Here is a 252,144-nt window from a genome sequence, read left to right as displayed (position 1 = left end):
AACAATGTCAGCCCAATAAATTTAATTTGAAAAAGAAATTATCAGTACAAATGTGCAAAAATATACATAGAGCAGTAATTTTCGACTGGTGTGCCATAAGAATTTTTAAAACATGCAACACCTATTTAGTCAGGGGCACTGACCTTTTATCCCATAGTGGCAAATAAAAAAATGACAACAGCCAACACAACAACAGCCATCCAGTGTGAATGAATCAAAATTTGCCTATTCTTTTTTATCAGATCAGCAAAAAACATATTTTTTGGTGTGCCACAGAATTTTAGTAATTAGTTTATGTGTGCCATGGGATGAAGTTTGTAAATCGTTAACATAGAGGATCCACATGATTGAACCACTTTTTTTTGCAGGCTTTAAATAGAAATTGGTGTTACAAATAAGAATAAGAGGGATGGTGACAAGCAGGAACACAGAAATTTCAGAGCCAGCAGTAGCAATACTGTTATTGGTTCAAGTCACAGTGTCTATAACTAGCAGTCTCAGCTGTGATGTTTCTACTATACCAGTTCTGTGCTGGAATTTCTGGTGTTTTGTCTGCACTAGGAGATTCTGTGAGTTGCCAAGTATTTTTAAATAAATTCCTATTCTTCTTAAACTGTTACATTTCATCAGTTTCTAATCATGGTAACATAACTGAAACTGAAGCATTGGCTTCATTTCTTTTCCTCTAAACTGCCAAGTTGTTATTACCTTAAGACCTTTATTTTTGGTGCTCCTTCTGCCGGGATCTCACAGGGCTGCTTCTTTCCTATTACTTAGGATTTAGGTCAATGTCATCATGTGGAAACAGCCTATATCTCCCATCTAAAGGGGCTCTACACCCACACTTTTCACTTTTGATCAACTCTGCATGTTTTATTGTCTTCACAGAACTTATCACTGGGTGAAATTATTTAGTTCACATTTGTTTTATTTCTTCCCCTCCTACAAATAGAAACTGCAGAAATTATCCTGCCTAGAAAAGTGCCTGGCACATAGTTTGGGCACAATAATTTTTACTAAATTAATATGTGAAAGATCTCTATCTTTATTTTGTAACACCATAAAACTGAGAACATCCTTCAAATATCCATCAACAGGAAATTAGTTAAACAAATTAGGCACAACCATGCGATAGAATGTTATGTACCCACTAAAAAGATAAAGCACATTTTATATCTTTTAATATACAAAGAATTATACAACATATCACTCAGTAAAACAGTGAATTGTAAATGAAAGTAAGTTATAATATAATATAACTTCATATGAGCAATATACCTAGAAAAAATATGGGAAGACAGTAAGCAAATTGTTAAGAGTAGTCAATTCAGTATAATTGAAATACTAAGGTGTAAAAAGAACTCACATATTGCTTAGTAATTTTTTGTATTTTTTTGCAACAATCATGTATGCTTGAGTCTTGATTTTGAACAGCAAACTAGTCTGAAGACTATCAATTTATTGGAAAAATACTAAAGTATGGTATCCTTTGTAATGAAAGGAAGGGAACAACTACTGAAAACGCAGGTATTATATTGGGTATCAGAAACTTCCAGAAACAGAGATTTCAAATTTTTCATGTTTCTTTCTATGAACTTCTTATCGTGGCTTCTCTTTGCAGTTAGATTCACTTTGCCTCACTGCTACGCTTCTGCTCCCCAAGTCTAGAGCTGCCCCCTTCAGCTTCATTGAAGACTTCTTAGAACAATCCAAAGAGCCTGTGCACTTACCTGTAGTTTGTCCTAAGTGAAGAAGGAAGTAGTAAGGGAGATGGTTTGTAAAGAACTACATATGTGGCATTCAAATTGGTACTCTTGAGTTCTCTTACCTCAACAGAATATATTTAAAATAATGTAAATGATGAAAGATGCTAGTAGTAAACATACACGGTGGAAATTTTTACATTGTCATCAGGGAAACTGACTCTGTCTTCTCAATCATCCATGACCTTATGTTCACACAATCTGTAGGTAACAGTTCATCTTTTAAGCACTGTTGAGAAGCCTTCTATGAACTTGGTTTGGAACTAGTATAAATTTTGAATAGAGACTGCCAATTGCTGTAGTACTATATCTTTTCTAAATAAACCTGGGTTAAATCTTAATCATATTTCTTTCTTTAGATGGTGGATATTTTTGCCCAAATCAGTCTCATCAAATAGAATCTATAAGTGAATGTTTTAACACTATTGATTAGATTACCTGCTTTTTTTAAATTTTTATTTTAGTGTCTTAACAAAATAAAGGATTACAGCTTTCTCATGACCCAGTTCAATGCAAGTTTAACAGGGTGAGGGGGGCTTCTAGTAGTTTCTCAAATGGTTAAATGTTCAGTTACCATATGACCATATGACCCAGAAATTTCACTCCAAGTTATATTCTCAAGAAAAATGAAAACATATAGCCACACAACTTGCAGGCAAATGTTTATAGAAGCATTATTCACAACAGCCAAAAGATGGAAACAACCCAGTGTACATCAACTAATAAATGGACAAATACCATGTTGTATATACATGCAATGGAATATTATTTGGCCATAAAAAGAAATGAAGTACTAATATATGCTACAACTAAAATAAGCCTTGAAAACATTCTGCCAAGTGAAAGAGGCCACAAAAAACAAAAACAAACAAAAAACCTCCACATATTGTATGAGTCCATTTATATGAAAAATCAAAAATAGGCAAATGTTGGGAGAAATGCGGTTTTCAGGGAAAACAGATAAGGTGTATGGGGTTTCTTTTCATGGCAATGAAAATGTGCTAAAATGACTGTGGTGCTAGATGCATGATTCTGTGACTATACCAAAAAGCCATTGAATTATATGCTTTAAATGAGTTAATTATATGACATGTGAAATTTTATGTCAATAAAGGTGTTTTAAAGAAAACATGTAGCCATAGACAATAGATGAAATGAGCAGAGCTGTATTCCAATAAAATTTTATTTTTAAAATCATGTCCCTGGCCTGGTTGGGTAGCTCAGCTGATTAGAGTATCATCCTGATATGCCAAGGTTATGGATTCGATCCCCAGTCAGGGCACATATAAGAATCAACTAATGGCAGCCCTGGCCAGTTGGCTCAGTGGTAGAGCATTGGCCCAGTGTGTGGAAGTCCCAGGTTTGATTCCTGGCCAAAGCACACAGGAGAAGTGCCCATCTGCTTCTCCAACCTTCCCCCTATCCTTTCTCTCTCTCTCTCTTCCCCACCCGCAGCCAAGGCTCCTTTGGAGCAGTTGACCTGGGCGCTGAGGATGGCTCCATGGTCTCTGCCTCAGGTGCTAGAACAGCTCCAGTTGTAATGGAGCAATGCCCAAGATGGGTAGAGCATCGCCCTCTAGTGGGCTTGCTGGGTGGATCCCAGTCAGGTGCATGCGGGAGTCTGTCTCTCTGCCTCCCCGCTTCTCACTTCAGAAAAGTACTAAATAAATAAATAAAAGAATCAACCAATGGCCTGACCCGTGGTGGCACAGTAGATAAAGAGTTGGCCTGGAACTCTGAGGTTGCCAATTGGAAATTCCGGGATTGCCCAGTCAAGGCACATACAGGAAGCAACTACAAGTTGATGTTTCCCAGTTCTTCCCCACTCCTTCTCTCTCTCTCTCTCTTTCTCTCTCTCTCCTCTAAAAAATGAATAAAATCTTTTTAAAAATCAATAAATAAATGCATATAAATGGAATAACAAAATGATGTCTCTCTCAAATCAATAAATATACAAAAATCTAAAAATATAGGTGCCTAGCCCATGGGACATAGTTCTTACTTCTGTTCTAGAGTAATAAAATCTCAAATATTTTAGCTCTGCCTGACCAGGCGGTGGCGCAGTGGATAGAGCATCGGACTAGGATGCAGAGGACCCGGGTTCGTAACCCCGAGGTCGCCAGCTTGAGTGTGGGCTCATCTGGTTTGAGGAAAAAGCCCACCAGCTTGAACCCTAGGTCACTGGCTCCAGCAAGGGGTTACTCTGTCTGCTGAAGGCCCGCGGTCAAGGCACATATGAGAGAGCAATCAATGAACAACTAAGGTGTTGCAATGCGCAATGAAAAACTAATGATTGATGCTTCTCATCTCTCTTCGTTCCTGTCTGTCTGTCCCTGTCTATCCCTCTCTCTGACTCTCTCTCTGTCTCTGTAAAAAATAAATAAATAAATAAATAAAAATAAAAAATAAAATATTTTAGCTCTGCACTGACTAACTAGAAAAAAAAACACTACTTTTCCCAACTTCTCTTACAGAAATTTGTGTACAACTTTAGGAATTGTCCTTAAATGGAAGAGGTATGCTACTCCTTGAATCTCTTCTTTCCTGTTCACTGGAATGGATAAAGCTCTAGTAGCCATCTAGGACCACGAAATGACTTTGAAAAATGGAAGCCACACATAGAGGAACAACAAGATAGCAGGAGCATGGAATCCTCCTCTCATGAATCACATACCAACCTCAAAGTGAATTCACCCAGATTTCTTGAAAGAAAAAATAAATTTATGTCATGTCTAAATAACTTATTTTGGATCTATTACTCTGTGCTCACAGCTGAACCTCATTCCAACTACTAAAGCCCTCAAGGAATGAAAAAAATAACTATGCCTTCTGGAGGGACTCAAGTGATGTGATGGACATCCAACATCTAATTCTATGGACATGATCATCCAATTCTTTTTTTTAACAGCATTTTTTTTTCTTACATTTGATCTTAGCCAAACAGCCAAGAAGTGATTACATTTCATTCTTAACATAGTAATCTAATGTCTTACAAGTACTTGGGTTCATAACTCTGTAAGAAAGATAGAGGAAGATACCACTTCTAATTAACCAATACTGACATACTTTTAAACTTTTTTAAAATATCAAATATCATAAATATAAGAAGCACCATATAGAATAGAGACAGAACAGAGAATGACAACTTTATTTTGCAATTTGAAATGAATTGCTTCAAGTTATACCCCAAAGAAGGCAAAATAAAAACAGTTCTCTATACTTGTACTCCTGAATTTCAAGTGCCCCAAATCCCTTTCCCTTTTTATTAGAAAAACTTTTGTCATATATTTTTATACAAAAGTATATGCAAAACATCAATTTTTACTCATTTGCTTAACTGTTGCTATGAGGATTATTGACCCCAAACTGTATTTTGATAACATCAACAAAAAATCCAATGCTTCTCCAAATAGAATTCCTTTATGTGATTTGTGTTAAGGATTGTCATTTGTCAAAATGTGACAACATGCCTTTGTCTTCATTATAATGGCAGGTAATTAAGAATTTTTTTATCATGATCAATTTATTTTTCTACATTAAAAATATAGAAGATATGGGAAATAGAAAGAAGAAAATAAATAAAAAGATTAAATGGCTACTCTTTAAATATTATCACTATTAACTTTTGTGTATTTGTTAGTATTTTTTTCTATGTATACAGTAATATGATTTTATAAAGTATGACTTTAGTAGCTATTCGCACGTTATTTGAAGGCTGGTTAATGTAGAACATAAGGGTTGTTTCTCAGTCACATTCTGAAGAACTGGAAACCAAAAGAAACAAAATTGATTTAGTATAGATTCCAAGATAACTGTCAACCCTTAGTTAAGGCCAAAGACTGTATTTTATAATGGCGACAAGCCTTGAATCGTCTGAACAGTCCTGAATTTACAAGTGTCTATTAGGAGTTTAAAACTTTCCCAGAGCCCACCAGCCAGTGCCAGTTTCCTCGGTTAACCTGTGCTGCAATGGCAGCGAAAAAAGAACCCGGCAGGTGCCGAGTCAAGGGGCAGGAGACCAAGTGAAATGTCAGGTCATCCTGTTAGGGAAGGTGACTCAGGCACAAAGTTTGGTCTTGTCCAGCGTGAAGAGCACAGTGGCTGTGGCCCTGCCCCACACTCCCTGGGCAACAAGATGCTGAGCAGGTGAACAGCCCTTGCAGAAGTGGCTTACCAGGATGCCAAGCTCCAGGGGTTTGGACTTTTCCAAATGGAAGCACCACGGAGCAGGTTGAAAGCACAAGTTCTGCAGCCAAACTGACCGAGTTGGACCAGCTCCAAATACTAGCTCTGTAATCTTAGACAAATCACTGGCTCTCTCTTAGTCTTAGTTTCTCCGTGCATACAATGGAAATAATTACTTCTCTCTCCTGGAATTGTTGTGAAGAAAGGATTAAATGGCATGGTAATGCCTCTGGTAAGCAAAATGCCTATCATGTAAAAATATAGTATAACGAGTTGGCTGTCATGAAGTCCCAATTTCGTCCAGCCACAACCAGCGTCCCTAGCGTCCCTGCTTCCGGGAATGCCTTCACTTCGGTCTCCCTCAACCGAACGCGGATCCCTCCGCTCTACGTCACTTCCGGCAGAAACCGGTCACGGCCCCTCCAATACCCGGATGCAATAGCATGGCTGCCCTCAGTGAGAGACAGCAATGAAGATAGAGTCAAGAATTGCTGCGAAAGTCCTCAGAGCAGACAAAAGATGAGATTGCTGGGCGTCAAAGTGCCCTAAATGGTCGTAGGACCGCGTCCCCGCGCATCCTGTTAACTTTCAGCCAAGCAGGGTGGGGCTCGCTTCCTACCCGGACATTCTTGGGGTGCCAGGTTTTTGTTCCGGTCCCTCCCCTCAGCCCCGAAGGTGGTCGGGCTTACGGCCGCTAGCCCAGAAGGCAGGGGCGGGCACCTACGAGAGAGAGTTCGGTCTCGCGGGGGCTTCCGGGCGGCGGGAGATCCGGCGACGCCCACTCTGTGCAGCTGGAGCTGCCCTCGTGTTAGAGGCGGGTCTCTGGCCATTGCGCTTGAGACGTCCTTCACTGTGGGGCCTTAGAGCTGGCCTTAGGGCTCTTCCTAGCCGGCCAAACCATACCCAACAGTAGACTGACTGATCGTGGAAAATATCTGGGATCTGTTTTAGTGCAGTATGTGGTTGGTTTTTGTTTTCTTAATTCCAAGCAAACAGATGATGTTTTAAGATTGAGAATTAATAGGGAAAGCTCACATTTTGAGTCGTGTGGGTTTTCTTTTAAGGTTCATATTTGGCTAATGGTGACATTTTACCAAAAAAATCTTTTTAATTAACTGATATGCGAAAATAGGCTAATATTTAAAATACTCAGAAAATTGTTGAACTTTACTACTGTACAGTTGTCATGATAAATCTTGAAGATATCAGAATTGTACCTCATGATAAGGCTTTAATTGCTAGAAGCTCCTGAAAATGCAATAATTCTAGAGATAGATATATTCATTTGAGTTAGTTTTCCTCACTGCAAGATACTCTATAACTCATTGGGTGAAACGAAAAAAAATGTTGATTCATTAACATTTCCTGGTAGTTAAAATTACTTTTTAAGTGTGATGATGTATAATACAAATACAGAATGTTACTTTTTTATAGAAACAAAAAATACGGAAACGAATATTTACAGCAGGTTAATGCGACATAACATACAGGGGAGGGCAAAAGTAGGTTCATAGTTGTCGATGTGGAAAAAGACATACAGGTTATGATTATTACAATAGCTTTATTAAGTCAAGGATGTCACCGTGCTACAGCACACTTAGGTTCAGTCTTGCAAGTGCACAAATACCAGCCTTTGTTAATAATAATACAAGAACCTGTATTATTAATAATGCCTGACCTGTGGTGGCACAGTGGGTAATGCGTCAACCTGGAAAGTTGAGGTCACCCTATAGAAACCCTGGGCTTGCCTGATCAAGGCACATATGAGAGTTGATGCTTCTTGCTCCTCCCTCCCCTTCTCTCTCTCTCTCTCTCTCTCTCTCTCTCTCTCTCTCTCTCTCCTCTCTAAAAATAAATTTAAAAACTAAAAAAATTTTAATAATAATACAAGAATAAACTGTGTTTTGTGTACACTGAACTGTAAACCATCCCTGTAGTGTGTTATAATTTGGGTTTTCACTTAAACTCTCAAAATTAGAGATGACTTAAAAAAGCTTGAAAAGTGAGGGCCCTGGCCGGTTGGCTCAGCGGTAGAGCATCGGCCTGGCGTGCGGGGGACCTGGGTTCGATTCCCAGCCAGGGCACATAGGAGTAGGCGCCCGTTTGCTTCTCCACCCCCACCCCCTCCCGCAGCCAAGGCTCCATTGGAGCAACGATGGCCCGGGCGCTGGGGATGACTCCTTGACCTCTGCCTCAGGCGCTAGAGTGGCTCTGGTCGCGGCAGGGCGACGCCCGGAGGGGCAGAGCATCGCCCCCTGGTGGGCAGAGCGTGCCCCTGGTGGGCGTGCCGGGTGGATCCCGGTCGGGCGCATGCGGGAGTCTGACTGTCTCTCCCCGTTTCCAGCTTCGGAAAAAGCTTGAAAAGTGAGAAATCTAGATATTTACTCCTTCTCAGAACATTTATTCTATTGTTTGAACAGAAAATAAAATGGCATGAAAATGCACCTTGGATTTGCTTATACAACTACATACTATGTGAAAAGCACTGAATTGGTAATGGGTGAAGAAGTGTTTTATGATATGTAAAGTAATATATCCATCACTAACAGTACTATTACTCTTCTGGCACAATCATGTCCCATGGTACTATTTATTTAACTTCCAAAACTTGTGGTTCTTATACGTGTGTGTGTGTGTGTGTGTGTAATATTTTAAAGAAAGCAAAAATAATCTGTTCACACGTTTTAAATATTCTTTCTTGGTGATGTGTTATTGGAGATTGTGTTTATAAATACATTTGTACACATAAGTGTACTCAGTAATTTGATGGTCATAGATAGCCTTGATTCTTTTTGTATGTTTTCTTGCAGGTAGGTCTTGGCACAATACCATATGGACCTGGACAAAACTTAAGGTGGAAATTTTTATATGTTAATCAGTTCAAACATTTGGTCTATTTAGTTTTCTAGTATTTTAGTCAAGTAACTAGATGTGGTCTTCATATAGTGAGCAATACTTGTGGGATAATTGATGATCACTTTTTCCTACCAAATGTAAGGTTGGATCTCAAATAGTTAATTCTTATGGAGCACTTACATAGGCCAGTTTCTGTGTTAGTCTTATATGCATATTATCTCACTTAACAGTAACATCATAAGTTAGATCTATTAAACTCACTGTTTTACAGATGGAGAAACTGAGGCAAAGAGGAATTAAGTTCCTTGCTCATAGTCCCAAAACTAGAGCCACGTTGCAGGGGTCCCCAAACTTTTTACACAGAGGGCCAGTTCACTGTCCCTCAGACCGTTGGAGGGCCGCCACATACAGTGCTCCTCTCACTGACCACCAATGAAAGAGGTGCCCCTTCCGGAAGTGCAGCGGGGGGCCGGATAAATGGCCTCAGCGGGCCTCATGCGGCTCGCAGGCCGTAGTTTGTGGATGCCTGTTAGAGCCTCCTATATAACTGAAGACTTTGGTAGAAGTGTGAGAGTGAACTCAGACCTGGGGTCTGGTCTTGCCTACCTTGCTTTGTGAATTAGAACAAGTCATTCAACCTCGCTGAATTTCATTTTCCTTTCCGATGAGAAATGAACACTATGTACTATTATATTTTATTGAATCTTGATTCATCAAGAATCCTTAAAAGGGTGCCTTCATCATTGTCTCCCGGATTTTCTCCCAACCCCCTGAGATTCGTTCCATAAATTTTGATGCATATGTGCAAGCCATGGTGACCCCATCTCTATTGCTGCTTGCTTGGTCTTCCCACATTGTAAGATGTGGCTGATTTCCAAGATGTCAAAATATAAAATAATGTACATTTTGGAATTGATGACATACAGTAGGTTATCTCTGGGCTTCCTTTCAATCTCAACTCTATAGCATCTGTAACTTTGTAACACTTTATTGCTGGTTTATGTATTTTTAATGTAAATGATTCAAAATAAAACATAAGATTCTTGGTAGTGGAAAAGTAGGAACCATATCTGTTTTCTTCACCTCTGTATCTCAATACCCAGAACAGTGCCTAGCATGTAGTAAATGCTCAAAAACTATTTGCTGAATAAATTAAATAATTTCATATTACAATTACAACATTTTAAAAAAATTGTATCTCACTTTAATTTGACAAAATAAAACTATCAACTGCAAAAATTGTTTACTAATGTTTTTTGCATTCAGAAGTGCACTGTTATAAAACAGTAGTTGTTCTTTCCCCACATCTTTTCTGCTCACTATGTTGATTGTTATCAAGTGTGGAGTGTATTTCATTCCTTGAAGAGGTATGTAAAAATTGAATGATTGGCATAAAGTATTAACAAGCAATGAACTGTTTTATTTTAATCTGACCAAAGTATGGGAATACTGTTCCATATATGGAGATTTTTATTTTAACAAAAGCTGGAAAAATGTTATTTGAAATCTTCATTAAATTTTTATGAGTATTCTTGAGACGATTAAGCATACATACCATCCTTCCAAATGTACAAATAATATTAAATGTGTCTGAGTTATGGATGATAAACTATAAGTTAAAGTCGTTTGGGAAGTGTGTGAATGGGCAGGAAAGTGTTCAAGTTGTGAGGTGGGAAAGTGTAAAATAATGTTACTAAAGAAATCTTAACGATATTTATAGTATGTTTAATGAGGTTTGTACTTTCAGTTAGAACCAGTAGTAAGGCATAAGAATTATTTTGGAGTTCTAGACTGTTCTCTGGAGATAATCAGTTAAGTTCTGCCATGGCTAGAAAAGCCAACGATGTGAGGTATTATCAGAAAAGGGTTTCAGGAAACCAACAAAAAATATCTTACCCTCAAACAACACAATGGTCTGTGTCCATTTCTGAACCAAGCACTGGCAAAGAATCTTAGATTTATTAGTCCCATTTCTAGAGTTGAGGGTCAGCTTCAAATGTTTGATGGGAGAAGGGCACATAAGAAATCAAGTTTCTGTTAGAAAGAAGGGGGAAAGGGATGCTTGATTAGGCAAAAACAATCCACTACCATGCCTCTATTGTCTTCTAACAATCCTTGGATCAGAGCAGTGGACACCAAAAGCAGGGGGAGATTATAGAGAAAATAATAAAGTAAATAAATCTCATGTTCTACAAATGGACCCACACATTTCTAATCTAACCCTAATGATCTAACAGGTTCATTTAAAAGTCAATCTTGGCCCTGGCCGGTTGGCTCAGTGGTAGAGCATCGGCCTGGCGTGCAGAAGTCCCGCGTTCGATTCCTGGCCAGGGCACACAGGAGAGGCACCCATCTGTCTCTCCACCCCTCCCCCTCTCCTTCCTCTCTGTCTCTCCCTTCCCCTCCCACAGCCGAGGCTCCATTGGAGCAAAGATGGCCCGGGCGCTGGGGATGGCTCCTTGGCCTCTGCCCCAGGCGCTAGAGTGGCTCTGGTTGCAACAGAGCGACGCCCCAGAGGGGCAGAGCATCGCCCCCTGGTGGGCGTGCTGGGTGGATCCTGGTCGGGCGCATGCGGGAGTCTGTCTGCCTCTCTCCCCATTTCCAGCTTCAGAAAAATACAAAAAAAAAAAAAAAAAAAAGGGCAATCTTGTCAGGTAGCATTTAAAAAAAATATTTGAATTCTAATAAAGGTTAAAAAGCATGGATAAATTCGCTACTAATAGAAGAAATTTTAGCTGTTTGGGAGTTGATGAAATAAATTGCACTTCCACTGAGTAACATAGAAAATGGGAGTGAGGATGGAAAAAAAACAATAATGGAAGTCCTGATAAATCAGGGGTAAAAACAATATAAGGGGAGACTATAAGTTATATTATTGAAAACCTCCAGCCTCAAAATTTATTAACACACTATTTAAAAATCAATTGTCCATGAGAAGAAATCAAGATTAGGAGGTAGTTAAGAAAGTATTTAGTCTCTATAGCAATGGTTCTCAAAATATAGACCTACAACCTGGATCAAGTATGCATCTTACATGTAACCAATGGTTTTCACATTGCCTGATACATACAACACTAGAAAAATATTTGTTGAATGGAGGGAAAATGATCACAAGATAGGTAAGTGATCAAGGTACTAATGAACTCAACTGCCATTTATCATTAATTTCTAATATGATATTTCATCATTTTTCAAGTAAATAGCATCCATGAGGGCACTAATATTTTTTCATAATAGTGGTATAATGTTGCTCTCTTCCTAGTTGTTATTAATACTAATAGATAACTATTTGTTAAGCATTTAACATGTGTCAGGCGCAATGCTAAGAGAGATTTTTTTCTTTTTAATTTTTCCATTGGTTGAGGGTGGGGGGAGAAGGAGAGAGAACGAGAGAAAAGCATAGACTTGTTCCACTTTGTTCCATTTAGTTGTACACTCATCAGTTGCTTCTTGTATGTTCCCTGGTCAGGGATTAAACCTGCGACTTCAGCGTGCTGGCATGACATTCGAGCTGCTGAACCAGTGGCCTACGTGCTTTTTCTGCATCATTATGTTTAATCCTTATAACAACCTTGTGTGATGGATATTATTTCCCCTTTACAGAAAAGGAAATCAAGGATAAAAGAGGTTATTTGCCCAAAATTAGACAGGTGATAAATAATGGAGTTTGCGTTAGGACCCAGTTCTGACTGACTTTGTAAATTGAATGAAGCCTGTGCTCTCAATGGCTACACTTACCGCTTCTTCCATAATTTGCAACATTTGAAAATTTATTTCAAGGGAGAAAAGCTTTACATTTTCTCCCTTGAAATGATCTTGACTCCACTTTTGAGGTGCCTGCTCTGGCACTGTTTCTTATTGCCAGGGGTCTTCATAAGCTCTTTTGTGAATTAATTCTTCATTCTTCGTTGACTTCTTTTGAAGACACGTCCCAGGACCTGAAACCCTCCCTCAGTTGAATTTGAGACCGAATACATTCATTGTATAGTTTTATAAATCCCATTCTAGTCTGAAGTTGTGTGAGTCTCCTGTGAGGCCTTAATTAAGCCCCTTTTCCTCTTTCCTATCACTGATCAAGGTCCCAGCCTTTATCCTGGAATTGCACAACTGACTCAAAGAACCTAGATCAGAGGTAAATTTCTCTATTATTTTCCATTATGCCAAGTTCCTTTCTTTGAAGATGCTTTTCTATTGTACTTGTCTCATTGTTTTAGGACTAGGCTCATATCATATTGTAATTTCTCTCAGAAATGTATCTTGGTTGTATTTGAAACTGGTATTAAAAAATATTTTTTTAATTCTAACCCAGTTAAGAGGCAAAATAAAGTGGCCTTTCCTCTCTCTACTCTGGAGAGGCTTGCAAATAGAGATCACTCTGTTGACCTATATCCCTTCTTGGCTGCCTTCACAATTCTTATCTCCTTCCTGGGTGTTGCTCCAGGCTTCCTGTGGGAGGAGCCTCAAAGAAGCTTTTCTGTTACTCCTCCAGCACTACCTGCTCCATCTGGTCATGACCAGATAAGATCATTCTGCCTCCATCTCTGCATACCTTCATCAGCCAGGGCACAGCCCTCCCATGGTCCAAATTTTACCCAAAAGGGGAATTCAGATGCTGATTTTATTGAATTTGTCCCAAGTCTCAGACTGGCTGGAACGTTACTCTTTGATTTCCAAGAAGCTAATGTTTTTTTTGTTTTTGTTTTGTTTTGTTTTGTATTTTGTTTGTTTTGTCTCTTTTGAAGAAGGACGACCACTTAGATTTAGTTGAGATTAAACCAAACTTAATCGCTAACAACAATGTGATTCCCAATTAAGTCCAGTTATCTTATGAATCAAGTTTTCCACAGGGACTTAGATCAAACCAACTGACTTCACTTTTAGTGCTGGTAAATGTGCTGCTTTTGCAGTCTATGTCATTTTATATTCAACAGAAACATTTGAGGGAAATACTGTCTAAACTAGATAAAGACTCAAAGTGGGAAGCTTGCTGATTGGTGCCTTCAGAGGAATGGAATAAGAGGATATAAGTACTCTTCAGTTTAAAATAATTCCACAGGTCCAAGAATTAAAGGCCTCACTTCCAGGAGCTTTGTAACCCTTGATACAGGATAAAGTTTGAGGCTTTATGACTCAAATAGGACCGTTGGCAAGAAGCCTGAAAAGCGGACTTTGTCAGAGACCTCTTCCTTTTAGGCTCTGAAAAATCTGTTGATCAGGCAATGTTTTTATCTATTTTCCTGTCCTATGGGGATTTCTTATGGCATGAATTTGCGGCCATACTCAGTATAACTGCCCTCCCCACTATTGGGTCCTGAAGAAATGGGTCCCTTTTTAAAAATGCCAATATTATTAAAGTATAATTTACATATAACAGGCATACATTCAATAAATTTAAGCAAATATATACACAGTGTAACCTTCCCTACAATCAAGATATAGGACATTTTCTCTACCTTGTGCCCCTTCCACTCAGTCCTCCCCACACCCAACTCCCTGGCCCAAGCAACCATGGAGAGTAACACCCATGAGATGAGAATCTAACATTGTCGAATAAACATGTCTTTCCTAGAATTTCAAACAAAGAATTATACAATATGTTTTCTTTGGGTCTGGTTTCTTTCATTCAGCATTTTGAAATTCATCAATATTGTTTATGTGTCAGTAGTTTGGTCATTTGTTTATTCATTCACCTATTGATGGACAATTTGGGTTGTTTCCAGTTCTTTAGCTGGCCTTGTTTAGACATATGTTTTTATTTCTCTTGGGTAAATACTTAGGAGTGGAATGACTTGGGTCATATGGTAAGTGGATGCTTACCTTTATAAGAAACTGCCCAACTTTTCCCAGAGTGGTTGTACTATCTTATGTATCCACCAGCAATGTATTAGAGTTCCCACTGCTCCACATTCTCACCAACACTAGGGAGCCATTCTATTAGATATGTGGCGGGATCTCATTGTGGTTTTAATTTATATATATTTCTTTGATCATTACTGATGCTGAGGATCTTTATATGTGCTTGTTGGCCATACTTTTGTGAAGTGAACAATATTTATAAGCAACTGATTATTTGTTAGGCAAATATTCCCTGGCCCACTTGGACTTCTAGAATGGCCACTAGAGTTTATACTGTCCCTACCCAGCCCCGTCCTACTTGCACCAAATCCCTTCCTTTTCTCTAGGTCAGGGATCAGTAACATTTTGTTAAAAGCCAGATAACATTTTGTTTTTTGTAGCCCATAGAAGTTTTGTCATAACACTTCACCTCTGTCATTGTAAAAGCAGCCATAGACAGTACATAAATGAATCAGATTGGTTGTGTTCCAATTGATGGACCCTCAAATTGTCACAAAATAGTCTTCTTTATATTTGTTTTCACCCACTTAAAAAGGTAAACAATATTCTTACCTTGCAGGTCTAAGCTTGCCAAACTCTGCTCTAAATGGTTAAGATTTCACCAGGCCCTTAGGGTACAGTGAAATCGCAGTTATGAGTTTGAACCTCGACTCCACTATTTACCGGGCTGTGTGGCCTTGGGCATATTTCTACCCCTCCGTTTTACTTATTGTTTTATTTTTTAATTTTATTATTGTTTAGAGAGAGAAGGGAAAGAAAGAGAGAGGGAAGCATTCCTTTATTGTTCCACTTAGTTGAACATTCATTGGTTGCTTCCCATATGTGCCCTGATCAGGGATCAAGCCCACAACCCTGTCATTTTGGGATGACACTCTGACCCACTGAGCTAACCTCCCTTTTTAAGGAGACTTTCTGGAAGTCTCAAATAATACTTCTACTCTCATTGGCTGAAACTTAGTCATGTGACTATAGTTAACTGAAAGGGAAGTTGAGAAAGTCACTTAGCTATGTAACTATGCTCCCAACTGAAAACTTGGGTTCTGTTACTAAAGCTGAGTGACAGCGTGGATGTTAGGGTAGTTAACACAGTCTGTGCCATACACTTCTTGTCCACTCTCCTGTCCAGATAGTCTCTGATCCCTAGAATAGGCTTGAATTAAACTGGACACTAAGCTCAGTCACAGCTGCCTGCTTGGGAGATGCTTTATGTAGCAATGATATTTGTTAAGTTACAATGAGAGAAACCAGATTTTAAAGTCCAAGAAATCTCAGTACTTCAGTGGAAAGTTTTTTTGTTAGTAACTACAAAACTATCATCGCCCAAATCTTTAGAATATTCAGATCTCTTTTGTGATGCTCTACCATACTCTGTATCAGGTTCTGAGGTTAATTCTATTTTTGGTAATGACAGTGCTTTGGTGAACAAAATGTCAGCATGGACTTTTTCTACCCTTCTGGTCAGTAAAAGTTTAAAATAAGTAGGTATGGATTATTTTAAATTTTGTGCTTTGTATCTCCCCTTCTCCCAGTATCTGTCTCCAAAGCACCCTGACCTTTTGAAAATTGATAGTGATGACATTTTAAGTGGATGAAGCCTTGTTTGATCATCTCCAAAGGATTTCATGACAGACCTAATCTTATTCTGCGAAGTCTACTAAAATCTTTGACTCAGTTTCTATAATCAGGGTACTTACCCAGGTACAAGGAAAACCCTTTCAAAGTCATGGGGACAGTCACGCAGAAATGGCTCCCACTGAACACACTACCTTTCAAATGCCCACAGAAGAGGCCACCCCACATTTTAGGTATATTATGGTGGCAACAGGGGTCTTAGATTTCAGTATTTGGATTTAGAGGGGTAAGCCTTTCTATTTAGATGAAAATAACATTATTTTAAATTGTTATGGAACAAATAGAACAGATTTTGTTTACACAATTTATTACTATGATTTTATCATATTCCTGAAAGTTGACAAAAACTATTTTGCTTTGGCAATAGTAGCAACACATTTCTGTTTGTGGGACTCCCCTCCGATGCTGTTTTTTGCTGAAAATGTGTTTTCTCCAAAATGGAGAAAAACTTCACCATCGTCAGGAGGACTTTCTTTAAGCGTTACTATAATGTTAGCCAGAGACCTGTGGGTTTTAATGTAACTGTTTCTGGATCACCTAGCATGTCTATAAGCTATAAAATAGATTGATTTATTGTGAAGTTGGTGTATGGCAGTTTTTGAATCAGTAAATGTGTTTCTCAAAAGCCTACTGGTCCTATATTTGTTTGCTGCTCAGTAATACAACATCTTCAAGCTTTGAGAATAGGATCCTAATAAAAAGAAGTCTGCACAAATACTAAGGGTTTCATTTAGAACAGGGGTCTCAAACTCGCGGCCCACGGGCCGCATGCGGCCCGCCAAACAATTTTGTACTGATTTTTTTTTTTGTTTTCAACTGCAGTGAGAAAAGTGTTGCGTAACAGTTGCCTTTTGTAGACCTAGTGCGGCCCGCCGAACGGCTGTGATCTTGCTCTGCGGCCCACATGCTGAGTTGAGTTTGAGACCCCTGATCTAGAACCTCTCTGAGGCATGATGAATTGAGAAGCTTTCAATTTTAGCAAAATGTATTTTTCCCAGTTGTAAAAGTAATCCATATTTACTGTAGAAGTTAGAAAACAGACAGAGTTACAAAGTAAAATAAGAATCATCCACAGCCCCACTACCCGGCAATAACTATGTTAAATTTTTGACAAACATCTTTTGAGACGGTAAGATTAAATTAGTTGTCTTTGAACCAGTTAAATATACCTAGTGGGCTACCCTAAAATGACTTGTGAATAAGGGAGAAATTTGGACCTTTATAATTCAAAGACTGCTTTTCCTTAACACCTCATTGGGAGGAATATTTGTAAAACATCAGTCTTCCTAAGTATACTAACTGCTAACACTGCTGCAAATACCCAAACAATCCTTTCAGTATATATACTTAATATGTACATTAAGTATATAAGAGAGAGAGAATGACGGGGTAGGGGTGGGGCAGAGGAGCAGGAAGCATCAACTTGCAGCCGCTTCTATGTGCCTTGACCCGGCAAGCCTGGGGTTTCAAACCCACAACTTCAGCATTCCAGGTTGATGCTTTATCCAGTGAGCCACCATAGGTCAGTCACAGTATATATTTCTTAATACTTCTTGGAAATCATGGTTTCTAGGATGACATAATATTTGGGATGCTTTGATAGCAGGACCAGTAGAAATTTACAGGTCTTAAAAACATGAACACTTTCCATCAGGTGTGTGAAAGAAGTGAGAAGGGTATGAAATTGGAGGATATGATCCCATCATCTCAGATTAAAACAAACCACCTCCCTGGTACCTTAACTCTATGAGGCAGCTATGCCAAAAGCAAAGACAAATCATTTGCTGAGTCACTTCATTGCTCTGGGTGTGTTGGGATGGAGAATAGCAGTAGTGACTATAAAGTTTTCTGGTGCAGTCAATTTTGTATTCGCTTTAACACCAAGCACAACACCTGTGGCCTAGCTTAGTAGTATTTAATAAAAGTATTAGCAATTGTGTTAGGAATAATCAAGGTCAAAGAGCACTTGAGAACACATGTTGACACCAGCTCACTTCTGAGACCACTTAACTATGTAAGAGATCCAGATCTTAGCCGTGGTTGTTACCCTGCCTGGGCAAGTCACTAGGGCAGTAACCTAATATCTAGGACTGGAAGTAGATACAGGAATAATCTGCAGGCCAACAGAAGGACAAGACCATGGTCTGTGCATTTACAGCCTAGCCCAGCCCTTCTGTACTGAGGTGGCTTTCCATGGGAAAAGGATGTCACCTGCTGCCTTTGGAACCTTCCGGAGAAGATATGCGTGTACAGTGAAAAGCAGCAACTCTTGCCAAGCCTCGCCATTGGAAATTCCCTACCACAACTCACAGAGAGATCCAGTCCCTCCATCATCCCACAGGTGATGACCAACCACTAATGTTCTTTGGTGAGACTCCAGTCATCACCAGGAAAAAAGCTGGGTGGTGCCCAGTCCTGCAGGCTTCAATCTCTAGTCTCTTGTTTTCATATTCAATGAGCAAATCTCTAATCCCCTTCGGATTTCATTCCCCCATAGTCTGCAAACAGGAAGGTCCAAAATTATTAAATATACCTCCTGATACTAATTAGATTCATCTTCTTAAAATGTAGAATCATCTTATCTTTTCTCGATCTCCAATGAAAAAATCTTCACCACTGTTTTTGTACAAAATAAATCTAAATTTAAGCGCTAAGGGCATATCTATACATATGTGTGCATCTATGTACATATACGTAATATATTATTTTTATAAATTTTAGTGTGCCCTTTATATCATAATATATGTTTTAAATATATACTTTCTGTAACAATACTGTAACTCCTGAACAAGATTAATATGTTAACCAGCACCACCATTACGTTACTTAATTTTGGATGTCATAGTCAAGAAAATGAAATAAGAACTATGTATTTCAGAATTATGTATTATCATTTTGCTATTGAGCTCACTGTATACCTGAATATCCAAAGCAATCAATGAAATTTTATTAAAAATAAAAAAAATTCAATAAATTCTGGATGGTTGTAAAAATAAAAAGTTTAAATGAATAGTTCATTTTTTACTCTAGGTAACTTTAATTCATCTAACATTTTTAAAAGACAAACATATATTTATATATCCTTAGTGTAATTAAAACCATCCTGAAAAAAATATTGTTGCAAATATAAATCACTCATATTCAAATAATAATCAGATAAAAAAATTCATCCACAATTGTGATTTCTTTAAAGATACGATTCAAGGAAGTAAACATAAGAAATGTGTAGAATCTATATGAATAAAACTTGAATGCTATACTGAGGATCATCACAGATTTCAGTACATGGAAAGGTGTGTTTTATTCTTAGATAGGAAGATGTAGCCCCTACACTATGAGCAAAGTTAAAAGAAAAATTCACCTGGTAAAAATATTTGCAACAGGTAAAATAGCTAATGGGCTAATTCCTGACTACATTGAATGCCTTTTAAAATAAGATTAGAATGACCCAGAAATTGGTAAAGAACTCAACAGGAATTTTACAGAAGTATTATAGGTGGCCAATAAACATATCCAAAGATGCTCAACTGCATTCAGAATTTAAGAAATACTAGTAAAAACAAAAATAAGATATTTTCACCTGTTATACTTACCAAGATGAAAAAGTTTGGTAATAATACCCATTTTACACTGGGAAAGTGTAAAATGCATGTTTGTTAAAGCATTTTTTAATCATCTCAAAGCACTAGAAAATTATTAAATTATATTCACATAATTTAATACAAACAGCTCATCTAAAATATATTTGTATATACTTTAATTTGGATATATTTTATTTTCATGAAAAAGTTACTGATGTGAAATAAAAAAAGAATATTAAAAAATACATATTCAGTATGCAAGCCAAGTAAATATATGTGTATACAAGAGAGATACCAAAAGGAAATCATAAGTTGTCTCATTTTGCTTTATATGTTGACCAATCAGAAAAAAAAAAAAAGCAGTGAACATTAAACCAAAAAGGTACTTCATGCCCTGGCTGGGTAGCTCAGTTTATTAGAGCATTGTGCTGATACACCAAGTTTGTGAGTTCGAGCCCTGGTCAGGGCACATACAAGAATCAATTAATGAATGCATAAGTAAATGGAACAACAAATCAATGTCTATCTCTCTCTCTCTCCCCTCTTTTCCTCTTTCTCAAATTAATAAATAAAAATTAAAAATAATGATACTTAATGTGACTTCATGTGATCCTGCAGACATTGGTGTAATGGCAGCATACTCTACACTCCCTGATATATCTTGGAGATCATCCATATCAGTTTATACAGAAAAACAGTGTGTTCTTCTAAATGCCATTGTAATAGTAAAACAAAGTCTTCTATTGAGGAACATGTAAGTTGCTTATATCTTTTACTCTTATTAATACTGGTGAAATAAATAACTTGTACCTAGCTAATTTCACACATATATATAACTCTACCTGTAGGATAAATTCCCAGAAGTGAAATTTTTAGGTCAAAATATTTTTGCATTTGTAATTTTGATACGGATTGTCAAATCATCCTTCGTAGAATTTGATTCATCTGAAATGCCCATACATAATGCAGGAATAAAGCTTCCCCACACCAACACTCTTATCAAACTTAAAAATGAGGTTAAACATCTTGTTTTATGAGACATTTGTATTTTTTCTCCTGGGAAATGCCTATTTATATCATTTCCTCTTTACATGTTAGGGAAATTAGCCCTTGCCTGGAGATTAGTTGCAAATATTTTACCGATGTTATTTTTCTTTGAACTTTGATTATAGTTATTTTTGCTATATAGAAATAATTTTAAATTATATAGTTAAATTTTATTACTTCTAGATTTCTTATACATAGTAAAGTTACCCCTTTTCCTCCTTTCTTTTCTTTCTTTTTTCTTTTTTCTTAAGTGAGAGGAGCGGAGAGAGTGAGACAGACTGCTGCATGCTTCCTGACTGGCAACCCCACCCACGGCTGACGCTCGAATTAGCTGAGCTATTTTTAGTGCCTAAGGCTGCACTTGAACCAACTGAGCCACTGGCTGCAGGAGGAGAAGAGGAAGAAAAGGGGAAAAGAAGCAGATGTTCACTTCTCTTGTGTTCCCTGATCAGGAATCGAACCTGGGACGTCCATACACTGGGCTGATGTTCTAGCCACTGAGCACCCAGCCAGGGCCTTCCCTTTTTCTAAGTTATAAAATAATTGTTAAGTTGTGAAATAATCCTTTCACAATTTCTATTTCATCAAAATTAAAATTTTTGAGATGAGAAACAATTTTAATTTTCCAGGTGGCTTGCCAACCCAATTTATTGAATAATGCATATTGTCCTCCACTGATTTGAGATGTCACTTTTTTTTTTTTTTTTTTTTTTTTTTAGACAGAGAGAGAGAGAAAGGGACAGGCTGAAACAGACAGGAAGGGAGAGAGATGAGAAGCATCAACTTGTAGTTGTGGCACTTTATAGATTTCATTGATTGCTTTCTCATTTGTGCCTTGATCAGGGGGCTCCAGATAAGCCAGTGGCCCCTTGCTCAAGCCAGCAACTTGGGCTCATGTCAGCAACCTTGGGCTTTAAGCCAGTGATGTTTGGGCTCAAGCCAGTGACCCCACACTCAAGTTGGTGAGCCCTTGCTCAACCCAGATGTACCCGTGCCGAAGTCAGCAATCTTGGAGTTTCAAACCTGGGTTCTTAGCATCCCAGGTTGATGCTCCATCCACTGCACCACCACCTGGTCAGGCCGAGATGCCATCTTTATCACATATGAAATTAGGTTTATTTCTGTTTCATTGAATTGTCAACTCACTTGGCAATACCATACTGTTTTATTTATTGCAGGTTTATAATATTCAATATTTTTAATATGTCAGAAGTCAGCATTTCCTGGTTATTCTTGCTCATTTAGTTCATTTTTAAAAATTAGGTTGAGAGATTGTAAATGTATAATATGTATTTATTCTAAGGAGAATTGATATCTTTATGATGTCAACACTTCCTATCCATACAAGGTATGCCTTGTTCAATTAACTCATCTGTGTAACTTACAAGTTTTCTTCATACTAATCTTGCACATTTATTGCTTGGCATTTTGTCTTGTTTTGGTAGCCCTTATAATTGAGTATATCTTTTATTAAATCTGATAGTTGTATATCTATATGAAAGTTATTTTAATTATGTAACCAGCCATTTTACTGAATTCATTTATTTTCTGTAATAGTTTTTTTTTTTTTTAATTTTAATAGAGAGACAGAAAGAGAGAGTGAAAGAAACATTCATTTGTTTTCCACTTGTGCATTCATTGGTTACTTCTGGTATGCACCCTGACTGGGGAATTGAAGCTGAAATCTTGGTGTTTTGGGACAATGCCCTGCCTGACCAATTGAGCTAATTGGCCTGGGCCTCTCATAAAATACTTTTTCAGTTGATTATCTTGGGAGTTTCTAGGTTTACAACCGTATCTGCAAATAGTGGTAATTTTTACCTCTTCTTAACTTTTAAACTCTATTTTTTTTGTCTGGTTAGTTGCATTGCATGCATTTGTTCTTTCGGGGTTTTTTTATAGTTCATTAATTTACCTTATTTCTTTCCTTCTGTTTTTGTTTGGTTTATTTGTTCTTTCCCAGACTTTTTCAGTTGTATGTCTTCTTTTGAGCACTACTTTAGTTTCATCCCTGAATTCCTGATGTGTAAAATGTTCATTTTAGTGATTTTATATATATGCTGAAATTTTGGTTTGGATTTATTTGATTGAAGGATTGTTTGGGATTTTTTGAGTCCTATATATTTTATTCATTGCATTTTCTTGAGAGTATGTTTTCTACATTAATTCTAACTTCGAGTATTGATTGCTGTTTTCTTTATGGATTAATATAGTCAAGTTTTCTGAAAGTTCATATTAGAGCTCACTATTATCAAAGAAAACTTAGAAATAGTTAATTATTAGTATACTATTTTACTTGTGCAACAGGGGAAACCAGTAATAAATTAATGTCCTCTAATGAAAGCAAAAATTGGAATACTTCTGCAGTTTGGAAACCATAAATTTTGTTTTCCTTGGGTGAGCTGCAGGATTAGCTGGCAGTTAGCAGAGACCAATCAGGGTGTTCTGACCTTACACATCTATTTCAGATGGGTAACCAACAAAAGTTATTCCAGTTGTCTGAGGGCTCTCCAGAAGACTATGGCAGGGTTGCTGTTGGCATGGGTGACAGGATCTGTCATGCCCTTCATTATCTTGTCCATCTTAGTTATGCCAGATCTGTACCATTGCCCTTTTCAGAATTTCTCAATATATGTCAATGGATCTCTATAAAAATATGTATATATTATCTATATCTTTACTTTTAAAATTACTGATCTGTCATGGACTAAAAGAGATTAGTTTCTTTCTTTTTTCTTTTTTTTTTTTTTTGCATTTTTCTGACGCTGGAAACAGGGAGAGACAGTCAGACAGACTCCCGCATGCGCCCGACTGGGATCCACCCGGCATGCCCACCATGGGGCTACGCTCTGCCCACCAGGGGGCGATGCTCTGCCCATGCTGGGCGTCGCCATGTTGTGACCAGAGCCACTCTAGTGCCTGAGGCAGAGGCCACAGAGCCATCCCCAGTGCCCAGGCCATCTTTGCTCCAATGGAGCCTTGGCTGCGGGAGGGGAAGAGAGAGACAGAGAGGAAGGCGCGGCGGAGGGGTGGAGAAGCAAATGGGCGCTTCTCCTGTGTGCCCTGGCCGGGAATTGAACCCTGGTCCTCCGCACGCTAGGCCAGAGTTAGTTTCTTACTACCCATGTTTTTCTGTTATTTTTCCTTATATCCTCTATCATTTAAAAAAATTTTTTTATTGATTTTGAGAGGATGGGAGGAGGGATAGAAACATTGATTTGTTCCACTTATTGGTGCATTTATTTGTTGATTCTTGTATGTGCTCTGAGGATTGAACCCACAACCTTGGTGTAGCAGGATGTTGCTCTAACCTACTGAGCCACCTGGCCAGGACCTATTTATAGTGTTTACTATAACTATGCAAGGTTATTTGATCAACAGATATACATAACTGTTCCATGTTATCATGACTTATAACCTTCAACATTATAGAGCCCTCCCCCCCTTTCTGGTCTGGTTTATTTCATTTGGCCTTATATGTTAAGATGTTGCTTTTTGTTTGAGTAGTATGTATTTATTCATACTTCTATCTTCAACCCTTCTGAATCATTTTTGTTGTAGGTCTTATTCTAGCACAAATGTGAGTTTTGCTTTGTGATTTAGTTTGAAATTCTTTTTCTCTTAGCCTGAGTTTAGCTCATTTATATTTTTTGATTTGTTATATTTGGTCTTAGTTCTGTCACATTATTTTGCTATATTTTCTATTTATACCTTTAAAAATATTTTACTACTATATAAACTGCTTTGTTTTCTTTTTTTTTAATTTATTGTGCTTACATGGATTCAAGTGCCTGCTTTGTTTTCTGAGTGTATTTCTTTTGATAATTAGGAATGTTTAATTTTTATAACCTTTACAATGCCCTGATTGAGTAATACCCTCAATTCTCTATTTATTTGGCCAGACTTTTAGTATCTGTAATTCCCTTCTATAAGTAATGATGTATAAGTTGGACTGCATTAAAGTTAAAAACTTCTGCTCTGCAAAGGATAATATCAAGAGAATGAGAAGAAAAACCATAGCATGGAAGAAAATAATTGCAAAAAAACACATTTAATAAATGATTGTTATCCAAAATATACAAAGAACTCTTAAAAATCAGTAAGAAAACAAACAACCTTATTTTAAAAATTACTAAATACATTAACACACAACTCACCAAAGAAGTTATACAGATAACAAACAAGCATAAGTTGCTCCACATCATTTGTCATCAGGGAAATACAAATTAGAATAAGATACTAATACAGACCTTATGGCCAATATCTGGAACATGGACAACACCAACTTCTGGTGAGGATGTGAAGCAACAGGATCTCTCATGTTGGTGGGAATGCAAAATGATACAGCCACTTTGTAAGACAGTTTGGCAGTTTCTTATAAAACTAAACATATTCTTACCCTGTGATCCAGCAATCTGGCTCCTTGTTATTTATCCAAAGGAGCTGAAACACATCCACAATAAAACCTGCACAAAGAAATTTATAGCAGCTTTATTCATAATTGCTAAAACTTGGAAGCAACCAAGACACCCTTCAGTAGGTGACTGGATAAATAAACTGTGACCCACCCAGACAAGGGAGTATTATTCAGCACTAAAAAGAGCTATCAAGCCATGAAAAGACATGAAGGAACCTTAAAGGCATGTTAGGAAGTGGGGAAAAAAGCCAAATCTGAAAAGCCTTATATGATCCCAAATGTATGACATTGTGGAAACAGCTAAATCATGGAGACAGTAAAAAAAAAATCAGTGGTTGTCAAAGGTTGGGGTGGGGGGACACGTTGGGACAACATGGGGAAGGATGAATTGGTAAAGCATAGAGGATTTTTAGCAGTAAAAATTCTTGTATTAATCCATGGTGAATACCCAAAGAATGTATACTACCATCAAGACTGAATCATAATGTAAACTAAGAACTGGGATTATGAGACACTGTAGATTCATCAGTTTTAACAAATGTACCATGTTGTTGGGGGGATGTTGGAAATGGAGGAGGCTGTCCATGTATTGAGGCAGGGTGTACATGTCTCTTACCTTCCTCTCAAATTTGCTTTGAATCTAAAACTGCTCTAAAAATGTCTTAAAAAGAAAAAACAACCAACACAACAGTGGCAGTGGGTAGGGTAGCAGCAAATATCTTTCCCACAGGAAGCCAAAGCCTGGTCTTAATGCTTTCTTTCAAACGACTGTATTTGTTACTTTTTTTTTTTCTTTTTTAATCTAAGGGATTTTAAAATGGATATTGAGTGATCCTGAAACCAACATAATATTAAACTGAGTTCCAGACGAGACCACTTCCAATTGCTTCAAGTATGTTAGTCATCACATCAAACTTAACACAAGCCATTTGTGGTTAGGGAGGTAAGTCTTTTAACATAGGCTTCAGAAGGACGGTGGATTAAAAGTATGTCAAATGGGGTTCAGAATCACCTCAAAGTAAAATTACCTGTTCTCGTTTGGAATGCTTGATGCTCTTTTTCTTAAATTCACCCTTAAAGAATATTGCAGACTAACTCTCATAAGGGCTGTTGCTAAACCCTGCCTGCCACTGGGCCAGAGAAACTGACAATACACAGGACGAATTTTAAAAATGCTCTTCAGGAGTGTGAATTCCGAACCCACACATAGAGATCTGTTAAAATTTTACTCTTTAAAACAAATTATATCTAAGTTGAATTAAGTAGCAAGTGATATTTATACTTCAGTGAACAGACCATTCTCACTCACTATTGACCCAGTTTTTTCTCACACCCTTAACTATTTTTTGTGTCCCAATTTTTCTGGGAATCGGAGGTCAAATTTTACGAAGCCTGCATTATTTAATAAATTAGACACTGCTAACATACTAACAAGTGCTTTTAAGCTCAAAGGCCCAAAGCTGTATCCAATATACTTTTGTGGGCTTCGATGCTCAGTACGGAACATGTAATGATAGACAAATGTTTCCCAGCACCCCAGTTACGTTCTACGTTTGGGTGGCTCTCAGTAAGTATAATTGTGACTGCAAGTCTGACTTACAGAATGCCATCTTTCACTGAAGCTGCAAGTGTACATCAAATTTATATTTAAAACAAAACACCAAAACCATTTTACTGAAAACTAGTTTTATTTTAAAATTAAGTGCATAGCACTCATCTAATTCCATTGGTGTAGACTTTAGCACCATATCGCCATTTGCAATTAATGTCATAACAGATACATTTTGGTTTGCAGTCTGTATTTGAGTAGTGTTTACTTAGTGGACTTTGGTAAAGCCCTTTATACATATCATTAATCTCTTCACAGTACACATTTAATGATGGTCCAGTAATCTCAAAAAAAAAAAAAAAGACCTACTTTAAAGACTAATCAATAAATTAAAACAAAACCCATATAACTCCTCCCCACCCGCAACCCCCAAAGCTAGCAGTTGTGAGTTGTATTTATACTGAAACCTAACATCTTAAAAATAGCTCTGGTTTTCCAACCATCCCATCCCACCCCACCCTGGGTATGCAGCAATAGGAACCAATTATTTTATTCTACCCCCCAAAAAAATTAATCCAGTGTTCTTTAGCTTTTTTAAATATAAACTGGGAGAGTATTATTATAAGCTTTTTAAAAAGGCATATTCTATAACAAGAATGACATTTAAACCAATCAATAAAAGCATTTGACAATACATTAAATTACCATAGGCACCAGTTGTTGTTTCAAGTTGGGATCTCTATCCCAATATCTTACATTCATAGTATTACTGAGGTAGTTAAAACACTGAAAATTGGACTCCAGGTTGCTGGGTTCTGAATGTGAATATGAAATTGAACCCACTTCCTCCCAAATAATTCAAGTTCTCCTGAGGTAAGAACTACCAAAATCCAATTAGCAGCCTTCTATAAAGAAGAAAATGATACTTTCAGAAAACAATTTTCATGCTTGAAAACTGCTATGTGAGTGTTCTTACCTGAGTGGTTTTTAAATTTTTATCTACCAAACTAATAAATCCACATCATGTCCTATATACTGTAATTACAAAAGTTACCTCGGTTTTAAGGAAAGGACATTCTTTAAGAATTCACACCGGCAGAAGCCACCCACCCACCTATACTTATCCACTGGAGCCATCTGGATCGATTTTTGAGTCCCTTTCCTTCCTAACAGAAGCCATTTGGCTTGATTACTGAGACTCCTGCTGCATACCCCCAACATCTTTATAATAAGTTTGTCTTCAATGCATATTGTGGCAGTTGCATACCTGCCATGCAGTTTCCCTTCTAGTCAAGTGCTATCTTGAAAAAAAACAAACACAAAACAAAAAGACACACCTTACTAATTTTTAAATCAGAAAGCTTCCCTCCACCAAATTTCTTCTCCCATAGATAAGAGCATAATGTATATAGTTTCAATTATTACAATGATTTTTTCTTTTCGCTTTTAAGTCTACTCTCCCAAATCGCCCTTGCTGTAAAGACTTATAATTGCTGTTTTCACTCATTACCGGTACACTGAAATGTCCCAGGCAGTTTCTGGGGCCAATCTGAAAATGGCTATCGAAATTCAGTAATCAATACCTTTGCCTGCTTATACTGACCAGCTGGATACAAAGGTTTCCTATAAAACCTGTCTTCCATGTAACAAAGTGCTGCTCTAGCACAACCTGAGAACTACCCTAGCCATATCCCACTTAAAAATAAACCTACAGGACTTTATTCTAGTATTGACATTTTACAATTATGCCTTCCCTTGAAAAAACTTTCAGAGAAAATCAAATCTAGGGATAAATCACTGATTGCACGGAGAATCGCAAAACTTAGATATGGATTATGAATGATAGAAACCACCATTTCATTCATTCTAAGCTACAATTATGTTCTCATTTGAAAATACATCCCAGCAGGAGTATTTTAACCTATGTTATAAAGGTAGTTCATACTATAACATTCCCAAAGCATGTTGCATTACAGTTAAGTGTTTCCAAGTAGTACAAATTCCCTGAGTTAAATGTGTTTTAATTCTAAAGATTTGAGGTTGATCACTGAGGGGAAAAGAACCCAAAAATTTATAGCCATGATTTTAAGAAATCTACTCCATCCTTAATTTCAGTACATAAATCCAGGCACCTACACTATCTGTGATAGAAAGTTATATAAAGTCATCTAAAAAAAAATTTTTTTTTACTGCACAGATCAGTATAGCATAGCAATTAATGAGTTTAAACTTAGTCAAAAATTCATTTGTAGATTAAGATTATAACTCAAGAGGACCTCTTCAAAAACTAATACTGTAACTTTCCTTCATAAAAAGACTGTTTGGCAAGTCCACAAACATTGATCTCTGACATATAACTCAACTTAGGCCCAGAGCCCACCACAGGTCAAATCTCAAGAGAGCGAAATGGAATGAGTCTGTCCAAATTTTCTGATGTATTGAATATTTTTGAAATATTTGGACCATCAGTTGGGGCTGGAAGTTTTTGTCATGAAGGGGCTGAACGGAATTTGACATACATACTGTTAGTACTCCAAGGTATGTGTGGTGCATTCAAAGGGATAGTCAGTCTCCTGGTGCTGCTATCTGAAGAGTTCTGATGCAATCTGAATCCCTTTAGAAGTTTACAAAAAGCTTGTCCCAGAGCTTCAAGTTACAAAACAGTCTGGATCAGGTGTTACCTTCACATAAAATCACCTTTCAAAACATGGAGTAATGCAAGGATAATGTTCATTTATCTGATAACTCCGGTTATAAGAAACATTCAGACAGGGCTTAACTTCTACCGGTATTGCCAGTGACATCCCAACACCAGTCTGCACGTGCCCAAGGCCCTGAACACTGGTTTGGAAGCCAGCAGGACATGTCTGTAGTGTGTAAGATGAGGTGTGCGTGGTAGACACAACCTGCTGACAGCTGGGTTGTTCTGACGCAGGGTGGCGATACTGCAGTGAGGTCTGATGTGTCTGATGGAGATACTGAGGCTGCTGAAAGTGAACTGGCCGCGAGGGCTGGGAGGCTGTCTGGAACACACTTAGTTGTGCCGGCTGAGGTACTGCTTGTCCTCTTTGCTTGTTTGCTTCTTTCACATCATTATCATGAGCGCTGCAACACGGATCGAAAGGAAACTGTTAATGGCACTGGAGAAGAATTTGTAAGAAACTCATGTACCACCCCCAACTCTCCACAGCTGACTCCATGGACTGAGCTACTATACCTAAAGAGCGGTCACTGTGACCAGAATTTCAACAACAGTGCAACCTCCCCCTTATCCTTCTAGAAGCTCCTTCTCTTGGTATAAACCTAAGGAACCAGCAGCTGGCAACTTGAAAGGTTATGTCCAGCTCAGGAGATATGTCCACAATAAGCACTTAAATGTGGCTGCTACTTTGGTGACATCCTAGGGCCTAATAATTCAAAGATGCGGAAATGAAGAATGAGGCAAGATTTGCCTGGACTGACTGATCTCATAGCCATGCAAGAGCGGCTCCTCTCCTTGTCATGTACTCAGAATCCTACTAGCAATGACAACCTCTACCAGGCAACAGCCTAAAGGGGCCGCCCTTCCACTGAGTACTTGCTCTTACAGCAGCTTGCTCATGGCAGCAAAAGCTGCCCTAAAAGCTCTGTGCTTTTGAAAAGCTGCTTTTATGGTCCTTTACAAATGAAGAAAAATATTAATGAGAAGTCACAAATACAGAACAGAGGCTTACATCAATAGCCGTTCAATGCACTGCACTAAGAAATCCCAGGAGTAAGCAGTAAGACGATGCAGTCTTGTAGGCCACGTTGGAGAAAGACGAAGTATAATCCTTGAAGAAGCCACACATGCAGCAGCTACTAAAGAAGGTGCATAATTTAGAAAGGCATAATCTGTGGAGACATCAAAAATGAACTTAAGCAACAGAATACACAAATCACAAGCTCATAAGTCACTTACTGGCATCCATAGTAACTCACCTTGCAAAGATACTTCCAGGAAGTAATCTGCATATTTGGCCATGTAGAGTTTAGTTTTTTCCAAGCAAATCATTGGCCAGCCATCATGAAGGTCTGTTTCATGTACTGCTTCAGAGAGATAATACTCGATGAAATGGGCAGCTGTTGGAAGGCAGAGGTTCCACTGAAAGGTTTCTAATAGTAATAATTCCATATGTAGCAAATTTTGTTTCGTTAATACTAGATTCATATTAGTCATACAACCCAGGCTGTTGAGCTGCTCTAGCTTAGGCACACTATCTTCTTTTTCTTCAAATTTACCTTATAAGAGAAAGGAGAAAAACAGAGAAAATATTAGGCAAATGATCATTATAGATCTAGACACGTAAATGGAATTTGCTGCCTTTTACTGCAAAGATGAGCCAAAGACATTCTTTCCCCTACTTTGGGAAGATACAATTGTGCCAGAACTCTCTGATTCTCATATTTGCAAGTTTTCTCTCCCAGTGCTTCTGTCCTCCACCTTTCACTCTCCCCTAAAAAAACTACAACTTGTAAACATTCCGATCTAATTCATATTATGTAATGAAAAGTCACATATGCCAATGAAAATGTAACTCTCTCAAATCTCACAAACTGAATCTTTTCAGGCAATTGGGGCTGGCAGTACAGGTAGTGGTTAGTGAAAGAGAATTATTTTATTTTTGAACAGAAGAAAATTTAAAGGACAATGTCATAGAGTTATCTGAAATAAAATGTAGCTAAGTGTCAAGTGTTGTCATCTCAGCATATTTTCAGCACAATCTCAATTCCAAATAAAGACTTCGGGAAAAAAACTGGATGACTATATATTGCAAGTATTCTCCTTCCACAAAAAATCTCTCTCTCTTCTTCTGAATTCAAAGCAAAAACCTGGCTAAGTCTGTTACAAACAAAGAAGGGATACTTTATATGCACTTTTATACCCATTTGCTCAAAGCAGAAGTTCTGATGGCAGAACTTCTTTATCTGAAGCCATTCACTTTTTTCCAGGAGATACTCATCTATATATACAAAGTAGGATTATGATTCTCCTTTCAGTCCTAGATCATTTTTTAACCCTTTGAGTAGTACGAACGGTATGTACATCCTCATGCCTCTTGACCATCCAGAGTACGATTGTACAAAAATTTTTATTTTAAAGATGTATAAGGCAATATTAAAAAAAGGCAAATGTATGTTCTTCTTGTTTCCATAAACTGTTTATCAAACAAACATGATTTTAAGTTAATAAAATTGTAACTGGAACTAATTTCATTTTTTTGAAATAAAAAACTCACTCCTGGGGGTCAGCAAGCATGAGAAACACTCACTCCTCAAAGGGTTAAGAGAATACGTACCATCTCACACGGTGATTTCCAAGCAAGCGTTTTAATATATATCATTTCTTTTAGGTATTTCTAGAACCCATGGCTGAAAAAAATTCATATATTATGATTTTTCCAGATGCACCAGCAGAATCAGAGAGTTGTCTTCAAGTCTCTTTGGGTCTTTGTTCTGTGGTGATAACTAAAACCTTCCTAGTGTCATGTTCTATTTTACAGTAAGGTTTAAAACAGTCATATTATTATAGAATTCTCACAATAGCTAGTACTTAATTTGTTCAAATGATAGTTATTAAAATGTTACATATTACTATATAAAATTTTTATTCTACTATAATTATCCCAATATATTTGGTTTCCTTGAAAATATTATTTTATCCATTTAAAAACATTCTAAAATCAATAAATAAAAATGAAAAAACAAACAATATAAGATGTTCTGAAGAGTCAGAATAAATGTCAAAGGAGCAGAAACCAGACAAGTTTCCCTATGAAGTTTCTTTTTCAGAAGAGATGGGTTTACACCACACATTCAAGCTGCTACAACAAATGGTAGTGGCCAGGGTTAATCAGCCCAGATGTCCAAGGTATTGCAGCCAATGGGGTTTGTTCATGTTGGCATGCCTTTGTGGCTAAGGAGAAAGTACTGCTGACTACCTTGGTCTCTGCTTATGGAGGGGAATCTGGGTAAAAGGTTTTGTTTCCTACAGCAGGAAAACTAAGAGCATAGCCTCAAGAAGAAAGCCCAAAGAAGCACATAATTTCTCTTCTGCTCTACAAATTTTGAATTTCTTTACATCTAAACTACTCTTAACTAAATATTGCTCAAGTAGGAATTAATCGCTCCTCAAAAAACTTACATAATTCAGACTTTTCATAAATTTAGTTAGCCCTTCCCAATTCAAATCACATAAAAGTGAATAAATCTCACAAGTTTTTTCTCAATAGTATAGCTCAATGCACTAAAAGTGGTCTTTATGACAAGGTCATCTAGTGTCATCACTGCACAAAGATAGAGGAGAGGAACCCACTGTTCTCAGTATGAGTGGAATTCTTCAGAAGGAGAATGACCTGTACATTCAGTTCCGACCTTCTGGATGAATCATTAAGGCCTTTTAAGTGCCCTGCCATTTGTGCAGCAGCAACAACAGTGGCAGTATACCTAAAAGGAATGTTGTAAAAATGAATGAGTTTATTTACATCATGCTTGAAGTTCCTTTTAAGAAATTAATAGATCAAAATTCACTGTTTGTTTCAAGGATCAAGGATGTTTCATATTATCTCCTTGAAACTTTTAACATTAAAAACAAAACTGTGTATAACCAATTTCACAGCTCAAAAAACCAACGTAGTGAGGTTGGCCAATTCACTAAAGGTCAAATAAATTGAGCCAAACTCAAAAATGGAAACCAAAATGAAGACATGTTTGAATTCCCAAGCTGTACTGCTAGACCAAAGTACTTCACTGGGTTATATGGGGACAACAACTACCAGAAGAGACAGACTTCTATATTATTAAGCATCTGTGGAGTTTCTATATTTATAAAGTACTTGGCTATTATATGTGTGAAAGCCTTTGTATCTTGATTCACAATGTTAAAAACAAACTGCATTCTGTATAAATAATCATACTTGGGATTTTAATTCAGGTTTCAGTTTTTTGGAACTTCTCATTATCTATAAGGATATAAATACTCAGATACATGGATATTAAAGGATTTCAAAATGTGTGACAGCATCAGTGAGTACCTGCATTCATAGCCATAGTTTTTGCTGTGCTGAATGCTATGTGCATGAGTATCTTAAATCTACTTATCCACAGTAACACATATAGGTCACAAAGCTCAGTTTCTTCCACTGAAAGGAAATACCAGAAGCCATGTGATTATATTGATAAAGGCCCTAAACAGGAAATAAGGGCACAGGATATTCACGTCTGCTTCCCAGAAAATAAAGAATTAGAGGACACAGAAACAAAATGTTAGGATGTCTTTCTTTTATAGGAAATGTTAAAATCAGTCCTGGAAAACAGCATATTTTCAAAGTTAGCAGTGAATGGCAGGCAGATGTCATTGTGAGCTCTTCCAATCTATATGCTGTCCTTTTATTACAAAGTAGGGGAAAAAGTCATCCATAATATATACTAAGATTTCTCACAAATTTATAAGGAACAGGAAGAGGCAATTCGAGAGAAAAAAGAAGGTTCTAACTCTCATTAAAAAATAGATGTAAATCAAATCAACTGTGAGATACAATTTTTCACCTCTTAGATAGTAAAGTAAAAAGCTCTGTCAACCAAAGAGAAACAAGCACTTGTCACACATTTTTACTAATAAAGCCTGTAATCTCACTTTTGGCTTTATCTTGAAGGGAAGATCATTTCTTAGTTGCCCAAGATCTTGGGCAAAGTATCAAAGGCCTCATCTCTGAGTCTGCTTCCATGCTCTTCACAAATTCAATGCTTCCATCACAGAAGCCAAGGAAAGCCAGAGTATACGTGTCAAAGAGCTGGAATTTGAGGATTTCCCAGGATAAATCAGTCTTTTCTGGAATAAGCCATTAGGGATAGGGACCTAGACTAAAGATAATAAAACAGTTCATGGAAGAGTAATCACTGACTGCCATGCTAATTTTTATGTTTCCATTTCCTACCTGCTTTTTCAAGAAAATTTCCTACCTGTTTTTAAACATATTACCCCACTTGATTCTCAAGACAACTTTATAAGTGTCTTTATTTTCATTTTATAGAGAAATAAACTGAGACTCAAAGGTTATTAAAATTCACATTGCTGACGAGAGACCGAAAACCAGGCAATTCATCACTTTAATCCCTGCTCTAAAACACTACACAACACCCTCCAATCAGATCATCTGAAGGCCCTTTCTTCCTGCCTCGAACAGTGTAGACCAGGGGTCCCCAAACTTTTTACACAAGGGGCCAGTTCACTGTCCCTCAGACCGTTGGAGGGCCGGACTATAAAAAAAACTATGAACAAATCTCTATGCACACTGCACATATCTTATTTTAAAGTAAAAAAACAAAACGGGAACAAATATAATATTTAAAATAAAGAACAAGTAAATTTAAATCAAGAAACTGACCAGTATTTCAATGGGAACTATGCTCCTCTCACTGACCACCAATGAAAGAGGTGCCCCTTCCGGAAGTGCGGCAGGGGCCGGATAAATGGCCTCAGGGGGCTGCATGCGGCCCGCGGGACCGTAGTTTGGGGACCCCTGGTGTAGACACTCAAGCAGCTGGATACGCATTAATACCTAGACCTTACAAACCGTACTCCACTTTGACCAAGTTACTGACAGTCTCAACCTATTTAATAATTACAGAGAATTCAGCTGTCAGCTGAAAATTGTTCTTCACTTTTATAAAACAGGCTGCCCATCCCAAAGCAGGGAGCATCTGGTGGAGGGAACATACAGAATTTAATCATTCTGCGAGGAGAGAAACGTTATTTGAATAAAAGTTCATGATAACTAATTGGAGAACTGCTATTGGTATCCAAATGTAAAAAGATAGGATGTAAGAATGTAAAGAACACTAGAATGCACTCCACAAATATAAAACAGATGTCGGATACTGGAAACAGGCTACCAGTTGATAAGCATCTTAAGTCCTTCTTGTTGTAATAAAGTACTAGACTGAAGTGAGGAGAGACTGAAGGTGGCTACTAAGAGACAGCTTCTTTGATTCCTTGTATAGAACTGATAGCTTGAACTCTTGAGCACTGCCTACTTGGGAGGGGCTGAGACTCTGGGGGATACCTATTTCATACTTCCCCTCTCTCCAGTGGAAAAGAATAATGTAAAAGCAATTCTTCTCTTTCAGGGACAGAGGTTTTTGGGACTGTTGGCAGAACAAGGGGAGAAGGTATCTGACTCTCAGTCATAGGTGATAATTCATATTTGAATCAGAGCAAATACAAGTCTTAAAGCCTAGGCTCCTTGAAAATGAGCAAAAAGTAACCACATAGATTAAATCAAATAATCTTTTTTTTTGTTTGTGTGTTTTTCCAAAGTGTGTGTGGGGGGGTCAGACAGACTCCCGCATTCGCCCCACCGGGATCCACCCGGCATGCCCACCAGGGGGCAATGCTCGGCCCCTCTGGGGCATTGCTCCACTGCAATCTGAGCCATTCTAGCACCTAAAGCAGAGACCATGGAGCCATCCTCAGCGCCCAGGACCAACTTTACTCCAATGGAACCTTGGCTGCAGGAGGGGAAGAGAGAGACAGAGAGGAAGGAGAGGGGGAGGGGTGGAGAGGCAGATAGGCGTTTCTCCTGTGTGCCCTGGCAGGGAATCAAACCTAGGACTTCCACACGCTGGGCTGACGCTCTACCACTGAGCCAACCGGGCAGGGCCTAAATCAAATAATCTTTAGTAAAATAAACTATGACCTTAAACTAAAAGTAATAGAAAATTTAAAACAGGAACAATTTGAAAATTCCATTCCAACCAACCTAAGATGGTGCACAACTAAGTATTCTTTCCCCAAATTGTGAAAACGGCAGTAATTTAGAACCAATCCCAAGCACTGCATGGTGGCCAGAAGTCTTAACTATATTATTCAACTACTGTCCTCAGTAAACTCTGGTAGCAACATATTGTTTATGAATAATAGTTCAGTAATCCCTAATTCATTTAGTATGTCACCAGTAAGTAAGCTTTAGTCACAAATGTAAGTTGGTCTCTGAACTGACTGTGCATCACTGATAATTTCATAGTCTACCAAGATGAGTCTCCCACTTGGTCCACACCACACTTTAAGAATCACAAGCATAGGCCCCCGCTGGGCAGATCAGCTGGTTGAAGCATTGTCCCATATGCCACGGTTGTGGCTTCGATCCCCAGTCAGGGCACATATGAGAATCAACCAGTGAATACATAAATAAGTGGAACCGCAAATCAACAGTTCTCTCTTTCTCTCCTTCCTCTCTCTAAAAAGAAATTTTAAAAAATTTAAGCAGCCTTTCTAAAGAATTACAGGTGTAGAAAAGGCAGGATTTAGTATCAGTAAAGTACAGCAGTGATGGCCATAGCAGGAAAAAATTACTTTTCATTAATGATCTCAAATTTATAAAACAACCTAACTTGCATATCTGATTTCCAGTGCTTCTCTACTATAAACTGATCCCTTAATAAACTAATATCTGTAAGACAACAAGAAACCATTCCACTTGTGGATTCTCACACATCTGATGTGTCAGGTATGGGTTTTTCCAATCCTATGCAAATTAGTAAGCCATAAAGGGCTGCACAGCCGGTGATGAAACACCACAGAACTGTACATGATTGCTTGTGAAGATAAAACCTTAATTCAAGGTTAAGTTAAAGGTTAAGTACAAATACACAAGCATTACTTCGCTGGCTTTCTCAGTGAGGAGTAGCAGGTGATGTGTCTGGATCTTAGAGGACAATAGATGAAAGAAGAAATGTAGATTTTTCAGAAAATAAGACAGTATTCTGGTAAGAATTGGCTCAAAGTACACGGGGTAAGGCTGGAAGATGAGACTGGAAAGGTGGTTGGGTCCATATGAAAGGTTCAAAATACTACATTAAGGCCCTGGCCGGTTGGCTCAGCGGTAGAGCATCAGCCTGGCGTGCAGGGACCCGGGTTCGATTCCAGGCCAGGGCACATAGGAGAAGCGCCCATTTGCTTCTCCACCCCCCCTTCTTCTCTGTCTCTCTCTTCCCCTCCCTCAGCCAAGGCTCCATTGGAGCAAAGATGGCCCGGGCGCTGGGGATGGCTCCTTGGCCTCTGCCCCAGCTGCTAGAGTGGCTCTGGTCGCAACAGAGTGACGCCCAGGAGGGGCAGAGCGTCGCCCCTGGTGGGCGTGCCGGGTGGATCCCGGTCGGGCACATGCGGGAGTCTATCTCTCCCCGTTTCCAGCTTCAGAAAAATACAAAAAAAAAAAAAATATTACATTAAGAAGTTTCTACCTTAATCAACAGACCATGAGAAGTCTTCACTAGGGCTATGTTTAGTTATATTCAGTCTGGTCCACAAGGGATTTGAAATAACTTATAAAAAGATCTTCAAGGAGACAAAATAAGTAGTTGGGGTCATTATTTTTCCCCCCACGGATTTGAGAGAAAGAGAGGAATGGGGAGGGTAGAAGGTGGAGGGGGGAGGGTGAGGAAGGAAGGGAGGGAGGGAGGGAGGGAGGGAGGAAGGGGAGGAGGGGAAGAGGAGAGGAGGAGGAGAGGAGAAAAGGACAAAGGAGAGAGGGGATCAACTCATGTTCCACTTAGTTGTGCACTTACTGGTTGATTCTCATATATGCCCTGTCTGACAGGGACTGAACCCATGACCTTGCACACCGGAATGATGTTCTATCGACTGCGCAACTCAGCCAAGGTGGGAAGCCACACTGGATCCTAAGCCCTTAAATGGGGGTTCGAGGTGAAAGCAGCAGATATTTCTAAATACTACTTTGAAGTGGGGCTTCAATTCTTACTGTATAATGACATGAATATAAAAACTACATAATGGATTCAACTTCAACATCAAATAAAATCTTTTCACATTATTACAAGAAGAAAAACTCAATTTCAAGTCCTTTACTCACCCGCTTTCTCTTCAGCTGGGGTACTAACAAACAATAAAATGAGGTATAGGAAGATGTGAAAATAAAGAGGTACCAAAATGCCCAACAGTACATTCTGCATTGGGTAACAAGTATGATCACATCAGAGTCTACCTTGCAGCCTACTACATGGTTGTGCCTATGGCACAAGCAAAGACTCTCACATTGTGTAGCAGCTCCATGTGAACCTTCAGTTCTTTAAGCTAACTCATTCTCAGCTCCATCAACAATTTGGGCCAGAAGATTCTTTGTTGTGGGGGACTGCCCCACCGCTACTCACTGGATGTTAGCAGCATCCTCCCAGGTTGTGATGACAACCAAAACTAGCTTCACACAATGCCAAGAATCCTCTGTGGGGCACAGCTGACAACTGCCCCTGGATGAAAACCACTGCTTTAAAGCAATGGTTCTCAATTGGAAGGTACATCAGAATCACCTCTGGAATTTTACAGGAAGTTAAAAAATACCCAGGCCCCATATTGTAGATTCTGAGTCAGTAGATCTGGAGTGGTCTAAACATTTGTTTCAGAATCTTTAGGACATAAGGCTCAGGCACATATGTTTTTTAGACTCCAGAGCCACATTTTAATGTCTGGTTAAAAATTACCATGCTGACCCTGGCCAGTGGCTCAGTTGATAGAGCATAGCCCCAGGTATGGACGTCCAGGGTTCAACTGCTAGTCAGGGCACACAAGAGAAGCAACCATCTGCTTCTCCCCCTTCTCTCCCCTCCTGTAGCCAGTGGCTCAATTCGTTCAAGAGTGGCCCTGGGCACTGAGGATAGCTCTGATAGAGCGTATCAGCCTCAGGTGCTAAAAATAGTTCAGTACTTGAGCATCAGCCATAGATGTAGTTGCCCAGTAGATCCCAGTTGGGGCACATGTGGGAGTCTGCCTATCTCCCCTCCTCTCACATTAAAAAAAATTGTTTTTGTGCCAAGAACTTTCAGCAAACTTTCTGATACTCATAAACTGGAATGAATGAAATTTGGTGATATTTTACTGAGTTCTACATAAACTTATTTTACTATAAACAATAGAAATTTCCAATCATGTAGAATAGATTCATACTTACTTGCTAGAAGCAGACAGGAAAGTGCAACTAAATGCAGCTGCTGGACAGAGATGTCATACCGATCCATAAATAGGTCCAGCAAATAGACAGCAAGATGTCGGGCAGAAGGGCAGAGTGTGAAGCGATTGCTCACAATGGCAATCAAGTCAGCAAAATACCTTCTGAGACTTAGTTGAGGGGACTGGCCTTTGTATGAGGGCAACTTCAGCTCCTAAATCAAGAGAAACAACATTCAGTTAACTTAGCCTGTTGGAGAAGTATTCCCACAATGCAAAGGTAATTTCTCCCCTTAGTGTGATAAGTGCCAAAAACACACTTTACTTGAATGAAACACAAACATAAAAAAGCTGAGTAGAAGACTAATGAATGGCATTTAAAATTTAAACCAAACTTTTCTCCTTATCTTTCATCACCTGGTCCACACCTTTGACATAACCAATTATAGGTGTTTCTTGGATTATTATCTTTGACATGACCTTTTATCACCTTTGACATGACCAATAATATGTAGGTGTTTCTTGGATTATTAAAGAGATATAGTCAAGCAAAAATTTAATAAGGGAATCTTGTTTTGCCTACCAGGTGTTTTCAGAAAAACATCCCTAAAATCCAACCACACCACACATATACACTCCCCTCCAAGAAGCTCACAGCTTTCGGTTAGAAGGTAATAGATAAGCTGACATACTCCTAATATGTCACATACTATATTATACTTGCAGGGATGTGGAAGGTAGAAACCAGTTTTCATCAACTGGTATGTTCTAATTATGTTTCCTTTCAGCAATTTTATGATCTCTCCTTTGCCATCATCCCCTCAAGCACCTAAAAATATTCCCATCACCACTGTTCAATCTTGAATTAAATGAACCTGCTTTTACCAAATTGGAAAATTTTGGCCTTGGCCAGTTTGCTCAGTGGATAGAGTCTGGCCTGGTGTGCAGATGTGCCAGGTCTAGAGGGCACATATGAGGAGCAACCATCTGCTTCTCTTCCCCCCTCCCTCTCCCCCTCTGCCTTCTCTCTCTCTTCCATATTGTAATCAGTGGCTCCACTGGTTTGAGTGATGACCCTGGGCTGATAGTTCAGCTGGTCTGAGTGTTGGCCCCAGGCACTGAGGATAGCTCGGGTGATTCAAGCATCAGCTCCAGGTGGGGTTAGCCAGGTGGATCCTCATTGGGACACATGTGGGAGTCTATCTCCCCTTCTCTCACTTAAAAAAAATTAAAAAATTTCTATACTATATATTAAAGTATTTCTAGAGCATAGAGAAAGTTGTTAAGGGTTAAGTTCACTTTATGAGACAAGCATAATACCAATACTAAACCTAATATGTATCATAATAGAAGTAACTTGGATAGCTACAACCCTGAAAGCACAGGGGAAAAGAAAATAAATTACACTTAACTCAAATTTTAAAACTTTTGTACATTAAAGGACGCTATCAAAAAAGGAAAAAGGCAACCCACAGCCTGACCAGGCAGTAGAGCAGAGGACAGAGCAGTGGACTGGGACGCTGAAGACCCAGGTTTGAAATCCTGAGGTGACAGGCCTGAGTGTGGTCTCACAAGCTTGAATGCAGGATCAACAACTGAAGCATGTGACCTCGTGGTTGCTGGCTTGAGTCCAAAGGTTGATAGTTTGAAGCCCAAGGTCTCTGGCTTGAGCAAGGGGTTACTGGCTCAGCTGGAGCTCCCAAGTCAAGGCGCATATGAGAAAGCAATCAATGAACAACTAAGGTGATGCAATGAAGAACTGGTGCTTCTCATCTCTCTCCCTTCCTGTCTGTCCCTGTCGCTAAAAAAAAAAGGGCAACCCACAGAATGGCAGAAAATACTTGCAAATCATATATCTGCTAAAAGGTTAATATCCAGATTATATAAGAACTCTTTTACATATACAACTCAACAAAACCAAGCAACTCAACTGAAAAGTGGACAAAGGACTCAAACATCTCTCCAAAGAAGATATACAAATGGCCAGTTAGCACATATACAGGTGCTCATCACTAACCACTGGGAAAATGCAAATAAAAATCATTATGAGATACCACTTCATATTTATCAGAACTGTTATTATCAAAACAAAATAAAACCCAGAAAACAGAAAATAAATGTTGGCAAGGAGGTGGAAAACTGGAATCCTTGTTTACTAGTGGGAATATAAAACTATGCAGCCACAGTAAATGACAGTATTACAATTCCTCCAAAAAACTAAATACAGAATTACCATATAATCCAGCAATTTCACTGTTAGATACGTACTTAAAGTAATTAAGAATAGGGACTCAACGAGACAGATAAATCCATGTTCATAGCAGTGTTATTCACACTAGCCAAAAGGTGGAAATAAATAAACCAAGTAATCATCAACTAATGAATTAACAGAATGTGGTATAAACATACAATGGATGATTCAGCCTTAAAAACAAATGAAATTCTGGTGTATTCCACAGCACAGATGGATCTTAAGAACAGTATATTAAGAGAAATAAGCCAAACACAAAAGGACAAATACTGTATGATGCCCCTTGAACGTGGTACCTAGAATGGTTGTCATAGAGGCAGAAAGTAGAATTGTGGTTACTAGGCACTGGACGGCAGGGAAAATGGGGAATTATTGTTTAATGGGTATGAGTTTCAGTTTGAAAAGATGGAAAAGTTCTAAAGATGGATAGTGGTGGCCTGGCTGGTTGGCTCAGTGGTAGAGCGTCGGCCAGCATGATGTCCCAGGTTGGATTCCTGGTCAAGGCACACAGGAGAGGTGACCATCTGCTTCTCCACCCCTACCCCTTCTCTCTGTCTCTCTTCCCCTCCCTCAGCCAGGGCTCAACTGATTCAAACCAGTGAGCTGGCACTGGCACTGAGGATGGCTCTGTGGAGCCTCTGGCCTCAGGTGCTAAAATAGCTCAGTTGCATGGAGGAGTCTATCTCCCTTCCTATCACTTAAAATTTTTTTTAAATAAAGGTAGATAGTGATTATGGTAGCCATGTGAATATATATCTACTGTCACTAAAGTGTACATTTAAAAATGGTTTAAATGGTGCCTGACCTGTGATGGCACAGTGGATAAAAGTGTTGACCTAGAATGCTGAGGGTGCTGGTTTGAACCCCAGGCTTACCAGGTCAAGGCACATGCAAGAAGCAACTGCTACAAGTAGATGCCTCCCACTCCTTCCCCCCTTCTCTCACTCTCTTTCCTCACTCTAGAATCAATAAATGAAATATGTTTAAAATGTTTTAAATGGTAAATTTTATGTTAAGCACATTTTGCAACAATAAAAAACACAAAAATGGAAGTTACCGTATTTTTCACTCCATAAGATATACCTGACCATAAGACACACTCAGGGTTTTAAGGAGGAAAATAAGAAAAAAAATATTCTGAACCAAATGGTGTGTTAAAATATTTAATACGGTACATATCTAACTTAATAAGGTATAAAGTTTTAGATAAAATGTGTGCTAGCGTTGGCAGCACATACATTAAAATTGGAACAATCTAGAGAAGATCAGCATGGCCCCTGTGGAAGGATGACATGGAAATCTGTAAAGTGTTCTGTATTTTTGTCTGGTATATGGTAATGAGAGATTTGACTTTGGGTGGTGGGCACACAACGCAATATACAGATGATGTATCATAGAATTGTATACTTAAAACCTATTGAATGTCACTCAAATAAAATTTGAAAAATGGAAAATAAAATTTTAAAAATATCCAATGTAGTTTAAATTTAGCAGTAAATACAAAGACTATACCAATTGTAGTACATCCCAGGAATACAAGAATGGTTTGATATTAGAAAATACATTAATATAAATCACAATAACAATTCACAGATATGCACAATCACCTTGATAGATGTCAAAACAGCATTTGGATAAAGGTGACCCTTGGAGATATAACAGATACCTATTTCTTTGATGAAGGGAGATAAAAAGATCTCAAATATAAAAGCCAGCATCGAATTGAATGTGACACAATAAAACGATTAGCACTGTAGTGCTGATTACTGCAATATTATTTAACATTATTCTGTGAATACTAACTAATCCAAACAGAAGGAAGGAACTAACAGGTTTAACAACGTATTGTAAAGGAAGAATCAAAGTCTCTCTCAGAAAGTTGTTCTAACAAAACAAAGAACAAAAACCACATGATCTTATCAATAGATGCAGAAAAGGCTTTTGATAAAATACAACACAATTTTATGTTTAAGACTCTCAACAAAATGGGTATAGAAGGAAAATATCTCAACATGATAAAGGCCATATATGATAAACCATCAGCCAACATCCTATTAAACGGCATAAAACTGAGGACTTTCTACCTTAAATCAGGAACAAGACAGGGTTGTCCACTCTCTCCACTCTTATTCAACGTGGTGCTAGAAGTTCTGGCCAGAGCAATCAGACAAGACAAAGAAATAAAAGGCATCCATATCGGAAGAGAAGAAGTAAAGCTATCACTTTTTGCTGATGATATGATCCTATACATCGAAAACCCGAAGGACTCCACAAAAAGATTATTAGAAACAATAAACCAATACAGTAAGGTCGCAGGATACAAAATTAACATACAAAAGTCCATAGCCTTTCTATATGCCAACAATGAAATATTAGAAAACGAACTCAAAAAAATAATCCCCTTCACGATTGCAACAAAAAAAATAAAATACCTAGGAATAAACATAACAAAGAACGTAAAGGACCTATATAATGAAAATTACAAAGCATTGTTAAGGGAAATCGAAAAAGATACAATGAGATGGAAAAATATTCCTTGTTCCTGGATAGGAAGAATAAATATAATCAAAATGGCCATATTACCCAAAGCAATATACAAATTTAATGCAATTCCCATCAAAATCCCTATGAGATTTTTTAAAGAAATGGAACAAAAAATCATCAGATTTATATGGAACTATAAAAAACCCCGAATAGCCAAAACAATCCTAAGGAAAAAGAATGAAGCTGGGGGCATTACAATACCTGACTTTAAACTATATTATAGGGCCACGATAATCAAAACAGCATGGTATTGGCAAAAAAATAGACACTCAGACCAATGGAACAGAATAGAAAGCCCAGAAATAAAACCACATATATATGGTCAAATAATCTTTGATAAAGGGGCCAACAACACACAATGGAGAAAAGAAAGCCTCTTCAACAAATGGTGTTGGGAAAACTGGAAAGCCACATGCAAAAGAATGAAACTCGACTACAGCCTGTCCCCGTGTACTAAAATTAATTCAAAATGGATCAAAGACCTAAATATAAGACCTGAAACAATAAAGTACATAGAAGAAGACATAGGTACTAAAATCATGGACCTGGGTTTTAAAGAACATTTTATGAACTTGACTCCAATGGCAAGAGAAGTGAAGGCAAAGATAAATGAATGGGACTACATCAGAATTAAAAGTTTTTGCTCAGCAAGAGAAACTGATATCAAAATAAACAGACAGCCAACTATATGGGAACTGATATTTTCAAACGACAGCTCAGATAAGGGCCTAATATCCAAAATTTACAAAGAACTCATAAAACTCAACAACAAACAAACAAACAATCCAATAAAAAAATGGGAAGAGGACATGAACAGACACTTCTCCCAGGAAGAGATACAAATGGCCAACAGATATATGAAAAGATGCTCAGCTTCATTAGTGATTAGAGAAATGCAAATCAAAACTACAATGAGATACCACCTCACTCCTGTTAGATTAGCTATTATCAACAAGACGGGTAATAGCAAATGTTGGAGAGGCTGTGGAGAAAAAGGAACCCTCATTCACTGTTGGTGGGACTGTAAAGTAGTACAACCATTATGGAGGAAAGTATGGTGGTTCCTCAAAAAACTGCAAATAGAACTACCTTATGACCCAGCAATCCCTCTACTGGGTATACACCCCAAAACCTCAGAAACATTGATACGTGAAGACACATGTAGCCCCATGTTCATTGCAGCACTGTTCACAGTGGCCAAGACATGGAAACAACCAAAAAGCCCTTCAATAGAAGACTGGATAAAGAAGATGTGGCACATATACACTATGGAATACTACTCAGCCATAAGAAATGATGACATCAGATCATTTACAGCAAAATGGTGGGATCTTGATAACATTATAAGGAGTGAAATAAGCAAATCAGAAAAAAACAAGAACTACATGATTCCATACATTGGTGGAACATAAAAATGAGACTAAGAGACATGGACAAGAGTGTGGTGGTTACCAAGGGTGGGGGGGGAGGGAGGACATGGGAGGGAGGGAGGGAGAGAGTTAGGGGGAGGGGGAGGGGCACAGAGAACTAGATAGAGGGTGACGGAGGACAATCTGACTTTGGGCGAGGGGTTTGCAACATAATTTGATGACAAAATAACCTAGACATGTTTTCTTTGAATATATGTACCCTGATTTATTAATGTCATCCCATTACCATTAATAAAAATTTATTAAAAAAAAAAAAAAGAAAAGAAAGTTGTTCTACAGATGGTAGAATTTCTATCCAGAAAAAACATAAAAATCAACAGAAAAAGTAAGGAGAAATAAATACTAAGAATTCAGTACAGTGGTTGTTTACAAAATTAGAATAAAAAAACCAATAGCTTTTCTATATACTAAGAGCTGGTTAGAAAAATAGAAGAACCCATCTACATTAACCATAAAATTAAAATCCCTAGAAATAAATCTATATATGCAAGCACTGTATTAACAAAACATTAAAATTCTGAAGGAGTTTGAAGACTTGTATACATGGGAAAAAACATTCTTTTTTATTGGATAGAAGAACCTATTTGATAATAATGGCATTTCAAATCAGGGAAAAATAGATGAATTTAATAAGTATTCCTGACATATAGGATAAAGAATTTCTTTATTATTTAGAGAAATCTTATAAATTAATTTTAAAAAGGCAGCAAATATGAATAGACAATTCACAGGAAAAAATAAAATCAGGCCAAAACTTATAAAAAGATGACTTCCCTCACTCAAAATTAAAAAGTTATACAGTCTTAACTTACCACATTACATTAATTTTTTTTTTTTGTATTTTTCTGAACTTGGAAACGGGGAGGCAGTCAGACAGACTCCCACATGTGCCCAACTGGGATCCACCCAGCATGCCCACCAGGGGGCGATGCTCTGCCCATCTGGGGCATTGCTCTGTCGCAACCAGCATTCTGGCGCCTGAGGCAGAGGCCACAGAGCTATCCTCAGCGCCCAGGCCAACTTTGCTCCAATGGAGCCTTGGCTGCGGGAGGGGAAGAGAGAGACAGAGAGGAAGGAGAGGGGGAGGGGTGGAGAAGCAGATGGGCGCTTCTCCTGTGTGCCCTGGCCGGGAATCGAACCCGGGACTCCTGCATGCCAGGCCGACGCTCTACCACTGTGCCAACCGGCCAGGGCCTTATTAATTTTTGTTTAAGATATTAAGAATGGGCCCTGGCTAGTAGGTGCAGTGGTAGAGCATCACCCTGGTATGTGGATGTCCTGGGTTCGATTCCCAGTCAGGGCACACAGGAGAAGCGCCCATCTGCTTCTCTACCCCTACTTCTCTCTCTTTCTCTCCCTCCTGCAGCAGAGATGGCTCGATTGGAGAGAGTAGGCCCTGGGCACTGAGGATATCTCTGTGGCTTCCGACTCAGGCTCTGGCGCTAAGAACTTGGTGAGCAATGAACTTGGTAAGAACTTCCATTGAGCAATGGAACAAGGGCCCAGATGGTCAGAGCATCACCCCCTAGTGGGCTCGCTGGGTGGATGCCCATCCAGGCACATGCAGAAGTCTATCAGCCTCCCTCCTCTCACTAAATTTAAAAAAATAAATAAGAATGGAAATAAGAACTTCCAGAAATTATCAGTCAGATTAGCAATATAACCTTTTGGAGGAAAGTAGGTAATACAATTTTTTTAAGTGCAGATTAAACATACCCTTTAACTTAGCAACACTAGGCTTAGGAATTTACCCCATATATAAGGAGGTCCTTTGCAACACTATTTTTAATAGGAAGATAGTCAAATAAAAAGCTTTATGTCCAACAACCTGAATGGATCTCCAGAAAATTTTGTTGAGTGAATAGAACCAATTCCAAAAGGTCACATACTATAAAATACCATTTACATAACTAACATTCTTGACATGATAATATTATAGAAATGAAGAACAGATTAGTAGTTACCAGGGTTTAAGGGGAAGAAGGAATGAGAGTGGCAGGGAAAAGCATGCGATTATAAAAGGGTAACACAAGAAAGATATCACTGTATTGATAGAAAATATTCTGCATCTTGACTATCATCAATATCCTGGCTGTGAGAATTATACTCTAGTTTTACAAGATGTTACCACTGGAGGAACTGGGTAAAGGGTACAGGGGATCTATCTGTACTATTTCTTTTTTTTTTTTTTCTTTTTCTGAAGCTGGAAATGGGGAGAGACAGTCAGACAGACTCCCGCATGCGCCCAACCGGGATCCACCCGGCACGCTCACCAGGGGAGACGCTCTGCCCACCAGGGGGCGATGCTCTGCCGTGACCAGAGCCACTCTAGTGCCTGGGGCAGCGCCTGGGCCATCTTTGCTCCAATGGAGCCTTGGCTGCGGGAGGGGAAGAGAGAGACAGAGAGGAAGGGGGGGTGGAGAAGCAAATGGGCGCTTCTCCTATGTGCCCTGGCCGGAAATCGAACCCGGGTCCCCCGCACGCCAGGCCGACGCTCTACCGCTGAGCCAACCGGCCAGGGCCTGTACTATTTCTTATAACTGCATAAAAAGTGTAATTAGAGGCCTGACCAGGCAGTGGTGCAGTGGATACAGCGTCGGACTGGGATGCTGAGGACCCAGGTTCAAGACCCGGAGGTCGCCAACTTGAGCGCAGGCTCATCTTGTTTGAGCAAAAAGCTCACCAGCTTGGACCCAAGGTCGCTGGCTCAAGCAAGGGGTTACTCGGTCTGCTAAAGGCCCGCGGTCAAGGCATATATGAGAAAGCAATCAATGAACAACTAAGGTGTTGCAATGCGCAATGAAAAACTGATTGATGCTTCTCATCTCTCCGTTCCTGTCTGTCTGTCCTTGTCTATCCCTCTCTCTGATTCTGTCTCTGTAAAAAAAAAAAAAAAAAAAAAGTAATTAGAAAAGAGCTTGATATCAATCAACAGAGAATTGAGGCAGCGCCTGGGCCATCTTTGCTCCAATGGAGCCTTAAAATAAACTACAGGACACTGATTCAATGTGGACATTAAACTAAAGGACAGTAGACCTCTATGTGTTGATATGGAAAATTTGATAAACTGAGTGAGGTTGGTGTGGGAGGAAGGTAATAGAACAATGAATATATATTTGACCTCTTGTATCAAAAACAAAAAAATAATTTATTTGCAAATATACTAAATTATTTGGTATCTTTTCAAGAAAACAAACAAACAAACAATAATGATGGTAACCCAAGGGAATCAGGAAATAGTGAGGGTTGGGGAAACTCATTTTAATCCTTCTTATATTATCCAAAAATTTTTTTAACCATATGCACGTATCATTGAAAAATTTTTATAAATACTAAAAGTAGTTACTTGAGACACAGGCTAATGGGCCATTTTGTGTTTTTAATCTTTATTATATGCGGCTTAAGTATCTGTCGCCGATAGCTTATTGGTTGCTTGCGTAACTGTACTAGCCAATGGGGTGAAGTTGCCACGGCATTCAAATAGTCCCGCCTTCTGGCATGCCACCTCACAAACTGAGGTTAAAGATTGGAGCAATTATTATGCTGTTAAGAAATCTTAACACCAGAAGGGGTCTTTGCAATGGTACAAGACTAGAGGTTCTCCAATTGAAAAATAATGTCATAATAGCTAAGTCTTTGGCTCCTCTAAAGGTGAAATACATGTCATTCCAAGAATTGATTTGGCTCCATCTCAAACAGGTTGCCATTTCAATTGAGACGTAGACAATTTCCTGTAAAACTTGCCTTTGCTATGACCATCAATAAGTCTTATGGCCAAACGCTGACTTGTTGGCATTTTTTTTTTTTAATTTTAATTTTAATTTTTTTATATTTCTGAAGCTGGAAACAGGGAGAGACAGTCAGACAGACTCCCGCATGCGCCCGACCGGGATCCACCCAGCACGCCCACCATGGGGCGACGCTCTGCCCACCAGGGGGCGATGCTCTGCCCATCCTGGGCGTCGCCATGTTGCGACCAGAGCCACTCTAGCGCCTGGGGCAGAGGCCACAGAGCCATTCCCAGCGCCCGGGCCATCTTTGCTCCAGTGGAGCCTTGGCTGCGGGAGGGGAAGAGAGAGACAGAGAGGGAAAGCGCAGCGGAGGGGTGGAGAAGCAAATGGGCGCTTCTCCTGTGTGCCCTGGCCGGGAATCGAACCCGGGTCCTCCGCACGCTAGGCCGACGCTCTACCGCTGAGCCAACCGGCCAGGGCTTGTTGGCATTTTTTTACCTGAGCCTGCATTTGAACATGGTCAACTTTATGTTGCCTATTCAAGAGTTCGTGAAAGAATGGACGTAAAATTAAAAATAATTGATGGTCCTCTGCAAGGCGAGCTTAAAAATGATGGAGGGCCTTGGCCGGTTTGCTCAGTGGTAGAGCGTCGGCCTGGTGTGCAAGGGGTCCCGGGTTCGATTCCCGGCCAGGGCACACAGGAGAAGCGCCCATCTGCTTCTCCACCCCTCCCCCTCTCCTTCCTCTCTGTCTCTCTCTTCCCCTCCCGCAGCGAGGCTCCATTGGAGCAAAGATGGCCCGGGCGCTGGGGATGGCTCCTTGGCCTCTGCCCCAGGAGCTGGAGTAGCTCTGGTCGCAACAGAGCGATGCCCCGGAGGGGCAGAGCATCGCCCCCTGGTGGGCGTGCCGGGTGGATACCGGTCGGGCGCATGCCAGAGTCTGTCTGACTGTCTCTCCTCGTTTCCAGCTTCGGAAAAATACAAAAAAAATAAAAATAAAAATGATGGAAAGATCTACACAAGAAATGTTGTGTACAAAGAGATCTTTGACATGTGAATTAACATTTTATTATTTAAATCACCTTTATTTATTGAGCTAGCAGTGGCTCTTAAGAAATGTACCGCCAGTGGTTTCCTTCATTGCACTCTACTTTAAGCAATTAAGCAAGTAGAAGTGGGAAACCCCGTGGGGCAGTAAGCAAAGGGGCGTCCTTGCCGCCTGCCCTGGGTAATTCAGTTTGAATTAGCAGATACCTTTGCACAAATCATTTTAATTACAATTTATAATATCTAGAACAGCAGTCATTTCGTATGACTGCCAGGCTTTCTAGTTTTTATATAAGTGAGAAAAGCACAAACAAATGCTACTGGGGGTGCAGACAATGGCTTAGGCTGCCTTGGTTCTCTGAAGATAAAAAAAAAATTTAATTTCTCCAAAGAAAGAAAACACGCTGATTTCTTATGCAGCCCTAGGGTTTTTCCTTTCTCATTTACCATTTCTGTAGATCTTTACCATAGTGTAAATGAGTTAAAATTTCAAACTTCACCTTTCTCTGCTGTCATCACACGACATTTATTGAGCATTATCCATGTAGCACACACTGTGCTAGCCCCACAGATAAAAGCTGGAAAACAGTCTCCAGCCTCTCTAACAGATAAACCAAAATACAGAGATTATTAGTATATATGTAGTAATCACAGGATATTACAGAAACACTGAGAAGGGAGATCAAACCTAGCTCAGGGGGTGGGGTGTTGGGAAAAACAGCCAGAGTAGGCTTTCTGCAAGAGGCCTAAATTAGGTCTTAAGAATTCACTGGGCAACAGCTGGAAACACTGGTGGCTTTATTTTGAACTATGTTAACTTTGCTAAGTGAAGACAAAATAAAGGCAAGAATGCAAGGGCCAACAATTGGAAATTTTAAACAATAAGTTCAATACATTCTCTCTTTATGATTTTAAATTGTCAAGTGCGAGTGATTACCAGATGGCTGTCGGGTTTAGTGCTTTGTCCAGGTACTGCAGTTATATAAGCATGAGAAAATGACTTATGCTTTTCTCAGCTTCCAAATGTTTTCTTTCTATTCCTGATCCCCTCGAATTGAACAACACTCTTGTTCTTGTCTGCTTCTCAGGATCCCACAGGACCACAGCACAGAGATCTGTCATCTCCATCTCCAGTCCTCATCAGCTCCCCACCCCAGGTACCATCCCTCTCCTAGAACGAGTTCAATGTCCAGCCAGCATGGCAACAAAGGCATAGGAAGAATACTCACAAGTATAACTCTGTGAGGCATACATTTTTTAATTTCTTAAAAAGTGATCATCTGTCAAAAAGGATCCTAAAAATACTCCCCGAGCATCCTAACACACCAGTACGCAAAGCAAAACAAGGCGAAGAAAAACACTGCACAGAGTATAAGAGCATGCCTGCTTTGTAGGGTTTGTTTGGAAGGAGGTGTACAGGGGAAGGTTCTTATATTTTACAAAAACAGTATTGTTGGCATTTGGGGTTGAAGATTTCCATTTTTTTGTAATTTTTACTTTTCCCTAGTAGAGATAATGCTAATCACACCAATTACTCCTCCACAAACCTTGGGTGTAAAAAGAGAACACCTTCCTCAGTATCTGAATGGCAACTGCCCAAAGGAAGACCTAAGTTCAGATACTCTGGATTCTGTGAGACTCCATGAAGGCAGGGATCGTGTCTGTTTCATTGTCGGTTACCAGTCTAACACCTGGCACAGCACCTTGTACATTGTGGGCACTCAAATATCAGAAATAAATAAATAGTCTAACACCTGGCACAGCACCTTGTACATTGTGGGCACTCAAATATCAGAAATAAATAAATAGTCTAACACCTGGCACAGCACCTTGTACATTGTGGGCACTCAAATATCAGAAATAAATAAATAAGCATGTGATTATCCAACTAAATCTCTTAATTAACAGCCTGGAATTAACATGTATTTTTTTTAAAAGTTCATTTAACTTGCTTTGACTTCAGTGCATTACAAACAGTGATCTCTCCAGTTCCACATGTTCAAGTTTTACTGAAACATAAATTCCTTATAAAGTATGGACACTATGTGAAATCCTAACATGTGGCTTAAAAATGCTCTCTAATAAAAAGAAAGACAACCCAGGTTAGCATACCACAAGTGGTCCAAGATAACTTTCAATGGCATTCCTTCAGATCCTACACTATCTTTTCCTTTGATAGTTCATAAGCAACTTTAGTAACTCTGTGTCTTATTCCTTGGATCTTTCCCAGAGCCTCATACACAAAGCATTAAACAAATCTACTGGGGGAAAAAATCCACTTCCAATCTCAACGGACAAAATCAATGCAGGTAATCACTCACGGTTAAAATTCACATAAAATATAAGAATCAAAAACCATGGGAAAAGGGGCAGGGAAAACACAAAATCACCAAGAAAAATCTTTCATGTTTCATGCCATTAAAATAATATGTAATTAGCCCTGGCCGGTTGGCTCAGCAGTAGAGCATTGGCCAGTGTGTAGAAGTCCTGGGTTCGATTCCCGGCCAGGGCACACAGGAGAAGCGCCCATCTGCTTCTCCATCCCTCCCCCTCTCCTTCCTCTCTGTCTCTCTCTTCTCCTCCCACAATCAAGGCTCCATTGGAGCAAAGTTTGCCCGGGCACTGAGGATGGCTCCTTGGCCTCGGCCTCAGGCGCTAGAATGGCTCTGGTTGCAACAGAGCAATGCCCCAGATGGGCTGAGCACCACCCCCTGGTGGGCATGCTGGGTGGATCCCGGTCGGGCGCATGCGGGGAGTCTTTCTGACTGCCTCCCTGCTTCTAACTTCGGAAAAATACAAAAAAAAAAAAAAAAAAGTAATTAATTTCACCACACACTAGAGAGATAAAGAGTTGGAACATTTACAATTAAAAGATAACATCTGCAAAAAAAAAAAAAAAGTATCTGGACAATTTTCAAAGTGGGAAACCTGTAACTCTCTTAACATTCCAGAGAAACATTCCATACTTGAGACTCTCCTGTGGTATAAATGACCTCTTAGGGAACTGAAGTGTATTTAGTGTGTCTAAGAGACTGAATTTCAAAATTATTTTTGGGGTGTTTTTTTAAGAGAATGGGAGATAGTGAGACAGACTCCCACATGCGCCCCGACTGGGATCCACCCAGCAACCTCTATCTGGGGCCAATGCTCAAATCAACAGAACTATGCTCAGTACCTGGGGCCAACACTGGAACCAATCAAGCTACTGGCTGCAGGAGGGGAAGAAGGAGAGGGAGAGAAGCAGATGGTTACTTCTCTTGTGTGCCCTGACCGAGAATCGAACCTGGGACCCATCCATTCACCAGGCTGACACTCTAGGGCCTGAATGTCAGGATTAATAAGTCACATTTACAGATCTCAAACCCTAAAAAGAGTCTGTAACAATTTAACTCAAATTAGGTTTTCTAATTCTACTTAACCTGATTAAAAAATCAAGATATTATAATTTCTGGCTCTCTCAATCCAACAGTCAGCATCCTTTTTATTAAAGAGTCAGCTGTTCTGACCAGGGTGGTGCAGTGGATAGAGTGTCGGACTGGGATGCAGAAGGACCCAGGTTCGAGATCCCAAGGTCGCCAGCTTGAGCGCAGGCTCATCTGGTTTGAGCAAAGCTCACCAGCTTGGACCCAAGGTCGCTGGCTCGAGCAAGGGGTTACTCGGTCTGCTGAAGGCCCACGGTCAAGGCACATATGAGAAAGCAATCAACGAACAACTAAGGTGTTGCAACGAAAAACTGATGACTGATGCTTCTCATCTCTCCGTTCCTGTCTATCCCCATCTGTCCCTCTCTCCGACTCTCTCTGTCTCTGTTAAAAAAGAAAAAGAAAAAAGAGTCAGCTGTTTTGCTTCTTTCTAATTGTCTCTATACCTAACAAATACCGCTCTCTATCCCTGGTGAAACTCACTCAAGTTAAATATAATTTTGAATGTAGTCTCTCTTCTCGTTACCAAAGAGGCAGAGTGGACTCATTACGCTGAAATGTGACATACTGAGTAAAACTGTTACTTAAGAGCAACAAAATACTTCGAATTGTGCCAGAAAAGTGTCTTCTTACCCCCCAACATCTATTAACTATATACTGTCTTTGATATTAGCTGGAAACAGCAGCTAACTCCTTCTACCTTCAAGCTTTTTAAACAGCCCCAAATTTTAAATCTGGAGAGTAAAAAATAACAAGTTATAATTTTCTTAGTGCTTACTATATACCAATCACTGTTGTAAGGACATGTACAGTATCAACTCATTTAATCTTCACAATCATCCCATCAGGCACATTCTATCACTATTATTCATGTTACAGATAAGAAAATTGAGAAACCGAAAATTAAGTAACTTGTCTAAAGTCTCACAGCAAGTTAGTTTAAAAGCTGGGGAATTAATTTATGTACAAATGTGACATTACACACAGCTGCATGCAAAAGCAACTACAAAACCAGGAGGGCTGTTCTACCCAATAAATGATGTCCGCTAGCTTTTTAAGAACAATATCAAATCTCTGTTCCACCTGGAAACATCAGAATGTCTCTTCACACCTCTCTCCCAACTACCTCGCCCCAACCCCCCTCCTCATTTAAGTTGCAGGTTCCTCTGACATTCCAGGGAAGAAGCCAAGACGTTAATTACCTTTGAGCAAATAAGCCAACTCGCCTTTGCTGGTCTGGAAACGGGTGGTTAAAGAACCTGACTTTCCAGGGGGCCGAAAGTCACACTAACTGGTATAAGACACCCAGTACCAAGTGTTAAGGTCCGGGCATCAAGGTTACCTTGTACCGAAGGGCTTGATGAATATCGGCAGCCAGCTGTCCCCGCCACCACTGCCCCTCCAGCTCCATGGGACCGGGCGGCGCGCCTGGCCAGACGCGGCAACTTCAGTCTGTAAGACACACCCTAGACGCGGTCACTGCCAGCTCCCTCCAGACGACCCTCCGCGTCCCCTCCCTGACGGGTGTGACCTCAGGCCACCCTAAGCGACTGTTCACCTTCACCTGACTCGTCCTAAACCCAGCAGCGTCCAGACCAACCCCCGCCGCCGCACGCGGGGCCGGAGCCACCCAGCCAGGAAGAACTGGCTCCTTCTGCAGACTGCCGGACTGGGTGCCGGGAAAAACGGGACTAAGTGCGGCCCGAGTTCCCACCGCGCGCACCGGGTTCGTACTCAGGAAAGCCGGAGCGGGGCCGTCCTCGGGCTCCCCGCGTCCGGGTTCGAATTCTCCCGCCCGCCCCGAGGAGCGGAGAGACGTGACACCGGCCCCAGGCTCCCGGAGGGGAAAGCCTCTCGAGAACCCCGGAGCCCAACGCCCGCCGACGCGAGGCAGCGCGGCGGACGGTCGGGCGCTCGCTCCCCTCCAAGAGCCGCCCCGCGGCCCGGCCCGCACCAGGCCGCCTCCTCCTCGTCCCAAGGAGCGCACGGTCTCGTGCGGCCCCAGAAAGGCGAACAAAAGGCCGGGCCGGGTGGGTCCGGTGTCCTACGCCCAGCCCTGGCCTGCCGGCCCTGCAGCGGCCTCCTTACCCGGAACTGCGGCCCTCACAGCCCCTGCCCCGCCGGCATGCGGGGGGCGCCGGCCCCGCTCATGCTGCAGACAGTCGGCCGCGAAGCGCCGGCCTCAGCTCGGGCCCAGCGCCGGGGCGCTCGCACCGCCCATTGTTAAAGGACCGGCAGGCGGCTCCGCGTACAAAGCCAGCGCTGGGGCACATGCGGCCCCGCCGCTGCCAATCTCGTCTCGCGATACAGCAGGGTCACCTCCGAACCGTCCAATCGGCGGCCGGGCCGGGCCCAGGTGCAGCGCCGGGCGACGGCTCGCCCGCCCCCGCCGGGCCCCGGCCGCATCCCTGGCTCCCCTCCGCTCGACCCTTCGCTTCGTGTTGTCCGACCTCAACTACACCAGCCGCGGAGCCTGCCTGAGGGATGGGCGGAGGTCGGAAGGCAGCGCCGTCAAAATGATAACGTTGATCATCATTCGGGTGGCCAGTCCGGTCATGCCACTCACCTGCTGAGAACCTTCAATGGCTCCCCGATGCCAGCAGAGTTATGGTCCCAAGTCTTGGGCTTGGTGCTTAAAAAAACCCTTCACAGCATGGATTCAGTCAGTATTCCTCATCTCACATTAGGGCAGTCCCTTACATCCTATGGGCTGCTTAGTGGAATTATCAGTTCCTCCATATGTGCTTTGGCCGTTTCCACAGTCCCTAAAGCGCTTTCTCTTGTGACATTCTGCTGTCTTTTAAATCCCATTTTAAAACCTACTCCTTCTTCTAGAAACCTAATTAATCTCCCCCCTTCCTTATTTCCTTTGCTGTACAGATTCCCAAAAACTTTAAAGCAGTTAAGATTACCTTTAGTAAACCTAATTTGTCAATACCATAGTGGATGTAATTAACCATCTGTGGTCCTAAATCGGGAAACTACAAAAGTGTGGAAACACTCCAACATCAATTAAGGTAATGTGGGACCTGAAATGTGATGAGCAGACACCTAATCAACTTTATTTTAACCTGTTAGGTGGAATACCACAACAGAAGTGGATAGTCAGCCCATGACAGTAATTCTCATTTCTCTGAGAATGTTGTCATTCTCTTTTAATATTAAAAAATAAATCATAGACCCCTACCCATTTTAGTAAGAACTATATTGTTACAAGAGTTGTATGATAAAGAGCTACCATAAAGTGATGGATATATGTTATATGAATTTGACCTTGCCATCTTCATCCATTTGAACAGCTGCAGATATATATGTGAGATAATGCTTATGTACTTCTAGAAGCGCAGGGCTAGGGACAAGGGAAAGCAGAAGTTTCTGGTGAGAAGCAAGGTCCAGTCTAGCTCAGCATTGTCCAGGAGAGTCTGCCCTGACTTGTCTCAGTTGTAGAGCCTCTCTAGAGAGGAGATGGACACAGGCTAAAAGCTCCATGCCCTTTATAATGGCATTTAAATAGTACCTACCTTCTCAGGTTCCAATTCATGTTCACTAAGCAACTTTATGACAATAATTTGGCTTCCTAATAACTTAAATGTCCAGAGCTTATTTAAGAACTCTTTCAGGAAAATGGGTCACAGATTATAATCATCACTGTAATAGGTTGTTTCTCATGGTTTCTACTTTGAAGATGTTATTCACTGGGAGATATTTGTTCAGAAATTTTTCTACTTTTTGGATTTGCCTCATCTGATGAAAGGACTTTAATGTTCATTCATTTCATAGATTAATATATGTGTATGGATATAATTTTCCCAGTGTGTCATAGATTATAAGTCCTTAAAATGCAAAATTTAGGTTTATTACAGTTTCCTCATTAATTTCTTTAGGGCAAGGTGAACACAATTAGGTATTTACTTAACTCCTAAATAAAATCTGCTCTCAAAAAGTTATATTCTAATGGGTTGAGGGAAATAAAATAAAGAAGCAACAACAAAGTCACTTGGTGACAAGTAGATGAAAAAAACCAGCAAAAGAGAATAGAAAATGAAACTGAGTGGACATTGCTTTGTGTTAAGGTGAGGTGGGCGAAGGCCTGAGGGAGGTAAGGCAGCATGCAGATATGTGGTGGTTGAGTGTTCCAGGCAGAGGTCACAGGAAATGTGAAGGCCCTAAGAGAAGGCATTTGGGGAATGAGTATGGAGGCCAGTATATGCCTGGAGTGAAGAGGAGATAGGAAAGGCATTCCAAGTCTCAGAGGAAGTCATCAGGAAGGGTAGGAAAGGCTAGAAGTTAAAGAAGGCAGCATGACATAATAAGCAGAGTAAGGAAACTGCAGAGTACAGTGCCTGCAGCCTAAGGCATGAGACAGGTTTGGCAAGAGGTGAAGATGAGACCAGATTCTCTGGAGAACTTTTGTAACTCAACTTTAGGCAGTGAAAAGCCACTCACTTTAATTTTTTTTTTTAATAAATGCATGCAAAAGGTAAAACATTCAAACAGTGAAAAACTGTATACAGTGACTAGCAAGCCCCCTTCCCTCTGCTGACCCCAGTTCTTCCCAGAAGCCACATTATTACCCTTCTCTTGTTCTCTTCTCGAGATATCCAGGTGTTTCTCACCATGCATGTACATAATGCCCTTGCCTCATTTTGTGCACAAATGGTAGCACTTTACACTCTGTCATGTACCTCGCTTTTGTCATACTGTATATTCTGGTGAATATTCCACAACTGAACATTTGGGATTCCTTTCAATGGCTACCTTATATGTTCCACTGAATGCAAAGGACTATAGGCCAGAAGCTGTGGCCTCTGGTTCTTGGTTCTTGGTTTGTTGCTTCCTAGTGGAGGAACCTTAAAAGGTCATTTCCTTCCTCTGAGACTCAGGTTCATCAACTATAAAGTGAACTGGGTGATGACTGAAGCTGCTACTGACTTTAACATTTCACACCCTTGTTCACGCTCTTGCCACACCCACGTTGCAAAGTCTTCTACAGGGGAATGAGGCCCAGCAGTCCCCTAAAGGTCTGATCATTATCCAATTTTAAAGGTTTCACATTTAAAGTGCATCAAGATAGTTCTTGTGCAGCCATTTTGAAGTCAGATATTTCCACAAGGCATATCGTGAAAAGCAACAGTTCCTTGTTCAAGTCCCTCCCCACTCCCAAGTCCCATTCCAAAGAGGTAAGTAACATCACACTTTGAACTCCTTTAGCTATTTCTCAGAGTATTTGCTATCATCTTTTAAAAGAACATATTTATAAATTTGATTTGTTACTTTTAGATATATTTACATATTGTCCTGGAAAATGAGAGTTTCGATGCTTTCCATTACCCTTTACACACACACATTTCCTTCTTCCTTTATTTTCCTAATATATAATTTTGACACCTTTTTGGTTAAATCTATTTTCAGTTTTCATTGCTATGACTACCTAAACATTGTTCACTTTTGAACCTAATGGTGTCCTATTATTATCGTTTCTGTTTTCCTGAAAGTTTTTTCTTTGCTTTCTTCAAGTCTGTATCTAAATTTTCTCTCTTTTTTTTTTTTTTTTGTATTTTTCTGAAGCTGGAAACGGGGAGAGACAGTCAGACAGACTCTCGCATGCGCCCGACCGGGATTCACCTGGCACGCCCACCAGGGGCGACGCTCTGCCCACCAGGGGGCGATGCTCTGCCCCTCTGGGGCATCGCTTTGCCGCGACCAGAGCCACTCTAGCGTCTGGGGCAGAGGCCAAGGAGCCATCCCCAGCGCCCGGGCCATCTTTGCTCCAATGGAGCCTTGGCTGCGGGAGGGGAAGAGAGAGACAGAGAGGAAAGCGCGGCGGAGGGGTGGAGAAGCAAATGGGCGCTTCTCCTGTGTGCCCTGGCCGGGAATCGAACCCGGGTCCCCTGCACGCCAGGCCGATGCTCTACCGCTGAGCCAACCGGCCAGGGCTTAAATTTTCTACATCCTTCAATAGCTCTGTAAAATGCCTCAATTCAACTTTCTAAACAGTTAATTAAGCCTACCAGATAAACTGTTATTTATATCTTTCCCCTCTTGATTTATCTTCCTAGACCCATCTACCCTGACTCGACAGCTCCAATAGGGTTCTCTAATCTGATAGCTGCCTATCCTGATTTAGATCCCTGTTTCCAGGATCCTTTGTCTTTTTTCCTTGATTTACAAGCTCCAGTAGCTTTCTGAAAAATGGTCTATCTAGGAGGCAAAATTTTGAGACTTTGTATATTTGAAAATATCTTTAATTTACCCAAACACTTGGTTGTATGGCTAGGTATGAAATTCTAACCTGGAAATCATTTTCCTTCACAATTTTGAAGGCATGCTCTAATGTCTTCCAAATTTCAGTGTTGTTATTGAGAAATCTGATGCTGTTATGATTCTTATAAGAAACCTGAAACCTATGCTTTCTGGATTCCTGTATATTCTCAGTAATCTGGTTTTACAATGATGTATTTTCGTATGGGTCATTTTACATTCATGATTCTGGGTATTCAGTGGGCCATTTCTTCTGAGACTTACAAATGTATGTTCTGAAAATTAACTGGAATTTCATAATTTTCTCTCTTCCATTTTCTCATTTCTCACTGTCTAGAACTTATATTATTCATAACTTTGATGTCTTAAGCGAATCTAAATTTCTTATTTCTGCTTGCTCATTATCCCTTTCTTTGGCCTTGTGTTCTCTTTAAGGAGGAGATTCCACAACTTTCAATAGAAATTCTTCTTCTGGATTTTTTTAAAAATTGGATTTTAAATATTCTACTACTTTCCAACAGCTCTTTCATGGTCTCAGATTTTTTTTTATGTATAACATTCTGTTCATGTGTTCCAGGTACAATATTTCTGTTATTACTCTAAGGATATTAAAGTTTTCTTTTAAATAAATTTTTCTTCTCCCTACAGTCAACTGTTTCATCATGGTTTCTTTTATTTTAATCTTTTAATCACATATTAGAGAATTTCCTCAGGTATGTGGTGATCCTTGGCTGTCAGTTCAAATTTACAAGGGAGGCATTAAAAGGATTATTGGAATCTCTGAAGGCATGAATAGGGCTTATTGAATGACAGCCTTCATAGTACAAATCAAGGGTTCCTGAGGCTAATAATGTTCAGAGGCTATATGAAGAAACAGCCCAGAGGGCTATCCTTACCATATAGTAACCAGACTCGTATAATACCTCTGTTCTCATAGATTACTCCCTTATCCACAGCTCAACCTCTTTAGAAAATAAGCTTCCAGTCTTCTAGTGTTGGTAGGTAAAGTTGCCTTCCTACAAAGGATGAGGATGAACATCATATGGCTTAATCATGCCTTTTAAAGACTTTTTACCAATCCTTTTATTTCCAACTCACCTCACATTTCTACTCTTACCTCCTTCTTTAAAGTGTCCAAGGTCCCAAGTCTTTCTGAGGTTCTTGTTGATTTCCAACAACCCTGCATCCCTGAATCTGTAGGCACTTGATTTTCAGCTTTCTCTGGTTTGGTAAATTGATTATTATGTGTTTATCTACTTTTCAGTTTCAAAACTGTATTCACCTTTGTGATCCATTTGAGAAAGAGTAGAGATTCTGAGTTCAGTCTGTTATATTTAATTGAGTTGAGGCCCTGGATGGGTAGCTCAATGGGTTGGAGTATCAGCCCAATGTTCAATCCCCAGCCAGGGCAAGAATTAATCAATGAATGCATAAATAATTGGAACAACAAAATCGATGTTTCTCTCTTTCTCTTCCCTCTATATTTTTAAATTTATTAATTGGTTTTAGAGAGAGAGAGGAAGGGAGGGTGAGAGAGAGAGAGAAATCGATTTGTGCTTCCACTTATTTATACATCATTGGTTCATTCTTGTATGTGCCCTGACCAGGGATCTAACCTGCAACCTTGGAGTATTGGGACAACACTCTAACTGAGCTACCTGGCTAGCGCTGATCCCTTCCTTTGTCTCTCTATCAATCAATCACTAAATAAATAATTTTTTTAAAAAATCTAAAGAAATGTTGTTTAACTCAATTGAAGTTGAATTCATTATTTCCAATGAGAAGCTGGTGTTTCCCCTATTCTTTTGGTATTTCATAACTGTGCTTCATATCTATAGCTCTATTGGTTCTACCTACAAGACATATCTTGAATTGGTCTACTATTGTATTAGTTTCCTCCAAACTGAGTGGCTCAAAACAACAGAAATTTATGGTCTCACAGGAGGCTAGAAATCTAACAGCAAGGTATCAACAGCCTCCCCTGAAAATTCTAGAGAAAAATCCTTTCTTGCCTCTTCTTAGCTTGTGGTGGCTCTTGGCAATCCTTGGTGTTCCTTGTTACTGCATCATTCCGATCTCTGCCTCCCTCTTCACATGGCCTTCCATTATGTGTCTGTCCTATCCTCTTCCTGTAAGAACACCAGTCATTGGATTTAGGGCCTACGCTAATCCAGTAGGACCTCATTTTAGTTCATTACATCTTCAAAGTCCCTATTTCCAAATACGGTCACATTCTAACTTTCAGGATAGACATGAATTGTGTGTGTGTGTGTGGGGGGGAGGCATTATTTAACTTTCTACAGCTATTTGCGTCTACTCTCAACATCCTACCTAGCTCAAGACATAATCATTTCTCACTTAGATTTGTACAATTGTTTCTTAACTAGTCTTATTACCACTACTCCTATCCTCCAAAATAGTCACCTTCTAGCAGTTGAAGGGGTCATAAAAGGGTAAATCACACCTGTTATGAGCTTGATATAGAAGAGTTCTTACCCACATTTCTGGACTGTTTTAGCATAGTGCAGAACATTAAGAATAGTTTAAAAGGCTACTTTCTAAAATGGGGGCCAGAATACATAGACATTTATAATCTATAATCTGCAAGGAGGTATTCCAAATTTTAAAATGCTATATAATAATGTTCCACTTCTGGAGAAGATGGTTGTGATGGTTAATATTATGTGTCAATTTGACTGGAGCATCAGGTACCCACATATTTGATCAAAAATTTTTCTGGATGTTTTGTGAGGGTGTTTTTGTATGAGATTAACATCTGAGTCAGTAGGCTGAGTAAAGCATATTGCCCTCTTACTATGATGTTATTTACAACTATTCTGAGACTATGTACGTGGACTTTTTACTCATACTATTCAATTCACCAACCCTCCAAACACCAATTGGGTATCCTACAATTCAGTTCAGTTCTGACACTATCTATTTGGAGTTAGTGTCAGGCCCCACAGGGTAAGGACTCCATCCCACAAGACTGCTTCTACTTCAGACACAAATCACAAGTCCTAGGCCTGCAGTACTTCGGACTGATCAAACGTTCTCTTGACCCTCTGCATAGATTTGATAATTTGCTAGAAGAGCTCACAGGAAAACACTCTACTTTGTATTGCTGATTTATTATAAAATATAAAATCAGCAATAGCCGGAATGGAAAAGATACATAGGGCAAGGTATAGGGAAGGTGTGTGGGATCCTCCATGCCCTCTTTGGGCATGTTACTGTACCAGCACCTCTCTGTATTCACCAATCCAGAAACTCAAACCTGTTGTTTGGGAGTTATATGAAAGTTCCATTATGTAGACATGATAAATCATTGGCCATTGGTAATTATCTCAATCTCCAGTTCCTCTACTATCCCTAGAGGTCAAGGGACATGGCTGAGAGTTCCAACCCTCAAACACATGGTTGGTTCCAGCCCCTATCCTGAAGCTATTTAGGAGTCCACTAAGAGTAACCTTATTAGCACAAATTCCGGTGTGCTTGAAGGGGTTTGTTATGACTATCAAAGGTAACACTTTTCAGCCCTATCACTCAGATAATTCCAAGGGTTTTAGAACCCTGTGTCAGGAACTGGGGACAGTTCTCATGTCAGGAACTGGGGACAAAGATCAAATACATATCTATTATATCCCAATATCTCACCTCCCTAATACAAGTGGCCCTCATTCAATCAATTGAAGGCCTGAATGCAACAAAAAGGCTGACTCTCCAATGAGTGAGGCGGAACTCCTTCTGCCTGATGCTTTGAGATAGGACATATGTCTTTTTTGACCTTTAGACTTAAAACTGAAACAATGGCACTTTGTGGGTCTTAGACTGCCAGCTTTCAGGCTGGAAATTACACCATTGGGTCTCATGAGTCTCCAAGTTGTCAACTGAATATCTTGGGACTTCTTAGCTTCCATAATTCCATAATTCTTTATAATAAATCTCTTGATAGATATACAGTCACATGCTGCATAATGACATTTCGGTCAATGATGGACCACATATATGAGAGTAGTACAATAAGATTGTATAATGGAGCTGAAAAGTTCCTATCATCTACTGATGTCATAGCTGTCATAACTTCCCAGAGCAACTTATTACTCATGTGTTTGTAGTGGTTCTGGTGTAAAAAAAACCTACTGCACTGTCAGTATAAAACTATAGAAATACAATTATATACAGTACATAATACATGATAATGATAATACACACCTACATTACTGGTTTATGTGTTTACTATCCTATACTTTTTATCATTTTAAAGTATACTCTTTCTATTTATATACTATATAAAAAAGTTTGCTGTAAAATAGTACACTGTGTTACACTGGCAGCATCCTCATTAGGTATTCTCATTTTTATAAAACAAACAGGAACATATGCAAATAGATAGATAGACAGATAGATAGATAGATATGTTGGTAAAAGAGTGGGCAAGGCCCTGGCAGTTTGGCTCAGCGGTAGAGCATCGGCCTGGCATGTGGAGGTCCCAGGTTCAATTCCTGGTCAGGGCACATAGGAGAAGCGCCCATCTGCTTGTCTACCCCTCCCCCTCACCTTCCTCTCTCTCTCTCTCTCTCTCTCTCTCTCTCTCTCTCTCTCTTCCCCTCCCGCAGCCAAGACTCCATTGCAGCAAAGTTGCCCGGGCGCTGGGGATGGTTCCATGGCCTCCACTTTAGGTGCTACAATGGCTCACCTCAAAGGAGCAATGCCCCAGATGGTCAGAGCATCGCCCCCTGGTGGGCATGCCGGGTTGATCCCGGTTGAGTGCATGCGGGAGTCTGCCTGCCTCCTCATTTCTAATTTCGGAAAAACACATTAAAAAAGAAAAAAAAGTGGGCGAGGTGAATAATGGTTGTAGGAGAGGGGAGAGCAATGGGACAGGAACCCAACATAAAAAAAAAAAACAAGAAAAATAAAATTTGTACTTAAAAATATGATCACATTTAAGCACTTATATAAATTAGCATCTGTAAAATCATTTAAAATAATCTCAAATATAAAAAAGGGAAATACTATTTTATTCAGTTACCTAAACCTTTTCAATGATTTGCTATTGTACTTTAAAATCGGAACTCTTTACAATGACCTATGTGATCTGGTCCTTGTCTATTTCTCCAAAACTGTGTGCTATGACTCTTCCTTGCCACCCCCCCCCCCATATAAATCCCTTTCTGGACCATAGGCTTTTGCAATTGAAGTTTCATTTGTCTGAAATGCTTTTGCCATAAGGTGTCTGCTTAACTGGCTTCCTCTCACCTTGGAAGCCATAGATGCCTACTCAGTAGAATTCTTCCCCTTATTTCTCCCTGATACTAGACAACTGATTTTATTGGGAGAGCAATAGATCCATTTTAAATACCTCTTTTGTGGCTAGGAGTGATACAGTTCTGTAAGTACCAGTTACTGGGATGTAAGTACCAGTTACTGGGCATGGCCTCCTTGGAAGCTTTTTAAGAGTTAAACCAGCTGCATTCTCTGCCTGCCCCATCCCTTTCTGCATTTTCTTGCCATGAAGATGGTTGTAAGGTTAGAGCTGAGGTTCTCAAAGTGTGGTTCCCAGATCAGCAGTCTCAGCATCACCTTGGATCTTGTTATAAATGCACATTACCAGGCCCCACCCAGATCCACCAAGTCAGAAACTTGAAAGGTAGGGCCCAGAAATCTGTGTTTCAACAAGCTCTTCTGGTGATTCTTATGTATGCTGGAGTTGGAAAGCCACTGAGCTAGAGGACAGAAGTCTTCTTAGAGATCGGCAAGAAGATGGGTGAAGGCTAGTGCACCTATGACATCATATAGCCATTGCACTAGACTTGGACTGCCTCCTCTGGACTTGGCAGCTATGCAGAAAAGTAATCCCTATGTGGTTAAGCTACTGTGATTAAGTTTCTGTTACATGCAACTGAATGCAATTCTAATTGATAAATCATCTTTTAATCTCAACTCAAACGTTATCTCTTTAGAAAGGTCTTCCCTGACTACTATGCTTATACCCTCTATCCCCATTGAAGTCCTTCTCCACATCCCATCCCTTTGTTTTCTTTATAATACTCATCACATCCTGAAATTATCTCACTGATTTATTATTTGCTTATGGTCTGTTTGCAATGTAAGAATATAAGCTTCACAGGGGTAGAAACTTTGGCTTTTCGCTGCTATACTCCCAACATCTTCCGAAATGACTGGTACATAAAGAATGCTCTATAATTATTTATGGAATTATTTAAAGAACTTTAAAATTATATATCACATTTAAAATAATGTATTTTTAAAACATTCAAAGGAAAACATTTCAATGCAATTATACAATTTTCAGGAAAAAAATTTTAGTTGAGAAACACATAAAGTACACATATTAAAAATGCATATAACACAGAAAAGTTCTCCATGCTTGTCTAGGAACACTTTTTGCCTTACTCTTAAGTGGCCTATAAATTCTAAAACCATAAACAACTAACAAAACAGCTATGTAGACGTTCAGAGCGCCACAGAAATGAACTGCATGAATGCAGCTTTCTTTTCAACCTCGTCTTTCCATTAGCTAGCATTTTGTGTTACCTCAATCAATGTGAGAAACTTGTTAATAAGAAAACTTCATATGTCATTTATACACAAACATTTAAATAAGAATTTTTTTATCAGTTTTCTTATACACAATTAAGTCTTCACATTAGCCAAAAAAGCATTCCTTCACCCACATTTCTACCTTTGTCTCTTTTACTTTGCTAGTACAGTAAGCTCAAGTTTGGTTTAAGTCTAACATTACTGCACATACGCACCAGCCTATGCAGGTGTATTGTGGAGAGGATACAGATGGAAGGGCCCCTGAGGATGAGTTTGGGGTCCCTGTTCTCTGCTTGTGGGCGTGAGTGACCCGAGAAGCCCCAGTGCTCCTGCAGTGTCAAAAGTAAATTCTCTTTCTCTTACCTTTACCTCATATAAATCTACTCTCATCAAACTTCAGAAATCTGTGTACTTGAGATTTTAAAAAATAAGTTGTATATAACATTTAAGTAAACTGCACAAATACTTTTCCTCAGTGAAGCACAGAACAATAAAAAAACTACAAGAAAGTACAGTGCTTCCTACTTAGATTCCTGCCCACTCTTTCTTGGGGGGCTCCTGGGACCTAGATGCCATTCTTGGGGCCACCACTGGGAAGAGAAAGCAGCAGGGGTGTGGCAGAGGCAGAACGGGGAGCGGCCCCCTAAGGAAAAAGGGAGTCCTGGGATTTGGTACAACCATTTTCTCCCCTTTTCAGGTCAGGAAAGTCCATTAATTTCCTGGGAATGCCTTACAAATACCTGGAGGTGAAAGGACTTCATATCATAGCATCCTAAATAAAAACTTTGGGGAAGCCCTCAGAAGCTACTGACCTCAGCTCTCAACCCAACATAGAAGGTTTTCCTTCTAGAATTCTTCATCAGTGAAATAATCTTTTATCTTAGGAAAAGCAATGACTTTAGGGTTTTCATTTGAATAACTTATACTTGGAATTGTGTCAGAACCAATAGCAAACCTGCTAGTCTCACTTCAGTAATTATAACATTCTATAAGGCAGGGTTCTCATTCTTCACAGCCATCAGAATTACCTGGGGAGCTTGTTTAAAATACTGTAGGTTCTAGAGCTTCATTCCCAGAAGTTCTGATTCAGTAGGCCTTGAGTAGGGTGTAGAAATCTGCATTTTCAACAAGGCTCTCCGGGTGATTTTGATGGTGGTGGTGTCAGGCCCACAGTTTGAGTACACTGGCTTTAGAGGGAGAGACCAGAATTGCTTTTCTCCCAGAATGAAACCCAAGGCTAGTAGCCGTTTCAAAGGGTCCTCCTTGAAGAGGTGTCTGGGAAGGAGGTCATCTAGATTCATCTCCAAAGATGCAGGGATTGACTTTCCATGGTGCCAAATCGATAAGTGAACCAAAGAGTGGGTTCACACTTGGCTGGACTTGAGGATAAGTAGCAAAATCCCAAAGTACTTGAAAGTTCTGGTTGCTTCTTGTCCGGGGGGCTCCTTTTCCTGTCTTCCTTTTCACTGTTGTTGAGTTAAGGAAGCCAAATAGACCCACACAGATAATACATTGTTCGGATATGGGTGAATGTATACAGCGAGAGCAAATTCCGTCTGGGGAAAGTCAGAGGAGTGAATTCCAGTTTGATACACAGCATCAATAACTGACTGTACATCAGTGTATGGCATCTGGATCGGAAATCCTGCAATCTGGGCCAAAGAACAGAAAAACATGTAAATCCACATTTTAGTCATGTCAGTAATTATATGCAAAAAGATTACGGAAGCCTCAAAGAAATAGTAGTCATAAAATAATAATAGTTATTTTGTGGTTGCTTACTGTGTTCTAGGTACAGTATACATATTTAATCCTCAAACTCTGTTTGAGAATTATAGTTGTTTCTATAATAATCCCTACTTTACAGAGAGATGAGCAGAGCCAGGTTGTCTAATGCCAGAGCCTGGACATTAACACTCTGCATATTTGCACCCTTCTAACAATAGAATAGCAAACTGCCAGTAAGGAAATTGTTTGGTCTTACAAATGAGGGATTTAAGTGAGCATTTTGGAAGAATTTATTTAATACTGATTCCCTTTCAATGTATTAGGTGACAACTGTGAGACAGGGTTAAAAGATTAAGGAACATGGATCTATGTATAAAATTATCTAAAACAAATCATAAACCTCCTTCAGGCCTTGGATTGTTTGTTTCAGGAGGCTTTTCCCAACCCTTAAATCTGTTTACATGCTTGTTCCACATGGTTGCACGGTCTTTCCTTAGCTTATATAACAGAATATGTTGCAATTACATGTCTTCTGGTCTAACTAGCCCATAGTCTCTGTGAATACATAAGATTGTGTCTGTCCTGTTTACTGTCACAACCCCAATGCCTGGAACACAAACAATGGTTCACATTTACTAAACACTTGCTGGGTGATAGGGTAAATATTACCTCATTTTATCCTCGCCACCACAACTGCAAAACAGATAACTATTTTTATCCCTGTTGATCTTGTCTAATGGGGTAGAAAGTATAGAGAAGTTAAGTAACTTGGTCAAAGCTAGTGAATTGTTGAGCCAGGATTTGAATGCTAGTTGCAGGATTTAGTGCAGGTTTATGATGACGTGTTATTAAGTAGTCAGATAATTTTACATATATTTAACTCTGTTATGCTTATTGGTTTACTCCTAATTCTATTTTTTTAAAAAAGCAAAACATAAAAACTGCCTCCCTTTTAATGAATGAATAATGACTGCAGATTCCTCCCTGGAAACCTAAGTACTCAACTCCCAACAGGTTCCTTCCTTCCACTCTCAGAAAAGTCATCCTCTAGTCTCCAAGAGGGTGGAGGGAAGGGATCTCACTCTTGGGAGGCTGGGCCTTTCAAAAACCCAATGGGCCAGTTTATAGGGAGGAGCAGGTAAAAGGATTGCCAGAATTAGGAATAGGGTAGGGGAAGAAAAGGAGGATCTTAACAATATACCCAAATGCCCACCATGTTTGATACAGACTTCATGAGCTTGAGATGCCTTTTTTTTATCATCCAAGATGGTGTCAAATGTGTTGGTGAATATATAAGAGAAGAAGTCAGGAGCGAAGCCGAGAATGAATATCTAAATTTGAGAGTAATTTGCATATAGAAGACATTAAAGCTTGCCCAGAGTCCTGTTGCCCAGAAGCAAGGACAGGAAATCCATTCTATTACTACCATCTGGAGACCATTTTCTAGTTTCTTAGTTGCAGGTGGTTTCCTTTTGGGAATCTCTTTCCAAAGTTTGTGGTTTATACATCATAATATATAAACTGTTTCCAAGAAAATGGAATGGAATGTGGTCGTGGTAATAGCTGTTCACTACATTTTAAATTTCTCAGTTTATAAATAAATGCATTTAAATGCCATAGTATCTATCATCTAAGATCAAGATAAAAGGCATTTCAGGGACATTTAGGATTACTATTATTTGGCAATTAACAAATAAATAAAATAAATGTAATTAATGCATTTAATTATATACAAACCCAATAAAATTGTCGTAGACTCGTAAATTCACTGTCTTCTTCAGAGGAAACAGAGCATCCAGTGCCAAGTTCTAGCTTAGGAAGAATTTGTCGCAAAATAGAAGTACATTGTCTGTTCCAACGTGTTGGCTGATTAGGTCGCCATTCCATAATTTTACATTTCAGAGTCCTTTCAATTCTACAATAAGATTATATTTATGACAAATTAAAACTTATTTAATAAATGTGAAAAGAGTTTTGTCACTTTAGTCAAGCATGAAAATGATTCATTTTTTTATTTTGGAGGAAACCAGACCTCTGTCACTGGGGATATCTGCCATTATTCACATTAATCAAGTCTGGGAGAAACAGGCTCTTGCTTTGCTTGGGAAAGCAAGAAGCTTCCTGGAGTAGCCAGCAATTAGATGTCAAAGGCACCTTTCTTTTCCAGTTACCTGTGTGTAGGCTGCTACCTACTGAGTATGATTTGATACCTACTATTTGTTTACTGGTTTGGCATTCCTATTCTCCAAGATCCTCCTTTAACATAAAGACGTTGGGTTCCCAAGAGACCACCTTTACAAAAATTCGGATATCTGGTCTTGACTAATGTTAGCAGAGATGGGTTTATTAGATCAGTTAATTCAGTAAGCAGAGTTGGGAGGAAATGAGGCATTGGACTGGTGAGTATGATGATCAGTTTCCACTATAACAATGTATACTCCATAAAGTTGGGGATTTTTGCCTGTATACCCCACCCCCAAAACAGTGCCTGGTGATGGACTGTTCTAGGGAGGGAGGGAAGTGGAGCACAATGTAGGTTGGTTGATGGGACCCTCCTGGGAAGCCTGTGCAGAATGAGTGTGTGCTACAGAAGAAGCTCTGGAAGTCCGTTTTGGCTGAGTCTATAGTGTAACTAAGTAGTTTGGAGTTTGCAGAGAGTGTCAGTAGTGGCTAGGCATCAGAATCACCTGTAGGACTTTATCAATATATATATATTTCACCTCCAGACACTGATTCAACAGGTCTGGTCTGGGACGCTGGCACCTGTATATTTAAATAGTTTAGGAAGCAAGTCTGATGAAAACCAGAAGTTGCGAACCATTTCACAACTGCATTTCTTTCTTTTTTGTTAAGAATTTAAAAAGAAGATCGCTTCTTGGACCTTTGGCTAAGATCAAGTGTAAGAATTTAAAAAGAAGAATAGGACTAAGAGGGAGAGGTTATATACTAGTGAAAGAAGGAAGTGTCAGAATGATTTTTGTCATGTTCTGTTTTGATTAGTTGGTAGTGGCTTACATGCCTACCTGTTATGTCAGCATGAGTCACTAGAGGCAGTCAGATATAGAAGTTTCTAACACATCTGGTGTAGGAGGAAGGCCTGCTATAAAGATTGTGTCAAGCCTTTGGGCTTGACTGAACAACTCGTGTGTGTGTGTGTGTGTGTGTGTGTGTGTGTGTGTGTGTGTTTGGAGAAGGGCAAGAGCCTTGGAGGGATCTACCATCCAACTTGGATATTTTTACAAAGTTGTGGGCCATTTACCTTCGGGTCCTTCCGAGAAGTAATATCTACTGCATTGTTTACTATAAGCTCAACAGCTGTCTGTGTTGAGAACTTCCCAAGAGTAGCCCACAGTATTTTCCAAAGGCAACCATTTTTAACTTGGCCTATTATTTCAAAGAGCATCTGAGATCACAGAGGATTTGCTTTTCAATGCATGTACCAAAGAACAGATGACTCAACGGTAGTAACTATTATATAATCTCCATTTCACACTTCTGTTGCTGAATCTAATACGTATTTTGAAACACTGATTTAGAGTGTAACAGATTGAAATGCTTGGCCTCTCTGACCCCATTTGTTTAAGCCTGCTGTGTTCTTGCATACAGACATGCTAATCATTAGAGGAATTCTGCTTGCAGCTTGAGTTTTTACAAAAACAGCCCCTTGCCAGAAGATGCCTCTCTGGAGGAGATGGAGGAAAGGGGTATAAAAGTAATTATCATTTATCAAAGATTTGCAAGAGCCTCAAGACTGGACTCATATCAGCTGGAGTCAATGGACTTAGAACAAAGAGATTGAGAGATTTTTCCATCTTTTTGGGTCCCTACTGAACCCATGTGTCTGCGGCTGTCAGTCACCTCGCGCCTCTCCCGTTTCCCCTTCCCTGACATAAAAGAAGCCCGAACTCTGTACTTTCTTAAGATGGACTTGAAAAACTACTGGGTTCTCATCTCAGTTGGCACCTTCGCAATCAATAAACCTCTCCTTACTCCAAACTGTGACATTTTGAGTTTTGGCCTTTCCAAGTGAGCACTTGAACTTTGGACCAATAACAAGAGGACTATAAACGGTGGCTGAATGAAAGATTATGGAGAAAACATGATAATCATAATGCAAGTGTATGTGGATCATACCTGGTCTTTAGATCATCTACCATGCTTTTATTAGTATCAATATAAATTATTTCTTCAGGCTGAAAGACAAAAAATTGAAAATTAGAAAAGATTCTAGGGAGGCCATTTTCATATCACAGTCACCCCTGGAGTGCTAACTATTCTGAGGGGGAACCCAAACCCGTCTCATGTGGTAAAAACACTGAATCACAGATTGTGGGGAAAACAGCTGTGTTAGGCTTACGCACTGGTTTACCTGCTGCAAACACTTGGCTTGATTAGTGCGTGGGCACGTGGCAAGCACCATGTGTGGATAGTCTATGTAAGGCTATGGGTGTTTGCGCTCAGGGTGGATTGTGGATGGCAGATGGCAGATGGCAGATTGCTTGCCTGCCTGCCTGCCCACCACTGTGAGGGGCCATTTTGCTGTTCATTCGCTTGCTGCTGTGAGAAGTGGTTTTCCCCTGCCAGTTTCTGTGTCCGCTGTTGCAAGACTTTATTAAACGGGAATGGCCCAACGCTTTCTGGCTCTGCAGTTTTTCTACAGATTGCCCAAATCCAACATGAACCTGCATGGCCTTAGCCACCGGCATTACAGGGGGCAACACTTTGTTAGGCCTCTAGGTCCTCGAAAGTTTCAGGAGTGATTTGAGAAGGCTCAGCCTGTCAGGTAATGATCTAAACCAGTGGGTCCCAAAGTGTGGTCGGGAAACTTGTTAGAGATTCAGATTCTCTGCCTCCACCTCAGACCCACTGAATCAGAAACTCTGAGGGGAAGGCCCAGCAGTTCGTGTTTCAACAAGCCTTCGGTGGCTGTGATGCCCCCATGGTAGGAGAGCCACTGATCAGGGGAAAAGGTCACGTCTGGGAGTTTCCCACAACAGAACATGGCAAAGGACAGGAGAGACTGAAGCAAGGAAGTATGAAATCCAGTAGCTTCTTGCAGAGGCTGCCAACTATTCCAAACAGGACAGGTAGACTGAATTCCCTGATTGCTGTTGCTAACCACTGTCTGCCCCTCCAAACCACGCCCCCTCACTAACTCCTCCCTCTTCCCCAACCCTCCAATCCTGGCAACTCTTGTGGATTAGTTAGACACCCTTCAAACCTGAGAAAGGGGCCTATGTTACATTGATTTGATAAATTCATGGAGTGTTAATCCACTCTCCTTTTCTGGCAAAGGCCCCTTTCTTCCAGGGAATTCATATCCTTTAAAACTTCAAGAGGCTTTCCCTGTTAACTCATCTTTGAATCCCCACATTCTCATTAAGTGCACTCAACTTTGTGTTCTCAATTGTGATAACAAAAACAGTATTCACTATAGAGAGTGGTTATTGTTAAGGTGACCAACTTTTTTCCAATGAAAAGGAGGACAAAAATAAATGGAAGAAAACAATATCATAAATAAAAGAAACATTTTAGTCATTGCAACAATAATACACCATAATATGATAAATGCGTAATAAAAACATTTGTAATATTTTACATTGTAATTATGCTTACATGCCCATTAATTTTTAATAATACTTGTAAGAAAAAAGTACTCATTTAGATACAAATACGTCACATCACACGCAATGGATCGACTCTGCATGGATTGAATACGGATATTTAGAGATTAGTCTTCCAATATCAAAAAGGAGGATGTGTATGAGAATACTTTTCGAGGGAGGACGGAACTTACAAAAGAAGGACTGTCCTCCCTAAAGGAGGACGATTGGTCACCTTATTATTGTGGTGTGTGTATGGCAAGGCAGAAGATCAAGGACCATTAACTTACAGGGAAAAATCAGTAGAGATACAAGTCAAAGGCAACTATGAGTATTACGTTTATAGATTCAACGTGGCAAAAGGTTTAGATTCCATTCTCAGCCTTAGTGGCTATTAAAGACACAATTTTGATCGTGGCAGCCCTTGCCATGGTAGTGTTAGTTTCTGATTGCCCTGAGGATAAAGGTCCAAATCCCTCCCAGGACTCTGCTCACCCCAGAGCTCATCTCTGCTTCCTCTCTAGCAGCAGCCAAACCGGCCTTTCAGCTCCTTGGCAGACATCTCCTTCCACTGCAGTCTTCAAGCCTGCTCTTGCCGCTCTCTACTGGGAGCGTTCTTTTACCCGATTTTATCTAGGCAAACTCCTGCTCACCCTTCCTCACCATGCTGGCCATGACGTTTTTCCAGGAAGTCCCTGCAGCTCTCCTTCCTGTCAGGGCCCCCTGGAGTGTGCTCCCAAAGTCCTTTCATTTCTTCTGTGACAGCACTACCACTCTGCACGACAAGTGCTTGTTTCCTGCTGTTTCTCCTTCTAGAATATGAGTCCCAAGAACACTGAGACAGGTATTTTTCTTTGTGGTACCCATACCTAGCATAGCGCTGGCTCATAGCAGGCACTCAGAACACATACACATTACCTGAATGAATAACAGAATGATTAATAGGGAAAAAAGGTCCTGGCCGGTTGGCTCAGTGGTAGAGCGTCGGCCTGGCTGCGGAAGTCCCGGGTTCGATTCCTGGCCAGGGCACACAGGAGAGGCGCCCATCTGCCTCTCCAGCCCTCCCCCTCTCCTTCCTCTCTGTCTCTCTCTTCCCCTCCCGCAGCGAGGCTCCATTGAAGCAAAAGATGGCCGGGTGCTGGGGATGGCTCCTTGGCCTCTGCCCCAGGCGCTAGAGTGGCTCTGGTCGCGACAGAGCGACACGCCAGATGGGCAGAGCATCGCCCCCTGGTGGGCATGCCGGGTGGATCCCGGTCAGGCGCATGCGGGAGTCTGTCTGACTGCCTCCCCATTTCCAGCTTCAGAAAAATACAAAAAAAAAAAAAAAAAAAAAAAAAAAAAAAAAAGGGAAAAAACCCCCACCTCATCTCTAAATATATCATTTTCTCCCTAGAAGACAGCAATACTCACAACTTTGGGATGGGAAAAGCAAGATATGGCCTGTGGATGCTATAAATGTGGTTTGTTCAAGGGAGATAAGCACATTTCCGCTCTTTAAAATAACTTTACAAACAGGATATATGTGTGTGGGTGTGGGTGTGTGTGTGTGTGCGCGCACACATGAGCGTGCATTTTGCGTTGTGTATAATATATACACACACATATATAAAGCATATGACTATATGCTTACAGCTGCATGGAGAATGTTTTAAAGGATGCGCAGTGGTTATTTCTTAGAGAGTAGAAAAAGTGTGGAAAAGGAGAGAAACTCTTCACTTTTATATGCTTTGGTATTGTTTGATATTTTTTCCCAAACCACCGTGCATTCTTTTTAATAGTGTAAACTGCCTCAAATATACAGACAAGCATAAAGAATAATGTCACTAACATCCTTCTAACATACCTTACCACATAGCTAGGTCTAATCTTTGCATTCTTTTATATTTGATTTATATTTTTTTAAAAGAGGTAAAACAGTACAGATAGCTTTGAAGTACTCTATCTACCTCTCTCTGATCCCATGCCTTTTTTTACTTCCCCAAAGCTAACCTTTAACCTAAATTCTGTATTTATTATTCTTTTTTTTTTTTTAAGGATCTGCAGGAGGGTTCTTCTTTTTTTTTAATATTAATATTTTTTTATTAAATTTAATGCAGTGACATTGATAAATCAGGGTACATATGTTGAGAGAAAATATCTCTAGATTATTTTGACATTTGATTGTGCTGTATACCCCTCTCGCAAAGTTAAATTGTCTTCTGTCACCTTCTATCTGGTTTTCTTTGTGCCCCTCCCCTCCCCTAACCCCTCTCTCCTTCTTCACCCCCTCCCCCCTCCCCCAACCCCCCCGCCCCTGTTGCCATCACATTCTTGTTCATGTCTCTGAGTCTCATTTTTATGTCCCTTCTATGTATGGATTCATCTCAGTTTTTTTTCTGATTTACTTATTTCACTCCGTATAATGTTATCAAGGTCCATCCATGTTATTGTAAATGATCCGATGTCATCATTTCTTATGGCTGAGTAGTATTCCATAGTATATATGTACCAAAGTTTTTTAATCCACTCGTCCTCTGATGGACACTTGGGCTGTTTCCAGATCTTCGCTATTGTGAACAATGCTGCCACAAACATGCGGGTGTGTTTCTCCTTTTCGAGCCGTTCTATGGTGTCCTTGGGGTATATTCCTAAAAGTGGGATAGCTGGGTCAAAAGGCGGTTCGATTTTCAGTTTTCTGAGGAATCTCCATACTGTTTTCCACAGTGGCTGCACCAGTCTGCATTCCCACCAGCAGTGCAGGAGGGTCCCCTTTTCTCCACATCCTCGCCAGCACTTATTCTGTGTTGTTTTGTTGATAAGCGCCATTCTGACTGGTGTAAGGTGATATCTCATTGTGGTTCTAATTTGCATTTCTCTAATGATTAGTGATGTTGAGCATTTTTTCATATGCCTATTGGCCATCTGTATGTCCTCTTTGGAGAAGTGTCTATTCATCTCTTTTGCCCATTTTTGGATTGGGTTGTTTGTCTTCCTGGTGTTGAGTTTTACAAGTTCTTTATAAATTTTGGTTATTAACCCCTTATCAGACGTATTGTCAAATATGTTCTCCCATTGTGTAGTTTGTCTTTTTATTCTGTTCTTGTTGTCTTTAGCTGTGCAAAAGCTCTTTAGTTTGATATAGTCCCATTTGTTTATCCTGTCTTTTATTTCACTTCCCCGTGGAGATAAATCAGCAAATATATTGCTCCGAGAGATGTCGGAGAGCTTACTGCCTCTTAGTTTTCTTCTAAGATGCTTATGGTTTCACGGCCTACATTCAAGTCTTTTATCCATTTTGAGTTTATTTTTGTGAGTGGTGTAAGCTGGTGATCTAGTTTCATTTTTTGGCAGGTAGCTGTCCAATTTTCCCAACACCATTTGTTAAAGAGGCTGTCTTTACTCCATTGTATTTCCTTACCTCCTTTGTCAAATATCAGTTGTCCACAGAACTGTGGGTTTATTTCTGGGTTCTCTGTTCTATTCCATTGATCTATATGCCTGTTCTTATGCCAGTACCAAGCTGTTTTGAGTACAATGGCCTTGTAGTATAACTTGATATCAGGAAGTGTGATACCTCCCACTTTATTCTTCTTTTTTAAGATTGCTGAGGCTATTCGTGTCCTTTTTTGGTTCCATATAAATTTTTGGAATATGTGTTCTATATCTTTGAAGTGTGTCATTGGTATTTTAATTGGTATTGCATTGAATTTATAGATTGCTTTGGGTAATATAGACATTTTAATGATGTTTATTCTTCCTAACCATGAGCACGGTATATGCTTCCACTTGTTTGTATCTTCCTTGATTTCTTTTATCAATGTTTTGTAATTTTCCGAGTACAAGTCTTTAGTCTCCTTGGTTAAGTTTACTCCTAGGTACTTTATTTTTTTGGTTGTAATTGTGAAGGGGATTGTTTCCTTAATTTTTCTTTCTGACTGTTCATTGTTGGTGTATAAAAATGCTTCTGATTTCTGAGTATTGATTTTATATCCTGCCACTTTGCTGAATTTATTTATCAGGTCCAGTAGTTTTTTGACTGAGACTTTAGGGTTTTCTATATACAATATCATATCATCTGCAAATAATGATAGTTTTACTTCTTCTTTTCCAACTTGAATGCCTTTTATTTCTTCTTCTTGTCTGCTTGCTGTGGCTAGGACTTCCAGGACTATGTTAAATAAGAGTGGTGAAAGGGGGCACCCCTGCCTTGTTCCTGATCTTAAGGGGATTGCTTTTCATTTTTGCCCATTGAGTATGATGTTGGCTGTGGGTTTCTCATAGATGGCTTTTATCATGTTGAGGTATGTTCCCTGTATTCCCACTTTGCTGAGAGTTTTGATCATGAATGGGTGCTGGATTTTATCAAATGCTTTTTCTGCATCTATTGAAATTATCATATGGTTTTTCTCCTTCTTTTTGTTTATGTGATGAATCACATTGATTGATTTACGAATATTGTACCAGCCTTGCCTCCCCAGAATAAATCCCACTTGATCATGGTGTATGATTTTTTCCATATATTGTTGGATCCGGTTTGCTAATATTTTGTTGAGGATTTTAGCATCTATATTCATCAGAGATATTGGCCTATAATTTTCTTTCTTTGTATTGTCTTTGCCTGGTTTTGGAATCAGAATTATGCTCGCCTCATAAAAGGAGTTTGGAAGTCTTCCTTCCTCTTGAATTTTTTGAAATAGTTTGAGAAGGATAGGAGTTAGTTCTTCTTTGAATATTTGGTAGAATTCCATTGTGAAGCCATCGGGCCCCGGACTTTTCTTTGTTGGGAGTTTTTTGATAACTGTTTCAATCTCCTTTGGTGTAATCGGTCTGTTTAAGTTTTCTGATTCTTCCAGGTTGATTTTTGGAAGATTGTACGTTTCAAGGAATTTGTCCATTTCATCTAGGTTGTCTAGTTTTTTGGCATACAGTTCTTCATAGTATTTTCTTACAATATTTTGTATTTCTGTTGTGTCAGTTGTTATTTCTCCTCTCTCATTTCTAATTTTATTTATTTGAGTCCTCTCTCTCTTTTTCTTGGTGAGTCTACTTAAAGGTTCATCAATCTTGTTTACCTTTTCAAAGAACCAGCTCCTAGTTTCATTGATCCTCTGTATTGTTTCTTTAGCCTCTATGTCATTTATTTCTGCTCTGATCTTTATTATTTCCTTCCTTCTACTACATTTGGGCTTTACTTGCTGTTCTTTTTCTAATTCTTTTAGATGCAGGGTTAAGTTGTTTATTTGAGCTTTTTCTAGCTTCTGAAAGTGTGCCTGTAGTGCTATGAACTTCCCTCTCAGCACTGCTTTCGCTGTGTCCCATAAATTTTGAGTTGTTGTATGCTCATTGTCATTCGTTTCTAGGAATTTCTTTATTTCTTCTTTGATCTCATTCTTAATCCATTCATTATTTAACACCCTGCTATTTAGTTTCCATGTGTTTGAGAATTTTTGAGCTTTTCTGCTGTGATTCATTTCTAGTTTCATGCCGTTGTGATCGGAGAAAGTGCTTGATATGATTTCAGTCTTCTTGAATTTGTTGAGAGCACTTTTGTGCCCTAACATGTGGTCTATCCTAGAGAATGTACCATGAGCACTTGAAAAGAATGTATATTCTGCTGCTTTAGGGTGAAAGGTTCTGAAGATATCTATTAAATCGAGTTGATCTAGTGTTTCCAATAAGTCTGCTGTTTCTTTGTTAATTTTCTTTCTTGAGGATCTATCTAGTGATGTTAGTGGGGTATTGAAATCCCCTACTATTATAGTATTGCTGTTGATCTCGCCCTTTAAATCCATCAAAGTCTGTTTTATATATTTGGGTGCTCCTATATTAGGTGCATAGATATTTATAATAGTTATATCTTCCTGTTGGATTACTCCCTTTATCATTATGTAGTGGCCTTCTTTATCTCTTACTATATCCTTTGTTTTAAAGTCCAATTTGTCTGATATAAGTATTGCTACCCCAGCTTTTTTTTCATTTCCGTTTGCATGAAACGTTTTTTTCCATCCTTTTACCTTCAATCTGTGTGTGTCTTTTGTTCTAAGGTGTGTCTCTTGTAGACAACATATGTATGGGTCCTGTTTTCTTATCCACGCAGCTACCCTATGTCTTTTGATTGGATCATTTAATCCATTTACATTTAAGGTTATTATTGATATGTAGTTGTTTATTGCCATTTTCTTCTTTAAAGGTGTATTCCTTTTTCTTTTTTTTTTTTCTGTATTCTTTTCCCACTTTATCTGTTTACACCAGGACCCTTAATATTTCCTGCAGCATTGGTTTGGTTGTAATGAATTCCTTGAGTTGTTTTTTGTCTGGGAAGCTTTTTATTTCTCCTTCAATTTTAAACGATAGCCTTGCTGGATAAAGTAGTCTTGGTTGTAGGTTCTTGTTCTGCATTACTTTGAATATTTCTTGCCATTCCCTTCTGGCCTCAAGTGTTTCTGTTGAGAAGTCAGATGTCATCCTTATGGGGGCTCCTTTGTAGGTGATAACTTTTTTTTCTCTTGCAGCTTTTAATATTTTCTCTTTATCGCTTAGCTTTGGTATTTTAATTATGATGTGTCTTGGTGTAGGTTTCTTTGGGTTTCTCTTTAATGGAGTCCTCTGTGCTTCTTGGATTTGTGAGAGTTTCTCTTGCATTAATTTAGGGAAGTTTTCAGCTATGATATGATTGAACAAAGTCTCTATCCCTTGTTCTTTTTCTTCTTCTTCAGGAACCCCTATGATGCAGATGTTATTTCTCTTCATGTTGTCACAGAGCTCTCTAAGAGTTTCCTCTGACTTTTTGAGTCTTTTTTCTCTTTTCTTCTCTGCTTTCATGCCTTCATTCCAGTTGTCTTCTAACTCGCTGATTCGATCCTCTGCTCTATCTATCCTGTTTTTAATTCCTTCCATTGTGGTCTTTATTTCTGATATTGTATTTGTCGTCTCCAACTGATTCTTTTTTATACTTGCTATTTCTTTATTTAGGTTTTCAAACTGCCCCTCCATTGTTGTTCTAAGATCCCTAAGCATCCTTACAATCATTATTTTGAACTCCGCATCTGGAAGTTTGATTATTTCCATATCACTCAGTTCATCTCTCAAAAGTGTCTCTTGTGGTTTCATTTGGATTGCACTCCTTTGTTTTCTCATCTTCTTCTTCTTCTTTTTTTTTTATTTGTAGATTTGATTGAGTCTAGGCTTGGTGTTGTCTGCCTCCAGTTTTCAATTGTGTTATTTTTAGGTCTTCGTGGGTTGGTATCAGCTATTATTTGTAATCCACTTTCGGATTTGGGCAGCTTTGAAGTCTTGATTTGTTTGTTTTCTTAACAGGTGATAGTCTTGTTAACTGATCTCAGCAGGGGGCTTCCTTGAAACTGTATCCAGGAATGCTGTGGGTGTAACCTGAGACGCTGAAGGTCTCTTCCTCCAACTAATCTCACTGGGGGCAGGGTTTTTTCTCTCAGCTTCAGTAGGGGGAGGTGTATCTCAGATCTCCATGGAGACCTGAGTTACTGCCCCTCCTCCCCACTTCTTGTTTTCAGCTGTGTCTTGTTGTGCTGATTGGAGCTGGATAGATGTCCGGAGATCTCTGATCCGGAAGCACTTCAGCTCTGTTTTGTGAAAGGTTCAGTCCCTCCCCCAGCTATGGCCGCCTCCAGCACGAATGAGTCAGCTTTTTTATTTTGTTTCTTGCATACCTTAGCCCCTCACAGTCTGTCCCTCTCCCTGTCTTTTCCACTTGGGAGATAAGCTGGTCTTTTCAACCCACCTTGCTCCCTGGTCGCCAGGTAAGTGGCTGTGAGCAGTAGTTTCTGCTCTTTTTCCTCTGTGAAATCCTCTCTGGGCTCTCAGCCTCACCCCCCTCCTTCCCTTCCTGTAAGCAGAGGAGATTCAGGCACTCCTTACCAGGATTATTGTGGCTTCCTCTTTGCTCCTTGGTTTTTGAGAGCTGTTCTTGCAGTTCAGTGTTGGTTTTTCATGCTGATTTTTTCTAAATTGATTTGTATTCCAGTTTGGTGTTGAGAGCTGGGCGTCTGTGCATCCGCCTACTCCGCTGCCATCTTCTCTCCTTTGTATTTATTATTCTTATAAATGCTTTTATACTGTCCTACATATCTATATATATACATAAACAACATAGTTTTCAAACTTCATATAAATGTTTTTAGGTTGTATGTGTCCTTTGACATCTTTACTTTGCTTAGCATTATTAGATTGTTTTATTTATTCATGTTGATATACATGACTCCAGGGCAGTGATTCTCAACCTTGGCTGCACATCAGAATCACCTGGGAGCTTAATATACTACTGATGTGTGGATTCTACCCTGAGAGACTCTGATGTAATGAATGTACAGTCAGGTTGAGAACTATTATAAATTGGTTCATACATTTTTTTTTTTTTTTTGTATTTTCCCGAAGCTGGAACGGGGAGAGACAGTCAGACAGACTCCCGCATGCGCCCGACTGGGATACACCCGGCACGCCCACCAGGGGGCAACGCTCTGCCCACCAGGGGGCGATGCTCTGCCCCTCTGGGGCGTCGCTCTGTTGCGACCAGAGTCACTCTAGTGCCTGGGGCAGAGGCCAAGGAGCCATCCCCAGCGCCCGGGCCATCTTTGCTCCAATGGAGCCTCGCTGCAGGAGGGGAAGAGAGAGACAGAGAGGAAGGGGGGGGTGGAGAAGCAGATGGGTGCTTCTCCTGTGTGCCCTGGCTGGGAATCGAACCCGGGACCCCTCGCACGCCAGGCCGACGCTCTACCACTGAGCCAACCGGCCAGGGCCATACATATTTTTTTTTTTTTTTTTTTACTGCTGTTTAGAAGTTTTCATAATCTGAATACTACACAATTCATGTATTGATTTTCTGGTTGATGAATTGTTCACAATTTTTTTTCTATCTTAAGCTACTCTGTAATGAACATTATCATATTTGTCTCCCTGCACAAGCTCCGAAAGGGTATATACTTAGAAGCCGAATCGGAGAAATCAAAGGGTGAGCATTTTCAACGTTACAGATATTATATTGCTTTCCAAAGTGTTTATAGCAATTTATGCTCCCACTGTTTCTCTGCCTCTTTGCTAAACACTTGGTATGACCACACCGAATATTTTTGACAATCTTATGCATGTGAAATAGTGTTTCATTGTAGTATTTCCCTGATTATGAGTGAGGTTGAGCATTTGAGTTTCTGCTTCTATGAATTGCCTCCTACTTGTTTTTTTTTTTTTTTTTTGCATATTTCTGAAGCTGGAAACAGGGAGAGACAGTCAGACAGACTCCCGCATGCGCCCGACCGGGATCCACCCGGCACGCCCACCATGGGGCAACGCTCTGCCCACCAGGGGGCGATGCTCTGCCCATCCTGGGCGTCACCATGTTGCCACCAGAGCCACTCTAGCGCCTGGGGCAGAGGCCACAGAGCCATCCCCAGCGCCCGGGCCATCTTTGCTCCAATGGAGCCTTGGCTGCGGGAGGGGAAGAGAGAGGAAGGCGCGGCAGAGGGGTGGAGAAGCAAATGGGCGCTTCTCCTGTGTGCCCTGGCCGGGAATCGAACCCAGGTCCTCCGCACGCTAGGCCGACGCTCTACCGCTGAGCCAACCGGCCAGGGCCCATCTCCTACTTGTTTTTCTATTGTTCTTTTCTATTTATCTCATCTCCTCCCTCCCTCCCCCTGGGCTCAGAGCTCCTAGTGTTTGAATTTTGCAGTTGCCTACTTGCCTGCCATACTATGGCCCTCAATCCAGAAATAGCTGTTAAAATAGAACTTGGGATACTGAGTCCAGAGTAATACTGAGGATGTCACAGACCCACTGGCTGGCCATCTGTTGATTCAGTTGGTTCCCGACTTCATGCCTGTGTTTTGGTCTGCCTCCAAGTCCCAGACTGTGAGTCTGCCACTTTTCCTTTGCACCTTCTTCCAGAACTAGCCCAAACTTGGGCTGGATGGTAGAGGAAGCTATATTTTATTAATGTTGTCAAACAATTCCACAAGCAATCAGCTATATAACATAACAAGAGCTGTCACAACTAGTAAAGAAACAAGGGTAACTTTCATACTGACACACCTGGAAAAGTATGATTTACCTGTATACTTTGTGCTTGTGTCCCTTGAAAATTTTTTGGAAGCAATGGTTTCCAGAAACTTTCCTTCGAATAGTCAAAATATACAGCCATTGGTGTATTATTCTGTTGAATATTAAACCAGACCTATTAAAACATTAACATAAAATCAGTACAGGCCCTGGCCGGTTGGCTCAGCGGTAGAGCGTCGGCCTGGCGTGCGGGGGACCCGGGTTCGATTCCCGGCCAGGGCACATAGGAGAAGCGCCCATTTGCTTCTCCACCCCCCCCTCCTTCCTCTCTGTCTCTCTCTTCCCCTTCTACAGCCAAGGCTCCATTGGAGCAAAGATGGCCCGGGCGCTGGGGATGGCTCCTTGGCCTCTGCCCCAGGCACTAGAGTGGCTCTGGTCACGGCAGAGCGACGCCCCGGAGGGGCAGAGCATCGCCCCCTGGTGGGCAGAGCCTCGCCCCTGGTGGGCGTGCCGGGTGGATCCCGGTCGGGCGCATGCGGGAGTCTGTCTGACTTCCTCTCCCCGTTTCCAGCTTCAGAAAAATACAAAAAACAAAAAAACAAAAAACCCCATAAAAACAGGACAGGCCCATGGGAGCCCCAAGATCACAACTGGTTAGGACGAAGCAAAATTATCCTGCCCTACTACCCTATAAAGTGGCAGAAGCCAAGGGAGGCTCTGAGGTAGGAGGCAAAGACATTCCAGGCTTATATGAACATTAGACTGTCCGTTGGTTCTCAACTTTAGAGTGACTACAGAATCATTTGGGGGTGGAGCTTTAGGGATGAAAGATTTCCCTGGTCTCACACCTGAGAGATTCTAATTGAACTTTTTATTTTCTTCAAAGTTCCTCACATAATTCTAATGCATAGCCAGGGTCAAGGATAACTAATTTGACTCTTGAGGAGAGAGTTTAAACCTTTGAGTAGTGAGATTTTTTTTTATGCTAGCTGACCCCAGTGAGTTTTTTTTTTCAAAAAAATAAAATTAGTTCCAGTTCCAGTTTTATTAACTTAAAATCATATTTGTTTGATGGCCAATTTATGAAAACAAGAACATACATTTGCCTTTTTTTAATGTTGCCCTACACATTTTTAAAATGAATCGATCGTACTCTGGATGGTCAGGAGGCATGAAGATATACATGAACGTTCGTACTACCCAAAGGCTTAAATTAAGATCTCTGCCCTGACTCCCAATATACTTACGTTTCTATGATCAAACAAACAATCTACACTTTGTAAAGGACAAAATGGGTCAAACTGCTTATGACATTGTCCAGTTAAAGGATTCCAAAGCAAATATTCATCAGTTTCATGAGTTAATACATAAGCCACATGCCCCTGTATGAGGAAAAGAAGTTAAAATCATTTCGGGCGGGTAATTGACTTAACACATTTTTTCAAGTGAAAATTACAATGTAAGCATGTGGTATTTCTGATTTCTAAAAGTATTTTCTAGGCTTTTTAACATTTTTTGTAAAAGGAAGAGGCAGAGGCTCCAGAAACCCTTAGGCCTGGGCTAGCATGAGGATTCAAGTGAGAGAACTTTCGAAGCCCTACTGCCATGTATAGTCCCACAGGGGTTCCCTCATGACAGAAAGATACATTGTTCTAACAAAGTCAGTACACGCTGACAGTTTCCCAACAGCTAATCCTAAAGTGGTGTCTAGTTCACACCGGGGTGGTAAATGGACTAGCCCTGCTTTGAGTAGAATATACTGGGGAGACTTGAGGTGAGCATCACACAGAGCTAGGGAATAGAACGTGACATAAGGCTCTGTAAAAGCCAAGTGGAGTTAAAAAGCCATTAAATTAATTTTGAGGACAAGATTAAAAACTCTTTTGAGGAATAAAAGTCATATTATGATTTTTCTCTGCACATAGTTTTTGAAGTGCAAATGTTTCTTAGCAAGGAATAAAAATGTCAGGTAACAATAATAATGATTATTTACCATTTACTGAGTATTTATGTACAAAAGCTACTCTATTCAGCATTCACACTAATTTTCTTGCTTTGATTCACTCTAAATTCTGTGCAGTAGGGATATCATTATGCTAATTTTTCAGATGAGAAATCGAAGGTTAAGAAGCTTGTCTAGGGCAACAGTAAATGGCATTATTCCTGTTTTAGGAGGAGATAGCTGGAGCTCAGAGAAGTTAAAAAGGATGAGATCAGTCAGTAAAATGCATTGCTAGGTTTTAAAACCCTCTCTGACTGACCCCCAAACCCATACTTTTAACACGGTGTTATGTAGCCTGGTTTCCCTAATGCCAAAGCACTTGTTCTTTATCATTGCGTTCATCTCCTTTACAGTAAAGAGGCTTCACCTCAACCACAGGTCTAAAAGCAAACGTTTATTGAAAATATTGTTCACTGCTGCCATCTAGTGGTTCTTAAAACTACAGCAGGCGATCATATGGGGAAATGAACCATTAGGCTTTTAGCTCACAAGACTGATGGAAATAATAAACTATGTCAAGGAAATATAGAGAAATAAGCAATCAATGAAAAGATAATATGAAACAAGACTGGAAATTTTGACACTGATAAAAATATTCAGATTGAAAGAGAAACGGAAAGAAGACAGCTTTCTGGAAGTATGAATACACAAGTACATAAATTGTAAAAACTTCAGATAGGTTAATACATGAATTTCTGGCCCACTCTTGTACAAGTAAAAAGTAAGCAATGGAGAACAGGGAGAAGTATTTCTTATGGATTTTAAAATATAGCTTTAGAAACATAAAGAGTATGGTGGCAATAGTGGTTAACAATCACAGCTACTACTGTAACTATTACTGCATCCACCACTGCCACCACCATTACTGAGCATTTACCATCAACCAATGCTCTTCTCAGTGCCACATATTTACTATGTAATTGAGTATTTCTAGTAACCCCCTCAGGTAGTACTGTTATTAGTACTATTTTGCAGAGAAGAAAAACAAAAGAAAGTCATTCTTTACCTTGTAGAACTTTTGGTGAACCAACATTAGTCTCACAACTAAATAATTGCTTGTCCAAAAGTTATTTAATTAGCTTGTGAAAAAATGGAAGTTTGGGAATGAAGTATTTTAAACTTGTAGCTGATGGCTGATTATATTTGTTTACACTATTTAAATATTAACTCCAACACTTACTTCTAACATTGAGGTTCCCAGGAGGACCAAAGCTTTCTTTCCAAAATACAAAAAGAAATTACAGAGAAGTATGGCATGCTCCTCCTTATTTCCAATAGCCAAACTGATGCAGCGCTAAGGTAAAACAAAAGCAACAGTAAAAAGGAGGTGAAGGTCCTGGCTGGTTGGCTCAGCTGTAGAGCATCAGTCCTGGGTTTGATTCCTAGCCAGGGCATACAGGAGAAGTGCCCATCTGCTTCTCCACCCCTCCCCCTCTCTTTTCTCTCTATCTCTCTTCCCGTCCCGCAGCCAAGGCTCCATCGGAGCAAAGTTGGCCCGGGAGCTGAGGATGGCTCCATGGCCTCTGCTGCAGGCACTAAAATAGCTCAGTTGCTGAGCAATGGAGCAACAGCCCCACATGGGCAGAGCATCACCCCCTGGTGGGCATGCTGGGTGGATCCCGGTTGGGCGCATGCAGAAGTCTGTCTGACTGCCTCTCCACTTCTAACTTTGGAAAAATACAAAAAAAAAAAAAAAAAAAGAAAGAAAGAAAAAGAAAATAAAAGAAGAAAGTGGTGGAGAGGAAGCTGAGAAGTGCAATGAATACTAGGATGACTGCAAAGCCAAAAGCTCTGGCATCATTTGCCTGATACAATGACACCAGGGCATCAGGAGGAATCATTAATTTAGAGCATAGGAGTTACCTTTACTATGGGACACTTAATGTGGATACTGAAAAAGAGACCAAATAATTTATCATCTAAAATGGGACATTTTGTTTAGGATAAATATTAAACTGTCCTGGGCAAATAAGAGCATATGGATTGGTATTTTAAGAAAACTCATTTGATAGGAAATCATGTGTTTTTGGAGGGAGGGATCCTTTGGTCAATGGTGTTCCCTCTGTTCTGTACTAATACAGTGCTCTCAACTCAAAGAAAGAAAGAGATCTTAGTTGGAACCCAATCAGAAAAAAAGACTGAAACTTCTTCAACCCAAAAAGCTGAACAGCTGGGCTGGGTATAATCAAATACAGGGGTAAGCAAAAGTAGGTTTACAGTTGTAATACAAATAAATATTACAATCACTAATCCATAATATAAGAATAAACTCTGCCTACTCACAACTGTAAACCCATTTTTGCCCACCCTGTGTAAGGTGCCTAATTAAGCAGTTGTAGCAGGAGATAAGACACAGCAGAGGTGGTGGACTGGTGGTCTAGGATTTAGTTCTAGTTTATAGGTATGTTTTGTTTGGTCCCAGTATGTTTTTAAACAATTGGAAGATTCCATGATAAAACTTTGGATATGACCTCTCTTGAAAAATCAAAACATACATGGGACCAAATGTTTTTACAGCAAGTATCTGTTGTTGTTGAGTAGCAGCAGCAACATTTAGTTAGGATGTGTGCTTTCTAGTCCACTATAATCCCCGAGAAAGGGCTGTGGTGGCCAGGGAGACTGGGGAGCAGGGAGCCAGGAGATCATACAAGTGACTATTTACCAATCAGTATGAAAGCATTTAACAACTGATACAGACACATCAGTACACACTGGCTGAATGTGATGGTGAGGGATAGAGGCTAGGGCAGATGGTAACTTGGCTCTTCGGGAAGAAAAGTGAACAGAAGAGTAAAGAGCAGAATATAAGTTGTCTTCAATGTCAGGCCACTAGGTTCCCCTACCTGGATTTCATAAGAGGAAGGAATGGTTGAGAGTAGGTAACCAATACACTGAGTTCCAGAGGCTTTGCATCTGTTATCCTTTAAAACTCTTATATGACACAGAGGAGGAAATTAAGCTCCAAAGAAACTAAACAACTTATCTTAGATCACACAGAGCTATGAAGTAGTTGAGGTAGGATTTGAAGCAAGGCTTTATTCCAAAGACTGTATGTTTGGTAAAAGAAAATAACTTACGTCTTGTTACAATCTAATTAGTCACACACTCATGGGCATCCCATCCCCAAAGAGTTCATATCAATGGGCAGACACGTGCCAAGAGGAATCTTATACCTGTAGTAACCTCTCCGTTATGGGTAGTATTTGGAGTGGGGGGGGGGTGTCTCAGAAGTATTTGCCTGAATGGTTATTTTTAGTTATGTTAGAGACTATCTTTCAATGTTCTGAAGGATCATAATACATCTGAACACATTCTGATTAGTTCAAAGAGTCTCAGAAAAGTCCAGAGTTCATGACATCTCTTTGAGTTCTACCAGATTTGAATCACTGAATCACTAGAACCACGTGTTTGTGTCTCCCTTGTTCTTACTAATCAGAAGGCAAGGTAACCTACCTATGGAGTTAACCCTGTGTCTCCTAAATCCAATCAGCTCAAATCTAGCCTTTCATTCTAGATAAGCCCTAGGACTATTAGTTCCAGATGGAAAGTGTCTCTTATAGGCTCCCATCATACTAATATTTTTCAATTAAAAATATTTATGGAATGCTTGAAAAATTTAAAGCAGTGTACAAGTGATAAATATAAAAATAAAAGAGTCAAGTCTTCCTATTCAAGGAGATTAAATTTGAGATGTATTTGTATAGAATACGGGTGTTGGGTCAATATATAAGCAACTAAATATTATGTAAAGTGGAATGGAAGAAGTGCTCTAATTGAGGTTGCCAGATTTTGGGGAGAATAGATTGCTCAGTTAAATTTAAACTGCAGATAAACAAATATTTTAGTATAAATATGACCCAAATATTTCATTGTGCCTGTATTTTAGTTGGCAACCAATCTAAAGAGAACTTTAATCTATGTGCTAAGAAAGAGTACTGTAATACAAACTCTTCATTCAGATGTGGAGAGACTGGGATACCTGGGGAGTGGTGACATTTGCCCTAGACTTAAGGGTATGACAAGCTACATGGTGACAAGCCATATTTCTCTCTGGAGATGGTCATAATATTATATTCCTAAAATTCCTATTGAATCAAAATATTGTGAGCTACCACTTATAACATTAACATTTTTTGTCTTTCAGAATTATTTCTGTGGATTGTTAATAGAACTGAAAATTATTTATTTAATTATATTTTTATATACTTTGTTTTTTTAGGTGAGAGGAGGAGAGATAGTGAGGCAGACTCCCGCATGCGCCCTGACCAGGATCCATCTGGCAACCTTATTAAGGCCAATGAATACCAACCTACTTTTAGTGCCTGAAGTTCATGCGATCTAAAGGAGCTTCCCTCAGCACCTGGCCCACACTCGAACCAATTGAGCCACTGGCTGCAGGAGGAGAAGAGGGAAAGAAGGGGAGAGGGAGAGAGAAGAAGCTGATAGTTGTTTCTCCAGTGTGCACTGACCAGAAATCAAACCTAGGACGTCCATATCCTGGGCTGACCCTCTATCTACTGAGCCACCAGCCAATGCAAAGCTATTCAAACAAATTCTTTAAAATTATTAAATTATCAAAGGCAATGTAATACATATTTTGAAAACAGGTTTTTTTTTTAAAAAAAAATAAAAGCAAGAAATATTATACATTTTAATTATAAAATGTAATTTGTTACCTCTGATGTCATCCATATATCAAAACCATCATTTTCATCCAGTGTATCAGGCATAACAGGAATCAAAGATACAAAGTGAGCAATGAGGTCCTAGAATAGTATTAAGTAACATTATTGCTTTATATGCCATAATATTACATTTAGTATGTCCTATGAAGTTTATGCCATTATTATTATTATTTTACAGAAGAGGCAGCAAGCTTAGAGTGCTAGGATAATTTGCCCAGTGTCACACAGCTAACATAATATAAACCCCAATCAACCTGACTCTAGAGCATGCCTCTTAACCATTACATTTCACTGTAATAAATTATTGAAATTTTAAATATGATACATTACATATATACTTTAAAATACAGTTGTTAAACTTAAAAAGAGATGTTGAAGAACAGCATAAGTTTGATTTAATTTGCTTTTAGGTTGAAAATCAGAACTACTTTTGTTAATATAAGCTGTTATGCACTATTGCTGAGGAAGATATTAGTATAGCTGCTTTCTCAAACAACAGAAATTATACTGTTAGTTCTTCCCCCCTAGGACTAGAGACAAGAACTCAGACTAAAGTAGGAAAAGAGAAAGGGATACAAATAAATAATGAGTTAACACAGAAAGTTTCACTAACATCTTCATTAATTTACAATAGCCAGCATTTATGAGCTATTATGACCTCCAATGCTGTCACAGTTCACAATCCTTAACAAGCAAAGGAACTAAGATTTGTGTGTGTGTGTGTGTGTGTAAATACAAATATTATCTTTGAAATAAATCTAAAAGCACTATCATCTCCTTGGACTTTGGTTGTCAGGAAGCAGGAAGGAAGAGACTCAGGATGAAAAGGCAACCTAAATTAAAATTTTTGATTTTAGTTGAAAGGGTCCAGTTAGGGGAGCTTCATAATGGACAAATAAATATTCTAAGGAGAGCCAAGTGACTGAATCAAACCTGAACAAATGAAAGGTATATGATTTTTCATAGATGCCCTTTAATCAAACCTTACTTTTTTCTTAAAGGGTAGATAGATATAACTCTGCTTTCATATTTTCCTTTCTCAAAGTGAAAGGACGTATATCTTCTTTTAAATCTATAATGAACAAATCTTCATTCTCTAAGTAATTAAAATTTAAATATGTGTCTATTTTGTCAGCTGGTAAATAAATAGGCATAGAGTCACATAGGGAAGGTGTAGGAAGTCTTATATTGGCAGTTTACATAGAAAAACATAACACGGTTTTCTTCATTCCCACATACAATAAGAAGCAATCCTTAGAAGGACACAACCTCTTTAGGTTCAAAACTTTAGTATTCTGGAAGTCTAAGAAAAATTTACGTCATTTTTCAAAGTTTGATAGAAAAGTTATGAAGCCAGTATGGTCACATGAACCGGTGCAGTGACAGTGACACTCTAGTTCAAGTGGGAAGAAAGATCTTCCATCTGGGGCTCAGGAGGACACACTGTAACATAGATGGGTTTTTCTCTTAGGAAACTGAAGGCAAAATAATATTAGTAAGAAACTTATACTTGAAATTAATATTAAAAAATAAACAAGTTTAAAATAAATAAATAAATAAGTAAACAAGTTTTAAAATGTAAATTTGGAGTGATGAAAATATTCTAAAACTTACTATAGAGATGATTGCACAATTTTGTGAGAATAACTAAAAATCATTGAATTGTACACTTTAGATGGGTTAATTAATGGTATGTAAATTATATCTCAATAAAGCTTCTAAAATATAACTTACAAGTGTTGCATTAGAATCATGAAGAAATATATCCAGGAGTTGTTGAGGAGGATTTAATGCCTTGATGTACCTTGTTACTAAGATCTGTATCCCATCATCATTAAAAACAGTAGGTGTGATTCTTCGGTTGGGAAATACTGCCTTACAATTGTTTTTAAAAATCTGTGCTCTCTCCAAAACATCTGTTTGATCTGAAAACTAAAATCAAGTTTACATATTTTAACGTTGTACCATACTGTTCCCACAGGAAAATATCAAGAATCATTTTTTGCCAGCTTTGAAATGGTTGTTACTGGTTTTTAAAATACTTTGCACTTCGGCCCTGGTCAGTTGGCTCAGCAGTAGAGCGTCGGCCTGGCGTGTGGGGGACCCGGGTTCGATTCTCGGCCAGGGCACATAGGAGAAGCGCCCATTTGCTTCTCCACCCCCACCCCCTTCTTCCTCTCTGTCTCTCTCTTCCCCTCCTGCAGCCAAGGCTCCATTGGAGCAAAGATGGCCCGGGCGCTGGGGATGGCTCCTTGGCCTCTGCCCCAGGCGCTAGAGTGGCTCTGGTCGCGGCAGAGCCACGCCCCGGAGGGGCAGAGCATCCCCCCTGGTGGGCAGAGCATCGCCCCTGGTGGGCGTGCCCGGTGGATCCCGGTGGGGTGCATGCGGGAGTCTGTCTGGCTATCTCTCCCCGTTTCCAGCTTCAGAAAAATACAAAAAAAAGAAAAAAAATACTTTGCACTTCTTTGATAGTATATATAAAAATAATTCAATGTAAAACATACCTTGTCTAGTTCTGGATTACAGATGACATATGATATTTGAGGTTCAATGGTAGCAAAAATATTTAAAAAGGTACATTGTTTTAAATCCTGCCCATTATAATCTTCTTTGGGAGCCGTATAAGTCTTACTCCAAGTATATCCAAGCAAAACTTGTGGAATATTTACTTGGAATGTTCCGTTAATCTGAAAGAATATATCAATATAATCAATTCTGCATGATGAAATAAAACATCAGTCAAATACAGTATAGCCTAGCTCAGTCTCAACAGGAAGAAACAGGCTTGCCTGGGTACATGCTGGTTCTACTACTATGCACTTGCACAAGGATGATCAAGTTTTTTCACAGTGATCAGTTCACGGGTACTCTTAATCTGTGAACCTGTCTAATGTGTACTATGCAAAGAGGGCAAGAGTAAGAATGGGATGAAATGAGGAAGTTAATGTACCAGAGTGATAAAAAAAAAATCTAAATGCTAAAAAAACAATGTTACATTTTTCACTGGGTTTAGAAAGAGACGAAAACTGTAACAGCAGGAAGAATAACCCTTAGGTCCACAGGTGGAGAAAGTGTGTGTGTGTGTGTGTGTGTGTGTGTGTATGTGTGTGTTATAGCAAGGAGCTAGTTTACAATCATAATAACTAAAACTCATAGCTCATAGTTATTGAGCACTTACTATGTGCCAGGCACTGTGCCAAGTGCTTGATACATAGATCACATCATTTAAAGGGTAGATAGTGCTCTTCTCTCCATTTGGTAGATAAGGAAACTGAGACTCGGAGAATTTAAGTCATTTGTGCAAGATCACAACACAAGTGATGAGTAGTGGAGCCAGGATTACAACTCCGTTTTGGCCACCATTAAAGCTCACACTCTGAACTACCTCTCTATCCTGGAGTCTGGCCTGAGACTGAGAAACATCTGCAGGATTTACAAATGTAGGAAGCCCAGTTCCTTCCAACAACTTAAATCTCTATTGCTCTTGATTTTCAGCACTTATATTTGCAACATACTCCCTTACATCCCATGATTGCATATTATGCAAACATTCCTACCCTCCTCCCTAATATCCATTCTCTTCTTATATCTTACCAAGTTTTAGGTGGCAACATGACAGCCATGTAATGGTCAAGTCACATCAACAAAAAATAAGAAGTCTGCTGAAATTTTCTGGTGAAATGTCTGTTTTTCTAATATAGGCACTGCCCCCTTGTGCTTCACCCTGACTCCTGTCTGCAACGTGAATATGAAGTGAACAATTTGAAGTTATGAGGATAAAAGCCACATGATAGTACAGTGGAAGAGAAACACAAAAGTAGCTTGTATTCTTGAAGAAATTCTTGAGCACTGGCACCTAGACTTTGGGGGGGGTATTTTTCTAAAGTGAGAAACGGGGAGACAGAGAGACAGACTCCGCATGCACCCGAGTGGGATCCACCTGGCATGCCGACTTAAGGGGCAAAGCACTGCCCATCTGGGGTGTTGCTCCATTGCAATGGGAGCCATTCTAGCGCCTGAGGTAGAGGCCATAGAGCCATCCTCAGCACGCAGGCCAACTTTGTTCCAATGGAGCCTTGGCTGTGGGAGCGGAAGAGAGAGACAGAGAGGAAGGGGGGGGGAGGGGTGGAGAAGCAGATGGGCGCTTCTCCTGTGTGCCCTGGCCGGGAATCAAACCCGGGACTTCCACATGCTGGGCCAACGCTCTACCACTGAGCAAACCAGCCAGGGCTGGACTTCTTTTTAGGTGAAATAAATAGACCCCTTATATCAATCATTGTTAGGTTTTCTGTGGAATACGATAGAATGCAGTATTAACTAATACACACATAAATGAGTCAAATACCCTCATTTGCTCGACAAACTCATCTTTAGGACTTGATTCAAAAGTTACCTCCTCTGTAAACACTTCCTTGATCTTTCATTCTCTTCCTCATTCCCTTTATCCACCCCAACCCCTCTGAACGACCCCTTTCCCCCCTCTAAATAAAGAAGAGTAAGGTACTCCCTACTCTATCGTTGTACCTATCTCACGCCCTATCAGAGTACATTATCAGGTTGTAATGAAATGTGATTTTTCTTCTATACACAGTGAACTCCATCAAGATGGATGACCCGTTTCTGAATCTTCTATACTTGGCATAGCTCTATAAGTAACAGAGCCCAAAATGGAGTCTAGGTGGGAGTTTTTATATTTTGCAGGTCATGTCGGCATATTTTGCTACATAACCCAACAGCAGAGCCCTCTGGTGTCGGGGACCAAAAAAGCCAACAGGATTTTTAGAGTTTGGATATCTGGGGGGCAGAGATGCTAAGAGCTGCCTGTAAACTGACAGTCTGCCCAACCCCCCACCTCACCTGCCTGATTAAGTTGCAAAAGGCTGTTAAGCTGTAGTGCTGGAATGTATTTGCTCATCCTACCTCCCCTGTTCCCCGGAAAGACTGGAAGGAAGTTACTTCTTTGTGTAAGGTTGGGATGTTTGAATATGGTGGGGGGTTTTCACACTTGGTGGTTTTCTTGAGTTGCCTTGGAAACGTAACTGATTTGCTAATTTCCACTTTGCCCAGTAAATAAAGGATGCAGTTTCTGGGAGCGGCCATGTTTTGCGGGCTGCTAGGGCAGTAATAATTTACTGCTAGCAGGAGCTGTGAAACCCTCTCGAAACCCACCTTTTATAGTCTTTAATTCTTTACGTCTATTTTCATCAATTCCATACCGTTCCCACTCCAGACCTGAATAAACTCGTCGCGGCTGGTCCGCGGCACTCCGGGAGTATAACAGAGACAAGTACCAACCATCAGTCTTACCATTAACGATAAACAATGTTAAGAAGCTGAAGCTCCTGGAACCCATACTTACAAGACAACATCATTAATCAGAACATTTGTGAATCTGGTCCTCTAAACTATTATATGCAAATATAAATGTCATTTTAAAACCTAAGACTCCTGTCCCAGTCTTTATCAATATACACATTCAAGTTTTCAGAAATTTGTGGTGTATTTTGTTCTAGAGATAGCTAAAACCTTCAAACACTCCAATATCTCAATAGCTCTCAAATAAAAGATCACTTTAACTGACCTAACAATTTGTCAATCACAGAATCAAATTCAGACACAATAATGTTTCTATTGGCCAGAAGTAAAAACTTAAAATAATGAACAAAGAATCATTTTCTATCACCTCAGATTGTTGCAGAAGTGTAGAGAAAGGGAAGACAATGGACCCAAGCCAATTCTTTCTTATATAAGAATGACCACCGCAGCTCCTAAAACAGTGAGCCTGTTAAAATAAAAAAAAAAATTTATTATTTACTTTATATCATGTTACAAATAATTTCACAAACTTATAGGTGAATATAAAAAAATCATCTCTTCCTTTTAAAAAGGAACCAAGGAGCCTGACTAGGCAGTGGTGCAGTGGATAGAGCGTCGGACTGGACACGGAGGATCCAGGTTCAAAACCCTGAGGTCATCAGCTTGAGCGTGGGCTCATCTGGTTTGAGCAAGGCTCATCAGCTTGAGCCCAAAGTCGCTGGCTTGAGCAAGGGGTTACTCGTCTGCTGTAGCCCCCTGGTCAAGACACATATGAGAAAACAATCAATGAACAACTAAGATGCTGCAATGAAGAATTGATTCTTCTCATATCTCTCCCTTCCAGTCTGTCTGTCCCTCTCTCTGTCTCTGTCACAAAAAAAAGAAAGAAAGAAAGAAAGAAAGAAACCAGAGAATAAATGGAAAAAAATGTATTTTTCTCACTGTTAAATTTCTTTAAAAAATAATTAACTACTGCCTGACCAGGCTGTGGCACAGTGAATAGAATGTCAGACTAGGATGCTGAGGACTCTGGTTTGAAGCCCCGAGGTCGCCAGCTTGAGTGCGGGCTCACTAGCTTGAGTGTGGGCTCACTGACTTGTACATAGGATTATAGACATGACCCCATGGATGCTGGCTTGAGCCCAGAGGTCACTGGATTGAAGCCCAAGGTCGCTGGCTTGAGCAAGGAGTCACTCACTCTGCTGTAGCTCCCCAGTCAAGGCACATATGAGAAAGCAATCAATGGACAACTGAAGAGACTAAGGAGCTACAACAAAGAATTGATGCTTTTCATCTCTCATTCTTCCTGTCTGTCTGTCCCTATCTGTCCTTCTCTCTCTCTGTCACACACACACACACACACACACACACACACACACACACACAAAGATAATTGACTATCTAAAGCAAAATAATGACCTGTTGTAGAGTTTATGACATATGTATAACTATTTACATTTTTTTTGGTATTTTTCTGAAGTGAGAAGTAGGGAGGCAGACAGACAGACAGACTTCTGCATGCACCCAAATGGGATCCACCCAGCATGCCCACTAGAGGGCGATGCTCTGCCCATCTGGGGCATTGCTCCATTGCAACTGTACCCATTCTAGCGCTTGAGGCAGAGGCCATGGTGCCATCCTCAGCACCTGGGCTAACTTTGTTCCAATGGAACCTTGGCTGGGGGAGGGGAAGAGAGAGATAGAGAGAAAGGAGAGGAGGGAGGAATGGAGAAGCAGATGGGTGCCTCACCTATGTGCCCTGGCTGGGAATTGAACCTGGGACTTCCATACACTGGGCTGATGCTCTATCACTGAGCCAACGAGTCAGGGCCACTATTTACATTTTTAATGTAACACTTTTATTGTAGTAGATATAGTCAGTGCTGTGGCTATTTGTGTGTGTGTGGGGGGTTGTTTCTTTTTTGGGGGTTCCATATAAATTCTTGGAATATTTGTTCTAGTTCTGTGAAATATGCCATTGGTATCTTGATAGAAATTGCATTGAATCTATAGCTTGGTTTGGGTAACATGAACATTTTAATGATGTTAATTCTTCCTATCCATGAATACAGTATATGCTTCCACTTATTTGCATCTTCAGTTTCTTTGTTCAATGTCTTATAATTTTCCAAGTACGTGTTTTTTTACATCCTTGGTTAAATTTATTCCTAAGAAGTTTATTTTTTAAATGCAATTGTAAAGGGGATTTTCTTCCTTTTTTTTTTCTTTTTAATTTTTCCCTTGACTTGAGGGGTGGGGGGACGGGAGAGAGAATCATCAACTCATTGTTCCACTTAGTTGTTCCATCTTGTTGTGTACTCATTTATTGCTTCTCCTAGGTGCTGTGGCTAGGGATTGAACCTGTGACCTCTGTGTGCTAGGACAACACTTTATCCACTGAGCCATAAGGCCAGAGCCTGGGATTGTTTCTTAGTTTCCCTGATAGTTCATTATTGGAGTATATAAATGCAACTGATTTCTGGATATTTATTTTGTATCATGCTACTTTACTGAATTCAAGTATCAGTTCTAGTAGGTTTTTGGTAGAATCTTTAGGGTTCTCTATATACAGTATCATGTTATCTGCAAATAATGACAGTTTTACTTCTTCCTTTCCAATTTGGATGCCTTTTATTTCTTCTTCTTGTCTGATTGCTGTGGCAAGGACTTCCAGTACCATGCTGAATAAGAGTGGTGAGAGCAGACATTCCTGTCTTGTTCCCCATCTTAAGGGAAACACTTGTAGTTTTTGCCCATTTTGATTTTGGCTGTGGGTTTGTCATATATGGTCTTTATTACATTGAGGTATGTTTCCTCTATTCCCATTTTGCTGAGAATTTTTATCATAAATGAGTGCTCAATTTTATTGAATGCTTTTTCTGGATCTATTGATATGATCATGTGATTTTTTTTTTTAAGTGAGAGGAAGGGAAATAGTGATACAGACTCCTGCATGTGCCCCGACTGGGGTCCTCCTGGCAACCCCTGTCTGGGGCCAATGCTAGAATTAATAGAGCTATATTTAGTGCCTGAGGCTGACACATTCAGATCAACTGAACCATCATTAGCGCCCAGGGCCAATGCTAGAACCAATTGAGTCACTGACTGTGAGAAGAGAAGAGAGAGAAAAGTGAGGGGGGGGGGAGAGAAACAGATGGTTGCTTCTGTGTGGCCTGACTGGGAGTCATACCTGGGACATCCATATGCCAGGCTCACACTCTATCCACTAAGCCAACCAGCCATGGCTGACCATGTGATTTTATTCTACATTTTGTTTAGGTGGTATATCACATTTGTTGGTTTGCAAATATTATACCAATCTTGCATTCTTGGAATAAGTCCCACTTGATCATGGAGTATGACTTTTGTAATGTATTGCTGTAATGGTTTGCTAATAATTTTTTTTGAAGATTTTAGTATCTATGTTCAATCAGGGATATTGGCCTATAATTTTTTTTTTTGTAGTGTCTTTATCAGATTTTGGAATTAGGATAATGCTGGCCTCATAAAATAAGCTTGGGAGTCTTGCCTCTTCTTTTTTATTTATTTATTGATTTTAGAGAGAGAGGGGAGGGGAGAGAGAGAGAGAATGAGGGAAACATCAATTTGTTGTACCACTTATTTATGCATTTAGTGGTTGATTCTCATACATGCCTTGACCGGGGATCAAATCCACAACCTTGGCATATCAGGATGATGCTCTAATCAGTTGAGCTACCTGGCCACAGCCTTCCTCTTGAATTTTTTTTTGAACACTTTGAGAAGGATAGGTGTTAGATCTACTTTGAATGTTTGCTAAAACTCACCTGTGAAGCTATCCAGTCCAAGACTCTGGACTATCATTATTTTTGTTTGTTGGAAGTTCTTTGATTACTGTTTCAATTTCATTAGTTGCAGCTGGTCTATTCAGATTTTCTGATTCTTCCTTATTCAGTTTTGGAGGACTGTATGTTTGTAGGAATATATATGTTCCATCCAGATTGTCCAATTTGTTGGCATGTAGTTGCTGTTCATAATACTTTATTATCTTTTGTATTTCTTTGGTGTCAGATGTTACTTCTCTTTCATTTCTGATTTTATTTATTTGGGTCCTCTCTCTCTGTTTTACTTGATGAGTTTGGTTAAAGGTTTGTCAATCTTGTTTATCTTTTCTATGAACCAGTTCTTGGTTTCACTGATATTTTGTATTATTTGTTTTTAGACTCTATTTTGTTTATTTCTGCTTTGATCTTTATTATTTCCTTCCTCCTGTTCATTTTGGGCTTTGTTGTTCTTTTTCAAGTTACTTTAAGTGTAAAGTTGGATTGTTTATTTGAGATTTTTCTTGCTTCTAGAGGTAGGCCTGTAATGCTATGAATTTTCCTCTTAGGACCTATTTTGCTGTGTCTTATTTTGGGTTGTTATGTTTTCATTTCATTTGTTTTATATCTTTTTATTTGTTCTTTGATCTCATTGTTAACCAATTCATTTGTTTAGTAACAAGTTATTTAGCTTCTATGTCTTTGTGTGCTTTTTCAATATTTTTCTTGTGATTGATTTCTAGTTTCACATCATTATGATCAGAGAAGATGCTTGATATGATTACAATCTTCTTAAATACATTTAAACTTGTTTTGTGACCTAAAACGTGGTCTATCCTAAATAATGTTCTATGTGTACTTGGAAAGAATGTATATTCTCTGAAATGCTCTGAAGATATCAATTAAAACCAGCTGATTTAATGTATCATTTAAGGCTGCCATTTTCTTGTTGATTTTCTGTCTGAAAGATCTATTCATTGATGATAATGGTGTGTTAAAATCCCCTACTGTTACTGTATTTCTGTCTATCTCTCCCTTTATATCCATCAAGATTTGTTTTATGTATTTAAGTGCTCCTACATTTGGTGAGTAAATGTTTACAAGGGTTATAGCCTTTTGTTGGATTGCTCCCTTTATCATTAGGTAGTGTCCTTCTTTGTCTCTTGCTACATAGCCTTTCTTTTAAAGTCTATTTTGTCAGCTATATGTACTGTTGTTTTATTCACTTCCATTTGTATGAAATATCTTTTTCCATCCCTTTACTCTTAATCTGTGTGTATCTTTCATTATGAGGTGGGTCTCTTGTAGACAGCATATATATAGGTCTTTTTTTTAATCCATTTAGCTACCCTATGTCTTTTGATTGAAGCATTTAAATAATTTGCATTTAAAGTGATTATTGATAGGCACATATTTATTGCCATTTTATTCTTCTGTGTTCCTGTTTTTGTTTTTCCTCCTCCTCTTCTTCTACTACTTAAAGAAAACCATGTAACATTTCTTGTAATACTAGTTTGGTGGTAACAAACTTTTTAAACTTTTTCTTGCCTGGTCAAACCAATCATTGCAATAATTCACTTTTGAGAAAGAAAGTCTGTAAGGCATTCTTTTGGTTTACTAAGCTGTGCTCTTTATCAGTTAGATCATCAGAAAACTATACTCAGTTAAACTCCTTGGAGAATAGCCATTACCAAATTACTGTTTAATATTTTTCCTTCAGGTTTTATTAAGAGTTGATAGAAACTGTTTTAATATGTTTATGTCTGTATCTCTTGGATTGGAAAACATTGCCATTATGTTTCTCAGTAGTTCTCATAGAAAGTTCATTCATGAATCATACTTCAAGGTCTAATTCAACTTCTCTGAGCCTGATCCCCAATCCCTCCATATAGAATAGTGTTCAATAGTGTTGCCATAGAATTTGATAGACATGTATATGAAAGCCTTTACGCAGAACACTAAGAGAGACGGTATAATGGATATGCATCCTTATACTTTTAGTGCCCACTTCAGTTGGAAAGAAACTAACATTTATTTTAGAGCTTGCAAAGGCAGTAGGCACTATGTTAGGAACTTTCATATATCTATGAGGAAGACATTTAGTAATTTAAAATTTTTGGTTGACTAGAACTGGCTTTTAGGAACCATGTGGTCTTTTTTTTTTTCCATTTTTCCGAAGCTGGAAACCGGGAGAGACAGTCAGACAGACTCCCGCATGCGCCCGACCGGGATCCACCCAGCACGCCCACCAGGGGGCGAAGCTCTGCCCACCAGGGGGCGATGCTCTGCCCATCCTGGGTGTCGCCATGTTGCGACCAGAGCCACTCTAGCGCCTGAGGCAGAGGCCACAGAGCCATCCCCAGCGCCCGGGCCATCTTTGCTCCAATGGAGACTTGGCTGCGGGAGGGGAAGAGAGAGACAGAGGAAAGCGCGGCGGAGGGGGTGGAGAAGCAAATGGGCGCTTCTCCTGTGTGCCCTGGCCGGGAATCGAACCCGGGTCCTCCGCACGCTAGGCCGACGCTCTACCACTGAGCCAACCGGCCAGGGCCTTATGGTCTTTTTTATAGAAGTGGTATATTTTCTTTGATCACACAGGAATAAATGTATAAGCCATTTTTGCTTATCTTTCTATCTTGGCTACCAGGAAGCTCACGTTTTAATGTAATGTTTATTTGCAGAAATCTACTTCTCCCAAATTCTTGGCATATTTACCCGTCTTCCTCCTATATATAATTTATGATCTCTACTATTTTTGAACTGACTTGTCAAATGTCTGATTTTATTTCAAGCTGCCCCAAATCCTTTTTAGAAAATGTTAGAAATAGATATTGCATCTAAAAGCAAATTTACAAATATGTTACTAGACTTCATTCAGTCTGACCTTAGAATTATTTCAACATTTTAATTATTGTACTTTACCTCATGTTCTTCAATAAACATTTCATCAAAAATGTTGATATATATGTTATCTTTTATTTTAGATAAACTTGATAAGCTATAATCATGTCCTGGTGAACTGTAAATAAGAAAAATATATTTAAATGCTTAATTTATTTTATAAGAGTATTATTCATAAAGGACTATAAAATTACTTGTGTTCTTTTCTGTTATAATGTGTAAGCTAAGAAAAATCTGTGTGCTTTGAAGACAACTACTATCTTTCATTAAAGCTAGTATGCGCTTTGTAATTTATCTTATTTACTTCTTAGATAACTTGAGTAAAGAACAAAAATGTTTAAATGTCAAGCAGAAAGACTTTCTACTAAAGGTATTCATGGCAAACAAATTCTCTGGAGTATGGTACATTAAGATTTTCCAACTATCTTAAATTCTGCTAGTTACTGCTAGTTCACACATATAAAAACTGCTCTTATGCTCTCAGCTAAGAGTTTATTCTCTTTCCCACATTTATTTTCTCCAATCAGAACTGAGATAGCAGAATGCATTTAATTTTGCAAGCTGTCTGCTGATGACTTACTTGACCAGATAATTTTGGGAGGTAGCTGAAAGAATTCTGTAGTATGTCACAAGCAATGAACTTTCTCTCTCAGCTCCGGCTTCTGCATAGAATCCCCACCAAACTTCTAACAGTCCAGAGAAGTTAATGCCACCAGCAAGTGACAGAGCTCTAATGGGAACCCAATTTGGACTGCCTTTAAAGGCCAGGCTCTTTTCATTACCAACTGCCACTGATGTTATTTGTTGAAGCTTGTTGCTTTAAAAAGCAGCTACTATTTTAAAGGCTTTCCAATAGTTTGTATAACTTTCTGAGACCTATGGACACAGTAACAAATGTTAGTTTAGTTTAGAAAAAAGTTGAGTTTAGAGAATAATTTTAAAGTTGAAGTTCCCTGATATTTCTAAGTGATAAGCTGACTTTCCTACCCTATTCCTTCAACAGTTTCCTTTCCTGTTGAATGTCTAAGACATGACAGGGGAGACAATGTGAATTTACTACACTGTGCTAGCAGGAGAGATGATAACCATCATCCTCAAGACATTTTTGAGTGATTCAACTTAGTATGTATATCCTTTAAATCACTAAAGCCCTACATTATCTTGCAACTTTATCCAAAACTTTCCTCAAATTTCACAATTTCTCCTCCAAAGTAGAACTAACAAGGCTAATTACTATTTACTATTTATTTATTATTACTTCCTACTCCATTTGTATGTGGTTTTTATTCATTAAAATGTCACATGGATAAGGGAATAGAGAGCTCTCATATCTGAAACAATGAAAAATGGTAGCTGAATGGTTTTGCTTTAGCTGAACCCTCTGATTAACTTGGTTGTGCTCTAAATGCACAACCAAGAGGCTTATTTCATTGCTATAATTTCAAGAATATAAATACTCTATAGCCTTATTTGCTTTAGTTCACTTATAAGTTTATTTATCTTATTGACTATTTTATGTTATCCTAAGTTCATTTATTTAATGTAGTATATTTCTTCTAACTCTGATGTCTAAATTAACATGCCAAATATTTCAACACATATAATCACATTTTATACTTTTGTAAACTTTTTAAACAAATAAACTTTTATATATTAATAACTTAATATTATACAATATAATAGAATTGATTTCCCTTCATATACAAAGAGTAAAAAAAGATCCGGTAAGCAGATATCAGAGAACAAGGCAAAATAAGAAGTATGCGGTCCAGACAAGCAAGCAGATTACAAGAACTGTTTAAAACCCTGGCCAAAGACTGAAAATACCATTGAGCTTATGTTGAATCTGGAAGAATAGACTTGGTTTCTGCTACAAGGAGAAGTACCCACAGCACCTAATTTAGCAAAATTCCAAGATATACTGGTCTATTTTTTTTTTCTCCCAAGCTGAAATAATGACATCAACCGGGTCTTTCTCTTATTACAAATCCTGGTTAGGGTCCAGAGGTTTTCAGTTTGGTAGCTGGGATGTGAATATTCATATAGTACAGACAATTTCCTTCAGTGGGATAGGTAGGCGGATTCTGTCAAAACTCTTCAGCAAGGAAGGACTGGGGAAAGTACTTGTGGTTGGTAATTCTATGTTCCCACAGCTTGCATATGTTCCCTCAAGGCTATTAGTTTGAAAGTGACTGAATGACTATAGAATTTTCTGGCTAGAGCCTATAGCCAGGACCTTATTTGCATAATCTTCTAGGAAAGTCAGTACCTGGAAGTTGTAAGCATAGATAGACTGTTTCATCCTGGGAATCAAGACCCACTTATAAAGAGCCAAGGTCAAGAACACAAATGCTGGAGGGAAAAGCAACACTAGAAGCCCAAGGTCCAGGAGACCATGAGGTTGGCATTCAACCAGGAGAAATTCAGGAGTTAAAAAGTCAGTGATGCCACCATGGAACCATGCAAATAGTGAGGAAACACATGATCTGCAGAAAAGATTTGGAGGAGAAGAGGGAAAGGGTACCAGGAAAAGAGAAAGGATTTTGATAATAAATGTGGTTAATAGTCCCTTATAAACCTTTCACCCCAGTAAGAACTAAAGGTATATAGGAAACGACAACTGAAAACTGCAAATTGAGTTTAGAGAATAATTTAAACTCTGTATTTTAAATTTGTCTTCATTTTTTTATTCAGTGAGAGGAGGGGAGGCAGAAACAGACTCCTGCATGTGCCTGACCAGATCTACCTGGCAAGCTCACTAGGGGGCGATGCTCTGCCCATCTGAGGCCCTTGCTCTGTTGCAACCCGAGCCATTTTTTAGCACCTGAGGTGGAGGCCATGGAGCCATCCTCAGTGCCTGGGGCCAACTTGCTCTAATTGAACCTTGGCTGCAGGAGGGGAAGAGAGAGAGAGAAGCGAGAGAGAGGAGGGGTAGAGAAGCAGAAGGGTGCTTCTCCTATGTGCCCTGACCAGGAATCAAACCTGGGACATCTACATGCTGGGCTGATGCTCTACTACAGAGCCAACTGGCCAGGGCCTCAAATTTGACTTGATCCGTGTACTTTATTTCCAATAACAAAAACCTATTTCTATAGCTATAGCATAAAATATGAATCTTGAGAAAGAAGATCAAAGCTGAAGACATCACAGTTCCTGATTTCAAACTATATCTCAAAGTTATAGTAATCAAAACAGTATGGTACTGGTATAAATACAGGCATAAAGACCAATGTCTCAGAATAGAGAGCCCAGATATAAATTCTACATCTACAACAGGTCAATAGGAATACACAATGAGAAAAGGACAGTTTCTTCAACAAATGGTGTCAGTAAAATTACCTACATGCAAAAGAATCAAATTAGACCCTTATCTTAAACCAAACACAAAAATCAGTTCAAAATGGATTAAAGGCTTAAAATGGAATACCTAATACTGTAAATATCCTAGAAGAAAACACAGTAGAAAAGTTTCATGACATTGGCAATGATTTCATGGATATAATACCAAAGCATGGATAACAAAAGCAAAAGTAAACAAAGTGAAGCTACATCAAACTATAATCTTCTGCACAGAAAAGGAAGCAACCAACAGAGTGAAAAGTAACCTATAGCATGGAAGAGAATGTTTTCAAACAACATATATTGTAATATATATAAATTATTATAAAATAAAAGTATAAGAAACACATACAACTCAATAGTAAAAAAGCAAACAATCTGGTTTTTAAATGTGCTAAAATTTGAATAGATATTTTCGAAAGAAGACATACAAGCCTGACCAGGCGGTGGTACAGTGGATAGAGACTGGGACACAGAGGAGCCAGGTTTGAAACCCTGAGGTCATCAACTTGAGTGCGGGCTCATCCAACTTGAGCACAGGTTCACCAGCTTGAGTGAGGGGTCATTGGCTTGAGCGTAGGATCATAGACATGACCCCATGGTCGCTGCCTTGAGCCCAAGGGTCGCTGGCTTGAAGACCAAGGTCGCTGGCTTGAGCAAAGTGTCACTCCCTTTGCTGAAGCCCCCCAATCAAGGCACATATGAGAAAGCAATCAATGAACAACTAAGGAGCTTCAATGAAGAATTGATGCTTCTCATCTCTCTCCCTTCCTCTCTGTCCCTATCTGTCCCTCTCTCAGACTCTCTCTCTGTCTCTGTCAAAAAATAAATAAAAAAGAAGACACACAAATGGCCAACAGGTGTAGGAAAAAATGCTCAATAATTGCTAACTAATAATAAAATGTTCACTAATCATCAAGAAAAATGAAAATAAAAACAATGAGTTATCACCTCACACTTGTTAAGGTGACTATTATCCAAAAAACAAAAGATAACAAGTGTTGGTGAAGATGTGGAAAATTGGCACCTTTTTACACTGTTGGTAGAAATGCAAAATAGTGCAGCTGCTATGGAAAGAATACCGAGGTTTCTCACTATGATCCAGCAATCCCACTTTTGGGTATCCAAAAGAATTGAACCAGGACCTCAAAGAAATGCAGCACTATTCACAATAGTCAAGATATGGAAACATCTTAATATCTGTTGACAAGTGAGTGGATAACAAATAAAAAGAGGAATGGAATGGAATATAATTCATCATCATAAAAAAAAGGAGGCCCTGGCCGGTTGGCTCAGCGGTAGAGCGTCGGCCTGGCGTGCGGGGGACCCGGGTTCGATTCCCGGCCAGGGCACATAGGAGAAGCGCCCATCTGCTTCTCCACCCCCCCTCCTTCCTCTCTGTCTCTCTCTTTCCCTCCCGCAGCCAAGGCTCCATTGGAGCAAAGATGGCCCGGGCGCTGGGGACGGCTCCTTGGCCTTTGTTCCAGGCGCTAGAGTGGCTCTGGTCGTGGCAAAAACGACGCCCTGGAGGGGCAGAGCATCGCCCCCTGGTGGGCAGAGCGTCGCCCCTGGTGGGCATGCTGGGTGGATCCCGGTCGGGCGCATGCGGGAGTCTGTCTGACTGTCTCTCCCCGTTTCCAGCTTCAGAAAAAAAAAAAAAGGAAGGAAATTCTATAGGATGTGACACTGACGACTCTTGAGGACATGAATGTTATGCAAAATGAACCAGTTACAGAAAGACTATTACTTCCTAATTCCACTTATATAAAGCATCTAAAATAATCAAATTCATAAAATTAAAGAGTAGCCAGGGTGAGGTGGGGAATGGGAAGTTACTAATTAACAGGTATAACATATCAGGCAAGCAAGATGAGTAAACTCTAGAGATCTGCTGTACAACCCTGTCCTACTGTCAACAATAATATGTTGTACACTTAAAATATATTAAGAAGGTGAATTCCCATTCATATTAAGTGTTCTTTCCACATTAACAAATAAGTCAGTAGACTTTAAATAAAGCAATACCCTCTGTATACTGGCTTACGTGATTGTGAAGCACACAAGTTGAAAATCTGCGGGCAGGCTGGAGGCCCACAGAAAAGTTGCACTCCAAGTCTGAAGGCAGTGTGCTGGCAGAATTCCCTCTTCCTAAGGGAAGGTAATTCTTTTTTTATTAAGCCTTCAACTGATTGGATGAGGCTCACCCATGTTACACACACCCTATTGCTTCTGTTTCTCTAGAGAACCTTGACTAATGCAATTTAATTCTGGAAAAGCCAAAACTATGGAGGCAGTAAAACTATCAATGTTTGCAGAGGTTCCAGGGGAAAGATAAAGGGATGAAGAAATGAAGCGCAGGGCATTTTTAGGGCAGTGGAACTAAACTGTACGATATTATAGTGGTGGATACATGTTGTCATACATTTGTCAAAATCCATAGAATGTACGACACAAAGAGTAAAGCTTAGTGGGAATTGTGGACTTTGCTTGATAATGATGTGTCAATATTAGTCCATCAGTTGTGACAAATGTACACATTGATGCTGAGGGGTGCTGTATGTGTGTGTTGTGGGGAGAGGACATGTGGAAATTATCTGTATTTCCCTCTCGATTTTACTGAGCCTAAACTTCCCTAAATAATAAAGTTTATTTAGTATTAACATTTTTATTATTTATTAATTTTAGAGAAGGGAGAGAGAGAGAAACATTGATTTGCTGCTCCATCCATCCATACATTCATTGGCTGACTTTTGCACGTGCCCCACTGGAGACTAAACCTGCAACCCTGGTGCATCAGGATGACACTCCAGTCAGCTGAACTACCTGACCAGGGTCCCTATTGATATTTTTTAATGTGTAAAAAAAGAAACCCAATCTCATTAGAAATCATGGAATGTAAGTTAAACCACAATGAGAATATCATTTTAGATTCATCACATTAGAAAAAAATAATTTTTAAAATACAAAATATTATTGATGATGTAGCACAATAGGAACTTTTATATACTGCTGTTGGGAGCAAATTTCAGTATAACTACTTTAGAAAACAGTTTGGTATTATCTAGTAAAGTTGAAGCTGAATTCAACTACAACCTAGCAATACCACTCCTAAACATATGTCCTAGAGCAAAGGTTTTCAAAAAGTCCCCTGACTAGTAGTATCAGTAACACCTGGAAACTTGTTAGAAATGGAATTATCAGGCCCTACACTAGACCTACTGAATTAGGAACTATGGAGGTGGGCCCAGAAATGTTATAAGAAACTATACAGGTGATTTCTAGATCACAACAAAGTTTGAGAGCTACTGTCTTGCAAAGAAACTCTTGCATGTGTGCTCCAGAAGACAGTAGAAGCATGTTTAGAGCAACATTATTGCAATAGCAAAACATTAAAAGAAGCCAAGTGTGGGCCCTGGCCAGGTTGTTCAGTGGATGAAGTGTTGTTCTAGCACATCAAGGTCACAGGTTCAATCCCTGCTCAGGCCACCTACGAGAAGCAATCAATGAGTACTCAACTCAGTGGAACAAGTTGATTCTTCTCTCTCTCTCTCCCCCTTCCCCCATCATCCCTCCCCCTCAATCAGTGGGAACATTTTAAAAATAAACTTTAAAAAAATAAGTGTGTATCAACAGGAGAAAGTATTATATAAATAAACTCTGTCATTTTAATACAGTGGAATACTATGTAGATGTGAAAAGGAGGGAAGGAAGGAAGGAAAGAGGGAAGGAAGGAAAGAAGGAAGAGAGGAAGGCAGGAAGGCAGGAAGGAAGGAAGACAGGAAGGAAGGAAGGAAGGAAGGAAGGAAGGAAGGAAGGAAGGAAGGAAGGAAGGAAGGAAGGAAGGAAGGAAGGAAGGAGGGAGGGAGGGAGGGAGGGAGGAAAAAAAAGGAGGATAAGGAGAGAAGGAGGAAGAACTATAAATAGAAACATGGATAAATATCTCAAAATAACTAAGAGTAAAGAAACAAGATTGCAAAAGATGATTCAATTTATATAAAGATGAAAAACATCCAGAAGTAAATAATACATAGGGATAAATACCTATGATCTAAAATCATAAGGGAAGAGAGGCAATGACAAACACAAATTCATGGTTGTTACATCAGGGGGGAAAGCAGGGGGATACAATTAGATGTTGGCATGAAGGGGCTTTCCAAAGTATTTGTAATATCTACTCTTTAAGCTGGAAAGTAGATATGTAAGTATTCATTTTATTATTTTTCCTCAGAACTTACAATTTTATATACATTATATATTAATATCTATGTAAGAAATATTTCATAATTTAAAAGCTTAAAAAGCAAAGCCTATCTCAATCATTTTTTTTTAAGTGAGAGGAGGGGAGATAGACAGACTCCCACATGCGCCTGACCAGGGTTCTTTCAGCAACCCCAGTCTGGGCCTGATTCTCAAATCAAATAAACTATCCTCAGTTGGTTTGGCAACACCCAAACCAACTAAACCACTGGCTGTGGGAGGGAGAGAGAAGGGGGAAAGGGAAGGAGAGAGACGCAGATAGTCGTTTCTCCTGTGTGCCCTGAATGGGCATCAAACCCAGGATGTCTATATCCTGGGCCAACACCCTACCTACTGAGCAAACCACCCAGGGTCTCAAACATTATTTTTAATAATGCTGTTCTTTTTTTAAGAAAGAGGAATAATGGACTCCAACTTACACAAAGTCTACTTTAATTTCTTCATTCCAGCATGGATAAGATCCATTTGCAGTACTGGTTTGGTATGCAGTGTTTTGAAAGGAAACTTCCACAAAAGGGTGTACAGTATTCTGAAACATGTAATAAACACTGACTAAATTTTTGTAATATTTTATGCAGTTAATAAAAGACAGAAGGATAGAAAATTACTTGGTTACTGGTTGACAACTGGATGGCTTACTTTTTCTAGATTTTCAAACAACCCTTATTCACTCATTCATTTAATAACCATTTGTTGGTCCTATTCAATATTAGACACTTTTCTAGGATCTAAAGATAAATGTAACTTTCCCTTATAGATTGTATAGTCTATTAGGGGAAAATAAACAGCTAAACAAATAATTGCAATGAAATGTTAGAAATGAAATAAAAATATATTCCAGGTACAACAGTTACTCAGGAGAGGGAATAATTAATTTGCTGGAGGTGAGGACAAGAGCTTCACAGAGAAAGCAATGCTTGAGCTCAAGCTTAGAAACATTAAGCAGTAATGTGGCCAATAATACAGAGCTGTGTGGAGGCCATGCCAGACAAAAGAAAGGGCATATACACAGTCTTTCTAGAGCCAGTGGTATATGATACTGCTGCTGGGCAAAAAGAGATGTGATGTTGCTGACTGATGGGTAAGGGCCAGATCATTACAGATTTTTGTAGGCATTCTAGGGAACTTATACCTTTTTCTATAGATCCTGAGAGCAGGGGAGCAGGGAATTAAATGGTTAGAATTACATTTTCTAAAGAGCACCTTCATTATGGAAAGTAAACTTGAAGCACAACAGATTAGAGATGGAAAGACCAATTAGGAGCCAGCTGCACTCCAGGGCAAATATAATCAAAAACTGCACTTTATAAAAGTGCTTACTAACGCTTACCGCATTTAAGATCACATCTGAGGCTACCGATTTGATTGTTTCTTTATATCTCAGACGGGATACGGATGATTTCAAATAAGTAGGTATATCCAAGGCTCTTCAGGAAAAACAATAGGGAGACACATGCTTTAATTAGTTTTGTTTTTGTTTTTTTAACTGAGAAACAGACAGGAAGGGAGAGAGATGAGAAGCATCAGCTCCTAGCTGGGCCACCTTAGTTCATTAACTGCTTTCTCATATATGCCTTGACAGGGCAGGGTTGGGGAGCTCCAGCCCAGCCAGTGACCCCTTGCTCAAACCAGCAACTTTGGGCTCAAGCCAGAGACCTTTGGGCTCAAGCCAGAGACCATGGGGTCATGTCTATGATCCCATGCTCAAGCTGGTGAGCCTGTGCTCCAGATGAGTCCACGCTCAAGCCGGTGACCTCAGCATCTGGAACTTGATGCTCTATCCACTGCGCCACCGCCTGGTCAGTCTCAGTTAGTTTTAATATTAGTTCTAGTGGGAATGGCAGAATTTGCCTATGCTTATGGACATATATAATCTAATTACCCTGGATTTTACAGACTTTGCTTTGGATTTTCATATTGTAATGGTTAGAACTAAACATCTGATAATCACTGCTCTGAAAGAGTGGCTCCAAATTCTGAAATATGGGTTGGATTCAGTCTATGATAAAGTTTTCCTTAGTAAAGGAGAAAAATAAAGCAAAGATACTTTAAGATGAGACCCTTCATATTTCTGGTATTGAAACATTCTTTCCTTTACAAATTGATGATTACAGAGCATGGCAGTGATTTTATTGTGTCATATCACAAGCAACCTTTGAAATGTGCATTTGTTTTGAGAATATCAATTCTATTAAATAAATAAGGTTGGATATAAAAATAGGCAAAACATTTAAAAGGTTTTAACTATAGATTAGTAGCTAAGTAAGCAAAATACTTGTTTTTCATATACAAAATTAATAGGATCTAGTAAACAGACGATACACAAGTAGAGCACATGCATGTTAAACAAAGAGAGCTATGCTTAATATTCCTGAGTTACCTAGCTACTAAATAGCCATATATGAACCATACATGAAACCAAATAGATGAGAGACGTTCGACATTTAAGATGCACTAAATATACATGAATATTTAATATTTACAATGCCTTAATTTGGTATTAATCAGCTGTGATACCCATTCTGGTTCCACATATCCTCTGCACAAGAAACACAAATAAAACCCCTGAGTGCCTGCAGAAGAGATGGGTAACATCCGACTTATGCAGAAGTCATCTAAAATGAGAAGTCTCACACAAAGTCTACTCCCTCCAGTGTTTTAGTTCCAATACTGAGTGGGGCCAGTGGCACAGAATAATGTAGTTGGCAACAGTGGCTTTATAAGTTTTCACAATAAGGAACAAAACAAAAGGCATTTATTTTATACAGTACACCAAAAAATATATATATATGTTAAAGTTACTTTGGGCATTTCAAACTTCCACAAACTCTTAATACATGGCAATGACACTAAGTTTGACTATCCAAATGAAGATTTCCACTTTCATTAAATTTCTGTATATGGAGCATTAATAAAGTGTAAAGATATATAAATTAAACAATACAGAAATTTATAGCTAAGATAGATCTTTTGTAACTCTAAAAATGGATGCATATTGCCTTACCTACTAACTGTTGTTTTCCTGCTTGGGATATTATAAGCCCTCAGGATCCTGACAAGAATCTTAACATCTCCATCACAGAGGGTCTGTGCTGACACTTTTTCCCTTTTTTTCCTCTGAGGCTTTAACTTTCTTCGTCGTTTAACAAGCTTACAAACTGCAAGTGTCAACTGGCTAAAGATAAAAGTGATCAGTCACATATATACAAGATAACTTAGTTTTAAAAGATATAAATTTAGGCCCTGGCTGGTTGGCTCAGCGGTAGAGCGTCGGCCTGGCGTGTGGGGGACCGGGGTTCGATTCCCAGCCAGGGCACATAGGAGAAGCGCCCATTTGCTTCTCCACCCTCCCCCCCTTCCTCTCTGTCCCTCTCTTCCCCTCCCGCAGCCGAGGCTCCATTGGAGCAAAGATGGCCCGGGCGCTGGGGATGGCTCCTTGGCCTCTGCCCCAGGCGCTACAGTGGCTCTAGTCGCGACAGAGCGACGCCCTGGAGGGGCAGAGCATCGCCCCCTGGTGGGCAGAGCGTTGCCCCTGGTGGGCATGCCGGGTGGATCCCGGGCGGGCGCATGCGGGAGTCTGTCTGACTGTCTCTCCCCATTTCCAGCTTCAGAAAAATACAAAAAAAAAAAAAAAAGATATAAATTTTAAAAATTAATTTTTTTAAATAAGGCCATTATTTTGAGCCATATGCTCTCCATTGTGGAGCAAAGACAGTTGTTTTAAACCCAAGGAAGAAATTACATTCTTTTTCTCTTTTTCTTCTTTTTCCAAGTGAGAGGAGAGGAGATAGCAAGACAGACTCCTGTGTGCACCCCAACCAGGATCCACTGGCAACCCCTGTCTGGGACTGATCTCTGCCTTTCTGGGGATATGCTCGCAACTGAGCTATTTAGTGCCTGTGGCGGAGGCTCCACGGAGCCATCCTCAGTGCCCAGGCAATGCACTTAAACCAATTGAGCCATAGCTTCAGGAGAGGAAGAGAAAGAGAAAAACAGGGAAGGAGGAGGGGGGAGGAGCAGATGGTCGCTTCTCCTGTGTGTCCTCACTGGGTATTGAACCTGGGACATCCACATGCCAGGCTGATGCTCTACCACTGAGCCAACCAGCCAGGGCCAGGAATTATATTCTGAGCATAGAAGAGACGCTACATTAAGAGAGGGAAGGTGAATGCTCCATGCCCTTTGGGTAAATGGCCCAACAAGAGACAAGGGTGTGGAAAGGTAATTCCATGAAATATGCTATTCTTTCAGAATACATCTTTTTTTTCCAAGAATCATTCTCTTAGAAGTGGTTAAAAACTCAACTTTTCTACATGAATCTGAAATAGAAGTTAGTTACACATGCTGCCAACCTTGAAACATAAATGTATGAAATTATTGCCCTATGGTCACAATTTTTTCTCCCCAAAGACTAAAAATAAAACACAATAGATGTCAACATCCTAAACCAATTAAAACCTTGTTGGCAATACCACAAGCCTGCAAATGGCTCCAGTGTGGTTTCCCAGAAGCATCCCTACTCCTGTTTCTACCCTAAATGTCATAGATGGGACAGTACGAGAATTGAGTTACTCCAGTCGAAGGCTCCCCCAGCTGCTATGGATTACAGTGCCCTTATAGGACTGAGGATTCACAGTTTTGAAAGGGGTAGATTACAAGCTTAGTGTGTGACTTTTCCATTAGCAATCTCAGGACAGGAAAATCTTAGGGCAAAACTAGTTTGAGACAGAAAATATTTCTTTTCTTTCTTGCCCTAAAAACTATCAGTAGAAGAGCATTAAAAACTAAAATACAGGCCCTGGCCGGCTGGCTCAGTGGTGGAGTGTCGGCCTGGCGTGCGGGGGACCCGGGTTCGATTCCCGGCCAGGGCACACAGGAGAAGCGCCCATTTGCTTCTCCACCCCTCCCCTCCTTCCTCTCTGTCTCTCTCTTCCCCTCCCGCAGCCAAGGCTCCATTGGAGCGGGGATGGCCCGGGCGCTGGGGATGGCTCCTTGGCCTCTGCCCCAGGCGCTGGAGTGGCTGTGGTCGGGGCAGAGCGACGCCCCGGAGGGGCAGAGCATCGCCCCCTGGTGGGCAGAGCTTCGCCCCTGGTGGGCAGAGCATCGCCCCCTGGTGGGCAGAGCATCACCCCCTGGTGGGCAGAGCGTCGCCCCTGGTGGGCGTGCCGGGTGGATCCTGGTCGGGCGCATGCGGGAGTCTGTCTGACTGTCACTCCCCGTTTCTAGCTTCAGAAAAATACAAAAAAAACAAAACAAACAAACAAAAAAAACTAAAATACAATATAAATTGCCTTGGCCAGATAGTTCAGTTGGTTTTAGAGCATCATCCCAATATGTGAAGGTTGCAGGTTCAATCCCCAGTCAGGGCACATACAGGAACAGATCGATGTTTCTGTTTTTCTCTCTCTCACCTTTTCTCTCTCTCTCTCTCTCTCTCTCATAAATAAATAAATTTAAAATAAAATACTATACAATTGAAAATACATATCATATCAGTATGTCAAAAATGCAATATTAAAATGACCAAATATATTTCAAACCACCATATTTCACTTTATGCTTTGTAACTGCATCTTTTGACATGTAACTTAATATAAATGTAGAGAACTTATTAGAGGATTTTGAAGGTATTAGTATAAAGCTTCACATTTTATATAATAATTTTAGTATGTACCTTGCAGATACAATTTCTTCATAATCAGCCACAATATCTGATAAGTTAAATTTGCTTACTTTGACAATTCTTTTCATTATCAACTTTCTCATCTACAAAAAAATTCAGAATTTAAGAAATGCATAGTTCATATTTTAAGATCAAATATTTATAATGCTACTGGTGCCACTATTTTTTTGCTACTAATTTTTGTAAGCAATGAATGGAAAGGGGGATTAGTTAAGTGAAAATATGGATCTGTTTGCTTCCATTATTAAAATCATCCCTACCTCTCACATTCATGTCACACCAAAGCAAGTTTTTTCTTCCTACTTTTTTGTCTTTCCATATCTCTTTCATGTCATCTTAAATTCTGTTCTCACCTGTTTTTACACCTAACTCACAGCACACATGGACAGAACTAGTCTTCACCAAAGGAAATGATTACTCTGTGATTGCATTTCCCTAACAGCCACTTGTAATGGAAATGAATCTTGATAAACAAACTCAAAGAATAATCACATTTCTGTATTTCCATTTATTCAGTCCTGTTCTGACTTTAAGCTCCTTCATCCTTTCGTCCCCTGAACTGCTGTGGTCTACTACATTACTAGTAAAAGTAAGGATCCTGGCAAAATGCTGGCGTGTTTATCAGTGAACTTTCAGGGTCAAAAAGAGTGCAAAGTTATTAGTGTTCATGTTTAAGCAGGAAAAGTTGGGATGTGCACTAATAATGAGTTTGCTGATTACTGAAGTAAACTCTGCAACAACAATGGAGATCAACAGCATATTTACAGATGGTAAGCAGCTAACTGTGAAAAGGAAGTGAACAGAACAGAAAACCCCTCGGTGATCAAAAAGAGGTGATGAGTAAGTAATTTGTCTGTCTGACTCTCTCTGACGTGTATGGTACCATAACATCCAGCAGACCAGTTTTCATAAGAGTAAATGCAAACATATTAAGTATTATTTTGTTGTTACCTTTTTCAGAAAATTGGCAGAACTAATCCTTTGAGCAGTAATAGAATTCACATCTGAAAGGGACATCTCCTTTTCTATCTGACTTAGACATTCCTAAACAGAGAATTGAATTAGTTTCATTTCTTGAATGTGACAGAGTGCAGATATGAGGTGCTGCAATAAAATATTACCCATTTATTTCAGTTTATGAGTAGAAGACATTGGCAACATGCTGGCACTGACAGAAGAAAACCTTTCTTTCAGATTCTCCCACTGAGAATTAGCTAAAAACAGTTTATGATTATATTTTGTTGGCTTCTCAGATGAGGTCCCTTCATCAATTAAAATAATAATTATAAGAAAATAATTTGCAATTGAGAAAATCATAACAATATGTCAAGATGATTGAGAAATATTCCTCACATGTGCATTTACCTAGCAATCAATAAAAACAAAACCAATGGGAAATAGTATAGTGGTCAAGAGAGTAGTCTTTAGAGGCACACAGTCCTGGGTTCAATAACTGTGTGGTTGGGAAGAAAGTTGATTAACTGTTGCAGACCTCAGTTTCCTTTGTTGTAATAATAATAATTAAACTGCCACTGTCATAGATTGTTGTGAGACTTACCTGAAACAATATCAGTAAAATGCATGGCACATAGTAAGTAGCCAATACATTGTAGACTATAATCAGTAACTTTAATTTTATATCCAGCAGTCAGTATAGGATTATTTGTCAGGATGCTTAGTCTACATAATTTAAAATAAGCTTGCATCTGTTATATCTACATTTGTGGGATACATCCCTAATGCCCATAAAAAGCATTTTACAAAACAGTATTATCAAAGACTACAAAAAATAATGAAGTAGATACTTTAGAATTTCAGTCATGTTACAACAAACACTATTATCAAAAAGCAATTTATTTTGTTCTTCTAATTATCCACTAGAAATCTTGAAACTAGTTCCGTTAACAAGTACTGTAGTAACTTTTACTTAAGAGTACCGTGGTACCTTGAGATACGAATTTAATTCGTTCTGTAACCGAGCTCGTAAGTCAGTCAACTCGTATATCAAACAAATTTCTCCCATTTAAAATAACTGAAATAGATTTAATCCATTCCAACCCTGTGAATTATCCCCAAACCATCCTAAATTATGAAAAAAGACATGTTTTTAATTAATAAACACAAATGTATACTTTACCAATGCATAAAAAAATATATGAAATAAAAGAAAGAAAGTGTTATTTATTACTGTATTCTTACCTTGGGGACAGATGAGTGCAGCTAACGGAGGTGAATGGCGGAGGAGGAGGGAAGGAGGAAGGGATGCAGGTACTGTAGACACTTAAACTAAAACTGCACTTTCTTAACACTAAATATAAACTAAAACTGCATTTCTTTAAACCAAACTAAAACTGCACTTTCTTTATTTAAAATGAAACCACAAAAACTTAATCACGACTCGTGTCTCAGAATTTTGCTCGGATCTCGAACAAAAATACGGACCGAGTTGCAGCTCATATCTTAAAAAATTTTCATGTTGGTCTGTTTATATCTCAAGGTACCACTCTGTATATTTATATTTCATATTGTTTTATTTACTTTTAACATACTTAATTTATAAGAGTTACTTAAATCCTGTGGATATTCATCTTTTGTTATGTGGGTTGCAAATATGTTTTCCTAATCTATGGAGTTTTCATTTTATTTTATTTTAGCTAGATAGAAAAAGAGAGTGAGAGAGAGAGGCAAGGAGAGTGATGAGAAGCATTGACTTATAGCTGCAGCACTTTAGTACTTTGGTTGTTCATTGATTGCTTCTCATATGTGCTTTGACCAGGGGGCTGCAGCCAAGCCAGTGACCCTTTGCTCAAGCCAGCAACCTTGGACTCAAGCCAGCAACTATAGGATTGGGTCGATGATCCCATGCACAAGCCAATGAGCCTGCACTCAAGCTGGTGAGCCTGTGCTCAAGCCAGATGAGCTCCCACTCAAGCCAGCAACCTAGGGGTTTTGAATCTGGGACCTCAGTGTCCCAGGTCGACACTATCCAGTACACTACCATCAACCAGTCAAGCAAATTATTATCTTTCTCTAATTTATACATTTTAATTAAATTAATTGAGGTGACAATGGTTAATAAGATTATATAGGTTTCAAGTGTACACTTCTATGATATACGATCTATAATTGCATTTCAAATCATCTTTCATCACCATATATTTACCCTCTTTACCCTTTATTTCTTTCCATTCCTTTTTCCTCTGGTAACCACCATACTGTTGTTTGTGTCTATGAGTTTCAGTTTTATATCTCACATATGAGTGAAATCATATGGTTCTTAGCTTTTTCTGACTGACTTATTTCGCTTAGCACAATATTCTCAAAGTCCATCCATGTTGTCACAAATGGCAGCATTTCATCTTTTCTATGGCCGAGTAGTATTCCATTGTGTATATATGCCACATCTTCTTTATCCAGTCATCTATTGAAGGACACTTCAGTTATTTCCATGTCTTGGTCACTGTGAATAATGCTTCAATAAATAAGGAGTACATATATCTTTTCAAATAAATGTTTTCAAATTTTTGGGGCAGATACCCAGGAGAGGGATTGATGGGTCATATGGTAACTCTATTCTTAATTTTTTGAGACACCTCCATACTATTTTTCATAGTGACTATACCGTTTACAATCCCAGCAGTAATGGATGAGGGTTCCTTTTTCTTCATAACCTCTCCAACACTTGTTACCTGTCTTTTGATAATAGTCATTCTAACAAGTGTGAGGTAATATCTCACTGTAGTTTTGATTTGCATTTCTCTGCTAAAGTGAACTTGAGAATTTTAAAAATATATCTGCTGGCCATTTGTATATCTTGGAAAAAGTATCTGTTCAAGTCTTCTGCCCATCTTTAAATTAGATTATTTGTTTAGTATTGAATTGTATAAGTTCTTTATATTTTTTGGACATTAACCCCTTGTTGGAGCTGTTGGTTGCAAATATATTTTCCATTCATTTGGTTGCTATTTTTGTTTGGTTGGTAGCTTCTTTTGCTGTGCAGAGTTTTTTAGTTAATAGGGTACCATTCATTTATTTTTGCCTTTCCTTCCCTTGCCTTTGGGGTCAAATTCATAGAATCTTCTCTAAGACCAAGGTCCATGAGTTTAGTACCTATGTTTTCTTCTATGTAATTTATTGTTTCAGGTCTTATATTTAGGTCTTTGGGCCATTTTTAATTAATTTTTGCACATAGGAACAAATGGTAGTCTAGTTTCTTTTTTTTTTTTCATGTGGCTTACCAATTTTCCCAGCATCATTTATTAAAGAGCTTTCTTTTCTCCATTGTATGTTTTTGGCTCCTTTGTCATAAAGTACTTGTCTATATACATGTGGTTTGATTTCTGGGCTCTGAATTCTATTCCACTAATCTGTGTATCTGTTTTTCTGTCAATATCATGCTGTTTTGATTATCATAACTCTGTAGTATTATTTGAAGTCAGGTAGGATGATACCTCCAGCTTCATTCTTTTTTCTGATGATTGCTTTTGCTATTTGGGGTCTTTTGTGGTTCCATACAAACATGATGATTTTTTTTGCTCTATTTATTTTTAAAATCTTATTTGATGGAGATTGCATTAAATCTGTATATCGCCTTGGGTAATATGGATATTATATCTATGTTGAGTCTTATAATCCATGAACATAACATACGTTTTATTTTATTGTGTCTTTTTCAATTTTTTTTAAAAAATAATGCTTTGTAGTTTTCAGTATACAGGGCCTTCAAATCCTTTGTTAAGTTTATTCCTAGGTATTTAATTCCTTTTGTTGCAATTGCAAAAAGAATTTTATTTTCTGAAATTTGTTCGTATACAAAAATGCAGTGGACTTTTATACATTGACTTTTGTATCCTGAAACTTTACTGTATTTGTTTATTGTTTCTAATAGTTTTTTGGTGGAGTAGAGTTTTCTATATAAAGAGTCATGTTGTCTGTGAAGAGTGACACTCTCACTTCTTCATTTCCAGTTTGGATACCTTTTATTCCTTTCTCTTGCCTGATTGCTCTGGCTGGAACTTCCAGAACTATGTTGAATAAGAATGGAGAGAGTGGGCAGCTTGTCTTGTTCCTGATTTTAGAGAAAGAGCTTTCAGTTTTTCACCATTCGTTATGATATTGGCTGATGGTTTGTCATATATGGCCTTTATTATACTGAGATACTTTCCTTCTATACCTATTTTAACCATAAATAAATATTGAATCTGGTCAGAGAAATGGCAGCGTGAGAGATACTCCTGATCTCTCCCCTTGAAATTTCAACAAATTTTACAACTATATGCAGAGAATATTGAATCTTATCAAATGCTTTTGATGCATCTATTGATATGATCATATTATTTTTATCCTTTATTTTATTAATATGGTGTCTTACATTGCTTGATCTGCATATGTTGAACCATCCTTGTGCCCTTGGATAAACTCCACTTGTTTGTGATTTTTTTTTTTTTTGTATTTTTCTGAGGTTGGAAACAGGGAGGCAGTCAGACAGACTCCTGCATGCTCCCGACCGGGATCCACCCGGCATGCCCACCAGAAAGCGATGCTTCGCCCATCTGGGGCGCCGCTCTGTTGCAACCAGAGCCATTCTAGCTCCTGATGCAGAGGCCATAGAGCCATCCTCAGCACCCGGGCCAACTTTGCTCCAATGGAGCCTTGGCTGCGGGAGGGGAAGAGAGAGACAGAGAGGAAGGAGAGGGGGAGGAGTGGAGAAGCAGATGGGTGCCTCTCCTGTGTGCATTGGCCAGGAATCAAACTCAGGACTCCTGCATGCCAGGCCGATGCTCTACCACTGAGCCAACCGGCCAGGGCCTGTGATGTATTATTTTTTAACGTACTGTTGTATTTTATTTGCTAGTATTTTGTTTAGAATTTTTGTATCTGTATTCACCAGAGATTAGTTTTCTTTTCTTCTTCCTCATCATCCTTTTTCCTCCTTCTTTCTCTTTCTTCCTCCTTCCTTCTCCTTTCTCCTCCTCCTCTCCCCCCAACACCTTACTCAGCCTCTTCTTCTTCTTTATTGCATTATCCTTGCCAAGTTTTGGATGTGTTAGGAAGAGTGGTGGGATTCAAATAATTTAACAACTATTTCTCTGCCCTACTGACCATTTTAAGTATAAAAGAATAATATACCAAAAGGTAGTTTATTATTTCATGCATTTAATACTTAAATAAGAACAATAAAAGAGATACAAAAAACTAGATTATAAGAAAGAATTTTAAAATATTAATAAAAATGTATAATAAAATGTATAATAAAAATATTAATAAAAATACCTGACAAAAAACAATAAAACTGTTATTTAAGATATTTCCATATTGCTTCTTGATTGGCGTCTTCACTTGCAATTCTTTTCACCTATAGACAGAATAAACATTACTACAGGCACTTAGAATATGCTGTTGCACAGATGAATGTTAAAAAATACTAAGGAATGTAAATTTGTGATTACCACATTGGGTGGCTGCCCGGGTGCTCATCTTAGAAAGAACCCTGATTACAAGTGCCATTTTAACAACTGGTTCACCAAACTCAACAAAAATTTGGGTATCAGTTCTGATGAACTGATGCAAACTGGCTGAATCCCACCACTGGTTAGGATGTACTGCCTTTTCTTCCCATTTCTGGAAGAGTTTGAGAAGGATAAATATCAATTTTATTTTAAATTTTATATAGAATTCACTAATAAATCTGTCTGGTCCTGGACTTTTATTTTTTGGAAGATATTTTATGGTTATTTCAATTTCCTCACTATTAATTGGTCTACTTAGATTTTCAGTTCTTCACGATTTAGTCTAGGTAGGTCATACATTTCTAGGAACATATCTATTTCTTCTATAAATTGCTTTGAGTAGTAGAGACATTTTAATAATGTTAATTCTTCCTCTCCATAGACATGGTATATGCTTTCACTTGTTTGTATTTCCTTGACCTAGGGGAAGGTCAGCAAAAGGCCAAGGTTCCCTGAGACCCTGCCCGTTGCAACCTCTGTCTGCTGGCTGCTAATTGGGCTAGGTTACTGTAATAAAACCTCTGGTAGAGTCTAGAGCCTGAGGAAATTCAGGAATTAGGAATGGTGATGGGTGTGGCTCTGCCTCTCAACCCCAGGTGTCAGTCTGTCCATACCTTTTTTTCACAGACCCCAGTAGGGTATGGCCTCCAGGAGTCTGGTGGGTGTGGCTTCTGAGACCCAAAGGTGTGGTCTACCTGCAGTCCGGACAGTTTCTACTGAGTCTCTAGTGAGGCAGAAGCACCAGTCCTAGACTTGGGAGAGTGTGGGAAAAGCTCCGAACTCAACACCAGAAAACTGAGTCACTGACATGCCTCCTGCTTCCTGGCTTACTTCTCAGAACAGCCCAATCTCCTTAGAGTGGGGCAGGAGACATTCCCGATGGTAGGGCAGTTGCTTCCCCCCAGGCCGATGCCTCAAGGCTGTTTCACTCAAGAAAGATGGTGACTGAAGTATTGGAAAATGACTCAGCACAGGTGTTTCAGTGGCCATCCCCAAGTGTGTCTCTCCCTGGGCCACCAACTTCACACTCTCTTCCCACAGCACTCATTCTCTCAGCCCTCTCTGCAACAGAGCCCCAGGCAAGTGGCTGTAAATGAGATTTTCTGTGCTGGCCGCCTAGGACAGAGCCTGCATCTCTGAAAGCTCGTTTCTTTCTTGCAGATCGAAACCTCAGCCCTTTTCACTGCCAAATGCTATGTGGGTGCCTCTTCTAGGCTCTGGTGCTCTAGGCTGGGGTGCCCGTCCTGGGGCTTAGACACAGCTCTCAAAGCAAACTTCCCCACAGTGAGAATCCCTCCAAATCTACTGCCACCACTCGCTTCTGAGAGTGGGCAGCCCTTTTTGCATTTCTCCCTTTCTACCAGTCTCGATGTGGCTTCTTCTGTGATCCTTTGTTATAGACTCCTCTTCATTTAGTCCAAAGTTAGTTTTTCAAGATGATTGTTCTTAAATTAAGTTGTAATCCAATTTCATCCTGGGAGGTGATAACTGGAATGTCTGCTTACTCTGTCACCATCTTGGAATCTGGGTTTTGGTTTTTGATCCAGTCTGCTACTCTGTGCTTTTATTAGTGAATTCAATCTACTTAAATTTAGGGTAATTATTGATGTATGAGGATTTTCTATAGCCATTTTATCCTTTGTTCTCTGGTAGTTCTGTGGCTCTATTTGTTCTTTTCTTTTGTGTTTCTGTCTGTTGTTCTTGTTTAGTTATGTTCCATACTTTTGTTCCCTCTTTTTTTAAATTAGGTGTCTCAGTTTTGGGGGTATTTTTGAGTGTGTGGTTACTATGAAAAAGAAACTTTCATATATACAGTAGTCCTTTTTCTTTTGAATACATATGATCTCCATCGTCCTTTGCAAATTCAGACCTTTACCTTCTCTTTTATGTTTTTGTTGTCACAAATTATCCTTGTTTATGCTGTAAGTTTATTGGTGATCTTACTTGTAATTTTGTGACCATTTGTTCTTTGTTTCAGGTAGAATAGCCCCCCCTTGAATATTTCCTGCAATGGAGGTCTTCTTGTTATAATTCTCTCAGCTTTTGTATATCAGAAAAAGTCCACATTTCTCCTTCATATTTAAAGGAGAACTTTATTGGGTATATTGTTCTTGACTGGTAATTTCTCTCTTTTAGTAGTTTGAATATTTGGTCGCCTATCTTCAGGCTTGTAGTGTTTTTACTGATAATCTAATGGGCTTTCCTTTAGATTACTTTCTTCTTTCCCCTAGCTGCCTTTGGAATTCTTATTTTGTCATTAATTTTTGACAGTTTTTAAAATTATATTTATTTATTTATTTTTAATGGGGTGACATCAGTAAATCAAGATACATATATTCAAAGATAACATGTCCAGGTTATCTTGTCGTTCAATTATGTTGCATACCCATCACCCAAAGTCAGATTGTCCTCTGTCACCCTCTATCTAGTTCTCTTTGTGCCCCTCCCCCTCCCACTTCCCTCTCCTTCTCCCCCCTCCCCCCATAACCACCACACTCTTATCAATGTCTCTTGGTCTCACTTTTATGTCCCATCTACGTATGGAATAATACAATTCCTGGTTTTTTCTGATTTACTTATTTCACTCCGTATAATGTTGTCAAGATCCCACCATTTTGCTATAAATGATCCAATGTCATCATTTCTTATGGCTGAGTAGTATTCCATAGTGTATATGTGCCACATCTTCTTTATCCAGTCATCTATTGACGGGCTTTTTGGTTGTTTCCATGTCCTGGCCACTGTGAACAATGCTGCAATGAACAGTTTTAATACAATGTACCTTGGTGAAGGCTTTATGTATTCAGATAATTAGGTGTCCTGTTTGCTTCTTGGATTTCAAGATCTCTTTCCATAAGTTTGGGAAGTTCTCATCAACTATTTGTTTGAATAGGCATTCCCTTATCCCTATCTTCTTTTTCACGTATGCCTATTATTCTTATATTGCTTTCTGATGGAGTCAGATAGTTCTTGTAGTGTTCTTTCATTTTTTATGCTCAAGTCTCTTCTTCCCTCAGCATTATTTCTAGATTTTTGTCTTCAGTATCACTAATTCTTTCCTCCATCTGGTCAGCTGTAATTCATATGCTCACTAGTTCATTCCAAATCTCTGAGTTCAGCTCTAGAATTTCTATTTGGTTCTTTTTTAAAGTTACAATCTCTTCAGTAAAGTACTTGTTTTACTCATTGATTTGGTCTCTGAGCTCATTAAACTGCATAGCTGTGTTTTCTTGCATCTCATTGTGATTTTTCAGAACAGCAATCTTGAATTCTCTGTCATATAAATCACATATCTCAATGTTTTTAAGTTGATTTTCTGGAGATTTTTCTCTTTTTTTCTTAACTGCCTCATTACCTCAATTATGTATAGTATTTTATAGATTCCTTCTCCATCTAGGCATGCATTATGAGTGGCACTTTTCTAGTAGGTTCATAAGAAGAAGTCTTTCTATTGTTTTCTACTAGGTGGTGCTGAATCACAAGTGTTTTAGCTTTCTCGCATATCTCTGGCTTTTCAGATCACTGTAGGTGGTGGAAAATGGGCTGCATTCCCTGGACACCTCCCTTATGATCCAGTCATTCTGATCCCAGGGGACCCACCCCATGGTTGAACATGGTGGGCAATAGGGCTTCAAATCCATGAAATCCCAGTGCTTCCCCTTGCAACCAGAGACTGCCAGCCATGTAGCCTCAATGTGTGGGGATGGGGTAAACTGGGGGAACCCAGCTGCCTCCTTTGTTGCTTTGACCTTCCAGCAATGGATACCAGGAGTCCTCCATAGCATCCCCTGCATCTCCACCTGACCTTGGGAATTGTCACAGACTGCACCCTTCACTCAGGAAAAGTGTTTCTGTAGTACTAGTTCTTGAGTTTTGCAGATAATGTGCTCTGTAATACCACACAAAAGGTAATGGGTGGTGAGCTCTGGGAAGACTGTGGGTGGCCCAGCTCTGTGGCTTTTTTTCTCTGTTGGGAATGCCAGTCTCCAGCAACCATGACCACACTTCTGCACTTCATTCCCTCACAGGTAACTGGGCTCAGCCAAAGCTCATACTGCCCACCTCTGCAGGAATGTTCACTAAATCTCTTTGCTCCTCCCAGCTGAAGGGAGTACAATCCACAACCTGATTCCTACCCCCCCTCTCCAGGTTGAGCCCCACAAGGATGCATCTGTGGCTCCTTTGAGCTCTTATCCCTTCTTGCCTCCTTGGTTAGCTCCCACTTGCCCACTGTTAAATGTTTCAGTGTGGACCTCTTAGATGTGTTTGTGCATTGAGCAGGGAATCCCTTTCTAAATCACAGCTATTCAAATTGTTGAAAATTCAAGGGGAGAGACCAAGGAGATCTCTCATATCATCATTTCTCTGATGTCACTCTATAATTTGTACATTTTGTTTCATTTAAGAAATAATTTTCTACCCCAGATTAAGATCCATTTAAAGTTTTGTTTTTCACATGTAATTTTCATTACACATGGTATTTATTTCTTTTATAGGTCTAAATCTAATTTTATTTCTTTCTACATGGATAAGCAATTATGTCAGAATCATTCCAATAATTTTCCATTCTTTTACAAGTGATTTTTAAAGATATCTGTGTCAAATATTTAGTTTCTACATATGCATAATAATAAGTCTGTCTAAGACCCTATGTTCTATTTTACTAGTTTGGAATTGCCTTACTCAATTTACAGATTAATTTGGGGAGAACTGACATCTTAAGATGTTAAGTAGGCCATGACCGGTTGGCTCAGTGGTAGAGCGTCGGCCTGGTGTGCAGGAGTCCTGGGTTTGATTCCCGGCTGGGGCACACAGGAGAAGCACCCATCTGCTTCTCCACTCCTCCCCCTCTCCTTCCTCTCTCTCTCTTCCCCTCCCACAGCCAAGGCTCCATTGGAGTAGAGTTGGCCCGGGCGCTGAGGATGGCTCTGTGGCCTCTGCCTCAGGCGCTAGAATGGCTCTGGTTGCCAACAGAGCAATGCCCCAGATGGGCAGAGCATCGCCCCCTGGTGGGCATGCTGGGTAGATCCTGGTTGGGTACATGTGGGAGCCTGTCTGACTGCCTCCCCATTTCCAACTTCAGAAAAATACAAAAAAAAAAGATGTTGAGTCTTTCTATCAGTGAACATTTATACATATTCTTTTTTACATGATTCAAAATGTTTTACAATTTTCTCTATTTAGTTCTTGCACGTGTTTTATTAAATATACTCCTGGTGCCATTAGATTTTCACTGAACTAGCATTAATTTGTATTCCCCTGTTACCACTGAGCCACCAAAATTGTTTCTCAAACAATCCATTTGGTTCAGATCATGAATATCCTTCTACTACAAATTGAGTTTTAATTGAATGAATAGTTTTGTTTATGGCTCTTCTAAATTAGGTCATCAAAGCTATAGGATGGCTGAATGACAATAAAAATAACAAGCACAGATATACAGTTTTTTAAAATAACTTTTACTATTTTTCTTCTTTTTAAATTTTGTTTTTTGTATTTTTCTGAAGCTGGAAATGGGGAGAGACAGTCAGACAGACTCCCGCATGCGCCCGACCGGGATCCACCCGGCACGCCCACCAGGGGGCGATGCTCTGCCCCTCCGGGGCGTCGCTCTGCCACGACCAGAGCCACTCTAGCACCTGGGGCAGAGGCCAAGGAGCCATCCCCAGCGCCCGGGCCATCTTTGCTCCAATGGAGCCTCGCTGTGGGAGGGGAAGAGAGAGACAGAAAGGAAGGCGAGGGGGAGGGGTGGAGAAGCAAATGGGCTCTCTCCTGTGTGCCCTGGCTGGGAATCGAACCCGGGACCTCTGCACGCCAGGCCGACGCTCTACCACTGAGCCAACCGGCCAGGGCCTGCACTTTTACTATTTTTAATATCAAACAACTTACTGCAATCTCCCTTCAGTCTAGAATATCAGTTTATCAGTTGTTTTCTTATTAGTTGATAATATTTCTCCAAAGTCAAATTAACAAACCTTATTTAAACCCATTTTAGCCTGACCTGTGGTGGCTCAGTGGATAAAGTGTCGACTTGGAACACTGAGGTCACCAGTTCGAAACCCTGGGCTTGCCTGGTCAAGGCACATATGAGTGTTGATGCTTCCTGCTCCTCCCCTCTTTTCTCTCTCTCTCTCTCCCTCCTCTTAAAAAAAAAAAATTAAAAAGTAACAAAAAACTTTAAAAAAGCATTTTAGCATAAGACATTCACTCTTTCAGACTCAGAAGATGAATAAACCATAATATCCTTCATCAGAATCTAGTATCTTTATCTAAGTTGGCTGACATTACCCTACAGTGGTGATTCTACTGTATAGGCATTTTCTTCCGAGATGAAACACTAGTTTCTTTCTTCTGTTAACTATTTCTTAGCAAGCTCAAGTACTATGATTACTACAGTTGGTTATTTTTATAGGAACTAGCTCTTACAATCCACTATTTTTTTTCTTTTCTTTTTTTTTTTCATTTTTCTGAAGCTGGAAACAGGGAGAGACAGTCAGACAGACTCCCGCATGCGCCCGACCAGGATCCACCCAGCACGCCCACCAGGGGCGACGCTCTGCCCATCCATGTTGCGACCAGAGCCACTCTAGCGCCTGAGGCAGAGGCCACAGAGCCATCCCCATCGCCCGGGACATCTTTGCTCCAATGGAGCCTTGGCTGCGGGAGGGGGAGAGAGAGACAGAGAGGAAAGCGCAGCGGAGGGGTGGAGAAGCAAATGGGCGCTTCTCCTGTGTGCCCTGGCCGGAAATCGAACCCGGGTCCTCCACAATCCACTATTTTAAGACAAGTAATGTACTAGTAAATGTTTAACAACCAGTTTTCTGGAAATGGGAGGAAAAGCCCCAATTTGTAACATTTGCTGATTATGGTATAAATATTCCCCCAGCAACAAACTTAAAGCAACCAACATGAAGTAACTGAAGGTGGGGTTGTAAAGGAAAGTGCACATTAGACTCTCATGACTGGAGATGGCAGGTTCCAGCACACTATCCCCACATAAACATAAAAGGCTAATGCCCCCCTCCTCACATTTTAAAGTTCCTGAAATTGACATGTGATTTATACTCAATGTGTAAATTTAATGTGATCGTGTTTCTTATCTCCAAAAGTTTATTTTAAATTGATGATACATTTTACAATAGCAAAATACAGCACTTACATAAATTTAGAATATACCTAAAGGATTTCAGCTATGAAATAGGTTGTTTGGACATCAACTAAGTTGCAAAGTCAAGCTAAGGACTTTCTGGAATTGGGAGATCTATATATTCTTAATGCCTAAAGAAGGGGTTGGGGAGGTCTATCTGCTGATTATCAGTTTTTTAAAAAAAAAGAAATTAAGACACATTTAAAGCAGCAAAATATTAACGTATCATATAAGTCAAATAGAAAGCAAGTACCTGGAAGACTGAATCTGGAATCTCACTGTCAAAAAGGGGCATTTGTTGCAGAGGAAAAACGTCTAATTGACCTGTATTTCTAAGTTGCAGTAGCTGGAAACGTTTACTTTTTTTCATTTCCTCATCAGAAACAAAGTTAAATTCATCTTGCAACTGTTGAAGACGAAAGTACTTTGGAATATCCTTCCTTTTATGTTTCATGTACTGTAAACAAATAATGTAGTCTTAATATATTAATTTTTTAAAATACAAAAATTATTTCAAAACACATTTTAATGTATAAAAATGTTGATTCACTATATTATATACCTAAAACTAATACAATTTGTTTACCAACTATACTTAAATTTAAAAGATGGAGAAAGGAAAGCCTTTTCAATAAATTTTGTTGGGAAAATTGAAAAGCTACATGGAAGAGAATGAAAGTAGACTGCTATCTGACACAATACACAAAAAATTAACTCAAAATGGATTAAAGATTTTAATATAGGACATTAAACAATAAAATATATAGAAGAACACATAGGTACTAAATTTATGGACCTTGGTCTCAGAGTTTTTGTGAACTTGACCCCAAAGACAACAGAAATAAAAGCAAAAATAAATAAATGAAACTACATCAAACTGAAAAGCTTCTGCACAGCAAAAGAACCACCAGCAAAACAAAAAGGCAACCAACTGAATGAGAGGAGATATTTGTAAATGATACCTCCAATAAGGGGCTAAAATCCTACATATTTAAAGAACTCATACAACTCAACAACAAAAACAAAACAAAAATAGAATTTGAAAATGGGCAGAGGATTCAAACAGACACTTTTCCCAAGAAGACATGCAGACAGCCAACAGATATATGAAAAGATGCTCAACTTCACTAGCTATAAGGGAAGGCAAATCAAAACCACAATGAGATAACACTTCACACCCATGAGAATGGCTGTTATCAGTATGACAAGAAATAACAAGTGTTGGAGAAGACATGGAGAAAAGAAAACCCTCCTGTGCTGCTGGTGGGAATTTATTCATTTTTAGAGGGTGGGGGGAGACAGAGAGAAAGGGGAGGAGCAGGAAGCATCAACTCCATATGTGCCTTGACCGGGCAAGCCCAAGGTTTTGAACCGGCAACCTCAGCATTTCAGGTCGACGTTTTATCCCACTGCACCACCACAGGTCAGGCTGCTGGTGGGAATTTAAATTGGTGCATCACCAGTGGAAACAACCTCTGCCTCCGATGGATGATTGAATAAAGAAATGGATTGAATAAAGAAATAAGAAATTTAAAGTACCAATTTAAATTCCAAAGTACTTGAAACCTATACGATCCAATTAACTAATGTCACCACCATAAATTTAATAAAATGAAGAAGTGGTACATATATACAATGAAATACTACTCAATCATAAAAAATGATAAATATTGTCATTTGTGACAACATGGATGGTTTCATGATAAGTAAAATAGATCAGACAGAAAATGACAAGAACTATATGATTCAATAAATGAAAAAACAAAACAAATTTATAGACACAGACAACAGCATGGTGGTTACCAGAGGAGAATGGGAATGAACAGAAGGTGAAGGAATAGGTATAAGGGACTAGACTGTGGGTGGTGAGCACACAATAAAATATCTGGATGATGTGTTATAAAATAATACACCTGAAACTTAATAATGTTAGTAACCAATGTTACCCTAATAGAATTAATTTAAAAAACACACTGTTTTGTTCTCTCAACTATGAGATGTAAGAGTTGGCATATAAGTAGGAAATGGAACTATTATTTTGTAAAGAGAATCAGAATAAAAATAATACAGAAGTCAGCATACATGGCCTCTGAACATTTCCCTGGTCATGCGTTATATAGAAAATTAAAATATTTGTATTGCAGAACAAAGTAATTAATAATAAAATGGCAATACATATCTATCAACAACTACTTTAAATGCAAATGGAATAAATGCTCCAATCAAAAGACATACGGTGGCTGAATGTATGAAAAACAAGGTCCTTACACATGCTTTCATCAAGAGATTCACTTCAGATCAAAAGCTAAATAAAGACTGAACATAAAGGAATGAAAAAAAGGTATTTCGTAAAATAGAAATAACAATGAAAAAAGCTGGAGTGGCAATAATTACAACAGATTTCAAAACAGAATACAACAACAGACAAAGAAGGACCCAGCAATTCCACTTCAGGGTATTTATCTGAAGAAATCTAAAACTATAAATCAAAAAGACATACACCTCCATATGTTTACTGCAGCATTATTTATAACAGCTAAGATATGGAAGCAACCTAAGTGTCCATTAGTAGATAAATGGATAGGTCCTGGCCGGGGTGCTCGGTGGACAGAGCATCGTCCACGCATGCTGAGATCATGGGTTTGATCCCCAGTCAGGGCATATATGAAAAGCAACCAATGAGTACACAACTAAATGAAACAATTAAGTGGAACAACAAGTTGAAGCTTCTCTCTCTCTCTCTCTCCCTTCCCTCCTCATCCCCCCTCCTCAAATCAATGGAAAGTTGTTGTTTTTAAATAGATAGAAGTGGTGCACATATACAAAGGAATATGATTCATTCCTAAAAAGAATGAAATCTTGCCATCTGCAACAACATGGAGGGACCTAGACAGTATTGTGCTGAGTAAACTGAGTCAGACAGAGAAAGAGAAATGCCTGATAATTTGACTTATATGTGGAATTTAAAAATCACAATAATGAACAAGCAGAACAGAAACAGACTCATAGATACAGAGAACATTTTGACAGTTACCAGAGAGGAAGGGGATTGGGAGGATGGATGAAAAAGTGAAGAGATTTAGAAGTACAAATTGGTAATTACAGAATAGTCATGGGATGAAAAGTACAGCATAAGGAATCTGGTTAATAATATTGTAGTAACTATTGGTGTCAGATATTGTAATAACTATAGTGTCAGGTGGATATTGGATTTATTGGGGTGATCACTTTGTAAGTTATATAAATATCTAATCACAGGGTTGTACATTGGAAACTAATATAATATTGTATGTCAACTGAAATTTAAAGTAAAAATGTTAAAAACAAACAAAAAAATTTTTAAATCATACATTCAAGATATTTGTATTGCACACTGGGTTGAAAGATGGGACTGTATTTTGTTACACACTTGAGAGAGAATCAGTATTTCCGTATGCCTATAACTAATTCAGCATATCAATTGGAAGGCTCTGATCTAGGAAAACTTAATTGCAATAATCTATTTAAGCTCTGCTTTGTTCATTAAATGGGAATACTGGGTACATGCAAGGAAGAGTGTCAGCTGCCATAAGGGAGACAAAGATTAGGTGTAGTTCCACAAGGAAGGATAAAACACATTAATGAGTAACTATAGCATAAAGCAGAATGAAATTAGCACCATAAAAAAAATTTTTTTTAAATAAATTTTTATTAATGTTAATGGGATGACATTAATATTTCAGGGTACATATATTCAAAGAAAACATGTCTAGGTTATCTTGTCATTAAATTATGTTGCATACCCCTCACCCAGAGTCAGATTGTCCTCCGTCACCCTCTGTCTAGTTTTCTCTGTGCCCCTCCCCCTCCCCCTAACTCTCTCCCTCCCTCCCTCCTGCGTCCTCCCTCCCCCCACCCCTGGTAACCACCACTCTCTTGTCCATGTCTCTTAGTCTCATTTTTATGTTCCACCAATGTATGGAATCATGTAGTTCTTGTTTTTTTCTGATTTACTTATTTCACTCCGTATAATGTTATCAAGATCCCACCATTTTGCTGTAAATGATCTGATGTCATCATTTCTTATGGCTGAGTAGTATTCCATAGTGTATATGTGCCACATCTTCTTTATCCAGTCTTCTATTGAAGGGCTTTTTGGTTGTTTCCATGTCTTGGCCACTGTGAACAGTGCTGCAATGAACATGGGGCTACATGTGTCTTTACGTATCAATGATTCTGAAGTTTTGGGGTATATACCCAGTAGAGGGATTGCTGGGTCATAAGGTAGTTCTATTTGCAGTTTTTTGAGGAACCACCATACTTTCCTCCATAATGGTTGTACTACTTTACATTCCCACCAACAGTGTATGAGGGTTCCTTTTTCTCCACAGCCTCTCTAACACTTGCTATTACCCGTCTTGTTGATAATAGCTAATCTAACAGGGGTGAGGAAGCACCATAAAAATTTATAAAAAGAAAAAAAATTAACAGGAGGGCAAAAAAAGAAGAACACATTTTTTTTCTTTTTTTTTCTTTTTCTGAAGTTGGAAACGGGGAGGCAGTCAGACAGACTCCTGCATGCACTCAACCAGGATCCACCCGCATGCCCACCAGGGGGCGATACTCTGCCCAGCTGGGGCATTGCTCTGTTGTAACCAGAGCCATCCTAGCGCCTGAGGCAGAGGCCACAGAGCCATCCTCAGCGCCCGTGCAAACTTTGCTCCAATGGAGCCTTGGCTGCGGGAAGGGAAGAGAGAGACAGAGAGGAAGGAGAGGGGGAGGGGTGGAGAAGCAGGTGGGCGCTTCTCCTATGTGCCCTGGCCGGGAATCGAACCCGGGACTCCTGCACGCCAGGCCGACGCTCTACCACTGAGCCAACCGGCCAGGGCCAGAAGAGCACATATTTAACTGAGATTACCAAAGAACTGTTTACCAGGTTTACAGGGTAAAATATCCTCAGTGGGTGGCCTTCTGGGCAAAGGGAATGACACGAATAAAAGAGTGAAGAAAGCATGTTTGGGGAACATCTATTCATATGTAGTTCGGTTGGCTATCAGGAAGAGTGAGAGAAGTGAATAGATAATGGAGTCTTTAAGGGAAGGAACCTGTCTATAAGTCTTCTTTATATCCCTACCATTTAATAACATGGCTGGCAGTCAGTAGATGTACAACAGATGCTAGTCTGAAGGTTAGTGGGTAGGATGTGCTGCAGGTTGCTAAGTAGTGGCGGAGTACCAACCATCGGTCTCAATAGTAATTATTTCAGTTGCTGAACTTCTAATTGCCTTTATAATACTGTAAACTGTGTCTGTCCTTGGGTTTACATTTACATGCCTCCTAGTGCCTAGAAAAATGTGCAGCAAACTATCAATATGAAGGAGTAAAGGGGACAGAACTTAGGAAACAGAATATATTTCCAGAAATGATATTTGCCATAACTTACCATAATAAATTCTATTAAATCAGAATATTCTGGATTATTTGGGTCAATTGTGACTTCACTTGCCCATTCAAAAAGCTTCTGTGTATTAATGAGCCATGGAATTCCAGGAACACCTCTTGCATCTACATTCCTTAATACACTAAAATAGAGAAAAATAAATTTGTGAATTTGCATCTATTATGCAGGTTATATATTTGTTACATGGCAAAAGCTATCCATTTCAGGTACTTAAAGATAATACCTACCCATCCTCTACACTTAAGGATAATACAGAACGTCTGGATATCATTTATCTTCTAATTCTTCTCAGAATATTCTAACTTGTATCATAACGTTGTTTGTTTGCTTTTGTTTTTTAGAAAATTAATTTTAACAGGGTGTCATTGATCAATTAGTATACACAAATTTCAGGCAAACATCATCTGAATAGTCAAATATGTTGTATATCCATCACCTAAAGCCAAATCATTTTCTGTCACCTTATATTTGCTGCCTCCTTTAAGAGACAGTAAGCTTCTTCACGGTAAAGTCTAAATATTCATATTTGTCATCTCTGCTCTCTGTCTAGTAGCTAAAACTTAATAGATGCTGCATAGTGAATAGTGCTTATTGAGTGTATTCTGTAAACCCTGAGTATAGTAACTTATTAAATATTTTCTTTCCATAGGATGCACAGTATTAAAACTTAACCAAAATGTTTGCTTAAGCAAAATTGATAAAATCCATATTACAGAATGAATCTTTAGGCTATATCTTTACAGCTGAAACATAATATAAAGTAACAATTAACTTGGAAGCATGTGCCAAAAGAGTATCTTTGTTTGGTCATATAAGGCCATCTTCAGAAGTCAGAGAGCAGAAAAGATAGGGTAGACACATAATGTATCCTTGGTGACCTCAGCTATAGGCTTACTGCAGAAGAAATTCAACCCTAAATAGGAACAGTTTCTTTAGCACCATTAATTATTTCAGTTATTTAATCTCTGCCTTCATATATAATCTGTCTCATCGTGTATAATCAGAGTGATTTTTGACTAGGAGATTTCTAAGATCCTTCCTACAAAATACTTAAGAAAAATTTCAATTTATCAATTGGACATCTGAAATACAGTTCTGACTCAGATTCAATAATGTCTTAGCCCAAACACAGACATATATTTTGCACTGTCTACTTCCCATCAATATCTGTTCATATCTCTATGATGGCTCTTTTGGAAACTATTGCTAATAAAACCAAAGCCTGGTATGACAGGATGTAAGCAAAATTTTAAATAGGTGAAGTTTGAGTATTCTTTTTTTCCTTAAGTCCCATTTATGTCCTCATATTTGAATTATTTGATGTCTTTGTCATAAGAGATTTCTAGGGCCTGACACCCTTGACATCATCATGCAACAAATATTCCTTCTTTTTGAACTTTTTATTAATTTTAATTTATTGTGTTTACATGGATTCAAGTGTCCCACTAAATATAACTACCTCACCCCCCACACCTGTGACCCTTTTTATACCTCTTTTCCCCCTTCCTTCTAACTCCCTCTCCCTTCCCTCTAGGATTTGCTGTCTTGTTATCTATATCTCTGTGTTATGTATATATAATTTTACTAATCCCTTTACCTTCTCTGATCCCATCCTCTCATCCCCCTTTCCTCTGACTGTTGTCCCTCTGGTCCCTGTCAACCTGCCTCTGCCTCTATTCCATTCCTCAGTTCATTTTGTTCATTAGATTCCACATATAAGTGAGGTCATATGATATTTTTCTTTCTCTGCCTGGCTTATTTCACTTAAAATAATAATCTCCAGGTACACCCATGTTGTCAAAAAAGGTAAGATTTCCTTCTTTTTCATGGTCACTCACGTAGTATTCCATTGTGTATATGTACCACTGCTTTTTAATCCACTCGTCCATTGAAGGACACTTGGGCTGTTTTCAGATCTTTGCTATTATGAACAATGCTGCAATATACAAGGGAGTATATATCTTCTTTTAAATCAGTGATTTGGTGTTCTTAGGATATATTCCTAAAAGTGGAATAGCTGTATCAAAAGGCAGTTTCATTTTAAATTTTTTGAGAAAACCCCATACTGTTCTCCACAGTGGCTGCACAAGTCTGCATTCCCACCAGCAGTGCAGGAGGGTTCTCTTTCTTCCACGTCCTTGCCAACACTTATTGTGTGTTGTTTTGTTAATGTGTGCCATTCTGACAAGGTGTGAGGTGGTATCTCATTGTGGTTTTTTTTTTTCATACTTAAGCTTTTATTTTCTCGTTTGAAAAGCAGGGTTATTATATGAGAGATAAATGAGATGCTACATGTTAAGCACTTAGCATAGTGCCTGACACAAAATATAGGCTTAACATAAGTAAAAATCCATGGCGGAAACACATGTTATCTGTAGGCCCCAGTTTCCTCATTCATTCTATAAATATTACTAAGCACCTACTATCTGCTAAGCTCCATGCTAGGCACTGGGGATCCAGTGATTGTTAAAACTCAGTCCCTTTTGCATAAAAGCAACAAATCAGGTGGAGAAGAAAAATAATGCCTAGGTGCTATAACAGAGAAAAACTTCTAGAGCAGCACAGTGAGATGAGAAACTCTGCAGACCCCAGATGATAGAAGGCGAATATCACCTTTTCATAATTTATTTATTATTATTTTTCCCTCAAAGTTAGAACTGGGAAGGCAGTCAGACTCCACACATGCACCCTACCAGGATCCACACAACATGCCCACCAGGGGGCAATGCTCTGCCTATCTGGGGCATTGCTCTGTTGCAAGTCGAGCCATTCTAGCACCTGAGGAGGAGGCCATGGAGCCCTCCTTAGTGCCCGGGGCCAACTTTGCTCCAATGGAGCTTTGGCTGCAGGAGGGGAAGAGAGAGATAGTGAGGAAGGAGAGGGGAAACTTTGAAGAAGCAGATGGGTGCCTCTTCTGTGTTTCCTAGCCAGGAATTGAACCCAGGACTTCCACACACTGGGCCAATGCTCTTCCGGAGAGACAACCAGCCAAGGTCAACACCTGTTTGTAATTTAAAGTGAAAACAGCAATGGTAAAAATTGTAGGAGACAGAGAAGAAAATAGCATCTTCCTGAATTTTCTGATGACAACATTTTAGATAATTGAGGCTGTTTCTTCTGTTTTTGTGTTTAAGCCTTAATGATTCCATAAAAGCTGGTTCACATGACGAAGTCAAAGAATACTAAGGTCCAGAAGAGCTGATCGGTATCCACTCTTTCTTCAGTGTGTCCAAGCAAAACATTCCTCTGCTGGTCCTCTGTATATAGACTCTTTCTATTCTTATCTTTTTCTCTCAGTTCCGTGGCAATGCCTCCCAAGTGGCTGGCTGAGTTTCAATCACTTCCTAGTCTTGAGAATCGCAGGGTGGAATTTGCCACCACATTCCTTTTACTTTTCTTTCCAAATGTCTTGTGGCACTCAAGCCATTTCACAGAAACCCCCTTCTCACTTTTGCTGTCTAAATGCTGCCATGTTGAAAGAGTTCCCTCATTGTGGTTTTAATTTGCATTTTTCTGATGATTAGTGATGAACATTTTTTCATATGCCTATTGGCCATTTGTATGTCCTCTTTGGAGAAGTGTCTATTCAATTCTTTTGCCCATTTTTTAATTGGATTGTTTACCTTCCTGGTGTTGAGTTCTAACAGTTCTTTATAAATTTTGGTTATTAACCCCTTATCAGACATATTGGCAAATACATTCTCCCATTGTGTGGGTTGTCTTTATATTTTGTTCGTGGTGTCTTTTGCAGTGCAAAAACTTTTTAGTTTGATATAGTCTCATTTGTTCATCCTGTCCTTTATTTCACTTGCCCGTGGATATAAATCAGCAAAAATATTGCTACCAGAGATATTGGAGAGTTTACTGCCTATGTTTTCTACCAAGATGTTTATGGTTTCATGACTTACATTTAAGTCTCTTACCCATTTTGAGTTTATTTTTGTGAATGGTGAAGTTGGCGGTCTAGTTTCATTTTTTTGCAGGTAGCTGTCCAATTTTCCCAACACCATTTATTAAAGAGACTGCCTTTACTCCATTGTATGCTCTTACCTCCTTTGTCAAATATCAATTGTCCATATAGGCGTGGGTTTGTTTCTGGGTTCTCTGTTATTTTCCATTGATCTGTATGCCTGTTCTTATGCCAGTACCAGGCTGTTTTGAGTACAGTGGCCTTGTAGTATAACTTGATATCCGGAAGTGTGATACCTCCCACTTTATTCTTCCTTTTCAAGATCGCTGACACTATTCATATTCTTTTTTTTTTTTTTGGCTCCATATAAATTTTTGGAATATGTGTTCTATATCTTTGAAGTATGTCATTGGTATTTTAATTGGTATTGCATTGAATTTATGAATTGCTTTGGGTAATATAGACATTTTAATGATGTTTATTCTTCCTAACTATGAGCACGGTATATTCTTCCACTTGTTTGTATCTTCCTTGATTTCTCTTATCAATGTTTTATAATTTTCCGAGTACAAGTCTTTAATCTCTTTGGTTAAATTTACATCTAGGTACTTTATTTTTTTTTAGTTGCAATAGTGAAGGGTATTGTTTCCTTAATTTCTCTTTCTGACAGTTCATTGTTGGTGTTTAAAAATGCCTCTGATTTCTGTGTATTAATTTTATATCCTGCCACCTTGCTCAATTCATTTATCAGGTCCAGTAGTTTTTTGACTGAGACTTTAGGGTTTTCTATATACAATATCATATCATCTGCAAATAATGATAGTTTTACTTCTTTTTTTTTCCAATTTGGATGCCTTTTATTTATTCTTCTTGTCTGATTGCTGTGGCTAGGATTTCCAGGACTATGTTGAATAAGAGTGGTGACAGGGGGTACCCCTACCTTGTTCCTGATCTTAAGGGAATTGCTTTTAATTTTTGCCCATTGAGTATGATGTTGGCTGTGGGTTTGTCATAGATGGCCTTTATCATGTTAAGGTATGTTCCCTCTATTCCCACTTTGCTGAGAGTTTTGATACTGAGTGGGTGCTGGATTTTATCAAGTGCTTTTTCTGCATCTATTGATATTATCATGTGGTTTTTCTCCATCCTTTTATGTGATCAATCACAATGATTGATTTGCAAATATTGTACCACCCTTGCCTCCCTAGAATAAAGCCCACTTGATCATGGTGTATGATTTTTTTCATATATTGCTGGATCTGGTTTGCTAATATTTTGTTGAGGATTTTCGCATCTAAATTCATCAGGGATATTGGCCTATAATTTTCTTTCTTTGTGTTGTCTGCCTGGTTTTGGAATCAGAATTATGCTCGCCTCATAAAAGGAGCTCGGAAGTCTTCCTTCCTCTTGAAGTTTTTGAAATAGCTTGAGAAGGATAGGAGTTAGTTCTTCTTTGAATATTTGGTAGAATTCACTTGTGAAGCCATCAGGCCCAGGACTTTTGATTGTTGGGAGTTTTTTGATAACTGTTTGATCTCATTTGTTGTAATCAGTCTGTTTAGGTTTTCTGATTCTTCCAGATTGATTTTTAAAAGATTATATGTTTCAAGGAATTTGTCCATTTCATCTAGGTTGTCTAATTTTTTGGCATACAGTTCTTCATAGTATTTTCTTACAATCCTTTGTATTTCTGTTGTGTCAGTAGTTATTTCTCCACTCTCATTTCTAATTTTATTTATTTGAGTCCTCTCTTTTTCTTGGTGAGTCTGGTTAAAGCAGCGGTTTTAAAAAAAATATGTATTTCCAATGGCTTTAGGTGACCCTTGTGTTTTGGTCGTTCGACCCCCACCGGGGTTGTGACCCACAGGTTGAGAACCGCTGGGTTAAAGGTTCATCGATCTTGTTTACATTTTCAAAGAACCAGCTCCTGGTTTCATTGATCCTCTGTATTGTTTCTTTTGCCTCTATGTCATTTATTTCCACTCTGATTTTTATTATTTCCTTCCTTTTACTACCTCTGGGATTTATTTGCTGTCCTTTTTCTAGTTCTTTTAGATACAGGGTTGTTTATTTGAGCTTTTACTTGCTTCTTAAGGTATGTGTGTAATGCTATAAACTTTTTTCTCAGGCCTGCTTTTGCTGTGTCCCATATATTTTGAGTTGTTTTACATTCATTTTCATTTGTTTTAAGGAAATTTTTTATTTCTTTCTTGATTTCATTGTTAACCCATTCATTATTTAATAATATGCTGTTTAGTCTCCAAGTGTTTAAATGTTTTTTAGTTTCTCTATTATAGTTGATTTCTAGTTTTATGCCATTGTGATCAGAGAAGATGCTTGATATGATTTCAATCTTCTTAAATTTGTTGAGAGTCGTTTTGTGTCCTAACATGTGGTCTGTCTTAGAGAATGTACCATGAGCAGTTGAAAAGAATGTATATTCTGTTGCTTTGGGGTGAAAGGTTCTGAAGATATCTGTTAAATCCAGTTGATCTAGTGTGTCACTTAAAGTCACTATTTCTTTGTTAGTTTTCTGTCTGGAGGATCCCCTACTATTATAGTATTGTTGTTGATATCACCTTTTATGTCCATCAAAATCTGCTTTATACATATAGGTACTCCTATATTAGGCACATAGAAGTTTACAATGGTTATACCCTCCTGTTGGATTGCTCCATTTATCATTATGTAGTGACCTCCTTTATCCCTTACTATAGCCTTTGTTTTAAAGTCTATTTTGTCAGATATAAGTATTGTTACTCCAGATTTTTTTTCATTTCCATTTGTGTGAAATACTTTTTGCCATCCCTTCACTTTCAGTCTATGTGTATCTTTTGTTCTGAGGTGGATCTCTTCTAGACAGCATATGTACGGGTCCTGTTTTCTTATCCATGCAGCTACCCTATGTCTTTTGATTGGAGCATTTAATCCATTTACATTTAAGGTTATTATTGATATGTATTTGTTTATTGCTATTTTATTTTTAAACCTACAATCCTCTTTTTCTCAATTTTTTTCTTTTCTCTATTTACAGAAGGCCCCTTAACATTTCTTGCAGTACTTGTTTGGTTGAAATGAATTCCTTGAGGGGTTTTTTTTTTTTGTCTGAGAAGCTTTTTATTTCTCCTTCAATTTTAAATGATAGTCTTGCTGGATAAAGAAGTTGTGGTTGTGGGTTCTTGCTTTGCATTACTTTGAATATTTCTAGCCAATGCATTCTGGCCTAAAGTGTTTCTGTTGAGAAGTCAGATGTCATCCTTATGGGGGTTCCTTTGTAGGTAATTAACTGCTTTTCTCTTGGAGCTTTTAGTATTCTTTCTTTGTCTCTTAACTTTGGCACTTTAATTATGATGTGTCTTGGTGTAGGCCTCCTTGGGTTCCTCTTTAATAGGACTCTGTGTTTCTTGAACTTGTATGACTTTTTCCTTCATCTATTTAGGGAAGTTTTCAGCTATAATATCTTCAATCAGGTTCTCTATCCCTTGTTCTTTCTCTTCTTCAAGAACCACTATGATGCGGATGTTGTTTCTCTTCATGTTGTCACAGAGCTCTCTTAAAATTTCCTCAGACTTTTTGAGCCTCTTTTCTTTTTTTTTTTGTATTTTTTCTGAAGCTGGAAACGGGGAGAGACAGTCAGACAGACTCCCGCATGCGCCCGACCGGGATCCACCCGGCACGCCCACCAGGGGCGACGCTCTGCCCACCAGGGGGCGATGCTCTGCCCCTCTGGGGCATCGCTCTGCCGTGACCAGAGCCACGCTAGCACCTGGGGCAGAGGCCAAGGAGCCATCCCCAGCGCCCAGGCCATCTTTGCTCCAATGGAGCCTTGGCTGCGGGAGGGGAAGAGAGAGACAGAGAGGAAGGAGGGGGAGGGGGTGGAGAAGCAAATGGGTGCTTCTCCTATGTGCCCTGGCTGGGAATCGAACCCGGGTCCCCCGCACACCAGGCCAACGCTCTACCGCTGAGCCAACTGGCCAGGGTCGAGCCTCTTTTCTTTTTGCTGCTCTGCTTCCATGCTTTTGTTTATCTTGTCCTCTAAATTGCGGATTCAATCCTCTGCTTCATCAAGCCTGCTGTTCATTTCTTCTAGTGCAGTCTTCATTTCTGATATTGTATTTGTCATTTCTGACTCATTCTTTTTTATGATTTCAATGTCCTTTTTGATGATTGCTGTCTCTTTATTTAGGTGCTCATTATATCTGTCCATTGTTGTTCTAAGATCCTTGAGCATCCTAAAAATCATTGTTTTACATTCTGTATCTGGCAGTTTGGTTACTTCCACCTCATTCAGTTCTTTTTCTGGGGATTTCTCTTGTTGATTCATTTGTTTGGCATTTCTCTGTCTTCCCATTTTGTCTGTGTATTAGGTAGCACTGGCCAGCTTTGAAACTTTTGTGAGATCTTTATGAAGAAGATGGGCTTGGTGGTACTTGTTTTCCTTGTTCTAGGAATGCTTCTTGAGGGTACTATTTTCCCTCTTGTTATATGTATTAGATGTAGTTGGTCCTTTCATGTGTATGGTTATCCTTTCAGGCTGGCTGGCTCTAAGGGTTAATCTTTTATTTTTTAATAAATTTTTATTTTAATGGGGTGACATCAATAAATCAGGGTACATATATTCAAAGAAAACATTTCCAGGTTTTCTTGTCATTCAGTTCTGCTGCATACTAAGGGTTAATCTTGATCATGTGTATTACCCATTGTGCAATGTCTATCTTGTTGGGTATATTTACTCTCTAGAGTGTCTGGTGCCTGCTAGACTGACCTCCTTTGGATGTGCTGCTTGTGTAGGTAGTTGAGTCTAGGGTTGGTGCTGTCTGTCACCCCCTACCAGTAGTGTTGGCTCTAGTTTTTCTTGGGTTGGCATCAGCTGTTGTTTGTAACCCGCTGTGGGCTTATAAACTACTGTCTGCAGCTACTGCACTTTTTGCTGTTTGTGTCTGCATTTTCTGTGCCTGGGTACTGTGGGAGGGCCCAACCTTTGTATAAGGATCAACTTCCTCCTGCTTAAAGATGACAGCAGCTCTGTAAAAGCCCCAATTTTTGTAAGATTTGTCTCCACTTTTCAGCTTCTCCTCCTCCTCTTGCAGCTGCCTGGTCTTCCCACCGAGTCTTCTGTAGTAAGACTTCAGTGTGAGCTCAGATTGGCCTCACCCAACCACCTCTACATGTTGCACATTTGGTGGGTTAAGGCAGCTGAGATTATGAATACAATGTTTGTGGGATACTCTACATCAGGGGTCTCTTGTTCAGGAGCTCAGTACGGGAAATGTGGCCCCATTCCAGAGCTTGATCCATCAGCCACAGTCCCCTCTGCAGGAGTTCTTTCAGCTGGCGAGATCCTGGTTGCAGAGAGGAAGACTGAAAGAGTCCTCTCCTGCGGCTGACTGTGCCTCTCCCAAAGATGTCTAAGCCCCTTGGCCAGATCCAACAGTCGACTCACAGGGACTCACACTTTAAATGTCCATGCTACAAGCCTCTCTCCCTTCTCCCTATGAAATCTAGCCTAGCTGGACAGAATATCCAGTGCCCAGGCCATCTGTCTGTGAAGCTCCAACCTATCCAGTGCACATGAGCCACTGTGCCGGTGCTGATCACAGAGAGTGGGACTCACCTCAGCTGGGCCAGGTGTGAGGTGCTTTTCCTTAGGATACCACTCTAGCAAGGGTTGTTAGGTCCTGAACTGATGCTTTCTGCAGCTGGCCCCTGGATGTACCAGCTCTGGGCCTCCCTATCAGGAGGCCAGCACAGACCAGTGGAAATACCAAGCCATACTCCTAGGCTGGCTTTTACCCACTCTCGTCCTGGGGGAAAGTCCGCTCAAACGGCCAAATTTTCCTGAGTCCTGCCTCTTGCAGCCTCTGTCTGCTGGCTGCTTGTTAGTCTCAGCTGCTAAAAAAGCCTCTGCTTCAGTCTAGAGCAGGGGTTGAGAACCTTTTTGGCTGAGAGAGCCATGAACGCCACATATTTTAAAATGTAATTCCATGAGAGCCATACAATGACCCGTGTACATTACACATTATCCAATAAAAATTTGGTGTTGTCCCAGAGGACAGCTGTGATTGGCTCCAGCCACACACAACCATGAACATGAGTGGTAGGAAATGAATGGATTGGTAATATATGAGAATGTTTTATATTTTTAACATTATTATTATTTTTTTATTAAATATTTGTCTGCGAGCCAGATGCAGCCATCAAAAGAGCCACATCTGGCTCATGAGCCATAGGTTCAGGACCCCTGGTCTAGAGCCTGTGGCAATTCAGGGATTAGGAAGGGTGGTGGGTGTGGCTCTGCCCCAGGTGTCAGTCTGTCCAGACTTTTTTCATAGACTTTAATAGAGTGTGGTGCCTGACCTGTGGTGGCGCAGTGAATAAAGTGTTGACCTGGAAACACTGAGGTCGCCAGTTCGAAACCCTGGGCTTGCCTGGTCAAGGCACATATGGGAGTTGATGCTTCCTGCTCTTCCTTTCTGTCTGTCTGTCTGTCTGTCTCTCTAAAATGAATAAATAAATATTTTTTTAAAAAGGGGTGTGGCCCCAGGAGTCCAGTGGGTGTGGCCTCTGAGATTCAGAGGTGTGCTCTGCCCACTCCCTAGACAGATTCAGCTTGCTCTCTGGTGAGGTGGAAGCATCAGTCATAGACTCAGGAGAGTGTGGGGGGTAGCTCCAGTCTCAACACCAGAAAACTGAGTCACTTACACGTGCCCTGCTTCCCAGCCTCTCAGAACAACCAAATTTTCTTTCTTGTGGGAACAATCTTAGCCCAGGGCCCTTAGAAAACAAAGCTTGGTAACACCCAATATTTTTACTGTCTCTGTAGCTCTGTGTTTTCCATAATGTCATACAATATAGCAAAATTTTTTTAAAATATGTGTTTAGATGGAGAGGGGAAAGGCCATTTTTTTGTTATAATCATTCATTTTTTTTCACTCAGTTTTTAAATGATGGAATCTACTTGGCTCTTTATATTTACTATTTTACTCAAACACAGCATAATATATAAGCCAGCATCTTTATAGAATTTTACTGTATTTATTGCCAGTAATCCTATTTGTGGGTGTGTTCTAGAAATTAATTCTAATTCTTCTAGGAAGTCTTGTGACATAGCATAAAATTTCTAGGATATTCTTTCTAGAAGACTGATAATGCATAAATTATTATTTTATAATGCAGAATGACTGAATTATAAAGACCCCAGAAATAAAATCCCAGGGAGTCTTGGCCTGGCTTCGAAGTTAAGGACTATGGAACTGCCTCTCTCATCTTTCATGTGGCTATAATTCTAAGCATGGAAGAGATATAGTCTGTTACATATAAAGACACTTATTGTCTTAGAAAAATTATAAATAAAATATGTAAATATTTTATATTTTTATAAATATATTTTAAAATAAATCAACATCTCAATAAACTAAATTGCTCCTACTGCTCCTAGTTTTCCCTTTTATAGACACAGGTTTGATGCGATGCTTTGCTGAGGACTGGAATTATTTTTCAAGCATAAAAGTTTACTACCTGCAGTAAGCAGATTTTAATGACTGCAACATAGGTGTCAGAGGAATGCCGTTTTCATCTAAGGCCCAAGACAGAGAATAGCTTAGTTTTCCTGATGTGAAAAGACAAAGTTCTTCAGTTCCATTTCCCTCAAGATGAAAAGGCACATCTGTTACAAAAGGCATTAAAAACAAATACAGTCTTTTAAAGTGTGCAATTTGAACACATTTTAGATTTACACTCCCCAGCTTTCACTTGTGGAACCCCAGGAACACAAAGGAAACTGTGTGCTGACCCCAGGCTCTAATCTTAGAGCTTTCCCTCTCACCCATCTAAGATTCCTCAAAGCATGTTGCTTCAAACAGACTACAGGAAGAGAAAGGAAAATATTGACCTGATTACACAGTCATGGACAGCTCTCTTTTCCTTTTCTTAGGGCTAGAAGCTTTCTGCCATTCTTTCTGGGAGTGGCTTGCAGTAAGAAAGAACCACTGGCAGCAGAAAAAAAGGCAAACAAGATACTTTTTGTCCCATTTCCCTACATTCCTGAGTGCCCTCCTCCCCCAATTATTTTCTCAATCTCCTGAGAGTTTAACAATATTCCTTGAAAGGTTTGCTGAGTTCTTAGTGCTCCCTGTATTTTTCACTGAGTCTTTTCTCCTGGGTCTCCACAACCCTATATTTCTGCTTCATCTGGACTCTAAGCAGACTACACCTTCCCTCATTCTCTGTCTTTTTCAGGCTCTTTTGCCTACTTATTTTCTTCTCTGTTATATGTTAAGACAATTATTGTTTTAGTAGAATAATTATAAATAAGATATTATAAATATCTTACATATTTATAAGTATAAATTTGAAAATAAATCAACATACAAATAAACTAAACTACACTGCTTCTACAGTTTTCCCTTTTATAGACACAAGTTCATAATTCCTCCCTTTTCACCAGATGGACACAAGCAGTTGCAAAATTCTTAAAACCATGAAAGAGAAAAATCCTGGGGGAGAAAAAGAGGAATGTCACTGTTCTCACAGACATGCTAATAAACTTAATTGCACAAGAAGTAAAATCAATTGACAAACAAGTGCACAGAAACAACCCTTCTTTCCTCTCTTCTTTTCTCTCTCCCTTTCTCACTCCTTCTCCCCTTCCTTTTCCTCCTCACTTCCCTATTCAGTTTAAAGATGAACTAACATATCCTAGAACACCACTAGGCTTCCCCGAAGGAGAGGCAGAGGTCGAACAATCTACCAACTCAGGAGGAGAGCTCTTATCTCAGATGGCCTAGGAAAAGCACAGGTGCTCATTCCACATTTTAGATTTCCCAAAGATCTGATTCAAGACATATTTCTGAAATATATAGTTTAATATCTGAAAAGAGAATCTGATACATTTTAAACCTAATACTGTAAATGTAGAATTCTTTACTCATATAAATGACCCAGGGTCATTTAGGATATGAAACTCATAAAGAAAATAGGGGAAAGAAGCATATTTAATAAACTTACTGCTTCCTACTTCTCCATACTTAGGTGTGACCAGTTCATCAGCGCTAAACTCTACATATTCCAAAACAGCTTTGCTTTTCACCTCTGTGTTATTAGGTAAAGGTATATATAGTTTTGCTAGTAAGCGTGTCCTTTTATTTATTTCATAAACCTAAATGTAAAAGAAATGATCAATAGTTCATTGAAAGTACAAAATTTTAAAAACTAAAATAACAACCCTCAAGAACACATTTGTATTCTTTAAAAAAAATACCAGACTATACAATTGGTATCATGCTATAGCATTTCATCCACATGATTATGCTAAAAGGTAGATAACTGTAATGTCCCTAAATATAGACTGCCTTTCACTGGTTTCAGAGAAAATAAATAGAATAAAAGGATTATACATACAGTTCTGATAATATAGGCACGTATAACACAACATTCAAATAACTTCCTTCTGTGTAGCACTTCTAAAATTCCTTATCTCATTTAAACCTGATTAATATTATAGGAAACAGGTATTATTCTTCCCATTTTACAAGGAAATAGAGTCTCTATATGAATCTATATTAGTTTTTATTATAAATGGTAAAAACCCATGTTGAATTGCTTAGAAAACAGTGAGATTCATTAGCTTATGGAATCCAAGAACTAACTATAGGGATGGGGGAGGGTGGAGAAGTCCCAGAAGAAGGAGGGAGAAAGGAACTCAGCAGACAGTTCCACAGATGTCCTCTGGGCACTACACCCAGGTCTGCTGATTCTGTATGCTGTGCTTTTACTACAATTCAATCACTGCCATAACTACAAACCTGAAGTTTTTTTCAACAGCAAAGTCTTAATTTGACCTATATTGTGTTGTCAGTGTTTGAGGAAACAGTGCTATATACTTTAAGAAGAAGAAAATTAGGGAGGTGATGTTGGTAAGGAGGAATGCCCCTTGAAAAATAAGAAAAATGTGCCTATCAAATGGATGGTTGACTAACCAAGAAAGCAGAGAAAAAAGGAAAGTCAAAGATGCAAATATATTTTTTCTGGTCATCTAAATACTGTACCTGTAAAAATTAATTTAACCCAACACACTGGTCCTTTAGATAAAGGTATCCCTAATGCTGAAAGATTTGTAGGGGTTATAGCTAATGAACTTAAAGTTTAGTTTTGTGAAATACATTTCTTATCATAAATTAGTTCACTAAAAAGAGATAATGCACTGATAAATACCATACTTTTTGCTCCATAAGACACACTTTTCCCCCCACAAAAGTGGAGAGGAAAATGTCCGTGCATCTTATGGAGCAAAAATTACAGTATCTTATTAAATATTTTAATACACCATTTGGTTCAGATTTTTTTTTTTCTTATTTTCCTCCTTAAAACCCTAGGTGCATTTTTTTTTTTTTCTGAAGCTGGAAATGGGGAGAGACAGTCAGACAGACTCCCGCATGCACCCGACTGGGATCCATCCAGCACGCCCACCAGGGGGCGACGCTCTGCCCACCAGGAGGCGATGCTCTGCTCCTCCGGGGCATCGCTCCATTGCGACCAGAGCCACTCTAGCGCCTGGGGCAGAGGCCAAGGAGCCATTCCCAGTGCCTGGGCCATCTTTGCTCCAATGGAGCCTCGGCTGCGGGAGGGGAAGAGAGAGACAGAGAGGAAGGAGAGGGGGAGGGGTGGAGAAGCAGATGGGCGCTTCTCCTGTGTGCCCTGGCCGGGAATCGAACCCGGGACTTCTGCACGCCAGGCGATGCTCTACCACTGAGCCAACCGGCCAGGGCCTAGGTACATCTTATGGCGCAAAATAAATGGTATATTCAAATGCTGAACTGGCATTCTGATTTGACATATTGGCCTTATAAATTTGTTTAAGGTATACAGCTGCAATTTTCAGGGGACTGCCATATTCAGTTTCTAAGACTGCAAGGCTAGAGGTCAGATCCTGGATAGTGGTAAATGTCAAGGTAGAAAATTCCACCTGGTGATGTCTCCTAGGAAACATACTTAGCCCCTGACAGTAGGTATCAACACCACTGAATGGCAGAGATGGAGTGTCAAGAGTGAAAAGGGACATTACAATGGACAAACTAGAATACTCCTACTAGAATGTAACTAGGAAATTGTGAGAATGTACTGGAAAAAATAAGCAGTTCAGTTTGGCTGAAGTGAAGAATCAGTAAAGAAGAATGGTAAGAAGTCAATTAGAAATGTAGGTTAGAATCTCTTAGGCTAGGGCATATACTTTAATTTTCCATTTCTATAGCTGATAATGGTGTAATATATCCCTAACTAGATTAGTTTCTTCCCCCTCTCCTTACTTTATTATGACTATGTGCTAAGTAATGGAATGATAAAAGATTCAAATGTGCATTTATTTATATTAGGGGGCATATTTTAAACCTCTGGTGGTTGATTATTATAATTTATTTTAGGTAAAATAACAAAAAGTATAGTCACTATATTTTTAAAATAAGAATCTTAATAGAGGTACATTTTAAGATGACAGGCACTTAATAGTACAGATGAACAAAATAAATACAGCTTCTATCAAGGACAGCACAAATTACTTAGGCATTATAAAAATAACTTTGATTTAGATTTGTAATTATAATCTTCTCTCCACTCCCCAAACTCCACCCCACCCTCACATACACAAATCTTTATTTTCTCAAAACTTTTCTTTCAAACTAGATGCAAGTTTAACCCCTATACTAGCCCTCAAGACTTCTTGTCTAGAGTACTTTATGGTCTCTAATTTTTCTCCATGGTCTTATTTTCTTCCTTTAGTAGTGCAGGGTTCTTATGGCGGGGTCTTAGAGATTGGGGGTCTGTTGCGTATATGTTCTTTCATCATATTCTTTAAAAAATCCCAAATCAAAAAATAGATGAAAAGCAAATACCACAAGAGAGTGAAATCAAGTCAGGGCTGGGGCATTTTGGAGACATTCTTTAATATTTACAATAGCTATACCATTCATTATAGCTTGAACAACCTTCTTCCACCCCACTAACAAATGAATATGAATACTGCACATCAAGGTTGGTAGGAATTTTAGCAGGGAAGAAAAGTATGTAGAAAAAACATTAATCAAATAATTTTGTACTTACACCATAAAACACTAATGGTGAATTACAAATATATCATAAATATCTTATTTACCTATATATAGATCAGTTACTCAATATAAAAGAAGTAACTTACTACATATAACAATAGCTAAAAAGAAATTTTAAATTATGTATGGCATAAAATAAGATACAAAAGTAAATGATAATGACATACCTCTAAGCAAATTGTTTCAGGCCAATGTATTAACTGGATATTGAAAATTTGCTGGAACATGACTTTAAAATCAAACTGTAAAGGAGATACTGAAGTGCAAGAAACCTGTTTATCATTGTATAATATTTTAATGAAATATTTAAGCTTCTGAATTTTGGCTCTCCTCTTTTGTTCATGCCTAAAAATTAAATAAACCATTCAAAGAACCTTGAAAAGCATAATGGATATAAAACATTCATTTTGAAATGTACCTTAGTTAAAATAAGATCATTTTAAATTACCTTTAGAGACAGATTTTAGTAAAATTTGACCTTCATGTTGCCCTCTGAAAGCAGTCTTAATAATGAGCTCATGAACTGATGATGAAAATTTATTAATTCAGGATATTTATCTTCAGGTAATCTTGCCTTTTTTTTCTTCACCTGCAAACTCTTTAAGTCCTGTATTTCTTTCATCTCTATCCTTAACATCAGTATATTATTCTCTTCTAAAGAGTCAATTCTTATTCAACTGGACATTTTAAATAGATGGTGAAAGCAATATCACACAATAGCAATAGCTTTGAAAAGATATAAAGCATCATATTCTCTTTTGCTTTGACTTCCACTAACTTTTAGTCGGAGCTTTCTGACACAAATACCTTTCCCTTTCTCCCCTTTACTTCCAGCTTCCATTTTATGGCTCCTATTCTCTTGTCCTCACTTAGATGGTCCTTTTGTATGCATGCCTTACATAACAAATTATCTCAGGCCCTTATCTCAGGCCCATATTTCAGAGAAATAGATATGGAACAAATAAAGCATTGCTTCACTGCTATATTTCTCTGATCAGAAAGAGAGTTAGATAATTGTGCTTCTGTGTCTGCTCCTCTTTAAGTTCATTTAAAAATGCAACTATCCAGGCCCTGGCTCGGTATCTCAGTGGATAAAGTGTCAACCAGTATGCTAAGGTGTGGGTTCAATCCCCAGTCAGATAGGAGATAGTTGAAGAACAAGTTGATGCCTCTCTCTCATTTTTATCTGTATCTCCCTTCCTCTCTCTCCCTTTCTATCAATCATTTTGAAACTATCCATTCATTCATTTAATGTATAAGAACATTTATTGGGCACCCCACTATCTTCTAACACTGTGCAAAGTGATGCACATTCACAACACTCAAAATGAATTGGTACAGAGTGCACTATGAGTCAGAGATGTTGAAAAGCTGAACCTAGTTCAGTGCTCTAGGTGAATATATCCTCTTTAAAGGAGATGAGATCCATAGGCCTACAGATGCGAGGGGATCTGTGTGATACTTGTTTTTGCATGAAATGTCCCAAAAGTAGGGAGAAACCTTATAGTTCAAGAAAGAAATCACAAGTGGGAAGGAAATAAGTTCATGTCAAAGTAGAAAATTGCCCAGAGGGGCCTCCTGATACACAGTACATTTTATGAAAGCAAGGGATCCCTTAATAGGCAAGGACTACCACATAATCTGATTTCTTCAGTGGCTTTAAATCCCACCTAACTGTACATGAACAAAAATTACTACTATAGCAAAACCAAACAACCATTATCAAACCAAACTGGGTTATATCCCACTTCATTGATGAGTTAGATATATTACTCCGGGCAATTTAATCTTCCATAAGCATAAATTCCCCCATCTCTAAGATAAAGATAACACCATAGAGCTATAGTAGAAATTAAACATGCAAATGTATTTTTTTAAGTAGCAAAGTGCCTAGCATATAGTACTCACTCAAGAAATTTAACATTATTATTAAAAACAAAACAATTCGCCCTGGCCGGTTGGCTCAGCGGTAGAGCGTCGGCCTAGTGTGCGGAGGACCCGGGTTCGATTCCCGGCCAGGGCACACAGGAGAAGCGCCCATTTGCTTCTCCACCCCTCCGCCACACTTTCCTCTCTGTCTCTCTCTTCCCCTCCCGCAGCCGAGGCTCCATTGGAGCAAGGATGGCCCGGGCGCTGGGGATGGCTCCTTGGCCTCTGCCCCAGGCGCTAGAGTGGCTCTGGTCGCAATATGGCGACGCCCAGGATGGGCAGAGCATCGCCCCCTGGTGGGCAGAGCGTCGCCCCTGGTGGGCGTACCGGGTGGATCCCGGTCGGGCGCATGCGGGAGTCTGTCTGACTGTCTCTCCCTGTTTCCAGCTTCAGAAAAATGAAAAAAAAAAACAAAACAAAACAATTCATAGACAATATACATAAGAAAGAAATAATTCTATAAAAATGCTTACAGTGAACATTTGGATAAGTTTGTTAACTCTGCAGCAAAAGAAAGTTGAGGCATCAAAGTAATTGGCTTTATTCTTTCAATATCTGTTTCTTCAAGTTCTGAAGCTAAATATAAGAGGCTCTAGAAATCCGAAAAATAAACATATAATTTACAATGTAACTTCATTGCTTAAGACAATTGTTCTTAAAATTAAATTTTTATTTCTTATATTTGCCATATTGTTGGGTAGCTGTTACAAACAGCAAGATTTCCTACTCAACCTAACAATGAAATATTATAACCAGTTGAGTGAAATACTATTAATATTTTTCAATATAAATACCTCCTGTTCTTCCCCATTCTTATATGCTTTTCTTTCAGTTTTCTTCTCTCTCTCAAACATTTCTGACAGTTCTTCTTGGGTTTCTTCATCAAATTTATTTTTTATCCTAATTAATAATAAATAGAATTATTTAAAGCAGAAATTGGAGAGTTGTAACTGTGGTTGCACAACTCTGGGAACATACTAAAAACCATTGAACTGTTCACTTTAAATGGTATATGAACTACACGTATCTCATTAAAATGGTTTTTAAAATATATGCCTTTTGCCTTCTGAAATAAAATATAGTGACCCTAGTGTGGATATTAATTGTATGAGCTTGAGACTTCACTAACTCTGTTGAAAAACTAGACCTATTAGTGCCACTATAGAATTTGGGCAAGTTACTAAACTATGTGTTGGTCAAGTAAGTTTGTAAAATCTGATTTTTATGTTTGCTCGCTTATAGTTTGCATTGGGGGCTGGACAGAGCAAATTACTTTCCTGCTTAGGAAGGGCCATTGCTTTGCTAATGTTTCCTGAAGGAGAGGTTTTTGCTCCAGAAAGTTTTGAAAAGAGAGAGCAGGTAGAGAAGAAGCAAAAAGAAGCCGTGTTTGCAGAGTGAGAACAAAGAGAATGCAGAGTGCTAAAGAAGCCAGTCTGCAGAAGGAGGAGAGAAAAGCCATGTTGGCAGGGACAGGAGTGCTGATGGAGAACCAGAGCTGAGGGGCTTTGGAAGCCCTACTGAGGCTTGTGGGGGCCTTTGATTCTAGTAGAAACCAGAGAAGATTCTCCTGGTTGTGGTACCGGAGAATGTGTCAGGGCTTTGGAAGCCACTGAATGAGAGGGAAGTGTTTTCCCTGTGTGTTTGCTCATCAGCTGGTGTGAGACTTTAATAAAGGAATGGCTCACCATTTTTTGGCTCCACTGTTTCTTTACCATCTGCCCAAATTCAATGAAAACCTGCATGTGAATGACCACGACGGTGGTGGCCCCTGGCCTTACAGTATGCTATGCCTTACTATTCTAATCTGAAAATTGTGTTGTTATGAGGATTATATGCCCTAATCTATGTAAGTGCTAAGTCTAGTGTTTGAAGTATAACACTCAATAATATTATTGTTTTTCTCTAATTCAGGGTACTTAGTATGAACATCAAGTAACTTATTGTTCTTTAATATAATGGCTGTCAAATTGTGTCCTACTAAAATCACTAGGAAGCTTTTTTAAAGTTCTTGCTGTCCAGACCATACCTGATACCAATTACATCAAAATAGTGGTTTTCAAGCTCCCCCAGGTAGTTTCAGTGTGTAGTAAGTTAGAAAATAGGTGCTTTAATGCCCAGAATCCCTTTTGGGAAAGATTATTGAGACAGTGATCTTAGGTCCATAGCTTCCTCCTTTCTATTCAGTAGCTCTGAGAATGCTGAAGGTCCCATGTTATTAAACTAAATGTTGTGATTTTCCTGCTTATATAGCTTGCATTTTTTAAATTTATTAATTTTAGAAGAAGAGTAAGGGAGAGGGAGAGAGAGAACATCAATTTGTTGTTCCACTTCTTTATGCATTTATTGGTTGACTCTGTATGTGCCCTGACCATGGATGGAACCTGCAAACTTGGTTCATCAGGATGACACTCTAACCAACTGAGCTACCTGGCCAGGACCTACCTTGCTCTTTCTTTATCTTTTCCAAAGTTCCTTTGACAGTTATCTGGATCCCTAGGCACTTAACAGAGAACACAGATGAAGACAATATATAGGTTCATCAGTGCTGAGGTTTGGGTTCCATGGCCAAAAAACAGGGTCTGTAGCTACTTGCCAAGCCAGTTTCTCTGAGTTGAACAGTGTTGCTAACATTTGAATAGGAGAGTTTATTGCCTAAATGAGAAGAAAGGGCTATATCCTCAACCTCTTGCTATCTCATTCAGCCACTATCACCCCATAAAACTTGTTCTGAGACCAATAATCTTTTTAAATTTTTAAATTTTATTTAGAAAATTAACTTTAACATAGTGACATTGATCAATTAGAGTACATATAGGTTTCAGATAAACATTTCTATAGCATTTTAACTGTTGATTATGTTGTATGCCCATCACCCAAAGTCAAATAATTTTCCATCACCTTATATTTGTTCCTCTTTACACCCTTCCCCCACCCCTACCTCATCCCTTTCCCCAACACCCCCTTCTCCCTGGTAACCACTTCACTTGTATCTAAGTCCATGAGTCTCAGTTTTATATCCCACCCATGTGTGAAATCATACAGTTCTTAGCTTTTTCTGATTTACTTATTTCACTCAGTATAATGTTCTCAAGATCCATCCATGTTGTCTTAAATGTCACTATGTCATCGTTTCTTACAGCTGAGTAGTATCCCATTGTATATATGTACCACATCTTCTTTATCCAGTCCTCTGTTGAGGGACACTTTGGTTGTTTCCATGTCTTGGCCAATGTGAATAGTCCTGCGATGAACATGGGGTGCATGTGTCTTTATGTACCAATGTTTCTAAGTTTTTGGAATAGATACCCAGTAGTGGGATTGCTGGGTCATATTAATTCTATTATTAATTTCTGAAGAACCACCATAATTTCTTCAATAATGGTTGTACACTAATTTGCATTCCCACCAGCAGTGAATGAGGGTTCCTTTTTATCTACAGCCTCTCCAACACTTGTTATTATCTGTCTTGCTGATAATAGCCAATCTCACAGGTGGGAGGTGGTATCTCATTGTAGTTTTGATTTGCATTTATTGGATAGCTAGTAAAGATGAACATCTTTTCATATATCTGTTGGCCATTTTTGTTTTGTTTTGTTTTGTATTTTTATGAAGTTGGAAACGGGGAGGCAGTCAGACTCCCACATGTGCCCGACTGGGATCCACCTGGCATGCCCACCAGGGGGCGATGCCCTGCCCATCTGGGGCATTGCTCTGTTGTGACCAGAGCCATTCTAGCGCCTGAGGCAGAGGCCATAGAGCCATCGTCAGCGCCAGGGCAAACTTTGCTCCAATGGAGCCTTAGCTGCAGGAAGGGAAGAGAGAGACAGAGAGGAAGGAGAGGGGGGAGGGGTGGAGAAGCAGATGGGCGCTTCTCCTGGGTGCCCTGGCCGGGAATCGAACCCAGGACTCCTGCACACTAGGCCGATGCTCTACCACTGAGCCAACCGGCCAGGGCTTCTGTTGGCCATTTGTATGTCCTCTTTGGAGAGGTGTCTGTTCAATAACCCCTGATTAGAGCTGTTGTTTGCCAATATCATCTCTAATGTAGTTGGCTGCCTGTTTTGTTGTCAGTTTCTTTTGCTGTGCAGAGGTTTTTTAGTTTGATATAGTCCATTCATCTATTTTTACCTTTATTTCCCTTGCCCTTGGGGTCAAATTCATAAATTGTTCCCTATAGTCAAGGTCCATGAGATTAGCACCTATGTTTTCTTCTAGTTAATTTATTATTCTGGATGTTATATTTAGGTCTTTGATGCATTTTGAATTAATATTTATGCAGGGGAACAAACTGTAGTCAAGTTTCATTCTTTTGCATGTGGCTTTCCAATTTTGCCAGCACCATTTATTGAAGAGGTTTTCTTTTCTCCATTATATGCTTTTGGCTTCTTTGTTGAAGATGATTGTCTATATGTATATGTGGCTCTTTTCCAGGCTCTTGATTCTGCTCCACTGGTCTGTATGTCTATTTTTCTGCCAATACCATGCTGTTTTGGTTATCGTGGTTCTATAGCATAATTTAAAGTCAGGTAGTGTGATACTTCTGGCTAAATTCTTTTTCCTCAAGATTACTTTGGCTATTCAGGGGTTTTAATGGTTCCATACAAGCATGGTAATTTTTTGTCCTATTTATCTAAAAAATGACATTGGGATTTTGATAGAGATTGCATAAAATTTGTATATTGCTTCGGATAATATGGTCTTTTTAACTATGTTGATTCTTCCAATTCATGAATATGGAATATTTTTCCATTTCATTGTTGTTTTCAATTTCTTTCAATAATGTTTTGTAGTTTTCAGTATATAGTTCTTTTACATACTTGTAAATTTATTTCTAGGTACTATATTTTTTGTTTCAACTGTAAAAGAAATTTTTCTTTTAGTTCATTTTCCGAAGTGTCATCGTTGGCATATAGGAAAGCAGTGGACTTTTGTATATTGATTTTATGTAACTTTACTGTATTGGTTTATTGTTTCTAATAGTTTTTTTGGTGGAGTCTTTGGAGTTTTCTATGTACAGGATCATGTCATCTGCAAAAAGTGATACCTTTACTTCTTCTTTCCCAATATTGATGCTTTTTATTTCTTTCTCTTGCCTGATCTCTCTGGCTAAAACTTCCAATACTATGTTGAATCACAGTAGTGAGAGTGGGCAGCCTTGTCTTGTTCCTGATTTTAGAGGAAAAGCATTCCTGTTTTCATCATTTAGTATATTAGCTAATGGTATCATGTATGGCCTTTATTATGTTGAGGTACTTTCTTTCTGTTCCAATCTTATTGAGTGTTTTAAATATAAAGGGATATTGTATCTTATTGAATGCCTTTCCTGCATCTATTGATAGGATCATATAATTTTTGTTCTTTGTTTTGTTGATGTGGTGTATTATGTTGATTGATTTCCATATGTTGAACCATCCTTTTGCTTCTGGAATGAATCCCACTTGATTGTGATGTATTTTTTTAAATGTTGTATTTAATTTACTAGTACATATTTTTTTCAGGATTTTTGCTACTGTATTCATTACAGATCTTGGTCTATAGTTTTCTTTTTTTGTGTTGTCCTTGCCAGGTTTTGCTATGAGGGTTATGTTGGCCTCATAAAATGTGTTGGAGAGTATTGCTTCTTCTTCCATTTTTTGGAAAACTTTGAAAAGGGTAGGTACCAAATCTTCTTTGAATTTTTGGTAGAATTCACCAGTGTAGCCATCTGGTCCTGGACTTTTGATTTTGGGGAGGTTTTTGACAGTTGTTTCTATTTCCTCCCTGCTTATAGGTCTGTTTAGGTTTTCCACTTCTTCATGACTTAGTCTAGCAAGATTGTATAGTTCTAGGAATTTATCCATATCCTCTAGATTGTTGAATTTGGTGGCATATAATCTTTCATAATATTCTACTATGAGCCTTTGTATATCTATGATGTCTGTGGTAATTCCTCCTCTTTCATTTTGAATTTTGTTTATATGAGTCCTTCCTCATTTTTCTTAGTGAGTCTAGTCAGTGGTTTGTCAGTTTTATTGATCTTTTCGAAGAACCAGTTCTTTGTTGTATTAATTTTTTTTCTATAGTTTTTGTTCCTATTTCATTTAGTTCTGCTCTAATTTTTACTATTTCCTTTCTTCTGCTGTCTTTGGGTTGCCTTTGTTCCTCTCTTTCTAGTTCCTTAAGGTGTGGTTAGGTTGTTCACTTGGGATCTCTTTTTCTTGATATACTCCTACTCCTGTAATGATATAAACTTCCCTCTTATTACTGCTTTCCCTTCACTGCAGAAATCTTGACATGTTGTGTTGTCATTTTCATTTGTCTATATATATCCTTTGATCTCTGCTTTTATTTCTTCTTTGACCCAGTCATTTTTAGACATATACATATATTGTTTAATTTCCATTTATTTTTGTTTCTTTACTTTATTTTTACAGTTGAATTCTAATTTCAAAAACTTATGATCAGAAAATATGCTTGGTATAATTTCAATCTTCCTGAATATGTCTCAGGCATATGGTCTATGCCTGAGAATGCTCCATGCACACTAGAGAAGAATATATAAACTGACGTTTGGAGATGATGTGTCCAACAAATTTCTATTATGTCCACGTGGTCCAGAGTGTCCAAGGCTGATATTTCTTTACTGATTTTCTGTTTGGATGATCTATCTAAAGCCATCAATAATGTGTAGAAATCCAAGTATGATTGTGTTTTTAGGTCAGTTAGTAGATGTCTGCTTCTGTTTTTAGGTCAGTTAGTAGATGTCTTACATATTTTCGTGCTCCCTGGTTCAGTGCATATATATTAAGAAGTGTTATGTTTTCTAGATACATTGTCCCTTTTATCATTATGGAATGTCCATCTTTGTCTCTGGTTACCTTTGTTGTCTTGAAGTCAGCCTTGTGAGATATGAGTATCGCTGTATCTGCTTTTCTTTGGATATTATTTGCTTGGAGAATCATTTTTCAACCTTCCACTTTGAATCTACTTTTGTCCTTCCAGCTTACATGTGTCTCTTGAAGGCAGCAGCATATGTTTGAGTTTTGCTTTTTGATCTAATCTGCTACTCTGTGTCTCTTTATTGGTGAGTTCAGTCCAATTACATTTAGAGTAATTATTGACACTTGAGGATTTCCTATAGCCATTTTGTTTTGCTTTCTGGTAGTTCTATATCTGTTTGGTTCTTCTCTTTTTTGTTTCTGCCAGCTGCTTTTGTTTTGTGGTATTCCATACTTCTTTCCTTTCTTTTATTAAGCTGTGTGTTTCAGTAGTGGTGTTTTTTTTTGTGGGTGGTTACCATTAGGTTATTAAGAGTCCTTTGTCTTATGAGTGCTTCTGTACTCTATCCTTCTTTGCAACTGCAGATTTTTATTCTCTAGCAGCTCTAACAATAGCCATCTTAGGCTTTCAGATGCTCCTTCCCACGTCTCAACAGATCTGGAGACCGGATGTGGAACACCTCTGTTCTTCAGGGGAGAGAGTGGCTCTGGAAAGCTAGCTGTGCAGTTTGTCTCTGCCACTTTCTGTACTGCAGGGTGAGGGAGGTGAGATCTGGGAGGCTGGAGGGCCACACTCTAGCTTTCTCTGTCTCTGCCAAGTGCAAGAACACTGCTTATGACCTTGCACTCTGGCCTCTTTAGTTTATCTCTTTCTTTGCCCCTTTATTTCACCACTCCTCCTGGCAGAAGGAGACCCAGTCACTCTGAGTTTCCCTCTCCATACCCCTCAGACAAAATCCAGAGACCCAAGCTCCCTTCCTCCTTGTAGTCCAGCAGAGAGAAAAAAAACTCAGACCCTCCAGGTTCGTCTCCTCTCCTCTCCAAAGCCCATCATGAATGCTTTTTATCTTTCACCCCCCTTTCCATCTCATCCCATCTTTAGTCCATTCAGTGTGTGGATCTTCCAGGCTTGCCTTTGAGCCCAGCTGGGTTCCTTTGCTGCATTATATTTGTTGAAATTTCACTGGGAGAGATCAGGAGTATCTCTCTTGCCTCCATTACTCTAACGTTATCCGAGATTAATAATCTCAATGTGAGAAAATCCAATGAACATTTTTAGTCCTGGACTGATATTGCTGAAACATTAAACACTGCTGACCACTTCCTCCCAATTAAAATACTCCCTTTTCTTTACCTTCGTGGCAAAACACTCTAACCGATGCTTCTCTGTCCCACCTGTTTTCTCCCCTTCTACCAAGCCATTCAAAGTAGTTTTTCAAGATTCAGTACTCAGTTCTATTCTAATCTCATTTTCTACCCTCTCTCTAAGTAGCTTCCTACACAGATAGGGCTTCAATGAACTATTCTTATATCTAAGATTTCCACATTTTTCTTTCTAGCCTAAACCATTCATCCACCTGCCAATTCTACTGTTTTATTTAGGGATATCTTAAAGACTTATCAAATTCAATATGCCCAAACAAAATATATGAAAAAAAGGTAACCTGGGCTCAGCGTCTAGGTCCCAGGCCTTCTTGTCATCAGTATTGCCTTTCCTGTAGGCCTGGCTTCAAGCTTATCAAAGTAAGCTTCCAAGGACTGTGATTGTTGTGAGGTCACTAGTGGTAAACTTAGCCAGGAAGTAGAGTTTCTAGGAGTATCTTCAAATATTCAGCTTTCCTGGTTAACCAGAATGATATTTTAACTGTTCAAACTATATACCCTAAGATAGGACCTTTGGGGCTAGCTATCTTGGGGCCAAGCTGCTCACTGAGACCTTGGAATTTACTTCAGAATTCTCCTGCCAAAAGCAATCTGGGGAGGCAAACCCGAAGTACAGCAAAAGTTGTATGTTAAATGTCAGAAAAAAACAAATCCAAAGGGCCTCAGATAGGACTGGAGCTCAGTAAGAATAAGAGTAGGTTGTGAGCAGGCAATATTGGTCAACAGGTATTGCTGTGAACAAGCTTATGGCATCTGTGGCTCTTTTTTTCTGCCCAGGGGTTCCCAATGCATGATAACAGATTAGGTTAGAGGATTAGAGTCAAGTCAGCAAGTTTACATGAATTTAGGAGTCTATGACAAAGTTCCATGCTGGGTAAGGTTTAGAAACTGTCAGAAGCACCATCATTAAAAACCATTGCAAGACTGGTCTGGTTAGAGCGTCATCCCAAGACACCAAGGTAGTGGGCTCAATCCCTGGTCAGGGCACGTACGGAAAGTGACCAATGAATGCACAACTAAGTAGAACAACAAATGAATGCTTCCCCCCTCCTTTCTCTGTCTCTTAAAAGCAAGCAACAATAATAACAAAACAAACAAACAAACAAAAAAAACACTGCAGCAGGAAAACTGACAAAGTAGCTTTTTCAATTGCCTGAAATTACACTAATCTTTTATAATTTTGAGGGGGGAAAAAAGACCCAGGAACAATGGATTATATGGAGGAGACCAGATATTTTGCAATGTGAGTTCACACTTAGCTTCTGTGAGTAACAAGTATAGTTTTTAATTGTAACTATCTCCTCCACTAGACATGATGTTTTTATGACTTACATGTTTTTCTTAGGAGTATGATTTCTGAGTCTTTGTTTAACTTTATAATAAAGTACCAAACTATTTTCATAGTCACTGTACAATTTTGCTCTTCACTAGCAATCAGAGTTCCTATTGCTCATCTTTGTCAGAATTTACTGTTTTTTAATTTTTTGTTTGAATTTTAGCCATTTTAATATGTGTGTAGTATATTCCAGCATGGTTTCAATTCACATTTCCCTATTGATGTGAAATGATGTTGAGTATTTTCTCATATGTTCATTTGCCATCCATCTATGTTCTTCAGTGAAGTGTCTTTTCAAGTCTTTTGCCCATTTTAAGTTGATTTGTCTTATTAAATTCTAAGAATTATTTATATATTTAAGATACAAGTCCTTTGTTGACTACATCAAATAATTATCTAGCTTCTTGGTTTTCTCCAAGTTACTGTGAATTCCCAGTTAATCAGATTCGGTACAGTTCCTCAGGAAAGCTGTAAGAAAAAAAAAAAACACACTCACCTCTGAAACTGTAACTTTATTGGGGTGCTTGTAAATCCTTGCTGTTGTCTAAGGCATTTTATCTGTTTCCAAGTCTGTGATATATTGTGTAGTAAGGAGAAGTCCTTTTCCCTTTCTAAGTAATAGAGCTGTTTTGTATTACTACAACAATAATGGTAGATAAAGAAGATAAAAATATATATTGGTAGATTAGAACTATTTAAGTCATTAAAATGGCCTGGAAGAACATATTACATGATATATATTTTTTCATTTTACCCACATCTTAATATAGAGACTGAAACTCCATTCAGTGACTCATTTCTTTATGGCTTAAAAATGTTTTTCACTAGGCCCTGGCTGGTTGGTTTAGTGGTAGAGCATCAGCCTGGCATGTGGAAATCTGGGCTTGATTCCTGGCCAGGACACACAGGAGAAGCATCCATCTGCTTCTCCACCCTTGCCCCTCTCCTTTGTCTCTATCTCTCTCTTCCCCTCCCATAGCCAAGGTTTCATTGGAACAAAGTTGGCCCAGGTGCTGAGGATGGCTCCATGGCCTCCACCTCAAGCTCTAGAATGGCTCCAGTTGCAAGAAAACAACACCCCAGATGGGCAGAGCATTGTCCCCTAGTGGGCTTCCCAGGTGGATCCCGGTTGGGCACATTCAGGAGTCTATCTCTCTGCCTCCCTGCTCCTCACCTCAGAAAAACACACACACAAAAAAAAGTTTTTCACTATACAAAATTAAGCTACTAAAATCCACATATTTCCAAAATTTTTGGACATTCTGTAATACTTGTTTTAGATTAACAGTTAGAACCATTGCTTCAAACTTAGAGATTATTTTCCTTATCAGGCAGTGACATATTACTTGGATATTGAAGTAATATACTGTTTTATTTATTTATTTTGCATTTTTCCGAAGCTGGAAACGGGGAGGCAGTCAGACAGACTCCCGCATGTGCCCGACTGGGATCCACCCGGCATGCCCACCAGGGGGTGATGCTCTGCCCCTCTGGGGTGTCGCTCTGTTGCATCCAGAGCCATCCTAGTGCCTGAGGCAGAGGCCACAGAGCCATCCTCAGCACCCGGGCCATCTTTGCTCCAATGGAGCCTTACTGCAGGAGGGGAAGAGAGAGACAGAGAGGAAGGAGAGGGGGAGGGGTGGAGAAGCAGATGAGCACTTCTCCTGTGTGCCCTGGCCAGGAATTGAATCCGGGACTCCTGCATGCCAGGCAGACGCTCTACCACTGAGCCAATCGGCCAGGGCCTGTTTTATTTTTAACTTATTTTTTATTTTTTTCCCATTGACTTGAAAGAAAGGAAGGAGACAGTGGGGGTGGGTGGAGAAGCATGAACTCATTGTTTTACTTAGTTGTGCACTCATTAACTGCTTTTCATATATACCCTGACCAGGGCTCAAACCAGGGACCCAGATATGCAGCCAGCAACCCTAGGATTGAGTCAGCAACCTCAGCACTTCAGAATGCTGCTCTATCCACTGCACCACCTGTTGTGGACCGTTAATGGCAAAAAGCCATTATAGATTCGAGGCTTGGCAGGGGGCTAAGTTCTCCCCCCTCCATCTCCATATTTGGCTTTGATGCTGAGTATTTGCACCCACTCCACTTCCTTCCTTGGGTTGCAGGAAGCAATATACATGCCCTTCCTCTGACTCTTTGTTTGTTTCAGGTGTTTGTAAATTTCACTAATGTATCCTGTTTTTGCCTTGGGAAAGTTCCTGTCTTAGGATGTGCAACTTTGTATCAGGGTCCTTGATTTGCATAGGTTTATATAATAAAGCGAACTGGGGCTGTGGGGCACTCAGATACTGCCAGGAAGTTTGAAGAGTCCTCCCGGTCCCATCGGTTTTGTTCTGACAAAGTGTGTTTCCTTAATTCCACACCGTTATTTGGAGCCGCGCTGGTCTGCGGCACCACCAACCAGGACTGTAAAGTAATATATTGTTTTAAAAGATGCTTATTTTCTTTGTTATCCCCTATATATTCTCCCTTTCATGAAGTTTAATACCTGTTTCTACAGGATCTCCTGTTAGACTTTCCAATTAAGATAACTTGGCTTCCTTAACCAGGCAGTGGTGCAGTGGATAGATTGTTGGCCTGGGATGCTGAGGACCCAGGTTCAAAACCCAGAGGTTTCTGGCTAGAGTGCAGGGTCACCCACTTGAATGTGGGATCATAGACATGACCCCACAGTCACTAGCTTGAAGCCCAAAGGTCCCTGGCTTGAGCCCAAGGTCGATGGCTTAAGCAAAGATTCACTGGCTCAGCTGGAGCCCTCTGGTCAAGGCATGTATGAGAGAGCAATCAATGAACAACTAAGGTGTCACAACTATGAGTTGATGCTTCTCATCTCTCTCCCTTCCTGTCGGTCTTTCTCTCTCTCTCTCTCTCTCTCTCTCTCTCTCTCTCTCACACACACACACACACACACACACACACACACGATGAACCTGGCTTTATCTTCTGCCTTTGGCACTCCATGAAGCCATTTGAATGACAGTCAAGATTGCTAGTGTTTAATAAATACACTCCGTGTTAAATCTGGCTTAACCTTTAATTCTTAAGTCTTCTCCTTTACCTTGTTTTTGGCCTTTGTAGAGTCCTTACCTTTTTGCCATTTCAGAAATATGTTTATAAAGATATTTGTGTTTTATCAGACATTTTTGTTTTCATTAAAAGGTTCTTTCAAGGAATCTAATCTACCATACTAATAGAAATAGAGGCCCTGGACAGTTGGCTCAGCGGTAGAGCGTCGGCCTGGCGTGCGGGGGACCCGGGTTTGATTCCCGGCCAGGGCACATAGGAGAAGCGTCCATTTGCTTCTCCACCCCTCCCCCCTTCCTCTCTGTTTCTCTCTTCCCCTCCTGCAGCCAAGGCTCCATTGGAGCAAAGATGGCCCGGGCGCTGGGGATGGCTCCTTGGCCTCTGCCCCAGGCACTAGAGTGGCTCTGGTCGTGGCAGAGCGACATCCCAGAGGGGCAGAGCATCGCCCCCTGGTGGGCAGAGCATCGCCCCTGGTGGGCGTGCCGGGTGGATCCCGGTCAGGCGCATGCGGGAGTCTTTCTGACTGTCTCTCCCTGTTTCCAGCTTCAGAAAAATACAAAAAAAAAAAAAAAGAAAGAAAGAAAGAAATAGAAACCTATTGTTATTCATTATTCATTTAGTAAATATTTACTGGATGCTTACTACATGCCAGGCACTGTGCTGGTTAAGGGGTATACAAAGATAAAAAGACATGCTCTCTGGATCAAAGAAACTTATACACATATAAATTAATCAATGCAATAAAATGTTACAGGTATTATGATAGAAGTCCACATAAGCTAGAGTGTGGGCATAAATAATAGAATAGTAGACAACAGGAAGAAAGAACATGATAGAGTATGTGACATTCAAATTCAATTTAAATCAGTAAATACATAATAGATAAGCATAATGTGGCAGAAAATATTTTAGATGCTTGTAACTAATATCCAACAACAGAAAAGACAGCAATAATTACAAATATGATGATTATTATGAAAGTGAAAATATATAAGTGCTATGTGAGTATAAAAAGAATTTAATCAGAGAGACAAGATGGCGCTGGAGTAGGCAGACGTACCAACATCCACCTCCCAGAACCAAAATGGATTACAAAATAATTTTAAGAACTATCATCTGGAAAAACCAACTTTGGACTAAACTAAGAGGACTCTTCAACCAAGGAACGCTGAAGAAGCCACACCAAGACTAGTAGGAAAAGCAGAAATGCAGAGAGGGCTGCCCAGCTCCCCAGAGCGAACAGCAGCCGGGAGAGACTCGTGTGGCGGGAAGTGAGTTTAGCAGAGAGGGGAGGGTCCTGAGTCTCAGGAACAAAGCCCCAGCCTGCAGCCCCAGAGCCTAGAAGAGGCGTAAGGACAGTATTTAGCTGGAAACAAGTCAGGATACTGTTTGTGAGAAAGAGACAGATTTCTCAGACCCAGGATTCTTCTTAAAGGGACCGCGCAGAAAACCTCTTTCACAACCACTCACCCGGGGCTCCGGAGAATGGGGAGAGAGGAGAGGACCAGAGTAGAAGGAAGAGAGTGTAATCTAGGAGGCCCAGGGAGAAACATTTTGGGGGACAGCCACCCTAACCCCTGGGAAAAGTCACTCCCCAAATCTGAAGTGAATATTTCCCCTGGAAACAGCAATACCAGCAAAGGGAAGCAGGACGCCAGCCAAACAAGCTCTCCCGTGGCACTCAGAGCAGAGTTGCTTAGAAGGAGGGAGCTTTCGGGTCTACAGTAGTGAGTGTTAGGGTCTGAGCTGCAGCGCCTGCACCCACATGGCTGAGAGCTCGCCAGAGGGCGGGTGGAGGCGGGACGTGGAGGCGCAGTTCTGTCTGCAGGGGGGAAAGCCTGCTGGCCACCAGTGGGCTCATGTGTGAGCTCAGTCTTGCCTGGCTGGGGAGGAGTAGGCATGCAAAATTGGTCAAGCCCAGCTGCCAGCAGCCTGTAGTCCAGCCTGTGGGAGAAGGGCGGGAACCCCAGAAGGGGTGGAGACCAGCCCTTGAGCAAGGGCACAGGAGCACAGCCTTGCCCTGCCCGTGGAACTGAGGCTTGTGGCCTGACTTGGGAGCCGGCTCCTCCCACGGGGGTGGAGCCAAAAGCACAGAACAGGCAGAGTTCTGCCAATGAGCTGAGCGTGGGCACGCAGTCCTGTCTGGCCAGTACAGCCAAGGCTAGCAGCCGTTCCACAAGTGGGCTCCTCCTGCAAGGGCGGGGCAAAAGCCTGGAAACAGGCAGAGACCTGCAGCTGAGCAAAGGTGCTCACCACTGCCCTCAGGGCCAAGCATAACGCCACCCACGGGGGTGCGGCAAAGGCCAAGGCCACCAAGGCTTGTGCACCCGAGCATGTGATCACAGCCACTCCTGTAAAGGAGAGGTGGAAACTACAGCAACAGCCCCAGTAGGCAGGCACCAGCAACGCCCAAACCCAAAAGCCCTAGGCAGCAACAGAAGAGGGGGTGGTGGGCCTGCAGAAAGACCATACCTAGGGAACAGAGGCCATACCCATGGACTCCAGGGGCCAAAACCTTCCTTAACACAGAGAAAATGCGAAGGCAAACAAATGCAACACAAATGAACCAAGAGAAATCCCCAGAAAAGGACCTAAATGAGTCAGATATAACCAAATTACCAGATGCAGAGTTTAAAATAACGATTGTTAGGGATGCTCAAAGATATTAGAACAACAATAGATGGTCATTACGAACACCTAAATAAAGAGATAGCAAATATAAAAAAGGACATTGAAATAATAAAAAAGAATCAGTCAGAAATGAAAAATACAGTATCTGAAATAAAGAACACAATGGAAGGAATTAAAAGCAGAATGGATGAAGCGGAGAATCGAATCAGTGAGTTAGAGGACACGATAAATAAAGGAATGGAAGCAGAGCAGAAAAAAGAAAAAGAGACTCAAAAAGTCTGAGGAGGCCCTGGCCGGTTAGCTCAGTGGCAGAGTGTCGCCCTGGTGTGTTGGAGTCCTGGGTTTGATTCCCAGCCAGGGCACACAGGAGAAGTGCCCATCTGCTTCTCCACCTCTCCCCCTCTCCTTCCTCTCTGTCTCTCTCTTCCCATCCTGCAGCCAAGGTTCCACTGGAGCAAAGTTTGCCTGGGTACTGAGGATGGCTCTGTGGCCTCTGCCTCAGGCGCTAGAATGGCTGTGATTGCGACAGAGCGATGCCTCAGATGGGCAGAGCATCGCCCCCTGGTGGGCATGCCAGGTGGATCCCGGTTGGGCACATGCGGGAGTCTGTCTGACTGCCTCCCCATTTTCAACTTCAGAAAAATACAAAAAAAAATGTCTGAGAAAACTCTAAGAGTCTAAGAGAGCTCTGTGACAACATGAAGAGAAATAACATCCACATCATAGGGGTTCCTGAAGAAGAAGAGAAAGAACAAGGGATAGAGACTTTGTTCAAGCATATCATAGCTGAAAACTTCCCTCAATTAAGGCAGGAAAACATCTCACATGTTCAGGAAGCACAGAGAACTCTATTAAGGAGAAACCCAAAGAAATCAACACCAAGATACATCATAATTAAAATACCAAAGCTAGTGATAAAGAGAAAATATTAAAAGCTTCTAGACAAAAAAAAGACTATTACCTATAAAGGAGCCCCCCTAAGGATGACTTCTGACTTCTCAACAGAAACACTTGAGGCCAGAAGGGAATGGCAAGAAATATTCAAAGTAATGCAGAACAAGAGCCTACAACCAAGACGACTTTATCCAGCAAGGCTATCATTTAAAATTGAAGGAGAAATAAAAAGCTTTACAGACAAAAGAAATCTCAAGGAATTCACTATAACCAAACCAAGGCTGCAAGAAATGCTAAGGGACCTGTTGTAAATAGATCAAAGGAGAAAAAGAATATAGCAAAAGAGGAATACAGTTTTAAAGAATAAAATGGCAATAAACAATTACATATCAATAATAACCTTAAATGTAAATGGGTTAAATGATCCAATCAAAAGACACAGGGTAGCTGCATGGATAAGAAAACAGGACCCATACATATGCTGTCTACAAGAGACACACCTTAAATCAAAAGATGCACATAGACTGATGATAAAGGGATGGAAAAAAATATTTCACGCAAATGGAAATGAAAAAAAAGCTGGGGTAGCAATACTTATACCAGACAAAATGGACTTTAAAACAAAGACTATAGTTAGAGATAAAGAAGGTCACTACATAATGATAAAGGGAGTAATTGAAAAGGAAGATATGGCCCTGGCCGGTTGGCTCAGCGGTAGAGCGTCGGCCTAGCGTGCGGAGGACTGGGTTCGATTCCCGGCCAGGGCACACAGGAGAAGCGCCCATTTGCTTCTCCACCCCTCCACCGCGCCTTCCTCTCTGTCTCTATCTTCCCCTCCCGCAGCCAAGGCTCCATTGGAGCAAAGATGGCCCGGGCGCTGGGGATGGCTCTGTGGCCTCTGCCTCAGGCGCTAGAGTGGCTCTGGTCGCAACATGGCGACGCCCAGGATGGGCAGAGCATCACCCCCTGGTGGGCAGAGCATCGCCCCTGGTGGGCGTGCCGGGTGGATCCCGGTCGGGCGCATGCGGGAGTCTGTCTGACTGTCTCTCCCTGTTTCCAGCTTCAGAAAAAAAAAAAAAAAGAAAGAAAAGGAAGATATAACCGTTATAAATATCTACGCACCTAATATAGGAGCACCTAAATATATAAAGCAGACTTTGATGGATTTAAAGGGCGAGATCAACAGCAATACTATAATAGCAGGGGATTTCAATACCCCATTAACATCATTAGATAGATCCTCTAGAAAGAAAATTAACAAAGAAACAGCAGACTTAAAGGACATATTATATCAACTCGATTTAATAGGTATCTTCAGAACCTTTCACCCTAAAACAGAAGAATATACATTCTTTTCAAGCGCTCATGGTACATTCTCTAGAATAGAACACATGTTAGGCCACAAAAGCAGTCTCAACAAATTTAAGAAGATTGAAATCATATCGAGCACTTTCTCTGATCACAATGGCATGAAACTAGAAATCAACCACAACAGAAAAACTAAAAAATACTCAAAACTTGGAAACTAAATAGCATGTTATTAAATAACGAATGGGTAAACAGTGATATCAAAGAAGAAATGAAAAAATTTCTAGAAACAAATGATAATGAGCATAGATCAACTCAAAATATATGGGACACAGCAAAAGCAGTCCTGAGAGGGAAGTTTATAGCATTACAGGCATACCTCAGGAAGCTAAAAAAGCTCAAATAAATAACTTGACCCTACATCTAAAAGAACTAGAAAAAGAACAGCAAGTAAAGCCCAGAGCTAGTAGAAGGAAGGAAATAATAAAGATTAGAGCAGAAATAAATGACATAGAGGCTAAAGAAAAAATAGAGGATCAATGAAACCAGGAGCTGGTTCTTTGAAAAGGTAAACAAGATCGATGAACCTTTAACCAAACTCACCAAGAAAAAAAGAGAGAGGACTCAAATAAATAAAATTAGAAACGAGAGTGGAGAAATAACAACTGACATAACAGAAATACAAAATATTGTAAGAAAATACTATAAAGAACTGTACGCCAAAAAACTAGACAACCTAGATGAAATGGACAAATTCCTTGAAACATATAATCTTCCAAAAATTAATCTAGAAGAATCAGAAAACCTGAACAGACCAATTACAACAAATGAGATTGAAACAGTTATCAAAAACTCCCAAAAAAGAAAAGTCCTGGGCCTGATGGCTTCACAACTGAATTCTACCAAATATTCAAAGAAGAACTAACTCCTATCCTTCTCAAGCTATTTCAAAAAATTCAAGAGGAAAGAAGACTTCCAAGCTCCTTTTATGAGGCAAGCATAATTCTGATTCCAAAACCAGGCAAAGACAACACACAAAAAAAGAAAATTGTAGGCCAATATCCCTGATGAATATAGATGCAAAAATCCTCAACAAAATATTAGCAAACTGGATCCAGCAATATATGAAAAAAATCATACACCATGATCAAGTGGGATTTATTCTTGGGAGGCAAGGCTGGTACAATATTCGCAAATCAATCAATGTGATTCATCACATAAACAAAAGAAAGGAGAAAAACCACATGATAATTTCAATAGATGCAGAAAAAGCATTTGATAAAATCCAGCACCCATTCATGATCAAAACTCTCAGCAAAGTGGGAATACAGGGAACATACCTCAACATGATAAAGGCCATCTATGACAAACCCACAGCCAATATCATACTAAATGGGCAAAAATGAAAAGCAATCCCCTTAAGATCAGGAACAAGGCAGGGGTGCCCCCTTTCACCACTATTATTCAACATAGTTCTAGATTTCCTAGCCACAGCAATCAGACAAGAAAAAGAAATAAAAAGCATCCAAATTGGAAAAGAAGTAAAACTGTCATTATTTGCAGATGATATGATATTGTATATAGAAAATCCTAAAGTTGCAGTCATAAAACTACTGGACCTGATAAATGAATTCAGCAAGGCGGCAGGATATAAAATCAATACTCAGAAATCAGAGGCATTTTTATACACTAACAATGAAATGTCAGAAAGAGAAATTAAGGAATCAATCCCCTTTACTATTGCAACCAAAAAAATAAAGTACCTAGGAATAAATCTAACCAAGGAGATTAAAGACTTGTACTCGGAAAATTATAAAACATTGATAAAAGAAATCAGGAAAGATACAAACAAGTGGAAGCATATACCGTGCTCATGGTTAGGAAGAATAAACATCATTAAAATGTCTATATTACCCAAAGCAATTTATAAATTCAATGCAATACCGATTAAAATACCAATGACTTACTTCAAAGATATAGAACATATATTCCAAAAATTTATATGGAACCAAAAGAGAACACGAATAGCCTCAGCAATCTTGAAAAGGAAAAATAAAGGAGGAGGTATTACACTTCCGGATATCAAGTTATATTATAAGGCCATTGTACTCAAAACAGCCTGGTACTGGCATAAGAACAGGCATATAGATCAATGGAAGAGAACTGAGAGCCCAGAAATAAACCCACACTTTTATGGGCAACTGATATTTGACAAAGGAGGTAAGAGCATACATTGGAATAAAGACAGCCTCTTCAACAAATGGTGTTGGGAAAATTGGACAGCTACCTGCAAAAAAATAAACTAGACCACCAACTTACACCATTTACAAAAATAAACTCAAAATGGATAAAAGACTTAATTGTAAGCCGTAAAACCATAAGCATCTTAGAAGAAAACATAGGCAGTAAGCTCTCTGACATGTGTCGCAGCAATATATTTGCCGATTTGTCTCCACACGCAAGTGAAACAAAAGACAGGATAAACAAATGGGACTTTATCAAACCAAAAAGCTTCTGCACAGCTAAAGACAATAAGAACAGAATAAAAAGACAAACTACACAATGGGAGAATATATTTGACAATGCGTTTGATAAGGGGTTAATAACCAAAATTTATAAAGAACTTGTAAAACTTAATACCAGAAAGACAAACAATTCAATCCAAAAATGGGCAAAAGAAATGAATAGACACTTCTCCAAAGAGGACATACAGATGACCAATAGGCATATGAAAAAATGCTCAACATCACTAATCATTAGAGAAATGCAAATTAAAACCACAATGAGACATCACCTCACACCAGTCAGAATGGCGCTCATCAATAAAACAACACAGAATAAGTGCTGGTGAGGATGTGGAGAAAAGGGAACCCTCCTGCACTGCTGGTGGGAATCAGACTGGTGCAGCCACTGTGGAAAACAGTATGGAGATTCCTCAAGAAATTAAAAATCGATCTGTCTTTTGATCCAGCTATACCACTGTTAGGAATATACCCCAAGAACACCATAGCACTGTTTGAAAAGAAGAAATGCACCCCCATGTTTATGGCAGCATTGTTCACAATAGCAAAGATCTGGAAACAGCCCAAGTGTCAGTCAGAGGACGAGTGGATTAAAAAGCTTTGGTATATATATACTATGGAATACTACTCAGCCATAAGAAATGATGACATAGGATCTTTTACAACAACATGGATGGACCCTGATAACATTATACTGAGCGAAATAAGCAAATCAGAAAAAACAAAGAACTATATAATTCCATACATAGGTGGGACATAAAAATGAGACTCAGAGACATGGACAACAGTGTTGTGGTTACAGGGTGGGGGGGAGGAGAGGGAGGTCCTTGGGGGAGGGGAGGGGCACAAAGAAAACCAGTTAGAAGGTGACGGTAACAATTTTATCAATGTCACCGCATTAAAATTAATAAAAAAAAGAATTTGTCTCACGGCTAATTCAGGCAGTTAGAAGAATAGTATAAGAATGCTAATTCTACTTCTCAGGCCATATCCTGCAAAAGGGTCCCCAAGCAAATTGGTGATTTGGCTCCTCTGATGTTGCCAACTGGATTTAAAAAAAAAAAAGGTCAGGAATGCCCTGAAATGGAACTAACAATACATGAGCATAAATTTAAAGGGCTTTTAGATACTGGAGCTGATGTATCTGTTATTGCTAAGCTATATTGGCCTCCTTCCTGGCCCACTCACGCAGCAGCCACAGAATTACAAGGTATAGGGCAGAGTAAATCCCTCAACAAAGTTCTAGTTTTCTAAATTGGGAAAATTAAGAAGGTCATTCTGGATTTTTTCAAACCTTATGTGCTCCCCGGATGGCCAGTTAATTTGTGGGGTAGAGATGTTTTGAAAAATATGGGAGCGTTGCTTGTCAGTCCTAATGGTTTAGTCAGTACTCAGATGCTTGATCGGAGATTTTTGCCCACCAAGGGACTAGGGAAAGAACAGCGAGGAATTCTCACCCCCATAGAAGTGGCACCCAATACCAGAAGGTGCGGATTAGGATATCAAAATTTAGCATAGGAGCCTTGGTAGCTCCTGCTACCTCAATAATGCATTGTGCATACCCAATTACTTGGAAATCAGATAATCCTGTATGGGTAGACCAATGGCCCCTTTCTCAGGAGAAACTTAGGGCAGCTGCTCAATTGGTACAAGAGCAGCTATAGCTTGGGCACATTGAACCATCTAATAGCCCATGGAATACACTTCCATATTTTGATCTTTTTACCTCCTGGATTATCAAGGGGCATAGGCAACCCTTACAGCTTATAGGTTTTGAGCCTCAAAATTATTGTTCCTTTTTTCAAAGGATCAACAACTATGGCTCTGGGAAACTTCCACTAAATGGCAAATCGCTCTTGCAAATCAATGGACAACTTTATACTGAAACTGTCAACTTAAAATCAGCTCAAAGACTAGAATTATATGCCACTATCATGGCTTTTCAGCATTTGCCATATTCCCCCTTTAATCTATATACAGATAGCAAATATTTACTTAATGGTGTTTCCACTATAAAGACTGCGGTCTTACGGACAAATGCTGATGAACTATTTCAGCACTTCCTCCTTCTTCAAATACTTGTATGTCAACATAGAGCTCCATGTTTTATAGGACATACTCAAGCTCACTCCATGCTCCCTGGAGCTTTAGCACAAGGGAATGCCCTTGTTGATCAAGCTACCCAAAAGAAAATTATTTGGAGCAACCATGACAGATCGAGCAATTCAGTCTCATACTATTCATCACCAGAACGCTGCAGCCCTGTGTAAACAGCTTCAATTTTCTTGGGAAGCAGCACGGCAGATTGGGAAATCCTGTCCAAGGGGTCCTATACTACAATCTGTCCCTTCATTTGGAGTTAACCTTCAAGGACCCCTACCAGGACAACTTTGGCAAATGGATGTTACTCATATACCTTCATTTGGCAAACAGTCCTATGTCCACGTTACAGTGGATACATATTCTGGATTTATAGTAACCTCTGTCAGAACAGGAGAGGCTGCTAAGCATGTTATAGCTCATTGTCTGTATGCATTGTTCTATTATTGGATTTCCTAAACTGGTTAAACTGACAATTCTCCTGCATATGGAGCAAAAGCATTTACTGTATTTTGTCAAACCTTTCGAATTATGTGTATTTCTTACAATCTTTAAAGTCAAGGTATTATTAAAGTGTACCCAGCAAATATTTTAAGGTCATTTTAAAAAAAATTTAAAAGGGGGGAGTCATATCCTGGAACTCCTACAGGTCTACCTACCATGCTTTTTACTTAAAAAATATTAAATTTCTTTTGAATGCTGATGAACAGGAGACACCAAATCTTTTTCTCCTGCAAAATACTACCTTCTTTTTTTGATACAGCTAATAACACTGTTTTGTCTTTTTCCAAATAGCCCCAGATATATGGAAAAGATTTATATAGGCGGATGGGGATCCTCAAACCCCTCAGCGAGATCTTTTGAGCATGGCTTTTAAGATACCAAGAGGCAGAAAAAGCCCAATAGAGATCAGGGGAACTACCAGCTTTTAGGATACGCCCTTAAAGGCTCCAACACCCCAAAGGGGTCTCATAGGATGCCATCTGGGTCCTGCTTCAATAGTGGAAAGGAAGGTCATTGAGCTAAAGTCTGCCAGACTTACATGTCTCTGCTGTGAGGAAACAGGGACACTGGAAGGTGGGCTTCCCCCTCGCTCCTCTAAGGGAGGGTTCAGTCTCTTCCAGCCCTGCTCCAGCCACCTATGACCTAACCTTGCCCAGAATGCTGGGGTTTGTCACTGAAGGCTGAAGGTGCCCAGGGCCGTCGGCCCCATCTACGACACTGTGGATGAGCCTAGGGTATTTCTTCCAAGAAGCAGGTAAACTGATCTCATTTGCACAAGGGCCACTTAACTATGTCTTGCCTGAATAGTCAGGTTTTTTATTCTTCCCTCGAAGATCTCTGTTGTGGGTGTTGACAGTCCTATTTTCTGCTGCTTTGTTAATAAATAGTGTTTCCTTTATTCCTCCTATCTCAATGCCCCACTCATATTTCAGGCTGGGACCTACTCCTAATTTAGAGCTCTCTTTCCCCCTTTTGCCAGCTTCTATTATGAATCTACCTTTGCCAGCCAGCTTAGTGTATCCCAAGGTTCTCTTTACCAAGCCACAGTCTCAGAGCTCCAGGGAAAAGCAACCTGGTCTCATCTCCCCAGGCAGAGGAGAACAGAAGCTCCAACTCCACACGTGCTACAGATGGCTTTTCCAGTCTACCTGATTCATTACCAGCTAGAAGCAGCTGTCATTGGGACTTGGATGTGAGCTGCAAAGTATAGAATTGTGACAACAATTCCAGTGCCATGTGGACTTTTGCTGGATGTGGACTTTTCCTGGACTCCTGCTCCTTGGGACAGCTCCTAACAGACTGAACTGGGGTTGGGTTGTATTTATCAGGGACTTGTCATGGTGTTGGGGCCAACTTGGACTTGGTGAACTTGTTAAGGACACTACTCTTTTATGGATTCTTGCTGTATTGGCCAAGAGTTTGCTTAAAGGCTTTAATCACTGTAAAAAAAAATAGAAGACTGGATAAAGAAGATATGGCACATATACACCATGGTATACTATTCAGCCATAAGAAATGATGACATTGGATCACTTACAACGAAATGGTGGGATCTTGATAACATTATACGGAGTGAAATAAGTAAATCAGAAAAAAAACAAGAACTGCAGGATTCCACACATTGGTGGGACATAAAAACGAGACTAAGAGACATGGACAAGAGTGTAGTGGTTACGGGGGGCATGAGGGGGAAGGAGGGAGAGGGGGAGGGGGAGGGGCACAAAGAAAACTAGATAGAAGGTGACGGAGGACAATCTGACTTTGGGTGATGGGTATGCAACAGAATTGAATGACAAGATAACCTGCACATGTTTTCTTTGAATATATGTACCCTGATTTATTGATGTCACCCCATTAAAATTAATAAAAATTTATGTATTTTAAAAAAAAGAGTTTAATCAAACTAATGGGTAAAATAAGAGCCCCTCCTCCCAAGAAAGTAACATGAAATTTAATAAAACACATAGTATGTTGACTAAGTGTTAAGCAGAAAACAAAAAAAAAATCTTCTAGAAACAAGAGCCTTTAAAACAAAGATATATGAGCATAGTCCGTTCAGGGCACTGGACTATAAAGTTCCAAGACAGAGAACCCCTAACATGAGGCTGGAGAGGTCAGCAGAAGTCAGTTTATGCAGGGCCTTATAGATCTTGCTAAAACTATAGAATTTTATCTTAAAGGTAACAGAAGCCACTAACATGGTTTTATTTATTTAGAAAAATCATTCTGGATTCCATATGGAGCATGGTTTACAGAGAAGTATTTTAGGAGACTATTTGAGCAGTCAGGCTACACAATAGGCACCTGAAATAAAGCAGAATCAGTGGGAATGGTTACTGGCTGGATGTGAGGGATGAGAGGAGGAGCAAGAAGAAGGGTCGTAAGTGACTTGCAAATGTCTTCCTGGAAATCAAGTGGTTGTGGGTACTAGGCATCTAGTATACAGTCATTAAAGACTGAATATGTATGTGCCATTCTTAATTGTATTTCAGGCACACAGTTTTTCTATAGAAACACTGTTTTTCAAATATCCACAAACTCCCCTTTGCAGCATTTCAACACTACTCTAAATTTTTTTCTGAATGTAAATCTTATTACATTGTTTTTTCTGCTTTAATAAAAGCAATGACCTTTTCAGTGACTCTCCCACATACACATACAGGTGCATAGTAGTAGACTCCTATACATCACCATTGGACCCCACCTAAAGCCTACTTTCTTTTTTCTATATTACAGTTTATTTGATGTATTCATTATGTCAATGTCTGTTCTTTGCTTTCAGTTTTAGTTTACCTTATACACTTGATATTAGCCAAAAGGCCAAGAAGTTATTAATTTACCTTATAATTCCAACACTAGTTTATTGTTTGTAAAAACTGATTATCTTCTATTCATTTTCATTCATTCACTATATGCAGGCCCTGGACAAGGTATATGTCAACCTTCTCAAGTAATATTATTTGCATTTAACTAGGTTATTCTAGGAAACCAATTATTTAAATCAACTGTTGCCTCTAGTGGTTGAGTCTGAAGAACTGTGCCAGGTCAATGGGCAGGGAGACAAGGAAGTTCTTCAACTATCGAATCCCTCTCATTTATAGACAATTGTTATATGTTTGTGCACAGTGGAACTTTCTACTCAGTAAGTACCTCCCACTAAGCTTTCCTACTATTGTAGATTCCTAAACACATAATTATGTGTCTTGTTATTTTAAAAAGATTTTTGTTTATTGACTTTAGAGAGAGGAGAAAGAGAGAGAGAGAGAGAAAGAGAGAGAGAAAGGGGGGAGGAGTTAGAAACATCAATCCATAGTAGTTACTTCTTGTATGTGCCTTGACCAGGCAAGCTCAGGGCTTCAAACTGGTGACCTCAGCATTACAGGTCACTCTATCCACTGCGCCACCACAGGTCAGGCCATAATTATGTTTGACTTGAAATAATTTTTCCAGTTATTTCATACCTTCCTAACTTCTCTTCTTCTCAACTAGTCCATAATCCAATGGTTCCCAGCTTGTAGACCATATATTTTTTTACAAGGGTCCTTAAGTCAATATGCTATTTGAATATTGTCTTTAGACTTTATATCTTGCACATATGTATATCTAGAGTAATTTTCAAATACATACAAACACTTGAGATGAATATAATCCAAATCAATTGAAAAGTATCAGTAAACTCATAATTTTCAATCAACATATGTATTTTTAAATCAGTGAATATTAAAACATTAACTACTTTCATATGACACTTCCATAAAATATTTTTACACACACACCAAAAAAAAAAAAATGAGTCTTAAAGGAAAGGTTGGAATCATTTCTGTAAATGCCTAAGGAATAGGGGTCTTTTCTTTTTCTTATTTTATATTTTCCATAGCAAAGGCAGTACTCTAAAGAAGTTACTTAGTAAATGCTTAATGAATACATGAATGGCCCCAAACCTACCTTATCTGCCTATAATAATCTTCTAAAGATTTTTCAGTCAGCTGGCTTATTTCCAAATCATTTGTTAATTTGGTAGCATGTGTCAGTGCTTTAAGCTACAACAAAGAAAAGAGTTTTTTTAGAACATTTCATTCACCTGTTACCATCATTCCACTTCACCTGTAGATTTAGGTGTGTGAGGTAGAAGCATTACTGCCTCGACTTTCAAAATATATTACACATAAGCACCTTTGGGCAAAACTGAGAACTTCAATATTTGTCTAAGATACAAACATTACACCTTAAATCTTCTAGATAATCCGTTCAATTAATATAGAGAAATGTCAATCAATCAAGATAGTAGACTGAGCACAGGAATCTACCTTCTTTCACTTAAAATCCCATGGTTATATGAAAGATATATGTTTATCTGTCTTTATTTCCATCATCACATCCATATCTATGTAAGTATATTTGTAATTATATCTCTCAATAAAAATAAATGCATAACATAGAAAAACAAGGAAAAATAAAATCAATAAAACAAGTTAATACTGAAGGAAGTATAAAACAGGGAGAAATATCCATAGAGAAAAACTATAGAAAAATAAACTGGAGGAAACTATACCTTAAAACAGGGGTCGGGAACCTATGGCTCGCGAGCCAGATGTGGCTCTTTTGATGGCTGCATCTGGCTCGCAGACAAATCTTTAATAAAAAAATAATAGCGTTAAAAATATAAAACATTCTCATGTATTACAATCCATTCATTTCCTACCGCTCATGTTCATGGTTGCGGGTGGCTGGAGCCAATCACAGCTGTCCTCCAGGACAACACCAAATTTTTATGGGATAATGCCTAACATACACGGGTCGTTGTATGGCTCTCACAGAATTACATTTTAAAATATGTGGTGTTCATGACTCTCTCAGTCAAAAGGGTTCCCGACCCCTGCCTTAAAACATGTGCAAGACAAATCTGTTATAGTTAGAGACAGTTTGTAAAAACTCCAAGATGTGAATCAATTGATAAAAACTTCTACTGGAAGACAAAAGAGAAGATTTCAACAAATGGGAAGACATATTATATTCCTAGATGAGAAAGGCCAATTTTTATAAAGATAGAATCTCTTTCAAAATATAATGCAATCACAATGAAAATGGTACTGGGTTTTTTCAATGTTATTATATTTTAATCCCCCTTATATCCTCTTGTACCTCTCCCTCCCTCAACAATCACCACCCTATTGTTGGGTAATGGGTTTTTTGTTGTTGTTGTTTTGTTTTGTTTTGTTTTTACAGAGACAGAGAGAGAGTCAGAGAAAGGGATAGACAGGAACAGACAGACAGGAATGGAGAGATGAGAAGCATCAATCATTAGTTTTTCATTGTGCATTGCGACACCTTAGTTGTTCATTGATTGCTTTTTCATATGTGCCTTGACCGCGGGCCTTCAGCAGACCAAGTAACCCCTTGCTCAAGCCAGCGACCTTGGGTCCAAGCTGGTGAGCTTTTGCTCAAACCAGATGAGTCCACACTCAAGTTGGCGACCTCGGGGTCTCAAACCTGGGTCCTTGGCATCCCAGTCCTATGCTCTATCTACTGTGCCACCACCTGGTCAGGTGGGTAATGGGTTTTAAAAATAGAAGCTGACAAACTAATTCTAAGGTTAGTATGTAGGACCAAATTTACAAATATCCAAAAACATTTTAGAAACAATGAGGAGGCACCACTCATCATAATTTAATTAAATATAGTCATTAAAACAGAGTAATACTAGACAAATATGTCAGTGGAATAGATAGTTTTTAAATCTTTGTAAATATGTGAAGCTGGTTTAGGATAAAAGCAGAATTCAAATCAGTAGGAAAGTTACGATGTTTGGATACTAGGCTAACCTCTTGGGGGAAAGAAACTGAGCTGGAGCCTGACCTCACAAGACACAGTTATAAAGTCTAGATAGAATAAAACATTATTAGAAGAATATAGAAGGATATATTTATAATTTTGGTCTGTCAGATACTATTGGTTTCCCTTGAATGATCACATTTCTTAATTGGAAGAACCCTAATTTTGTTTAATTGTTCAATCTTTTTTGTGTTTCAGAGGTAAATCCTGATTAGAGCCATTTGTAGCAATTTCATTCTCCTTTCTAGTGACTGATTAAGGCATGACCATGTGATCTAATTCTAGCCAATGAGACATGAGGGAAAATCTGCTGAGGTATGGGGGAAGGTTGGAGACTACTCTCAGAAATATCAATTTGTTGTCCCAAACATTCATTGGCTGACTGTTGTATGCATTCATTGGTTGATTGTTGTATGTGCCCATGCGGGATTGAACCCAAACTGTGGTATACTGGGATGATGCTCTAACCAACTGAGCTACCCGGCCAGGGCAAGATCTCTAGTGTTTTTTCTTTTTCTTTTTTCTTCTTTCCCAAGTGAGAGGAGGAAAGATAGAGAGACTCCCTCATGCACCCTTACCAGGATCCACCCAGAAAACCCCATTTGGGGCTGATGCTCTGCCCATCTGGGGCCATGCTCACAACTGAGCTATTCTGAGCACCCAAGACGGAGGCTCCACAGAGCCATTCTCAGCACCTGGGCCTAATGCACTCAAATCAATCAAGCCACTGGCTGCAGGAGGGGAAGAGATAGAGATAGAGAGTGAGAGAATGGGATGGGGAGAGTGAGAGAAAGAGAAGTGGGAGGGGTGGAGAAGCAAATGGTCGCTTCTCCATGTGCCCTGACCAGGAATTGAACCTGAGATTTCCACACACCAGGCTGATGCTCTATCACTGAAGCAACTGGCCAGGGCCTCTAATGTTTTTTCAAAAATGCAACATAACTGAATGACAAGATAACCTGGAGATGTTTTCTTTGAACATATGTACCCTGATTTATTGATGTCATCCCATTAAAATTGATAAAAATTTATATTTAAAGAAAAACTTAAAACAGCCATGTAGCTCTGTTAAATAGTAATCATTTCAAATACTTGTCTTGAGTCATAGGACCAAGAATACTACTGATTAGTAAACCATATATAAGTGCTACATATCCTTCAGGATATCTTTGAAACTGCCTTCCTGGCCAGTCAACCCCTACAGTTTCTTTTCAGAAAAACTGAAATCAACCATTGTTCTAAATAGTTAAAAATGCTAAAAAAAAATTCTAAGGTCACTTGCTCTGTACTAAGGTTTGTTTACTCTTTCAATATGAAATGTTTATTATATAATGTAATAAATATAAAAATATATAATAAGAGCCATTCTCACCTTCTCCAAAAGCAGCTGAGATAAATTCTGTTGCTGCCTGTCCTGAAAACACTCATAAAGTTGGAGCAGCTTAGCACATAATACATGTTCTTGATTGAAAAGAGGATGATGGCTAAATTGCAAGCCCACAATGTTGAGATCTAATTGGTACATTTTCCTTTGACCTTCAATTTTGGTCCTAATAGAGCTTTCTAAATCATATTTCACTGCCTTTTAAAGAAAAAGATGTACAGAAAGATAATTTGATTCGATTTCTTTTAAAATTACAAGTAACATTTCCTTTCAAAGTAACGTGTTAATTAATTATAAGTAAATTCAGAGACACAAATGAGCAAAAACTAATAAGGCCCCAGATAATTTCCTATAGGAACATTATGACAGATGGTGTTCAGAACTGCTGAGTCAAAAGTTCAACTACATGATGACATAATCATTATCTGTGGGTCAGCGTTAAATGGTAAACCCTTATTAAAACATTGTTCTGAAATGAATATGTTGGTAATCCTTGAAAAATTCCCTCAAAAGGCCTCGACCTTCTAAGCAAATGCTGCTTTGTAAGGAGACTATCTTTCCACATGGGACTGTCTTCATTTTGATACCAGATTGTCCCTTAATTAACTGAAGTCTGTAGGCCTTAGATTATGTGAAAAATAATTCAACTATGTTTTAGTACACTACTTTAAATTTAAGCACATATGTTTGAATATGCATGTGATTGGTTTTTAGTGATGTAATTTGAGAAGTCTAGTGGGTTACTTTGCACATATAGCCTAATTCAGGAATACCCAATAAGAGTGCCCAATAAGAGCCAAGGCTGCACCCACCTAAAAAGACGAACATAAGCCTGAGCCCTCTGTCTGGTTCAGTCTGGTATATAACAGGACAGGTTCTCCAGTCTGCGCCATTGGTATTATACCTGCTGTTACACTGAAACAATTGCTATTCCACCTCTGACCCGGGCGGCAGAGACAGCACCTCTCAAGGACTGCAGTCACCAGTATGATGCCTCCATCTCTCCTCCCTCCTCTCTCCTGAGATTGAAGGAAGTCAAGAGAACTTCCTTTCCCTCAATAGGTTGAAGGAAGTCAAGAGAACAGCCATAAAGCTTTTTTTTGTTTTGTTTTAACCTTATCTTGCGTCTATTTTCTATGTAAGGGCAACTCAGAGGGGAAAACATGATCTTGATTGTACCTATAAGATTTAGTTCATTGGTAGTAAGTTGGTCATTAACTAAGCACAACCACCAGGAAAATAAACAGTTTCAGTTTTAAACAACCAAATCACAAATGAACTTTTGGAAATTAAAATTGCTAAGTAGAGATGCTTGTCTTATTAAGCAGATTCAGCTCTAGTCGAATAACTGTGTTGCTTATTTTGGGGGGGTTCTATTGAAGTGACACAGGCCCCTGCCCTTGGACTCTCTCATTCAGTACCTACTAATTGAGGTGTTCAGAAGAAGCTAGAGAAAGGGAACTGAGATGACGGCTATCTAGCAACAGACAAGGAAAGTGAGTTTACACTGGAGAACAAAAGCTAAAGCTTGGGAGTGACCATAGACTTCAACTATCTGAAGTGCTGTTGCATAAGTGAAGTACTTTATGAATTCCTTATGACCAAACAAGGTCAAATGAGTAGTAGTGATCCAGGAGGCAGATTTTAATTCAACACAGAAAACAATAAACAATTACAACTGGCTAGTACTGAAATGAATTCTCTTGGGAGATGGTAAAGATGCTTGGTGAAGTGACATATACATTTACTCCCAACTCTAGGTCCATTGAATATTGAAATTGTGCTTGGATGATACACTGAAGGGAAAAGTTACTGGTTCAGACCATTGGTTTCCAACTTCGGGATCTGGACATTTATAAAGGTTAATCTGGATGATGGTTAATATTTTTCTAAAAATTATATATTTTGTATTTTCTTATCATCCTTTTGTTCATTCATTTATTTATGTACTCACTCATTCAATACGTTTCCACTGTTTCAAGGACCTCTCTCCTCAATAGCAATGATCTCTGATAGTCATGTTAAAATATCTGTGCTATATCTTGAGCAAAATAAAAATAATTCTGTCCTACTATCTTGAGATAATTAACTTTGATATATTTTCCAGTCTTTTTATCCATATATATATACTTATCCACTTATTAATAATTCATTCATAATGTATTTTTATAAAATTAGGATTATATAAAATTCTTCATTTTTATTCACTTCACATTTTACTTTGAGCATTTACCCATATTGTTAAATATTCCTCAGGAACATAATTTTAATGATCACTTAACATTTCATCATAGTTTTGCTGTCATATTACTAGACTTGTTAATATCTTTAAAGGATAAATTAACATCACAAAAATGTAAGTTATAATTGATATTACAAGAATTCTAACCATAATGACAAACTGTTGTTGGTTACCTTCCTGTATATAGTCTTTAGTGCTGGATTTAAAGATTCTTTGCTTATGTTTAGTCTGAATTTCCATGAATATCTAATAGGCGAAGGTAATGATATTATTTTAGCACTTTCTTCAAACCAACACATTCCCTATCAAAAACATTTAAGAAACATAAGTAATTAAATATTTCATCAAAAACAAATGTCACATATAGTGAGTGGTTTAAGTTGTTGGCTAGTGCACTTGCCTCTTCTAGTTGAAGTAGGCGATTTTCCATTTTGTTGCACATCTTCTTATATATTTCTGGCTTTCTCTGCACATAGAATCCTTCATCTTCTAAAATGCGTGGCATCATATTTTTTGGCAGTTTACGCTGGTTGACCACTTAATAACAAAACCTATATATTACTTTATTTATTTATTTTTGACAGAGACAGAGAGTCAGACAGAGGGATAGATAGGGACAGACAGACAGGAAGGGGGAGAAATGAGAAGCATCAATTCTTCACTGTGGCACTTTTAGTTGTTCATTGATTGCTTTCTCATATGTGCCTTGACCGTGGGGCTACAGCAGACCGAGTAACCCCTGCTTGAGCCAGCGGCCTTGGGCTCAAGCTGATGAGCCTTGCTCAAACCAGATGAACCCATGCTCAACCTGCAACCTTGGGGTTTCTAACCTGGGTCCTCCGCTTCCCAGTTTGACGCTCTATCTACTGCACCACCACCTGATCAGGCAAAAACCTATTTATTACTTTAAAATCCCAAATATTAAACTGTTTTTCAACAAACAAGAAGCAAAAGGGATCTCTCATGTACCTACTACTGAAGTCTAGCAGAAAGTCTAAATACATACACACACATCCACTCAATGAATGAGTTCTTTTAACCAATTCTCATGAGTTCAGGGAAGGCATAAGGAACAAAAATAGAAAACATTCTATAATTTTAGATCAGTACTTTTTTATCTATCCTGCATACAAAGAAGCTATTATCCTTTAATATGATTCATTAATGACTTAAATATTTTATTGTAAAATAACTTTACCTGGAGAACTACTTGGCACAAAAATATTTGCCTGTTGTTTTTTGATTTGTTCTTGATTATCTTCATATTCAGCAGCTCTTATTTCAAGTAAATCTGGAAAAATTACTTCCTCCATACAATCTTCATCTTGGCTTTCAGCAAGATGTAAATTATAACCAAGTGAAAAATGTTTTGGGTAACTATCATTTACTGATTTCTGTTGAATGCCAAAAAGAAAAATAAGTATCATGATTGTTTTCTGATCCATGCTGCCCAATTCAAGGTTAAATTGAAAATGTTATAATGAAATTTCATGAATATAGAGAAACTCATTTAAGGCTTAATTTTTTATAATATAGTTTTTATATAGCACTTCCTTGCAATTCCATGAAAGACTATTGAAATAGAATTATAATTCAAGCCCCTCCTCTCCTATGGAAAATATTCTGAGATACTGGACTATGACATATCAGTCACTGAGAATTCACAGTGCAGGGCAACGTCCAGAGACATCAGGCCATGTGGTCTTAAACCCCATTTATTTTCCACTATTCAGAAAGCAGCAGTATCTAAAGTGATTGGGGGAACATTTCTGCTGGTTTCTGGATAATATTTAAGAAAAAATAAAAGTAAAGAGTCAACACAAAAGTCTATGGCAGAGTGATTATAGTGAAATTCTAAAACATGCTATATGTAAAAGTTACAATCTGAATATAGGTATTGAAAGATATATTACTAAATATAAATATCAACGCTTTTATATCATGATCAGAAATTTTATGAGTTTCTTCACACAAAAAACCAACAATTCATTTTAAATGACTTCATTGTCTAATTTGAAACCCACATATATTGAAAAAGATGAGACAGAGTGTGTGTGAGTCATGCAAATAAAACCCCCTCAATTTTCAAAACCATATATTTAGGGGTAAATAACAATCATTAATTACACAATGCCTTTGAATAGAGGACCTCATATGGCCTTGATCTGCTCTGATAAATAAAGTAACATAGTTAAGCATCACCTATGCTCATTTTGAGTCATTACATCATCATACCCTGTCATGAAATCAAGAAAATATTTCATATCCAGAAATCTTTATGGTATCTTTCTCAGAATTCAAACAAAGCATGGCACTGGATAGAAGCAAGATTTGGGGGAATCATCTCATAGGGGATCTCTTTGAAGATTCCAATCATAAAAACAAAAAGCTCTCTTGGTTCCAGCTTGTGTTCCCATTATCAGTCTTCCTTTGGGCTTTCAACTTGCTTTCAGAGCAAAGGTCTGCCCTGATGGCCAAGTATGTCATGCTTTCCTCTTAAATCCCAGCCTTTTTTTTTCTTTTTCCTTTATGACCACATAGGTCTCTTTTACAAACTCTACCCTACTCAATTTGCCTATTTTTTTTAGCCTGAGCCAAAATGAGCCACATCTGACCAACTATTCCTCCCTTAATCTAAGGCTAGCTGCTATCCCAGATCACATTCTTGGTATTTCCTATGCAGCTTACAACAGAGCAGTGTCTGTGCTCTTAGCTTGTTGTGTCACAGGGAGTATGAGGTCAGAAGGCATCCACTTAAACTTGTGTGCATAAGTCTAGATGGATACACCTGAGCATAGTGTGGTAAACAAAGAGATAATACCCCCCCCCATCTTACAGAACCATGCCTTGTTTGCTGTGGTATGTGTGATAAGTACTATAGAACTATCTGAAAGTAAGGCCTTGGGCCTTACTCTGGGTTGCCCAGACAACATATTTGGGACCAGGACTCTCCTTTCTCCCAGTAGGAAGAAATCACAATCAAACTCAACCTCCCACAAAATAGTAGCTTTCTCCTTCCTGTGGTGAGGAGAGGACAGTAGTTTCACATGGGCCCCAAAGTCACCAGGTACAGGGAAGATGACTTTTCCACACAACTCTAAACAACCTACATCTAATCTTGGAGTTTCTCATACCAGGTAGGAAAATATAGAGGAACATGAGCAAAGAAGGTGACCAATGAAAGGGACAAATCAGGAGACAATGGGGAAAGACTAATGAGACTGGAGGAAAAGCCAACCAGGGAATGACAGGAGGGGCTGAGGAGTTTGAGAGGAATTTGAAAGAAATGACAGAAATTGCAAGGTTCTGGTATTGGACTAGGATAGATGGAAATGGGAACTCTATTGAGAGTAATAGAGATTAAGAACAATGTGAGGCACTTGGAGAAAAGGACAAGGACAACAAAAGGAATCACAGTCCTTGGAGCTGATAGCCTATACTTCCCAGCTCCATATGCTTAGCTTTCCTTATCTGAGTTTCCTCACATGTAAAACAGAGATGACTATAATGCCTGCTTCAAAGGTTTCTATGAGAATTGAACGATACAACCCACACCAAAAATTCAGTACATCACTGGGCATACAGTAAGCATTCAATAAGTTTTAGGAATTATTATGAACAGCTCAATTCGAAGAGAAGAAGATAGCTCAACAACAAAAATTTCATCTCCCCTGGCAGCCATTCCGCAGAGGAGTCCATACCTGCACCGCTCAGATCTCCTGGCTGGACATTGGAAATAGCTTTTGATGGGTTAGGGACTTCATTTGACCCCAAATAATTGCTGATGAAGAGTAGCTTAAAATTCATGGTTTTGGAATGATGTCAGAGTAATGGCAGTGTGGGAGATACTCCTGATCTATTCCCTTGAAATTTCAACAAATTGAACAACTGTAATGCAGCAAAGGAACCCCAGCTGGGCTCACAGACGCTCCTGAAAGATCCATGCACCAAAGGGACTAAAGGTGAGACAGAGTGAAAAGGGAGGCAGAAGGTAAAATTTATTCATGGTGGCCTTTGGAGGAGAGAGGAGAAAACCTGGACTGGGGTTTGTTTCTGGACTATGGGGAGCAGGGAAGCTTGGGCTCTCTGGATTTTGTCTGAAGGGTATGGAGAGGGGAACTCAAAGTGACTGGGTCTCCTTCTGCCAGGAGGAGTGGTGAAATAGAGGGGCAAGGGGGAGATAGACCAAAGCGGCCAGAGTACAGGGTCAGAGCCAGAGTTGTCACACTAGGCAGAGACAGAGAAAGCTAAAGTGCGGCACCACAGCCTCCAAGATCCTGCCTTCCTCACCTTGCAGAATGGGGAGTGGTGCAGACAGACCCCACAACTAGCTCTCCAGAGCCACTCTCTCCCCTGAAGAACAGAGGTGCTCCATGTCTAGTCCCCAGGTCTGTTGAGACATGGGAAAGAGTGCCCAGAAACCTGAGATCACCACTGGTAGAGCCATAAAGCCAGAAAGCTGAAGCCCTATAGCCAAAGCCATATGGCTGAAGCCATAAAGCCCTCACAACATGCCCCACCCACCAATGCGACTGCGACTTTGCCTACATCATTGTGACAGCAACAGGTCAGGAACCTTAGAGAGCTAAAATTTGTAATACAGTAACACTTACTGGAAGAAACCTCTCAAAACCTAAATTTATTTATCCTTTTTCCCCCTTTTTCTTTTTTTTCTTCTTATTACTTTTTCTCTTTTTCCCTTTTCAATTTCATTTTCTTTAATTTTTATATCTTCTAAACATTTTGTAAGTGCTTTGTTTTTTATTTGTTTTTTGTTTGCTTTCAGTAGTTTTTCTGTGGTTTCTCCTCTTGTCATCATTTTTTTAAATTTTTTATTGTATTTTTTATGTTAATTTTTCATTTTTTAGGTTGTTTGTTTGTTAGGGCTTTTAACAATACCACTCTCAAATGCCATGAAGGAAGAAGATATCAAACACCATGGCTACACAAGACAGAGACATAGCTCAGAAAGAAAATAAAATATCTCCAAAAAAATGTCTCAATCACATAGAAACCTTGGAGTTAAATGATAGAGAATTCAAAATTGAAGTTCTTAAAATATTTAACAAGATGCGAAAAGACACCAATAGGCAACTTAATGACCTCAGAAAACAAATTAATGAACAAGACTAATACCTCATAAAGGAGATTAAAACTTAAAAAAAAAAAAGACGAAGAACTCAATACATGAATTGAACACCAAGGTAGCAAGTTTATCTAATAGAACAAGCCAGATAAAGAAAGAATCAGAGACATCAAACACAGGCAACTAGAGATGCTACAGAGAGAAGAGGAGATAGACTCACGACTTAACAAAACTGAAAGCACTCTACAAGAATTGTCTGACTCCACCAGAAAGAGCAATATAAGAATAATGGGTATATCAGAAGAAGAAGAAAGGGAGAAGGGAATGGAGAGCCTATTCAAACAAATAATTGATGAAAATTTCCCAAGTCTATGGAAAGAGTTAGAGCCTTGAATCCAAGAAGCAAACAGAACACCAAGTTACTGCAACCCAAACAGACCTATTTCAAGATACATCGCAATAAAATTATCAAAAATCAATGACAGAGAAAGAATCCTCAAGGCAACTAGGGAAAAGAAGAACATAACATATAAAGGAAAGCCCATTAGGTTATTATCAGACTTTTCTGCAGAAACTCTACAAGCCAGAAGAGAGTGGACTCAAACATTCAAAGTACTGAAAGAGAGGAATTACCAGCCAAGAATACAATATCCATCAAAATTACCCTTCAAATATGAAGGAGAAATAAAAACATTTACAGACATACAGAGCTGAGGGAATTTATCACCAGAAAACTCCCACAGCAGGAAATACACAAGGGGGTTATTCAACCAGATACAAAGATCAAAACAAATCTAAACTACAAGTAGAAGTTCCAACAAGGTCACAAGAAAACAAGGATAATCTGTGAAAACAATAACATAAAAGGGAAGAGGATAAAAATCTGCAGTAGCAAAGGAGGATGGAGTGCAGAAGCATTACCAAGACAAATCTTGTACATAGGAACATTTTTCTCTTAACCCTTTGAGTACTGAGTTTTTTTCATGCTCGCTGACCCCCAGGAGTGAGGGGTTTTTTTAAGTAAAATTAGTTACAGTTACAGTTTTATTAGCTTAAACAAACATGGTTATCATGTTTGTTTAATAACCAATTTATGGAAACAAGAAGAACATATATTTGCTTTTTTTTAATGTTGCCTTACACATTTTTAAAATAAAATTTTTTGCACGATAGTACTCTGGATGGTCAGGAAGCACGAGTTCATCACATGAATGTTTGCACAACTCAAAGGGTTAATAACCTAATGGTAACCACCCACAAAAAAGTCACTACTGAAACACACAGCTTAAAAAAAAAAAAGAAAAACGGGAAAGAAGTATGGAATACCACAAAACAAAAACAACTGAAAGAAACAAAAAAAGAGAAGAACCAAACAAGACATAGAGCATCCAGAAAACAAAACATAAAATGTCTATAGGAAATCCTCAAGTGTCAATAATTACCCTAAAGGTAAATAGACTGAACTCACCAATAAAGAGACACAGTAGCAGATTAGATCAAAAAGCAAAACCCAAACATATGCTGCTGCCTTCAACAGACACATGTAAGCTGGAAGGACAAAAGTAGATTCAAAGTGGAAGGTTGGAAAACGATTCTCCAAGCAAATGATCTCCAAAAAAAATCAGGTGTAGCCATACTTATATCTGACAATGCTGACTTCAAGAAAACAAAGGTATCCAGAGACAAAGATGGACATTTCATAATGGTAAAAGGTACATTGTATCTGGAAGACATAACACTTTTTAATATATATGCACCAAAACAGGGAACAGCAAAATATATAAGACATCTACTAACTGATCTAAAAATAGAAGCAGACAAAAATATGATCATACTTGGAGATTTCAACATATCATTGACAGCTTTAGATAAATCATCCAAACAGAAAATCAATAAAGAAATATTGGCCTTAAACAACACTCTGGACTAAATGGACATAATAGAAATTTATAGGACACATCATCCCAAAATGTCAGATTATACATTCTTCTCCAGTGTGCATGGAGCATTCTCAGGCATAGACCATATGTTGGGCTACAAAACTAACATCAATAAATTCAGGAAGATTGAAATTATACCAAGTATATTTTCTGATCACAAGGCTTTGAAATTAGAATTCAACTATAAAAAGGAAGGAAAGAAACCTACAAAAACGTGGAAATTAACGCATTTTTTTTTGTACTTTTCTGAAGCTGGAAATGGGGAGGCAGTCAGACAGACTCCCGCATGCGCCCGACCGGGATCCACTCGGCACGCCCACCAGGGGGTGATGCTCTGCCCATCTGGGGTGTCGCTCTGTTGCGACCAGAGCCACTCTAGCGCCTGGGGCAGAGGCCAAGGAGCCATCCCCAGTGCCCGGGCCATCTTTTGCTCCAATGGAGCTTCGGCTGCAGGAGGGGAAGAGAGAGACAGAGAGGAAGGAGAGGGGGAGGGGTGGAAAACCAGATGGGCGCCTCTCCTGTGTGCCTTGGCTGGGAATCGAACCTGGGACTTCTGCACGCCAGGCCGACGCTCTACCACTGAGCCAACTGGTCAGGGCTAAACAACGCACTTTTAAAAAATGACTGGGTCGCCCTGGCCGGTTGGCTCAGCGGTAGAGCGTCGGCCTAGCGTGCGGAGGACCCGGGTTCGATTGCCGGCCAGGGCACACAGGAGAAGCGCCCATTTGCTTCTCCACCCCTCTGCCGCGCTTTCCTCTCTGTCTCTCTCTTCCCCTCCCGCAGCCAAGGCTCCATTGGAGCAAAGATGGCCCGGGCGCTGGGGATGGCTCTGTGGCCTCTGCCCCAGGCGCTAAAGTGGCTCTGGTCGCAACATGGCGACGCCCAGGATGGGCAGAGCATCGCCCCCTGGTGGGCAGAGCGTCGCCCCTGGTGGGCGTGCCGGGTGGATCCGGTCGGGCGCATGCGGGAGTCTGTCTGACTGTCTCTCCCTGTTTCCAGCTTCAGAAAAATGGAAGAAAAAAAAAAATGACTGGGTCAAAGAAGAAATAAAAGCAGAGATCAAAAGACATACAGACAAATGAAAATGACAACATGACACATCAAAATTTCTGCAATGTAGCAAAAGCAGTAATAAGAGGGATGTTCATATCATTACAGAAGTATATCAAAAAACAAGAGAGATCCCAAGTAAACAACCTAACATCATATCTTATGGAACTAGAAAAAGAAGAACAAAGGCAACCCACCCAAAATCAGCAGAAGAAAGGAAATAGTAAAAATTAGAACAAAACTAAATGAAATAGAGAACAAAAAAACTATAGAAAAAATTAATACTACAAAGAGCTGGTTCTTTGAAAAGATCAATAAAATCTACAAAACAATGGCTAGATTCACTAAGGAAAAAAAGAAGAAGGACTCATATAAACAAAATTCAAAATGAAAGAGGAGAAATTACTATAGACATCATAGATATACAAAGGCTCATAGTAGAATATTATGAAAGATTATATGCCACCAAATTCAACAACCTAGAGGAAATGGATAAATTCCTAGAACTATACAATCTTGCTAGACATGAAGTGGAAAACCTAAATAGACCTATAAACAGGGAGGAAATAGAAACAACTATCAAAAACCTCCCCACTGCTGGTGGGAATGCAGACTGGTGCAGCCACTGTGGAAAACAGTATGGAGATTCCTCAAAAAATTAAAAATGGAACTGCCTTTTGACCCAACCATCCCACTTTTAGGAATATATCCCAAGAACAACGTATCACTGATTCAAAAAGAGAAATGCACCCCATGTTTATGGCAGCATTGTTCACAATAGCAAAGTTCTGGAAACAGCCCAAGTGTCCATCAGTAGACGTGTGGATTAAAAAGCTGTGGTACATATATACAATGGAATACTATTAGGGCCATGAAAAAGAAGTAAATATTACCTTTTGCAACAACATAGATGGACCTGGAAACTATTATGTTAAGTGAAATAAGCCAGGCAGAGAAAGAAAAATATCATATGACCTCACTCATTTGATGAATGCAAGGAACAATGTGAACTGAGGAACAGAATTAAACCTAAAGGGAAGGGGGAAGGGAGTTGTTAGGAGGGGGACAAGGGAGATGTTTATGGGAATATGGGGGAGGGGTGATGCATTCGAGGAGACACTAGAATCTATGTAAACACAATAAATTAAATTAAAAAAAATAAAAATTAAAAAACCTCCTCAAAAACAAAAGTTCAGGACTAGATGGCTACACTGGTGAATTCTACCAAACATTCAAAGAAGATTTGGTACCTATCCTTCTCAAAGTCTTCTAAAACACAAAAGAAGAAGCAATACTCTTCAACACATTTTATGAGGCCAACATAACCCTCATAGCAAAACCTGGCAAGGACAACACAAAAAAAGAAAACTATAGACCAAGATCTCTAATGAATACAGATGCAAAATTTTTGAACAAAATACTAGCAAATCAAAACAACACATTTAAAAAAATCACGATCAAGTGGGATTAATTTCAGAAGCACAAGGATGGTTCAACATACAGATATCAATCAACATAATACACCACATCAACAAAACAAAGAACAGAAATCATATGGTCCTATTAATAGATACAGAAAAGGTAAAAAGGTATTTGATAAGATACAACATCCTGTTATGTTTAAAATACTCACTAAAATTAAAAGAGAAGTAAAGTACCTCAACATAATTAAGGCCAAATATGAAAAACCATTAGCTATGTCATAATAAATGGTGAAAACAGGAAGGCTTTTCCTCTAAAATTAGTAATAAGACAAGGCTGTCCACACTCTCCACTCTTATTCAACCATAGTTCTGGAAGTTTTAGCCAGAGCGATCAAGCAAGAGAAAGAAATAAAAGGCATCCATATTGGGAAAGAAGAAGTAAAGGTATCACTTTTTGTAGATGACATGATCCTGTATGTAGAAAACCCCAAAGACTCCACCAAAAAAATTATTAGAAACAATAACCCAATACTGTAAAGTCTCAGTATACAAAATTAATATACAAAAATCTATTGCTTTTCTATATGCCAACGATGAAACTTCTGAAAATGAACTAAAAATATTCATTTTGCAATAGCAACAAAATAAATAACATGCCTAGGAATAAACATAACAAAGAATGTGAAGGACCTATATACTGAAAACTACAAAACATTATTGAAAGAAACTAAAAAACACACAATGAAATGGAAACATATTTCATTTTCATGGATTGGAAGAATCAACGTAGTTAAAATGGCCATATTACCCAAAGCAATATACAAATTTAATGCAATCCCCATCAAAATCTCAACGTCATTTTTTTAGAGAAATAGAACAAAAGATTATCATGTTTATATGGAACCATAAAGAAGCCTGAATAGCCAAAGCAATCCTGAGGGAAAAGGAAGCTGGAGGTATCACACTCCCTGACTTCAAATTATACTATAGAGCAGTAGTCCACCTTTTTTGGGCCACAGACCGGTTTAATGTTAGAAAATATTTTCACAGACCAGGCTTTAGGGTGGGACGGATAAATGTATCACGTGACCGAGACAAGCGTCAAGAGTGAGTCTTAGACGGATGTAACAGAGGGAATCTGGTCATTTTTTAAAAATAAAACATCGTTCAAACTTAAATATAAATAAAACAGAAATAATGTAAGTTATTTATTCTTTCTCTGTGGACTGGTACCAAATGGCCCATGGACCAGTACTGGTCTGCGGCCCAGGGGTTGGGGACCACTGCTATAGAGCCATGATAATCAAAACAGCATGGTATTGGCAAAAAAAAAACCCAGACATACAGACCAATGAAACAGAATCGAGAGCCCAGAAATAAAACCTCATATATATGGACAAATCATTTTCGACAAAGAAGCCAAAAACATACAATGGAGAAAAGAATGCTTCTTCAATAAATGGTGCTGGCAAAATTGAAAAGCCACATGCAAAAAAAAAAAGAAATTTGACTAGTTTGTTCCCCTGAACAAAATTTAATTTCAAATGAATCAAAGACCTAATTATAAGATCCAAAACAATAAATTACACAGAAGAAAACATAGGTACTAAACTCATGGACCTTGGCCATAGAGAACAATTTATGAATTTGACCGTGAAGGCAAAAATAAATAAAAGGACTATATCAAACTAAAAAGCTTCTGCACGGCAAAAGAAACTGACAATAAAACAAATAGGCAGCCAACTAAATGGGAGATATTTGCAAACAACAGTTCAGATAAGGGGCTAATATCCAAAATATATATAAAGAGCTCACAAAGCTCAGCAACAAACAAGCAAACAATCCAATTAAAAAATGGGGAAGAAGTGCCTGGCCGGTTGGCTCAGTGGTAGAGCGTCGGCCTGGCGTGCAGAAGTCCAGGGTTCGATTCCCGGCCAGGGCACACAGGAGAAGCGCCCATTTGCTTCTCCACCCCTCCCCCTCTCCTTCCTCTCTGTCTCTCTCTTCCCCTCCCGCAGCCAAGGCTCCACTGGAGCAAAGATGGCCCGGGCGCTGGGGATGGCTCCTTGGCCTCTGCCCCAGGCGCTAGAGTGGCTCTGGTCGCAACAGAGTGACGCCCCGGAGGGGCAGAGCATCACCCCCTGCTGGGCAGAGCGTCGCCCCCTGGTGGGCATGCCGGGTGAATCCGGTCGGACGCATGCGGGAGTCTGTCTGACTGTCTCTCCCCGTTTCTAGCTTTAGAAAAATATATTAAAAAAAAAAATGGGAAAGAAGACCTGAACAGACACTTCTCCCAAGAGGACATACAGATGGCCAACAGATATATGAAACGATGCTCATCTTCACTAGCTATTTGAGAAATTCAATTCAAAACTACATACAATGAGATACCACCTCCCACCTGTGTGATTGGCTATTAGATTCTACAAGACAGGTAATAACACGTGTTGGAGAGGCTGTGGAGAAAAGGGAACCTTCATTCACTGCTGGTGGGAATGCAGATTAATACAGTCATTATAGAACAAAGTATGGTGGTTCCTCAAAAAAATAAGACTAGAATTACCATATGACCCAGCAATCCCTCTACTGGGTATCTACCCCCAAAACTCAAAACATTGGTACGTAAAGACACATGCACCCCATGCTCATCGCAGCATTATTCACAGTGGCCAAGACATGGAAGCAACTAAAGTGTTCCTTGATAGAGGACTGGATAAAGAAGATGTGGTGCATATGTACAGCGGAATACTACTCAGCCATAAGAAATGATGACATAGTGACATTTATGACAACATGGATGGACTCTGAGAACATTATACTAAGTGAAATAAGTAAATCAATAAAAGCTAAGAACACATAGGTGGGATATAAAACTGAGACTCATGGACATAGATTAAAGTGAAGTGCTTACCAAGGGGAGGGGATTTGGAGAAGGGAATGGGGGAGAGGGTGGGAAGAAGGATGTAAAGGAGGACAAATATAAGGTGATGGAAAATGATTCGACGTTGGGTGATAGGTATACAACGTAATCAACAATTCAAATGCTATAGAAATGTTTCCCTGAAACCTATGTACTCACTTATCAATGTCACCCTGTTAAAGTTAATTTTATAAATAAAATTTAAAAATTAAAAAAAAATTCATCTTCCACTCAAGCATTTCATTCTTCGCCCTTAATAAGAGTTATTTTTCCTGAGCAGGAGGATGTGGGAAGAAGGGGAACAAATCCAACCTGCTCTGAAGACTGGCCCAAGGCTGAGCCTTCTTCACCGATACTCAGAGTGAAAAACGAAAAGCCGGCATCCAATGAGACTTCAGTCTGTGGGTTAAACAATGGTAAAACAGTATCAATGTTCAAATGAATACTTTTTCTGCTTATAAGTGAAAGAAATACCTTTCTGCAATAAGGTAAATATTAATTATTATCTAATTCACAAATAAGGAGCAGCAGGAAAAAAAATATCAAGTTATATTTAACTACAAGTACAGTTTATAAATTTTTGTTTTGTTCTTAAGGTTCTGGTAACTGCAATTAAAAACAGGAAAGAGTCCAAATATTCTCCATCTTCCTGAACGACCTCTTCACTCTAGTCAGAGTATTAAGAGCATTACCCTACAGTTCAATCAAAATGTGGGCTCAGGGCAAATTCTTTTTTTCTCTCCCTGTTTCCGGTGCTCTCACTTATATGTATGCTCACACACAAGTACCACTTCACCCTTCTACGTAGAATATTTTGTGGAGTAAGAGGTAGTTAAAAGTATTAAAAGGGACATATTCATAGTCATAAATTTGATGATAAATAAGCTCTCCTTTTCAATCCTTTAAAGTCTGAATCTTTTAAATGTAAAGCACTTATCACTTCTTTCTCATACACCCATGACCATACATGCATAGTCAGACATATTAAAATGAACTATTTTCAGGAGGTTTGAGAGAGAAATTAATTCTATAAGAAAAGGTAAAATTCAGTCATTAGGAGTCAAAAACTTTAGAAATATATAAAAATAAACTTATTTTATACTCTATTTGTATCTAGCTGTCTAAAATTGAAGTATAATGTTGATTGTATAATTCTATAAATTTACTAAAAATCACTGTCATATACTTAAAATGAGTGAATTACTGCTATATTAAAGTATACCTCAATAAAGCTTAAAACGAAGTTATTCACCCTAGACCACTGATTTATTTTATTATCAATGAGCAGACGAGTTGAAGATTTTTCACTTTGATTAATCTAAAACAACATAAATGGTATAGACAACTTCATCTTCACAGATTTAGACATAATTGTACTCGTGTCTTTTATTCAAAATGGATAAAAACCAAGACTTCTCAATGTTTTCCTTATAAAATATTTTATATACATGTTTTCCCCCTGAGATGGCATAATTACCACGACCAAATCACTTAACTTTTCTTGGCTTTAGGTTTGGGGGGGGAGCATGTAAAGGAACTTGAAGTTTTTGGATTTAAGGAGCATTATTACTAAGACTGAAATTTGGCTCTTTTCTTAACAACAAAAAAAGTTAATTTGATACATGTTGCATTTTAAAAAAACAGAAAAGAAATAAGCATTACCTTAGCATCTTTTAGTTTTTCTTTTACTGTGCCTCTCAATGTTTCTATTATGTTTTGATTTTCTTCTCCATCTAAACCTATCAAGAAGTCAACATAATACAGAGTTCATGACGCTTTTTTATTTTTTCAGGTGTGCAATTCTATAACACATCATCTAAATATTGTATTGTGTGTTCACCACCCCGTGTCAGGTCTCTGTCCATCACCATTTATGTCCACTTTACCCTTTCCTACCTCCCCCCAACCCCCTTGCAGGACACTTTAAAAAAATAATTAAACAGCAAAAGTACTTATTAAATAGTTAAATTGCATGCATTTTTAACGATCATGACAATTATGCAGACTTGGTCACTGTCCCATGAAAGCTTAGAACCTAAGACAAATAGAAGTCTCTTTCCCTTTTCCATCTGGAATGAGCACCTTTATGCATGGTCAGAACTGAATTTTGTTTCCTCTATTCTTAGCTATTGGTGATAGCCTCTTTTTTTTGTAGTTAGGCAAAAACAAACAAACAAAAAACTCAGAAAAGCAAATCTTTATCTTTTTTGCCTTTGGGAAAAATAATCTATGAAAACAGTCAAATTTTATAGACTGCTGTACAGAATATACAAATATCAAAGCAGGTTACTTCATCTTGATGAAACTGGAGAGAAAGGAATCTAAAAGGAAAAGATAAGTCTAAAATTTCTGACCCCTACTTCTGCCAGCTCTTAGACTCAAACAGTCTTGTAGGGTATAAGGAAGACTCCAGCTGTTGTGTGCATCCCAAACTATGTGCTATTTTCTGCTCATCCACCAGATGATCTACCAGATGGACTGAGAAAGACAGGAGCTGCACTATCCTCAGTAGAGCAGAATGCGGAAGACCTTTCGGTCATTTTGCCTTACATGTTTTTTTCTTCTTCTCCTTGCTTCTGAGTACTTAAAGATTGAATAGAGGATGGTGGAAAGAAAGGGTACACAAAAGTTAAGTCACTATAGGTCATGAGAATCTTCATTCTTCATTGCAGTATTTCCTGGTATAATTTAAACTTTACTAGTTGGTTTTTTTATACTGTATTCCCAGAACTTAGAATGGCAGGTGGCATAGAATATGTGCTCAATAATGATGAATGAACCAGGGTTTAACCATTATTTATATTTTTTCCTTGAGAGTTTCCTGAAGCAGGTTCTGTATCTATCTCTATGTCCTAACACAGTCAAAAATACTAGTGGACCTTCCAAGTTTGCAAAGAGAGAGAAAACAAAATCTTAATAAACAAAATTGTATTATATAGACTTTACTAATTATTTATTTATGCCCATCTTGTATTATCTAGGCAATTTTGTTTCTATTTGAATTCATTTCAATAAACTTGTGTTCCCAGCTGAAACCCTAGGATAGGATTAGTCATTTACATCTTTTAAAAATAAAAACCAACAGTATCAGAGTTATGGTATACTTATTGAGGACCTTTTTGGCGATGCTTGTCTACGTTTACTTCTACTGCAATGTTATCTCTCTCTGCTGACATCTGCAAAAAAGAGGGGGAGGAGGTGAAGATTACCTTGTATCTTTTTTGTTTTGGCATTAAACATATTTTCAAATGTTCATCAACCCTTTTAAAGTCTTCTTTTTTAAAATGCCAAGTCATAGCCTTTGCCTATTTTCTTAAATTTCATCATTTTATCAGTTGGTATGAGCTCTTTATATATGGTGTACTTTAAGAAATTGCTCTTAGTAATGTCAAAAAGGAACCTTTAATGATAAAATCCAATGGTTAGTTCCTAGTGGTCTTATACTGCCTACTTCATGTATATTTTAGGAGGTTCAAATCAGATCAGACATATAAAAATACTTTGAAACTCAACATTGTATCAGTGTTATATTTTACCTGCTTGCTCTATAGAACCTGATCATGTTGGGCACCTTTATTTTCTGAAAATTTTCTGTATCCTTGACCTTTTCCCTTCTACTTCTCTGACCACTTACTCCCTGTATCCTTCAATGGTCACACTTCTCATAGCTTAAATGTGGGCTCATTCTAAGGCTTTAGAGAGTATATGTATTCCCATAGTTTCCTAAATCTGTTTCCAACCTTGACTGTTCTCCTGAACACCATATTTCTAGCTGCCTACTAGTATTTGTAATTGAATGTCCTATTATCAATATGCTAAAATGAGAATTTTTTTTTTATTTATTCATTTTAGAGAGGAGAGAGGGGGAGAGAGAGGAGAGAGAGACAGGGGGGAGGAGCTGGAAGCATCAACTCCCATATGTGCCTTGACCAGGCAAGCCCAGGGTTTCGAACCGGCGACCTCAGCATTTCCAGGTCGATGCTTTATCCACTGCGCCACCACAGGTCAGCAGCATTTATTGTTTTTGCAGACTTTTAAACCTCAATATTCTAAAATAAATCATACTAACAATGTTAAACCCTCTTTTAGAATGATATGGATGAGTTCTATGTTAAAAAATAAACAATGAGAGACATTAGGTATTGTTTGGTATATCAGATATGTTATAAAGAGCATTAGAGGTGAGTTACTTATATATTTACTTATTTATTTATTCCTTTACTTAAATGTTCATTTATTTGTTGTCAGCCAGTCAGCAATCCAGTCAGTTCCTGTTTCTCATGTTAAATTTAAGAAATAGAATGGTAAAAGACTCGTTATATAATAGCTGTACATACATGCTAACCAAACTCATGGACAGTTGGGAGTGGAAAGAACAAGCAGACATTTATCAGCTTTCCCATCACAGTCAATATATGGCTCTGTGTCAAAAGCCAAAGCAGGGTATTGACACAATCCTTGTAAAGACATTATTATTACAACAAGCATCTTTTCTACAAACTTTGAGAGAACTTCAAAATCCACCAGTGGTTCCTGTACCATCAGAACTACCAAATAAAGTCAACATGAACTAAGAGGTTCTTTTCTTATTAAACTTTCAGTACCCTTCTCAACACAACTAAAAATACCTAATTCTACTCTACACCAGGGGCAGTCAACCCTTTTATACCTGCCGCCCACTTTTGTATCTCTATTAGTAGTAAAATTTTCTAACCACCCACCAGTTCCACAGTAATGGTGATATGTAAGGTAGGGAAATAACTTTACTTTATAAAATTTATAAGGCAGAGTTACAGCAAGTTAAAGCATATAATAATAATTACTTACCAAGTACTTTATGTTGGATTTTCGCTAAGTTTGGCAGAATAAATCTCTATAAAACAACTTACTATAGTTAAATCTATCTTTTTATTTATACTTTGGTTGCTCAGCTACCACCCACCATAAAAGCTGGAACACCCACTAGTGGGCGGTAGGGACCAGGTTGACTACCACTGCTCTAGACCAATGTACAGTAACCCTTGAAGGTATGATGGGATATCAGCTCTGGCAAGTGATTGCTAGAGGTCTCCCTTTAATTCCCAAAAACCTCACCTAGAATTCCTAGGATTATAACTTTCCCACCACAACTAGGAGGCAGAAATAAAATATGAATCTTAATTGGAGTTACTTTAAAAGACATGTAAATATCAGTCCTATATATATTTTACTCACTGACTAAAAAAAGAAAAATATTTTGAGCAAAGCAGGAAATGGATTCCTGAGTGGCTGAGGATGGATAAATTAACATTTAAATAAGAGAATAAATAAATAAGTAAATACATAAATACTCACCTCTAATGCTCTTTATTATATAACTGACAGACCAAACAATCCCTAACAGCTCTCATTATTTTTTAACATATAGAATCAAATATATCACATTTTTCAGGATTATACTACATTGATAATTGAGTAATTTAGTATAATCAACATCCTTATAAACTCCATTAATACCTTATGTTTTTTTTAATATCTCCTTTTTCTTTTGAGATCTTTTTCATGGTGGTTCTTTAATTTCTACTTTCTAAATAAATAAAAAATAGTCTTAAGAATGATATTGCTAAAGGAAAGAAACTATTAAGACACTTGAGATAAATGTCATTTAAATTTTTTAATGTAACTGAAAATTAAAGAAATATGCTCTCACCTTTAGTGTTTAATAGAAATTTTGGTTAGCGCAAAAAGACATGTAAAACAATAGGTATAACTATTGGAAAGAAGACAAAATTATCTTTGACTGTAGAAATAGGCTTTTGTACATAGAAAACCCAGACACTCAAAAAAAAAAAAAAAAGCTTAGACATAATTATAAAGTTCTTACGTGGCAAAATTAAAGGATATATGACAAAGTTAATAGCTTCCTTATATGCTAAGATCACTTCATAATAGCAATAGAAAATATTTTTCAAAATACCTAGGAATGGTATTTTGCCTCAGTGGTAGAATGCTTGCCTGGAGTGTGGAAATCTCAGGTTTAATTCCTGGTCAGGGCACACAAGAGAATCGACCATCTGCTTCTCCACCTCTCCCTCTTCTCTCTCTCTCCGCTTTCTCTTTCTCTTCCCCTCCCGCACCCATGGCTCAAAAGGTTTGAGCAAGTTGGCCCCAGGTGCTGAGGATGGCTCCATAGCCTCGCCTCAGATGCTAAAGTAGTTCAGTTGCCGAACAAAGCAGCAGCCTCAAATGGGCAGAGAATTGCCAAGCAGGGGCTTGCCCCATGGATCTTGGTCAGAGTGCATGCAGGAGTCTCTCTCTGCCTGCCTCTCACTTAGTAAAAAACAAACAAAAAACCTAGTGTTGGAATCCATGGGAGTCCAAAAAGACCAGAGTAACAGGCTTTTATTGAAAGGAGGAAAGAATCCTGCCAGGCACTTCTCCGGGGAGAAGGGCACCAAAACAGGCTCTGGGGCAAAATTTTATAGGGTAGGGGAGAGCCTTGAGCAAGTGTGTGTTGAGTCAGCATTTCTGTTATGCTCCCTTCTGCAGTTTTACGATTTCGGCTTCCTGGAACGCTTCTCCTTGGAAGGCGATCGACCAGCTTCCTAAAACTTTTCTGCTTCAGAGGCGATAGTCCAATAACTAAGGATGGGGTCAGATAGACAAGCAGAACAGCAAAAGGACAGTTGGAAGTTCTGGTAAATTCATGTATCTATCACCTAGGAATAACTTCAATAAAATATGTGGGAATTTAAGACCTAATTAAAATATATTCCCAGGAGTCAGGGAGATTGGTTAAGAAGCTATTATAATAGTCCTTATGAGAAATGCTAGAGATCTAAATCAAAAAGTGGAAATGGGAATGAAGGGTGGAAAAAGATTTATTACTAGAATTAGTGAGGTTATCACATTGTAAGATATAAAAATGTCAAATCACTACATTGTACACCTACACCTGAAACTAATATAATATTGCATACAAACCATACTTAAAAATTAAAAACAGATAATCATATTTTATAACCCATTTATAATGCTATTAATATATGCTCTAATACATTAATTTTTAAATTTCTTGCATTACAAGAGAAAAAAATGTAGAATTAGCAGGATTTGGTGAGCAATTACAGGTGAAGAACAAAGGAAGGGAAGAATCAAGGTCTCGGAGGTTTCAGCCTGAGTAACTTGAGAAGTAGCCGCATTTCAATACTGTCAAAGTAGGAAGGTGGCTGAGGGAGGATTAATGGTTCGTTTTTCAATGTTGCTTATGAATGCTTCTGAGATGTTCAGATGAGAGATCCACAAGGAGATTAAAAATACTGAACTGAAGAGGATCATGTCTAAGTTAGCTAAATTCTTTGTTCAGTCAGTAATAAAAGTCATTTAAGAGATGGATCAACTCTTTAAAAGGATCAACACCTTTAAGGTTCTTCCTATCAACATACAAAGATTAGACACAACAGTAACAGAATACTGGGAAAAGAGAATTTTGTAGATTACCAGTCAGGGCACACAGGAGAAGCGACTATCTGCTCCCCCCCCACTGCTTCCCCCCTCCCTGCTCCCCCTTCTCCCCCCCCTTTCTTCCCCCTCTCCTCCTCCCCCACCATCTCCATAGCCATGGCTCTAATGCAGGGGTCCCCAAACTTTTTACACAGGGGGCCAGTTCACTGTCCCTCAGACTGTTGGAGGGCCAGACTATAAAAAAACTATGAACAAATCCCTATGCACACTGCACATATCTTATTTTAAAGTAAAAAAACAAAACGGGAACAAATACAATATTTAAAATAAAGAACAAGTAAATTTAAATCAACAAACTGACCAGTATTTCAATGGGAACTATGCTCCTCTCACTGACCACCAATGAAAGAGGTGCCCCTTCCGGAAGTGCAGTGGGGGCCAGATAAATGGCCTCAGGGGGCCGCATGCGGCCCGTAGTTTGGGGAGCCCTGCTCTAATGGTTCCAGGACTTTGTCCTGGGTGCTGAGGATGGCTCCATGGCCTTGCCTCAGGCACTGAAATAGCAATGGAGCAGCTGCCCCAGAGGGACAAATCATCACCCTGTAAGGGGCTTGTCGGGTGGATCCCTGTCAGGGCGCATGCCGAAGTCTGTCTCTCTGTTTCCCCACTTTCCCGCCTCTCAATTAAAAAAAAAAAGAAAGAGAGAGAGAATTTTGAATTTACTTTACATTCTTCAAGAATTTCTAAAAGGACCTTAAAATCAATACCTGGCTTACTGATGCCTATGCCTGCACATTTTATCTGCTAGGCTATGAAAAATCTTAGCAGTAGTCATCCTATAGATAAATGATAATAAATCATCAAATAATAACCTTATTGTATAATAAATTATTAATTTTAAAAGTTTTCACATACTTGAAGATGTTTGCAACCTGGTTCATTTATCATTCTACAAATAATAAAAAATGATTATAAACAAAGTATAAGATAAAATTGAATGTGTAGATGAAAATTGCATTTGCTCTATTAAAAATCTCAAGTGGAAGAAAAAATTACAACTTACACTTTTACCCTCTTACAGTAATTCAACTTTCTGTGTTAGAAAACTTGCTCCAACAGTTAAACTCAATCTTCTATTCAAGGATATTGCTAATTCACAATTTTTGTAGTTAAAGCTCTAAAAGATAAGAAAATTGAGGATTAGCTATTTTTGTTATCAGAGGATGTAAAGGTCCATAGAGAAAGCCTAAAAATTAAAGTCAAGTAGTTCATTCAGCCTTTTCTTGCTTAGCATTAGAAATCTCTGGGTTCTGAAAATTAATCCAGTAGTGCCTTTATCGCTATGGGGATTCCTCAAATGAAAATTCCTAAAGCTTATTTTAGTTTGTGTGTAAATTTAGTATTAAATCACCTTGATAACTTCAGTCACATGCCATTTGGTTTCAGGAGTGTTAGTGGAATAAAATTACAAAAAAATCTCTAGTGTATGAAATGGTCACACAATGAATATTCTGGTAAATGGTAGTATTTCTTTGGTTAATTATAAGAGAACTAGAAATTTGTTTTTCCTTTAGTTTTTCCCCAGCTGCTATTGGAAATCTTTCTACTGTATTAATTCACTTTCCTTCCTTAATAGAACTGAATTAAGTTCTATACCTATTTTTATCTTTATCTTAGTTCATCTATTGTCACATAGCATAATGAATTCTTTCTGAACTTCCTATAGCAGCATTTCTCAAATCATGTTCTTTCTAGACTTCTTTGATTTGAATTGGGATGCTATGCCAAAAAATGAAAGTCTCATGCAAAGTTATAAAATTAAGGCAATAAATAGCATTTTTTCAATATCAAAATTTATATATAAATTTATATATAAATTTCATTTGATATATGAAATTTATATATCAAAAATATATAGATGGCATCAGCTACCCTTTATGGGTACTAGGATATGGGAAATTTAATTTTAAAAATTCTACAATTAGTTAAGTGTAACACAGCATTATTTCAGTGCTTTATAAAAAGCATCATTACTTCCAAGTGTTTCATTAACTGAGAAGCCTAAAAATTAATACCTTTTCGTTAACTATGATCTTATTTTCTACAATAAAAGCTAGGAGCAGTGGCCTGACGGAGGATTTTCTGAAGTGTGAATTTATATATGTCAATTTAAACTAAATTAAAAACTTAAGGCATTAAAAGTAAACCATTCACTGCTCGCAGTATTAAGCCTAAAATCATCATAACCTGCTCCTATAGGTCAAGAAAGAGTTGGGTCCAATTCTCTTGAGACTTCTGATAAAATTTAAATAAACACCAAAACAGGTTACCTTAATATCTTTTAGAAGTTTACATCTAACATACAATATGCAGCGTAACTGTACTACTCAGTTAATTACAGGATTTATAAAACTATTAATTCATAAAGCAACACCATCCATGAGCGCCAGAAACTAGATACAAGTCCTAAAATGTTTTTTGTTGTTTTTTTGCAATTAGAGAGACAGAGAGAGGAAGGGGTAAGGAGAGAGAAAAAAAGGGAAGGAAGAAAGAGAAAGAGAGAGAGAGAGAGAGAGAGAGAGAGAGAGAGAGAAGGGCATTCATTTGTTGTTCCACATAATTGTGCATTCATTGGTTGCTTCCAACTTGCAACCCACAGCAATCTTGGTGTTTCGGGAGGACCCTCTCTAACCAATTGAGCTGACTGGCCAGGGGCTGATGTTTTCATTTAAACGTGAAGATGCATCTCTGTGTCTGTACTTAGTCTCCATTGGAGAGAAACTCAAAACAGAAGCCCTTTTTGAAACTGAGACCTGTATTCCCTGCCCCACCCAACATGTTCATCACTCTGCAACATAAATTTTCTACTACAGCCAAATCACAAACTCTTCTTTAGACACCTTTGCCTCCTCCGTCCTTTGATGTCTCCCTCTAATCTACAGCATTATACTTTTCAAAGTCTGGTTCAAATCCCACATCTTCCAGAAGTTCCCCCACCGCTCCGCCGACTTTGGCTCTTGTGACTTAGCACTTCCAATAGCACTTTAAATTCGTAATTTTTGTTCATTGCATCCCATCTTGCAAATTCATCTTTCCGCTTACTCTCAAGTGAGGACGATAGGTTGGGCGTGCACTCACCTACCCTCCACCAATCCTAGCAAGGTGTTCAACACGCAGTAAGCACTCAATAAATAAAATGGTCCAGGATTTGAGGGAAATACAGCACTGCAATCGAACGGCCAGACACTGGAGACTACAAGTCCCAGAGGCCCGCGCGGGTTTGGCCCAGGATACCTGGGGCCTCCCCGCCACTGGTTTGTTTGTTTGTCTGTTTGTTTTTCCACAGAACAAGACTCCAACCAGACATAACTCTAGGGAGTCTGACAGAGAAGGTTTGGGGGACTTTAACCGGCAGTACGGCATTCACCTGACTGGACAGAGAATTTCTGCTTTGTCAGGGCGGGGAAGGCGGGCCCCATCATTTACCATGGACGACAAGTCACCAGCCGCCCCGCACCGACCCAGACTCGATCACCCTACGCCCACCGCCCACTTCACGCTCGCCCCTCACGGTTTGACGTCAAAGCGGTCAGGGAGCATGCGCGACGCGGCCCCTCAGCCAACCCGGTCCCGAGCGTGCGCTGAGCGTGCGCCTTAGGATCCGTGCGCTACATCTGTTCACACGCTGGCTGGATTTGTGGCTCAAGTTGAAGCGCTTGACTCTATCACCCTTGTTCTCGTCTCCGTGCCACGCTCCGGGTGGGAGCCTCTGGCTTCGGTCACCTGTCGCTTGGGTGTGTGCCCCAGTGGCCAAATTTGCCCCGGGGTCTGCTCTGGAAAAGTCCAGAGAGCGGGGTGGCCTGGGTCGTAGGAGCCCCGCACCGCTCGCGTCATGGTGAAGAAGAATAGTATCCCGAACGGGTGAGTACCGGCTGTGAGGTCCCCGGCCGGTGCGGGTCCGCGGCGACAAGCGGAGCCGCCCGATGAGCAGGCATTCCTGGGGTAGGGTGCGTGTCGTGAGAAAGCGGTAGCACGCGCCGTCGAGGCGCGCTCGGTAGCCTCTGGCGGGCGAGCATGGCGGCCGGGGCGCGGAGGGGGTGGCGGCGCGGGTGGTGACGCTCCGGGAACCCACGCGACCTGCCACCCAGTTCCCGCCGCCTGTGCCCTGCTGGGAGCCGAGAGAGGGGTTCTTTGATTTCAGGTGCATTGCTTGTGGCATCCCCAAGAGCATCCTAGATATACTAAGGCTTTTTTCTTTCTGGAGTTTGCTATTAGCGTAAACAATACTTTCAAAGTCCTACCTGCTCACTTGTGTCGTGTAATCTTCACCTTATAAACGAAACCGCTTACATGTGTTTTCTTTTTCCAGTGACTCACCCTGAGTTAAATAAAAGGTTGTGTGGTTTGAAACTTGTCCTGAGAAAGTCGGGCGCGGGTGAAGTTAGGTAACTTGCTGGTGGGGAAAGCAGCGCGGCGGTACTATGGGTGCTTTCCTGTATTCAGACATTTGACAAATGTTTGTTAGCTGTTTTCTGTGTCAGGCATTGCGCTTTGCGTTTCTGCCGGGGTAGGGGGGGGAGATCCAGGGGTCCCACAGGAAGAGACGGCGTTGGCACGAATCGAGTGAGAGAGCCGAATTCTTTTCTTTCTCTTTATTCTCTCGTTAGCATTTACTGCCAGGCATCTCTGCCAAATGCTGGTCTAGCTTTCTTTTTATGCACACACACACACTAAGTTACAATCACATAGTATTTTGTTTCACTATGGTTACATATTTCCAGATAACAGTTAATTCATATCTATAAGCTATAAATCAGGTGGTACAAACTTCTAAAAGATTAGTACTAATTAATAACTCTACTTTACTGTTGTTGTGAGTCAGGGGCACAGAGAGAGAGAGATTAACAGACGAAATCATCAAGGACTAGCAAAGGACCACCGCTTGCTCAGGCAAATGGCCTTGAGTTCATGCAGTGTCCTGATTTTTTCACAAGACTACAAAAGGCTTGCTATTTAAGAAACTGACATAGTATTAAGAGTAACTTTTACTTAAAGATACATAGAGTGCACCTGCAAGATAGCTAGTAGCAACATAATATCAGAAGGCATTAATTGCTATTGCTGCTATGAATTCCACTACATTCCTTTCCTTATTCTTGGAAAATACAAAAATCTTATGAGAATGTTTTACTGAGAAAAGCCCAGTAACTGCCTTCAGTCACAAAACAAGTCTTTTAACAAAACATTCTTTACTAGCCAGCTGCGCTCCCATCCAAGGCCTCGCAACGGGCCATTCCACTACACCTTACCTAAGATTCTAATGTCTAGTTAAACTTTATTTACTATATTCATACACTAGTTAAGTTCTAACTTTATTCTTTCTAACATGATTAATAAGAAGAAATTTTCCTACAAACTTAACCCTTTATGAGGGATATCATAGCCAGCCTCTTATATTTATGAGCCCAGTTCAAGGGGCTTACAGGCTTTTCTGTGGAACTTACACCTTCTGTCTCATTTCCAAAGAAATTACTACAAACCTACAGGGAAAGCACAGTACTATTATCCCTGTGCCATAAATAATAGCACACACCCAGAAAAGGGGGGATATAAGGCCAGATTAATTTAAAAAGTCAAAGGGGAAAGTATCGTTGTGCCTTTCCTTTGTGGTGACTTTGTCAACCCGCAGCCATTGGTCTTCACTGCGGTGAATTTGTCACCCAGCAGCTGTTGGTCTTCTCTGCTGTGACTTTGTCTATCAGCAGTTTTTGATCTTCTTCTGCTGTGACCTTGTCAGCCAGCAGTTGTGGGTCTTCTCCTGCTGTGACCTTGTCAGCCAGCAGTTGTGGGTCTTCTCCTGCTGTGACCTTGTCAGCCAGCAGTCGTTGATCGGCTCCCGACACATTTCTATTGTGGAGAAACGATAGAAATGTTTAAAAGTTCTAACAGCTTTGTGCATATAGGAAGGGGAAGGTGTGAAAGTGAAGAAACAAACTGCTGCAAAAAATAATAGTGTTACAAGTCATATTGGTACGTTATGGCATTAGCGGAACTAGAGCTCAGAAGTACTACAATACTAACCATATACTAACTAAGCTGAAGTAACTACAGACTAGTGAATGTGTCCAAACCTGAAATCATTGGCCAGATTGTCATTCTCAATAAAATTCTTACTGGTTTTCCCATGTTGATTTTTATAGTGTTCTAATGGTATAAGAATTTAGGGACAATGATAGCGGAGAAAGAATGAAAAAGTCCAGAAATACTTTCTTTAAATAGCAATGTTCTGGGCTGAATAGACTCTGTGTGCATGTGCAAATATTTATACTTAATTGATAGTGTTCCTTAAGTACACCTAACTTCTGCAGTTATTCTCATCCAGTAATATGTGTTTTAGAAACTAGACTTAGCATATATTTACTGAGATGTATTATTACAAATACATCTAAGTGTTATCAACTATAAATGAATAAGTTAAATGGAAGCAGTATAGAATTTAAGATCTAATACTAGGTAGTTTGTGGTTTATTGGACTATAAAAAAATCAATCCTAAAAAAATATTTTCAAGTTTAAAGAGTATTTTCTGTTGGGGGGAAGTAGAGAGAAGTGGTATCAGTCTAACAGATACGTATTTCAAACTAGTTGGCCAAAACTCTTGCCAGAATGTTTTGATTCAGTTCTTTCTCCTCCCCACCCTCTTAAGTTGCTATCATTTAAAGGTCAGGAGATTTCACATAAATCTAGATTTCTTGAAAAATAAGATTTATAAAAACTAGATTTGTACATGGTAGTCATACAAGGCAATAGTCACTTGTAAATGATTTGCAGCTGTCTTCTCTGTGAAAACCTCCAGTCCTCTATTTTACCATTCCTTTCTACCTTCTCCAGCACTGAGGCTTAGTGTCAGTTGCCTTTTATCATTTCATCCTTTATTTGTGGCATGTTTTATTTAAGTATGTTAACCTGCCTGGCATTTGGATTTGTAACTTGGGCTATAAAGAGTAAGTGTGAGGGGAAAAAAAGGGAAAAAAAAGAGTAAGTGGGAGGAAGAACCTTGATTTATGAATAAAATGTTACATATGTTACATTGAGTCCAACCAGACAATGCTGTGATGGACTGCTTTGTCAAAAAAACATGGTTAGCTCTGGCCAGGTAGCATCATCCTCATATGCTATGGTTGTGTTTGGTCCGGTCAGGGCACACTAACAGGAATCAGTCAGTGAATGCCTAGATAAGTGGAATAACAAATCAGTCTTTCTCCCTTTCTCTCTCTCATATCAGTTAAAAAATAAAAGAGCAGGGCAGGATTACCTTCCATGATGTCAGCCTCAGAACATGAATTCACTGCAAATATCCCTAGAGTCCCTGGACTTGGTGAGCTGCAGTTTTCACCTGAATAATCTTCCCTGTTCTACCTCCTATCTGAGATTATGGTGAACTGTGACAGTGAAGGCTGAAAGTGGCTTTGCAAAACTGTAAAACAATTAAACAAAATAGTTGCAGTAATTCTAAAGCAGCAATTTTTAATCTGGAGGTATAGAGTTACTTTTACCTTCCAGTGACCTCTTTTCCCAAACTTGCTGGGTTTTTATTTTTTGTTTGTTTGTTTGTTTAAAGAAAGAGACAATATATGTGGCCACAGACAAGAGGTACTCTGGTTGGGATAGATTTAGAAAATAATTTTATAAATGTACAGTTGCCCTTCTACTTTATAAAATATTTTGATACGAGTTTTTGGGGGAAGTGATGTAGGGGCAGGAATGGTGATAGTAAAAGAGAAAGATATGAGAGAGTGAGAAATGATCTTTGCTAAACCCTGCTGCATAACAAACAGATCGAACACATTAGATTTAAATTATTACAGTCATCTGAATTTGGAGCTGGATTGTCTGCTTTTATTTTTTGAAATAAAAATTCATATTCCCAGAGATTTCTAAACCATTTTTTGAAATTTATTTTGGCTGTGTCCTCAATTTATTTGATCCAATTTGGAAGACTCCTGTTAAGCTCTCTGTCTTATTTTTGTTCTTTGAGACACAATATTCACTTTAGAAACAGGAGCATTTCCTGGTGGTTACACTTTGGAGCCGGTTTCTTTTCCAAATAAAATTCTGTTTATTAGGCCCTTGCCAGTTGGCTCAGTGGTAGAGTGTTGACCCGGCATGTCAGTGTCCCAGGTTCCATTTCTGTCAGGGGACACAGGAGAAGCACCCATCTGCTATTCTCCCCCTCCCCACTTCCTGTCCTGCAGCCATGGCTTGGTTGGTTTGAGGGTATCCGCTCCAGGCACTGAGGATATCAGATGCTAAAAACAGCTCAGTTGGGGGAGCATGGTCCTAGATGGGCAAAGCCATGAGCCTCAGATGGAGGTTGCCAGGTAGATCCCTACTGGGGCACATACAGGAATCTGTCTGTCTATCTCCCCTCCTCCCACTTGGAAAAGAAAAAAAATTGCTTATTGTTAATATGAGTTCCAGTGGGTATCAAATATGTTGTGATAGAGTAACCACACTAAAGATTTTTATCCCTCATTCCACTATATTCATATCCAAAACAGTTGGAATCCTCAACCCCATATTGCTATGCCTTCCTCCTATTCAACCCATTTGCCCATCTTTCAAAGCTTTTCTATCACAAAATCAGAGTTTGCCATTGGAAGGCTAGCTGAAGCCGTGCATGAGGGCAAGGGAAAAGTCCCTGAGTCCTGAAGTGTGGAACAGAGTACTATTTATGATTCTTACCAAACACTGGGAGAGTTTAAGCTGGGGCTTCACTTTCTAATGTTAATGTTCAGAACTGTTTATACAGACTGCTATTCTAACAGTAGTCTATAAACATGCTGTCTAGAGATTAAATATTGCCTTATGTTCCAAATCCTTTCATGCTTTAAGTGGTACCCCCTTTAATTCTCCTTTGAAGTTTATAGTCACCTTGTATAAAAATATAAGCTTCCATTTTAATTTCTGAAAGTATGTATTAATGACAAGAATGTAAATATTATTAATCTTTTTATTCAGAGATTCAGTAATTGCCTGAGGTTTTTAAGAAATTGTTTAATAGTACAGTTACCAAAAATAATACTGATATTTAACCTCAATAACCAGATAAAGCCCCACTGTCTCTGATAGCTTGGCAATGAATGGAACACTATTAATGTGGGCTTCATTTGAGATCCAGAGATAAGGAAATCCCACCCTGACTAGTTTCTATCATACTTGGTAACCAGCCAGATAATTTCGCATAGCTTCATCCTCACGCTTTCTTCATCTGTTGATTTTCTCATTGTCTGCCTTCTTACAGAGACTTTAACTTTTTCACTGGACTCCCCATATGTGATATAAATAAAACTCCTTTATACATTTATCTTCTCACAGAACATTCCTCCTTGTGATATTTGGAACCAGTGCCCTTAAGTGCACTGCTTTCCCAGCAGCTCACCACAGTGGAAATGATGCCCCTCATTCCCACAGGTGGCATCAGTAGTCTCCATTTCATCATTGCCCTTGTTAGGCCATGCCATCCCACCCTTGTAGAACATAAAAGAAACTCTTCTCTAATTATGCCTTTTATCTCCTCACTATCATTTATTAGCTTCCTGGTCATTCCCTCATATTCATTAAGGAATTTAGCATTCAACTCGGTTTTTATTACTCAATTCGTACAAGATCATGATGGTGCTAAATCAGTCTTGTGCCTCACAGAACCAATACCACAGATTCCCTTAACTTAGTGCCATGACTGACTGACTGCAGGATTCTATTATCGAAGGCTTTTCTGTATTAAATATCCTAAAATTTTAGTATTCTCCTCTTATCTTTGTGTTACTTTATCACTTCCTCTTATTTTGCTATATGTAATCCCTGACCTCATGAAGACCCTGTGCCTTGACTGCCATTTCATCAACAGAAGCCTCTACTTAGATTACCTTTCTTCCTTGTCTAGCCACACTAGTTGGTTCCTTCACTCACACCAGTACCTAAAATTTACTTACCTTGTCTTTCTCCCATTTTTGTCCAATTGAGTAGTTGCAACAGAGACTGTATGGCTCACAGCATAAAATGCTTAATATATGGCTATTTAAGAAGTTTGCTTACTCCTAGTATCAGCATTTTGTTATGCATGACCCTCAATTTGAGTTTGCTGATTGCTTCCTTAATTAGATTCAGTTTAAACTTTTTATGGCAGCAATACTACATGTATAATGTTCTATCCTCCTCAGTATACCACATCAGAAAGGACAGGAGGTTAATTTGTTCTATTCTTTGGGATGGTAGGTCAAGGGGGAGTTTTGCAATAAAGGAAGACTTTGTGAAAGAAATGGCATTTAAACTAATCCTCAAGAATAGGATAGGATTTGAACGAGTGGAGCAAAGAGTTTTCTAATAGACATTGTCTATAAGACCCTTTTGTCCCTACCACTATTAATCCTAAATTAGAATTTTCATTCGTTCTCATGGCTGGAATGTCAAATTTCTGTTTTTGCAAAGCAGAGGGCTACTAGAACATAGTAATCACCCTTTTTTTGAAGAATAGTTTTGCTGGATACAGAATTATTGGTTGACAGTATTTTTCCTTTCAGCATTTGATGTTCTACTACTACCTTCTGACTATGATTATTCCTGGTGAGAAGTTAGCTGCTGATCTTACTAAGATTCCCTTGTGTGTGATGTGTCATTTTCTCTTGCTGCTTTCAAGATTTTTCCTTCATTTTTGGCTTTCACCAGTTTGACAATAATGTGTCTAGGTGTGTATCTCTTTGAGTTTACCCTATTTTTAGTTTTTTAAACTTCTCCAGTGTTTAAGGTTTTCACCAAATTTAATAAATTGTCTGCCATTGCTTCTTCATTTTTTTCTGGCCCGTTAGTCTTTTCTTCTCTTTCTGGGAGTCCCATTACATATTTGTTGGTGCACTTGCAGGTGTCCAACAAGTTTCTGAGGTTCTGTTTGTGTTTCTTCCTTCATTTTGCTTACTGTTCTTCTGACTGGATAATCTCTATTTAAAATAGAAAATTTTAAACTTGAACATATCATAGTCCAAAACTTTAAAATATCAAATTCATCTTATCTTTCTCATTATGCTAGTTTTTTGTTTTGTTTTGTTTTGTTTTTTTCCTTTTCTTTCTGAAGCTGGAAACGGGGAGGCAGTCAGACAGACTCCCGCATGCGCCCGACCGGGATCCACCCGGCATGCCTACCAGGGGTCGATGCTCTGCCCATCTGGGGCATTGCTCTGTTGCAACCAGAGCCACTCTAGCGCCTGAGGCAGAGGCCATGGAGCCATCCCCAGCGCCCGGGCCATCTTTGCTCCAATGGAGCCTTGGCTGCGGGAGGGGAAGAGAGAGACAGAGAGGAGGGAGAGGGGGAGGGGTGGAGAAGCAGATGGGTGCTTCTCCTATGTGCCCTGGTCAGGAATCGAACCCGGGACTCCTGCACGCCAGGCCGACACTCGACCACTGAGCCAACCGGCCAGGGCCTCATTATGCTAGTTTTTGATGTAGGTATGTGAGATGTAGTGTATCAGGACTCAGGATAATATTGCAGGCCTATTTCTATTTTTAAAAGATGCAAAACAACACTTCACCCCTACTTTTGATCTAAAAATTGTGGTGGTTCAGGAAGGATGACATGTAGTTCATGAGGTAAAGTGTCACAGACCAGTGAAGTTAATCTGGAGAAGAGGTGGGATTGGAGTTATCTCCTTCTAAGGGAAGGGGGGTATACAGAGAGCCAGAAGCAAGAGAAAATATGATGTACACTATTTAGAATGAGAGAAGTTGCTTAGCATGGTAATACAGGTGAGTCAGAAAAGCTAGATTATAGTCTTGTGTGTCTTGTGTAAACTAAAGAAAACAATTGAAAGACATTAAATAGAGGAATGATGTGATAAAATTTAACTAAAACCCAACACAGTATCATGATAAATTGCTAAATGAGTGATATAGACCTAAGTTTCATAAGACTTTAGAGGACACAGAACAGTGAATCAGTGAATGTTGTTTAATGATAGTACCAAGGTGACATTTGACTCCAAGAGTCTTAAATCTTGATTTTTATGATTTTGAGATTTATGATTTTTTACCTATAAATAACATAATGTATATATTTAACATGTGACTTTTTTTCTGTATTGATTGAAGTAAGCACTTTATTACAGTAGTTATTTTATAAAGCCATATTTGTTCAACATTTCTTTAATGTTTATAGAGCATCTGCTATGTGGTAGGCACTGTACTGTGAGTAAGGAAAGACAGACATATTCATTCTTACTGAGTTTATGTCAGATAAAGCGTCATTTGTCAAAAATTCCCATAGTTAAGCATATAATTATAACCTCTTAAAGTGCTATGAGGGAAGGTGAAAGGTAGGTCTAGTCACTGGGATTAGGTAGATGTATTTCAAAGGTAGGTCTAGTGGGTAGAGGGCAGAGGGAACAGCAGAGATTATTGAAAGACCTGAGTAAAAGAAACAGAATGAATGCAGCCTGAAGAAGGATAGGGTGGTACAGAAATGAAGCCAGAGCCTGACCAGGTAGAGGCACAGTGGATAGAGCATCGGACTAGGACTCGGAGGACCCAGGTTCAAAACCCCAAGGTCGCTGGCTTGAGTGTGGGCTCACCAACTTGAGTGTAGAGTTGCTGGCTTGAGCATGGAATCACAGACATGCCCCATGGTCACTGGCTTGAGCCCAAAGGTTTCTGGCTTGAGCAAGGGGTCACTCACTCTGCTATAGCCCCTCTCATCCTCCCCCCCCATCAAGGCACATATGAGAAAACAGTCAATGAACAACTAAGGAGCCACAACAAAGAATTGATGCTTATCATCTCTCTCCCTTCCTGTCTGTCTGTCCTTCTCTCTGTCTCTGTCACACACACGCACACACAGAATGAAGCAGGGAATTAAAAGTTATTTTAAGAAATCTTCATGTGTCCCTGGCTCAGTGGTAGAGCATCAGCCTGGCGTGTGGAAGTCCCGGGTTCGATTCCCGGCCAGGGCACATAGGAGAAGCACCAGCCATCTGCTTCTCCACCCTTCCCCCCTCTCCTTTCTTTCTATCTCTCTCTTCCTTTCCTGCAGCCAAGGCTCCACTGGAGCAAAGTTGGCCCAGGCGTTCAGGATGGCTCCATGGCCTCTATCTCAGGTGATAGAATGGCTCTGGCTGCAACAGAGCAACACCCCAGATGGGCAGAGAGTATCGCCCCCTAGTAGACATGCTGGATGGATCCCGATTGGGTGCATCAAGGAGTCTGCCTCCCCGCTTTTCACTTCATAAAAATACACACACACACACACACACACACACACACACAAAAGAAAGAAATCTTCATGTGTTGGAACTTCTCAAACATAACTTAGGGAATAATTATTTACATGACAAAGAATTGTTTTTATTTTTTTTCTTCGTTTTTCCCCTGCTTTTCCAAGTGAGAGGAGGAGATATAGAGAAACAGACTCACGCATACACCCTAACTGGGATCCACCTGGCAACCCGCATTTGGGGCCAATGCTCTGCCCATCTGGGGCCAATGCTCTGCCCATCTGGGGCCGTGCTCACAACTGAGCTATTTTTAGTGTCTGAGGTAGAGGCTCCATGGAGGTATCCTCTGTGCTGGGGCCAATGTGCTCAAACCAATTAAGTCATGTCTGTAGGAGGGAAAGAGAGAGTGGGAGAGAGGGGAAGGGAAGGGATGGAGAAGCAAATGGTTGCTTCTCCTATGTGCCCTCAAAGCCAGGACATCAACACTCTAGGCCAGAGGTTCTCAAAGTGTGCGCCAGAGCACACCTGTGCGCCCTAGATTTCCAGGTGTGCCCTATGGTATTCCAGAGAAATATGTGCCTGTTGGGGACCAAAAAACCAACAGGGTTTTTAGAGTTTAGATTTTTGGGGGACAGAGGTATGGAGAATTGGCTATAAGCTGACAGTCTGCCCAACCCCCCACTTCACTTGCCTGATTAGGTTACAAAAGGCTGTTAAGCTGTGGTGCTGGATTGTTTACACTACCCCCCATGTGCCCTGGAAAGACTGGAGGCAAGTTTCTTCTATCCTTTGTTTGGTGTAGAGTTAAGATAATATGTATGGTGGGGGATTTTCTGCACTTGATTAAATTCTTGAGTTGCCTTGGAAATAGGATAAAAAATCTCATTGATTTGCTAATGGCCCACTTTGCCCTATAAATAAAGCAAGATGCAGGTTTTGGGCGCTCTTTGTTCTTGCCAGCAGCAATTACAGGGCCCTCCCAACCCCATATTTTCTTGATTCTGCATATTTTCTGAATTCCTCACTGTTCTCACTTGGGACCTGGAATTACTAGCTGCACTGGTTTGTGGCATGTGCCCAGATACAAAAATATAGTTACTGTATACACCATTTTATTATGGAAATACTGCCCTTTTTGTTAACACCTCAATATTATATTATTAACACATCGTTATATTATTTTTAGATAAATACATCCAAATAAAATGGATAGATTTCTCAAAAAGGAGCGTGATATTAAAGAATCTGATTCTGGAAGTGAGCAAAAGTTAAGCATAAATAAAATAGGACTTGAAGGCTGATGGGCAGAATTTAATTTATAGCATTTTCCATCACTTAATACTAAGCAATACGATTGGATTAGAAACCCATTCATGGAAGCTTCAAATGATTTTGGTTTAACATTAACAGAAGAAGAACTGGCAGCTATATCCACTGATCATGGATTGATGATTAAACATAAGGAATTGTCTCTTTAAGCCTTTTGGATTCCTATAAAAGAAGAATATGTGGCAATAGCTAAAAAAGCTCTGAACAGAGTGACGTCACGGAAATGGCGCCGTGAGCAGCGCGTCCGACAGATCTCCCCTAAATCACAACAAATTTATCAACTAGAAACAGAAAAATTTATCCTCGGAGCATTCTGGAGTTCCACACAAACTGAAAGCGAAAGGACTGTTCAAAGAACAAAAGAAAACACCACCACAAGTAACAGCTCCACCAAGAACACAATAAAACCAAACTTAAACTGTGACAACAAAGGAAAAAAAGGGGGGAGAGGATGGAGATTAACAGTAGCAAAGGACGATGAAGCGCAGAAATACTCATAAGATAGGGTACTACAATGAATATGGTAGGTACCCTTTTCATTACTTAATGGTAACCACCCTTGAAAAAACCACCACAAAAACACTTGACTTAAAAAAGGTAGCAACAGAGGAAAGAAGTATGGAACACAAACAAACAAAAACAAATGATAGAAAAACAAAAGAGAAGAATCAAACTAGATACAAAACTAACAGAAAGCAATTTATAAAATGGCAGTAGGGAACCCACAAGTGTCAATAATTACACTAAATGTAAATGGATTAAACTTACCAATAAAAAGACACAGAGTAGCAGAATGGATTAAAAAAGAAAATCCAACTATATGCTGCCTACAAGAAACACATCTAAGCAACAAGGATAAAAACAAATTCAAAGTGAAAGGCTGGAAAACAATACTCCAAGCAAACAACACCCAAAAAAAAGCAGGTGTAGCAATACTTATATCTAATAATGCTGACTACAAGACAGAAAAAGTACTCAGAGACAAAAATGGTTATTTCATAATGATTAAGGGGAAGTTGAATCAAGAAGACATAACAATCCTTAATATATATGCACCAAACCAAGGAGCACCAAAATATATAAGACAGCTACTTATTGACCTTAAAACAAAAACTAACAAAAATACAATCATACTTGGAGACCTCAATACACCGCTGACAGCTCTAGATCGGTCATCCAAACAGAGAATCAATAAAGATATAGTGGCCTTAAACGAAATACTAGAACACCTGGATATGATAGACATCTACAGGACACTTCATCCCAAAGCGACAGAGTATACATTTTTCTCTAGTGTACATGGAACATTCTCAAGAATTGACCATATGCTGGGCCACAAAGACAATATCAGCAAATTTAGAAAAATTGAAATTGTACCAAGCATATTTTCTGATCATAAAGCCTTGAAACTAGAATTCAACTGCAAAAAAGAGGGGGAAAACCCCACAAAAATGTGGAAACTAAACAACATACTTCTAAAAAATGAATGGGTCAAAGAAGAAATAAGCGCAGAGATCAAAAGATATATACAGACAAATGAAAATGAAAATACGACATATCAGAATCTCTGGGATGCAGCAAAAGCAGTAATAAGAGGAAAGTTCATATCACTTCAGGCCTATATGAACAAACAAGAGAGAGCCAAAGTAAACCACTTAACTTCACACCTTAAGGAACTAGAAAAAGAAGAACAAAGACAACCCAAAACCAGCCGAAGAAAGGAGATAATAAAAATCAGAGCAGAAATAAATGAAATACAGAACAGAAAAACTATAGAAAAAATCAATAAAACAAGGAGCTGGTTCTTTGAAAAGATCAACAAAATTGACAAACCCTTGGCAAGACTCACCAAGGAAAAAAGGCACAGGATTCAAATAAATAAAATCCAAAATGAAAGAGGAGAGATCACCACAGACATCATAGATATACAAAGAATTATTGTAGAATACTATGAAAAATTATATGCCACCAAATACAACAATCTAGAAGACATGGATAAATTCCTAGAACAATACAACCTTCCTAGACTGAGTCATGAAGAAGCAGAAAGCCTAAACAGACCAATCAGCAGGGAGGAAATAGAAAAAACTATTAAAAACCTCCCCAAAAATAAAAGTCCAGGCCCAGACGGTTATACTAGTGAATTCTATCAAACATTCAAAGAAGACTTGGTTCCTATTCTACTCAAAGTCTTCCAAAAAATTGAAGAAGAAGCAATACTTCCAAACACATTTTATGAGGCCAACATAACCCTCATACCAAAACCTGGCAAGGATGGCACAAAGAAAGAAAACTACAGACCAATATCTCTAATGAATACAGATGCTAAAATACTAAACAAAATACTGGCAAACCGAATACAACAACATATTAAAAAAATAATACATCATGATCAAGTGGGATTCATCCCAGAATCTCAAGGATGGTTCAACATACGCAAAACGGTTAACGTAATACACCATATCAACAAAACAAAGAACAAAAACCACATGATCTTATCAATAGATGCAGAAAAGGCTTTTGATAAAATACAACACAATTTTATGTTGAAGACTCTCAACAAAATGGGTATAGAAGGAAAATATCTCAACATGATAAAGGCCATATATGATAAACCATCAGCCAACATCCTATTAAACGGCATAAAACTGAGGACTTTCTACCTTAAATCAGGAACAAGACAGGGTTGTCCACTCTCTCCACTCTTATTCAACGTGGTGCTAGAAGTTCTGGCCAGAGCAATCAGACAAGACAAAGAAATAAAAGGCATCCATATCGGAAAAGAAGAAGTAAAGCTATCACTTTTTGCTGATGATATGATCCTATACATCGAAAACCCGAAGGACTCCACAAAAAGATTATTAGAAACAATAAACCAATACAGTAAGGTCGCAGGATACAAAATTAACATACAAAAGTCCATAGCCTTTCTATATGCCAACAATGAAATATTAGAAAACGAACTCAAAAAAATAATCCCCTTCACGATTGCAACAAAAAAAATAAAATACCTAGGAATAAACATAACAAAGAACGTAAAGGACCTATATAATGAAAATTACAAAGCATTGTTAAGGGAAATCGAAAAAGATACAATGAGATGGAAAAATATTCCTTGTTCTTGGATAGGAAGAATAAATATAATCAAAATGGCCATATTACCCAAAGCAATATACAAATTTAATGCAATTCCCATCAAAATCCCTATGAGATTTTTTAAAGAAATGGAACAAAACATCATCAGATTTATATGGAACTATAAAAAACCCCGAATAGCCAAAACAATCCTAAGGAAAAAGAATGAAGCTGGGGGCATTACAATACCTGACTTTAAACTATATTATAGGGCCACGATAATCAAAACAGCATGGTATTGGCAAAAAAATAGACACTCAGACCAATGGAACAGAATAGAAAGCCCAGAAATAAAACCACATATATATGGTCAAATAATCTTTGATAAAGGGGCCAACAACATACAATGGAGAAAAGAAAGCCTCTTCAACAAATGGTGTTGGGAAAACTGGAAAGCCACATGCAAAAGAATGAAACTCGAGTATAGCCTGTCTCCGTGTACTAAAATTAATTCAAAATGGATCAAAGACCTAAATATAAGACCTGTAACAATAAAGTACATAGAAGAAGACATAGGTACTAAAATCATGGACCTGGGTTTTAAAGAACATTTTATGAACTTGACTCCAATGGCAAGAGAAGTGAAGGCAAAGATAAATGAATGGGACTACATCAGAATTAAAAGTTTTTGCTCAGCAAGAGAAACTGATATCAAAATAAACAGACAGCCAACTAAATGGGAAATGATATTTACAAACAACAGCTCAGATAAGGGCCTAATTTCCAAAATTTACAAAGAACTCATAAAACTCAACAACAAACAAACAAACAATCCCATAAAAAAATGGGAAGAGGACATGAACAGACACTTCTCCCAGGAAGAGATACAAATGGCCAACAGATATATGAAAAGATGCTCAGCTTCATTAGTTATTAGAGAAATGCAAATCAAAACTACAATGAGATACCACCTCACTCCTGTTAGATTAGCTATTATCAACAAGACGGGTAATAGCAAATGTTGGAGAGGCTGTGGAGAAAAAGGAACCCTCATTCACTGTTGGTGGGACTGTAAAGTAGTACAACCATTATGGAGGAAAGTATGGTGGTTCCTCAAAAAACTGCAAATAGAACTACCTTATGACCCAGCAATCCCTCTACTGGGTATATACCCCAAAACCTCAGAAACATTGATACGTGAAGACACATGTAGCCCCATGTTCATTGCAGCACTGTTCACAGTGGCCAAGACATGGAAACAACCAAAAAACCCTTCAATAGAAGACTGGATAAAGAAGATGTGGCACATATACACTATGGAATACTACTCAGCCATAAGAAATGATGACATCAGATCATTTACAGCAAAATGGTGGGATCTTGATAACATTATAAGGAGTGAAATAAGCAAATCAGAAAAAAACAAGAACTACATGATTCCATACATTGGTGGAACATAAAAATGAGACTAAGAGACATGGACAAGAGTGTGGTGGTTACCAGGGGTTGGGGGAGGGAGGACATGGGAGGGAGGGAGGGAGAGAGTTAGGGGGAGGGGGAGGGGCACAGAGAACTAGATAGAGGGTGGCGGAGGACAATCTGACTTTGGGCGAGGGGTACGCAACATAATTTAATGACAAAATAACCTAGACATGTTTTCTTTGAATATATGTACCCTGATTTATTGTCATCCCATTACCACTAATAAAAATTTATTAAAAAACCCAAAAAACAAACAAAAAAAAAGCTCTGAACATTTTACTACAATTTTCAACATCCTATTTATGTGAATTAGGATTTTCTACCCTCAACACAATTAAGAGTAAAAAGAGAGGAATTCTTCAATGTATTGACGAGGAAATGAGAGTTTGCCTTTCAAATATATGCCCAAACATTGAAGAAATCGCTAGGACACATCAGGCTCATGTTTCTCATAAACACAAGAATGAAAAAACTTAACACATTCGCACCAGGACCTGCTGAATTTGCTAAATCTTACTAAAAATGTATCTATATATTTAAAAAGATCACGTTTTTGTCGTTTTAATTTTTAACCCCTTTTTTACGAATTCTAAAAAGCATAACAAAAATGTAACAAAAATGTTTTTTAATGTCAGGATAAATTTAATTTTGTCGTATTTATTTTGTTTACCATAAAAGCACGCTTGGACTTTATCATTTTTTTCTTTAATATTTGACTTAATTATTATAACATATTGCTCAGAAATTTGTATATAGTGCACCTACAATTATTTATAGGATTTTAAATGTGCCCCAACTTCAAAAAGTTTGAGAACCACTGCTCTAGGCTAATGCTCTATTACTGAGCCAACCGGCCAAGGCCAGAGAATTATTTTTAAATCCAGATTTTTTCACCTTGTTATTCACAAAAAGTTATTTAAGTAATCAAAGATATTCAAAGTTAATGAACTGTAGATCTTAATTCAAGATTAATCAGAAATTAAAACAAAACATCTCCAAATTCATTGTTGAGAAAATAATTGTTTACTAACCATTTTGCATTTTTAGGTTTTACATTTATCATTCCCGTATTTATTACTTATTGACAGTTTAAGATACAGATAGTGATAGTGATCTAAAATTCACAAACTATTTTTCTTCATTTACTGTTGCACAAGAAAATAACAAAAAATCATATGGGGCATTGAAACTTTACCCAGGAGGCCCTGGCCGGTTGGCTCAGTGGTAGAGCGTTGGCCTGGTTTGCAGAAGTCCCGGGTTCAATTCCCGGCCAGGGCACACAGAAGAAGTGCCCATCTGCTTCTCCCCCCCTCCCCCCCTCCTTCCTCTCTGTCTCTCTCTTCCCCTCCTGCAGCCAAGGCTCCATTGGAGCAAAGATGGCCTGGGCGCTGGGGATGCCTCCTTGGCCTCTGCCCCAGGCGCTAGAGTGGCTCTGGTTGCAACAGAGCGATGCCCCCTGGTGGGCGTGCCGGGTGGATCCCCGTCGGGCGCATGCGGGAGTCTGTCTGACTGTCTCTCCATTTTCAGCTTCAGGAGAGAAAAAAAAAAAAAAAGAAACTTGACCCAGGAAATAGGTGCTACCTGATTTCCTGTTGAAGTACTATACCATATATAAAACCTTATATTGTTGGAGTATTTTTGAGGGAGGAAGCAGTTTGTTAAAATTTCAACTATACAAGCAACTAACCACCAAATTAAGCTATATATGGTTTCTTCGTTTACCATCCTGAGTTACTAAAATATTTTTGTTACCGTTTTATTTGTTTATTTTTATTGCAGATGGAGGACCGTGATGCCAATTGGACATCCTCTACCTGGAACCCGATTTATTGCTTTTAAAGTTCCTTTAAAGGGAGTAGGTATAATTTTTTCTTTTATCCTATAAGGAAAATTGAGACTAATGTGATCCATGTTTATTTATTTTTTTTTTTTTAATAAATTTTTATTAATGGTAATGGGATGACATTAATAAATCAGGGTACATATATTCAAAGAAAACATGTCTAGGTTATTTTGTCATCAAATTATGTTGCAAACCCCTCGCCCAAAGTCAGATTGTCCTCCGCCACCCTCTATCTAGTTCTCTGTGCCCCTCCCCCTCCCCCTAACTCTCTCCCTCCCTCCCTCCCCTGTCCTCCCTCCCCCAACCCCTGGTAACCACCACACTCTTGTCCATGTCTCTTAGTCTCATTTTTATGTTCCACCAATGTATGGAATCATGTAGTTCTTGTTTTTTTCTGATTTGCTTATTTCACTCCTTATAATGTTATCAAGATCCCACCATTTTGCTGTAAATGATCTGATGTCATCATTTCTTATGGCTGAGTAGTATTCCATAGTGTATATGTGCCACATCTTCTTTATCCAGTCTTCTATTGAAGGGTTTTTTGGTTGTTTCCATGTCTTGGCCACTGTGAACAGTGCTGCAATGAACATGGGGCTACATGTGTCTTCACGTATCAATGTTTCTGAGGTTTTGGGGTATATACCCAGTAGAGGGATTGCTGGGTCATAAGGTAGTTCTATTTGCAGTTTTTTGAGGAACCACCATACTTTCCTCCATAATGGTTGTACTACTTTACAGTCCCACCAACAGTGAATGAGGGTTCCTTTTTCTCCACAGCCTCTCCAACATTTGCTATTACCCGTCTTGTTGATAATAGCTAATCTAACAGGAGTGAGGTGGTATCTCATTGTAGTTTTGATTTGCATTTCTCTAATAACTAATGAAGCTGAGCATCTTTTCATATATCTGTTGGCCATTTGTATCTCTTCCTGGGAGAAGTGTCTGTTCATGTCCTCTTCCCATTTTTTTATGGGATTGTTTGTTTGTTTGTTGTTGAGTTTTATGAGTTCTTTGTAAATTTTGGATATTAGGCCCTTATCTGAGCTGTCGTTTGAAAATATCAGTTCCCATATAGTTGGCTGTCTGTTTATTTTGATATCAGTTTTTCTTGCTGAGCAAAAACTTTTTATTCTGATGTAGTCCCATTCATTTATCTTTGCCTTCACTTCTCTTGCCATTGGAGTCAAGTTCATAAAATGTTCTTTAAAACCCAGGTCCATGATTTTAGTACCTATGTCTTCTTCTATGTACTTTATTGTTTCAGGTCTGATCCATGTTTATTTAATGTTATGCTTTTCTTTGTAAAAATATGTGAGTGTAAGTTTCCGGCAAATGTTTGACATGGAGATAATAAACTTTTCACATATGTAGTTATTGTTCATGCTTAGTGTAAGGGAATAGTTTTGAATTTTTAAGTAACAGCTTTATTGCCCTGGCCAGATAGCTCAGTTGGTTAGAGCATCATCCTGAAGTGCAGAGGTTACCAGTTCGATCCCCAGTTAGGGCACATACAGGAACAGATTGATGTTCCGTCTCTTCCTTCTTCTCTCTCTAAAATCAATAAAAAATAAACATAAAAAAAAGAGAAACTATCTGTTGCTTAAAAGGCATCTACTCTATTTAAAAATTTTTAAAGTAGTAACAGTTTTATTAATATATAATTCACATATAAAATTTGCCTATTTAAAGCACACAATTCAGTATTTAGTATATTTATGGAAATATACAGCTGTTACCACAATTTTAGAATGTTACATTGCCTGACCTGTGGTGGCGCAGTGGATAGAGCGTCAACCTGGAAACACAGGTTACCGTTTCAAAACTCTGGCTTGCCTGGTCAAGGCACATATGGGAGTTGATGCTTCCTGCTCCTCCCCCTTCTCTCTCTCTCTCTCTCTCTCTCTCTCTTTCTCTCTCTCTTCCCCCCTAAAATGAATAAATAAATAAAGATGAAAAGAATGTTACATCACCACCACCAGCAACCCCCCACACCTCATACCCCACAAGATGAAACCTGTCCCCAGGCCCTGTAGCAGTCAGTCACTCCCCTTCCTTCCTCACTCCCATCTCCTACCCCTGGGAAACCACCAGTCTCCTTTCTGTCTTCATATTTTGGTTATTCTGGACATTTTATATAAACAATGAAACAATATGTCTTTTTTTTTCTTTTTCTTAAGTGAGAGGTTGGGAGGTAGAAAGACAGACTCCCACATGCATCCTAACTGAGATCCACCTGGCAATCCCACTAGGGAGCACTGCTCTGTCCATCTGGGGCCGTTGCTACATTGCTCAGCAACCGAGCTATTTTATTGCCAGAGGCGAGGCCATGGTGCCATCCTCAGTGCCCAGGGCCAATTTGCTCGAATGAGCCATGGCTGCAGGAGGGAGAGGGGGGTGAAGAAGCAGATGGTTGCTTCTCCTCTGGGCCATGACCGGGAATCGAACCCAGGACCTCAACACACCAGCTGATGCTCTATCACTGAGCCAACCAGCCAGGGCCACAATATGTCTTTTGTGACTGGCTTCTTTATTGTAAGATTTTCAAGTTTCATTCATGTTGTAGCATGTATCATACTTTGCTTTTTATTACCAAATTCAATTATTTTTAAATAGTTAAACTTATTTCATTGAAAAGAGATTTAATAAGATTACTCTTTGAAATTATCTTAATCCTGGTGTTATTTTGTTTTTTTATGTTATGATCTCTGTTTACAAGTTATAATCCAAAAGATGGATAACTTTTTAGTACCTACTGCCCCAAAAGAAGATCAGCAATCTTTTACTAATTTGTCAAATCATGTCCAAAAAATGAAAAGGTACCTGAAACCCATGCCATATTTTATATGGCCTCAAAATTAGGGTAGCGTTAGTTTCTCTAACTTTCTCTGATGTTGGGAAAATATGAGCACACAGTTCAAAATCTTTTATACTTGCCTCCTGATTTAACTCGGATCTTTTTCAGTTGTGTTTAAGTTACTTTTTTATATATTAGATATAATTCACATACCATAAAATTCACCCTTTTTAGGTATACATTTGAGGGGTTTCTGGTATATTCATAGAGTTGTGTGATAGTTGCCACTAATTCCAGTTCATTTTTACTAGCTCAAAAAGAAACCGTATACCTATTAGCAGTCATTCCGTATTTTCTTCTCTCTTACCCTTAGCAACCACTAATCTATTTTCTGTCCATACAGTCACCTGTTTTGGACATTTCATTTGACTGGAATCATGCATTATGTGGTCTTTTTGTGACTAGCTACTACTCTTCCTTAGTGTGTTTTAAAGGTTCATCATGTTGTTCCATGTACTAGTAGTTTCATTTCTTTTTATTGCCAACTTGAATTAATTTTTTTTTTTTTTAGTGAGAAGAGAGGAAATAGACAGACTCCCACATGCGCCCCAACTGGGATCCACCCAACAACTTTGTCTTGGGCCAATGCTCGAATCAACCAAGCTATTTTTAGCTCTCAGGCCAACCCACTGGTATGGGACCAACTGAGCCATCCTCAGCATGCCTGGGGCTGATACTCGAACCAGTTGAGCCACCGGCTGTTGGAGGGGAAGAGAGAGAGAAAGAGAGAAGGGGGAGGAGGAGGGGGAGAGAAGCAGATGATCACTTCTCTTGTATGCCTTGACCAGTAATCAAACCCAGGATGTTCATACGCTGGGCCAATGCTCTATCCACTGAGCAAACCAGCCAGGACCTGAATTAATTTTTAAAACATATTTGGCTTTATAGTATATTATGCTAAATGAAGTTTTTTTTTATTAATCATTTAATATTAAAAAATCAAACCTATTTTACCATTAGCACATACCATTAAGAGAAATAACAGAGCAGTTTAGGAGGATGCTGGTAAGTTTATAGACACCAGAATTATAGATTTACTTCCATTTAATCCATATATAACATTTGACATTTTTTTTTAAATCTGTATTCTTTGTTTAATAAACATGGAAACTTATTTCTGGGAGAAAAATGACTTTACTCAAATGAGGTAGCTTGGTACCATGAACTGTTTAAAGATGGAAATCTCTGGGTTAAAATACTGACTGCCATTTACACTGTGATGCTGGACAAGTAATTTAATATTTCAAAGCCTCAGTTCTGAGATCTCTTAATTCTAATCTTGTGGTTATATTGTAAGAATCTTGTATTAATTCTGATTATTCTTTGAAAAAATCCTGCCAGATTATTTTAGTGAGAACTCAATTACAAAATTATTTTCTATTCATGGTAAATATTTTACTTCAAACTAAATTTGATGCACAAAAATTCCAGTAGACCAAAGCAGGATAGTGCCTTCTCGAAATGTTCTGAGTCTTCTGTGACAAGGAGTTACACTCCTCCACCTTCTAGCCTGAACAGGTATATCATGTGTGACCTGTGGGCAGTCAGGCAGTCATGTCAGGTCAGATACACTGAGTTAGGTCAGTGTATCTCATTTCATGACACTGGCTTCCATTTCTCCAGTTCAGTGTAAGAATATACTTAACTACTGTTTATTTATAAGTTAATGTGCTTGTATTAAGTATTTATGGATTATTCTATTTAATCTTCATAACAGTCCTATAATGTAAGTACTTTTTTACAAAAGATGACACTGAAGCTTAAAGAGGAAAGTAACTTGTTCAAATCACATAGCCATAGTGACAGAACTGGGACTCAAGTCTAGGATGGTTTGATGATTTCTAAGCCTCTGATCTTAACTGCAAAGACCTTTGCTGTTGTACCAACAGTATGCATTCTTTAACTTCCCTTTTGTGAATGTATGTGTGCTTTAACTATAATATTTCAGATTCTAATTGTATAAGTGGTCTTAGTTTGGGTTCCCCCAGAAGCAGACCCAAGTGGTTTATTAGGGAGTTGATCCCAGGAAGCACCAGTAAGGGATTGGGGATGTGAAACAGGAAAGCAAAGGGAGCCAGTAAAGGGTGTGTTACCTCAGGTAACTCTAGGCATGCTCAGTCTCTAGGAAATTCAGGCTAGACTATACCTCAGAGTCCTCTAACTCAAGGTTCGAGGAATATAGGGTAATTATCCTCAGACTGCCCTTCAGCTTTGACTGAGGGCTTTTCTTGTGGGCTTTAAAACTTCTACGTACGTACGTATATGCTATTCTGTGCACACAGACCAGAGGAAGCCCTCAGGTACATAGTCACAGGTGCTTTCAAAAAGATACTGCAGCATGCCCTGGACTGTGCTAAGGTATAATGAACCAGGTACTGACAGGGACAGCTACAGCAACAGGACCCAAGACTTGACCTATTTCTGAGCATAACTCAGGAAACTGTTAAGTTTTCTATAAATGGTACATGCCTTCACCTAAGGTCACATTAATAGGCATCAGAACAGTACTACTTCCTGTTCTTCAGGTCCTTGTAAGCACTGGACATGGGGGAAATAGGAGAGATGATTTGGTTGATATATAGGATTTTTTTTCTCTTCCTTTGGAGATAGTTCAAATTGTAAACCAGTTAGTATGGTTAAGTCTATGAGGAAAGTATTCCCAACTAACTTGTTTCATAGGGTAGAGGCAGGGAGGAAGATACTACAAAAAAAAGATATAAGTAGGGCTTAGAGAATATTCTCAAATATACTGCTCACAAAAATTAGGGGATATTTCAAAATGAATATGAAGCTATAAAATATCCCCTAATTTTTGTGAGCAGTTTGATATACAGGGATTATCAAATATACATCTACAGTTTTAGTACATAAAACAGCCTATTCCTTTTATTATTATTTACTAATTATTATTTATTAGTAGTAAACTGTAAACCTACTTTTTCCCACTCCTGTATATTCGACTTGCAGTAATTTGTGAGTGAAATATCTGCTTCATATATGTATATGTAGTTACATTTGTTTGTAACTAGTTTAACTTCTGATCTTGTATTTAGTCTTTGAACTAAAGATAGCTCAGTCTTTGGAAGCAGAGTGAGCCTAACGCAGAGAATAAGCCTCATTTCATTTTTAATGTCTCAACTATGAGGAGGTGGATAGGGTATTCTTTGGCTAATTCAGCCCTAGGACTTCAGGATATAATACATATTTAAACCTTTTTTTACGTGAAGGAAATAATATCTTTGTGTAGAAAGTTACACATTAGGATATTTGAAGAAGGAAATTATCTACCTGGATCATAGTTAATTTTAGAGCTAAAATGCAGATAAGGGTAAATCAGTGCAGTAGTTTCCAAATGTTGGTCTTAGAATGAATGCCTTTTCTGGCTGCCTCTGAATCATCTGATGAACTTAAAATGGTTCCCAGACTCCACCTCACAGAGAACTGTTTCAGTAGCTCAGGGTGGGTCTAGAAACTTCTTTTGTTTTTTATATTTCTTCAGGTGATTACAGTGGGCCTCTAGGTTTAGGACTCACTGATGAATCAATCTAACTTACTTTAAAGATACATAGACCAGGGCCTAGAGTGTTTTAGTAACTTCTCTAAGGTTATACGGTATTAGGGCATCTCTGACTGTACTCAATTCTTATGGCTCTCCAGAGTTCTCCCACAAGATCACAGCTGCTTCTATTGAAAAGTGGGGAGAACTGTCACAAGATAGCAGACATATTTAAACTTTTTTTTACATGAAGAAAATAATATCTTTGTATAAAAAGTAGATATTAATTAGAACAAATCTGATTTTTTCTAACTGGGAAGAATTTTATTAGAACTAAACTCAAATATTCGTTGAATGAGACACTTTCTGAATTTTTGAAGATGAACATAACCTGAAGTTCTTTAGGGAAGCCCTTTCATAGATTCTAAAGCAAACTGTAGCTAATGTAGAAAGTTTTAATCAGTTCTTCTTTGTTGTAGTTGCAGAACAAGTGCCTTTAGGCCTTGTAACTCTGGAGGAGATGTAAATAACATAAGACTTTGCTATGCAGTGTGGTAGCCACTAGTCACATGTGGCTATTGAGCACTTGAAATGTGACTAATCCAAACTGAGATGTGCTATAAGTGTAAAATAAAATACACAATAGATTTTGAGGGCTTAGTAAAGAAAAAAAATAAAATTCTCATTTTTTAATTAATTTCATGTTGAAATAATATTTTAGATATATTGAGTTAAATAAAATGTTAAAGTTAATTTTAAAATGTATCTTTTTTTAATTTTTTTAAGTTAGAAAAGGGAAGATAGTGAGACAGACTCCCAGATGTACCCTGAGCAGGATCCACCTGGCAACCCCTATCTGGGGCCAATGCTTGAGTCAGCCCGAGCTATTTTAGCACCTGAGGCTGACACTGGGACCAACCAAGCTATTCTCAGTGCCCAGGGCCAATGCTTGAACCATCTGAGCTACGGGCTGCAGGTGGGAAGAGGGAGGGAAGAGAGAGATGGTGGGGGAGAGAAGCAGATTAGTAGTTTTTCTTACGTGCCCTAACCACGAATTGAACCTGTGATCTCCATACACTGTACGCTGGACCAATGCTCTATCCACTGAGCAAAAAGATACAACTGACCAGGGCCATAATGTATCTTTTTTTAATGTAGCTACTAGAAACTTTTAAATTGCATACATGGCTTACATTATATTTCTATTGGACAGCACTGCTCTAAGAGTTGTAAGCTACCTTATAGAAGAAATACAGTACATATTTTTTATGCATCTGTGCAGATCTGGTACACATGGTGGATCAGGCTTCTGTGCGCATTCTTCATCTCTCAGCTTAGGTGACCCAAGAAACTTTTAAGTGTCTTAGAAAGCTGAACATGCTCCAAGAAAATAACCAGGAATTCACAACTTTTTTAAATTCTTCTAAGGAGATATAATAGCATATTTTTCTATAGCTTCTCAAAACTTCATAAATTGCTGTGTTTACATGTAATCTTTTGTTTTGGATCCTTTGTACAAAATATTTTTATTACTACAAATAATGGTACTACAAATAAGAGAATACTCTTATAACTAGCCCCCCCCAAATCTTTGATAATTGCCTTAGTTTTTCTCTTCCTTGTTTGTTTTATGTTTTTTATCTTTATTTTATAACCTTATTGTTCATTTTCATTGTAGACAGTTAATCAGAGACTTACTCCAACCCAGAAGTTTACACCAAAAGACTTGATTAGTGCAACAAAAGCACTACATGTGGAACTTGGATTAATTATCGATTTAACATATACCACAAGATATTATGAAGTTAAGGTAAAGTTACAAATGTACTTTGTTATCATGGATAGGTCTTGAAATAGAAGAGATTTTTTAATACTATGTTTGGAAAGTGAATTGAGATATTCTCTTGGTTATTTTAATATAAATTTCAGATTTTCTCATATATAATCTCTTAGAAATCTAAATTCTTCAGATTATAATTATATAGTATCCTTTTCTAAAATCATGGATTGTACAGAGAAAAAAATGGAATTTTATTATTGATAAGAGAACAAAGTAACTAGAAGAAGGAAATGTAGCTGGAAATAGGAAAAGCAAAAAGGGAACAAGGGAACAAAAGAAAAGAGAAAAAAGGTGAAGAAAATAAAAAATGTGAGACCGATATTACTCTATAGCAGTGTTTTTCAAACTTTTTTAAACATCAAAATTGTTTCCATTAACTCTTGCTCTGAAGCCCATTATATAAAGCTGAGAAACGGAGTTGCAGTGGTTCAGTGAGATTAGGATGTGCTAGGCCTCGTTATCATCCTCCACTCCTTCCCTCCCCATCCACAATATTAGAGCCAGTCCTCCCTTCCCCGTCTGCACTTGGTCTAGAGAAAAATGGAACTTTGCTATTCAACTGGAGTGGTGCCATCAAAGATGTCATCTCTCATTTACTCTAATAAGTGACGTTTTGTCTTGGGTACCTTGATGTCATATCATATTTCAACATACATAAAACTAAACACCAGCATTTCTTTACATCCATACCACTCTTTCCCAACACTACAAGTTAACAGTTCTCTTCAACTACCTGTTTCTCCTGAAAGTACCACTATTTAGCCTATCAGATTCAAATCCCTTATTTCATATGTCTTCCTGGTACCGTACATCAGGTCAAAGACTAAAACTGATATATTTTCCTTTCTGAAATGTGTCTCAGATTTTCCAAGTCTTGTACCTGATTTTTCAATAGCTAGTCTTTTTTTATTATTCTTTGGCTAGTTGTCCTTAAACTTAATTTTCATGTGAATACCATTTTCTTCCTAAAAAAAATACCGGTTTTCTCTGCCCACCCCCATTTTTGATGTATCACATATCAACTCCTCTCACGGTCTTTCATGGTCCAGTTAATATGGTCTCTTTTTCATCTTCTCAGCACTTTACAGTATATCATCTCCTCTAATTAGGTACATCTCTGCACTATCTAATGAACATTCTATTTTGTTCTTGTTTCTGCACCTCATATCATTTCATAAACTTGGACTATTTCTCTCTCCATCCCTGTCCAAAAATCTACCTACTCTTTAAGGTTTAGCATTAACAACCAGTGCCGAACTGCTGCGCATACAGGATATAGGTTTACAGTTTTGAGTATGTTAGTTTATTATTGTATTAATTAATTGTATTATTTATTTGTATTATAACTGTAAACCTACTTGTGCCCACCCAGTTGTTTTAATCAACATATAACTGTTCAGGGCTGGTAACTTTGATTTTTCCAAATATATTATCTGTTCCTAGGATCTCATCTTAATATATTTACACTCATCACCAACCTTAATATTCTTTAATTGAATATTGTTAATTGGTTAATTGATTTTATTAAATGATGAAATTATTCCTGACTTTTATTCTTAGAGCCTCCACTGATAGGTTTTCTTGCAGATTTTAGAATCAATCTGGGAAATAAGAGACTACTTTGAAACAAGCTTACTGAACATAGCCTAAGCTGACATCTAGAATCCTGACATCAACTTGGTGTTGACACTTTAAGGTTGATATTAGATCATCCCTGTTTTAATCATTTGAATCCTTAACTCATGATTATCATGGGCCCCTAGGAATGGGCTTATTTTATAGACTATTTTGTATAGATTACAAAAAACTTCTATATAAATTGATCTAAAGTATGCCTACTATATAGTCACTATATACTATTTTTAAAATACTGAATTGTGTGTTATTGAATTGAAGATTTTTGTTTTAATAACTTATAATTGTTGTATTTTATTTTCCTTTGTGTCTAGGATTTACCTAAAAGTATTCATTATAAAAAACTTTATACTGTTGGACTTGAAGTCCCTGATAATGCTACTATTCTGCAGTTCAAAAAGTGGGTCAGGAAGTTCCTCTGGGAAAATGCAGAAAATGGTAATTAACAATCTTTGACATAATTAAAATGTTTTTACTTAATTGATAAAGATTATTTTAGTAGAAATTATTGTAAACCACTTGAACATGATATACATATTTTGGTCAAATGCTTCAAGTTAAAGGACATTATCAAAGATTCCCCTGCGAGTGCAATGTGTACATGCCCCTCACTGTGAAAACTTGCTCTGGGAGAAAGTGAAGCACATGGAAAGGTACAATGATGCCCTAAAACGTTCCTTAAATGCTGATGCCCTTAGAACAGACTCCGATATAACTCAGTATTTTAAAACTGACTTAGAAAAACTTTCCTTGAAACAAAGGAGAGCGTAAAGTAAGGTGTGTCTTAATCTTTTTGGTATACAGTTTGGCTTTATTTAGAAAAGAAAGATAAAACTTAAAGACTTACAAAAACCTTTTAACTCCATGAATCTATTTGGAGGGATCTTTCCTAAATAAATAGAGGTATATGTAAACATGTATGAAATTGGTTAAATTATGGCATGTACATACATACTTGGTATACTAGGCAGATATTAAGAACCAAGTAAAAGAAGAATATTTAGTGATTAGGCAAAATGCTTGTGAGATATTTTTAAATAACAATATCATTACATAATAGTATTTATAAATAAAATGTGAACATATCCAAAGGGTAAGCATCACAGTTGTCCTCTTCCATACCTGCTTGTTACAGAACAAATTAGATGGGCCAAATAATTACCCTTACCTGCCTGCATGAATCTCCTGAAATAAGCAATTTTTTTTTAAATAAGCGATTTTTTATACCCAGAAATATAAAAAGGACAAGAAACCCTAAGGCCAGGAGACTAAATAGGCAGTACCAGATTCATTTTACCTAGTCTCCTGGTCTTAGGGAAGAGGACTTTTAGGAGACCAGGCCTACTTCTTGGGAAGTGTCTTATTTAAGATGTATTGCTAATGGCTATTTAACTAGCTGTTCAGTAAGAACCTGGGAATTAGAATTGATTTCAGGGTTTTAGGATAATAGGAGTAGTAAAGAAGCCAACCACAGCCACCTTTTTCTGGGCCTAGGGCTTCTAATTTTTATTGTTTCTTTCTCAGCATATCCAAAACAGCTTCATAAGCTTATTTCTTCCTAAGATTAGGCAGACGGGGGTGCTAATTGCTGCTAGTTCAACTATTTATATTAGGGAGACAGAGTTAATGAATCAGAATGCTATTCCTACTGTGTTCTGTTGAGCAGTTTTTAGCCTATGATACCAAAATGTCTGTGATGTTTTGGATACTAGAATATCGATATGTTCTTAGGCTCTTAATTTTAAAAACAAAGTAGAGAAAATTTTTTTTCCTATATAGGCTAAAAAGATCCCTATTTCATCCCTGTCCCGAAAGTATGTCACCAATAGATCTTTAAGACATATTTTCTAGCCTGACCAGGCAGTGGCACAGTGGATAGAGCATCAGACTGGAATGCAGAAGACCCAGGTTTGAGACCCCGAGGTCTCCAGCTTGAGTGCGGGCCTCATCTGGTTTGAGCAAGAGCCCACCAGCTTGAACCCAAGGTCGCTGGCTCCAGCAAGGGGTTGCTTGGTCTGCTGACGGCCCGCGGTCAAGGCACATATTAGAAAGCAATCAATGAACAACTAAGTTGTTACAACGCGCAATGAAAAACTAATGATTGATGCTTCTCATCTCTCTCTGTTCCTGTCTGTCTGTCCCTGTCTATCCCTCTCTCTGACTCACTCTCTGTCTCTAAAAAAATAGATAAAATAAAAGAAAAATAATTATTTTTTTAAAAAAAGACATATTTTCTAAACACCAATGGAAATACTCAAGCCTGGCTTAATCAACAGTCTCTTGTATGTTAAAGAAAGTACTTCCAGCCATGGCTGGAAATTAATACCATTGGCTCAATGGTAGAGCATCAGCCCAGCATGTGTATGTCCCAGTCAATTCCTGGTCAGGGCGAAGTGACCATCTGCGTCTACACCTCTCCCCCTCCCCCCTTCTCTCTCTCTTTCTCTCCCCACCCTCTCTCCCTGCCCCCCTCTCTCCCAACCCCTCCCTCTCCCTCTCCCCTCCCTCCCTCCTGCAGCCATGACTTGATTGGTTCAAGTACATTGACCCCAGGCACTGAGGATGTCTTCATGGAGCCTCCACCTCAGTGTTAAAAATATAACTCATTTGTGAGCATTGCCCCAGATGGGTAGAGCATCAGCCCCAGACAGGAGTTGCTGGGTGGATCCCAGTCAGGGCACATGAGAGAGTCTGTCTCTATCTCCCCTCCTCTCATTTGGAAAAGAAGGAAATATATATATATATATATATATATATATATATATATATATCTCTCTCTCTCTCTCTCTCTCTCTCTCTCCACAGTATGGATGGGTGCCACCATGGATTGATAGGTAAGTGTTTCAGCTAGGTTCTCAATGCTGTTTAGTAATCGTAATCCTCTCCCTGTCCCTGGTGAGCTCACTCATCTGCTTCCAGATCTTGCCCTACACCACATTTTCCTCACTCAGCAGCAACACAGCTTACCACTTCTCATTGAAAATAGAGAACATCAGGTATGACGTCCTTTCCTCATTTAACTGTATCCATATTTTCATTCTTCCTTCCCTTTGCTTTCCTAAGAAAAGCAAACAGATCCTCTACCTCTACTGAATATTCTCTCTAATCCTGTCTTGTACAGGACCTTTTTTCTATTCATTCTCACTTCTATTATATCAACAAGTAAACATGCATATAGGCCTTTCCTATTTTAAATAATACCCTCTTCATCTTGCAACCTTATTTACTGCTTTTACTGTTTCCTTCCTTTCTTGGTTATGCTTTTAAAAGAGTTGTCTCCATTCATTGTTTCCATTTCTTCCACTCCCATTCACTGAAGAAATTCTTAATTCATCACCTACAATCTGATTTCTACAATCCTCTAATTGTAGTTGTTAGAATCTTGCAGAAATTCAAAGAATAGTTTTCCATTCCTATTGAGTGAATCTTTTTTTTTTTTTTTTTGTATTTTTATGAAGCTGGAAACGGGGAGAGACAGTCAGACAGACTCCCGCATGCGCCATGCGCCCGACCGGAATCCACCCGGCACGCCCACCAGGGGCGACGCTCTGCCCCTCCAGGGGGTCGCTCTGCCATGACCAGAGCCACTCTAGCGCCTGGGGCAGAGGCCAAGGAGCCATCCCCAGCGCCCGGGCCATCTTTGCTCCAATGGAGCCTTGGCTGCGGGAGGGGAAGAGAGAGACAGAGAGGAAGGAGGGGGGGGGGTGGAGAAGCAAATGGGCGCCTCTCCCATGTGCCCTGGCCGGGAATTGAACCTGGGTCCCCCGCACGCCAGGCCGACGCTCTACCGCTGAGCCAACCGGCCAGGGCCTCCTATTGAATGAATCTTGATAAGCTTAACCTCTCTTGTTCAATCCTGAAAATTCTGCTCTTGGCTTCTATGATATTTTCCTCATTTTTCTTCTACCTGTAAAGATGTTTTTCAGCTTTCTAGCTCTTATTTTTTGTTTGTTTGTTCTGTTCAAATTCTTGCTAGCTTCTAGTTCAGCAGTTCTCAACCTGTGGGTCGCGACCCTGGCGGGGGTCGCGACCCACAGGTTGAGAACCGCTGTTCTAGTTCTTAAGATTCTGTCCTACTTTCGGCAACTGCAAAGCTGGAGAGATCCCAGTGTGGCCAAGGAATCAGATCTCATTGTCCTCCCAACCGTTGGACCCTTTCTGTAAGCTGCTCAATAAAATGTTTCAATTAAAAAAAAATAGGTTTGTCTTAAGCCTTATTTTACTCAGTTCACTTTATCTCATCTTTTCTGTGGCTTCAACTTTAGTCTCCGAAATCTTTAACTCTAGCACAATCCTTTTTCCTGAGTTACAACAGTGTTCACAAACATCTAGTATCTTCACCAAAGAGTTCATCTGGCATTAATAAACTGTCAAAAGCTGGACTCAATCTTCTCCTGCCCCTACCTCCCAGATCTACTCTCATTCTCTCTGTTCTGGGTTATTATGATTATTATAATGGTGTCTGAGGTTGATTTCTTACCTCTCCTCCCACCAATCATTCCTCCAAACTTCCACGAATTTATATTTCTAAAATGCATGTTTTGGCCCTGGCCGGTTGGCTCAGCGGTAGAGCGTCGGCCTAGCGTGCAGAGGACCCGGGTTCGATTCCCGGCCAGGGCACACAGGAGAAGCGCCCATTTGCTTCTCCACCCCTCCACCGCGCTTTCCTCTCTGTCTCTCTCTTCCCCTCCCGCAGCCAAGGCTCCATTGGAGCAAAGATGGCCCGGGCGCTGGGGATGGCTCTGTGGCCTCTGCCTCAGGCGCTAGAGTGGCTCTGGTCGCAACATGGCGACGCCCAGGATGGGCAGAGCATCGCCCCCTGGTGGGCAGAGCGTCGCCCCTGGTGGGCGTGCCGGGTGGATCCCGGTCGGGCGCATGCGGGAGTCTGTCTGACTGTCTCTCCCTGTTTCCAGCTTCAGAAAAATGGAAAAAAATAAAAAATAAAAAAAAAAATAAAATGCATGTTTTATCAGGTCATTCCCTTGTTTAAAATCCTTCCATGGCATCCCATCTAATAAGCACAAAATTCCTTAAGGTGACATAGGATGCTTCGTGGCCTGATTCTTGACTTCCTTTCTGAAAGTCTTATAAGTCTGTTTCACATGTATCTCACATGTCTGTTTCCCACCCGTTATACTCCTTGCCTTTACACCATCGTTCTGTTACTGAAATGTTTTCTCATCTTGTTCATTTGGTGAACTCCATCATATTTTCAAGATTATCTGAATGTCTTATGTACTCCTATAACATCTCTCTTGCATCTAAACATGTCTAGAAGACTGTTTATTTGTGTGTCTTCCCCTAGTAGACTCTGAACTTAGATGCTAGCTAGATTCATTTGGAATGACCTCAGCTATCATTGCTGAAATAGAAACCTCCCCCTTAATTTTTTTCTATTATAAAACCATATAGAGGCCCTGGCCCCTTAACTTGGTTGGAGCATTGTCCCGTAATGCCAAGGTTGCAGGTTCTATTCCTGGTCAGGGCACATATAAGAAAACAACCAGTGAATGCGCAATTAAGTGCAATAACAAATGAATACCTCACTCTCCCCACACACACACACCTCTCTCTCTCTGTCTCTCTTTTTCCCTCTCTTTCTCCCTCCCTCTCTTGTTTTCCCCTTCCCTCTTTCTCTCTCTGTTTCTCAAATCAATCTTTTTTTTCTTAAATTCATATAGAGCTACCCGGGAAAAAGATGTACATATCAGAAAAAAAGTTTCTAAGTCTGATAGAGGTCATTCTACATATAAAAAGATCATCAAGCCTGACCAGGCGGTGGCGCAGTGGATGGAGCGTCGGACTGGGATGTGGAAGGACCCAGGTTCGAGACCCCGAGGTCGCCAGCTTGAGCGCGGGCTCATCTGGCTTGAGCAAAGAGCTCACCAGCTTGGACCCAAGGTCGCTGGCTCCAGCAGGGGGTTACTCGGTCTGCTGAAGGCCCGCGGTCAAGGCACATGTGAGAACGCAATCAATGAACAACTAAGAAGTCGCAACGCGCAATGAGAAACTGATGATTGATGCTTCTCATCTCTCTCCGTTCCTGTCTGTCCCTGTCTATCTCTGCCTCTGTAAAAAAAAAAAAAAAAAAGATCAATTCTGCAATTTTCTACAAAAATAAATTTTATTCTGGCCCTGGCCGGTTGGCTCAGCAGTAGAGCGTCGGCCTAGCGTGCGGAGGACCCGGGTTCGATTCCGGGCCAGGGCACACAGGAGAAGCGCCCATTTGCTTCTCCACCCCTCCGCCGCGCTTTCCCTCTCTGTCTCTCTCTTCCCCTCCCGCAGCCAAGGCTCCATTGGAGCAAAGATGGCCCGGGCGCTGGGGATGGCTCTGTGGCCTCTGCCCCAGGCGCTAGAGTGGCTCTGGTCGCAACATGGCGACGCCCAGGATGGGCAGAGCATCGCCTCCTGGTGGGCAGAGCGTCGCCCTTGGTGGGCGTGCCGGTGGATCCCGTTCGGGCGCATGCGGGAGTCTGTCTGACTGTCTCTCCCCGTTTCCAGCTTCAGAAAAATGAAAAAAAAAAAATAATAAATTTTATTCTGTTCAAACCACAAAATTAGTAATGGAAACAGGTCTCTAAAATCTTAGTATAAACCATTCTAAGTATGTTCACACAGAAATGAATGGTATTTGAAAGTAATTTAAAGACCTGGAAATATGTGTTTGAACTGTTAGTTGAGAGCAGACAGTAAACAAATGCTTCCTGAATCTTCGTACATGGTCCTGTAGAGAGGTGGCAAATCAACTCTTGTAAGAGTTCTGGGAGGAAGATAGGAAAGGTAAATATAGGTGAAGGAAAATAAATCTAGAGTGGAAATCTTACAAATTTTCTCAGAAACAATAAGCAGGAGATGAATATGCCACTCAAAACCCATCTTCTCTAGGGAAGTATTCAAATTCTAACCTTGTAGGTAGTGATACTCTTTAAGATAAGTAACCTTGGACATGAATAAATTCCTGGCCCATCTATATATAAAGGTCAGTATATTCACCTTTTAATTCTTCAACTGTGATAACAGATGTGTGCCTAAAAGGAGAGATGGTGTCATAGATATTTCTAGTCACCAGAAAATATTAGTACATTTTACTGAATGCAAAGGCAATTAAGATCTAAGAAATAAGTTTTAAATATTTCTTTCTGGATAATGTTTGAAGCATGTTTTTCATAGACATAATATAAACTTTGTGTTTCATTTGTCTAACTTAAAAAATTTATCTTTAATATTATTGGTAAACCCAGCAAGCCTGTTTCTTTCCTGAATCTTTGATAGTGCTCCTTTTTTTTTATTTTTTATTTTTGTATTTTTCTGAAGTGAGAAGCAGGGAGGCAGGGCAGAGAGACAGACTCCTGCATGTGCCTGAGTGGGATCCCCCTGGCAAGTCCAGTAGGGGGTGATGCACTGCCCATCTGGGGCATTGCTCTCTTGAGACCAGAGTCATTCTAGCACCTGAGGTGGAGACCATGGAGCCATCCTCAGTGCCCGGGCCAACTTTGTTCCAATGGAGCCTTGGCTGTGGAGGGGAAGAGAGAGATAGAAAGGAGAGGTGGAAGGGTGGAGAAGCAGATGGATGCTCTGTGTGCCCTGGCTGGGAATCGAACCCGGGACTTCCACACACTGGGCTGATGCTCTCCACTGAGCCAGCCAGCCAAGGCCTTTGATAGTGTTCCTTTGACTTATTGCATTCAAATATAATGACTAAGAATTTTATTAGCAGTAGATATTTTTACTGCAAATTATTATAAATTATGTATAAAATATATTTTTATTGTACTATTCTTAATTACTTTTTTATACTCTTTAATGTTTCTTTACATTTTATAGATAAACTCATTGGAGTTCATTGTACTAATGGAATTAACAGAACAGGATACCTTATATGTAGGTAAGAATAATGTAAGTGGTTGAAGAAAATTTTAAAAGCCTTACCTATCTGTAAAATTGAAATGATATTTTTATTTAGGTACCTTATTGATGTTGAAGGCTGGGATCCAGATACAGCAATTCAAGGTATTTTTATAAAATTCAGCTAAAACCAAGGGCAAATATTTCAAAACTGTCTAGTACCATTTTTTTATTTTTTTGCATTTCTTTTAGTACTGTCTCAATACATTTTAACTAGATTTTGATTATAGCTATTTGCTAAGAAAAAACTTTAAAAGATAAGTTAATAATGTTTTATATTAAATATTTCTATGTAAATTTTTAGAATCTCATTTACACTGTCATAATAAATTAGTTTATTACATAATCTGCTAGTTGGTTAGAGAAATCCGAGGGTCTTGTCACATAATTTATCTTATTAATTTTATTTGATCAATGTTAATCCTTCATTGATTATTTTTAGTCTTTGGTGAGGCCCGTGGACATCAAATAGATGGATGTGTGTACTTAAAGGATCTCAAAACTCAACCTGTGAGAAGGTAAATTTTAAGCCCTATTGTGAGTTCTGCCTTACCCAAGGATCTTATTCCGTTAGTAAAATTTCTCTTTCCCACCTCTTTTTTTTTTTTTAAGTGAGAGGTGGGAGATAAAGAGACAGACTCCCGTATCCACCCTGAGTGGGATCTAGCAGGCTACCCCCATCTGAGCTAATGCTCAGATCAGCTGAGCTATCCTCAGTGCCTGGGGCAAACGCTCGAACCAGGCGAGCCAGTGGCTCCAAGAAGGGAAGAGAGAGAAGTGGGAGAGGAAGGGTAAGAGAAGCAGATGATCGCTTCTCCTGTGCCCTGACTGGAGATCGAACCCAGGATGCCTGCTGCATGCCAGGCTGACACTCTATGCAGACCCGACTGGCCAGGGCCAAAATTTCTCTTAAATTAAAACCTTTCTTTTAACCTTTTCTCATAGTGCCTATTTTTTTTTTTTTTTTTGTATTTTTCCGAAGCTGGAAATGGGGAGGCAGTCAGACAGACTCCCGCATGCGCCCGACTGGGATCCACCTGGCATGCCCACCAGGGGGCGATGCTTTGCCCATCTTGGGGCATCACTCTGCTGCAGTCAGAGCCATTTTAGCGCCTGAGGCAAAGGCCACAGAGCCGTCCTCAGTGCCCGGGCCAACTTTGCTCCAGGGAGCCTTGGCTGCGGGAGGGGAAGAGAGAGACAGAAAGGAAGGAGAGGGGAAGGGGTGGAGAAGCAGATGGGCACCTCTCCTGTGTGCCCTGGCCGGGAATCGAACCCGGGACTCCTGCACGCCAGGCTGACACTCTACCACTGAGCCAACCATCCAGGGCCCATAGTGCCTATTCTTTAAGCCTTAATTTTTATGATCTCATAGCCATAGAGATAATTTTTATATCCTAACAATTGAAAATCCTCTTGAATTTTACTTGATTGGTGACCTTTTAACCTTATGGTTCCTAAGCTTTATTCTTTCTACCAAAACGAAATGGCAGAATATCCATAGATTTTTCAAAGATGGATATAGTGTGCTTTTTCTTTCTTTTCATTTTGTGCTTAATTTATGTGTCTGAAAGCCTATGACCCAGTTTCTGATTGAATTTAAAATTTATTTTTATTGATATTTTCCCTCTAGCAATCTTGGAATGGATGTCTGGGATTCTGATGAAGATGCAGATCCCCCATCCAATTCTATGGAAGAAACCAGGGAATGGCTCCCAATTGAAGACTTTTATGGGTAAGAGTAACAAGATTTTAGATGAAGATGTTATGAAAGTTAAAACACATATTCCTTAATGATGGTATAGTAGGGGAATAAACCTCAGAATTTAGAATCAAGAAATTTGCTTCAAATTTTAGTTCTGCCACTTATAAATTGTATGTAACCTAGAGCAAATGCATAACTTTTTCAGCTCACTGTTTAATTTGTAACATAAAGCAGTTGAACTGGTCAGTAAGCTTTTCTTATGCTGTATTCTAAGGACATATGAAACTGGTATTTTATGAGATACTAGTTTTACAGGACTAAAGAGTTTTTTTTAATTTTTTTAATCAAGTAAGTATTGGAAAAGCAAACTACTATCACCATGAACATCAGCTTATTAAAAGCCCTTAGAATTCCTAAAGTTGAAATTTATTGTTTTGTTTAATTCATCATTTTCCCAACTTGGGCTCAGAATTCTTCGTTTTACCCCACAGAATGAGTATTAACATAATATGGGGTATTAATGTTCTCCAAACTATTTGGCAAACATTGAAGTAGATAATCTCTCTGATCCCTTCAAAATCTAAGATGCTGTGATTCTAAGTAATATTCTACCAGTATATCTGAAACTGAATCAAGGCTATAAAATGGTACGAGAATTTCTTCTATGACTTACACACAGACATGCTCACACATATATATACAGAAGTATAGTATATACATATACTAGAACTTTTCCTATAACTTACACGCATGTATGTATATATCTTTATAAATTGATAAAGAATTTTAAAATTATCTTGAAGCCTTTATTCTGTCTTTAAAAAAGTTTTGCACTCTCTCAGCATTTTTCTCTATAAATTAATCTCAAAATACACAATATGTTTTAAATCACAAAGAATAATTAGTATTTTTTATTTTTCCTTAAAAACTCTTATATAACTATTATTTCCAGTAAACTGAGATTATCTACTGTGAACTGATTTAATACAAGTTAGAATAGATGTTTTAGGACTGTTCTTCCACTATGTTGTCCTTCCAGCCTCAATTCTTACCTAAAAACATGCAGCATTTTGCCACCTGAACAGTTCCGATTTTCCTCTTCTCCTGGACAAGGAATGCTTCAGCAGCACCAGGCACTGGGTTAGGCAGTGGCTATCATCACAAGATGTGGATAAAATAGAATATATGAGGGGTGTACAGAGCTCCTCAGCTCCCCATAGCATCTCATATGTGCCTTGACACAGTCTCTCCCTCACAAAGTCTGCACTTCCATTCTAAGGAAGCATTTATCTTCAAAATGTAAAATAACTATTATGTTCCTGTTTCTTATGAGTAAAATCTTTGTGAATATCTTAGAAGTTCGTGCCAGAAACTGATGTTTTGTTTTTCAGACAATATTGGAGCAGGGGTATAATTTTTGTTTAGGTTGGGTTATGAAACTTTCCTTTTTTTTGTTGTTATTGATGGGGGAAGCAAAGGTCTAACTTTGTGGTCAATTATAATATCCTGTCTTGTTGTTTTTTAGATTACAGTTTGCAGTCAAGTTTCAGGTATGCAGCATAGTGGTTAGACAGTCATATGCTCTACAGAGTGTTCTCCCTTCTTATCCTGGGCTTTTAATAGTTACCTCTTTTATTCCAGATGTGATCTGTTCCTTTTAACTCTGTTTCAAGTTGGTTTATTTTTGTGTTATAAAAGTTTGGCTGTTCCTTATAAAATAAAAATGGATTTAACATATGACTCAGCAGTTGCACTCTTGGACATTTATCCCCAAGAAATGAAAACTTTGATTCACACAAAAACCTGACATGAGTGCTCATAATAGTAAAAAACTGGAAACAACACAAATGTAATATTTATATGAAGTACATATTTTATACTATAACCTCTATTATTATTAGGAGTGTTGATCTAAAAATCAACATTTTAAAAATTATTTTTTCTGATTTGAAGTTAGTAATCCAGCATGTCATTAGCCATCTTTGTAAGATTACTTCTTTAACTCATCAGATAAACTGTGGCAAAAGTGACCTGATTCTGACACAACTCTTTAAAGGAAAAGATACTGTATAATGTGTTGTTCACCAGTTTTTAGAAAAAAATAATTATTCTGTTTGCTAGCAACAACTTTTGTTTGGAAATTTATAAGTAGATAGAGGAGAGTGCTTTGGGCTCATTAGCAGATACAAAGGAGAAAATGAATGAGGCACAGACCAACTTAGGGTCATCACAACAAATTTATGTCCTGTTGAATGAAGGATGAATAACATAGCATTTATCCTTTACTTACTGTTAAAACACTAAGGATTTATAGCGTCTTTCCCTTCCCTCACAGGTATGGGGAAAGGTCAAAGCTTCTTAATGTTCAGCACCCTAGAAATGATGTACAGATAAAGGATTATGGTTATGTCAACAATGGACCTGTCCAAAAGCTTGGGAATTTTTATAAACACCGGTATAGTGACAGCATGCCAGAAGAGAGACTCCTGAGAAGTTGGGAGTTTGGTAACAAAGGACCAGGACCAAGATGTTCATTTTTTGCTAATCACCAGTATTATGATATCTCTGAAGAAGAAATAGATTTTAATAACAAGTTACCTGGAAGAAGGCCAAGACCATTTCATGATCATGAGCCTCACAGTGACTTTAATCAACCAGGCACTATAGATGATTTTTTTATTAGCACAGTTTATGGGAAAAGAAGACAGTCTGTTCAGAACTATCAGGCATATAGTGACTTTTGGGAACAATTTCCAGTGAGAGATATTGGTGGTGTTAACAGAAGCCAGGGACAAAAACGACAACCTTTCCATAACCGCTGTGAGTACCAGGACGAGTTACCTGTACAATGTTCTAATTACCTCAGTAGAGGTGGTTTTCAAAAGCAAAAACCTTTCCACCATCACTGTTCTCATGAAGAAATAAATTTGGAAGATTCCGAATATACTGATGAAGTATCAGAGCACACAGTGGTACCTTTACATGATCATCCCAACAATGATTTCCCAGAGAAAATGCCATTGAAAAAACGTGTTTATAGGGGTCTTGGACAAAGGCTACCATCCTTCCCGAAGTTTCAAAACCAAATGCTGTTAAGAAATTTTGATTTCAACAATGTAACTGGACCAAGGCAAATATCTTACTTTGATCTCCCACCTGGTGATCCACAAGAACAGGTTCTATTGGAAGATTTCAACTTTGAACAGGAAACCTTACAAAGACCTAAATCTTTCCAGGACCACACACTTCACGATACTATAAATCCTGATTGGTATTTAGATAAGTGAGTCATTTTGGTTTGTACAGTAAGGAATGGTACTTGATTATAATAGAACACTCAGACTTCTTTTAAATTAGGGTATTTGTATAAGCATTCAAAAATGGTATAAATTATCATCCAGAGCTAAAATTCAGATTTGTTTTTGCATAGATTCAGTTTACAATTAAGGTTTATTTTGATTGCTATGAATTAGAAATTTACCTTTAAGTTATTTCCCATGATTGTTTTAATTCTTGACTGTAAGCTAGAATTTAATAAAATCAGAAACACTTTTCTCAGAAATACCACTATTTTTAAACAAGGATTAAAAATGTTCCTTTTTATGCTCTGGTTTCTCTTCAGATCGTATAAATCTTTCGCCTTTTAAAAAAAGTTCCTTTTAGTAGGCGTGTTACAAGATTATTTTTTAATACACACAACCCAGTTGTCCTCTTTCTGTCATTCAGTAATTTTTCTCTGTGCCCCTTGGTGGGAGTATCAGGAGAGCATTGATCCCAGTGAAACCCAAGCACAAGGCAAAGAGAAAGGTCAAGTGAAGCATGATGTCCTAAAGGGAAAGAACAGGAAGAAAGGATATAAAAAGGGATAGAAATGGAGAAGACTGGTAAAGAGAGCAGTGAATAAAAAATAAGGCCATAGAACACAGATGGTTTGAGAAAGGAGATAAAGAATTATGTGAAGAGGAAGTTGTCTGGTGCCTTTTCTCCCAATTTGTTTTCTCCAGTTACATAACATTATGCTACATATACCTGGATAGAAATGAACTCTTTCCTGAACCTAGTATGGGCTATCTTAGTTTTCTTTAGAAGCTATTCTTTTTTCTCTCACAGCTTTTCTACCAACATCTAATCTCTCGTCCTCACTTTTTCATTTCACAGGAACTTTGGCACTGATGGTTGCAGAAGCAGAAGTCAGAGGTAAATATTGATTTAGCTGTGAAACCAGCTTTTTCAACTCTATCCCTAATTGCTGCTATTGACATGTAAATGTGCTAGAAAACAAGTATTTCTTGAATTCACATGTTTATAGCGTTTATATATGACCTCAGCAGGTCCTGGCCATAACCTTTTGAAATGACTGTAACTTCTCCTTTATGGTTTAAGGTTGCACAATTGGTTCATCTGCACCTGGGTTTCCAGTGGCTAACTTGTAAGCCAGAAATTTAAGTTTTATTTCCTTTATAACTTAGCTCTATTCCATGATTGTGAGCGTACATCCTAACCCCAGATCACTGCCTTCCATTGGACAAAAGACAAAGTTGGTCAATAAAAATCTCTCATTTCCTTCAGGACAACTCTCTATTACTGATGATGGTCTGAGTTAGGAGGAGTAAGTATTCAAAAGAGGAAATGTAAAAGAAAAGGCCTTTTGTCGTTTTCCTTTTTTCCTGCCTTGTCACTCAGTACCAAATGTGTGGGATAAAGGCCACAAATATCCTATGTGAAAGAGTATATAGTTCAGTATAAAAGGATAATATTGACTTATATTAAACTATTTGGTAGAAATTAGGAGGGAGTTTTGTTTTAAATTACTGAGTTTTTCTTCCCTAACTTTTTCAGCTACTGTAGAAAGGGTTACAGCGGCTCAAAGGTATTCCAATCAGTTGGAGAGACCTAAAGGAATAATTTAGACCCAAAGAGATCTTGAATTGTGGGGGAGAAAAAAGAAGGTAGATGACAGCCACAGTATTCCTTCTCTTTTAAGTTACCCACAGCTGACAGTCCTGAGAACAGGCCTATTGGCAATTTAGATAAGAAGGGACTATAGCACACACAGAAAAGTTCTTCCTAGACACTATTGAATACTTACATTAAAAACCTGCTAGAATTATCTCACAAATGTATATTTTAGTAATGATTTATTGAAAGAGAGGTTTTAGGTTTAAACATAAGAAAAGCAAAAATTACAATTAGGAGGCCATTTGTTAGCTTTCTTCAGCTTCTCAGTGTTAAATATTCTAAGAGATTATAAGTAACATAACCCGTTGATTTATTACTACACCAAAATTATTCAGCTGCTCTCTTTACCTTCATCTGAAAAGGAATAAGCAAGTATAGTGGCTGTGGTCCTAAACCTCCCTGCAGAATGAACAGGGTCCTATGAGATATATTTTACTTCTTTTTTTGCACAGTACCCTCCATAAAGTTTAAATCCTTTTCCATCTGTGATTATAATTATAAACACTTGTTTCTACAAGACTAGTAAAATGACAGTAACTGATAAAGTTCTGTAAAGAGCACATGGACATGTATTCCATTATTCTACTCTTGTTTATATTTGAAATTCTAATAGTAGAAGTTAAAAATAACTTGTTTCTGTTATATTCCTTATAGACTGATCTGTCCAGAAAATAGTCAGAATATGCAAGCTTCAGATGGCTTTAACTGCAGGAGACAGAGTGGATTCACAGCACAATATTCACAGGGACTTTCACCTCCATGGAAATTCCAAGAAGATGGTTCAGTTGACTGCCAAAGAGGTAAAAATTCAAGAGATATGGAACGGCACAAAAAGTCGTATTTTTAAGCTACTAATTGCAATTATGCTGTGCCTGTAGGTTGCAGAGCTGAAAAGAAAGAGAACATTATGATTTACCATCAAGAAAAGACTGCAACTGGTGCTGAGTAGTTCACTTTAAAAACTGCCCATGGTTTTCTGTATTTGCCCTTTTTTGTTGTTACTGGGCCAAAAATCATTTCATGATGAAAAAAATAAGTTGTATGTCAAAAGGCAACAAGTGTTATTACAGAATCAGTCATCTATATCTTTTAATGTTTTGTATAAGTATTTATAAATATAAGGAAATTAATAATGTGGAGTATATGTAATTAATTGCTTTTTTAAAACTGGCAATCTATTTGATTTATTGGGGCTCTATTTTTAGTTATATATGCTAATATTGCATTTCTACTTGCAAACTTTGTAAAAAATAAATAATTTTATATGATTCATTTATTTCTTTACAAATAATTGTGTACATATAGCAGGAACTTGAGCTTCCCACCCACCTGGTTAAAATACAAAATCATGGTGTTTTAAACTTATCAAAACTGAAAGTCACTAGCTCTTTTCATCCCTGGTAGAGTGACAGAAGAAGAAAAATCTATCATAGAAATAATAAGAAACCAGCTGAAGTTTGAAAAACATTTTAAAGATTACATATGGGCTTGCATTGTGGATC

At 39.0% G+C, this 252,144-nt stretch overlaps 3 protein-coding genes and 1 non-coding gene across 8 annotated transcripts; 2 read left to right on the top strand and 2 right to left on the bottom strand.

Moving 5' to 3' along the window:
* Positions 1-25,116: 25,116 nt before the first annotated feature.
* On the bottom strand, positions 25,117-56,558 carry CCNJ (cyclin J). 5 transcript variants are annotated; one of them, XR_010726551.1, is made up of 7 exons: positions 56,375-56,558; positions 55,629-55,738; positions 39,867-40,077; positions 30,847-31,146; positions 30,600-30,759; positions 29,410-29,991; positions 25,117-25,386 (listed from the first exon to the last, which is right to left on the bottom strand). XR_010726551.1 is itself a non-coding variant. In XM_066238842.1 (7 exons), exons 4-7 carry the CDS (start codon positions 39,931-39,933, stop codon positions 29,580-29,582), a joined length of 939 nt encoding a protein of 312 aa, XP_066094939.1. In that variant the 5' UTR covers positions 39,934-40,077; positions 54,481-54,670; positions 55,629-55,738; positions 56,375-56,387; the 3' UTR covers positions 25,415-29,579. The 5 variants fall into 5 exon arrangements, 4 of the variants coding, with proteins under 4 accessions (XP_066094939.1, XP_066094937.1, XP_066094938.1 ...); XM_066238842.1 differs by lacking the exon at positions 25,117-25,386 and adding an exon at positions 54,481-54,670 and having other exon boundaries at positions 25,415-29,991; positions 56,375-56,387; XM_066238840.1 differs by lacking the exon at positions 25,117-25,386 and having other exon boundaries at positions 25,415-29,991.
* LOC136311330 (U6 spliceosomal RNA) lies at positions 43,329-43,435 on the top strand. The gene has a single exon (XR_010726732.1). It is a non-coding gene; the product is annotated as a U6 spliceosomal RNA (small nuclear RNA).
* A 12,019-nt stretch (positions 56,559-68,577) lies between the features above and the next one.
* On the bottom strand, positions 68,578-209,156 carry CC2D2B (coiled-coil and C2 domain containing 2B). The gene is made up of 34 exons (XM_066240388.1): positions 208,992-209,156; positions 200,935-200,995; positions 199,482-199,558; positions 199,060-199,137; positions 198,132-198,218; positions 186,598-186,793; positions 185,800-185,936; positions 185,573-185,701; positions 183,146-183,355; positions 179,887-179,981; positions 163,437-163,577; positions 154,258-154,363; positions 153,937-154,055; positions 151,702-151,879; positions 148,440-148,590; positions 146,952-147,099; positions 135,506-135,644; positions 130,337-130,540; positions 117,379-117,471; positions 116,419-116,510; positions 113,749-113,919; positions 112,075-112,171; positions 111,164-111,273; positions 103,170-103,266; positions 96,818-96,916; positions 93,639-93,821; positions 92,869-93,066; positions 91,126-91,215; positions 87,630-87,743; positions 85,695-85,829; positions 84,500-84,622; positions 72,977-73,035; positions 70,580-70,757; positions 68,578-68,766 (listed from the first exon to the last, which is right to left on the bottom strand). Exons 1-34 carry the CDS (start codon positions 209,154-209,156, stop codon positions 68,578-68,580), a joined length of 4,449 nt encoding a protein of 1,482 aa, XP_066096485.1.
* LOC136310484 (uncharacterized) lies at positions 208,952-251,846 on the top strand. The gene is made up of 12 exons (XM_066239143.1): positions 208,952-209,183; positions 226,185-226,260; positions 234,280-234,411; positions 236,391-236,514; positions 243,901-243,961; positions 244,040-244,086; positions 244,424-244,499; positions 245,612-245,713; positions 248,019-248,966; positions 249,842-249,880; positions 251,297-251,442; positions 251,521-251,846. Exons 1-12 carry the CDS (start codon positions 209,155-209,157, stop codon positions 251,589-251,591), a joined length of 1,851 nt encoding a protein of 616 aa, XP_066095240.1. The 5' UTR covers positions 208,952-209,154; the 3' UTR covers positions 251,592-251,846.
* Positions 251,847-252,144: the final 298 nt, after the last annotated feature.

Source organism: Saccopteryx bilineata, chromosome 7 (assembly GCF_036850765.1).
Source record: "Saccopteryx bilineata isolate mSacBil1 chromosome 7, mSacBil1_pri_phased_curated, whole genome shotgun sequence".
Classification (NCBI taxonomy): Eukaryota; Metazoa; Chordata; class Mammalia; order Chiroptera; family Emballonuridae; genus Saccopteryx; species Saccopteryx bilineata.
The sequence above is the reverse complement of the archived record's forward strand: the minus strand, read 5'-3'. Positions and strand labels throughout refer to the sequence as shown.

Coding starts and splice junctions, on each gene's coding strand:
- CCNJ (XM_066238840.1), bottom strand. CDS start 55,697: ATGGAGCTGGAGGGGCAGTGGTGGCGGGGACAGCTGGCTGCCGATATT. Junction 30,760..30,846: donor CCTGGAAGTATCTTTGCAAG/GTGAGTTACTAT, acceptor ATGTCTCCACAG/ATTATGCCTTTCTAAATTAT. Junction 29,992..30,599: donor TGCATTGAACGGCTATTGAT/GTAAGCCTCTGT, acceptor TCCGTGTTGCAG/CGCTCATGATAATGATGTGA.
- LOC136310484 (XM_066239143.1), top strand. CDS start 209,155: ATGGTGAAGAAGAATAGTATCCCGAACGG. Junction 226,261..234,279: donor TTAAAGTTCCTTTAAAGGGA/GTAGGTATAATT, acceptor TTTTCATTGTAG/ACAGTTAATCAGAGACTTAC. Junction 245,714..248,018: donor CCAATTGAAGACTTTTATGG/GTAAGAGTAACA, acceptor CTTCCCTCACAG/GTATGGGGAAAGGTCAAAGC.
- CC2D2B (XM_066240388.1), bottom strand. CDS start 209,156: ATGACGCGAGCGGTGCGGGGCTCCTACGACCCAGGCCACCCCGCTCTC. Junction 183,356..185,572: donor TAAAGACTATATACAGGAAG/GTAACCAACAAC, acceptor TTTCTTTAAAAG/GCAGTGAAATATGATTTAGA. Junction 113,920..116,418: donor GAAGAAATTGTATCTGCAAG/GTACATACTAAA, acceptor TTTTATCTTTAG/CCAGTTGACACTTGCAGTTT.